Source organism: Corvus hawaiiensis, chromosome 1, assembly GCF_020740725.1.
Source record: "Corvus hawaiiensis isolate bCorHaw1 chromosome 1, bCorHaw1.pri.cur, whole genome shotgun sequence".
NCBI lineage: Eukaryota > Metazoa > Chordata > Aves > Passeriformes > Corvidae > Corvus > Corvus hawaiiensis.
Genome location: NC_063213.1, coordinates 51,104,627 through 51,348,419, shown reverse-complemented (window position 1 = coordinate 51,348,419; position 243,793 = coordinate 51,104,627). Strand labels below are relative to the sequence as shown.

The following is a 243,793-nucleotide window of genomic DNA, read 5'->3' as shown; positions in this document are numbered from 1 at the left end:
AAACATTTTCAATTTACAAATCCATCTTCTGAAAAAGTTGTAGCTTCTATTCGCTTGCAACTGCTGGACAGTTCAGTGAACATATAATTTATTCTAATTGTCCTTGTTGAAATACAGAACAGTACCAGAATCAAAGATCAATAAAAACTTCCAATGAACACATCCTTTCAGCGGGACAGATAGCAACTAATTCCTACTCTCTTGATACAGTTACCCCATCAGCTTTGCACCCACCTTAAAGCATGTTTCCCTAATTTACCTGGAAGCTCCTTAGATATATAGATACAAAAGAGGTATTAAGGAAGAAGCCATCTGAAATGACGTATTCATTATGACATCATCTTGTGTAAATTCACTCTTAGTGCTAACTCCCTCACTGGAATATAAAATTGTTTAATTTGAAAAAGTGTAGTGCATCTGACTAGTTGGCAAATAAGTTGAAAAGCCATAAGACATTTTTCTAAATTGATACTTATTTGAAAGGGATAGAAGAATATGCTACCTAGCACCCAGGTATTATCATCATTATAATAGATTCCAGAGTAGCATAAAGAAAATACACTACTGAGAGAACATGGTGCAGAGAAAGTATTCTAAGTTAGAGCTATGTCACCAGGCTGTATAATAGATTTTTTCTGCACTATGGCTTAGAATATATCTTGAAAGAAATAATAAAGCAAGACTATTAGATACATTTCTAAAAGGTGCAAAGATCAAGTCTAGTTTTCAATGGCTATTTCTTCACATAAAAACAGCACAGCTGACACTAAGGTTTTAAGTGAAGATAGAAGCAGTCAGCTGAAAAAAAGGTCAAGAAATAGCTCTGGAAAAAGCACAGATTATTTTTATCCTCTGTTTTGATACTGAAGACAAGTTCACTGCTTTCCCCAGTGCACTGCTGTTGGATAATTGAAATTACTCAGACTAAAGCAAAGATTCATGGCATAGTATGGATGGGGACACCCTGTGGGTTCTCTGAAAGCACAGTAGTGATATCAAAACAATCCTGCTCATCTTCCTCAGTCCATTTGTCTTTAAAACCTCACAAGAAGTATTGTGATCCTGTTATATATTCAAATAACTTTAATTTTTTCAGAGGGGCTCTTTTGCCAATTTATAAATTTAATTATCTTTTAAGAGGTTCACCTCTTGTAATTAAGAAATTGCATGGAAGAATAATTACGTACAGAATAGTATTCACAAGATCTCAAAGTATGCAGAGACAGACTTACAAGAAAGAAGAATTTAATCTTGGCAATTAGTTTTGAATGAATTTGAAATGCATTGCTTGTGTCTCTAGACATCATCTTCTGTGCAACAGAGCCAGCACCCTGTTTGTGTTATGACTGTTTAAGGAAAGTTCAAAAGTGTAGTAAATTAGCTTTTTAAATATAAAGTAAATTGTAAATTGAGAGATTTCTTTCTTCAAGTCCTGCAATGCAGGAAATACATTACAAATAGCTCTGCTTTTTAAGCACCCTTTGCTAAGGAAACCAACCATCAAAGCAATATGATTGCACAAAAAAAGCAAATGGCTGAGGATTTTGGAACAGCTAGAAGTGCTTTGCTCTGCTGGAGAGCTGCAAGTGCAATCATGGCCTTGGCACACACAGCCACTGGAGAAGAACTCCCCACAAAGGTTTGAGAAGTCCCTTCTCTCTTCTGCAAGCCAGCCTGCAAAACTTAACCTCTGATGTGAAAAAACCTGAACATATACACAGAGAGACCTCTGACTGTCATGTCTAGTACCACTTCTCTTTTCATTCTGTTCCTGCATCAGTCTCTACCCATCTCATGTCTCTCTTTTTACTACTCTGTGTATCAGTGCAGTCAGGGAGAAACTCCTTTTTATTCTGTAATTGTATGCTCTGTAGCATCAAGGAATCTCAGGCTTGATTATGGCTCCAAGGCGCTGCTGTAGCAGAAAAAATTATGTAGTAGAAAAGGAGAATAAGATGATCTTAGAGCTTTATCTCTGCCTAGGGCCATGGACCCAAATTGGAAAAAGCAATTCATTATGTCTGCTGAGTTATCAATTGCCAGGTCTTCTGCAGAAGGTTGGTAATCGCAGCAATTCTCATTTTATGTGGAGAGACATAAGGGCAGAGAATAAGACCAGAAAGGTATGTTGTGGAGGGTTTTTTGCTTTGCTTAGTTTTTTGTGGGCATGGGTTATAATCGGGTTATAATTGGGGCAAATAGTTATAATTAACTACATGTGAATAAAAGAGAACACAACCATTCCTTTGGTTGTATTTTTGAATACAGCAGTCTAACAATTTCATTGCCATCTTAAGTTCTATTCTTGACATACAGAGAAGATGGTAACTGAGCCTCATTAGTTTATTTACTGAAATCTTAGTAAAGTGCTTTGAGGAACTTTCCCTGGCAAGGCAATGTTGCTAGCTAAATTAAAAGCGTTTCTGATAAATTTAAGTAAATCCTACTGTTACATATTTCCTGCAGTAAACTCCATTCATTATGAGTGAGACTACAGCTGGCATGTATAAGCTCATAATGCAGAATCAAAAAATGCAAGTAGGACTTGCATAGACATCTCTTGCAAAACTGTGTTGTGAACTGCCTCAGATGAGGATTTTGGAATGAGTAACGTCACTTCTCTGCAGTCTTTTCAATCTTCATATGCTTTAAAACCTTATGGGCTTTTTAAGAATCCTAAAGAGACAGTAGAAAAGAAAAATCTCTATAAAACTTACATGTAAAATGTTACCTGCAAAGAACTTTTTAATAATACTTTCTGGCTCATTAGCATAGGAAGAAAATGCTTAAAATTTGGAGTGAATCTTCCAAGTTTAAAAAACAGTTAGTGTAATTTTCAAATAAAGTATAGATGAGTCTATAGAAATATCTTGCAATTCACATTAAGTACAGTATACTTTTTACACAACTATTAATACAGAGCAAAATTACTACTCAGTACTTCAAATTATTTACATGCAGTAGATGCAAAAGCAATTAATCTACTTCATGGCATATAACCTCAGTTGCCAACCTCATGAAAACACAAAGTTAAGAAAGATTAAGCTAAATGATAAAAAATTCACATGTGGGCAAATGAGAATTTCAGGAAATGAGAGAAGCCAGAAGAAAGGACAGATGCATTTCAAGAGCTGTCTTCAGGGAATTAACAACAAAATTAAAAAATATACCTACAATTTTCCAGGAGATCTTTGACAAGCAGTATTTCCCAGTTGCTGAACTCTGACACTGATGTAACTCAAAAAAAAGTGAACAAGGTTTCCCACATACACACTTTTTCTGAATAGAAGAGAAACAGATAAATAAATGAACTTAGAAGACGTATGAGAGTTAAAATTATAAGGAAAACGTGCATTTTTATATTTAAATAATACTAATAGAAAAATATGTTTCAGAGTAACATGGGATACATAAAGTTGTACTATTAATATTGTACTACTTTTGCTGCCCATTGCTATTACAGTGGTGAAATGGTTGAAGAACATAAGATGGACAAGAATTCTTGCATAAATCCCACACTGAGTGACTCCAGTCCTTTTGTAAGAATTTCTTATATTATCCTCTTTATGTAACTATTATTAGGTTATGTTTAATATAATAAAATATGATCCAAAGTTTTATGTAAGGACTGGAATATAGATGCTCATGTTTCTCATTTTTTGATTCAGAGTTGTAATTTCTTCAATACTGAACTTAGGAAATTCATTTATTTATTTATTAATAAAAAGCCCAGAGCCTGAGCCATACTAAAACTGAAATGACCAATTCCCATATTTGGCACAAAATCTGGAATTCCAGCCAAATGTAAAGAAGAGCTTTTCTGAAATGGAGCTTGATTTCAATCATATGTGAGTGAATGATGTGGTAAGGTGCTTGTTTCAAGGCTGTCCCCAGGTCATAAGAAAAGCATTTGGAGTTTTATGGAGATATCTCATCATTACCACTTTCAAAGCCTCATCAACTCTGCAGGGCAAATCTGTCTCAGCCAAACTGGCACTAAAAAGAAGATGTTCATCTAGTCTTACTTAATCTTTTTTTCTTCTCAACATAGGGCAGAAGGGCTTTTGTTTCCATAGTTACTAGGATATTTCCTTTGAACTTCTTCCAGAGTACTTTTATCTTTTCCACATGCACTGACAGACAATCCTATGAAGTATGTATGTATTTGTGAAATATTCTGTGCTTCATTACCAATTCTTTGCTGGATATAACACAGGAAATTGAGCCCATTGTTAAAGCCAAATTTCTGACTTGCTGATTTAGGTGTTTTAATATTTAGTAATGTATAAATAGGCTTCAGAATATTACAAGTGAAAGATAAAATCAAGAACACTAATTCTGAGAGTTTTTCAATGTTATTATTGTGCAAAGCCGATTTGTTGTTATTAGGTATTTTGAGTCAATATAGTTGCATGTTTTCTAAATTGAAGAGAGCATTTTTTAAAATTAAAATACGTGCTTCTTAAAAAAAGTTGTATCAGTATCTGTTTACTGTCAATAAGAACCTCATGAAAGAGGTTGTTGGTTGAGGTTTCTTGTGTTTTCTTTTTGATGGTTTTTTGTTTGTTTTGTTTTTAAGATAGAAAAATCTGAACTTTAGTTGTATGTATCTAGTTTTTGCTCTTGAAAACATTTATATGACTGAAAAAAAATATTTCCATTGTGGTCTTCAAGATGGAACCATTTTAGCATTTCCTCCAAAACCATTCCCTTGCAATTTAAATATCAAGTCTTCAGCAAATGAATAACCTCTATTCTATATATCTAGATACTCTATGCATTCTAAACAGATATCAAATGCCCATGAAAAAAAAGGCAAACCAAACTTCAAAGAGATTCTTTTCTTAAGAGATTATTTTAAAAAGCTTTTACATAGAAATACAGACAACCAGTTCCACAGAAAGATATAAAACCAGTTCCATGGACTACATCAGTGATTCTCAAAGTACAATTCTTTGAACTGGAAGATTCTAAAGCAAAAAGTAGTGAGCTGCCCTTGTAGTACGAACCACTGCTCAAACCTTGTCCTTTCACGATGAGGGCTTGTGCTCCACATGCAGCTTGTAGTGCAATGCCTTTCCATTTTCCTGGGGTAGCTCACTAAAAATCCTGGAAACAGGGGTAGTGTTGGGGCTCTCCACACTGGACACCAATAGTGGGATGAAAGCTATGCCAAAGTGGTTCTAATTGGGCTGCCATCTTCTCTCAAAAGGAAGGAGACAATGAGTCGGCTGCTTGCTTAGCAGTCAAAGAATTGACACCCCAAATATAAAAAAGGACATCATGGGGGATTGTACCTCCTTCCTTGCATGGATGTGGTAGATGAAAACATAGAAATTCCTTGTATTGATCCAACTGCATTGTTGTACAAATAGCTTTCTATGAGAAATGGAAAACTCAACAAAACCAAACCAAAAAAACAAACTAGGTTCTCATTAAGGCAAAAAAAAGTAATTTCAAATGTTGTCTGTTAATTTTGGGGGGAAAACACATAAACATAAACACTAGCTTATTCTGACAAATGATTAAGGCTACAGAGTCCATAAAATGCCACAGAAGACTGTAAAGAAGTGCAGACTACATTACAGATCTGCCCTAACTTTAGTACACAAAACTCCCACCACCTTAACCATAAATAGCAGTCTCATTTATGCTTTTATATTTATAGTCAGAAAACTTTTAATTCAAAAAATGTTGAATTCAAGACTCCCTATCACATGTTCTGCTACCATAAAAGATTTTTAGCAATCAATAAACTACTAGGAATGGCAGGTACTCTTCTAATGAAGCATTTAATAAAAATAAGTAGCTTGCAGCTTTCTATCAGCGTCCGTCTAAAGACAGTTAACTAAATATTGGCTTAATATCAGAATGGGTTGATCTTTTACGCAGGGAAGAAAATCTCACAAACACAACTTTCATTGACAGCTCAAGAAAAAAATACACATTACTAGGGCTCTTTCTGATAGGAGAGATGATTTAAAGGAAGTGTTTTACTTCCCTTAGAAAGTAAAGTGGTTTCAATAAAGACTTTGTCTAAAATTACACTAGAAAGCATTATGTGCCTTGTATCCCTAATTATCTGATATCCATTGCTAAACATTGTGGGAGTGGACATTACCGTGAAAGAGGTCTAGATGATTAGGTTATTCTTTATTTGACTGACTTAAGAATAGTGAGCACTGAGCCTAGTTTCTTTCTGATTCATCTGTTACAGCAGCAATATGAATTTGGATGAAGTCCACATAATTCATCTTGATATAAGCAACATTTTTTTTTACAGTGAGAACAATCCATAACTAGAGAAAGCTATGCAGGGTTGTGATTGAGTCCCTGTCACTGGACGTTTCCAAGGTGCAATAGGATGGGGTGCTACATCATCTCATTTAGAGTCTCTCTCCTGTGACAGGTTGGACCAAGTGATGTTTCAATGTCCCTTCCAATCTGGGCTATTCAATGATTCTGCTCGTGTTAGCAAGTGATTTGGTATAAAATTTGATAGAAGTTTCTTTGCTGCATGTTATTTAACTTTAGTTAACTATATATACCCATGAGATATGTGGAGAAGGAATAAAACAAGTACAGTGACACTGGTGGTGTCTTCTCCAGATGCTTCATTGCTCTGAAGTGTCATTTCACTTACATGTGCAATGTGTCTGCATTGGCCCCAGCAGACTTCAAAACAGGATCAAAATTACTCTTTGCAGCCAAATTATAAGTCCATTAGACCATTCAAACAGATCCTGGTATATCTCATTTATTAAAAGGGAGGCAATGTTTGTGAAAAATAGCTCCTTATTCCCAGATGGAATAAGCTGCTCTCTGCAGTCACAGAGACATTTGGCAGTTATAACGTGGTGTTGACACAGCTGCAGGCCCTGGGTGCTGAGCCAGTTTCACATGGCTCTGCTCTTTCCTTCCTCCCTCTTCCCTCCTAAAATCCAAGGAAAAGTATTGGACATTTTCTCACCTGGCCTAGTTGGTTTTGTGCTTGAGTTGTTACAAGATTCCATCACTGCCTTACTTGATGTAGGCACATTTGGCTTTTGTATTTTCAGAAAGGTTATGAAGTCAGCTCAATGCCCGTCTTCGAATACGAAGTTGGTTGTTGGTACACGACTGGGTCAAGAGTTAAATGAGGACAGATCAACGAAGACAAAACACAGATGAATTAACTCACATGGGTGGGAGTGAACCACAAAAAATAAATTCATATTGTCTGTGTTTAGTCAGGTGTCTTACTGGATCCTTTGCTTTTCCTAAATGTGATAGACTTTTTTGTCTAACTTATCATATAACTCAAAAAACACTGAGAAGAGAAGGCAGAAAGAAAGAAGACATTAATATTTCAACATTATGACCTACTGGGATTGTGAAATGTTTTTGCTTTAAATCACTGAATAGTGATCCACTGCAACAATTTTTGCCTGGAAAATACTAGATTAAATGTAGATAACACAGCACAGATTTCTAAGACACAAGTCCCTACCTTCCTTTCCCTTTTTTTTTGATTGATGAGTAACTGTTTTTATGACAAGCTCATGGTGTTAAGTTACATAAAGAGACTCTGATACAGTCAGATTTGTCCCTAATGCAAAGTTTAGTGTTCACCCACCCCTCTTTTTAAAACTCCTCCAAACATTTAATCTTCTTTTGGCAACTGCTTATCTTGAAAGATTTCTAGAAGCTCCTTCAGAAAACATTTTCATCATCATTAAATGGGGAAAAAGCCAGAGGAAAGGGAGTTTTATTCTTGCAACTTTTCAAGTTTTAATCTGGTCATAAATGGGAGCCACTTTGAGAAATACAGACACATTAGAATGAAAAGGAAGAAAATTTTTCTCCTTATTTTGAGAACTGGCTGATGAATTATCCATCTGTGAACTACTAGGGGAAAAAAGACATGCTTTCTATGGATTTTTTAGCATATTTTTTTTCCATAGAGAGCTAGGTGTTGTAATAAATAAAATGGGTTTTAGAACTACTCTCTGTCTGTAGCTATAAATAACGTTTTGCATCAAGAGTATATTGAATTCCATTTCTAAATAAGATTATTTGAAATACTTTTTCTTCCATCACATTAGATTCAACTCATTTTTGCATGCTGTATTGGTACTAAATTATCTTTTTAGCTTCATATTCTTTGACAAATCTTAGGCCAATTGAATTTAATTTAGCAAGAGTGACTATAGATGCTGAAGTTTAACTGGTGACATTTCAAGTAATTTTTATACTCCACTTATATAACAATAATTTTATATATATTTTAGACACTATTACATAAGCTTCTTATTGTATAGTACTCCTTTATAAAGCAACTTTTGCCACCCAAAAAGAAAAAAAAAAATAATCAACCATTCTCCATTGGCTTTTAAACGATTATTCACAAAAATATTCCACATATGCTGCATTACCAAAAGCAAACAGATTATACTTTCACAGTGCTCAGCAGCACTGGAAATCCTGGAAGCTGAGTATCAAGGGAGGAGAAATGCAGAAGTGCCTTCTCAATCAAGATAACGGGCCTGTCTGGTAGACCTAATGCTTTATATACAGCCATTGAGAGTTAAATGTCATTGAAAACTTTTGAAGCAAAGTCCTGTACAACTAAATTAGGTGTGCCCTTCCTCCATTGATGGGCACAGAACTGAACCTTGCCAGGCAGTTTGCTGTAAATCACTCTGGGACTCACGTACATCTGTGTGGCTCACTGAATGTAACATAACCACTCCCTCAGGCCCCTCCAGCTGGCAGCAACATCTTGGTTGGTCTAAGATGAGGGTAAAACAGATGGAATAGCTTGTTTCAAACATTGACATCAGTTAGACAAAAGACAAGTATTTCCACTTTCCAACAATGCACCCTAATCTAGTTTTTGCAATTCCATTAGAATAAAAGAAATTAGATTAGCAGGAGGAAGATCACCACCTTCTTTCCAATGAACAACTGAAGCCCTAAAAATGTTGATGTTTTCTAAGACATTTAAATATATAAACAATATCTTTCTCCTCAAGTTTGGGTCAGAACAGGCTGTACATCTCTCTCTCTCTAAACAGGCATTAAAAACCCACCCCAAAACCCAAAGAAAAAGAAAAATTCCCACAACAGCTAAAGTTGAATACCTGGGGAATTTGCATTCTCTATAGTGCGCAATGACTTTATATACAAAAGATTAACTATCTGGATTTTTGTCTGGTATTTATGTTCTATACTTGCAAATATTCTTAGTGCCCAACTGGGATTTGGGTAGACTAGATCACAAAATACTTGGCTCTTGATTTAAGCTATATATCAACATTCTGAAGTTAATGCGAAGTCATTGTACTTCACAGACTTCAAAAACAGAACAAAATTTAAATAACCAGTTAGAATAATATGCATTCCATGACAACTTTTTGAGCTTTTGGAAGACAGAGAACATATCAGATTTTAATTTAATAGATGGGCTTAAAAAGTCCAAAATAATAATAATAATAATAATAAAAGTTATTTCTTGTAACTGGGTTTATTTTTGGAAGAGCTGCTGTGCTTTGTCCCATGAGAACTGTAGCTCTGATGCTTCCTGAATAGATCTTGACCTTCTCAAGTGCTCTTTGCTAAAGCAGTTACAAGACACATTACACACCCTAAAAATAGTAATTCAAAGGATACTTATGAATTTTAACCCCTTTCTGATTCCTTCTCAAAGCAGTTAGCAGGCAAGAGGCCTCTCCTCTCCTTGGAGTGATGTGAAGCTACCCTTAACAAAGCTTGCACCTGGATAGAATGAAAATCCTGCAATTATTTGCTGTATCTAATTAACTGGATATAGCTTTTGTCATGCTTTGAGTCAGAACTGAGGGTTCAATTAAGACTTGTGTAAACCCTCAATTTCATTTGTCAAAATATCTTGCCACTTCTTTGGTAGTGTCCTGAATGCTTGGCATAAGACACGGACCACCTTCAGAGACATTATTAATGAACTGTAATATGGACCAAATATGGTCCCTAAAATTGCAAAAAACTCTGAAATTATAAATTTCATTCATAATTTGCCAGATCTGTTTTTTAATCACAGAATGAATCACTAAGAACAGTAGCTATTACTAAGGTTAGCTAAAAGGACAGATTCCTTCACTCAAAAGTCTGAGGAACAAACAATACTCAAATAGATCTAAACTATTCCGTTCCATTTTGTCCGTATCTGCCGTTTACACAATACAGAATCTACTACTCTCTCTGCATCTTCAGACAGGAGCTGAGGTGATTAGATGTTTTGGTTGGGTTTTGTTTTGTTTGATTTTGAGGTTTGTGGTTTATCTTAAAACCATACCTTCTGGATTTTGGACAAATCTAGCAGTCTTCTAGCTGCCCTTTGGTAGCTGTAAGCCTAAGATGACAGATCCAAGATATTTGAAGACAGCTACATGTTGAGGAACCGTTGTGTCTGGAGATGTACCCCTCACCACTAGTCAGGTAAGTCTGTGGATCAGAGACACCAGAGCTCGAAAAGGTATTAATTCATGGAGATCATCTAATATTTTGTCTGGCAGCTTCCAAATGCTTCCTGAGGCAGAGCTTGGTACCTAAATATGGAGTAATTAGTCTGTCCAAGCTATTGATGAAGCCACAATGTCCTGGAACATGCACTGGTTCTTGGAAAGGATGCTCCATTTTGGTTTTGGGTCTGCTTTTTCCAATGTCTGCAGCAAACATGTCAACAATTCAACCTCTACCAATCCACTACAGTGATTGAATTGGAGGAAAAACTGTTCCTGGACCAACCTCAGACCATATTCGTTCAGCTGTCCTTAAGGTTCTGTCTTTATCCAGGGAGTTCCTTCTTCAGACAACATGACAAGTAATAAGCACAGCCCTATGCGCTGGCTCCAAACACCACAAGGAATTACCTCTCCCGCAGCTTGAATATAAAACATCAAAGCCACAGCTCTATTTCATAAACGGGGAACTGGTACCTTACATGCTGACTGGATTTTTACTGAATGTAATCAGGCAACTATTAAGACTTTAGAATTGACTTCTCTGTTTTACCTGTGTGCTAAATACAGTGTCATTCTAGTCTTTTATGAGAACCACATGGTCTGTTTATGAGATATCTTCAAATGTTATTTTTGGATCTTTTCCAGTCTATGTGTCTTGATTTTACAATTACGCTGTTGCTTTATATAGTTCTCATTTAGTCCTTGATGGACTACAGGCATCCTGTTTGCTGGTCTATTATCCAGCTTCTTATCAGTTCCACTCTAAACCATTATTTCAGAGAGTATCTCTTGTAGTTGTGCAACTTCCTCAAACTACAGTGTTTTAATCTACCCTTTCTAAAACAACTTGTTCCAAGTGCTTGAAAAACATTTTCTAATTAAAGAAAATAAAGCACATTTTAAGACAATCACCCAATAGAAGGCAAATAGACTAAAATATAAGAATATTATTACTTCAGTCATATGAAACAAAAATATCTCTTGCATAAGTCCAATGCCTCCACAAATTATCACACTTAAAGCAAAAACCTCCAACAAATTAAGTTCTCCTTTTGGACATTACTGTGGCACTGGAATTTATTTTCGACTCATCACCAGGGTTTCAAGTGTGATCTGATCAATAACCTTAGATGAGAAGAAAACCTCCTTGTAAATGTGCTCGTTCAAGCAAAAGACAGATTATAATTTTAATTTTTTTTTCCTGAAGAGACATGTCTTCTCAGATTGAAGCAAATGGTCTGTTTGCAGGCATTGTGCTCTCCATGCTGCATGATGGGAGAAAGCAGATATAGCATATATAGCTCTGGAATTACATTTAATGTTAAAGGGATAAACTAAGCAAACTGTTGTAAAATTTTTTCTTTTTTTATCATCCTGTTGTTCCAAAATGCCAAGGTTTAGCACCAGCTATTTGGGAAGCTAATCGTAAGAATCATCATTATTACATGACACTACATTACATTACATATAATCTCAGGCCAGACACAACTGATTGATGTCAACTGCTCACTGAGAAGTATCTCCGCTTGGGAACCAAACATTTGTAAATATGCTACTCCCACCAACTAAAACAAAGTTACCCTATCATCCTCATCAGAACACTTTGCATCACCTTAATGACATGTATTTTGCTGATGGAATTACACCAGGGGTGCAATTCCCATTACATAAGATGCGGAATGAGAGTTAAAGATAGCCCCATTTAATGACCATTCATTATAGAACAATAGCTACTTCCAAACTAGTTCATGGCAGAATATTTTTTCCTGACAAAATTCTTCTTGTGAGAGGCATGGAGAAAATTGGGAGTCCATGATGGCTGATACTTTCATCTGCTACATACAATTAGATAAAAAGTTTCACTTTTTGAATATTTATTAAAAGTACCTAAAGAATTTTTAAAATAATAATAATAATACCTCAATCACTGCATTTCTCAAAGCAGTCAGCAAAAAGTTTGCTTTGCAATTTTACCAGAGACAGTAGAGAAGGAACTGCAGAATTATTCTTTGATGGTGAAAAGTGTTTTTAATGGAAATCTTCAAGAACATCTATGGTCTATGTCACTGTTATAATTCTCAAACATCAGCTCCTACTTTCTGCTATTATGAACCCAGATCCTGAATTGTGCCAATGCATTTTTAAAATATGGCATTTGGACGTGCTATGCTGTTCCTGCTGTTTTCATTAGCTACAGCTAGTTGTCTTGGGGTGACTGTGATGTGTATCCTCTATTGCCCAGAAAATAATTTTGTGCCTTTCTGTGCCTTTAAACTGAGCCTGAGAGGGGGGAGAGATGAAACTGAGGGAACTTTCTAAGCAGTTTCTTTTCATGTTTTCAAGGACACAGAGATAGAGACGGCTCTGTGTTCAGCTGTGGCAGCAGAGCAAGAGGGGGGAAAGCACCCTGCTTGCTTTCAGCCAGTTTTTCAGCTCCTTTTTCTTTCTCCGGAGAGAGACGGAGAGTTGAACTTTTGTTTTCCTGGGACTTTGTTTTTTTTTCTTTTTTTTTTTCTCTGCTGGACTGTTTCAACATCAGAATACACCGGAAGGAATTTCCACCAAGGCCTTGGCCCTGGAGGTGGGCCCACCACCCCGCCCCAGCTCCAAGGAGGGGGAGAGAGAGATCTATGGAAGGACTCTGAAATTTTCCCAGGTTTCTCTCAGCAGAGCAAGAGGTTTTATTATTTAGCATCATTATCCTCTTCCTGTGTGTTTGTTAAATAAATAGTTTTTACCTCTTTCCTTCTAGGAAAATGTATTTTTTTCCCGAACCTGGTGGGGAAGGGCTGGTTGTAACCTGCCTTCTCTCAGAGGATATATTTCTAAATTTGGCCAAACTGGAACAAATTTAGTGGCGCCCAAGTGCGCCAGTCTACTAACTAAGTCTAGGTTAAATTAAGTGCATGAAGTGTATTACACTTTCGTCCAGATCTCATGATTTTTATCTTGATGGTCGATCCCAAGACTGGAAAAGGGCATTATGAAAACAATATAGAACATTTTCTAATCAGGAGATGTTAATATCAAGTGTGAATGTACAAGAAATGAAATCTTAAAACTTATTTTTCTCCTCTTCTTTAGGACTTACACACCTTTTTATCCTCCATAGTTACTTAAAAATGTTGTTGTGTTGATAAAAATATAAGATTAATAATCTGTGTATCATCTGACTTAACAGAATTGTTTCTCTACCTAATAATTGGGGAACAGTGAAAGCAGAGTTGATTTTTTCCATCCATTCTTTGATTGGAGACTGAACCTAAAAGAGATACACTTTCACACCCTTGGGGGAAAGAAATAGAAAATTAATCTTCCATTGCTGTTATGCCTCTGTTAGCAGCAGGGTATGAGGTCACATTGCTGCCTCAATAAAGATTGCTCAACCTCCTACACCAAGTGATGTGGTCCTGCAGAGTATGAACAGCTTGTCTATGAAAGAGACTCTGGATACAGTGGCTCTATAAATACCTAGCCTGTGCAGTTAATAAGGTATATCAGCTGGCAAAAGGTCTTGCAGATGACTAAAGTGTATTGAACAGTAGTTTTCCAGCCTTGTAAAATTGCTCTCCCACACCTTCTCCTTAGAGTTCACCCACGCACGGGCATAAACCTGGACAGAACTGTAAGTTCCCAAGATGCAAGGTGCAAGATATAAAACCAGGGATTTAATTCCCACTTCCTCCCCACACCATCATCCTCCAAGATGGAGGATACAAAAGAAGGGGTGGGTGGTGTGGTGGTGGTTCCATAGGCACCTGAAAAGCAAACACTGCAGCCACTGACTCCCTAAAAAGGCTGGGAAGTGCCTGGATCACGTTGTTAGCATCACCCTCAATATTACCTGTCTACTCTATCAAGTTGCATTTGTGAAAAAATCATAGAATATCCTGAGCTGGAAGGCAACCACAAGGATCATAAAGTCCTAGTCCTGGCCTCGCACAGGACAACCCCAAGAATTACACCATGTGTCCAAGAGTGTTGCCCAAACGCTTTTTGAACTCTGTCAGGCTTGTGCTGTGACCACTTCCCTGAGGAGCCTGTTCCAGAGCCCAACCACCCTCTGGCTGAAGAACTTTTTCCGAATATCCGAGCTAAACCTCCCCTGATATAACTTCATGCCATTCCCTCAGACCCCATCGCTTGTCCCCAGAGAGACCAGTGTCTGCCCCTCCTCTTCCCCTCACAAGGAAGTTGTAACTTCTTGTTACAACTGCAGTGAGGTCTCCCCTCAGTCTCCTCCAGGCTGAACAGACAAAGTGACCTCAGCCACTCCTCATACAACTTCCCCTCCAGACCCTTCACCATCTGCGTTGGCCTCCTTTGGATGCTCTCTTGTAGCTTTATAACCTTCTTATATTGTGGTGTCTAGAACTGCACACAGTACTCGAGGTAAAAGACTAGTACAGGGAAAGACTAGGAAAGGCCTACAGGGAAGCCTAGGTCAGAAGCTGCAACTGTTTGAAATATAGACAGTTCTAGTTCCTTCTCCTTTTAAAGGTTTTCCACTTACCAACCTCACTACACAAGAATTTAGAAGATTACAGCTAACAAACCTCATCTAATATTGGCAATTTCCAACACCAGCACTATAAAATATTCACTTGCAGGGCTTTAATGCACATTTTTCAGGTCATGTCAAAGAAGAAAGAGGAACAGGTAAGTCACCTGATCTCTGTCCTCCCCACAGCCATGCAAACAGGTGTGCTGTGGCTTTTTGCAGCTGAACACAACACAAAAGCCACTACTCGGCTAAGGGGAAAAAAAAGTCAATGTCAAAGGAGGAAATACAAGAACTTAGCTTTCTACCATCCTCCAACCCCTTCAGTGCTTCATTTTCAGCTCCTCCCAAGATACACTCTCCTCCTTTATCTTAGACACCAACAAGCTCATGGAGGAGACATTTGTTGTTCGTGCTTAATATCAGTTTTTAGAACATACCATATTCTTTGACTAGAGGTTCTACAGATCAGCTATGTATGTGAAGGACCATCCCTGTTGTTTTGTTTTGAACCTGGCTCTGACTACTTAATGGCTACTTGTTAATTTTTGCTGACGCATTTTTGCTCCTCCTCTCCCCACAATGAATAGGAATGAATATGGCAGCAATTTTCTGCTCACAGCCTGCGTGCTACAAATGCATCACTGTCAAGTCTCCTCTCCAAGTTGTCTTCTTTCCCTCAATCACTTGACTGAACTGCAGCTCTCTAGATTTTTACTATTTGTAACAGAAAATAACTCAGACACTTGTAATTCAAAGGTGAAAGTATAGTACTAAAAAATCCCAAAACAGACAATAAAGCATCCTCAAAAGACCCACCACAACCAGACCAGAATGCATGAACTTTTTAGAAATTATGCATGCTTTTTTGCCCTACTGTTCTAGCTACTAGGAAAAATATGATTTATTACACCACATAGTCAGATTTACAATCGGACCTAGAGTAGTCATATTTTAAAATATTTCATTATTGACTCCAAAAAATGAAGGCAAGCTCTAAGCCCTGACTTTAGGGCTTATACATTTCAGGGAACATTTCAGGGGAAAATGAAAAACCCCACACCTTTGTATTAATTTACTCACAAAAAGCATTCAACCTTTCCGTTTCCCTCTTTCTTGACATGATAATACATTTTATTTACATGAACACCCAGGCTTCCCTAACCCTTTCTCACCAAACTGGTGGCCAGTACAGCCCCCCCAGACTCCAGCTCCAAGGCCTGGTGTATTTCTTTATTCGCCCATGATTACACATCTCTAGTCCTCACATAAAAATACTTCACACAGTTCCTTCTCGCAGTTTGTTCATACACTCACAAACGAAGCCGGCTCTTAGCTCTTCTGCTCTTAAATCTACAAGTGTCATATTCCCCACTACTCCAATAATAATGGAAGTCCCTTCCAATACCAAGTTTCAAACCTTTTTTCCAGAGCTGTCAGTCTCTTGCCTAATCCTGCCATGAACACCTTTAGCATTTTATCTCTAGAGATAAATCAAGGAAGTTTTATTCCTCAGAGTCTGATTTTTAAGAAAGAGATGTTACATTTATAGATCATTTTAGAGGATATAATTATATAAGCACAATTTAATAATTATGAGACATTGTGGATATGAAAAGAGTAAATCATGTTAAAGAAATCTGGTTACTTTTAAAAATGAAAGATGTTATTAACCTAGATAAACCAAGAGTCCTGACTTAGCTGGGGTTTTAAAAAGGTTCAGAGGAAAGTCAAAATGATGGATCATTGTTATCATTAAGAAAGCTTTGTTGTGGATGGACTAAATCTTTATTAAAACTTTTGTCCCAATATGAAGCACTTGTGACCCAGCATTCACATCTGAAAGTCTGTATCCTGAAGTCTGACTCTTTCCCATCCTTGATGTGTTTGGGTTCTTTAGCGCATCTGGTTTCCCTGTAAGACTGTGATAAGTTCAGTTGACTCCAGATCTGATGCAGTTGCCTGCCTTCAGGTTTGAGCAGTACCAAGGCATTAATTACTACCCAGAAAAAAAGGGGATTGGGTGGAAAACAGAAAGGCAGCTGCTGAGAAGTGAAGTCTCACAGGATTGTAGATTAATACCAGCAGATTTTCATATTTTATTCAATGGTCTACATAAAGCTATAATAAGTCAGATCATTAAATTTGCAGATGATACTAAAATAAGCAGAGTATTTAAGACTCAGAGGGATGCAAGAATAATCCTGACATTAACAAAATGAGCTCAGAGGTGAGATAGGAAATTAAATGAGTATTCATTTAATGTAATGAAAATTGACACACTTCAGTAAAAATAACGTTCAGGACACATACTGAGACACAAGTTAAATTATACTAAGGTAATTAATATGTAAAGAGAGAGCAAGTTAGGAGCTATTCTTAAATTGCCATTCATAGTTTTAAATTCTAAGAAGACATGACCCCTGTCCTAAAGAGATAACAGATTGGCACACACAAAATAACACACTGTCATTTAACACAGTAAGAAAGAGTGTCTTCCAGCACAGTATAGAAAAGAGAAAGAGAGCCCTTTGGACCTGCTAGTCACTAAGATGGCTCTGAAGAGTGACTGTGATGGCCATCGCCACATTTGACTTTTGCTATTCTCTTCAAATTTATATCTGACTAGAGTCTACTTCAAAGCTACACAGAACATTTTAAGAAAAGAGTCCCCAGGTATGAAAATAGAAATGTTGTATTACCAGCTAGCTGAATAATATTCAAGAAAATTAAATAAGAGGAGGCAAAGACATCTCAGCTGGCAAACAAAAAAAAAACCCCTCAAAATCCCAACCTCTAAAAGTAGGCCTTTAACTCTCTCTTAAGGTTGCTGAAGGAAAAAGACATGAGAATAAATCAAGCAGAAAGCCAGCAAGATGCAGAGGAAAGGGTAAAAAAATGGAAAAAAAACCTAAAGCAAGAACATAATGAAACAAACCTGCAGGCAAGCTAAAGACAAAGATCCTTTGCCCTACTTCACACCAGAGAAAAAGCAATCCCAAAACCACTTTTTAAGTATATAGTAAAAAGACTGTAAAAGCCAAAGTTGTTCTTTATTAATAATACTATAACAGCTTTTCATAACACATACCTCCAGAGTGGGTATTCCACTCCATTATACTAGTGAAAACTCTGAGGAAGACTGAAAACACTCCACCTCACAATTTCCCCATTGGACCATTTACATTAAGGGCAGCAGGGTGCCCTGCTGTACTTGGTTTAGCCAAATTTCCTTGCCTAGTCTATTAACAGCCCAAACTAACTACAAGCATCTACAAACATGTAGAGACTTAGTAGACCTATTGTTTGTTACAATTTGAAGAGCAAAATTTCAAGGAAAAATAACAGCAGTGTTAACAGAGGGAAACTGCCAAGGTCATATGATTCATTTGTGTAGGAGCTTAGCAACAAAGGAGCTGTGAAATACTGTAATAGCAATAAGCCAATGGATTAACAGAGCACCAAGCAACATCTTGAAGGAGATCAAAGTAGTAAACAAAATGAAATGCAGTGACAAGAATGAGAATAGGGTGTTCAGTTCTTAGCAGTATGAAAGAGTGAATGAATTGCAAAGGACCCACATCTTACAGCAACATAAGAGGAGGGGAAAAGATGCGAGCTTTACCTCAGTTAAAAAACAGAAATAAATTACTGTTCCTTCTTTAATGAAATATTTTGTTGCTGTCTTTCCTGAATAAATGATGAGAACTCTGAGTCTTATAAATAATGTTACCCTAAAATATTTAAACAAAAAGTAGAACAGTTACAGGACATAATGAAGTACTACTTAAGATTCCCAGAAAACAAAATAATTCATCTAGGATACACTGCAGTGTAAAAAAAAAAAGAAAAACAGTGACTCATACTGGCAAGCAAGCATTCTGATTCTCTGATTTAAGTTTAGAAAACATAGTTTGATGTGTTTGTGAAAGAATTACAGTAATTGTATCAAAATCAATCAAGTCAGAGGATATATAAAAAATACACTGTATCAGGAAACATTGCTCCACGCAAATAAAGGGCACAGTCTGTGATGTAAATGGAATAGAATCTGTTAAAATATGAAAAATTCTGATTAGTAAAGATAAAACCTAACTTAAATATAAACTTACCAGAGAACAAATCCATTGAGAATGAAGAGCATGCTAGGTGTCAGGATGATGGAATCACACTCAGTAAATATGAGTGCCTCATCCGTCAGTAACATCTCCTTGCTGCAAGCACCAAATTAAATCTGCAAAATATTTTATCTTGATCACAGCTGCTGTTAAATATCAAGGTCTCAGCTTGTATATGAATGTATACAAATGATACCATTAAAAATTCTAATTTAGCAATAATATTTCCTATGCAAATCTCTGTAATGCCTCAAATACAATAACAAATATATGGAAATAGACACTTCTTGATAGCAAATACCAAAATTGTGGGCTCAATCCCTGTATGGGCCATTTACATTCAAGAGCTGGACTAGATGATCCTTGTGGGTCACTTATAACTCAGAATTTTCTGCAATTCATCTGTGCTTCAGTTACTATAGAAGGTGGAAGATACACAAAACCTGAAATCTCAATTTCCCACTCCTTTTTTGTTGTGTCTCCACTAGCACTCTCCCTCACCCCATCACATCACTCACTCACACAGCTGGGCCTTCAAGGTGTGTTCTGCTTTTCTGCTTGCAAGAGATGATAAGAAAGGAAGTACCTATTTCACTTCTTTCTCTCACTTTATACCCTAAGAATGCATGTATTACTCTGTTTAGGACAGGAAGAGCAAGGAACTCTGATACTACAGTCTACTACTGATACTCCTAACAGTCCTGTTCGGAAGCAATTCCAAAACATCTACTTTTAAATTTTTATTCAAAATTTATTGATGATTACTATTCCCATTGTATTTTAAGGCTTCCTTGCCAATTAGTTTACCAGCTTCTGTTTTTTATTGTTTAATCCCTGAAGACTCAAAGGTTATATGCAAATTGACCTTTTATTCTTCCAGGTTCTGGTGTGCACCCCGATTGTGTTTTGACTACCTGCTGGCATATGGCAGGAACTTTTCCTTGTTCCCTCACTATGAATTATGCCAGCCTGAAAGCAGTATTACGTCCTCAATCTAAACAAGAGGAATTCCCTGTTAATTCCAGCTACCATGCAATCTACAGACAGCCTGGGAAAACCAATCGTAATGCCTCTTAGCTTTTGGTTTATTTCTTACAATGATGACTCCTCTTGCAGTCTTCAAATAGCCCTTTTTGACTGCTTTTACATATAGGTGACTGGAACTGTAGCTAATACCGTGGTAATACGGAGAGGGTCTCATCAGCATCTTGCAAAAACAGCATTAAGCCTTTTCCCTCTTAACAAAGAATTTCTCATTGCACACCACCTTCTTTCTCAATCCTTTAGAGACCCCTGGAACTGACCAGCAAACCCAGCTATTCCTTCTCAATTACACTTAGTCACTTGTGCTTTGAGTTAACAGCAGGTTTTTGTCGTTAGCTTTTCAGTGAATGACACTGCTGTTTGTATTACTAGAATGCATTAAATTTCTGTTATTCTATTTATTTAAGATTATACTATATCCAGATCTGTCTTTTCCAATGTCTTTCAGCTTTATCAGCTAATTTTCATTTCTGCACTCAAACATTCTGTGCCAAGGTAATTAGAGAAAAGTTAAATAATAATAACCTCAAGACTGAGTCACTAAGAGTATAATATTAACTCCCAGGGTGTTTTTTATCAGCTTCATCCAAGAAAATTAGAACAGGTGAACTGCATGAGACCAGAATTTCCCTTTTACCTAATTGCTTAGGGAAATTATATGATTTTTGTGTTGAATAGCCTATGAAAGATATTTTTTTAATTCCATAAATTCAAGTATGTTTGAACTCCATAAACATTTTTTGTGTTCATAATATTCTACAACTGTAAAGTTCACAGTTTAATTATGTGGTAGGTGAACTCCATTTTCTTTTGAACCTAACAGCCTATAACTTCATTTGATGATACCAAATTTTTCAGCATTAAAGGGAGTTAATGAGCATCCCTTTCTACTTTACACCACAATCATACTACTTTTCCTGAGGGTGAAAAGACCAATTGTATTTAGTAATTTTTTTTGTTTCCTTCCATACTTTAATATTACTGCATTTATCACAATCTCTCTCAAATTTTCAATAATTGTTAAAGTATTGATAGATAATACACTGTTCTTCTCTAAAAAATCACTTAACCCATGGAAAAATGGCAGCAATTTAATCTGAAATGACCTTGCTTTTGTTAACCACGCTGCATTTTATTGTTTCCTCTTTACCTGAACATTTTTAATTTTTCTTCATTTCTTAAACACTTTTGAATCCTACTAAAGTCAGATTAATGAGCATCAAATTACTTCAATTATTTTCTTCTTTTATCTAATAAAAGTGCAGTATCTGTTGTTCTCCAGGGACGAAAGCATCCTTATTGTTTCATTATTTTGGAACACTAAATAATGGGTGCCCAAAGCTCAACTCATTAAGCTTACCTAGTTTTGTTTCCAAGAGTTATTCCCTTTTTATATATTCAAACTCACGAATCATCCTCATTTTGTTTTCATGTTCTATGTCTTCCTCCTAATTTAAAACTGAAACTAGGCATTCATTTGGATATGTAGACATACTCTTTGAATTTATTTTTCCATTCCTTTTACAGCTTCTGAGCTCAATGTTTTGCAGCTCTCAATTGATCTTTACTAGTGTAAAGCTTCCTAGGTAAAGTTTTCTTTGCTGATGAGTTCTTCTTTTCAATTCTTTCAGATTTACTCCGAGTATATTTTTAACACAACTAATCATTTAGTTAGGCTTAGATCTTTCCCTGGATATTTGTGTTCTTTATTCTGTTTATATTAATAATAATAACAATTTGTTTTATCTTTGTACAAGCTGCTTAGGTGCCACTGTTTAGGAGGGATCATTCCTTCAAAGAAGTGCCTTTCTACCAGCTTGCATCACCATGGATCTAGTGATGTACCTGAACTAGCATGCTACCCCTACAGCCTGAACAGTGGGGAGAGTGATGTAGCAGGCATCCAGGTGGCTCTGCACAGTGCTGTGCTCTGTCACAGCTGAGATGAAGGGGGATTTTAATAAAACAGGACAGGCTCAGCCAGGATATGTCTGTCCTGTGCTCTCAGTACACAATGTTCCAAGGAGCTTATCACCACAGCACTGTGCAAATTGGGCTGGAGCCTTTCTGAGCTTAATGCACCCAATTGCATGATAAAAGAGCAGAGGTCTAAACACCTTTTCAGAGTCTGGTTGAGAAAAGTCAGGAATATTAGAAGCTCCTGGCCATACCAGAAAACAGATACATACATAAAATTCCCTTGTGGTGTTCCTATCCCTCTGTTTCTTGTGATCTTACCTGCTAAGTACCCAACAGAGACAACAGTGAGTTTTACTCACTTAAATTAAATAAATGTCTCCCTGAATATCTATCTTCAAGATTAGAGAAAGAAACTTTACGTTTCTAGTATTCACTCCTTATATTCATTTCTGCAACCAATCATCTTGAAAGCAGTGATCAGCAGAGAAAAGTGACTGCAGTGGTTCTTCACCTGAACTAAGTCATGAAAATTGTCCATAAAAGTGAAATGGACACAGTACTAAACCAGCATTATTTTATGTAGCAATATTTGCACAGAAAAGTCACAATATGCTAACTACTTAATTACTTCCAGTTTTATTCTTTTACAGACAATCTGAAACTACCAAAGAGTATGATAGAATTCCCCTTAAATAGATGAAAGGTGTGATTAATTTGGATATATTTTCATTATAAAAAGTGTCTTTACAACATTATTAACATTTCATTTCTCCCGCAGGCTCTGTAAAGGCTGAATAAGAATGGAGAACATACCACTGGCTGTAAAAATTGAACATTTCTCACTCAGCAGCAGGAGAAATGGATATGTGATTCATATGAAAACAATAACTGCATTATAAATTGTTTTATGTGGTATATTCTGGGGTTTATGCACAGAAATCTGCAAAACAAGCACTTCAAAAAACAGTAATTTGAGGCTTTGTCAAGTACTTTTGCACTAAGATTGTTTGAGTCAATTACATTTGCTATTCTAAGATCATACTTCACCTTTTCATTTCATAGTAAGTTCCCTGTCTGACTAGTTCCCTGACTGATGTGTGGGTTTATTATCATAATGGAGTGAATAGGACACAGCCATGTTGCTACTGGGGAAGACACACCAGAATAAATAAAAGCAAAACCAAATTTTAAGATAGGTGAAACAATATCAAGAAGTAAAATCCCATTTAAGCCTTTGTTTGCTTGAGAAAATAAATTTTCTTTAAAAATCAGAATTAACTGAAATCAAATTATATGCAAAAAAACCAAACCAAAATAAAACCCTAGCAAAATCTACAGTCTGAGGCAAGGAGGAAACCTCTTGCTTCTTTTGCAGGGAATTCCTTATCATATTTTTGTAGAATTGAAAAAGCCAGGAAAAGGCCCCAAAGTCACAACTTCTAGCAAATGAAACTTTCACATGAAGATATTCTTCATCGGCCAGATGTGTATGAAGAGAGGTGGCTTGAGGAAAATGTGCATTTCTCCAGTGTGCATTAAGGGACTCTGAGAGTTCTCAGGAGAATAAGGAACAAACAGAAAGGAAAGGTTCTGAAAGAGTCCTGAGGACTTGCCACAGCACACTCTCCTTACACATTTCAGTTCTCCTAATTTCTCCTAGAGATTTTGTGAGGTAGCATTACTCAGTACTGCCTACTGTTGAAACCAAGGACTGACTTCTAGAGCTGTTTCACAGTGCATAGACATTTAAAAAAATGTATACACATTGGATAACTTAGTGCAATGTAAATCCATTGGCCACACTTACTAATTGTTTGTCAGTCTTACACCTCTGGAGAAGTCTAGGACCCTTGTTGTAAGCTCTAAACAGACACAAGCCATATTCTCAGCATAATCCATGAAGATGGCTTGCTTATTCAAAGCAGAGTTAACTTCATTCCAAATACTCTGGGTGGCTGTGTCCCTTTGACAGCACAGACACCAGGTATCATTGCTCATGAGGAAGGCTTTTTTGCTGACTGGCTGACTGCTACTGTACCCACTCTCTTAGATTTGGTTCTGTTAATACGTCAAAGTCTTGCGTATATCTATAGAGAATTCAATCAAATATTGTATTTGCTTCACTTTGAGGTTACAGCTATAGTTGATGGGTTCCTTCTAAACAAACTTCAGACAGCTGGGGAAGTTTCTAAGTTCACCCATCATCAAAAAAGAGAAAGGCACATTTTTCTCCTTGAATCTGATTTGAAATGCTGCTACATTTTTTTCTTTTTTCATCAGTATTTTCATTCTTGTGTATGTTTTGATGACAGATAAATAAATATATGCTTTTGTTTAAACTGAAATTTTTATTGCCAACAATTTTGCTTTCACTAATATACATAGGGATTTTTTTTAAAAAACATTATTCTTCAAAGCTCCAATAGATGTCACTATCAAAATATAAAAGAGAGCTGGTTGTGTAATGCAGTCAAAGAGAAACACAGCAGGGAAGCCTCACTTGCTGGACTGCTTCAAACCCCAGTATGAGAGCACAACTCATTAAGCTAGACGTCGAAGTGAGCTGCCAGCCATAGAGTGCATGACTTTTCATTCTTTAAACCCTCACTGTTAGATCAAAAATATCTAATAGTTTCACTAAACATGAAAGTAACACTGAACCTACTGGGTGTTTGGGCTAATAAGCAGTTTCCTGTTAGGTTTTTTGCTCTCTGCCCATTCAACTTCAAAAAAACGACCTATCTTTTCTTCAGCCCACTTTGCACATTACTGTGCTGTGTTTTACAAATGCTCATTTTTCCTGTTGGTTTGGATCACATCTGGAGTAATTTTGATGTGAAGCTTTACTACTGCTTTTGGAATGGCATGTCAAAACATGACAGCACTGCTTGAAATGGATAAGTAAAGCTTATAAGTAAAATTATTTCAGAACTATTTGCGCATGCTACAGAAATCTTTAAGCTTTTGTACTGACCAAGAAAGTACTTTGTTCTTTTATCTAACCTTTAAGTCCTTGGGAAAAAAACACACTCTGTATGAGTATTGGAATCTTTCACTGTTCTGAGCAGTCTCTTTTTTATACTGCTTGAAAGAGGAGGTAAACTCTATGTAACTACTGTGTTACCTCTACTATATGATGCTGAGATGGGTCTACTAGCTCTCCTACCTTGGGAAACTAGCTAGTTTAAAAATTAAAACAAATTACTTATTTATTTTTAAATAAATAAAAAACACGTAGCCCCTAATTCTTGGGAACACACCTGGGAATGGGAGGCTTTCCAATTTTAAAAAACCTTGTGGCTTTTCTACATATCTCTGCAAGCTTGTATGGTGAATGTCATTTTGAACAAGTAGTAGAGTATTTTCACTGGTGAAAGTTTGCCAAGTTTGTCCTTGCATCAGGACCCATCCCCAAACTAAATCGTACCACAAGATGTCAGTGCAAACAACTCCCATATTGGTGGCTCCATATGATTTGCTTGTGAACCTTGTTCCAGTCTGAAGTTATCTTGAGCAACAAGTATGCCCAAAGGTTGCTAGTCTATTTACAAGCAAACAGCTGCAGGATGAAAGGGAAGAATTGAATAATTTGTTGCAGGATGACCTGTCCAGCCTAGATCTCCACTGCTCATGTAGGAAGTCTTTTTGCTTTGTCTAGAATTCTGGACCCGTGCATTAATTCGCAGACACAGACACTTGAACAGTTCTGCTAAAGAAAAATCTGTGACTTACAGTCTAGAGAACCTTTTTGTTAGATACAAATGCCTTTTAAAAAAATTATGCCTGAAGCTACAGAATTTATGATATGCTACTGCACCTACCTTTTAAACCATGTTTTAAAACAATTTGGCTGAGCCACAGTTTAATGAGCTTAGGATGTGAGGGAATTCAATGAGAAAAAAGAAAAAACCAACCAAACACAAAGGTCAGCACAGCTACCTACTTTATATCAGCCAAAGATCAGGCTCTTTTTACTGACACATTGTAGGAATAAGACCAAGCTACTGCTTCTCTCTCATCTACCTATTTTCATATTTTTTTTATTCCAAGACCAGCTTTGATTTGGGATGATGGGAACCTCCAAAAGGTATAAGCATTGGGGCATACTGGAGACCATAAAGTATGAGCACACACTACAGGTTGCAAGGTTTCTTCCCACCAGAAATGACATGACCTGAGTACATAGAATCTAAAATTAGCTCTTAGGGAACACAGCAAGTGCCTTTTCCATTTGCTTTTTACCTGCTGTTTCTTGTGAGAAGGAGTTATTCTTGCATCTCTTATTAATAGTCTCTGATGTGCTACTGACAGCAGGAAATTTATCTGTGAGACTCTCTTCATGTTAGACTCAGTTCATTAGAGAAAAGTAGATTCCAGGTACTCACACATGGTGTCTAGGCAGTTTACCTGACTGACCACCTCCAGAGATTCTGTAAAATGGGAAGACAGAAAGCAGGCTTAAACTGTACAGCATCCCTCTTGACTCTTAAAACAATCTTCCATAGATAATCCATTCACAGGAGATGATACTAGGGTCCTCAGCCTAGCTGGCTTTCCCCATTTGTGTGCTTTCCCTGCAGGAGGTGTAAGAAAGGCACTGAGACCTTTCAAAGAATCCAGGTGAAAAAAAGCCAAAAGCAGCATTCTCCAGTAGCAATTGCAATAGCACAGAAAATCATTAATGGGATTATAATAATCAGATTTTATCAAACATCTGGAGTACAGGCTTTTACCTAGCCTAAAATAGCGAAGGGCCTTGAGGGGAAGCCGTATGAGGAGTGGCTGAAGTCACTTGGTGTGTTCAGCCTGGAGAAGAGGAGGCTGAGGGGAGACCTCACTGCAGTTACAACTTCCTCATGAGGGGAAGAGGAGGGGCAGACACTGATCTCTATTCTGGTGACCAGTCACAGCACCTGAGGGAATGGCCTGAAGCTGTGCCAGGGGAGGTTTAGGCTGGATATTAGAAAAACGTTCTTCACCCAGAGGGTGGCTGGGCACTGGCACAGGCTCCCCAGGGCAGTGGTCACAGCACCAAGCCTGACAGAGTTCAAGAAGTGTTTGGACAATAACCTTGGGCACATGGTGTGACTTTTCAGGGACAGAAGTTGGCTCTGATGCTCTGTGTGGATCCCTTCCAACCGAACATATTCTGTGATTCTGTGATTCCATACTACCTATAGAGATAAAATAAAATGTCAAGTTCACAATGATCACAGATACGAAAGCCTGAAAATTTTAGCAGGACTTTTAATGCATAGTTAAAAAAATTAACATATCTTCTCCAGACAAGCAAATAAGAAACAGAAACCATGAAAGAAAAATATTTTTCTACACAATTTCAGCTCACTTCTCCTAATCAGAAGCTGTTTCCTAGGTGAACCAAATGTAAGAACAAAGCCATGTAGTGTTATTATTTTGCACCTTTTTAACTTTAGTGTCTGCTGAATATGTAGTCAGTAAAAAACATGGAGGTTATGACTGCAGGTACCCAGAAATTACTGCAGTTACTACACATCAATTACCTTCTGGAAAATACAAATCTTCATCTACATATCCCATTCTGTCAGAATTCAGACATAAATCTCTACATCTTAGAAACTAAATGCATATCTGCTAACTAGACAAGCTCAAGGACTCAGGAACTATTAATTCTGTTTCCCTGAGATCTCCTCAACAGGAAAATAGACCTTATAGTTGAATATTTTCCACAGAGTATATTTAGACTACATAACTACATTTTCCATAAGTTCCAGAAAATCTTCCAGAAAAAACAAAAACATCCCAGTGCACATTTTTGGCAAATTTGACTGAGCTCAGACTGTGCAACTGAACCTAAAAAGCTGAATTACTTTTACTTATATTAATAGTATAATGACTAATATTTTATAACCCTTATTAACACTTATCAGTCATCACCACTGTTTCCCTCTAAAATCTGACTAAAAGACATATGATAATTTCTTCAACATACTTACAAAAATTAACTTCATAGCTACTACTCTGTGTTACACTGCCTACAACTTTGTGAAATACTATCTAGAGGAAATATTACATGATTTTTTTTTCATTCTGAAAATTCAAAAGAAAGAAATATTTTAAAATACTTGACTTCAGCATCCACTAAGAAAAGTGGTTTCTGATGGTGATTCACAATCATTGTACACAACCCTATAGTCATCCTGCTAAATGAGAAAATTACATTAGGAAACATACTAAATTACCCTCTTTAGTGGATGTATTTATCACAGCTACAATGTCTAGTGGTCTGTCTTGCTTAATTTCATTATCTTGAATGCAATGCAATGGAATCTGACACGACCATAAAGAGAAGCATTGAGAATATACATCAAGTCCTCAAATGCACCAGCAAACCATTTCATCCTCTTTATGCAAATATTGTTGGAAAAATCCCTGATGTGTAGCATAAGACCCATTTGCTTTGCACTTATCCAAGGCACAAGGTAACAGAGAAATTCCTAAACAGGAAAAGCACAAAGAAAGCATTATGCGTTGTTATCATAACAACAACCATCACCACAAATAGGCCACAGGAACTCTCTATGGACCATCTCCTCTGTCACATCTGTTCTTATTAAATTTCTATTTTGAATGACAGTGACTTTGAGCATTCACTGCTGCGCCTGATAGGTTTGTACTCACGATAGGCTTGTAACTCTCCCTGTGCCAGGGCACACCCCCCTGGCTGCCCCAGCAGAAACCTGTGCTCTTTCTTGCTCTGCGAGTTTTGCTTCTTGAGTCCATCTATGCTTCCCTGCCTGGAAATGATGAGGAAAGGAGGCTGGACACCTCACCTTGTTCAGGCTGCTTGACACGGTACAACGCCTGTCTCTGCCAGGGCTCAGATGTCTCTCAGCCATACTCAGAGATGAGTTATTTTCCATGTAGCATCTTAAGAGCTGGTTAATTCCTCAGGAAAAATACCACAGGTTTCCATAAAGAAGTGTGAGGAGTAAGCCTTTAGCAGAATACAGAAAGTTTTCATGATCCTATAATACCCAGGGCTATGTTAGCTAAATTCCAACTCTACCACCAGGCTTTCTTGCAAGGAGAAAACCTGGAGAAAATAATACTGAACAACAATCCTTCTCCTGTAGCACAAACCATTGATAATTGTTCTTCACTAATAAGGCCCTTTACACACATACTACAGACCAATTACCAGGCATAATTAACCATAATAAACTATAGGCATGAGACACTCAAAGATTTTTTCATGAATAATAGGAATATTGTTAGCAAAGAAAAAAATGTATTCAAGTATATATCTTATTATTGGCCATGAAGTCATGAAGACAATACTTTTCTCTTACAGCCATATTTCAGATAAAATAAATAATATATAAAATAAAACCAAAGGTGATCTGACCCTCAATGACAGATTTTGTTCTCAGAATCTCAGAAACTTGCCTTTAATTGCCTTCTTTTTCTTCCACCAATCCCTGATCATCAGGCTTTTCTCTCTTAGACATCACTGTCAAATCCAGTTTATGGTCATAGACAGGAAACTGGGAATACTTGAGGTTTTACAAAAATAAGCACATTGGTACATACCTACACTGCTGCACTATATAACACTTTACCTTCCCTCAAAGTATTTTTTTTGCACTGTGATTAAAGGAAGAGCAAAAATAAAACCTTTGCTTTCAGGATGATTAAAGGTAGTGAGTCAGCCATGAGTCATGAGCAGAGAGAAGGTAAAGGGCTGTTAGATCTGAAATCGCAAATGCTGCTACGTGAAGCAAGAGAGTAATGCCATTATGTTCAAATAACAGGCTCATGACCTCAATGCAGACAGACAGCAGCAAAAGACATGATCACACTCAGTAAGTTAGTAAGCTATTCTTTGATCTAAAAATTGTAGTTCAATTGTCTTATGGTATTTTTCTTTCCTGGCAAATTGTAATTTATGTGCTGATAAGTACTTGCATTCAAGGTTTGTGGAAAAAACGTAAGTAGTAGAAAACACCACAAATTCCATAGTGCTTAAAATGTTCCGTGATTTTCTTCATTATTTTAATCTCTTTTTAATCAACCATTGCTAATACTGGGCTGTCTGTCTCTGCCACATTAAATGATCCACAAAAACTGTAGTGATACACCCTGAAGCAAAGAGACAGTGATAGCTAAAGCATGGTGCTGAAGGGACAAAAAGTAACTACAAAGAATTAATAACAAGGAAACAGGAGAGAGAGTAGAAACTGGGAAAAGGACAGTGCCATGTTAGTTAAATGTAAATAGAAAATGCATCATTAGAGGAAACGAGGCAAAGACAAGTGAAATAAATAAATATAACAGTAGCAATGTATGAGCAGTGTATAGTGTTTTTTGGATATTAGAAGAGCCTGTTGACTGATAGGAACAGTAAAGAAAGTAGGCACCTTTATGTAAGTATTGGCTCCCATTAAAAAAAAAAAGAAAAAAAAAAAAGTAAAATATTTGTGGATATGAAATATGCCACCATGTACCTCCACACATAACAAACCTAAGGAAATCAGGAGAGGATATTTTGCAAAGATGAATAAACACTAGAGAGAGAAAGACAAAAATGGGGAGAAAGAATAAAGGAGGAAGAAGTAAAAATATAGCAAGGGGTGGCGTGGAGAGAATTCATTTTGTATCGCTTTTCTGTGCCAAACCATAAACACAAGGACACTCAGCAGTTCATTTTTACTCAATGTTTCCACATTTTTCTGCTGTTTTCCATAGGTGGGGCAAAAAAGACAAAGAACCGAGCCAAGTTTTCCATTGGCCTTGATATTAATATGGAAGTGCTTCTCCAGCATGTGAGATATCTTATTTTAGCTTTATGTTGTGGTTTGTACCTGAGTTTCAAATGCGGTATTTTAACACTTGTTTTCTCTAAAGAGAAAATCCTGAAGTCCACAGTACATCTCTTGTTTGCTTTTCCCAAACTGCTGGGGGTGGAAGGCAACACGGCATAGTGTGGTGAGGTCTGCTGAGAGTTACTGAGGGTCAGGGGCCCTCAGAAAGCCAGCCTGCGGCCTGCTTTGTTTGAATTCCAAACTGAATTGCTGGTCAAACACCAGCAGGGAACCAGGAAACCCAGCAAAACTCTGCCTCATAGCCCCTGTGTATGCCTGTGCTGGAAACAGAGGTTTTACGGAAAAAGGGTACATCAAGAATAGTTTTTTCCCATTCAGCTTTAGCAGTCCCAAGAGTTTAAAAACCGTGAGTCAAGCTCGTGTTATCACTAGGGTGTTTTAAGAGGGAAAATAGTTTAAAATATTACTGATTTAAATGTTCTTGTCTGCCTTTTAGATTTTGAACTTTCTATAGGTCTTGTTTTCAGGAGGCAAAAATATTTCTGTATTCACATAATTTCAGGAGCCAGAGCTTTCAGAAAAACTTAAACTAAGGACAACACAGTTTACATAATAGGCAATGCTTTCCGTATTCTCTTAGTTACTATTGTTCTTGATGAACTCCATTGCTGAGACTTAGCTTTTTTTTGTCAGAAATTAAACTCCAAACAACTCATACCTTTGGTGCCATACAGTTTATTAGTTTCTAATCACACGACATAAATTCCTGAAAGCTCACAGACATTTGTCTGTAAAAAGGTAGCTTTAAAATATCTGATCAACTACCTCCTTTAGGTAATGGTTTAAGTAATGAGGCCCTTAATCCCACAGATCTGAGAGGAAACTGAAGACAACAGAGACAAGAGAAAGGGCCCTGAGTCCTTTATATCTGGTAAGTATAGGTTACAACTTTCACTGTCAGCACTTATCCACCAAGGTGCTCTGATTTTATTATACCAGAAAGGATACGATGTTAGCCACTGTTGGGAATAAGCAATCGTGAAACTCTGTTAATCAATGCACTGCACCAAAGCTTGAGTTGCAGTGAATATTGCATCATTCTTGTTTTCATACAGGGAATACTGTGCCCTGATCCTGAGGTCAGCAGCAAGTTTTTCGGTGACTTGAATGGTGCAGGGTCAGGTCTCAAGTGACACAGGATTCAGCTGCTTACTTCTGGGTTTTCAGTAACTTGATATTGCTGTGTACATAGTCCAGGAAAGGCCATGTGTAGGGATGTAACATTACAACAGCTGGTAGGAACAGGGGAATCACTTTTTAACAGTCTTGATGAAAAAAAGTTCTGTTTATCCACATTCTTCTCCTAAGGTGTATCACTGGGGAATTTAGTAACAAACAAGACCAAAAGGAAGTCTTATGCAATAGTGCAAATTACAAATGTTATTTATGAAGTTTCACACTTGGACATGTGAGGCTAGGCTGTTAGTCTCTAGAGTATTTTTGTTTCTAGAGACCTGAAAGAGTGGTTTGCCAAAAGAAAGATAGTTACTCCTACAATGTCTATTAGTTCTGCATCAATATTTTGTTCACTACTGTCCTCACATAATTCACCTTATTTCACTTGATCCCATTCTATTGTTCAAACCACACAATGTGGTCATATTCTAAAGAAATAAGTAATGGAATATTAAAAAGTCGAGGGGAGAAGGGTAGCTTATCAAAATATCACTCATACATGCTAGCAATGAGCATTATTTTCAGTTCAATTAACTGCCTGATATATATTAACTGCACATAATTCAATTCAGTGGCCAACTAGTCTCCAAAGTCTCCTGATTACTCCAACCCAGACACCTTCAGAATGATTGTTTCACTCTTTGCCATGGATATAAAGACAGCATAAACTAGATCCAGCACAGGTGTTAGGTGCCTAAAATATGAAATAATTTATATTTTCAAAAATTTGTGACAGGCAAGTTGACAGGATATAGTTACCTACCACATAGCTACTGAAAGAACGGTGCAAAGGTGTTTCTAAGAGCTTGTCTCTGAAACTCTCTTCACCAAGAAGGGCAAATCCAAGCTTTCAGTCTGTAGCCAAAGGATTGCTTATACATACCCAGTGATGTTACTGTAAAGCACATGAGTCTTGGACACCCACCACAAGTCTGTTCAAGCCTTCAGCCAGAGAAGCTGCCCTCAGACCCTACTGATCAGTATGCAATGGAAGAATGTTGTTCCTCTCCTGCACCTTGCTTTCAAACAACCTATACACTATGGCAAGTCCATGGAAATAGGAAATTTGGATCTAAAAACCCTTGGAAAAGTGGAAATTTGTTTGGCCCCTGCTTTAAAGACTAGGTTGTCCTCATCAGACACTCATGTAAATACATGACATTCACTACGACAGCTTTAAAATTAATTTAATTTTACTTAGTTCTTCATTGTTGTCCCTCCAAAATTGCCACTTTTCAAATGCAGAAAATATTAAATTTTTTTCCTGTTCCTGTCTCTTTGAAGGATTTATTTTGATAAGGAAACTGACTTTCAATATGATTCTTTCTTATGTCATATTAAACTGACCATGTCATCATTAAAAATTTGGAAAATATAGGTGCACTAGCTTACAGGGCCACGTAAGAAGTTTGTGGATTTTCTTGTACTTCTGGAATCAGGTTCTGCTATTTTTTAAATAACATATTAAATAACCTATCAAATAACCTATCATTAAGGCTCCTTGTAACCCAAGCATTTTGAAGGTTCTATTTTACAATCAAGATGATATTATCACTAGACATTGCAACAATTTTATTTATATAACATTAGTGTGTTTCTAACAATTTATTGTAAACATCCAGTTACATAGACAGTGGCATCCGTTACACCTAGAGACTGAAATATGGGTTAATTAAACGTAGGCTATGTGTCTAAACCTGAGATGTCTGTTAGACAGCCATTAACATCTTAAAGGAAAATGAAATGGGTAAAAAAAACAGAACACAAACTCATTTTTAAATCCATGTACTATTACTAGTTTGAAGCATCTAGGACAGACTTCATTTTTGAGCTACTTGACTTTGAGCACTTCTAAAAGGTTTGGAGCCAAAAAAAGAGTTGGATGAGTGTGAGGAAAGAAAAACAACTTAGATCCAGTATTTTTGCCAGTCCTGCTGTTTGGAGACTCCCTCCACCATTTGTATTTAATTTTCCTATCTTAGTACAAAACTTCTTTCCAACAGCTCCTGAAAGACAAGACATGCATCTCCCCTGACATCACCCGTCAGGAAATTACCAGAAATTAAGGGCTCAGCCTTGCAAATATTTTGTCTTGTGAGTGAGTGTCAGTGGGATACCCACGTGTAAATCCTGGTTTGATCACTATCTAAAGTTGGCAATGCAGGTGTATTCCGTAAATAACTCAGCCTAAACTGCATGTCTGCATTGTACAACACATACATCAGCCAATTTTATTGAAGATGCTTCAACTCATACTAGGTTGAGTTATTTTATCGTGCTGTTTTTAATAATTTTCTTGCCTCAACTACTCATCCTCATGTAGCTGTATGTTATGAACACTGAATTGGGCATGACATGGAGATTCTCACGTAATTCAATCATTACAGAAAAAAATGACACTCACATATGTTTATATTTAGCCTCAATAAGAAGACAGTCAATCACTTTATACCAGGTTACATCAGATATGATTTTAATTATTCCTCTTGTGAAAAATACTTTTCACATATTATTACTAACAAAATCACTGCAAAAATGAAATTAGTTTTACATGTTTTCTAAGAATTTGTAATCCTATGAATGTAAAAATCTATGCTGTGAATGAATATTTGATTTAAATTGGGGAGAAATTAAATATTTCTTTAAAAAGCAAATAAAAATGAATATACCCCCTTAGGAATCTTTCAAACATCCAAACAAAAATCACAAATCTCTCGTATCTTAAGTGAACTGATTGCAATTCAGCATGATTCATGGTTGATTAATTCCGAGGAACTTAGACAGTTATTCTAAAGTGCTGTTTCCATATTTGAGGTGATGTTAGATCTGCTCTTTCAGTGGTGTTTATCTTTGAATGAAGTGATCTGCTTCATAATTTGGATTCCCCAGAATGCAGCACAGAGGGAAAACAAGACCTACAACACAGAATTTAGAATGAGAATGAGAAACATTATATGATGTTTGTTTGGTTGGTTTTTTTGGTTTTTTTTTTAGTTCTATTGATCTGTAAACATAATGAATGGGTGAAAACAGAGAACTTGAGTAAAAAAAATACAAGAATTCTAGGTATATGATAAATTCACTTTAGAAAAATATGCTTTCTTTTTTTTACTACTCCTTATTGTGGACATTCCTGTTGAATTTTGACAAATGGTCTGAAGAATGCTGACACTGTAAGTTGCATGATAGGGTATGAATAAGCTTAAACAGGATCTACAGCAAAAGAAATATTCTTACTGCAGTACAACACATCAGTACTTATTCCCCAACCTGCTGTTTATGATGAGATATAAGGTAGATTGAAAACAACTTAAAAGCTCAATTCTCTTTATCTTGTCCTTGGCTCTGTGCAATTTTATTTTTTTTATTTGGTGAATTTAATGAGAGATCTAATAAATTTTTTTCAAAAGTTTATATGCTGAAAACTGCGTTAGGATGAGTAAGAAAAATTTCAGAGTAAAATCTATATCAGGTAATTGCTCTGTCTAGAACCCACGATGGAGCAAGATAAAATGTGTGTGCACATGTGTGCACGTGGTATTTTGTATTTAAAAATTTCTGAAAGAAACTTTTGTCTTTCACATAGAAAAATTTCTTTTATTTGGAATTGCAAAATTAAGGAAATTGTTATTGGTTACTGAAGTGAATTTTTTTCTGTGAGTGAAACAAAACAATTTGTTTATACTGAAAGGTTTTTTTAATCCTGTCATTTTTTGTTAGAAGAAACAGAAAATTTTGACAAGGAATTTTTGAGTCAGGTTGTAATAATTCTTTTTTTCAGGTCAATCTGCAATCCAAAGGCGCTGACTAGGAGAGCTCTAATTTTAACATTAACATAATTTAACATTCAATATTTAATAATGCATGGCCCAAAGTTCTACTTCTGTCTTCATCTACACAGTCTCTCACCGAAGTACATGGATCAGAATGTCCAACATAAATAATAAATTACCATAATACCCAAAAAGTACTAATTTTTCACTCAGTGAAGGCAGTGTCTGCTCTGATCCCTCTCACACTCTGGGACAGGTACAGGCTTCATGCAATGTGTACATTAGGTGTATGCTATGCATGCTTAGTAGCACAGGATGAAAACAGCACAACGTAGGAGTAAGTAGAATTCAAAATAAAATCAAAAACCCCCAAGTCTCATTCAATTCTTAACGAATTTCAATTATTTTCATTGAAGGCTTTAATTCTACTTGAGCAGAGGTAGGCTGTCTACTGTGTTTAAAACTTCTGATGATGCTGTTGGTGCTGTAGTCGTAGTCCTATTTGTAAGAAAGACTCATAAAATTCTCACCAAAAGATTTTTTGTAAGAGTTTCAGACTTCAGGTATGAAAGATATAAATTCTTTTTATTTTCTTTCATTATCACAAATACCTAATAAACCTGCATAGCTCTATTTTTACAGATATGGAAAGTCTTTTTAAGCAATACTGCAGTCACACAGTCTGCTTCTTTTGTGAGATAGTTCTATGCTGAGATGCTCTGCAGAAGAAATCTAACTACAAATAACTATCTGTATTTCTGATTTGGCTGTTATGCAATTGAGATGAGTGTAAATCATGATGTACATAAAACAAGGACTTACACATAACATTCTCTTCATAACTGTGGAAAAATTCTTTGTCATGCTATCTCCAGAAACAGAACTTATCCACTTGTCATAATTAGTACTTCTTTGACACATTAATAAACTTCTTTCATTCCTCACCTCAGAAATTTCCCTCCTATTCCTGGAAGATGCATTAAATATAGAACTATTTCATTTTCAGAAGAAGCACATTTAATGACTGAGGTGCAGGGTATTTGTAGGGGATTAATGACTGTTGGGAGATGATGATGATCACCTGAAGAAGCACAGCCATGGGCCATTAAACCCCAGGAAATGTCCTCAGCTAAAGATGGTTATTGCTATTAGAGCCCGAAAATGAACAAAATATCTCAGGTGAACTTCCCATTTTTAAATGAAGTGATGCAGTTTCTTCTTTGTTAATTAAATTCTTTATTGTGAATTTCCTAAAGCATGCAATCAATGCTTGTGGGGGAGTATTTCAAATTGCAGTTATTATATCCAGAATAGAAAACCACATACTGCACACTGTGGATCTGCAAAACTAGTTTGGCTTCACAATTCTACAAAAGTATTGATTCACTGCCTATCAATGTCAGGACTGCCAGTACCTGATGGAAATAACGCATTCAGGAAACAATAATGCTGCAAGGTTCTGGGGAGCGGCGCGGTTAAGAAAAACCCAAACATCAGGATAAAAAATTAAGGGGCCACATCCTCGCTTGCGTGAGAGCAGTTCTGGCTGCCTCTACTGCTGTAATGCTGCCCTGCCCTGAACAGAGCCAGCTGTATGGGGCTACCAAGCAGAAACTTGCTGTGTAGGTTGGAGTTCAGTTTCTTTTGATTGCTGCTACATATTTCGGAGTCACAAGGCTTGACCCACTTGAATGAACTGTGCAATCAGGTGATGTCAGGAATGGAAAGCTGAGACGATACGTGCCAGAACTCTGAGCAGACAATAGTGTGGGCAGCAGGAAGCAGAGCATTCCACCAGGCAAGTTCAACTATAGTTGACCAGTATTTTTCTAATGCCCTTGGGAAAACATATTTCCTGAATCCTATGTGCAGATATTTTGTATTTTCTACTCAACACTCTCATATGCTAACAGGTTAGGTTTTTTTCTTGGTTGTTCGGTTTTGGGTTATTTCACTTTCTAAATTATTGTCACAGAAATTCTCATTCCTTCTTATATTGCCCAAACCCACTAATATTTTTCCTTTGATAAAAGTATTCACATATCAGTTTCATATTTCAGCCAGTTTTGAAATAAAAAGAGAGAATTAAGTAGTATACCTTTTTCTTTTTTTACACTGAAAAAAGTTCCCCCACAAACAATATGACATATGAACAATAGTTTCACTTCTGTCTTAAAGTGAAAAATTACTGTGGACAGTAGTCATATATGGAACAAGCCTAAAAGCAGAACTTCTCACAACCCTATAGTTAAATGCAAACTTTTTGTCACCTTAATATAAACACTTGTTACATTTACCTGTTCGAGTAACTACAGATTAATTATAGACTGTCCTTTAGACTGCTGGAAGAGTACAAATATTTATATTCCCTCCTTTCATACAGTCTATTTCCATACAGCCCATGTTCTCTCCCTGAATAAGTCTACAGAAATGCAAATAACATTATTCACAAGAACAAAGATGGCTTAACTAATGGATTGACTGCAGGACTGAGTCTGCTCTTCACAGGAAATTCCCACTGGAGCAATTGAAGTTTATTAGGCTGTAAAGTACTTTAAAATCATTAGCTAAATTCAGGCACCCACTTCTGCATGATTAGCTTTGTTACTGAACACTAATGTTGTTTTCTGCCATTTTCATTTTGGTAATGTCTTTGTATATCTGAGATGCCTAGACATGTTGTCTTTCCTCTTGTAGATTTCATCTGGATAGAATTAGAAGGGTTTAGACATTGGTCTAAAAATGTAGACAAATGTCCAAAGATAGTTCTGCTTTAAGGAGGGGGAAAAGTCTCGAGCCACACCACCTCAGATCCTTTCCAACCTAAATCATTCAATGATTCTCTGACATTTCGCAGAGTCTGGCCAGGCATGTTCACTCCAAATTCTGCTGCAGAGGCAATCTGCAACCGTTATTAGGAACTTCTGGGGTACAACACCATATGAATGGGCATGTTTATTATATTGAATTCTCTGAACACCTCTGTGCTGGATAATGTATTCTTAGCTCTGGAGAGGGCTCAGTAAGATCAGCACATCCCTATAATTCATTAAGTTTGCTGTTCACATCATAAAGTGAACCTCGTACTGGCAAATATGATAAACAACTAGTCCTCTTAATGTGATGCTGAGAATTGTCAATGTGATGTTAGAGTTGTTGAACTGATACTACAAAACAAACATGATTAAGGCTCTTTCTATATTCTTTATATACAAATTTGGACATGGCTTCTTCACAGGCACAAGACATAATTTCATACCATCAATAGTAATGATAATGTGAGTTTTAGACTTTGAGAAGGCTGTGTCTGGGTAATGTCACTGTCCTTTCCAGCTAAGGATGGAGATCACAAACTGATACAAAGGTTAAAAAATTGCCAATATCAATAACAAAATGGTTGAACAAACTACTCCAGATTTCAAAAGTACCCAAATGATGCATTTTTCACAAATACCATTTTTCCCCCCATTTCTCTACAGAGGGATGTTACAGGTTCTGAAATACACAGAGACAGAAAATCTATGTTTCAGAAGGCAGGAAAGAGGTTTACTATTTCTGGAAGTCAGGAGTTGGATAACAAATGCATGGATCTTTTTTCTCAGTACAAAGTTTGGAGATGAGCAGTCTGAGGCTAGTAGAGAAATGCCATGACATTAACAGCAAATCCAGGAATCACTAATCTTGTACAGTGCACAGTTCAAGAAGATTGCACTATCAAAAAAGTTGCAATACTAACAGATGGAAAGGGAAACTAGGAAACAGGAAGGTTCCTCCTCCTCCTCTGTGTGTTGACTACCTTATACTTGGAAATATATGCAGAAGAAAGTGGGAAACTGATTTTTTTTTTTTTTTTTTTTTTTTTTTGTGAAGGAACTGTGGATACCAGGGAACAGGGACAACTACAATAATAGTGGTTTCACAGCTTATGTTATAGATTTCTTTCAAAGTAGCAGATGTCTGGAAATTCCCCACAAGGGTTCATGACACACATTCAGACTACTGGTGCAGCAGGTCTCACAGATCCAGCATGCCCCTGACCTAGAACAAAGTATTTGATGTCCCTGCTCAGGGACAGGGTGCAGACAAGGTGGAACCAGACTATCTTTAAAGGTCCCTTCCAAGCCTAACTATTCTATGACTCTATGAGAAAATGGGACACACACAGGATTTAGCCAAGTATCTTCAACACCCTCAAAGCATATTGTTAGTTCACCACAATGACATGTTCTTTTATGACATATCTCATTGGTTTTATGCTTCGCTATTAACAAATAATGAAAAAACAATAGGGAAGAGATATATACATCTCCATTTTATTCTGTTAAATGTTTTAAACATTCCTTCTTTTATTAAAATATGGTCTGAGACTCTAAAGCTAGATAATGCATGAAAACACAGGCTGCGAAAGCCCACATACCTTAAAAGGCTTATATTACCTACCCAGGAAAGACAAAGAAAGATCTGGAAAAAGAATATCTATTTCACAGCTGGACACATCCCCAGTACGAAATCAAGTGCACTGCAGAGATGCCTGAGCTAGCAAGCACATAAGCTGCTAAATCTCTGCACAGCACCAGCTTGACTCTGTCTTTCCTGGCATTGCACACAAGCTAGTAAGTCACATTCCTCAGTTAAATACATGGGGATTTTTATACAGGCAGTGCTATTGCAGTTATATTTAGACCTAAAATGGCTTATGTGCAAGCAGCATGTTATCTGGCATCATGTCCTTCACTCAGGAGAAACCAGCCCACTGCCTCTCAAATCATTTGTGTAGATAAATGTATCCTGTTGAACTGTTACCTATGAAATACCTTCTCTCTTGAGTCACAGAATAATTCACAATCTAAGCACTAGGATTAGGAAGATTTTACCTCATTCCCCAAAAGACAAAAAAAGTTACTGAAGTGGGAAGCTTTCCTGTCAGTCATATGAATAGAAATTCCAAAATATGTTAATAATTATTAAATCTTCACCTTGTGATGAGCTAATGCAAGCTGAAGGCAGTATCAACATCGCTCTCATTAACATGTATATAAACTCTGCATCTCTTCAGTATAAAATATGTCTTATAGTATTTTATTGAAACATCTGAGAATACTTTCCACAGTGTTACCTAATTCCATCTTTAAATTTCTAGATCATCCTAAAATGTTTATCTATTTCAAGATGACCTCAAAGTAAAACCATGTTAAACAGAAAAATCCTTTTTATCATTTAAAAACATTTAAAAATAACTTCTGAACTAAGCCTGTGTCACTGTTTTGCAACTAATTTCCAAAAGAAGAAATTTAGTGTTTAGAAATTAGCAATTATCACCTGATCTTAAAAATTTTGTAAAACATGTGAACAAAATTTACAATTTGTTACACATTCTATAGCATAACAGTATTTTAGAGTTTCTTTCATACTGCTTTAGTTTTATTTCTGACAAAACAGTTCTGAAAAACAAGTTCAAAGACCAACAGTTTCAGAAGACCTTAATTCTGAATGTCTCTTTTTGTATTTTAAATGTTATGATTTTTTTCAGCCTCAATTTAACCCCAAATTTGAGAAACAAAAGTCATGGAAATTGTCTCAATTATTATATGATAAATCAACAAGTAAAAATAAGGTTTTCAGAAAAGTTAACAAAACTGACGGCAAAAAAAGATGAAAAACTTAACCAGTAAACTATACCAGTTTAATCTGTTGCAGGCTAACAGGCCAAATGAGATTGAGAGAGTTATTAATAGTCATTCATTGCAGAAATTAAATATTTGAGATAATCATGTCTCAGTTTGGCTAAAGTTGTTGAGTTTATTATCTTAAACATTTAAACAGGAGTTGTATCCATTGGGATGAAACATCTCATTTACATTCATGCATGTCAGAAGCTGCAGCATAATTGCATACACCCCACTGCATCACTTCTAGCTCAAACACAACTTGGAGGGTAAAACAGACATCTGCAAAGAAGCATTTCACTTCACAAGATATTATTTAATTTATATGTAAAGAATAGTTTAATCTTCCTTATTAAAAAAAAATATTAAGCTCATTTTACTTTAACTGATAGATTACTGCACAGATCTTATGTTTTATCAAATTTATATTGTTCTCTTACGCTTAAAGAATTGAATCCTTTTAAATTCAGTATTCTAAGTGAGAAAGGCTATACATATATATAAGAGTAAGGGTATATTTTTAAATGGTCATGGCTTTAAGAAATGTTTAGGTACCATACTGCTTAATCCTGCATTGAAGAAAGTTTTACTTAAAAGATGGGACAAATTCATTTAAAGGACCATTGCAGGAGGGAGCTCTCCTTTATGCATTCATCCTTGTTTGAAAATACAGGAAAATTACAGCTACAGAAAAAAAAAAAAAAAGTAGCTTGAACATGGAAGGAAAATTGCTAAACATAATATTGCAGAATTTGGACAGGATAGAACCTGGCTGTGTAACATTTTCCAAAGAGGCATCGACAGAGATAACTCAATAAATAGGTAATTCAATCTCTTCAATCCTTTCATTTTTATTTCAGTTTAACACAATCCTATACTGAAGTAATCCAGCGTCTAATCTCTCCATCATTAGCAGACATAAAATATTCTATATGCATGTTTCTATATGGATGCCTGCATTTCAGAGTGTGGCTGTACTGCCTGCAGGTGGTGAAGAGAATCAAGAGCACTCTGTCAGCCTGGAGAGCTCTGACAAAGGTGCTGCAAAGCAATCTCCACTCACTGGTATACTAAATATCCTCTTGAGAGAAGGTTGACTAGCTATGAGCTCCAAAATGGAAATTTTTCCATTGTGTGTGGGGAAAAAATATTAAAAAAGTAATCCCAGCCTTTAATTATAACCCACAGACATTAGATCACTGACGGGAAAAACTTTGCTGCAGATGTTGAAAAGACATGATGGGGAAAAGCTGGCTACTGTGACTAATGGCAGACGTGAAAGAAAGGATTAAGAATGTGCAGAGACGGATAAAACAATTGAGTGACAAGCAGAAGGGATTTCCAGTACAGCGGACAAACACCAGAGAAGTATTCAAGACAGACAGGGGAAGATCAAGGCTAAAAGTCACTCTAGATGAAGATTGCTCTTAAAGCCAACATGTTGTAAGGAGAAATTAATCCTTTAATTGAAAAATGGAGAATAGAGAAGGCTGTTCTCAGCACCAAAAAAATCAAACCAAATCAACAACCAAAATACCCCCAATTTCTGAATGAAGCAAGTGGGTCAATATTCATTAATAACATAAAGGAAAAATCTTGCCATAGAAGATGCATATCCAAGTTAAAGATAGAACACAGCCATCCAGCTCGCCAACCCTCTTTTGAGGCCAAAGGCAGTAAACTGTGACTGTCTTTAAGTTCAAGGAGAAGAAAAATTTGCTGAGGTTGATCCAGCCCTCCGTCCATCCCTTTACATAGAAAAGTAGATGTCCTGGCTGTTGGTGTCTCTCTTCCCTGCTCTCAAGACTCTCCCTGTGTGGTGGTTTGTTGCTCCTATTCTTGTCTGGGGAAACTCCCATTCATTCCAAAAACTCATCATCTTTCAATTATATAAAAGAAGTTGTTACTGACATTAACCACAGATGTATTCAAATGAGCTAACTCATTCATATTCCCACTTATTATGTCAAGAGAATATGGTTGTACTGTTCAGTTGGGTTAGAGAAAAAAAAATTAATGGAAGTAATCTATGTAACTTTTTACTAGGAAAACTAGGGGCTATGGTCCAAATGAAACTTCTGTATGGAGGGTGCAGAACTGAGTTGGAGAAGAAACATCCAGAAAGGAAGAATCAAAGATTATATCACAAAATGAATGAGAAATAAGAATTTTGATGAAAAAGCAGGCATTTATAACATATTCTAAAATATTAAAAAAAATTAAAAAAAGAAATATCTCTCTTTTCCTGGAATATGTGAGATGCATAATAGTTTTTTAAAAATCTGGAGATACTGAAGAAAACATGTAATTGAGTAGAGATGGCAGATACTAGAGAGAAACCAAATACACAAATATCCTGTGAAGAATAATCATTAAGGAGGAGTACATCAGAAAAAAACTGGAGTTAGAGTAGTTCACAAACAAAACATGTCTCAAACAGTGCTGATACAAAAAGATGTCAGTATCAATGTGAAAGATATTTACAGAAGCATTTATATATAACTATTATATAACGTATATATATGAGTTATATAAAAGAAGCATTTAATGTATTGATCAAGCCTACTGAAAGGTGGTGAAGTCTTCAAGGAAAGCATAGATAAGATGGATGTAGTCATGAAGTAGACTACAAGAATTATAAAAGGTGGACCTGTAGGAAAGCTTGAAGCAATTCTGCTGTGCATTCTTGAGAAAACAAACAAACAAACAAAAATACCCAGGAGGGGAATAAGATCAATCTTTTGACATGTAAAAGACTAATACAAAAAGAAAAGATGATAAGCTAGGGCTTAGGGTAATGGAAACAAAACTAGTATCTTTTGCAACTAAAATTTTCGTTAGATAACGGATGGCTATGAGGATGGCATAGCATTGGAATCAGCTACGTAAGGAAGCTGGTCTGCATGTGAATGGTTAGACAGGCACGTGTCTATCGTGTAGCGGTACTTGATCTTTCTCCAGTGCAGGATCTCGGCCAGTCTGGTATTTCTGTTTATTCACAATGAATACAAAAGCACTCTCCAACTCTAAATAACTTTTCCTCAGATCAACTTTGCCAACAGTGGTTAATAAAGATATGACTGCTTAGCACAGGGAGAAATCATGACTTAGCAACTATTCTTTTTCAATAACCAACCTTGTGCAAGACTTCACTGATTTCAATCTCGGATGTGGTTGTCACGTTAGTAAAAGTATCAAAAGCAGAATCTGATGCTTCTTTTCCTCAGTTTCTGGCATTGAATGGGGCTGAACCTGCTTCCCATCAGAGAAGGCATAGGACTATTATATTTACAGATCAGCTTCCATTGCCTCTTCTGACAATAGCTGCAAAGCCTCACGGCAGAAGCATGAGCTAATTTGCTCCTATTTTACGCTCAGCATACTCTACACTAAAGCCATGGGATTGCATAGTAAAAATCATTTGCTTTTAATACTGAAAGAGTAATCAAGTAGTTATGGTAAAAGCCTGGGACACTGGCCTATTCAATCTGCATTCTTTGCCATAGGTTATGCAGCATAGAGCAAGACATTTAATCTTTGCAGTTTCTTAGCTGCAAAACAGGCAATGAGTCTGTTTCGCAAAAAAAATAATTACTTTCCAAACCCTGTTTTGCTAAAATCCAACATAGTTGCATTTACTACAGTAATTTCTGAAAAGACAAAAATCTTTCAAAAAGGCGTGGATTTGGCCCTCTGTGTTTTTTTTCTCAGACAACCCTCATATCAATAATTATGGATCCTTTTTTGGTTTTTTTTAATCTCCAAAATAATGTACTTGTATAAACATAACAGGCTTCCTTAAAAATCAGATAATTGCACACATTTCTTATGTCGCTCCAGCTATTGAGCAATCTGAGTTCCATAAATCATGACACTGACCACATGAAGAGCTAAAAATGGTGAGAATTTGTTTCCGTCTCATGATTGTATCAGTTTTAAAAAGTCACAAATCACAATAATATGAACAATGGCAGAATGCTGGAAAAAATACCAGGCTTCATTGTTATAGCAAATTTTTGGTTGGGTTTTTGTTTTGGGGTGTTTCCCCTGCTACACTGAACCCTGCATCAAAAACCATGTTGTGCCCTAAATATGCTCATCTTGGAAAGGCAACTTGGTATTGTTGTATTTGTATGTCAAAGGGAGGACTGAAGTCTCAACAATTGTTAACCTCTCCCATGGTGAGCTAATAAAAGGTCAGAGACCCACATGTGGCTTGCAGCCTGGGGAATTTCTCTCAATGTTCTGCCAGGGATGGGACTGCCTGAATGACTTCTCTCATAAGTTTTAAGCCATAAACTGCATCCTACTTGGCTTGCTGTGCCAAAACTGGACCCAAGGGTATTCAGAGTCTTTGCTGATGGGAAAAAATGAGTGCTTCCTATGGAAGCCACAGCTGTTTTCCTGAGAGAGAGAGCACAGATGCTCAAATATTTCTCTACTTTCCATTTCTGACTACCTGTTCTGGCAGCAGTTCCAAGAAAGGGGAAGGACAGAGGCAGGCATCCAGCTGCTTTCAATAAACCTTGGCAACACATGTAGTGAATGCCTAAACACTAAAAATGTTCACAACCAATTTTTTTCTGGATTTCAAACTATAAAAAAGTGAAAGCATGCACTAATGCTCCCCATCTTCCCATTTTCAGCAGAAATTTAGTGATCAGGACAATAACCCTAGTTATGAAAGCAGAGACTATTTACCACTGAAAAGAGATCACTCACAGAAGTGTGCATTTGTATGAAGATGAATATACATACACAGACATTGAAGAGGATATATAAAATACATATATCCTATGCATTTTCTAGAAAGATTTTTTTCTTCCACCAGACAGTAGGCTGACTCTCATAATATGGATTTGATTTTGCATTTTGGGGCCACAGTTATCCCCAGTGTAACTCTGAAGTCAAAGAAAACACTTATGCAAAGTTATATTATACATTGATTTGACCCAGAATTGTATTTACATCAGCTAAATTACATTAGGATGTGGCTTATGACACTGTTCAGTAACTGTTCAGTATTTATTCGTACCTTCCATTTTTTGCCTATACATACTGATATCCAAAGATCCTTTCATAGATATACTTGATCAAAAGTCTATGTTTTTGCTCAGGACAGGTTACATAGCTGGTTTGAAGCCTTTATACTGGCACTGTTCAACACATTTCTCCAATTTTACCTTTTGAAGTATTACTGAAGTATTTCTTAAATGGGATAAATTAGTCCTGTTAAAACACAGTAAACAAATGTAAGTGGAAAGTGAATAGCAGATAGATACAGCTGGTAAGTAAACAGCAGAACAGCACATATATGACTGCAACCCCCCTGGATTTAATGGTTATTCATTGCTCAATTAATCAGCAAAAGCACTCTCAGTTAAGCTTATAGCTCACTGGTTTATTTGCTTATTTTAAGGACATCTCTGTCCATCTCATTCATAGCTGCACCTGTTTGCAACCTGCAGTCAGTGCCTGCCCCTTCTGTCATAGCCTTTTTGCTATGAAACGAAAAAAACATCTGTCTATCAACAAGGGAAGCAAGCAGATGAACACTGATGTCTGCAAAATCTTTGAGAAAGTGCTTTGGGAAAGAGTACCTCTATAAAAGTGGTAATTTTCCCAACAGACAATCAAAAGGGCATTCTCCTCACAAGACATCTGAATGATGTTCACTTCAAGACCCTCATCAGGCTACTTGAACAGCCACTGACCATTCTTCCTCTGGGCAATCCCTCTCCACCCCATTGTTCATCGAGACCTTTCATTTACATCCAATCCCCCACATTTTTTGGGTTTTATGTATTGATTGCTACCTAGACACCAGATACCTTTTTCTACATCAGCTCAGTGATCAAACTAAATTACCAGTGTTCTTGCACTAAAAGCCAAGCTGCTCTCCTAGCCAGTACATTCCCCAGACAGAACAGCTTTGGCCTGACAGTTTCTACAAAGGTGCTCCTGTTGATTGTCTGAGCATTCCTTCAAACCAGAGAAGCTTTAAAACTGTTGAAGGCAAGTCCAATGTGGAAGATAAAATATTTCTAAAGCATAAGGATAAGAAGTTAGATCTGCTGTAGGTGGTGATCTCTTAGCTTAGCCATGTAGGCTTCTGCTCCCCACTTAGAAGCCACCAGCAAGACGGACAATGTATGAATCCGTCTAGGAAAGAACAAGAGGAAGAAAGTGGTTTTACTTGACCAAACCATGAGAAATCAGCAAGTCTGAGCTTTTAAGAAAGCCACAAATTCAGAAAAAGATCTACTGTATCTAAGCCACACCTTGCCTAAAACTCTTCAGAGAAAGGTGTTATGGTAATTTTGCTGCCTGTATCATACACTAGAGTTTGATTCTACCATGTCTCATTTACTCCTCTGCAACTCATGTATTGCACTTCCAAAAGAATCAGTGTCTGACCTTTCTGCTTTCTTGTCCCATTATTTGTGAAATAGAGACTAATACTTTAGCAGCTAAAAAGTGAGCAATCCTCCCTTTTTTCTCCAAACTAATTGACAGAGGTATTTAAAAATGTTAGGTGTCTGCCCAAGATAAAGTGCCCCTTTGTGACAGTAAGAATCAATCCCTACCTATTTAAATGTAAGAATGTCACCATTTTCAATTGTTCATTAAGAATCAAAGAGGTTTTTTTGATGACTAATTAATCTAGGTAATAGTACGTTTATCTCTAGTTTTAGTTTAATTACTTGAAATATTTTGCTGTGCTAGCTCTTTTAATTATTGTCTACTCTTAAATTAACTCATAATGAATCCTTCCACATTTATTGAAATTATCCCATTTTTACATCCTTCAAGCTTTCTCAGAATAGAAGCTTTTTGCAGTTATACATCAGCCATATCATTATTTCAGCAGTGCTATAAAAACCCACTGCTTTTTCTATTTTGTGTAAGCCTTCATACTTAACTACTGAGTCATACAGAAATATGGAAAATAAGTGTATTATCATTATAATCATTAGAGCAAGAAAGTGAAAGGAAACATGATTACGGAAGTGTAGACACAGTTCTGACAATTCATATATATGCATATACATATATGTGATATAGGAACTAATCTTACAACCCTTACTCACAAAATAATGTTACTGAAGTCTATAGGAGGACATACGTCAAAAATACAGCCTGAAAGCCTGAAAGAAATCCACTGGTTTTTTCAGCTATGAGAACAAATATTACACTATAAAAAAAAATTATGTCCAAACGAGTAAAATAGCTCAGCAACAAGATAATCTTATAGAATAATTATAGGCACATCTGTAGTGATGACAGATAACAGAACCTGAGGAGAGATTATTACAGACAACCTGGAATATGGCATTGAGTCTTATGATTGTTAAAGAAAATACTGTCAGATACCACAATATTAGTCTCTAAGGGGATTTATTACTGATACCATAATGACACTATCAGAGAACAGACTTTTTGAATAAAGGAGAAGCTAACTCCTTAAAAAATGTACTTAAAAGCACCTCCACCTGCCTCTAACAGGAGAAAAAGAAATGAATGAGCTACCTATAGATTCAAAAAAGCTTATTGCAGCCTACAGTTTTATGTAAATGCATTTAGGAATAGAGACAAAAGTGAAGAACCAAACAAGTCTGAACACAGACACTGTATTTTTGAATAGACAACCATGAGCTCTTCATTAACTAAACCCACACAATTATCTAATTTAGATGAATAGGTTTGTCCTATCTGTAACTAGCAGCTTTCTGTGGTAGTTTCTCACAGGGCTGATTCGAATCCACAGATGAGGAACTGGATCAATTTGCATTACTGCGCTCATCAGGCTATGAGCCATGCTAAAATACTGAGCAACTGGAGCATGAGGAGTGACTTCTCTGCATCCACACAGGGTGAGAGCTGGAGTATCTTCCAAAAGGCTGCAACAATGGTAAAGGCCACTTTCTGATGGTATTAGGTTTCCAAACAGGCCTTGAATGGGTTTATTGTAAAGTTGTTCTCCCACACACATTCATAACAAGAACATGTAATAACTGAAAACCAAAAAATTTATTATTCATAGTTTTGTAATTTTGCTGAGTGGTTTGTCAGTCTTATGAATTCCAAGTCTATTGATTACTATGTGAATTTATACTCAGCACTGAAATACAATTGTCTGGAAAATGTGAGATAGAAAGAAGTAGCATTTATTTATATGTCTTTAATATAGCTGACCCATTTTAGAGTAAAAAGACATATGCAAAACCAATTAGACCTATATTAATGATTTGATCTCCATAAAGCCATATTCTCTTTATGAAGTACTGTACTGGAACATAATTTAAAAAAACAAATCAAATAAGAGTTCCATTCTGATGATGTAAAACCTTAACCAGGGAACTGTGCAGAATGTGTGGTTCATTAAAAATGAAATAAAATTTGTAGTATGACACATATCTGGATTTAGGAAATAATGGTGAAGACATATATATCTACCATTATTCTGTCAAAATAAATAATGGTGAAGACATATATATCTACCATTATTCTGTCAAAATTCACTGAGACTCATGTGGAATTGATACTACTGAAGCCTATTACTGAGATAAGCGGAGGAAGAACTTATCAACCTAAAAGATCTAACTCTGGATTTGAGTTTGCTTTCTTGGATTTTTTTGCACTAAAAAAAAAACAAAAAAAAAACCACCAAAAAACCCAGTTGGAAATGATTTATCTCCACAAAAAACTTTGCTATGTTTGTGTAAGGTATGTTAAGATTTGCAAAAATAATTCAATTAATACATTTCATCCCTTTTGCTATACAAAAATCTTAGGCAATAGACTTATTAATCAAAATTATTTGGCTATTTCTCTGTGGATTCTGCTTTTCCTGCAGATCACATCTTATTACAAATGCTTGATGTGCCTGCATCATTCTATTAACTCGATTTTATCTTTGTTAAACACACATCTAACCTTGTATGAAGACATCCTATTTTATTCCAGACATCTAACTTGTAAAAACATGACAACTTTTGGGAAGGCAGTCCCAGAGAAGCCTCCAAGAAGAGCCTCTCCTCTCTTGAGTCCTCCAGTTGAGCCCATCTGGTCCATCAAGTCTAATACAATACTTTTTATAGCTACTGGTAACTGGGCAAAATCACACACAGGTTTAACGGTACCCAACCATGCTGATTCTTCAGCTGATATAATCAGATGGAAGTTTACAGCTTTGTTGACTGGGAACATTCTTTGGCATAAACATTGAATTCTCCTCGAAAAACTGGCCGCTCATGGCTTAAATAGACACACTATTTTCTTGGTAATTTTCTGGATGACGGGTCCCAAAAAAATGGTGGAGTATGGACTTATATCCAGCTGGTAGATGGTCAAAAGCGGTGTTCCTCAGGGCTCAATATTAGGGTCAATTTTGTTCCATATCTTTATCAACAATCTGAATGAGGGGATCGAATGCACCGTCTGTCACTTTGCAGACGACACCAAGATCAAAGGCAATGTTTGATCTGTTTGAAGGCAGGAAGGCTCTGCAGAAAGACCTGGACATGCTGGATTGATGGGATGAGACCAATTGTATGAGGTGAATCTTCAAGAAGGCAAAGTGCCCAGATCCTGCACCTGGGTCACAACAACTCTAGGCAGTTCTACAGGCTGAGGACAGGGTGGCTGGAAAGCTGCCCAATGGAAAAGGACCTGGGAGTGTTGCTCAACAGCTGGCTGAACATGAGCAGCCAGTATGCCCAGGTAGCCAAGAAGGCCAATGGCATCCTGGCCTGTATCAGCAACAGTGTGGCCAGCAGGACCAGGGCAGCAATTGTCCTCCTGCACTTGGCACTGGTGAGGCCACACCCTGAATCCTGTGTCCAGTTTTGGGCTCCTCTCTACAAGAAAGACATTGAGGTCCTGGAGCATGTCCAGAGAAGGGCAAGAGAGTTGGTGACACGTTTGGAGCACAAGTCCTATGAGGAGCGCTGGAGGGAGCTGGCGTATTTTTGGTCTAGAGGAAGAAGAGGCTCAGAGGGGACCTTATTGCTCTCTACAGCTGAAACGAGGATGTAGCAAGGTCTGGGATCAGCCTCTTCTCCCAAGAAAAAAGCAGTAAGACAAGAGGAAATGGCTTCAACTTGTGCCAGAAGAGGTTTAGATTGGAGATAAAGAAAAATGTCTTCACCAAAAGGCTTGTCAAGCTCTGGAACAGTCTGCCCAGGAAAGCGGTGGAGTCACCATGCATGGAGGTATTTAGAAGATATGTGGATGTGATGCTTACAGACGTGGTTTAGTGTTGGACTTAGCAGTGCTGCAACAACAGTGGGCCTCCAGGACCCTGGACATCTTTTCCAAACTACTGATTCTATGATTTTATGGACTGAGACTAAATTCCTATTTCCCAAGCAATAGCAAGCAGGTAGACCACTCTACCAGCACTCAGTCAAATAAAGCTCTGAGTTCAGGGAATGTTAGGTTGCTGTACAGAGGAAAGAGAAGACCTGCAATCTGCCATCACCAGGGCCAACATAAGGTGGAAGAAGCACCATTCAGGAAGAATCAACTCTTGTCTCATACACGAAGAGCAGCACAAGAAAGCTTATCTACTCGTATATTGAGTCAGTAATATCTTCTTAATGTCAAAAAGATTAAAAAAAGCTAACAGGTCAGCAACATCCCCATGTCGGTCTAAAATCCCTGTTAAGCTTACAAAAGTTAAAAAGATAGGCTCTTGGGACACATGGCAAATAAACATATAAAGCCCATTTGCCTCTTCCCCAGAACAGCAGTAGAACTCTCATAACTTAAATTTTGCTGCTCTCCAAAGGAAAATGCTCCTCACACACTGATGGTTATGATTCTCTTCATAATTCTCTCTTTTTATTTTTTCCTTTTTTCTTTCCATTGTTACACTTGATATCGTGCTCTTACATCAAAAATTGCACCACCAGCAACTATAAAAACAAACAATAACCCCCAGCTGGTTTTAGTTCTTCCCTCTTCAATTACTTTATCTTGTCACTCAGTCTCTGCTGGTACTTGTGTACTAATGCCTGGCCTGGCATCCCGTCTGTTATAGGAACTACACACATGTATGTATCCTGTATGAGACCCTTACCCCTCAAACCCAGTTCCCATCTTGGACAGCTCACATTGGACCAAATCTATGAATAGGTGGATAGTGACAACATACCAGAATAAATTATGTGGCAAAAAGGTCAGAAAGAATTTTAGCCAATTGAAAACAGTATTAAGGATTTATATACTCACATCATTAAACTGCTTTATAAGTGATATGTTGTCTTTAAAAAGGAAAAAAATGATGTCTTTACTTTATATTGGTATGCCATTGAAAGCCTGGCAGAAAACTGTGACTAAAAACTCAGGTTGTGTCAAAAGACCAGAAAGCAAACCAAAATAAAATATAAATAAACAAGTATTACAATTCGCCTGTATGCAAAGGGAACGTGACGGGTCAGTTTGGAACTTGGATTGCTATCATTGTTCATTTATTGTAGCAATGAGAACATTATATACAAACACACATTCTAGAAATCCATTAACTACATTAATTCCACAATAAGAAACACAAATATACAGGAGTTTCATAGGATAAATGTATTAGAAACATAACTGGAAGAACTTTTTGAAAAAAGTTCGGTTCCTACAGTGATAAGAAAACACACAGGTATTTTGTCCAGAAAAGCCTACAGAACACAACAGAAGCTAAAAATGTTTCCTCAAGTGCTGTGCTAAGCTTTAGACTGTAAAAAAATCACAAAATCTACAGCACCCATATACAACAGAAAGATGAGGGAAGCTATGGTGACACTCAAAGTAGTACACATAGAACAGGATTACAGTTCCTCAAATTCATGGGTGTATGAACCAGCTTTTCTCCTTATGTTCTTGCTAAAATCTAATAACATACTGCTAAACAGAAATCTATTTTCCATATCAGAATTTCTGAAGTGACTAATGTAGCCTAGAGTGTGCCTTGGAATTTTCTAGGAGGAAAATATTCTAAATTACACAGCATTATCATAACCCGTATTGTTGACTTTTGTCTTTATTTATTTGCATAAATTAATTACCCCTTGGAGCATTTGTGTGGTTTCTGTAAATAATTGTGTGGCCTGGTAATCTGTCTCAAAAGATTTATTGTATATATTTGTTTATGGAATGCTTAGCTAGAGCAGCACTCATATCAATTAAGGCAGAAAAAAAAAGAAAACAAAACAAATATGTCAATAGCATTTCATTTAAAGGTTTTCTACATGGATAAAATAGCAGTGTGACATGGAACTACAAGTAAAAGTGAAATACAAACAGTTGAAGTGACATAAGTATAATATATCAAGAAAATGAAATCCATGTAGTAAACTTCGGCTATAGATCCTAAATTTTGTAACTTAGATGAAAAAAATCCCCAACAAATCTCCAAATCAGAAAAGTGGTGTGGGGATTTATCAATATTAGCCATCTGAGTAGCCAGTTCAAACTGGCCATGCAGGTATTTGTTCCTCTCATGCAAGAACTCAGTAGTTCAAACACATAGTGGATCAGGTTGAAAAAATATTCTTTAAGAAATCAGATATCAGTTCATAAAAGTCCTGAAGATGCTTTCTTTCCTAAAAAAGTTTACAAGTAGCTTCAAATCAGTGCAGCTGGCAAATAACTCTCATTGAGAAGATTAAGCCCCTTTGAAGTTCTTTTCTCTGACAAAGCAATCTTGCCAGGTTGGTTTGCTAAGGAATGGACATAGAGACATGTTGGAAAAGTTAATCACTTTTCCACCTAATCACAAAAATAACAGTAATTTAAGTCATCGGTTCCTGTAGGTTGGCACTGGGAGCTTGTTTTCAGTTTTGTTTACTGTTGCAACATCTCTGTAACAAGTATAGAGAAGAAACTTATTTAAATGTAACTTAGGGTTGAGGGTTTTTTTGTTACTAAGGCTTTGGTTTTGGCTTTCTTTCAAGTTGAAGATTATGCATTTGCACATGAAACACCACCAGTTAAACCTTTTTGATAAATAAATAATTTGCAATATATATACACACTGAAATTAATTGTCTGAAAATCTCAAGTTTTAAACATATTAGATGTTTTCTATTTCCTGATGGTTAATATTTTTAAATCACCTAAAAGTTCCATCTCCATCTGTTATAACTATACACATATTTTTAACTTTGTAAAATTGGTATAAATAACATGAAATCACAGAAGTAATATTTTGTATTTATTCCTCAAGGGAGAAGTGGCTATCAACATACATGACTGCAGAGAATGAAGCGCCAATAGTAAAAACCAAAGTGACTTTAATGTTGTGTGTTAATGGTTTTTTTCACATTTATATCTAAATCTTCTAATCTTAGTAACTAACAATGATAATGGAATTACATAGACCAAATTTATCAGTCTTATTTTGTGCCCAGTTGTTATTTAAGCGAACTTATCAGTCCTGTCCAAATGATAAATATTTTACATTAAACACAATTAAAATGACCACTTTGGTAATCTAAGCTTTAGATCTTCTCAGTCCAGTATTTCCAAGCTGTCCCTCTGACCTGTTAGTTTGTCTGCATTGCCACCTGGAGGGCCTCTCAGCAAAGTCAGGGTGAATTCCTTGTGCGAGATTCTGTGTTAAGACTCCAGGACTTAAAGCAGCCTCTCGTGCTGCAGGATGAGACCCCACCGTGACCTCCCACTGCCCCCCACAAGAGGCAGCCCTGAAAAGTGCCGAGATAGCCTGGAAGATGTCTAGAGGCCTAACCAGGTGTATGGCAATTAATGCAAATGGAAGATAGACTGCATTAACTTCCCCTTCCCTCCACGCTGGCTTTTACATTAGTGTACATACTAATGATTATATTAGTTGTCTTAATTGTGAAAGTCTGGCTCTGCCTCAGATAGAAACCACATATGAGAAGCTGAGGAAATGAGAATACAGCTCCTTGAAAGCCAAAAGCAAAATGAAGAGTTTAAATTCTCCTAATTTAGGTAGTTGCACTACCTAAAATTGTGGCAAATAATCAGAGAAAAAGTCAGTCAAAAACTTGGACCATTTAAAAAAAAGTCAAACCAAAAAAACCCCTACTGATTAAATATAGAGCAAATGGTGCCCTCAAGACATCATATTTGGGAAGGAAAATAAGGTTATGGTACTTTGAATGACAGTAAAGACATGTCCTTTATAACAACCAGAGATAGAAAACTGGTTTTAAAATAATGCAAACAGAGTAGCTTGGTAGAAAGTGAGAGAATAATATGTGATAGCAAGAAAAAAACTGTTTCACCCAAGTGACATATTTGCAGGAAGCAAAACTTCTCTGAAAAAAAATGTAAACCTTTTCAATATGTCCCCTGAAGGAACATAATATTCCAGGCTTATTTCGGTTGCAAGTCTAGCTGGTCAAGCAGATACATTCTACTCAGGGCAGATCAGAGTCTTCCCACAGATCCAAGTCATGGTGTATTCATGAAAGGAGCAGATGCTAGCTGGCACACAGAGATGACACTGTTGCACCAGGAAAGAAAGGCTGCTTCTGCAGAAGTGGGATCAGCATGAGTCCAGAAGATAACTACAACTAGTGATTGGATTATTACTTCAAATGCAAGGAATTGTTAGGAAATAGAGAGCTTCAAACCTTATCCTATACACAGTGGGTGAGTGTGAACTAAATAAGGAGGAAAATCTTGAAAAGACAGAACAGTAGGTTTTGGCAGAAAACACCACCTGTTATGGGTATGAAAATAATATCCTAGGTACAGCTGTGTGTCTCAGAAGAATAGCCTAAGGAGATAGAAATGGAAGTGGAAACAGAAAAAGAGAGAGAAAAAAAGTCATTTTAATAAAAACAAAACTGAACTTTCAGGAACTAGAGAAATCACATGGAATTACTGACAGAGCATTGTTACAGAAGTTACTTCTGCAAGAGGGCAGTGTTTTGGCTGCCTTTCACAGCATCTGGGCATGAAGAACTTTCCTGTGGCAAAGTACAACAACTTCTGCTGCTCTTATTCAGAGTGGAAGACCTAAGATCCTGATCTTACCTCTTTCATAAAGCTAACTAGGGATGGATGCTATTACTGAGTTGCATCTCAGTGCCTGGATCGGAGCTCTCTTGCAGTAACTGAGTGAAAGCACTGGTTGGAAGCAATTGCTGCTAAACTCCTTGTGTTTCCACCGTGTTTGAGGAAGAGAGAGTTAATCTGGATGTAAATATTTGTATCAAATAGAAATGCTAATGTAATGCCTCACATTGATGGATGTGAATGAAATCCTTATAAAATATTCTGTAGACCGAAAGGCCTATGACTAGAATATAAAACATGAAGAATGAAAAATAGGAAAACCTCCAGGCTCTGACAGAAAAACAGAGGACTCCGACATGGAGGTGGGCAGGGTAGACACAGAACACAATAAAGCATATAGTCTCCAAAACAGCAAGAGCTTTAGCATGCCAAAACTACTAATCTGGTTTAGTATTATGCTGGATACTTCTTATATTTATTTCTTCTACAGATTTCTACACAGGAAATTAAAGTCTGTCCTTACTGCATGGCTGTTACTTAACTGTAACTGTTAGGCTTCGGTTAAAGTCTCCTTCTTTAGCAAAGGAGTGCTAAAAAATAACAAATCAATAAGCTGCTTGAAACACGTCGTGAAGGATTGATTTGGAAGCCAAAGATTGCTTCCTACTGATGGGAACAGCTTTCTGCAAATTAAGTGTTTCTTTTAAATGAATGCCAAATCTACGGAAAAAGGAAATTCTTTTAAAAAAAACCCCACAGTAAAGAATATACAGTGTATATAATGGGACAGAGAAGTAGTTAAGGGGCAATCCCTCAGAGCAACTTACGTACTAGTGACAAAAAGAAAACAATATGAGGTAGATCAGAAAAGAAAAAGAGTAGATCCAGGGAAAGGCAAAGCAGAGAGTTAAGAAGTGAGTTAAAGGAGATGGAGTCTGATGAACACCATATACAAACAAAAAAGAAAAAAAGAAGGAAAATTAAGGGAAGAAAAGAAATCAATAACAATAGAAAAGGAAGGGAACAAGTATGAAAAAAAAAATTGCAATTGCTCATTCTAAAGGTGTGCAACAAAACGGAAAAAAAAATCTCCAGGTACTCCCTTTATATAGTGCATATGCCCTTCCTGTGCAACCTTTGCAGGCAAAAAGGCTTGCTGGCATTTCATGAAGTTCAGGTGTATGGAGTGGCTACACTGTCACCCAGTGGCAGACTCTGCCATCATTAGTGCTGATCTGCTGAAGAGGACAAGGGTTATTATCACAGCACCCTCTAACCTGGGTATTTCTGCCAGACACCAAACTGTTTGGCTGCTATTTCATAAAGCAAAATTCATTTGATAGAAAAAGGGTTAAATTTAATACAGCTGGACAGCTGAGCAGCTGCTTTCATGATTTAAATAAAAATAAGCTGAAATCCTTGCTGTCAGCTCAATGATATATGACTTGTAATGGGATGTTTCCAACCTTTTCTTCCATATGGTCGCCTACATTAGGTAATACACACAGCCTACAGTGCAACCAGCTTCTCAGAAAACATCTGGGTCCCATTCCTGCTCTGTTAGCTTCAGTGTTGCCTCCCACAAACACAGATGATTCATAGGACAACATCCCTTTGGTTAAGGATCAAATTAGGACATTTCATTGATAATTTTATCATGCATCCAGACTGGAGTTATGGGAAAATGGAACTAATTCAAACAAGAATTTCTCCACACATATTTCCACTCTCCTATCTGCAATTGATAAAGTTAAGATTTCAGAAACAGATTTTAATGACTGCTTAGGAAAAAAAGAAAAGAAGAAAAAAACTAGCCTATCTCCTGTGAGGAATGCATTTCCGCTTGATTTCATCTTCTCTCTCGCCTAGTTTTAGAATATTTCCCCCTTCAAAAATGTGTTTGCTGACAGGAAAATCATAACATTATACTTATTTCTAGAAGCTGAAATCAAAGCCAATTATTTCTTCTATTGATAAGAGATTAGGATCTGCTTCAAGTAAATTTTTTCATGTTTAAAAAATATAATGGAATAAAGAGGAAATGGACAATCTGCCCTGGAGCTCATGTGGTGAGTGACACAGGCTGGCTGCTTGGGGTTCTGCTAAGGAAAGATGAAGTTAGCAAATACTGGCCAGTCATTTCTTTAGCATAGGTCCTCCAAATATTAACTCAGTAGGCCTTTGATGTTCCATTACTTCAGATTTTGTGGTCATGCTTTTGAACAGGAAGGACTGACAGTGCCAGAATTTATGCAGCAATTCACTGATTTGCACAGCTGGTTGCCCACAGCAATTGGTGGTTTTGTGTGAAAGTCTTTCAGTCATCTTTTCCAACACACTTAAAAATCACCACGAGTTGCTTTGGTGTGATGCACTACCCGATTAGTACTAAAACAACAACTGATCTATAGCACTTTCTATCTACTCAGTTTTTTCAAAATTCTATTTTTTCCTCCCTCACAATTTTATTGAATGACAGAAATTTCATCAGTTAACCATTATTAAGTAATAAGAGAGTACTTTGCAAATGCATCTCTAGTATAATTTGATATTAAAGCTTAACTCCATTAATTCAGATAAGTCAAAACAATATCCAGTGAATACCATATTAAGAACCTGTCAGAATGACTCTGTGCTTTTCTCTTTAGCACATGTATACTTTGCTATGTGCTAACATAAAACTTAAAATGCTAAAAAAGAAGATCAGATTCTTGTCCACTCTACGTTCCAAGTATAAAATAAGATAAAGCATAAACCAGCAACATTCTCCCAGGGACAGATGCATACAAACACATTCCTAAACTGTTTTTCCAAGAATCCTGCAGATACCTCAGGGTAGTGCTGGGCCACCACCATGTACATCAAGACAATCTGCTCACACCACAGATATGCTGGGTCATGATCCTGCCCGTAAGGAGACAAAGATATGCTGCTCTAGGGCAGAATGGATCTAGCTTTCAAGACTTTCTAAATCATGCCAGGCTTGTCAGTGCTGGTCCCAGAGCAGACTAGAATCAGTGCTATCAAGGACTTGCAGCTGCCCTACTCCCAGCTGCCAGTTCTGTGATGTGCTCACATCACATACAGCACACATTCTCACCCAGTGCATTATCATGATTTACTGAAGGAAAAAAATCAAGGGCCACCTTTGTTTCAGAAATTCTGTCTGTATTTTTGTGCAAAGATCTGCTGGTGCTTTTGTTTTACTGACACTTAGAAATTGCTGAACAGCTAAAACTGTGATTAGCTCTGCTATAAAATCTGTCTGACACAATAGTATGTTCTGGAATGACTGAAAAAATACATAAAAGGACAGAAAAAAGGCTAGTTAGAAATATGTTGGTTTTACTACTAATTTACTTAAGTAATTTTTCTCCCATTGAGTCATGATTTTTCTGTCAATTGAAACAGCATTCTCTTGACTTGTTGGCAAACAAACAAATTTAACAGCTTATACTCAGCAGCTCAACAAACTGGTATCAAAAGTCATTGACAGGTTGAGCTGGGGATTGTTCTGCCTGGAGAAGAGAAGGCTCTGGGAAGACTTCCAGTACCTAAAACGGGGCCTACAAGAAAGCTGGAGAGGCCACAAAGCTTTTATAAGGCCACATGGAGATAGAACAAGGGATAATGGGTTTAAACTGAGAGTAGGTTTAGATTAGATATAAGAAAGAAATTCTTTACTATGAGAATGGTGAGACACTGAAACAGGTTTTCAGTTAAGGGTTTCACCAAGAAGTGGTGAATGCCCCATCCCTGGCAGGGATCAAGACCAGGTTGGATGGGGCTCTGAGTAATCCAATCTAGTGGAAGGTATCTCTGCCCATGGCAGGGGGGCTGGAACTAGAGGACCTCTGGAGTCCTTTCCAACCTAAACATTTCTACGATTCCATGATACATATTACACTATTTAACTCAAACAGGAATGATAGGAATGCTTTTCAGAATTAAGTTGAAGGGCAATAGAATTTTCCACATTATAAAGACTGCTGTAAATAGCAGAATTCATGGAAATCATTAATCTTTCAGTTTTGCAGAAAGGTATTTCATGTGTTCTCTAACAGGTCATTCACTACTGGAGACAAAATGTCATTTAAATCACTTTTCCTCTATGTGATATTAATTTTTACTCATTCTGGATGTATTTCTCTTCTTACTAAAATGCAAAACCGTGGAAAATTTTAAAAAAATAATACAAAGCTTAATATGAGTGTTCATTATCAAATTGTAGCACTGATAGAACATCAAAATATGCATCATCTACATCAGAAGTGATTTATGCAGAATGCCATCATGCACAGAGGAATTCTGCTCAGTGAATATTTCCTTCTGTGCACTAAATGACTCAACTCCTGTGCACTTTATCTGGAGATTGAAAGTGGTGGAAGTAGAGAGCAGAGTGATCATACTACTAGTAGTGGAAACACCAAAGAAGAAAGCAATCAGGTACTAGAGCATGTGAGAATATACTTGGATAAGGCCCACATTCTCATTCCTTTGCTGCCAATGTTTAGAACTGCAAGTACTATAAAATCCTGTAGAAAGAAGGGGGGCAAAGAGGTTTTAGTTGAAAAGAAAATGAGATCACAGAAATAGTACATCTTCCTTGTTTTGTTTGTGTCTTTGTGGGGTTTTTTTTATTATTTTTTAATTTTTATTTCTTATGCATAATTAGATTTGAGAGACTTTGAAAAGGTGTAGAGGACAAAGAAAATATATGAAGATGATATATGCAAAAATACCAGCTACCTGCTGAGTACTGGAGAAGCTACACTTAACCACAATATATTTGTTGCCAAATTCTCAGCGTCCTTAAACCTGCCTAAATTACTGAAGGACTTTATGGTTAGCCTCTTTCAATTCCCTCTCACTTGTAATTTATGAATCTGAGTAAAATAATACAAACCTAATGTTTCAATAAGTTCTGAATTTAGAGCTTGATACCTACAGATATCGATGTGGCATTTTCGCTGCCAAAGCTAAAAGCATAAAAGGATTAGAGACTGTGTTCAACTCTAAATAGGAAAAAATAATGCCATCAGAAAATTTCACATAAGTCTCTATAAGATGTTAAAATGGGTTAACTCTAAGCAGGTGATACACTTAGGTTTTAGTTTTTCTTTCTCATGACTGCTTCATTCCCTCATTTCATTTTGTCCTCCCCCATGGAGATGCATGTTATTTTGATGGTGTTATTACTAAGAATCAGCCACAACAGAAGCTCCAAAACCAAAACAAAACTCAGAATGATACAAACATAAACAATGAAAGCGAATTATGAATTTATCTAAGAATGCTTCACACTAGAAAGTCAAGCCAGTAGAATTGTGTGTAGACCACAACAGCATGCATTCAGGTAACTGAATGAATATGAAACAAAAAATATACCAGTGTGATCTATTTTCTTCCCACATAGGGTATCCAAGATATCATATACACAGAACTTTTCTTAAAATTTCTAAGACTGTTGAACTAAGAATTATCAATACTATAACTATGACCTAGCTTGAATGAAGAAATACTCTCATGCAACAGAAAGCCTTTCCATGGAGAAAAATATGTATTTGAAGGGTATTTGAAAGACCATTTAACTCAAAGACGAATGATAGGCATACCTTTCTCAAAAATACACAGACATCTGCAATTCTCTAAGATTCAGCTAAATGCACAAAAGCACTCACAAAACTGTAAGCAGATGACAGATTTAGAGTGCAGGAGAGTAACCAGAAGAACCAGCAAACTAGAAAAAACTCCATTTCTCTCTTGTGCTAAATAGTATGTTCCAATGGGTGAAATCCCAAACTGACTCGTGTCCATAGTCCTACCCTCTCCTTAATGAGACAGCTCAATGAGGTAACACAGGAAGCTAAAGCTCCTGAACACTATTCTCAATATATTGTTATTTTGTACTAAGGTAACCAATTAAAGTGAAAAAATGTAAAGAAATTCTTCTGGTAAAATGAGTTCCAGCAATTTTTCTTCATCTGCTTAACAGACACTCTGGTGCAAGAGATTTCAGCAGGAAGAGTTACCTAATCTAAAACATTCAATCCCTGCCTGAACTGATTATCAGGATACTCCCAGGTCATATTCCCTCATTTCTATTTCTTGAGACAAAAATAAATTTTTGTGAATAATTTCTTTTTAGGACAAAGAGCTACTTAGGGTGATTTTTCTTGTTCCTAACAAAGTTCTCAGACTGAATATAGGTCTTTTTCACCACTCAAGAATTTCAAAAAGAACCATAACTCACCTTTGGACTTCCCACCCAGCCCTGAAAAGCAATTCCTGAAATGTCCAGGGCCACAGCAATATCATTCTGCTATAAACTGCTCTCACAGCTACACGTGCAGCCAGCTAAAAACCACTGTAGTTCAAGACATGCTGGCCATATTCCCTTCTCTAAGGGAAAAGCTTCATTAACAGTGTGGAGGTTTTGAAGATGGCCTTGAGTTATTTATCATTAGCCTATGATGCAAGGAAAAGTTCACTTATGTTTGTTTTTGTTGGTGAAACACCAAAGGTTTGAAAGTCCTCTAAAAAATCAGGCTAAAGTTCAGTAATCTGTTCCATTAATTCCATCACAAAAGACTAATTATAGAATAGGATATTGAATTTCATCATCTTCCTTTTCTCTCTACATAGGTATTTTCTTCCAGGACTCATTCAGCACATAGTATCATAAGCAAGGCCCAGAATATATGAATGATTTTTTTTTTTTCCTTACCAGGCTTAATAATAATCATGATTCTTACTTTAAAGAAAATAGTAACAACAAAAAATTATCATAGAATAACATTGAATAATAAGAGTAAACTATGTACCCAGAATCCAAGTTAATGATACATGGAAAGAAAATGTGTCCTGAAGCCCAGGAGTTCATAACATTGCTGGGTGGGGGACCAGGATGGTTACAGGAGGGAACAAAGCCTGGAACGTAGGAGATAATGCACGTCCAGGGACCTGCAAGCTTTCTCAAGGGTGGATAAAGGCTTCAACAGGAAGGTCAGAAAGAAACAGTTGGCAAATAGGTGTGGAAAAACATTCTTGAAGAAGACTTAATTCAGAGATCTGGGTTTGAACTAAGGCTAGCTTGGGGAATTTTGTTAATCAAGTTAGAAATTAGAAGCTCAGTACTGCCAAGAATATGATGCTTCAGTGATAGAAAAGTGAACTTTAAGAATACATAAAGTTGTGGGACTATGCACTTCTCTGATGCCTGAGAGAAGTTAAAAAATTGTAACGTTTGGGCATAAAAAAACAAGCAAAATACTTGTAAAGCTTATTTTTACTTTTCAGGTAGTCATGGTCCAACCTTTGCAGACAAACACCTGAAGACACATACACCTTCAGATACTCTGCCTGAGATGTGCAGGCACCATAAAAACACACAAAGTTTTAAAATTACCAAAACCCCCATTTTTTTAAATACAGCCAAATGGAGGAGCAATCCACCTAAGCTACTTAATAGGAGGCTTAGGCCTGTCTCTCAAAGATGTAGGAGTGCAGGAAATTCTTTCCTACCCTTCAATATTTTCACCTCTTCTTTGGATCTGAGTGCGTGGAAATGTTATTAATTTTAAAGTAAAAATTGGAGGAGAGTCTTGCACCTTCTGTATGTTCAGTATGACCTTGAGCCAGAGAGACAAGGACTACAGATCTGTGGCTTGATCACTCAGTTGAGCCCTCAGAATTGACTTCAATTTCTTCACAGAATGTTCAAAATGTTGATACAAAATTGAGAGCTTCAACCAAAAGTGCTAGAATGCAAGCATCCCCAAAAGGTAGTCTGGCCCTCTCCTTATCACTGGAGGCCCTAATTTTAAAAGCATGGGCAAAATCAAACAGCAGAAAAGCATGGTGAACTTGAATCTTCCTTTCAAGTCCCAGACAGATTTGAGAAGGGCATTACAACTGCTATGCTTTTGCTATGTTTCATGGGTTAAACCAGTGATGCCAGTAATAGCTAGGCTCACTTCACTGATACACCTAAAAAATGGGCCACGTTGATGCTGACCAGATTAGGAGAGTTGTAAATCAATTCACTTATGATGATCCTTGATGCCGTAGTTAGGTAACTGTGCTCTTAACCTTGCCAAATTAGTATATCCCAGCAGAATAAGTGAGAAATAACGTCTCTGTGACTTTGTGTGCAGTCTGACCAGTAGAGCTGTATCTGAACTTGTACCTAGATGCTGAAATGCTGGTGGCTTAGGGCATCTCCCCAGCTGGCCACCTCAGAGCTTTAGGGACAAATGTTTCTGCGGCATCAAGTGTAGTGAACAACAGAGGGAAAAGGGGAGAATTTTGGTGTGATGAAGAAATTGGATGTAGTTGCATGAAAGGCAGTCAGGTAGGTACCTATCCCTACTGAACTCCAAAATTATTTCTAGTGATAGTTTGCACATGAATGGATTTGAATACCCTTAGACATCTGATAAAAGTATCTTGTGGAAAGACAGTACATTAAGTTATCTTCTTTTAAGTGAAAAACAGTCATTTAGAAAGTAGTACTGCTTATACAGATTACTCCACCATCCAAAACTTACTGTATATGCATGTTCCTCTGGATAGAAGTTACATTGATTTATTTTGAACACACTTAAGTGAAAACTGTCCAGGAAAGAAACTCAGCAAAATGCTTAATTAAACATAAGAACATATTGAAAATAAATTTCAAGAAAATAATGAACCAACTATTAATGGAAAGAAAATACTTAAATCAACTTTGATTTGGTTGAGTTTTGCATATGACTCAAAAGCTGTATGTTTTAACAAGTCTGACTGGATGAAGAGTGACTATTAAATTTTAAATTATATTAATTGCCCTTGGGTAATTATGAGGTAGGTAGAGTATCTTATTTTTAAATAGAAAATGTATTGTAGAATGGTATAGTTTGCATTCAATATACTAATATTAAAAATAATATAAACTGTATGACTGCAGCATGGTGGAATTTGGCTCAGAATTTAAAAGGGAAACTCTTTCCATAAGACACAGTAAAGAATATCATATTTAAATAAGTTTAAGATGTTTACAGTCTATTCCATTTTACTCAAGTCGACATTTTCTTCTCTTAAACAGCATAAAAAGAATTATATTTAAATAAGTTTAAGATGTTATCCAGTCCATTCTTTTTTTCCTTAAAAAAATATAATTCATCTGTCAATGAAGACAATTAAATTGTTTCTCAAAGTTCCCTTCCACAAGTATAATGAAAATACCATTCCTATATAACCTATCAAAAGAAAGGAACAAAACCCTACATTCTAACAGGAGGAAGCAGTATGATAGCTTCACAGGTTTTGCTGACCATCAATAAATGTCAAACGAAATACACTTTTTTAATCAGCCATTTTGAGATACATAGCAGAATGACTCAGCAGAGTAACACCTTTACTATTTAAAAAAATACAAACGCCTGCCATTAGCACCCTCCTCCACTCTCTCACCCACATAATATTTTTCTATACCTTCTTTCTTAGTAGATAATCATGATTGGAGATAGCAGTGTATTTTGCTACTCTGCCTAGAGTGAAAATGTAATTATCATTCCCTGTTTCATATCTCCTTGCAAAATTAAAAAAAAAACCACACACAAAAATAAAAAGAAGAAGAAAAAGAAAAGACAAACCCCCCCCCAAACAAACACAAAACTGCTAAGGCTAAATAAGACCAAGATGAAAATTTCTGATTTACAGGATGTTCTGTTTTGTCAGTCGTCTTAAGTGTGATCCCTACAGTTCACATACCTTAAGGTAATATCATGATACATTCAGACTAAAGCAATAAAGTAGCCTTTTAGAGCACAGGGGTGCTTCTAAGCAGGGAGAAAAAAAATAAAGGACAAGATTGCTAAAGTTCCCTGGTTAAGTCTGGTTCCACTGAAAGCAGAATATCTCAACCTTCAGAGAACCCAGTCATCCATCATAGCTGCTAGCCCCAGTCACATGGACTCAACAGGACACTGACATCATCTCCACCTCATTCACCAACATCTATTTTTTTAAACACTTTGTATATCCAGAAATCGTCCCTAGTCATCAAATGTGCACAATTAATTTGTCCTTTATTCTCCATTTGCTTGCAAGGTACATTTGCTATGGGGCCCTTTCACCTTCTGATGCACAACATTATCTGAGATAACCCAAATCTGCAAAAGTTCCCAAGATTTTTTTACATTTAGCATAAACAGAATTTGCAATATTTCTTTCTTCTCAAACCTCTGAATTGGAGGAAAAGTTGTTCCCATAGGAAAAGATACTTTGGAGCATCTTGTCTTAAAGTTCAGAAAAGGAAAACAAAAATATTTCTCAAGAAGCAGAAAAACCAGGAAATCTTGAAGGAAATGCTCTTTTTAGTCAATTAAATCCTACAAAACTATTTGACAATATGCATGCCTTGTGTGTACATCCCTTTTACTTATTGATTTGGGGGGTGGGCGGGAGGCGACACAAGCCAGCCGATTACTTCAATTTCTCACCTGGGAGTTGAGCTAGAGGGAAAATTTAAGTCTATGATGGTTGCATGCTGGTCTAAACAGAGCTGGCAAGGGTTGGGGTTTTTTTTAATGCCACGCTAATAAAGTGATTTAGGTGCTTTTGACTTCACAGCACCGTAATTCAGTGACTAGGGACAATCCTGTTGATTCTGAATAACTGTTGATGTAGAATGAGCAGGTACAGATGCTCTTGAGACTTTTACAGGAGACTAGGTTTGAATGCATTAAAATGCAGAAATTCTCCCTACAGAAGAAATTAAAGGGGTTTCCGAGGGAAGTTAGAGTGTCTGTCGCTTGTAATTTGAGAAAGAGTATGCTTGCCCCACCTTCAGATTAAGGGACGATTTATAGGCATCTTTGTAAACCTGAATGAACAAGGAAATTCAGAGGATTATATTAAAAAAATCACTGTCCCAGCAGAGGTATGGAACCCTCTGCTGCACTGCTAGAGCTCAGGTCATTTGGAAATAGTTTGATAGACTGAATGATATATTAGAAAGAAACATGGATTTATTTCATGCTCCTGCAGTGCTGAAACAGCGAATGGTTTTGTTAAGTAGGTGATTTTTCTACTTTAAAAGCCCAGTTTCATACCAAAAAAGGACCCATTTATGAACACTGTTATACAGTCACAGACTCATTTCCTGTCTTTATATTTCCAGTTTGCTTTCAAAGTTATTCCCTTCTTCAATCTGCCTTTTAAAGGAATAAACTGCTATTGAAATTGTGGGGGCAGAAAAAAAAAATCACATTTCCTCCAATGCACTTGTGAATTTCATTATATGTAAAAAGCAGTTTTTAGTTGCAGAAGCCAATATTGCTCAGAGGAAGTTGAGTGGAGGGGCAGCTGGAGGTGAATGGCTGGTCTATACTTTCTGTGACCTGTCAAGCTGTAGCACACACATGTGTAGGCCACTGACAACAGACTGAACCTAAAAAAGGTGGAAAATTCTTCTGGTGTCAAGGGAAAAGCCTTGGAGGATCAGTTGAAAACATTTGCAACAAATTGACAAAGTCACTTCAGTTCAATTTATGTCTTGTTGTGTTGCGAAGTGTGACAAAATTCCCTACACCCCACATCTTTAATTTCCTTTTTCTTCCCCTGAAAATGAGCATCGATAGTGATGTGAGGGAAGAGGAACAAAGTGAAAGGGACTGTGTTTTTTTTCCAGAGGTAGAAAAGTGTATTTAGACACTAAGGGAAAAACATTCCCCACTCCAAACAAAAACCACCCTAAACCTCAAAAATACTAACTTTTCAAAACATTCCACTGGTAAAAAATTTACTTCTGAAGTATCTGACATTAAATTAACTTCTATCAGAAAGCAAAGTGATAGCATCCTACTTTTCCACTAATTCTGTCATGCTTTTTTGACTTAATGAACAACGTGATACTTTATAGTTAGCAACACAGCCTTTTACGCCATTTAATTTGAAAGAGGAGAATTGGGGCAGCATAAGTTTATGGGTTTTAATTCAGTGTGTTTTTTAATGAACCTTTCGTTTTTCTGGATATTTTTAAAATTACTACCACAAGACCATTTGCCAACTTTTCCGTTCTCTTTCCCTATTTTGCTTTTTTTTTTTTTTACTTTGTGACAAAAGGACTCTTAAAATACCTTAATAAACTCCAATTTGCAAAGGTTACATCTTATCTTGCAGATGAAATTTCACCATGTGACAATTTTTGTGGCACTGAACTGCAAAAAAAAATAAACCCCATATAGCTAAAAGAGTAAAAATCAATTTCCTCCTCTTTATCATTTTATCTCTGTGGATAGCTCTACCTGAAATGATAATACAGATTCTTCTGTGGTTAAGCTATCTGCATGAAAAGACTGCTTTCAAAGCCATTTCTGAAAAGCCTCATAACATATAACACGAAGAAGATATTATCAAAAAAATATATGTAAATAAGAACTCAGCTCTGCAAATTTTGGATTTGAAATGTGTATTTTCATAAATTAATTTAAATATTGCTTGCAGAGCAAGTATAGAAACAAGCAGATAAGAGACTTCCATTAACAATATATCTATTTTCACAATGCATTTATATTGTCAGCAGAGATAGTTACACTGTGATAAACTTAATCCACACATACTGATTCAGTAAATAATGTTGGCGGAATAATTGGACCATTCCTACTTTGACTGATTATACCTGGGTTATTAATCCTCAACTGTACATCTGTATATTATATGAAACTTTCTTCCACTCAGAATAAATGCTCAGGTGCTGAGAAAACTGATGGGGTGGAACAAAGGCTACTTCTGGTAAGCATAGGCATTTTGGCAAAATTTAGGCTTGTTTTATTAATTAGGATGAAATAGTCACAAGAGCTGGGAATGTCCATAGTTATGCCAACTTAACCACTTGTTTGTTGACACATACCCAGAGTAGTAGAGCTGGGCTTAGGGAACTGCTTCCTAATGCCTCCAGTGATGTGCAAAAGATTCTAAGAGAAAATAGGATCTGATTCCAGCCTCAGAGAAAAAGAATATATGAGCCCTATACACAAAAGAAAATAAAAAGTGTGTATAAAATTCTTGAAAATAGGTCTAGAAATATCAGGTAATGGAGCAGCCACATGCTTTTGCAGATCTCTGACTACCAGAGTCTTGGCTTAGCTCCCAGCTTCAGAAGTTGGATCAAGCTAATCTTCATTTTGCCAAAGCTGATGGAAGCTCTAAAAATGTAAATCTGAGCTACAGCATAAGAAGTGAAAGAGTATTTCTTGCCTTATATAGTTTTTCAAAGTACATACATTTTAAAATTAAATACCAGGACTCTGCAATATTTGGACCATACAACAGCCAAAATAAGTTACCAAAATTAATGGAAATAGGGCAGTAAGCTATTTTAGTACTATAATGTGATGCAAGTGTTGGGCAGAGTGATGACAAGTCTGCTGCTCCTATAGATAATTTGTGCTCCTATTCATAATTTGTGCTCAGAGGTTGCACAAAGTTAATCCATTTAAAGAAATCAACAGCTTCTTAGATTTTCACGAAACAGAATGATTTGTTAATCTACTCCAGCATTAATTATCATTTAACAAATCTCCACAATAGATTTTGATTTATATGAAAAAAAAGTATCATAAATATTGCAAACCATTATCTCTTCAAAACTAGAGACAAATGATATGCATATGAACCCTAAACCTTGTGATTAAAACAAAAAGAATTAGAAGATTTGGAGTGGAAATACAAAATTGATGGCTTACACTTACATGTGGCATTAAGATGCAACACCTGGGCTGAAGGAAAATGGCATTATTGAGCAAGTTTGACCCCTTTGTAACTTTCTGGGTCAAGTTAGGGAAATGCTAGACAATAAAGGAAGTCATACACAGGTATTTGGTCAAGAAGTGTATGTGTGAAGTAAGTGTGCTATATAGTGGTGATGTGAACATCATAGTTCATACAGACTATATCTGCATTGTCTTATGAAGTGACAGTTGTATAAGAACAGCTAATACTTAGCTTACATGGTAATATCCATTAACTATGTCTAAGTTGACAACCACAACTCCAGCAAGACAGCTGTTCTGCTACGGAACACCCCTGAAAGACATGAAATTACTTGCACATATTTCCCAACATATAATATACATGTGCTGCTTTATTGAGTGGTTTGAACAAAAAGAGCAACTTTCAGATTGTATCCATGCAAATACTGCAAAATACTGTTTGCCTGGTACTATTCCTTTCAACTCTCTAACACCTAACCTATTTCAACACCTTGCCAATGCATTGTTATATAACTACTGTACAGTTTGCAAAATGAAATGGGATTTTCTTTTTTTTTTTCTTGGTTGACCTTTTTTCCTTCTGTTTTACCCACACATGAAGTTCTGTCCTGTCCTTGGACTGCAGAAAACAGACTCTTTCTAGCAAGATGGAATGGTGAAACTTAACAGAAACCTAGGTATTACTGCAAGACAAACAATAATAACATAAGGTGGTGCTGTTAAGTCAGTGAACTGACTTTACCTAATTATTCTTGTTATAGGAGTCTGTAATTTTTACATGGGCTCAGCTGTACCATTGTTCTGGTTTTTTTTCATAAGGAACATCAGCCTCCCATGAAACTTATCTTTCTCCTTTTACACTTGTTTTCTCTGGGAATACCCAGTTAAGGGAGGAAATCCTGACTCACTCAAAATGTAAACCAAAACTCTCAATCTGTTTGACACAGCCTTTAAAAGAGAACAAGAAACTGAGTTCCTCGTTGCCTGACTGCAAGAAGGGACAAACCAACCTGGAGACAGAACACATGAGAATATGAGGTCTTGACAAAGGAAAAATAATGAACTCTGCTCTCAGTATATATACCAAATTTTGACTAAGAAGATTCCAAGGTGCAGGGATGTTTACCGCAGTGTTTTATTTCAAATCATAATTGAAAACTAAATCTCCCGGTCACCCTCACTTCCTGAGCTTCAGTTCCTATTGCAGCTCTGAAGTGTTAGAATTGGATTCCTTTGGGGTGAAACAGAACTGGAAGATGCCTTCTGGCAGCTCTCCTGATGCTCTCCAGCTGCTGCTGGGCATTCAGTCTGCAGAGCAGGCCCAAGTAAAACACACTCAATGTAGACTGAGGTCCTTGGCACCAACCACTTTGCTCTAGAGATCAGCTTCCATTGTGCTGTGCAACTTTCTGGTGGAGACAGAGCTGTATCACACAGGCACTCAAGAGAGAACCAGAAAGGCCCAGTAGTTGTACTGATGCCTCAAAACAAGAAATATTGCTTTCTGAAGCAAGGGTACACAAGAGCTAGGGAAAAAACCTATTGTTTTTGAAATGCAATAAAAACACTATCTAAAAAGTGGAAGAAAGCATCTGAAATAATGAAACTTCTCAAAAAAAGGTTGTTGTGGATTTGGTTGATTGGGGTTTTTTAGTTCCTTATTTCAACTTTTTTTTTTAAAAAAAAAGGGCAAGCATGGAGTAAAAGGAATAAAGAATGACATATGTTCTAGGAAATGCTTATGATGTAAGTCTACCTAGAAGTGGGATGTTGCAGACGCTTACTGGCAAAAAATTCAGTCACGAATGAGAAGATTACCAAGAGAATTTCTTCTGTATTACCTCACTCTTAAAGATAAATACTTGGTGTTGAAAGCATAATTAATATCCTATTTTCTTTTAGGGTCAATAACCACAAGAATAATAAGAAATACTGATAACACTGCCTTTCTACAGCTGAAAAAATGGCAACAGATCTTTGTTTACCTAGAGAAAAATCATCACAAAAAGCTGCAAACATTTTTAACCAGAATAATTTAATTTAAATGCTATGATCTTGTTCAAGACCTGAAAAAGAAAGAACTAAAAAGAGCATCTATAATATTAAATCAAGTTATATAAAGAAGTATGAAATCACATGCAACAAAAAAATGTTCATGTCTCTATGAAAATCCAAATACAACCACTTTGAGCATTTTATAAATATTTCCTGTGAGTATTGGAGGTACCTTAAAATGCAATTTAAAAAATATGGAATTAACACTTACATACATCACAAGTATATTTAAATACAGTGTGCAGTTACTTTGCTGTTTGAATAATGAACATAACAAGTAGGATAAGTTATGGGTGATTCATGCCTTGTTGTTTTGGAAGTTTACATGAAAAATGATGGCAAACCATGCAGCAGAAATCCTGAACAAGGAGTGGTGAACATCTGTGATGTTTCCTCTCTGAAAAAAAGAAAAGTTCATATCCCACCCAGGGAGAAGGAATGACCCTGATAAAGAATGTAAGTGATCTTGTTTGACCTGTGACACAACACTAGTCCTGACCTCTGTGCCTAACCACAATTCATGTTTTTTGTTATAAGAGTGAGCAAGTGTGCATTGCTAAAAAGGAATGCAAGGAGTATGAATGATGCTGAAAGTCAGAATGAATTATTGATTGTGGAAGTGAAAGTGTGTTTGTTCAGGTAGGTATGAAAGGCTAAATAGAGGAGGAAGCGGAAGAAATTCAAGAAGAAAATTAAATAAACTTACTCATAACCAAGACATTTCTATTCTAGAAACAAATCAAAGAACATGCCATTTCCTTGACTCTCCACAGACCAATATTGTGCTTAAAAACATATTAGAACTTCTAATTATAATATTTAAAGCAATAAATAACTCTAGTATTGTTCCATATGATTAAAAAAGTACCAAAATGTTAATCCAACTCTATTTGGGAATGTTATTCATCAGAATTCTATATTATTTATATAAATCTTCAAATTAGAAATTTAGGACTCTTTACTCATCATATGGAGAGCATGATTAATCGTTCTCATCCAGAAACCACCCACCTCATCACCTTCTTCCTTAAAAAAGCAAACACTCTTATTTTCCAATAGCTGGATGTGTAAATATTTCTAGTATCAGTACAAATATAACACACTATTCCTGAAAAATGAGCACATGAGAGATTAACTGTCAGCCTTCCCATGTGGCAACACTAAAGTAAAATAAAATACAATTGGCTGCTTACTGACCATGTCTGCTATCTACAGTTCAGGAAACAGCCCACTTAATATCCAGTCCGTATAAGCATATTGTCCCTGGAGGTCTTTTGTTATATATGATCAACACAACAGATGAAAATCTGAAGTCAAAGTTAATCCATGTGATGCCTTTTCCAGGTCTTAAAATCAAGAGTCAAACATGGTTAGAAGGGAAAAAAGGATTTTACCTTTGTATTTATTTTAAGGATCCTTAGGTGCACACGTCCAGGTCAAATGCACCCCAATGCACACTGCAGTACACACCCGCAAAAGATCGGGTATAACATTATAGGTTTTACTAATTAGCATATCTATCAAAGATTCCCCAATGAGAGGCTCAAGTGAGCCCCCCTCTCCGAGGAATCTTCCTCTGGATGGTTCTATCTTAGTTTACAGAATGTGTTCTGGAGAGGACCTTGGGGTCTGGGGCACACTGATCCCTAGCTACGAAGCTTCTAAAATGTTTAGTCTCTTAGCTTGACAAACAAGTTCAAGAATGTAGGCAAAAAGCACTAAGAATACAGAAGTTGTAAAAAGGTATAACAGGGGTATGAAAGAAAAGGCAAAAAATCATCATGCCACCACATGCAATCTCAAAGCACAAATCAAGGCATTTCTTTTCACATTCAAGAAGAAGGATAATTTATTAAGGGAACTCTGGAAGGAAAGGAATTTATTAAAGGAATTCACTTCAGCTGAAAATTTGGCCTTCAATTGTAAAAGTGACTAATATAAAAATCAGTAAATGCAACAATAAATCTAATTCTATTGCAGCTATTTCTTCTGGAACACTAATTTAATCCTGAAATATAAGCACAAAAGAATAACACTGCCAGGTCTGATGTACAAATCTTGGTAATATGTGAAGCAATTGGACAGAGAGAGCCTAGCCTGTCAGCAGTCAATATGCAGTACATTTTTAGCAACAGTAAGAATATGTTTGATAGAGACAGATGACTCAAAAGACAGGAAATATAACATAGAATTTTACATCTCTAGGTCACAAGCTCAAGGGCAGGATCCACAGTACAATGCCTAAACTTTAGGCACCTGCTACAAAATTGTGACTCCACTCACTCTACACAGATGCTTAGAAGCCTTAAAAACGTACATGGAAAATAAACATGTTTAAAATGGTGCCCGAGAGGGTTAGGACACTGAACAGGGAACCCCAAACAGTACTCACAGAAAAATACCTTTTCTCCACAGAGAATAAGCACTTCAATTTATACTGCAACTGAAGACTTCTGGATCTAACTGATCATTTACAGTAGAAGTCTATCTTCAGGGTCAGGTTTTCAAGCCTAAATTTAGACATCCAAAAAAATGGGTGCCTCAAAGAGGTGAACAAGATTCCCTTTTTTAAAAATGTAGGCAGAGAGGTGGATGCTGATATTTGCACCAGCCTTTTACAACATTGCACCCCCTTCAAAAATTAATTTATTATAAAGTAATTAGATAAGTTGTTCAGGATGGTTACATCAATTTTCTCCTTAGTCCAAGGGAGTTCACACCCACATCCATTGTTCTGCATACTCCAACTGCCATACTAAAAATCTATATTGAAAAAGGGAAAACACTCTTCCACTTCTGTTGAAATTATACCCAAGAATACAATAAAAGACTTAAGGACTGAGAGAAATGTCAACCAAAAAAGGTAAGCATGATTCTACAGACACTAACTTGAGAACTCTATATTCCACTCCATGCTTTTATTGCTTTTTATGCAACTTCAACATGAAACTTCACATAAAAAGGACAATCAGCCAATAAAATAATAGAATCATGGAATAGTTTGGGTTGGAAGGGACCCTAGAGATCATCTAGTTCCAACCTCACTGCCATGGGACAGGGACATCTTCCACTACACCAGGTTGCTCCAAGTGCCATCCAACCTGACCTTAAACACTTCCAGGGAAGGGAAAGTCTGCCTACTTAGGTACTGCTCAGGAAGGTATAAAATGTCATGGCACTCGCAGGTTCAAGCTCCCTTCAAGATGTAGCAGCTGTTTAGTTAAAGCTGTGAGAGCAAAGCAGCTGAAGTCTGGGTACTTTTATTGTAAGGAAGAATTTTTAATGACAATCTTAGACTTAAGTGCTTCAAACAGTCTCTCCTGAGGCTGTAAATCCTTCATCTACCAGATTAGTCTAGCTATAAATCAGCAGTGTCCGGAGTTGCTGCCAGTTGATGAAACATTGGCAATGCATGACATAAACATACTTGTATTTGCAAAAAATCTTCATCAGCTGGCATCTCTTCTTCCAAAACAGGGACTAAGCACTGAACAATGGAATAAAGGAATACTTTCATCTGGCCAAAAATGAGGCATGCTGGCCAACTTAAGAGTGTTTTTTTAAACCTCATTCATTTCAGTATCATCATCCAGTAGGTAGTCCCACCATAAATATGCACACACTAAAGGGAAGATGTGTAAACACTTCTATTGTATTTGATGAGTTCTTTAACTACTATGGGTTTATGCTGTATTAAAACATGGAATTATAATATATTAATGCCACCTGTTAGACATCAGAAATTCTAGTCAGTAGACTGGTTTCAGAAAAAAATTCAAATTAAGGAATATACTTCAAGTCCTTACATTTTGCAGGTACCCATAACTGAGGGGTTAATATTTCATCAGCACTTACAAATGAGTATTATTAAATTTAAATGGATGGCTGACTTGTGAGCACATTTGAACTCTCAGATGTCCAAGTGACATCAGTTCTCCCCTCACAACACACATCCCACTTTCTTTTTCTATCCGCAAATCACTAAGCAAGCACAAGAATACAGGAATAAATCTTCAGAAGTTAGCATGCAGCAAAATTTTACCCTTTTTGAAGTCATAGACATCAGAGGTAGACTACAGACTATGTTGTTTTTCATAATCCTAGAGCAGGTTCTAATAAAATATTGTGTCATTTTAATTGTATCTAAAATAAAGAAAAGGCTTCATAATACCTTGATATGCTACCTTTTCCAACAAATAGATACTTCCTATCTTATTCTTATAGTAGTAGCAGTGGCCCACTTCTTAAAATTAATCAGTGTACTCTGCTAAGGAGTGTATTACTAAGAGCAGTGCCAGAGACTTGAAGGATTTCTCCTAATTTTATGAATTTCATCATCATTCAAACTTCCGTATAAAGCAACGTGTCTTTTAACATCACATTTTATAGAACATTAATTCTTCTACCCTGGGGACTTGCACAGACACCTCAGCCTGATCTCCAACAATTGCAATCAAAACTCTTGACATGTCCTGAGGTTGAATCAATTAAAGTGTAAAGGCTCTGACATTTTTGAGCATTCTCTTTATGTTACATTGACAAATGGAGGGGTTTTGTGTTTCATTGGTTAAGAAGGAGTCAGGTTTTAGTTATTTGAACCTAGGGTAGCTTCATTCATGGATCAAAAAAGACCTCTTGGGGCTTCCACAGTCTTAATTATTTTAGAGCTACAAGGCATGATTTGGTAGAGATTTGGGTAATGGGAAACATATTCTTCTGGGATCACTTCACTTTGGGGAGCTTTCCAGCTGTGAAACAGGCTCTTGAACTTAAAAGCTCTCCAAAGCTCTACCTGGCCCCAGGCCCAAATTTCCCTGTAACAAAAGTTGACTCACAGAACTAGTGTAATATATGCAACCAAAAAACTGCAACATTAAAGAATTGGTAAGATTTATGATAACACTAAAAGTTGTTAAAGTGTTTTTAAAAGGTCAGCTTTTCACATTTAGAAGCAGAAGAATATTCATTTTTATATAATCACCACATATCTAATTCCACAAGCAAAAGTGACAGCTATTTTATTATCCAAGGTATCTAAGGAGGTTTGCACATGACAGTATTAGCTTATTACAATAAAGTGAAGGTTCCATTTGTTATCATTCAGAATGATAAATAACATGGCTCTTTTTACTTTAGAATTGGTTTTCTGGAAAACTACTTATATGATGATGTTGTCTCATTTATTAGTTAATTTAAGCATAAATAAATAATAAATCCATTGAAATGTCTGTGTGCCTGACATTACCCTGCACCATTTAAACAAAATGTATCACTTTCAAGGCATATTTATCAACAAAATACATGTAAGGCAGGCTACTATTAAGCCCATTAATAGTAATTTTAAGTTGTATGAACAAGCAATGGTAGATAATGCTGTCCTATTCAGTTTAGGATCTGGATAAAGTGTGATTTTAATTCACAATGATATATATATATATTACAAAATTTTCTACTGCCATCAGTATGATAAACAGTAACTTGATTACAGTACAAACTTGAAAACTAGAAACTTTCAACAGTAAATTGAAAAATCTAAAACCTGGAATTTTATACACTCAAATCTATACAAAAGTGTACAGAAAACCTTGGGTTCCAGAACAGACCTTCAGCATAAATTTCAGTTTGTACTCCAATATGATGGTTTCTTACATAGGTCAAACTGAAAACGTCTTCTTAACATGAGGACACCTATAAAAAAGTGAAGGAATTATGTATGCCATTAAAGAAAGCCATTAAGCTTGAGGAAATGACACATGCACAGAAAGCACACACAGCAACCACCGAAATTCCCTACCATATCAAAACATCAGAAAAAGCGTGCCATGAGAAAACCCTTCCTCTGTAGAAGTGTAGGGAAAAACTCTTTCATGTTTATGGGCTCCATTTGAAGCATGGAACCCACAAATCTCCTCTACTTGAGAAAAAAGACTATAGATCAAGTGTCTCTATGGTCTGTCCTCTAGTCCTGAAAATCTTGTACATCCTGTGTTCCACTCTGCAACAATAATACTTTTTAAAAAAAGTTCTGAAGGGCAATTATTACTACAGCTTCAATTCTACACCATAAGTGACTTTGAATAATATGCCTAAGCATGTATTATCTCTTCATTCTGTCCTGATCCCTCTGTTTATATATTTATGTCTCCTCCTTACATTACAAATTCTTCACATCTCTGGGAGAGAACTCCAATTGTCTAACTGAAGAGTTACACAAACACTGTCACCTTTCTGGTATATATGATAATGCTGGCCATCTGGGGTACCATCTGGAACAGAGAAATGCAGAGGAGCAGAAGACAGAGGCACGCTCAGTCCAGGTGAAATCTCGGCCAGAAAAAAAAAATTCTCTTTGTTTGATCAGCTCCCTGCAGAGAGCATGGTACTTTGAGACTGTGATTCACCAAAAACAACTGTTAGGGAAGAGACAGGTTTGTAAGCATAGGCACAAACTGAGACGTGAGCTGTATCTTTGTGAAAGAATAGGGTAACAGTCCAAATGACAAGTGTTCCTGGAACTAGCAGCATTAAGGAATCTTATAGGCAGCCATGGGACCCCCAGCTCCACTGACTGGGGACATGGGCAGGGAGATTTCAGAAGGTTGTGTGTGTGATTCACTGTGCAATCCATGTCTCACCGGGTTCATTAGTTTATACTCTTTCCTGAGCAAGAACTCATAGCCTGCTCTTGGACAAAATCTTCATAGAAAAAATATAATCATGTTTGTCAAATTCCAAGACTGAGCTAATAATCCAGGTTGCAGTCATCAAGCTCAGCATCTCTGTATTTTTCTAGGATGTGCATCTACAGCTTAGATAAGTTGCAGTGGATAACTCAAAGCAGACTGTTATAATAATTAATTGGTAGTAAAACCAAAATCTCAAAATAGTAATGTGTGGATGTCTAATAAAGTTTTAAGTGGATGACTATTTTTTTTTTTTATTCAAGCATACCTTTAGACACTAGGAATGAAGGAATTTGGAATTTCCTTTCAGAAGGGAGACAAGTTCAGAATAAATTTGAGAGTCTTTGAAAAATATAGTATAGATCTTGGAAAAAAAGGAAGAAAAATTACTTCAAAGTTATTTTCTTTGGGGGACTATCTGTATGTAGCAGCACTGCCTGATGCATTTGTGTAGACTGAATGAAATAGACCACACTGAACATACAATCCATGTAAAATGATATAAAAATATTTGCATCTTTGGAATGAATTTACTTGAAAAAAACAGCCAGGTTTCTTTCTGTTCTGTTCATTTATTAAGATTATTATGAAGGAAATACTTAGTAAAATCAAAAAGGCTGTTTATCCCAGTATCCACTTTACAACAGTGGCCAAAAGTGAATACCTAAGAAAAAATGATAGTACAGGGCAAGCATGCAGTGGTATCTTTCCAAAACACTCTCCCAGTCTCCAGTGATTTCCAATTCACAAAATTAAGGGAAAGCTGTATCTGAAAGAAGATCATGCACAGTGCCTATTGCTGGAGGCAAGAGCTCTTACTCAATACATCAGCTAAATAGTCCAAATTCTAAAAATTGTATTCATTCAGTAACCACTAATATGTTAATAAAACTGTTATTTCAGTGGTCACTTGAAATGTAAAATGTCTTTGGTGCATACCCCAACCCACAGGGCACATTTTATATCTTCACTTACAGCCTCTTGAAAGGCTCACTGCCTGCAGGGTGGGTGGGTCTGACAAGGAGCCTCAGAGCTGCCCACAGACAGCACAGATGCAGCTCCTGCTAGGGCTCACAGTGACAATCAAGAGTGACTCTGAAGCTGCTTTTCACACAGGATTGGACTTGCCTGTAACATGGACAAAGGACTTGTTAAAATGGACTCGAGCCTCACCAAAACATTCATACCTAAAGAGTGAGACTGTGCACACACACAGAGGTTTCCTGCAACCTGCCACCAAGTCAGCAACAGAACTGGAAGGTCTAGCAGAGCATCTGCCCATCTTGCTCTTCACAGCCACAAATACTTTTGAGCCCTTATTCCTTCCAATCAGTGAAGTTATCCAAAACATTATGAAATTATTGGTAATGAGATTAACAAGCTCTTCAGACTCTATTTCCCAATATCTTGCAAAGATGTATTTTAAGTATTTCCAAGGAATTAAGCTAGAAATACAATTCCACCAACAGTTTTTGCCCTGAATGAGACCTGGCAGAGCTGCTGGAAAGGCACTGTTCACATTGACCTGTCACAGCTTGTGCAAGGGAAGAGTACAGCCTGTGCTGCTGGGCACCGCTTCTGACCCTCCAGCAATTAACAGAGGATCACCAAACAAGATCTCCAGGAAAGAGAAAATGGACAAACTGCATTTTTTTCTGAAAACAGTTAAACACACACTTGTTTAGGCAATGAGTGTTTGTATTGACTAAATTACTCCTTTCTACTAAAGGAGTGCCTGTGACTTAGCACCCAGATGTTCACAAGTTGAAGAGGGCTAGGTAGATTGTGCCAGCGTGTCCATGAATTTATTCATTAACAAGTCACTACAGTGTAATACAGTAATTGAGAGAATGGAAAAAAAAACAAAACCAGAAAACAACAAAACCAAACCAACCAACCCACTCTTACAATTTAAAAAAAAAAGACAGAGCAAGAGAGCAAGAGACTGCTGTTTCATTCAAGAATAAGCTGTATTTTCCAAAGCTAAGCTGCCTTGATACCATGCTTGAAAGATACTTATTTCAAACTGTACAAAAAATCATACCATGATTTGAACCAGGCTTAGATCAGTGGCTGCAACTTCTTCATGCAGAAAAGCCTCGATCTAATACTCAGAGTTACCACCAGGACCCAGACGGGGTTTAACCTTTGGGCACGCACACCAGCATCACACCAGGACAGGACTACTGGCTTTATGTTCGCAATCTGGCAGATGTTATCAGACACCAGCACTCCCTCACCCTGAAAGACAGTTGCTTAAAAATTTCTCTTGAGTTTTGTTTCAGTAGTTATAAGTAGAAGACACAGGATCAGGTTCCACCCTCTGAAGGACTTCCTCACATCACAGGCGTTCCCAGCAGGAATCTTACAGATCTCCTGCTTCCTGATGCTCTGCTGTGCTCTATGACAGTTGTTCTGCCCCCATCTGAAAGAGTAGCAATTAAATTATTTTACCTTATCCTCAACACCCATTGGAATGTAATTCTGGGTAAGAAGTCTCCATAATTTAGGTATGTGAAATCAGTTTTGTACCAAGAACATGTGGACAGCAAACTATACTATTCTGACAAAAATGTTTTTCGATGCTATTCATCATTTGGTACAGCTCCAGCCCTCAAAAGAACACACATACAGACCCACAAGGGGCCCCATCCTCCTCCATTCTTAGCCTCAGGTAAGAAAATTTTCATTTAAATCATCTTTATTAGTGGTTATCTTGGGCATATGAATGCTTCCAGTGTACCCTTTCTATAGTCAAAACTGCAAATCATTTTCTACAGTTAAGTAAGTCATCACTCATCAGTTACATGTCATAGTAAAATCTATCTCTGTTCTTTCTCAAGGTAATTATTTCAGAAGCATCTGCAACAGGGAGCAGCTATGTATCTGAACAACTTGGCTCATGTTTGGTGGATCTGGTTTGGTTTTCATTTAAAAAATTTCTTTTTTAGTCGGTAATGCTACATAAATAAACATTAAAAGCTTAAAAAAAATCAGTTGCAGTAAGTGATCAAAGATGTGGTTATTTATGTTCCCTTTTCTTACAGGATGGTTACAATCACATCAGCAATAGTTTTCATTCTTTTGTTTTCCCCCATTACAGTGGGATAGCACTGTCCAAGTCATTAGGGTGTGAATGACCTCTGCCCCAGCAGTCACGGCAGAACAGGCCAGTCTTTGCCCATTTATCATCTCAGCACCTTTCAGCCATCATGATCTACTTACTAAGGGGATGCTGCATACAGACTTCCCATCTTCTTTTTTCCCTTTCTGCTCCTGCATGATTTTCCATTTCTCACCTGGACCTAAGAACTGTAATTACGTAACTTATTTGGATGACTTTATGTGACAACTTCAGGTCTGCTAATTGAAAGAATGATTAAATTTTGGGTTAGGAACTATGCTGGATTTTCAGCATAATGGTTAAAGCATACCGGTGACAACCATGTCAAAGCCATGGACTCAAATGTGTAAGTGTGCTGAGATGAGACTGTGAAACAAAGGGAAACGTTGTGGCATTGTGAAAACAAATGACTGCAAGAACATTATAATAAACAGCAATGTTTGTTACAGATCTTTGAAAGTTATTGTGCTTTCATTCCTTCTGATAAGCAAGCAATCAAACTGCAATCATAAACATTTTCAAATAATAGTGACTTGAGTGAGACTTATAGAACCTAATCCTCCAGGAATTACTCACGTACATAATGTTAATAACTATGTAAACTTTTGCAGCACCAGAACCTCAGTTTGCACATTATGCACATCACATCATAAATTGTGTTATGCAAGCACCATTTCAGTATTTTCACATCTTATTTTCTGTCAGCCTGTTAACGTACATTTTTGTTGGTATCTAATACAGACACTATTAAAAGAGAAAAGACAGACAGTCACTTGCAATGAAGTGTAGGCAAGGGCTCCTAGGACTCTGCTGGGCTGAAATTTCCTTGGTTCAGTACGGAAAATCTGCCTGGGTTAAAAAAATGTCATTTGGACTTCAGCCTGAGAAGGTTTGGCAAAATTCCTGGTTTATAGAATTTCTGCTGCCTGCTGCTTGTCTTCCAGGTAGTGCAATGCTTCAGAATCCTAAAGACTTTTGCTTTAGTAATTATTTTTACAGACTTCTTGATAATGCCAACTAACTGATTCTCATGTGACTTAGTTCTTACTGCTTATAGCATGTCATTCATGATTAAGTTCAGAATCACACGTTAATAGAGCTGCTTTGAATAATATTTGATTTAGTCTACTCTATATATGTAACTTATAGATAATGATAAAAATAATAATAAAAAAAATTACCTGCAAACGTTTGGAACATATAAAAATCTACTGCCTCTTCTCAAGGAGACTAGAAAAATATCCACTGTGATACCAAATCTTCATAAAAGTCTGCATTTCCATTTTGAGTCAATTTTACTTGACAAGACATGACAAGTCCAAGCTAATATTATTGAAGATCATATCCAATATCTCGGCTGCTTAATAATTTATTTTATTGAGCATGAGGTTTTCTGTGAGCAACTGGCAAAATCCATAATACAAATCATGGTAATAATACAAAAATATAACTACGATGACATTTTGTTCAGGGAAAAAAAATTAAGCACTAGCTAGCTTGCCCTTTAAACTTTTTTACTACAATATGATTTCTTGAGACAAAGTATAAAAACAGTAAGAAGGACCCTCTGCATTTGCTTCTTACTTTCAGGAGTAACACAATGAGAATATCAAAACATAATTTGACAACAGAGGTCACAGTGACCATGAAATATTACCTTCAGATATTGGAAGGGTTAAGATAGGAAGAAGGACTAAGAAAGAAATGAAACCAATGAATTTCACTGCAGCAATGAAATTTTCAATGAACTTACATAATTGGTTGTAAGTTTTAAGGAAAACTTTTCTAAGGTGAAAAGGAGTTAAGGAGTGTTCATAATACCTTAAAAAAACACAATCTAAAAGAGGTAAATCCTAAAAAGAACCCCATCACACCAACACAGAAAAACAACAAAACCATCATTACGAAGAAAGAGTAATAAGTTGCCCTAAATCTTGAAGTTTTCCTGATTCCAAAGACAAGATGGAATGCACAGTAAGTATTTGAAACATGCTGTAACAAAAGGTCAAATAAACTATTTATGAATAGAGATATAGGTATAAAAATACCCTCAAAAATGCATGTGCAAAGCATAGAAAATAACATAATTGTATGGAAAACAAACTGAATAAAAATAGACCCACATTAGACAGGACAAGGAATAGCAAGCATGATTCAGGCTTAGTAATTTTTTTAATTGCAAGAACAATTAAATACTGAAATATATTGCTTGGGGAATAACGATGGTTCAAAGTCTTCAGTATAGGTTAAAAATCCATCTGCCAGAAGGGCTGTTATGAAGTGTTATTGACCCTGCCTGGGGAAGGGAGAAGGATTAGAGCCTTTCTATGTGTGATTCCTTCAGCCCCACAGTTCAGTGTCCATTGTCACTAATTGTGTCAGTTTTGTGTCGTATTCTGTGCCCTTCAGAGCACAGCCCACCATCTCACTTATCCTGTTTCTATGAACCTGTGGCTCCTCATCATATTTGTCTCAGTATTACTTATACCAAGGGTGAAACTGGTCTATCTCCTCAGTATCTGATAGCACTGTTGGCATATTAAGGAAAGAACTGGACAGAGGACAAGAGAAGGACACTGCTTACTACAGTCAGGGGCTGGAGAGAATTTCAAGTGGGAGGGAAAATAAGGAGGGAGTTGAGTTTCTGTGTTTTGTATAAGGGTAAAGAAGACACAGATGCTTGTGAAGTGCATTCATTGGTGTAATATCACTGCTCACAGAAGGACTGTGCACCTTGCTCACTGAACAGTGACCTCCTTTTCAAATATCTGATCAAAGGTTTTATTAAAAGTTGGATTTCTGCTGGAATAACTACGGAATATGTGCAGGGTTTTAAAATCACTATTTTCCTGAAGAAAATTCTTCTTGAAGTTTTTAAAAGGTGGTCAATAAATAGCCTGTCCACAAGGGTAAAGGCCACGATCGGCCTGAGAAACCTTAAGTGTATTTGCTTAGGCACCAAAGCAACATAGCACTGACTATGCCATGTTATCATACCATTCCACTAAGACAACAAGCCTTGCAAATTGTTGTGCTTTATGTACCTGAAGGTTTTTCTTAGCTTTTAGTATTTTTCAGAAAAAAAAAAAAAAGTTGATTGCCAGGCAACAGAATTTTAAACAGCAGCAATATTTAGCTGATGGTTTTTGGTCTGTGGGGACTCTTACTAAAAGGCAAGTAAGTCATGAACAGCCAGAAAAATCCCAATTATTTTTGTAATGTTTCTTATTTTGCTTACTGTTTTCAATGAATTTCAGGTGTCCTTGAATCCTTAAGAGTGCAGCTGGCTAAAAGAGCAACCCATTTCTTGATAACGCAGACAACAGTGCAAGGCTAGAGGGTAATCCCAAAGTTCCTTGCATATCCCTCATCTTACCTTTCATCTGCTGGCGCACAGTGGTGGCCCTAGTGCATTTTAGCCAAGGAAGACAGCCAAGGCTGAAACTGCCAAGTCCCCCTGTGATAAAACTACTAAACAGCCTAAACTGTCTAGCCCTTGAGCAGCAGGGCCCTGGAAACCAGCAGAATTTCTTGTCTTGCCTCACCTTCCCTTACTCTGAGCTCTCTGAGGGTTATGGAAAATATCTCAAGACAATCAGCCACATAAAGATTTTGGAACACAGACACGCAATCATTACTGTCACTATTTCTTAAACCATTTACAGCTTGACAACACTCCTACAGTATCTATAATTACACTTTAGCATGTGCAAACTCATGAAAGTTTCTTTTACATGGCTGTCATTGTTGACTTTAGGAAAAGGCCTTCTTAATCCAAAAGGCCCTTCCAATAACAACGTCACAGCTTCTTACTCCATAATGAAAGCTTCTTATATGTAACATAGGCATTTGAAAGCTGAAGTACTTTAAATATGTGTATTCACCTGTGTACCTACCATAAAATTTACTGTAAACATGCTAGTATATGGAAATTCACATTTCTGTCTGAAAAGTAGGCTGTTGGGATGCAAATGGCAAAGGCAGTAGTAAGTTCTTACGTTTTCCTCAGTTATTTACGATTTCTCATGATTTTTTGAAAAGCTTTTCACATACAAATCTCATACAGTCCTTACCCAAAATCAGTGATGGGATGAACGTACAATAGTGTACAAGTGTGAGAATGTATGATAGCTAAATCTGTCCATGCTTGTAAGTTGAGCTGTGTTACTATGACAATTAGACAATAATTTCTTAAAGAAATCAGGATTTTTTTTTTCTGAATCAGTAATTTCCAGTTTCTTTTAAAGTGTGATCACTGCTTGAAAACCAGCACTTTTCATAGAACACAAGTTAGTGTACTACCAGCACATATCTACTAGGAATTAACCATGCCGTTCTTGACCACAAACCTATAAAATCAAAACAGCCAAGTTTCGTGGAAAGCTGATATTTAGAGTTCAAATAAAAAGAACCCTGCAGTCCTCCAAATTCAGGCTGACAGGTCTTTCTTAGTTGTGTGCTGGTATAAAAATAATTATCAGGTATTACGCAGAAGAATTCAAATGAAATTTAACATTACATCCTAAACTGTCAGAGTCATGGTTTCTGTACAAAAACCTTCTTAGGCATTTGTGAACTTTTTGTTTTTACAACACGATTCTCATGAGAAGTTCAAGGCCAAAACCAAATTTTGTCATCAACTACATTGTTTTGTTTTGTTTTGCATGCCATATTAGCTTCAGTTGACAGTAAGCAGTCTAGAAATTTTTCCTTTGTGTTCCCATGAAAACAGTGCACTACAAACTGCATCAAGGAAGCAGAGGTCCATTGTGAAACCTGGTAATGAAAACATGAACAAACTGCATAACTAGGTATTTCTCATTGCTACATTGAGCTAGCACATGTTCCTCAGTTGTGGATTCCCTACAACTCAATAGGTTTGTAAAGGGGCTTTTTAAACTGAACAGTTTGAGAATTTGATTGGGGAATAGGGGAAAGTAATCAACTATTTTTAAAATACTATCAATTGCAAAGCACAAAGTACCGCTTCAGGGCTTCCTCTTTTTTTTTTTTTTTTTTTTTTTTTAACTGGAATACTATTCAGATTTTGCGTCTGTGAAGTGTAAAGGGCATTCCCCAATAAAGTATGCTATTACGTGTTACCATTCCTGGCTGAACCATTCTCAGTTCTGTCAGTTTTTATGTCCCATCACTAAACCCAAGCACATGGTTCAGCCGGTACTTCTATGCACCTGTCACCAGATTGCTTAAAGACAACTAAGGGTATATTTAGATGCTCTCAGTATTTCAATATTCTGTTTACTAGGGTGCTATTAAGAAGCCAACATAATACATAAAGATTGAGCTTAATTTCTGTCTAAATTTATTAATTATCCTGTGTTTGTTGAACATACTGCAGATGATAACTACAGCACACAGCAGTACTGCAGGACTAAGGTGAATTTACAATCTAGAAGTATGAATCAAAAAGGCCAAATCAAAAATGCAATGGAATTTTGCTATTTAAGAATATTCCCTCTTGAACAGCTCAACACAAGAACAATATATCCATAACAATAAAAATAATGGTGTTGGATGGTGGAGTGAGCACTTGGTGGGCATTCATTAAGAAAGGCGTGATGTCTAGCAAACTCTGGATTAGACATGAACAGGAAGAAGAAAAACCCTGAACACGAGACAAAATAGCGCAGCCAAATTTGCACATAAATTACTCAACATTAGTTCACCTGGAGGACAAGAAGAGAACAGCTGGTGATTTCAGGCGCACTTCAAGCAATTTTTTTTTTTCATTTTTTAACAAAAGGGATCAGGATGTTTCTTTTACAAAACACTGAACAAATGTTTAAAGCTAAGTGACTGTTTTTCAAGGATTTTGTTTTCTCAATCATAATATTGGTGAAAAAATCACTTCAGTGCCAAACAATGTATCAAAAATCATCAATGCATTTCTAAGTGCCAGAACGTTGTGACCCCACCTCTGTTACTGTATTTTTGATAGGCAAAGCCAAACTCAAAATACTTCAGAAGAAAGTACAGAGGCAAGAAAAAGGATGAATGATGATCTGGCTTATTATTATGAAGACAAATATTAATTCATTTTTTAATGTGTTTCCTACCATGCATTGTATATTATATTGCATACTGTATTAATATATAGACTGCTTGTTCATGTGTATTACTTTATGTGTTCAATAAATATATGTCTATTATTTTTGTTTCTATATACATGAACTCATAGCTATTAATTCCATTTCTAAATTAATATCTGAGTCCTCTATTTTCTCCACTTATCTCTTTTAAAAAATGGACAAAAGTGGAAGTTCATGACAAATAACATTCTTTCGTATTCACTTCAGTGGGGAGTAAGTAGCCATGAATGACCTTCTTGTCTTTACCTTTGATTTTTTAAATGTTTCTTGGCACTTTAACAAATGGCTCACCACACTTCAACTGAAAGGGAAGAAGATGTCAGTGACTTGATGGATGCTTTTTACTATAACTGTGAGTAGAAATAATACATGTAGCACCATGTAGTCTCCTTATTTTTTAATACTACTCCTGAATATTGAATTGGTAGAATATATTGCTAAGAATACAGATTTCAAACAGAAATAGTTAAAAGTAAGGTTAAAATTTCTGAAAAGACACATAAAATTTCCCCTGAAAAGTTTATACTGAAGAAAATCTCACAAGATTTTGTTCCTAAATCTGTATTGGAATTTGCTCTTAGTCTTGGATACAAAAATGTGTCAGTTTCCTGATAATGTTAGGGAACGTTATGCTGCAACATTCCAATAACTTCATACTGATGACAACATGAAACAGTTATTGACAGAAAGGGCGATCTATAAAGAAGTCTCATTGAGCTTGTATGCACTAAATAATATTTTTAAAAATTAAGATGACATAAGCTAATGGTTAGAAGACATATTTTGGGAGTGGGAAAGAGGGGTTTTAATTTTTTTGTGGAAAGAACCTCTGGTAGTTGGAATCATTTCCTTTATCTTAGATCCAAGCTATTTATCCAAGCAAGATATTTATTCCACTGTTTTTTCCCACATCCTTTTGCAACTAGCACATGCTAATGGGAGATGACAGACAGACTTATATAAGTCACTTGGGGACAGCTCCAAAATAAACTTTGATGCCTTAAATTAGATGCCACTACAACAAACCATACTCAGCAATCCCTCAGAGATGTCTATGTCATTTTTTTCCTTTTTGACCTGAAACCACATCCGCCATTATGTTTTTTGGCATTGATACATTAGAAGTTTCTCATCTTTCTATCAGGTAACTCATTAATTTCCGCAAATAAAATAAATACAGGACTTCTGTGACAGTGGTATTTTACTAGAATGAAAGATTGAGCCTTCCAGTATCGTGAAACCAGTATTAGTATGCAAAGAACACAAAGAGGCCTGATAGAATGACCAAATTTACAAGTGAAAGTTGACCCATATTTCCTTGCTACAGAAGAAATGTTACATTCTCTGCTCCCTTCCCTGCTTTTCTTACCAAGAAAGTCTTCACACAAGTTCATTCGCCCTTTTTTTCCCTTGTTTAGTCAGTTCTATCTGTGCAAGTCAAGCTCAGGCAGATAAGAGTGCTAGCAAACCACCACGGTGACCCATTAGTGACACGCAGCTGACAAAGAGAGCATGAGGTAGTACTACATTTAAGTGTTCTACAAAAGTAACTCCGACCATGTTCTCTCACATTTGCATTCTGTTCTCAGTTCATAGGACCCAACACAAGGCTGCAACACATTCCTGCACTATTAAGCTGTTCCAATACAGAGACTGGCATTTTCAAAAAAGGCCCCATTTCTAGAGGTAAAATACCCCACCTTACCCATTTTCCTGCTACATTGCCAAAGTAAGATGGGCACACAGCTACACTCATCACAGGTTTACATTCAGAAACACACCTTCTTTACCACCCTTTGCATTCTGCTGCTTGTGGAAAGGATTACCTTAGCTTGCCCTTCAGTGCTGTCCACCTCCTCCTTTCAACTCTACTCAGAAGCACTGTGACTTTATTTCTAATTTCCTGTTGAACTATAAATATTGTATTTTGGAACTTTTTGACACTTTTTTCTTTTCTTATTTCCTCTGCTAGCCTGTTCCACAGCTCCCCACCCTTTCATATTTGTCTCCTAATTGTGTCCAGCCTGAAAAATATTTTTGAAAGTAGCTCCTTTTCTCCAAAATTGTGTGGGTGTTTTTCCCCTGAATATACACTCTCCACTGACCTTTCCCTCTTTTTTGTCCTTACATCTAGGCTTAAAAAAGTTTGGTCAACCCTTCTGTTGCATTCAGTGGATGAATTCTTTTCAAACAAGCACACTGCAGGAGTATTATCATGGCAATTCTCAGATGAGAACATGCAAATTCTTTAATTCTCTTATTCTACCTTTTTCAGATTGACAACCTGTTTTGATCTTTCCAACATGGACGTAAACAGTGTACTTTCAGATTACAGAAACATTTTGCAAATTCTCCCACATTAACACAGAGGTTTTTACTTTCAATATGTAGGATGTCCTAACCATAACAGTGTAAAAACCTTTATAATTAATTTTTATTTGGTAAATTAATTTGCTAACCTGAAGTTTTGAATTTCCAAACTATTTAAAAAATGGTGGCATAGTGACTGAGAGATAAAATAAGTGGGGAAAAATATATTTTCCACTTTGATCAGGAGAGAAAAAGACACAAGACCTTTGTCTCCATGGCCTCACTGTAACTTTAGTTCAATGGGATTCCAAGGAATATGGGAAGACTTATTAATCCCCCAAGGCCTGTAAACTGGCTATTTTTCCCTTTTTCAGCCTCTCTTGCAGGCAGGGTTCTTTATTTTCTACAATTCTCACAAGAGCTGAGGCAGTGGAATTTTAGGCTTCAGTCTTAATAAAGGAATTCTTCTCCCTTGGGTACGCAGCAGTGGGAAGAGGTATAAGAAAGTTCAAATTCAAAACTAACAGAATCATTTCACATCTTTTTTGATTGTTATCTAGTTCAGGTGACTGGAGAACACTGACAGTTAATTCAATAACATGGCATCAATACAAAAATAAGTGTATTTCTGATATCAAGGTGTATAGTATCTCACTAATGGATTTTAATTTAAAATGACAATTTACTTCCACACTGCCAGAGTGTATTGAAAAGACTTATTTATATAGCTAATGAACCATAACGTAGAGAAATATAAAGTAGTATATTACTCTGTGGAGCTCCTATGAGTTCCACATTCCTGTCTAATTTTTACTCTACTAAATGGTAATTAATTCTTGTCATTTACTTTGACAGCTTTCTGTCCGACTGCCAGGTGTAATCCACAAAATACACAGAAAAGCTACAACATTGAGATTCATACCACTCTACGTGTAAAACACTAAAGTAAAAAACTGAAAATCTATTTGATTTATGACTGAAAATGCAAAAGTACAGGGGCTTTTTTCCCCATGGACTTATGCCTAGATTAAACTGATTTGGACACATAAATGGCAGTGGTTTTATTAGGCAGATCCAAGAAAATGCAATGCTTCAAGAGGCTTAAGTTCAGTGGCTATCATTCCGTGCTAGAAGTTAGCTGTACACGTAAAATTGCGAGCACATTTCTTTACCAAAAGTAGCAAAATTCTTATTTGGCTATCTGGTTAATGCTTAGTCATTGGCTATCAACTACACAACTTTCAACACACAATTTGCCTTCCTTAGTGTGTCTAGTAGCTATAAATTATACCTCAAAGGAACATGGAGAGTGTCTATATACTTCATCATGACATTTCACTTAAAAAACCCAATTCAGTAAGTGTATACGGCTGCATTATTTCCTCTTCAGAAAATCTGGTCTAATTTATATGATCATAATCCAACTCCCTGCTCAAATCTTCCATCAGATGGCTCCATCAGGAAGCCTGAATTTGTCTCAGTGGTGATGTAAAATTTTTCAGTCTGGAAACACTGATTTAACACCTCTGCTTGAGGCCATGATTCTGAGCATGAAAGGTCTGGGCCCCTGGGCTGTTATCTACAACTCTTTTCTGTCCTCCCAACATAAATTCAGCCATAAGCTTCTCTCTGAGCAGCTAGTTTCCATTTCTAGTCCTGTACAGAGTTCCACAGGTTCATTATAACCACGCTGTCTAACACTATTTGAAGGATTCCCCAGTGATTTCCAGGACAAACTATACTACGTAATTGCTTTCAGGGTTTCTCCCTCTCAGCCACCACAACACATCTGCTGCATGGCCCAGGACAGGGCCCTCAGAGAGGTCACATTAATAACGTATCTTTGGCTGAAAATCTCCTACTAACAGCACTAACAGTGCCTATTAACCTGCAATTCAGCAATTCATTGAGGGTAGCCTTGTCAGTCTACTATTTCCACAAAGTCAACTTCTGCACCTGAAATCGGGATTAGGGTTTCAGTAAGTAAAGGATTAAAAGCAAGCCTTAAACTGCCTTTTCTCTTAGGAGCATATAACCCAAAATGACAAACAAGAGCTCACAGATAAGAGAGACAATTGTGAGGGATGCTTGTACCATGGTCTGCCTTGAACCAGCAGCCATCTAAAGGGGTTTTTTGGCCAACACTAACACACTTGTTCCTGTCTTTCAGAAGCCCTCAAATAAGCAGATCCTGAGAGAGGATTTGAGGGAGTCATTAGTAAATAATAACTTAAGAAGTCAGTTCAACAAATGAGAGGAGTAACAAGATAGACACTTAAACCATCAGGGATAGGCTCAAGATTGACCTTCCCAATGAAATGGGAGGTGGTGGGAGACAACTCCATGCAGACAGGAGCATGGAGGAGAGTGGGAATTTGCTTGGAAGATCTGAAGATTAAGGCAAGAAGTTTGAACTCACTAGGGTTGGAGTTGGTGAAAGTTCAAGAAAAATGTGGGATGATCACAAATTATCTGTCAGGCATGACAGATGTAGCATTATGTAGCATTTTCTTCCCTCTGAGGAAAAAAAAATGGAATCTTTTTTTGATCCAGATTGGGGACTTAGGTTTGTGGGACCACAAGTATGAAGGGCTCATCAAGCTAATGACAAGGACATTTTTTTTCCCTCTCACAGTCTCCCTTTCATCTTCTGAAAAATAAGCCTATCAACACACCAACAAATTAATATGAAATTGTATACACTTTTCAGCTGAAAATATCTGCTCAACATGTCTGATTACAACCATCCTTGTCTCAATACATTACTTTTGTAAGGGTTATTTGATTATGACCCTTCTTGGTCCAGATCAACTAAAGCTGGTTATTCACAGTATACACAAGCATGGAGCAGATAAATATGCTTCATGAGGCAGGGAGGATTCCTGATAGTAAAGAGTAAAGCAGAAATGACCATACGCATTAATGAAATTCCTAATATAACAAAAAAATATTTCCCTGGATATTACACTCCATTCATCTGTAACAACTGGGAGTTATCCAGAACTAGTCAGGGTCAGAATCTAGGTTCTACTGAGTTTAAGCACTATGCAGCTTTTAAGCTCATTTAAATTTAGTTTTTGTCTCAGCTTGGAAATAGCAGAGGCTAGGGGAATTTCACTTTCAGAGTTCTTGTCTGAGTTGGCCCACTTAATCCCTTAATTGGATATTGAATTCTCTAAGTATAAAACCAGAAACTGTACATGCTTCTCAAAAAAAAAAAACCCAAAAAAACCCAAAAAAAAAAAAAAAAAAACATGGAAAAAACTGTGTGTGTTTAGAATTGACAAAAATCAGGGGACTTAACTCTAGAAAATAATTTTAAAGTAGAAAAAAGCATTCACAAAGAGTTTTGCTCATTTTTTTAGTAGAAAATAGAATCCAGAAATAATTAGCTATATTATTTTATGCTAACACAGATGACACAGCTGAAAACATTTAATGAGTTTCCCAATATTTATTTCAAAGTAGTGTTTTACAGCTTGAAATGAATACCAGCGCTGGCAGGTGTCAAGACTCAATAGCAATTTACTTTCAGAGTAGCGATGCAAATTACACACTTGAATTTTACAAAGAAAAGAACAGCAGTAAAATATGTAGTGACAGTAGTATGAAATCTGTAAGAAGTGGAACAGCTCAGCTTCCTGATATATGTGGTTCACCCAGCAAAACAAAACTTTTGTGACTAGCACTGACTGCAGAGTGTATTTAAATTTAGCTCCAGGATTCAACATTGTAATTGCTTAAAAGCTCACTATGTTCCAGAGCCTAAATATTTTGCTCTGGTTCAGCATTTCTCTACATTCTTTTTACTAAATTGAACACTGAATAGGAAATCTTCCAACCACAGCACAAGTTCGCTCACTCCCAAAATAATAAACAGAAATCATTAGAACAGATAGTTCCCTTGGTTATTTTATATCAGTGTTGAGAGAAAATTAAAGCCTCATTTAAGACTAAAAACTAGTAGAAAAGTTAGAAGCCTGTATCATTATTAATAGCATTTTTAATACAAAAGAATAATTATTTGGGGTTTTTTATTTGAAATGCAATTATGTACTTGCTCTGAAAAAGTAGCAAGTCTATACAAGTTACTTGAAATTTGTAAATATGTGCTACTAACCCTAAACAAAAAACAGAAACCTCAGACACAGCATGATTAAAATCCTGTGGCAATTAGGGATGATCTAAAACTGAATTCAGACATGCAAAATCTTCTTCATAGGCAGAGGGAATTTTTGGCATTTCAGACCAGTACAGTAACTACCCTGCATAAAGGCTCAGGTTAGCGGAAAGGAAAATACAAACTACAATGCAGCGAAGATTTAAAACACATGCTTAACTTCATGCACCTAAATAGTCCCATTAATGTGAAGTTAAGCATGTGTGCATGTTTTTGTAGGATCATACTCAAGTGATACCCCTTTGATGAATGTTTCTTCCTGTGTTAGCAGGGAATGGTGTTTGATCAGACCAGCATGGGGTTAAGCACCCTTTATCTTTCCATTCTCCACTTAAAGGACCCTACCACGTTGGTGAGTGTGAGAGGCAACATCCAGCCCTGAAGCTATACAAATTCTGGTTATTTTAAGAGGAATCTCTAACATAGCTGCAACTTGGAGGTCTGATTGTAGGATTTGTATCCTGTGAATTCCTGAGCTGCTCCAGGTTGAAGAAAAATTCCTGACAAAATGTTCTAGATTTTTTTTCATAAATTATACCTAGTGATTAACATAGAAGTAGTTCCGCTGATCTCCATATTAATCTTGTTGTGCTAAGAATACACCAATCATTTTAATATCTTATCCACTTTCACTACGATATGAGGCCCATTTGTGTATATACTCACACTATTTTTTTTTGCAGTTTGGATTTTAATTTCAACAGCAGTGATTGCAATATAGCTGCATAATATATCACACTGAACAACTACGAGCCTAAGCTGAGGTCTAATTATACATGTCTGACTTGAAGTTTCTTTAGGCATGTTTACCACAGTAACACTAGTTCAGCCATCTGCATGATGAGAGCAGTGTGTCACAATAGGCAGCGGAGTTTTGTGCAGAAAAAAACCAACAAACCAAGGATGCAAGGAACTGGTTTCCTTCAACAGTGTAACTTCCAGTTGCTTAGGGCCCTCTGATAGGGCAATTCTAGAGCCTCTATGCTACCACATTAATCATACCTAATAAATGCATTAGAATGTGGGCATTCTTGTATTCATTTTCCACTCAGTTAGACCAACACAAAGAAAGATTCTGTCATTTGCCCAAGCAGTCACTAATTTAGCAATAAGCAGGAATGGATCTTTCAAGTTCCCATTCTCATTTTAGAAGCAGTTAAGGAGGTTGCATTTTTTCCCATTATTCATTGAAAATATACTTTGCTACACTTCTTCCAAGCAGAAGTTTATAACTGCCTATAACTACTGCATTATGGACTGCTCCATATAGACACATAGCTTGACTGTATATGCCACAAAGAGGTAACCACACACGCTTCCTAAAATGAAGAAGAATTCAAAACATATGAATTCAATCAGGATAGAATATAAAAGAAAATGTAACAAAAGGACAACAGGAATCAACCCTAGATCCTTTGGTCAAGAAAACAAACTGAGGATTATTAATGGCTGTATTTTACTCAGTCAGTGGCTGAGTAAAATCTTGTCACAAGCTAAACTGATTCAGAATAGAAAGCTGAGAATTTGTCTGAAAAAAACCCCAAAAAACCTATTTCTTAAATGCTGTTTTAATACTCTATATATTGTTTTGATGCCTTTTCCTGGTCTTAAAATCAAGAGTCAAACACGGTTAGAAGGGAAAAGGGATTTTACCTTGGTATTTATTTTAAGGATCCTTAAGTGCACTACGTCCAGGTCAAATGCACCCCAATGCACCCCGCAAAAATGCACACCCCCAAAAGATCAGGTATAACATTATAGGTTTTACTAATTAGCATATCTATCAAAGATTCCCCAATGAGAGGCTCAAGTGAGCCCCCCTCCCCAAGGAACCTTCTCCTGGATGGTTCTATCTTAGTTTACAGAATGTGTTCTGGAGAGGACCTTGGGGTCTGGGGCACACTGATCCATAGCTACAAAGCTTCTAAAATGTTTAGTCTCAGCTTGACAAACAAGCCCAAGAATGTAGGCAAAAAGAATACAGAAGTTGTAAAAAGGTATAACAGGGGTATGAAAGAAAAGGCAAAAAATCTTCGTGGCATCAATTTCAACAAAAAGTAGATTTGGATATACTTAAGTAAAGAATTGCATTAAAACTAACTGAATCATTACACATCACTTAAGATGCAGCATGCCTGAATTCTGGTTTGGGATTGTTTTGTATATTCCTAATTTTAGAATTAACAATCCTTCCAGTTTTTATTATCATCTTGTTATTTCCCTTTTTCTTTCTTGATGTTATGGTGACTGAAAAATATGTGACTAGAAAATGGTAGCCTTTCATACTTCAATCCCCTGACTTCCCCTGGGGGAGTGGATTACTGCATCATAATACTGGTATCTTTTAGTTAATGCTGTGGGCTTCATTCAACTTCAAAGCAAAGATATTAAAGGCTCGTTTTCCACTACAAGGCAGGTGTATTTTTATTAGCTCTTTCTCAAAATTGCTATGACTTCACTTGTGGATACCCCGCCAACAGCCATTATTGAAAGTTGGACTATAATTGCTACGGAACATGCAACGTCTGAAGCACTAAACCAGCGTTACTGCAATCCTCCAACGATTGACTGAAACCAAGTGTTACATCATTAAAGCTGAATTACAACACACCCATGGCGTGTTTTCCATGTGTGCTATTTTAAACAATAGTAGAGAAAAACCTGGCTATAAATTCACAGATCCCAAATTTGTTCAAAATCCATGAACAATGAGGGCTGTCTGACAGGCTCTGTTGGCTCTATTTTAGTCAGAAATGTCACGCACCATAATTAAATGTCTGTTTGGCTTTTATTGGAGATGGAAATGCTAGCTTTAGTTATAAATTTAAACAACCTGTCACAAGGGGAGACTCCACATTTATATAGTTTAGGAAAGTTTAGCAATTGTAATTGCTCCAGGAAAGACAAATAAACTAATGGAAACTATTCTATTTTTTAATTGGCTTTGCATCAGAAAAAAAAAAAAAGCTAATGGTATAATGGTATAGCTTTCATCTGGTTTGAACAGAGTTCTTTGCTTTGGTAGACAGTTGGTGCACTAGTACTTTCCAATGCTTAATTTTCATGCAGAAATTAATTGAAGACTACAGTGATCACAACTTCTAGGTTAGGAGAAGATGCCACTGTGAAGCGGCAACAAAATACAATCAGTACTCCAGAAAAATGTTTAGGTCAATTCTGCACTGTTCACCCTGATGTTGTCCAAGTGGAAATATTTTGCCGTCACCTTGGTATGCAGAGACTATTATACTTTAAGCAAATCCTTCAATTTTTCTACTCAGCTTCAGAAATTTTACAGTGCCCAGATTCCAGTGGAAAATATTTGATCACTCATATGCTTGGATAGAAATGTGTCACCTGGAATAGAAATCAGGATAAACCTGCCAGCATCCTTATGCAGACAGGCTCTGCAAATACATACTAGGCAAGATCTCTGCCAAATAACTCGTGTCTGGCCAATACCGCCTTTCAAATAGTCTGTCAATGCCAGTTGCCAATAAAGATTCATTATACCACGTATAGTTAAATATTATTTTAGCTTTTGCATCTACAGTTTTAAACTTACACAGTAGCAATTCATTTGCTCTCCACATACTACCTGTCTGCAAGTTTTTGTGCAGTAGCCAATCACAATATTCACGCTTCTCACTAGCACCTAAACAATACACGTCTTTTACTTAAAATAGATCAGTCAGATGTAAACATTTCCAAATTCCGTTTTTCACTCACACACAAAGTATGTACTATAGCTATTTTAATAATATTTTAAATAGCAATATCAAATCCAAAACTTTACAGTAGATGTCATAATTATCTAAGCCTTTCCCCACTGTGCTACTTTTCAAGAAGCTAATAATTTCTTCTGGGTTCTATCAACTACTGAAATGTAGGTCAGCGTGTAATGTCTTCTACTCCTGAAAATGTATGCATATATTATATTAAATTAATGCAAAAAAAACCCCAGTAGTGATCACAGTGAAAAAAATCATAGTGAAACTTTAGAGCCATTCCCTCAGGTGTGGAAGATTATCCAGAGTAGTCCCAAATCATAGAAAGAGTTAAAGTTGTCAAAAAATGAAAACATTTTCAAGAGGAGTGTGTACCACTTTCACCACAAATACTTGACTATGCATCTTCATTCTCTCTCTCTTAGAAAAAACCAATTAACCCAGACTATCTCACTTCAGGATGCTATTTACTTTTTCAAAATTGCACCAAACTTGCTGTTATGAAACTTCTTGAGCATTTGTGTTGATTTTAACTTTAATTTTACCCATTTTCACCTATTAGAACTACATGAGAATAGTCCAGTGAATAGATATTAACTTTTGATTCCTAGAAACACGTGATAGAAATACCATTTACAATACTACTACTACTACTATTTTTTTCATAACATTTTTTATTTACCTGATAAAACATGTTGCTTTCTCTCTTTCTTCCTTTCATTGTATTACATCCTTTCACACAACTTCATCACTATTTTTCTTCACTCCTTCCCATCATAGAGTCTTGCAGTGTCCTTATGTTTCACTAGCCCTTCAGTTATCTGAAGTTCTCTCCTGAAACCTTTCTTTATTGTTGCTCATACATTACTTCAGATTTTCTATTGAATTAATTACTTCCTTCCTTCTGGAAATGTTTTTAAATACTAATTTAAATACTTATTTCAGAGAGCCCTTTTCCATATGAAGAGAGCTAATAACGTTTTGCACAGACTAAATGGAAGCATCTATATGTTTTTGCATGCACCAGTCAGAACAGTTAATGGCAAAGATTTAAACCCTATTTAGCACCCTCATCTTTAATTCTTCTGGCTATTGATATGTCATAAACATTGTTTACTGATTTCTCAACACTACTTCAGATCATTCCTGCTCCTGCAGAAGACATTGGTGGCTAAACAATCACTGTCTCACAGATTAATCCTCTCTGACAACAGTAAAGTCTGTTTGCAGTGCTAGAACACTCTACTGCTGTATGACCAGGAATCATATTTGGTCCCTGTTTCCAGAAAATTTAACTTTCATGTATTCAAAAAAACAAACAAAAAATAAGTCTCACCACCATGAATAAAGGGATAAATCTATTCTTATGTTGTGTATCTGAACAGTTTTCTTTAATTAAATATATTTCTATCTTTTTTTGCTTTTATTCAAAATGATCTATTTGTAGATCTTGTATAAATAAAGTTTATTTTAAGCCATTATGAAGGGCTCAGTAACATCAAGTTTTTATGGCATCTTGTATAGCTCAGAAACACCATTCTTGTGCAAGCATTTTTCTTGTTCTGTGCTTCTCTAGATATTATTAATCCCAGCACAAATTCTATCATCTCTATGCAGATCCCACTCCTTTCTTCAGGTTTTATCCCCCTCACCCCACCAGAGAAATTCCATCCATCCCTGTATCATTGTGTGTTTGAATGCTAGCTTAGGTTAAATATACTTTAAATTATTTATCCCTGTATTTCCAAATAAATCTTACCTCCTTTTCCCATAATTCTAGATATCATCACTGTTTATATGTCATCTTCAAATTTCTCCTCTTCCCATATCCACATGCACAAATTCTTTTCTAACACACCAGAGATAATTAGTCTTATTCATTCATGCATCTAGGATTCTTATCTGGACTCTTGTCTTGTCATATCTCCAATGTAGCAATTCTCTCTGTCAAAACCTTTACACCTACTGAAATAAATGGGTCTTAGACTGTCCCTTTGGATAAGTAATTACCTTCTATGTATATTTCCATTAGCTCCCTTTTCAAAAGTAAGATAGTTTTCAACATTTTAAGGATCTTTTCAGCACATATCTCTCTTCCCTGAGCTACTTCTGGTATCTTTCTTTACAAACATGCTCAATTTTCAGAAAAATGCTTTGTGATTGGCCCTAATATTTATCTATTTTTATCTGCTGCCTTTCATCTCATGTTTACATAGCACACGCCTGGAAACAGGACTATTGCTTTGTTGTGGGACTTGACAGTACCTTGTACAACTCTTAGAATGCCTGGTTGCCAACTAGTTTGACTTCAGAGTCCATAAAGGAAATATTTAGTCATAAGTAGCACATTGCAAGCAGTGAATGTAGTGATGAAGTGCTTTGCTACTTGCAGACCAGCCTCTCATTAGTACATTAAAATCCTAATTTACTACTGTAGAGTCAATGGACAACATGATGCTTCAGGACCTCCTTAATACAGCAAAGGTCAAAACCACGCAAATGTTTTAAATGAGATTCCTAAAGCACTAAATAAACAGTTGAAAAGTATTTTCCTCTTTAAATATCTTGAATCAGAAGTAATAAAAAATTTCATATTTGGAAGGCACTTTTTAAACCACATTGGTCAGAAGAACATCTTGGAGGCATTCCTCTTTGCATGTAATAAGACATGTAAGGCAAATATAATTGTTTGCCCTGCTGGAGAGATTTACTTACATTGATGACTCCACATTTTTTTTCAATTATCTTATCAGGGAGAGTAAATAAAACTATGAAAGCAAGTAACTAAACTACCACATTTCATCTATTAACAAGGCAATCTATTCTTCTGGTCAGCAACATACTTCAAAGTGCATATTCAACCAGAATTTTTCAATTTTTTAGCTCCCATTAAAATAAAGCAATCAGGTGCTTCACGTGTTTCATGTAATGCTAAGTGTTACTTTTAAATTAAGCAGTAAGAAAATGCTGGAGCTCCGGAGAGCTGGCATTACTTAAAAATTACTGTACATGAATAGGTACACGTGCATAATTATGTAATTGCACTTGATGGCAGTAATAGCACATAGAGAAGACTATTAATAGTATGCAAAATCTGCAGAAATCTCATGAGGACAAATATCCTCCAGAAGTATGAAAAGGTGGCCCTTGGTACAGAATATATTTTAGTTTTACCTTTCAGTATGACGATTACCATGAAAGAAAGGATCAAAGGCAAATGGCACAGCTGGCAGCTTGAGAATAATTTAAGAGGTGTACTGGCAATAGCTTTTTGGTTTCAGTGAGATGGACTGCATTAGCTGTAATAGGGAAATGATGGTGGAGAAAAGTCATACAGCATTCTTGCCTGGCATTAGTACAACATTAGCTGAACCTGCAATTTTGACGACTTCATAAAAACTTCGAGGAAAAAAACTTATGCTAATGAGTATTAACAGTAGCAATGTCTCCTCTGTAATTTAGGACAGAAAATTCAACACCACATTTAGGCTTAAATCACAGATTCAGGAACTCATGACCACTGAGGAAATAAGGTTAGGATGTGCCTGTAAATCCAACCATTATTCCATGACCTTGTCACCAAATTACAAAGAGATAACCTGCCTGCAAGGACTCGTCTAAAGACTTTAGAAAGCAGGGCATCTGGGCTGGAGAGATGTCAAATAAGATAATTAATAACTGCACATAATGCCATACAAACCTAAGGTTCTTCTCTCATTTCCCACTCTCCTTGCAAAATTCGAGTTCTACAGCATTGTAGGGATGGGTCCACATAAGCAACTTCTAATCACTCAGATCCTTAACAAATGAAGTAATAACAGAGCCTGGGAGAATGTACATCCTCCCTGATTTCCATCTTTATCCTAACACTCTCCCAGACTGTTACAGGTACCCTTTGGACCAGGTGTGCCCTGCATGGAATGGGGAGTATCTGTGTTTGCCATCCCTCATGCCATTTCCTTTCTGCTACACTTCTAACCCATTCAAAAAATAATAATGTTGCATTTAATAATATACTTGATAGGCATCAATTTTCACATCCTTCTCCCAAAGGAGACCACACTTAGGACTAAAGACACAACTCCTGTCTGAGTTTCCTTCAAACAGCAGAATTTTGAAGGGTATCAAGCCTAGCTTGTTTCTTTGGAATTGAGCTAACAACATGATTCCCTTTCAACAACACTTTTCCAAAGATGATTTACATTCCAAAGACTCTGTCTAAGCCAAGAGGTGAACATTTTTCCACACATGTATAGTTCTGAAAATCAGAATCTCTACCACCAAATCTATTATGGGTTCTCTGAAATTATTGGCATATATGCCCAAATGTGCTTCTGTGTAGAGTTTATTAGTATGGATTACTACACAAAGCAAAATAAAATCATAAAGATCTTGCAATTTAGTCTCCAAAAAGATAAAAATAAAACAGTAGAGAATGCAAAATAGTTAGTTGGGCAGATTTTATTTGGACTGTCCAGGAAAAATGGACCAGTTTTGCCTGCATGCTGTTTTCACAGCTATTATTTCTGTTACTTTTGCAATCTGATGCTTTTGATTTTTATTTGATGCTAATAAGTTCTGAAAGCCAGAGAGCTTGCAAAGCCAAAAAAATAAACCTGGATCCACTAAAGAACCTGTTTTCTTCCTTCTTAACTCTCCATTAGTCAGGAGTTCACTGGAATGAGCAGATTTGATTCATTTAGTGGATTGAGACTTTTTATAAGAGCTTGGCAGAAATTAGCAATTACTTAGAAGGTGATAAATAGTCCAATAAGAGACTTGAAAACATCAAGTTGTGATTGCACCAATTTATATAAAAATTAAAGCTATATAACAATATTGGTTCTATCACTATTCTTAACCAGAGTACTCTAGAATTCTTCATCTCTTTCAAGTGAGCTACCCTTGAGTAATGTATAATGACAGAAAGAAAATCAGAGTGTGAAAAAGCTGACCTAAATCCAAGGCGCTAATGTTCTACCAATACCCAGGACTGTGTTAACTAGACAGTGTTTGCTTTTTCAAATATCCAGTTTCCCTCTGCTAATGAAAAGCTTCTTACTTCCAACAGCAAGATCCTCAGATAGCCACTTAGATGAAACACTCAATTATCTCTCTGTGCTCTTAGAAGTAGAGATGGGACAACTAAAACAAAGAATTTTTTTTCTTGAAATGTGTTATTTCAAGATCAGTGAACTCACAGCAAGTGGAAAATTTTGGACTTTATTTTAAACTGAGAAGTTTGAGTGAGATGTTTTTGTTTCAGACTATAATTTGTTCTGCTATTTGACTGTTCTGATTTTATAATAGTGAGGTGAAAAAAAAAAACAAAGTGAAATAAAAGTGTATCAACTCAGGTAGAATGAAAAATTCCAAGTACCCACCTCCAACCTCCCACCTGTTTGTGTTTGTCTTAACATTTTGTAAAAGAAGTTAAGAGATTTCCAATTTTTTTTTATAGGTTTTATTTTGATTTGGTTAGAAAACTAGAAAATAAAGTTTTCCCTAATCCTCTCCATTTTCCTTTACTATCTTTTTATTCCTCACACATAGGGGGGAAAAAAAGCAAAAGTAATAAAAGGGAAGAAAAGGAGTAAGGAGTACTGTATCCTCTTATTTAGAAAAGTCACAACTTCTTTTCAGTGCTTGTTAAAACATATCAAAGCATATGCCATGGTTTTTTTAGTGAACTGTACATTTTAGACTGCTATCCAGAGGGCAAGGCAAATTCTAGCAAGTTGTATGTAGCTTAATTTTTAAAATTTATGAAGCTCTTCTCAGCCGTTGGTATGTTTGTAACACATTTTTAGGTCCGATTCAGAAGTCTGACAGATGAATTCCTGCTTTTCACATGTTTTATGGTCTGAGGATGCAGTTTAATAAGCCTCAGATAACCCCAGGAGCTAATTACCATCCATGCACATAGTATGGAAGATACATTTGGAATGGATTCAGCTTTGGGCAACACCTTCATTAGAAGCAAAGATGGCTCAAAAAGATATTAGAATTTTACTCCTGAACACTTCTAATCTCGTGCTAGAATGTTCTCAGCTGAAAATGACAAAGAACTTAAAAAAATACATATACATAAAAAACCCCTGAGTTTTCTAAATAAGGCAACTGTTTAATAGGTTTCACTTCTAAGCCTGGAAAAAGAATTGACCAGAAATTCAACCATGATGATGGCAACTCTATTCACTGCTTACATAGTGAGCAGAAGTGGGACAGGCCCTTTTATGTATGCACAATGACAGGTATCTTCCCTAAAATGTTATAAACTAACTAGGCTGGTCTCAAAAGGAAGTGGGAAGGGCTATGAAGTAGGTATAACACAATGCAGTTAATGGCCAGACTCTGCCTCTTAGCATCCTGCCTCACTACCACTTCTAGCTATTTCCTAGTATCTGACCACTCTTTGTAGGCAAACTACATGAAGCCATCAAGAGGAGAAATTAATAGATCTAGAGAGTTATATGCAGATGTGCAATGAGTGCAGGTAATAGCTAAGGACAAAATATAGCATCCCTTTCTCCATAAAACAAAATCTAGGATGTTCAAACTAAAACCAGGCATCTTCAACTGTATTAGCTTCCAATCAGCAAAATAAACAACCTATTCAAACATTTCATGGTTTCCACATGAAGATAAACCAAACAAATTCTGTCAGGACAGATGTGATCACTCCCAGACTCTATAGGGGGTTGCTGTATTATTTTCCCTTGGTTTCAAGTGATAACTAGAGCTTTACATTTACTTTTTTCTCATAACACCTATTTCCAACTTTTAAACATACAAAGTGTTTTGTGTGTTCTGCATTTGGTAATCAGTTGTTAAACACAGCATTTGCTAATCTTCTTTCATCAGGCAATTTTTATTTGGCATTGGCAGGAGAAGGAAATTTTAAAACATTCTCTTTGTGCTGCGTAATACCCAAATATAAAATCAAATATAGTAATGTTGCTTTCTCTGTATTCCCTTATTCCCTGACACTAAACATCATAGAAAACAGAACTTGTACAGGGGAATGATATAACAAGGCAGTAATAAAGAAAATAAATCACAGCAAAGATAATGGCTTGATTTTATCTTAGTTATCTGTTGCCCACTTTAGACAAAAGGCACTGGCTGGTTAGAATTTAGCATGGAATCGCCCAGATGTCATGAACTAGTTTTCAGTCTCTGTAGTTATTTCAGGTGCTGCTAGTAGAAAAACAGAGGTTCAACTTTTACTGTGCTTTTCTTTCTTTGTTGTTCACAAGAAGCTTCTGAAAAAATAGACTGAGCAAAAGATAGCATTTATGATTTTAAAAAAAAGTAATAAAACATATTATAGAACATTTTGAGTTAATTTCTGCTTTCCTACACAAAGGTATTGATTTAGATTTCCATTGGACTAAATTACAGTCCAAATCTGTGTGTCATACACAGACATTCTGGTGCAGAAATGTTAAGTTTTCATAGCTGCCATGCTCTGCTCACTATTACAGAAGTGGGGAGAGACATTTATGAGAAGAACAGTCTTATACTATTTCTCTTGCAAGATACAAATATTGAGTAACCCTGGACTGCATGTATTTTTTATATCTGGGATTTCTCTACTTAAACTGTACGAGACAGAAATATCCAAAATATTTTAAATAGTAGGTTGGTTCTTTGTGGTCACCTTGTATGTGCCAAATCCAGATCTTTTCCACATCAGAAACAGCTTGTTTAATTAAAGCTTTTATTCTTAAAAGTTAATTCAATCCCTCTGCCTGTCATGTTGAAGATAAAATTCAAACTAAGTCATCTGCACTTATGGTCTTGGGAACACAGATACCACTCTTCTCTCTTTAAGATTAGGATAATACCCACCTGCCTGGTAAATAGCTTTGGAGGTAAGCTACCTAGTTTTGGAAGGCAGTCTACTAATTTTGCATATCAGGCTGTGGGTGAGCTTGATGGGCTAAAGACAGCCCAGAGAACGCACACATACTGGCCATGCACAGTGATGCTGGAAGGCTCCCCACTCAGGGGTATTCTACATGGCTGGGGGATATCTTCTGCATTCCTCAGACTGCATCTTCTGCTTCTGTCCACACGACTTGTGTGGATGGGGAATCTCTGCAAGTAAGCCAATGTCTTGCATTCAGGACACACGAATTGCCCATCTTACCCTGCCTTTGACTCTAAGACATTGCAATGTACTTTACATGACACCTTTAAATCAACTCTGAAAGTAAAATTTACTTGAGTGTAAACTGATCAATAAGCAATAGCCCTGTCAAGAGTAGGAAACATGAGTCTTCCACATCTATGGAAAAAACAGGTATGAAACAAATTTATGTATTTGTGCATTAACAACAACAACAACAAATCCTAGTTAATACTCTAACACTGCAACTACAGTTACACAGACAAACATCTACCCATGTGGAATATGTCAGTTGTCACTAGGGACTAATATCAGTGAAGCAATTCGCTAGTATGGAGATCTCTATCATTATCCATGTGTTATTATGATGTGGAAAAGAATGCAGTTTGACTGGGTTTGTAGCATTACTGGCTCATAGAAAAACTGTGCTTTGACGTACAAACCATATCCAAACCGTAACAAGATGTGTGAAACAGCACAGCTTCATTTTTGCTAAGACACCCTCAGATATACAAATGAACATTAATAATCTCATTGGCATGGCTGTCACCTTTAAAAAGCAAACACTGCATACAGCTACATGCCAATCACTAAGTGCTTTGGGCTACAAAGGGTTAGAAATAAACTTTATATCTGTGAGTGCGAGTGTTGACAGAAGAGAACACAAAATTTCAGTCAGTATAAGTGAACATGTATTTTCCATCTTCAGAGTACTACCTTTGCTTTATCTTTGACTGCATGCTTCTGATTTCTGTTAAGTATGACTACCTCGTCTTGTCAAACAATTAAAGTGACAAAAGTAATAGCAGATGCTTCTTTCATAGTCAAAACTACAGCAAGCAGACCATAGCTTGCATTTTATTACACCCGCTCTATACAGCTTAGTAATTGAAAGGTAATAGAAAAGATCCTGATAATAAACTGCCAGTTTACTTTTTTTTTTCAGACAAAATAAATATATAACCCAATTCAGGCTTCATTTTAACAACACATTAGATGGTTTCCAACTTGTCTTGATTTTTGTTTTATTTTATGATTGTAAATAAACCCTGGAAAATTCCTTCCCCAATTTTACCACCTGAAACTGCAGCTGTTGGCTGACACTATCAAAGCCTCACAATTCCGAACTCACGTGCAAATCTCATCAAGTGCAGACACTTCTAATTGATTCCAGAAGTTTTTCTTTTGCTAAGATCAGCGGGCAGAAGAAGAATAATGAGCAGCTTTTAAGCAGAGGGGGAAGGGTGTTGAGCTCAGGGAGTGGAGATTTTAAAAGCTCCAGCTCAACTGCTCTGCCAGAAATGCAGAGCAATTTTACGGTCAATTGGCCAGAGCATCTGGAACTATACATCATAGTCTTTAGTTGATGGTGGTGAAGTCGACTCTCAAACTGGCTAAGTCTAAAATCAGTAATGACTCTGCTGTCACACCTAAGTGGAAACTAACTTAATCTACTGCCAGATTTTACTGTGTCTTTTTCTAAGGGACATTATTCCCCTTAGGGCAGTTGTCAAGAATATTAAAAGTCCAGTCCCTAGGATACACTGCATGGCATAGCAAACTTTTTGAATGGAGCTAACATAGAAAAAACCGATTACAACGCGTGTTTGTTTAATTCCATGTGTGTTGACAAGGCTTTTTATCATAAGGCAGCAGAGTTTCCTTCCATCCCCAGTTTCATTTCTAAGATATATTTGAAATACACCAGCCAATCTAGTTAGGGCACAGCGACTGCATAAATGCTGAGGTCATAAATCATAGCACAGGGCATGGAGCTTTCACCTTAATGGAAACCAAATATGGGATACGCGGCTCTTTGAAATGTGGCACAGATGATCTTAACGAGGGACCAAGAAAAAATGCTACAGAGCAGAAAACTATCGTTGATGTGGAAATAAGTTCTTATGAGTAAATGTTTGTTTTATGTCTGTACTCATAAGTCAGTATTCCAACACTGGTAAATTATACTAAGAAACGAGGCAACAGCAACTCTTTGTACGATGAAAGGAGAAATAAGTAGTGTGATAATATATCACATTAAGAGGGACTTCTGTGGAACACAGGATACTGTGTAAATCAGTTCTTTAATAAAGAGATATTTTATATTTTATCCAGACCAATTAGATCCCATGCCCTAAGAAATACCAGAATTGCATCAGAGATGAGAGAAGCAGTCCATTTGGTACAGAATACTGTCTCCAAAAGTTTTTGGAACAGTTGCATCTACCAAGTTCAGATACTCTGGAGGAGTAAATAAGCAATTTGACCACAATAAAGCTCATTTCTACCTTAAGGGCTGAATTATACCCTGCAGCACAAGATTCTGTATATCTTCCAAAGCTGGTTATATTTCTAATGTACCACATGCCCACATAAAACAGAAAAGAAAACAAGTTATTAATTTAAAACATCACACATGTATAAAACCTCCCTTTTTCTCTCTTTTCCACCATGAAAGCTGCCCTAGATTTTTGTCCTTCCTACCTGTAAATTAATACATGCCAGCCAACACGCTCATAGCCAGGCAGATCATTAAGTTGCAATGCTGAAGTCAGGGTGAAAAGATTTACTCTCAGATACAATACCTTAGCTGCAACAAGGGTAAAAGATACACACATCAAGACAGACATCTATTTCCTCCTCCTTCTTCCTCACTCCTAGCCCGTTAGTTTAAGAGTCTGAGTTGCAGCTACTATGAGAGTTGGTGAAAATATTTAAAACAAGAGTTCCAACAACATGTCAATGGCTCTCATTTCTACTTGCTCCTCATTAGTACTACTGTCAAATAACAGCCAGTGCTTGACCAAATTCAGCTCATGGAATATGCTGGCTGATGCCAAACCAGAGCAGTTGGATGGAAACACTTTAAAGAGGTGGACCATCATCACAGATTTATTTTTACATATCGTGCCTGCTGAACCGTCACATAACTGAACACACAAGCAATGTTTTCTGCTACCTCCAGGTGGTTAGGGGGCTCCAGGCCCAGTCTGACAGAAAATGATTTGGCTTTAGTAATACACACAATCATCACATTACACAGGCATGAAGTAATCAGCCTAAAGAAAGCTAACTAGTATAGGATGTGGCAGCACACATTCTCAAAACACACCAGCTCTTCAAGCCAGTCAAATATATTCCCTGTCATCAAGGTTTTCAATGACCTCCACCCAAGAAATAATTTTCTTAAGATCTAAAAATTTCCTCATATATCAGCACTTTTTTTCTTAAATAAACAAACAAAACATAAAACCTCAAACAAAGAAACAACAACAAAAAAATCCACACTCCCTCCCCCCTCTACATTCAGCTAATCATCCATATGAAATACATACAGGAAAAGGAACAGAAAATGCATGCTGAGGAATGTACACGGTTCCACCTCCTACATTACTTTTGTAATGATGATAGCTTCAAATTATTTTCTTATTTGGAGAAGAAAAGGACACTGCGAGAGATCCCCATGAGTATATCATAGAATGAATTCAAATACAACAGCAGGAAGGACAATATATTTAAATGATCAGAAAAATAACATAATTTTCATAAGGAACCAAATCTGGTAACACACAACTTCAAAGTATCGATGGAGCCAATGCCGTCTTTATTTGACTGCAGACACAGAAAACAACATATTAAGATTGCAGCTTTAGCAAAAGCAGAAGTCTTGCTTTCTTTCTTACACACCTATAGCATCATTTTACTTCCTCCTTCCTTGAGCCTTAGCATTAAGAAACTTTCTTGCTCCACAGCAAGTTGCATCACTTACCTGAAGAAAAATCTTTGTCTGGCTAAGTCAGCCCAACCAGCTAAGCCAGTTAGCAGGGCAGCAAAGAGGGTAAGAGGACAAAGCCAGAGAGCAGGACTGTTCCTTCTGCTCAAATTGACATCTTCAGCTGCTTTTTTCATGCCCACCTGAGCTAATCTAATGGCAAAGTGGGAAAGGCTTGCTTCTTGTTTCCTCTGCTCTTCTCCCTTCTCTCACTGACCCCCTAGTTTTCTCTCATTTCTTTTGTATTTCCCATCTAGATTCCCCCCAGAAGGCATTCCTCGCAGTAATTCTGATAACTGTTAAGCCTTCTTATGAGCCAAACACAATCACTTACAGTTTAAAGCACGTATTTTTGCTAGTTAAAATGCTCTGCAAATAGCATGGCAAAGATTAGAAATCTTATTTACTGGTTCTAAAGTAGTCTTGAGAAATAGGAACATATGAAACATAGTAGCAGAAAAACCCCACACATATCAAAAATAGTTGCACACTTTTCCACTAATGATTGAACATGCTGTTGGTAAAATCAGTCTTGCACTTATCTGCTGCAATGTGCACCATTAACTTAAAAATTCTGGGACAGAATTGTTTGTTAAATTCTACAAACACTTCTTCATCCCTAAGTAATTATGCCCTTGAAGGCATAATTTATAGGAAAAGTCAACATAAACTCTTTTACATGATGTGCTCTCATTCTTGAACACCGGATTACTAAAGAATTGTTAATTTGGTAACACATAAGGATGAAGATGTAAACAGAACATTTTTGAGTATATTACAGGTTATGATTACTAGAAATATTAGATTAAAAGATTAAAGTCAGCTCAATCTAGTTATATGCTGAAGAGGGGATACTTAGATGAGGAAAACAAAATTACCAGGTCAATATTGAGATAAAACATTGATGTTTGAAGACTTTTCAACATGAATTAACAAATCTCCAGCAACCTCTGAGATTTTTTTTTTAACATAAATTCCATTAGACCCATAAGAACATGCCTACCATGACTCCAGAAATTGTATAATGCATTGGGAGCAAAAGTGGATCATTTATTTTATAAGTGGGTCATTTATTTTAAAATGGGGAACACTTTGAAGTTCATCACAAGTATTCAAACAAAAAGGAAAACATTTTTTATTATAAAGGTGGTGAAGCGCTGGAACAAATTGTTCAGAGAGGTGTTAGATGCCTCATCCCTGGAAATTTTCAAGATCTGGTTGATCGGGGCTCAGAGCAACCTGATGCAGTTGAAGATGTCCCTGCTCATTGCAGGGGATTGGACAAGAGGACATTTTTACTTCCAACCCAAAATATTCTACCATTCTATGATTCTGTGATTACAAAAGCTATTAATATCACCAAATTGTGGATTTGTGATAAAATGTCTAGTGTGGAAATACTGGCATCACTAGGAAGAATTATCTATTCTGGCCTGCCCAAGAGCAAATTATTTGAATGACACCTATTTTTTCAGTATTTTCAAAGAAAAATTGTGAGCAAGGTACTCCTATCTCTTGTTAAAAATGGACTACATAGTTTCAAACAAAGTACTAAAAAAAGAACAAAAAAGAACTGTAATATGAAGGAGAAAAAAAACAAAAGGAAGAAAGAACAGGAAAATTCAGTAGAGAAGAACTCAAGATGGCAATAAAGTAATTTTTTTAATGACAGAAATACGTAAAGAACAGAGCAAGAACCACTTCATTTTGTTATCCTCTTCATGAAAGAATAGGAAGCTATAGAATTCCCTATAAAAATAGGAATAATAATCAAATAATTTTACTTTACTCATTTCTTAGTAAGAGACACTTTTACATATGCACACAGAACTCTGCAAGGCAGATATTAAGGGTGCATATTATGACAAAATTCTCCCAGAATTTAGTTAGCATACCCAAATAATTCAAGTCTGAAAGCTATGTCTCAAGGGCAAGATAATTAGTTCCAAAATTTTAGAATTTGTCACTTCAAGTCTTTCTACTATATTAGGCTACTCAGAAAATTATACAAACATTTTCCAAATTATATTTAAGCAAACCCCTTAAAATACTTGATGAGTTCTTGCGGACTCTTATTAAATGAATTCAAGAACAGTTAGATTTATACACCAAAGCTTTGACAATGTAACAATGTGGGGCAGGGGGAAGCACAGAATTAAACAACTCTCAATTAGTGGCATTTATCTAGCTTTAAATATTGTCTACTAGTTATTGATTTCCAACACAGGCAGAAAAAAAGAACAGAAAAACCTCCCAGACCCACAGTAGCAGTAGATTTTTCTCATTTTTCTAATTCCTTTTCCCTTAGAAAAGCAGAAGAAGCAAGGCCACTACTAGAAACCGCCAACTGGGAAAGATGCTATAAATTTTGCATATGTTTGAAGTCAAAGGAACCATTTTGAACTTGTTTGAGTCTCAGTTCCTACTGTTTTATTTGAGTTTTTTTCTGATTTTAAGCCAAAGAGTAACTTTCTGATGAGGTTCTATTAATCCAGCCACCCATTCATACCCTTGCTGGTTATGAATAACCAGTCTTTTCTGGTAACCAACAGTAGGCAGCCTGGTACTGTTATTTAGATAGGAATAATATCAGTGACTATTGTTATTTTATTGTGGTAATATTAAAAGAGACATGAACTACCAACTGTATGGAAAAGAAAAGGAAAATAATAAAAAGCAAAAGGCATGAACAGGATAAAAGTGCTAAGAACACGAAAGTAGCCATACGTAATCAGACCATAGGTCTATTGAGTCCTGCATCCACTCCTTGTCAATGATGAAAAGTCTGTTTCTGAGGCACAGGATTAGTACAGAGCAAATATTTTATATTTAAGTCTTCCAGCCTCCAAGCATTTTCTGATTTCTCCCATAAAAGGGGAATTAAACAATTCAAATTCAGCAATGCATTACTATTATTCACTTCAAAGCATGTGGCCACAAGTAAATTATTTTTGCAGGGAGTGGTAAATGCTCTCCTTCATAACCTATTTTTCAAGGAAAACAGGCATCTCCATAGCAAACCTGAATAGTTTTCTTACAAAATAATCATAAAACATGAAAAACAAAGAGATAAGAAAAAAAATACTCTATTCAAATAGCATAATGAAAAATAAGAAAGCAAAATGTAAATGTTTAGTGTTTCTGCTTTTTTGTAAAAAGATAAAAAATCTAGAGTAATCAGCATAGATATTTTAAAATAAATGTCTTACCTCATATGCATAGCCCAAGACTGAAAACTGACTCCTGAAGTAGCCAAGTTTGTAAACACCTATGAAGACTAAACAGCGGATGATTTCCAAAATTCCTGCTTTGGACCTAGAAAAGGGAATAAATTCAGATTAACATCCAATCTTTTCTTCTTTTCCAAGTTCAGTGAAAAGGAGAAAATAGAATTAGTCTGTGATGTCCTGCACTTACATCAAGTCATCTTTCTTAACCTTATAGTTAGGTTTTTATAGTATACACCTTACATAGACTTGTAACACTGAATTTGCTGCTGGTGAGAATACACATACTTGCAAAATATATTTGAACTCACACAAATGGGGCTGTATATATAGTTACTGTCTTTTGATCTCAAAAATTACCACAACAAAATTCTGAAAAGTAGTTCAGAATCATTTCAACAGTCTACTTCTGTAAATTTTTACTAATTCCTCTTTATTAACTCCCTAGAGTTATTCACATCTGGCATGTTGACAGATTTTTACCTATCCTGAATTAAATAGTTCAGTCTATAAAAGTGAAAGGTATTCCTTTCTGAAAACATAATGAACAGCAGGTGCAAAGCAGTACTGGCACCTCAGTCTCAAAGGAAACTTCCACATGTCTTCTCTGGCAGGGCAAATAACTTCTTCGTAAGAAACTCTGGATGCAACTTACTCTTCTTTAGGGCCACAGTGCTCGTATGGACTACTTCATAATGTATCTCACTGGCCTGGTGTATTCAAGACTCAATTTCATTTGAAGCCATACTGATTAAGTTTAGTCTTAAGCCTACACCATCTTTCACATGATTTTGAGCCTACTCTGAGCTACACTGTGTGCTCTTCATATATCATCACTGTATCTGGCACCTATGGTGTGCTACACAGGGCTGGCACAATATGGTTGCAGTATGACCTTGAACAGCCTCGGGACAGCTGGCAGGTCCCACTCACCTGCCAGTGTTCCAAACCCAGAGGAGAGAACCCAATAAATGCAAGCACAAAGGGAGACATGACAAACCCATCCCAGAACTTTTCTGCAAGGAACAATATAGATGTAGTCACTACTTGCTATGGGAACACTCCTGGATTTAGGTGCCAGGTAGTCATGTGTTATTTTCCAGTCAACAGACAGCCACAGGTGGGTCTGGGTATCTATATTTATTTATCGATATAATTTCTGGGATTTACATATAATTATAAATAATCCATAACGAAAGAAGAAAAAAACCCACATATTTTGTATCTTACTTGTTCTCCATAAGTAGTCCAAAAGATGACAGGGACAGAATGATAAAGCCAATTCTCAGGAGAACTGTTCCCTGTGATAGCATCTGTTAAAAGGCAGACAAAGAATTCATTTAGAGAAATTTTCTGGAGAAAATGGAGTTTTTATGGAACAGTAGCTTCAACTTCCTCAGTCAGTGATGCTAGTGTCCCCTTTTAAAGTAATTTGCTACTTTAAGTTTTACAAAAAAATATCTGCTCTGGATAGCACACATACTTGGAGTAACCACCTTCATAGTCATTTCCTGGATGCTGTATTTCCAAAACAACATTATTGTTATTCCCTTCTGTCCTATGTGTTTTTTTCCCCAAAGTTATTGATTTCCTTTTGACTCTACTCAAGAGGGAAGAAATGTATTTCTAGATAAAAATCACAGCAGCCCTGCTCTTTTAATTTCATCATATGTTACCAGGTCTTTACAATAGTCATCTTTGAATCCCAATAGACACAAAAGCCAATGTACTGGTGAGAATAACAACTCACATGACATGATCATATTTAAGAAGAAACAAAATGAGTGTTTTCCCTGCATGATAACTCAATGCTTGGTTCCTAAATTAGCACAACTTTTTAGCTCCTATCATTAATTTCAATCAGACCTAAAACACTTTTAAAAATAAACATGTGCATGAGTACTTGAAAGAATAGCAGCATGAGGACTTCCGTCCTTAAAATTTACATCAAAATTACATTAAAAAAAATCCAGGAAAACAGAAATTATTTTGATTGTACAGTTTGAATTTTTAAAATTTATTAAATATTTATTTTGTATTCTACAAAGCTGCCCTTGAAAATCAAATATTTAATCAGTATTCTTTTTCCCTCCCTGATTTTGTTTCAAATATTAGTTTTGAAAAGCTTTCGTTTTTTTCATTAAAACAAAAACAAAACAAAAGTAGTGGATCTGACTGAGTTATAGAAATCCTTTCTTGCTTCAACAGCAAAACAGTTTATGAACAGCATCCTGCACTTCAATTGCAGCCATTGGAAAAAAAAAACCTCCATGAATGTCTGCCCTGATTTCAATAAATCCCATTCAGTGACATGCCCAACTTCCTTCGGTCGTGGCCCCAACCCCTCAAAGAGATCTAAGGTAAGTATCTGTGAGCATGGGAGGCCACAGGAGGATATTCTCAAGTTTTACAGCTGTGTGAACTTAGAGTGCCCATGTTTGCAAAACACATCAAACCACACACTCAGTCTGGGCGGGTTTCTGTTGTTTTCCTGAAGCATCACAAACACCTACTTAGATATCCTCAACAGTTATTGAACAAAGAAAACTCAATCCCAGAAATGAGCAAGCTAAACAGCAGCCTCACCAGTTTACAAGCCAGAACACAATTCTTACAAATGACACCTGTCAAGCCAATCTGTTGCACAGATTTGTACCAGGTGAGAATCAAACTTACTACTGCATTTCTACATTACCAATCTGTTCCGTTTCTCCTTACGATAAACTTTCCATTGTTAGCAATAGCAAGAGTTTGTTTTGAAGTGACATAATGTTTGGACAGAGCTTTTTTATAAAAATCAGGCATGGACTCTATTTGAATTTAATTAAATGAGGAGTTCTTTAACTGCTCATCTAGCCATACTGAGTTCAACTCCCTCTTCAGCTTCCTGTACAAACTGAGTCATACAAAAATTCAAGAAGTAAGCAAAGAAAAATATGATTTGGCACAGGCATAATGGAACTCACCCATAAATTTCTTAGAAATGCTTTGATAGGCTTTTCAATGATTGTTACTTGTCAAATAAAGGAGTTTTCCAGGGAATGAGGACTGAAATTCAAGACTTTTCTCCCTAAAGACTGTCCTCACTTTTAAGTTGAAAAATTAAATGTTTTTTTAACCTACTCATTCTTGCCAGGTGGGTCTGATTTTTCTTTGTTTCCAGTGTGATGCACCAGGTTCTGCAGACTGCCTTAAAAATGCTCCCAGAGTGGTAGAGCACTATTCTGAGAAAAGGAGAGCAAGATTTTGTATCTTCTTAGGCAGGAAAGAGAACTGAACATCAAATCCAGATTTCCATCAAGTCAGAGAATTGCTACATTACAATATATGGTTAAAATCACACTTGGTGGAAAATGAATGAAACTGCGATGGTTTTCATACAGGTGCTAATACTTGTCTTCAGGAAGGATCCAACAGAACATGCTATGAATGAGCAAGGGTGCCCCCAGTTTCCAGTTTTAAAGAGCTGCATGATTTCAAACTTTTCTGCCTTTCCAGTGTTCCCAAGCTGGCTAGCTAGTCCCAGGCATCGGGATTTCCTTGCAACTCCAGCTGCAGAAAACTGAGATGCTGATTCATTCTACCTGCCTTTAAGTACCTTCACTGAAGTGCCTGAAAATCTGTTATTAACCCAATCTTTTGCTGAAATTCATGGAGACAGCATGTTGGGAATGTGGGAATAGCCCAAGCACTTTGGGAATTCCATTTCTTGCCATTAGCTAGACTGCAAGCCTAAAGCCTAAATTTGGTATTGCATTAAGAGTTGGATTTGAGCAAATGATGGAAACACTTCCCAAAAAGCAGACAATTTGGGGTCAAATTTTAGTGGTAGTTTTACCTATAACTTCTATCAAGGACTTTTTTCTTGGCACAAAGATATATTTTATTTTACATTTCCAGAAGAACAGGAAAAAAAATTAAAATTATTCCCTACATTTATCTAACACAGAAGAATAAAGCACAGATTAAGAACTTGAAAGGAAATTAATAAATTTCAGATCAGTTATAAACATGGAGTTCCAGCAAAAAAATGGGAATAGAAATACATTTTAATGTTTGTTTGTAAACCAGAAGAACTGAAGCACCCTTATGATTTTTTAAAAAATCAAACTCAAATGTAAACAAGCCTTTAAGTGGTTAAAATGCTACATGAGGTTCTTTGGCATAGTAACTACCTAAGCCAGGTGTGATCATATTTTACAGATTTGTTTTTTCAGGCCAATTTCCATTTCTCTTCATACATACTCCTACTTGAACCATACTATTTTGAACACCAGCTATTTGTAAAACTCCTTATGGTCAATACCCGCTGTGGCTTAGAATGTGAAGGACTGGAGGACTCTAAAGCACAACCTGCAGATCCTGATTAATTTTAAATTGGCACTATCATCAGATTCACACAAAATCATGGCACTGTAATGCCTGAGCATAGAGTGGCAGCTTTCCACTTCCCAAAACATCAGCTTTTGGAGTAGTGAAGGGTGAGACAAAAAGCCTTACTGGGAACCATGAAGGCAGAAGGTGTAAGTTACCCTTCACCATAGGTACACGCACCACATTCACATACAACAAAAAAACCCTGTTCCCTCATTTGTACTCCTAGTCAAGGATTACTGAGAAATTTTCAGCAAAATACACCAAGATGCAACTGGGAATAATAGGTTTTAGAAAATCAGCCATATAGCATAGATTTTACCACTGTTAGTTTGCTTCCCTAACTTTCTCTTACAGTTCCAGTGGTATATGCTGCCTTGATTCTTTTATTTGCTTTCAAACATGTATCACCCTATGAAGTGGATGCTGGCAGCTGAGGCATCCATTTTCTAGGCATTACTCTACCAAAATCAACAAAATAGTCAGTGGGTTATATCACTAAACTAACATCATATATTAAATCTATGCACTGCAAGCAGCAGTGTGAAAAGAATGTGCCTTTTACACCTTCATTAGTGTTAGCATCCTTGTTCCACTTAAACATATGCATGGATGTATATATAAAATAAATGAATATTTATATACTGGAGTATTTGTATAAACAGAGAAGCATGTGGGACCACAGCAGGTTCCCCAATTACAAGTCAGCCACAACTTTGCAATGTGGTTATTGGCTGCAATCAAACAGAAAAAAATATTTCTGTTGGATTTTCATTTCATTCAAAGCTTTAAAAATATCTTTGAGCCTTAAAAAAGGAGGGGGAAGGGGATTATTGAATTTAGTAAGAGGTTTACATGGCTTTGTAATTAACAGAATGCCGTAGCATTATTATTTCATGGGTTTTTTAGTAATGAAAAAATAATTAATTTAAACAAAGGAAATGTTCTTCCAAACCTGTATTTAGATGAGCATTGAAATATTCCAAATTGACTTTTATATTGCAAAGAAACAGGTTTTCTATTCCTTTTGAAGAATAACATGGATGCATTTTCTCATTCTGATTTGTCCAGTGGTTCAAAAGAACTGCTAGGAATGATGCCAGCATGTTTCCTAAGTTAACAGATGCCCTGCTCTCATACATCAGACACTTTCAACATTCAAGTTAGGAACGCTAATACAATGCTATGAATTTTCTGCTGTTAGGTGTCTTTGGCTGTATGAATTTATTTTAACTTAGAATTCCTAGAAAAAATTGTAAATTCTTAGCAATATTGCATACACACTACTTGGTGATGCCCTACTTAATGGATACATTAAATGTGTTCTCAACTTTCAAGAGATCTATCTTACCCCTTACTAATTTTCATTTAACTGAAACTGCTCACTTATTCATGTAATTATATGCACAGTAAAAGTTATAGTATCTATCAACAATAAAAAAAGACACTGCAAAATGTGTTTAAGGTGCACTTCAATTTATACGATACCTGCAGTTCTGGAGCTATGAGAGTTTTGCTTTGAATGTGCTGCAGTTTTACACTCCTAGCACTCTCTCTGGGACTGATCCAAATCCCATTTCTTCAATGAGCTTTGGATCAGATCTAGATGTGCAGAGCTCAGAAAGCAATTTTTATTCACTAGATGTAGTGCAGACCACTATACAGAAAACAAACACTGTATGCTCTCTCCTGTGGAAAATATATATTTTTTCTTTCCTGTTTTGCTCTTTTCATAAGTTAAATGTAGGTCATTCAGACAGAAGGTATATGGTTGCTCTTTACGAATAGAGAAATTTAACACTTCTACAGGGCGCGAGACCAAACACTGAGCAACTGTAATCACTTGAGAAATGTAATAGCTGTGTGCTGTGTCTTACGGCTGTTATGAAATGGAACTTATACCTAAAGATGAGGAAAACAGTTAGTTTTCTCCATTTATGGAGCTATGCCACAGTTATGACATAATTCATAGCCAGACAGAACGTTCCAGTTGTATCCATAGACATTTCATAATTCAGTGTAGTGGAAAACTGATATTGAAGGAAGATTTTTGCCAAGTAAAGTTATTCATACACAAGCTTCCTTCTCATGACAGCTTCCCCACTGTGCTGCAGAGCGATGCTGGAACTCTGCCTTGGGACCAGCACTTTCTACACCCACACCGAAGGTTTATGTCCTGAGACGAGGTGCTTCCAGGCCCTGTACTCTCCTTCTTATCCTACCTTATTACCCTGCAGTTTTGTGCAGAGAATTTCATAGTTGCTTTTCTACAGTAAGTTCATAAATAGTGGATCTTCAGGATGTTTCCTCCATGACTGAAAGAATTTAATGATTATCTGGAGTCTGAGTGCCTTTTTCAACTTTCTTTATTATTTATTCTTAAACAGCTGCAGTTACCAGCAGATAAAATAATTTGGACCATCCATTTTTCCTTCCAGGACCAGAAAAAGGCCAAAAGAAAAAACAATAAAACAGGAAAAAATCAGACTCCTTAATTCTTGCTGCTAAAAGCAACAACAAAGTAAAAACCAAACCAAAACCCAACAGCAGAACGAAACAAATGAAAAAAACTCAAACACAGAGTTTGATTCCTATGCAATGTATGTAGGAATCTAGAAGTGGATCTGGACAACCCTGCAGAGGTTTTTCTCAATATAAGAACATTGTCACTCATGTATATATAATATACTGTTTCACTTGTATATTTTGGAGGCATTTATTCTTAGCCTAGGCTTAATTTCCTGTCCCTAGAACAAACTAAGCCTCAGATGACCTAGTAATCTCCTAATTCCCCGCAACTGCAGAGGCAAACAGGGCATGTAGAATAACTCCATACTAATCAGAAGAGTATGCCTTTTGTATCATACCAGGAATGCTACGTACTGCAGTGTCCAATGAGGTGGGCAGGGGACTGTGACCGCTGTTGGCCAAGGGTTGGAAATTGCCAGGTGAGCATGCCAGGACAAGGCAGGCCCACAGGAGGGCAGAGGCTGAAGAACCCAAGGGGCCCCCGGCATGCTTACAGCCTGCTACGGCAACATGGGTGACACAAACTCAACAAGAACACTGCTGTTTAGGGAGGTCTTAGAAAGGGTTTATGAAGAAGACCAAAGGGCATTTTATCAAAATAATAGACTTTTGTGGTGTTCTGGTATGTCTTGAGAGGTGTTTCACATTCTGCTTCATAACAAGAAAATTTTAGCTTTAGTACATGAGGGAAAGTTATAAAGGAAGAAGAAAAAAAAGGAGCTTGGAAGGATGTGAAACCTTAGAAACAGTTAATGTCTCCCTTCTTGTAGGTGGACATGGCCTTGTAGTTCACCTTCAGAGGCTGCCAGGTATCCACAGAGCAACCAGTTACCACGGAGATCCCATCAGCCCAAACCCATGGTCATAAATACATGCTTCTCCTTGCTGTATTTCTATCAATGCTGTTGTATATTGGAGACTGGAAGAAGGATTTGCCCTGACTTTGTTCTCCTCCAATTCTGAATTCATGCTGACAGAAACGTTCCCAACTGCAAGCACTGAAAGACCATTGCAATCTTCCTTCTAAAGCCTGGGCATCCAATGGTATGACCAACCTTGACATCTTAAACCTACAGAGTTTCAAGCCTCATGAGGTTCTAAAAACTGAAGCAGACACATACATCTTCTAGGCAAATTATTTATATTATGTAAATAACTGATATGGTTATTAAAAACTGTTTACTAAACAATATCAAACATTATATATTTAATACCATGGAATTATATATTTAGCCACTTATGTTGATTCTTTTTACAGAATCTAGTTATTAATAGTTCAAGTAAGATATCAGTCAGCTATAGAGCCTCTGCTCAATGCTTTAATATTTAAACATGTCGTGTGTCATTGCTCTTAGCAGGAGGTATTATTTCATAAAGGAAGGAATTACTTACACTTACAGAAGCAAGAAGTTCGGTGTACAAGTCCACTATTATAGCAAAATGTACAAGTGCATAGCAATTACAATAAGCTGGTACAGGTGGATTGAAGGGAACTTCTTTCCCAGTGATCTGTATAAAGCAAAACAGACACTTGCCTTCAAGAGCGACCTGCTATGGCCTGTTGCTCCTTAATATTCTTTACACTTACAAAAAGGGAGACAGATAATTGAAGAAAGATAATCTGCTGTCAAACTTATGTACTACCTAGTCTGAGACAGAGTTTAACTCTGTGTGTTTGTGCATGTCCACATCAGAAAAAAAAGAGAAATTATTATATTCCATAGAAAATTTTTGAAAATCTCTTCAGGAAATGAATAATGAAAAAATAAATTAAAAATATGTTTTTTCCTTCAAATAAAAAGGAAAAAAAACCCACAGCTAAAACATTCATTTCCTTCAGTTTCTTTTCCCATTTCATCTTCCCCTATGCTTTATGACTGCTAATTTGCTAATTTAAAATAGCATGTGCAGAGTTTTTAACGTTGATCCAGTAGCATTAAGAGGTCCAAGTAAATTACACACAACTGAAAGCCTGTGCATGTTCTATTTACCACCGGGATTTCCTCAGGAAGGCCAAGTCTAGGTTTGCCTGGTCCCCAGCCTGGCCCTTTGAATATGACAGAAAGCTTATTGCAGAATCCAGGTGTGGCCCAAAACGTGTTCCAAATATGAGCCAAGGGACGTAACTGGGAAAAAAAGAGTAAGTAATTTTTCACTGTTAGCAAAATAAAAGATTAATAAAACATTATATTTTATTCATTTTTAACTTTCAAATAAATTATTTTTCAAACTCTGTAAAGAGAATAAATTAGAAATAGATGAAGACAGTTCAGAAAACCTGGCTGAAATAGGCAAAAGTCATATGAAGCCCTTGGTTAATTTGGTGAGGATTACAATGACTTCTGCTCAGAGGAAAATCTGTTCTTCCATCTGTGTCTCCTGTAATCACTCCAGAGTATTTAGTGGTATATTGTATAGCTATATTTATGCTACATGATTTGGTTACTGGGATCTTGACACAACATACTCTCAATAACTAAATTACTTTGTATCTGAATGAAATGGATATAATTGCACATCCTCTCACTTTCCAGCCCTGACAGCCCTGACAGCAGAATTTCTCATTCTTTGAGATTCCTCCTTGGATGAACAGTCATGAAAAGCAAGTACGGACTCCACCACTTCTCATGTTTTTGCAGAGAATTTTTAATCTAGCTTAAGTTAAACCTGGACCAATAAATCTAAGAAGCACCACACTAATTACTTTTCTTTTTTTTTTAAATATATACTTTTGTCTGTGCTTCACTGCGTATTGCACCGCATATTGCAAAACAGATCTCACTCAGTCCAACACCTTATATATCACTGTTCTAATCAGTTTTTCATTTTACTGTTTTGTATTTTCATGATTACTACAAACTCTGCATATACTCAGTGCAGCGAGTGGAAATGGCTGTCTCAGAATTAAATACTGAAGAAATTGTAGATAAAGTAATTGACTGGTCAGGAATGCAAGGATGGCCTCAACTGTGCCTAATAGAGGGGTTTCTTTTGAATATGACTGAATGTTGAAGATATCACAGTCAGTGACACAAACTATAGCACCTGGAGCATGATGGGATCAAACGAATTTACTGGATGTGTTAAGCCATACACAACTTTTTCATCTTCGGCCTCAAATGTTCCTGATGGAAGAAGAAAACAAAAGAATGACAAACAATCAAATTCAAACGTATACATATTTTTGCCACACTGACCAAACATGACAGAGAACACCTTCTGTAACTTACCAAATATCCTGTCCCAGATAATGAGTGTGCCACCATAATTTTTGTCAATGCAGTAGGGATTTCTACCTATAATAAAAATAAATTATGAGACAAGTAATGGGATAAAGAAGAATACTAGCAACTGAATTATGAAGGAAAGTCATCATTTTCATCGCTTTATAGCCTAAAAATAACTTTAAAAGATAGCTAACCCACCATTCCTCATACTTCTATGAAATTTCTTTTTCCTTAACAGCCTTACTGCTCTCCTTCTATTCAGATTCAAACATACAAATCCAATCTGTCACACCCAAAACTTCTATGAAATAAAAGGATTCATTTGGAGAGTAAAACCAGATCAAAATATATTTATAAAAAACAAATTAAAAAGCAAACAAGAATGATTCCACCAGTTTATACCTAAGAAAATATATGCTAAATGCATATATGCGTAATCATCTCATTAATAGCTATCAGGTGTCTCTATCCTCTATATCATACATCTGATTCTGTCCTATTAATTTCAGTGTGAGGAAAACTGCTCCTTCTATGTTTTCTAGGGAATATATTTGTATATAAGCAGTCCTCTCAAAGCTATGAGCGAAGAAATATTGGTTACATATCCTTAAGTTCATGCAGGTAATCTGGAGCAACTGTACAGCCCCTGATCAGCTCTGGAACAATTCAGCTTAACTCCAATCAGGATGAGAGCATTAGTTTAGTTTACAGATGAGCAAATAACAGCAGAGTGTCTCCCTGAGGATTACCAGTAGTTGTGCAAATTTAAAGGACTAGACACTTACAGCACCACCACTGTGGATACAGTGATTGTGAGGATATAATAAACATTAGTAACATCCACTGTACATTTGAGTCTGTTTCAAATTGTTCTTCCATTCCCCTATATATTTTTTTTAAACTTACTATTTCTGCACACTGAATGAGCTAAGGACATCTGTGAAATTCACCTCTGTTTCTCAGATATGTTCATGATATTTTTCAGTATGCAGTGGAGTTATTAATACAATTTACATACGCAGTACACTCTCAAAGGCCTCTGAATACTGGTGAAAAATCAATCATCATGCACTTCTGTGAATTGAGATACCAATAATTCAGACAGGTGAAATCAAATTCCACTAAAATATTTAAAAGTTCTTCTAAAACCTAGCCATGTTTTTCACATATACAGTGCTTGAATTTGAATGCAAAAGTGTGTTTGTTGATGATTCAGTAGTCAGGGAAGGATGAGATGCTTTTCTATCACTTCATACTTAAAAACATTGAATTTTTTTGCTCAAAGTCTTTAAATTATTTCATGTTATCCAGACTTAATTTCTGCTCAATAATTAATCTTAAACATAAAAATGTTTAAATTAAACAGAAGATCTGAAAATGTTTTTTAAAATACTGTGAAATTTTCTACGGAAGAGGAACCATTTCTGAAGTAGTGGTCAAAATCAAAATCTTTCTGTAAACTGATTTTACAATATAATTTTATTACATTACTATTACTATACAAATATTGACCTTGAGAAAAAAAAAACACACCAAGGAATAAGGGGTTCCACTTTTATCTTACCATGATGAACTCTGTGATGACTGGGAGTATTAAGAATCCATTCCAGAGGCCCAAGTTTGGTGATAACCTTAAAAAATGTAATGCTTCAATGAACTTGAAAATACTGTGTAAGATCAAGAAGAAGCAGAGGAATGAAAGGAGGAAAGGCAAAAGAGGATGTTTATCTTCTGAAGAACTGCATAAAAAGACAGAAGTTTTTTTCTGAACCATTTCACTGCATTACACTTACAAAAATTTTCATTTAAAAATAGTAAAATACAAGTTAAAATTTGAATTTCTTTTTGATCCACAAACTAATTTCTTTTGATCTAGCACTGAATTTTTTTCTTATTGTTTTTATCATTATTCCCTGAGAATCTTTGAAAGAACTGGCAATCGTGAGCTGATACTAACATGGAATCACAGGGAAGTGATTGTCCCATTGTATTCAGCACTGATGAGGCTGCACCTTGAGTACCGTGTTCAGTTTTGGGCCTCTCACTTCAGGAAAGGAGACACTGAGATGCTCGAGCGTGTCCAGAGAAGGGCAATGGAGCTGGTGAAGGGTCTAGAAAACCTCTCCTGTGAGGAGTGACTGAGGGAACTGGGGTTGTTTAGCCTGGAGAAAATAAGGCTCAGAAGGACTTCACTGCTCTCTAGCTATCTGAAAGGAGGTTGTAGTGAGGTGCAGGTCGGTTTCTTCTGCCATGTCCCAAATGAAAGGACAAGAGGAAACGGCTTTCAGTTGTGCCAGCAGAGGTTCACACTGGATATTAGAAAAAAAATATCACTGGAAGAGTGTTTAGGCATTGGAATAAATTGCCCAGGGAGGTGGTGGAGTCACTATCTCTGGAAAAGTTCCAGAGGCATCTGGATTTGACACTTGGGGATATGATTTAGGAGTGATTCTGGTGATGCTGGGTTGATGGTTGGACTAGATGATCTTGAAGGTCTCTTACAATCTCGATAATTCTGTGATTCCATACAAATTGTTTCACTCATTTTTCTTACCCATATCCAGTGACACTGCTTGGGATTCAGTGTAACTCTATAATCCCAGTTATGTAAACACTTTATGTCAGCAAATAGCTGGCACTGATGTAGAAACAAGTACTCCTTCCCCCTTTAGTACCTTTGACTGCTTGTTTCTTCTATCAATAACCCTCCTTTACTCTGGCATGAATGTATTAACACAACAAACCTGATTGAGGAACTGATGCAAATCAAAATGACTTTAGTTTTGTTTTTCTAAGTTAGTTTAACTGGATCAGTTCCTGATTTTGGTCCAACATATGGTGACAAATGCATGAGTCAGAGACATGACCAGCATAAATTCATTGTGGAGCTACAATCTAAGGCAATGAGTCAACAGTACAGAAAGGTGGCCTTGATCATTTTAGTACCAAACCAAAAATGATAGAAAGTATCCACTGCCAAAAACTCACTCTAGTGTTTCAAGCTTTGTCAGAGAATGTTGATGAAATAAGTTTGTATCAGCAGGGTTTATGCTAAATTAGCTACTATGGAACTAGAGGAAAGCCAGCACTGACTTCAAATTTGGTGCTTTGGTTAGCTCAATAGAAGTGTGTGGACACCTAAACACAGCAACCATTCTTTAATCCCAAACACAAATCTATCTGTCACAAATTGATGTAATCACTGGATGACCAATAAGGACATCTATTCACTATATATACTGAAATGGTATCTATTCACCATGTCTGATTATGGCCATATTGTCTTGAAATTAAAAGGGGGCGAAGGGCATAAAAGCAGCTAAATAAAAATGCTCAGACATTAAGAAACAAGCCCAAGAATCTAATTTTTTCCTTTTAAGGAATTTAATTAGTAAATTTAATACTCATACTGCCAAAAGGAGTGATCTGTAATATAATAATAGAGATAAGATAATACTGGCAAAAAAAAAACATTTAGAGGGGCAAACAGTCATTACTCATGAGAGCAGGTCCAATCATCTAAAAAGGATTTTCATTCCTTTAAGATATACAGAACAAAGTCCTGAAATATGGCAGTTCCACGTCTCTTTAATTTACAGTTTTGCAAGTGCAAGAAGATTTAGTTTCAAAAAGCAGACTTAGGACATTCTTCAGATGTATTTAAATTGTTATAAATGAGTTAAATATAATAAAGGAAAAAAAAATTTTTTTTCATTTTTCTCTTAAATAACAGCAAAGGAACATCTACTTAATTGGTTAAGTAGAGAATTTCTGTAATTAAAGGAGTACAGAAATACAAAAATTCTTCAGGTACGGAGAACCGTAATATTTGGAGCATCTTTCTCAAAATCCTGCTCACACTTGACTGGAAAAACAGAATCCTGAGACAAGTTTGTTTTGTTTCATTTAACTCAGAAGCCAAGGACAACATAAGCAGGATCAGCTCTCCCTCAAAATAAATTCAAGTCTGAAAAGACCACCTAAAGGTAAGAAATGATCCATCATTCATGCTAGTTCCATTTTCTGCCTTTCTCAAGCAGAACATCCCACTGTTTTAAGATATGTGAGATGTGACTATTAAATTAATTTAATCTGAGCCAAATGTCTTGGATTGAACTGCAGCCCAGCACCTGAGTGAGCACTGATTTATCTAATAGACCAGAACTAACTTTGATCCAGTTGGTTTTAATATATTTTTATCTCAGTATTTTAACAATTTTTGTGAAAATAAACCAAATGTGCACTAGGAGAGCAGGGAATCAGTAAGGCATAGCAGTCTTCAGTTTTAGCCTACAGGTGGATTGTAACAAAATGTCCTCAGAATGAATGCCTTCAGTCCTCAATATCCAGGTGGTTGAATTAAAATTTTAAAACTAAAATACATCCTTTTGAAAGTCTACATAGTACATCCTTATGCTAAAGCAGAACTTGGGACTCCCTAAGGACCTCAGGGATTTATGTAAAACTTTAAAAAATTTTTTCTAAATCATAGTAGAGAAAGTATTTTCTTTGGATAATGAAACCTCTCTCATCCTTTAAAACAGTCTTTCTTTGAGTGATGACATCTAAAAATCTACTGAAATATCTTCTCTATGGCATAATTAGTGATTGATACCTGAGCCTACTTTGATTCATTATTCAGTCAAGGTCACCTCCATTGCAAAAACATTTTAGCCCCACTCTGACAAAAAGATCATCTGAGACAACAATTATAACCACATGACCTTAAAGCTCAGAGGGGGTACAGAACTCTGTACCTGATGAAGTAAAAATCTAGCAAATGTATGTTGACATTAGCAATCCATAAATCAATGCTTTGTCTAAAACAAATCACAAATATTTTTCCACCAGACAGTCAAAATTGTACAGGGTGCTATTCCTAGAAACTTCCTCTGCTATCAGTAAGTTTACTTGTAGCTATTTAGCACATTCCTAAAAAAAAAACTATAAAAAACTGTTGTCAGAGGAAAGGTTTTGGTGCCAAAATTTTTATAAATATTTTATAAGCATATAAATATAATCTAGCTATAAAGCTATAAATATAATCATATATCTTTTCAAGAAACAGAAAGATATCACCACTGAAAAGCTGAATTTTGAAGGCTCTTGCAGCACGACAGGGCAAAGAATGTTTAAATTTGTTGAATTTTTCTATATTCTGCCATCTTACCTGGGAAAAAACTCCTACAAGCAGATTTTTCACCAAAGAAAATTGGATAGGATAGTAAGACAATATTTGCCAGACAAGATTCTGACATAGTCATGTCAGGCTGACATGAACTTACTGCAGCCATATTGAAAGAAATGAAGTTTGTAAGAACTGACTCATAAGAAAATTTAATGTGGTGTAACAACAGCCCTTGTTCAAAAGAATACCCAGAGAGAAAGAAGGCAGTGGCAGCTGTTCCACCTACCCATCTACCTTTCACTTGTCAGTCTATCCTCATTTTATTATGTCCAGACATTTTCCTTGGAGAATGGCAATTTCAAAGGAGCTCATAAGCATTCTTTGTAGCAGTAATCTGGCTTTCACTGCAGTTGCAACCAGTTGCCAAAGCACATACACTAAGTTTCAGACATTCAAGACAGAGAAACATTTTCAGCTTACAATATCATTGTATTCAAATCGGCTTATTAGAGTAAGAGCTTTCATGATGTTCACATATCAGGAAAAAAAAAATTAAACTTTTTAAAGAAAACCAAATAAATGTGATAAGAAGATCAGCTTAGTTTTTGATACTTGCAATTGGGATTTTCATTAAAAGACTGCTACTTTAATTTTTGTATCTCACTTTTTTACTGTAAAGTATTCTAAAAAGTAAAAAAACAATAGTTGAAATGTCACTGTTCAATAACCCTACCATCAATACTTCAAACCTTATTTCATATTACTCAAAAGAAAAAAGTCTGCTTGTGAATATAAAATATTCTTACTCTATATATCATCACCTTGCAGTGATTTGAGGAGTACAGAAAAATAGCTACCAATCCCCTAAAAGCTGAAATACCCCAACTGTTGTCCAACAATAACCTTATCTGTATTTTGACCAATATGACTGGGGGTTTACATTTTTGTTTGTTTCCCTGATACAGGCATCTACTGTTCTAAATCAACTCCTGTCTCGGATTTTTCCTTTCTCAATTAACACATCACGTGCACCTAAACTCCCATGCCAGTGACCCACAGATGAACTGCAGCATTCCAACAAAACTCTTTTCCTGTTTCCTTTATTTTTTAACAACCCATTGCCACAAAAAAAAAATTTTCATTTGTCAAAATCCTCACAAATGGACTCAATAAACTACCTGCAAATCAGATATGTAGGCATCTTATATATATCAGGTATGAAAGTTTTGTCCACAAAACATGTATTCTTGTTTCCTTCTTTTCTTTAAAAAACAGCATATTTCCTCTGTTGTACTTGGGTATGACTAAACGATAAAGCAGAATAACTGACAATAATTGAAGCAACTCCAAAAGCAGTGTAATAAATAAGGCACGCTTAGAAATACTTTCCATACATTACTGAATAAAATATCCTGGAATTGAAATCTTCAAGTATAATGAGGACTAAATGTTTTTTTTTTTCTACAATAGTAGTTCTTATATAAAGATGTTTCCTTTGTGACAGAAATCCCTCGCCTAAAGGAAAAGAACATTATGCAGTATCACTTGTGGCATGTAAGCACCTCCATTTGTGGTCTCAGAGTTTGTCAGCACCAAGGGAAATCTTTATTGCCCGGTACCTGCACCCCTTCAGTGTAGTTCTTGTTTAAGTAATGAGAAAAAATTGTAACATAAAATCCAAGGGAAACTTTACATCTTGTGTAACAACTCCTCCTGTCACCACTACCACATGAATCTTTACTTAGCCCTGTTTCAACGTGAACGCTAGGAAGGAATGTCAACTGAGTAAAGCAGGCAACCTTACAGTAAAACCATTCGCATATAAAAGGTTCTGGGTTATTTTTTTTCCTTTGAGCATAAGGAAAGCTGTTTGTAGCACAGCATTACTTTCAATATCATAGTGTTACTGATCTGCAGGACAGGAGAGGGTAAATTCATCCCTGGAGCATCACTAAGGAGCACTCTGAACTTAACTTTGGGCTCTCTGTTAGACTAGTTGGTAGTAAAACACATATTACAAGTCATTTCCTCATCAAAATCAAGATAAGATTCTTATTCCTGGTATATAAATCTGTATTTCAGACATTCTGGTGGGGAAATTTAAAAATATGACCTTAATTACATTCCCCAGTAGAGCAGCTGTGTTAATTCAGGACAACACACCCATGTATTTATACAGATGGCTCTGGTGATCAGATTTGCCATGTAAAATCTCTACAGGGAAGCTGGGGAAAGGCAGAACTCCTAGGTTTTGTGCTCGTCTGCCAGTTTCACACTTTGAAATCCTTGGCAAAGTCTGATTTATACACCGCCAACTGCTTTCCTATCTGATTAGGCAGTTTTCTACTCCAGTAAGCATGTAAAATGGATATAGCTGAATTTCCACACTGAGGAGAGAAAAAACAATATTTATAGTTTAGAAATAAAACAAGTGAGAGGAATCAGGCCTGTTGGGATCATAAAGAGTTTCATAGAGGGTGAATTTCTGATAAATCTGGATTGTAGGAATGGGAGGTGAAAGCCTAGTTTTAATGGACAGTCTGGTTTAGGGCATATTTATATAATAAACATGCAGACTTAAGAAATGTGTTTACAATAAATTATCTTGAAGGCAAGCTTTTGTCACTTTTCATTGTTATACATCTCAACTAGAACGTAAGGTTTGAATCAATTTGGCATCTTACATGAATATTTAAGTTAACAGTTTTGATAAGTGGATGCAACCTTTTTTTTTTTCTTTATAGGTCCAATTAAGCCTTGTGGGAAAGGTGAGCACATACAGGAAGTTTCAATAAATTTTTCCACTAAAAATGAAAAAACGTACAATAACTGATTGGTTTAATTGCAGCATTACAAATAGCAGAGCATGGAGCAAGTCACACTTTCAGCCATATATCAAGTTAAGCATTTTAAACAAACTCCAGGAGAAAAATTGCTATACAATTTCAGTATTTTTCAGCAGCCTGATAAATACATTCTGGCAATGGCAGGAAAAAAACCAGAAAAGTCATAAATCAGTATGCCAGTCCTGAAATAAACTAAAATATAGTCAATTGAGGCTCTTCATCTTCCTTTTTACCACAGATCAAAAAATAGTCAGCAGCCTGTACTTTGTGATTTTAACAAAGAAGGGTCTTTCAAATTTTCTGTTGGCTTTGAAGCTGTAACTAATTTAAATAGATTCTCAGTGAGTACAAGCTATGAGAAAAACTCAAGAGCATTACAAGTAATATGTTAAGATGGAAAATGAGATTTTTCTTTTTTATAAAGAGCAGTATCTCTAACATCGTTAATGTGGTATCCTACCATTATTATACTAAATTTGTTAAATGACTTGTTTAGATTCTTTTCCGGGATGCAGAATGTACTGAAATGTGTTACATCTTTAAGTAGCTCACTTCACTTTTATCTTGGTAATTCTCCAGGAACGTAATAGACAGAAGTGACCTAAATAAAATTCTTTAAGTACGATCTTTAGTTTTAGGGTTTCTGCAGGCAGGTTAGCAATAGTCAGGTCCATTGCTCCTGAAGTAAACACTTCCCAGCTGTCGCTTGCAAAGAAGAGCCTTTGGTGCAAGGACCAGAAGCCAACACTCAAGGATTAAACTAATAGGATCCAAATTGAAGTTCTTGATTATGTACTTGTCCCATAAACTTTTTTATTTCTGGCCCCACTAGTGACTCAGCTTCAACAGGGACAGGGGAGGATTCTTCTGTCTGGATTGTTGCCTATCAAATGCAAACCACCAATATAATCCTATTATCATGGAGCAGCCACTTCTGAATGAAAAAAGATCATGGCTCCTGTGCTGCATGTTGAATTCAGAGCTACTGGGTGCACGGCACAGTTAAAAGAGGAGTTCACACACACAGTTAAAATAGGATGCTCATCCTCATGCTACTAAGGTATATACACCGGCATTCTTAATCATCACTGAGCTTTTAGGTGCCACAGAAGGAACTCCAGACTTCATCCCGCTATGTTTTTCCTGATTATACTGTGTTCAAGTGCAGCCTACACTCAGCAGGACAGGAATACTATGCTCTCTTATGAATGTTTTATTTTCTCTCTCTTTTGTTATTCTTTTTATTTAAAACAAAAAGCAGAGTTATATGCCTTATATATCTAGAAAGACAATACTTTTCTCCCCTCATGGGGGAAGTGAAACATGGAAGACTGGAACATATTTTACAGTTATTGCTAGTATTTGTGTTTAATGATAACGTTGTCAGCTTTGCTTTTCTCTGAGTTCTGGCAAGTGCAATGATGACAAGACTTTCATCCTGCAGGTTGGTCAGAAAATCTAATAAGCCAGTTTGGCAGACAGGCTGGATTGAAGCAGGGAGATAGATCTCTTTGTTTCTTGGAATCATGCTTAAGTTTTAATGTCTATTATGTATACATAGCCTAGCTGGACCTACGAAGTCACTGTCTGCATTAAAGAAAGTATATTTATCTTCCTGGTGTTTTCTGAATTTGTTTTCTTTCTCTACAGAGTAAATGTTTGATTTGACAGTTTGCAGCAGACAAATAATGAATTTATGAATGATAAAAGCATCAGCAATCAAGGATGTGGCTTTCTTTTGTAAAAAAACTTTCTTTAAAAAGAACTTTCTTTTGCAAACCAAATTTGGTTCTTTATGCAAATCAGAAAATAATTGGTTCCCCATTGTTTTAAAATAACTTCTTGGACCTTTGTAACAGCAAGAAAGTATGCAGTAGACTGTTGGATGATGTCACCTGTTTCTAGGAATTCCAGTAAATCATCATGTCACTGAATGGTGATGGACACAATCTTGAACATCAGACTAGGAGAATGGCTGTCATCACCTCTAATTACCTTCATCCCTTTGATGACTTCTAGCAAAAGTCTTCTGAATGGTAAGTTTCTGACTCCTTGTAACCTGACAAGGACAGATGTGTGTTTCTAATTTGAAAGGGAACATCAGACAGAGCTGTCTATTTTTGGCTAAAGTGTCTGAATTAAATGAAATAAGTTCATTATTTCATTAAATGAACCAATGTACTAAAATGAAGAAAAATAAAGGTTGTCTTGGCATATGGTATTTGAATTCAAAGTGATCTTCCAGAAACAAATTCAAGAGATACTGCAGTTTCACAATTCTATTCAATACATTGGATTATTACTGATTTTACCTTTTACTGATATTTTTTAGATGAAAAAAAAAATCAACAAACTCCAACAAACACAAACAAAAACAACATCAACAGAAAAGCAAAAGCCAAACAACATCCTGGCAAGAAAATCAAATCAGTCCACCATACTCTGTTTCCACTGTGATCCATTCAACACCACTTGTATATCATTATTTTGCAAAAACTTCCACACAGTAAATTTGACTCATATCTTACTGATCTTATAGGAAATACCCACAATACAGAAAACTAAGAATAAATATATGACTTTGTAAACCAGGCCTAGACGTATTTTACTTCCGGTTAGAGACTGAAATATTATAGTTTATGACTTAAACATTTTCACGAAGGACTAGCAAAACTATTACAAAAGCTGCAGAGAAGACTACGGAACCCTGAATGGGGCTCTGAGAGGCTCAAGATAAGATAAAGTAACAGCTCAGGGCTGGGGACATTCACAGAGCACAAGCTTAACACCTCAGGAGTGGAGATCACAGCCCCAGGGCTATCAGCTGCCAGGCTTGCACAGACCCTGCACCAAAGGGTGGAGGGAGGAGAGTGCTGGAAAAGCCTCTGGTCAGAGGCAGTGAACACCCATGCATCACTGTGCAGAGGAGCCCAGCTGAGGGGCCCCTTCATCCAGGGAAGAAGCTGCATCCACATGAAGGACAGAGGGGGTGACATGGCCCATCAAAGGCCCCCCCCGCAAAAGGGTCCTCAGACCCTGCACCAGAGATGATGCAACAGACCCTCAGTGTTGCAAGGGACAGTGTCAAACTGGTCCCCTGCAAGGGAGGCACATGGGAGTACCTGGCCCAAAACGTGTATTAATCCACGGGATTCTGTACTCTTTGGCATGTGGCAGCATGTGGCACCCTCACCACCAGAAAATCAGATGGAGAGGAGCAACGAGACGTCGTTGGGACCCTCGGATGGGTGATATGCTTCCACCTAACCCCTGTCACTCTCTTCCTGTCCCCCCATTTCCCCCCACGCACACTTCTTTCTCTATTTCTCTTTTTCTTCTTTTCCTTTCTCTTCGTCTCCTTTACTATTAAATAAAATATATAAATTTTTTGGCACCAACATCTAACCTCGTTTGGTTTTAATCTCGTTTTTGTGTATATTTTGAACCTTCTAAGTTCTTTCCGGTTTATACACAGAGACTTTGTTTTCTTTGCTCTTCTGGGCTTAAACCAGATTGCAACACTTCCCAACAAAGCATCCCCTTTTTTATTTGCAAACTATTGAATACTTTAGCTTTTTACCAAAACCTACCTCAAACTCCACAAATCAACCACAAGAATAAAACTATCTTCTTTCCAATACAAACACTAAAAAAGTAACAGTGAATTAAGTTTTTTAATAGTCACATAAGTTTTGTTAAAATGCTTTTATAATTCAAAATTTTACTTGATCAAATTTACTTTTCAGTTTTGAGAAATGGATTAAAAAACTACTGCAAGTTCTTGAAATAGACATTGTAATATTTTTTTTTACTCCTGAAATCCCTTCTTGCTTATTTAAATGAGACTTCAGCATACAATGTGGACAAAATAGGTCCAAGAAAATTGAAAAATAAAATTTACAAAGAAATAGACCAATATCAATTGTTAGGACCTGGAAATCAATAACTGAATATTTTATCTATTGTATCATGCTGTCACTTATTTATCACAGTGTCCTAACTATGATTCTTTCATCCAATTTATTCACTCCAATAGATTTTTGTGTCAAATAGCTTCTGCTTAAAAAGACAACTATGTCCTCTACAGTTTCAAGAACAGCTTTCGCTATTGATATGATAATCACAGGTGTACTGCTACTTAGAAGAACTTATGCCTATTTTCATGTATTTTCCTTAATTTTACCTGGTTCTTTAATCTGATTGTTTAATCTCCTTATTGGAAAATAAAGCCAAAATGAAACAGATCTTTTCTGAATCTGGCCATCTTCCTAGGTATGAGCTGATTGATGCAAGAACTTAAGGACTGGGCCACAAGAATTCCCCTGAACTCAGGGAGCCAGATGGGCTCTGCAGGGCATGAAAGCATTGAGACTTCACAATTTCTCTCTTTCAAAGCTTTTCATTAAAGAAAACTGAACAGAAGCCAAAGGTAAAAAACGACATAGACAAAAACTTAGACCAGTACACACTGTGCATAAGTGCAAAATATTTTTTTGACAAATACCATACACTTCCTCAGCAAGTTTCAGTTTTACTAATAGGTGTTTTCTGACCAAAAAAAATGTATTTTTCCCTATAGCTGTAGCAATTTCATGCCTCTCTTTCCAGTCTGCATGAGGTGTTGCTAAATTTATTCCCATCCCTCACCTGTTTTCACCCATGTTATTCCTGGTTAATAGTTGTGGCTCACCTTTTTCTGCTCCGAGTTGGATGAGGTAGAAAGACTTACAGAAGGTGAAAAGAGATGCCTTAAAAAACCTGACTTCTGTGAGTATGGTAAAGGGCAGATCATATTCTTTCCTTAAATTAGCAAATTAAACAGAAACCAATACATGTCAAAGATCAAACAGGCAAGGAATAATCTGCTGCTGCAATTACTACCATCAGGGATCGGATCAGTTGATACTTTCTAAATACAGTTTGACATCTCATAAAAATTGCAGCTAAACCAACAGAAATTAATTTCTGTTTTTCACAGGTGTCTATCAGGTTATAAACACACCTAACTTATTGGTTGTAATAAATGCATAATGGAAGGATATAGTTTAATATAAGCCATAGACCTGAATCACCTGCGAAAATAAACTGAAATGGAGTATTTCTGTCTGTCAGTAACAGTCCTAAAACATTTCGTGGCTTTTGAAAAATTAGATTTTTAGTGGCCTTTGACTGAAGTATTTTTTTTTTTACTCTCCTTATGATCTAGAGGAGAATGGTCTGTCTAGTCATAGAAGTATTTCTCCCAGACTATTTAAGAGCAGATCTGAGTCATTCAATTGACCTAAACACTATTGGATAGAACTAAAAATTTTTTTTTCTTGATTTATTGAGATCACTATAATCATTTAGGTTGGAAAGGAACTTTAAGATCATCAAGTCCAACAGTTAACCCAGCACTGCCAAATGTTTTCCTCAGGGCATTTTTTGGGTTGATCTTTTTTTTTCATTTTTCATTTAAATAAATTATTAGGAGTTTATTTCAATGCTTTGATGCTACTCAGAGATAAATGCTTGAAAAAATTCTGGTATAATTTCAGATTGCCATGTACATGGTGCAACAATCATAGAACCATTAAGTTTGGAAAAGACGTACAAGACCATCAACTCCTGTCTTTGACTAAACACCATCATATCACTAAACAATAGCACTAAGTGTCATGTCCAGTCATTTCTTGAACACTTCCAAGGATGGTGACTCCACCACTTCCCTGGGAAGCCCATTCCAATGCTTAACCACACTTCCAATTAATAAATTTTTCATGATGTTCAACCTGAACCTCCTCTAGCACAGCTTGAGGCCATTTCCTCTGGTTCTGTCACTGGTTGCCCAGAAGAAAACGGCCCCCACATGGCTGCAACCTCCTTTCAGGCACTTGTAGAGAGCAATAAGATCTCCCCTGAACCTTCTTTGCTTCCAGGCTAAACAACCCCAGCTCATTCAGCCGCCCCTCACAGGCCTTGTGCTCCTTCCCCAGCTCTATTGTCCTTTTCTGGACTTGCTCCAACACCTCAATGTACTTCTTGCATTGAGTGGTCCAGAACTGGACACAGGATTCAAGGTATGGTCTCACCAGTGCTGAGTACAGGCAGACAATCACCACCCTGGTCCTGCTGGCCACACTACTGCTGATACAGGCCAGGATGTTATCGGCCTTCTTAGCCACCTGGGCACACTGACTGCTCATGTTCAGCTGCTGACAACCAGCACCCCCTTATTCTTCTCTGCTTGGCTGCCTTCCAGCCACTCTTCCCCCAACCTGTAGCCCTTCATGGGGTTGTTGTGCTCAAAATGCAGGACCTGGCACTCAGCTTTGAATCTCGTATCTCTGGTCTTGGCCCATGGATCCAGAATGAACGGAAGTAGTGAAAAAACACAAGTGCATGACATGTCACAAAGTTGTGTCTTCACTCTAGCATACACAACTTTTTTAATTTCAGACATGCCTTTCCTGTTCCAATAGTCCATTCTAATAATAAATACTAGTAAAAGAAGCCAGCACTACAATAACAATATCATTTATATATAAGATTTATAGTGCTTAAAATGCTGTACTCTTCTACATAAAATGACAAAAACTAATGCATGCCAAGTATGTAGGAAATACAGAAGTCTAAATGAGGTAGAACAAATGTGTATTTTTGATCTTTATGACACTGTAGTCACAAGAATAAATGAGTCACTTGAGTTAAAATAAAATAGACCATGTCTGACCTCCTGGTAATAAAGCTGGACAAAAACTGACACAACAAATACTGAGACAGGTCAAAGTTGTAACAAAGGAAACATCTCTTAACACTGTTTGAAATAACACTGGACACATGTAAAATTTAAGTATAGGAAAATATCAGGGATTGTATCTGGCTATAAACTTTTTCTCTAGGCTGAAAGACGGCACAGAAAGTTTCAGCACAGCATGATCATTCTTTTGTAGTTACTGAATTCAATTTAAATTACTCTCAAAACAAAACATCTTCCCTCAGAAACGTTCATGTACTTAAATTCTTTCCTGTTACTTAAATATCACCTTTCTTCTTCTATAAAACAATAAATTCTGCATGTGCTTTCCCAAACTTTTGAGTCCTATGTAAAAAAAAAAAAATCAACTGTTAAAAAAAAGAGATTTTTTTCCCCTGTATCTTACTAGATTTTATTTTTCTTAAAGAGAAAGTTGTCCAATCAAAAGTTGTTAAGTGACAATTTCCAAGCACTTTCAACTAGTCAGTGTGGGGCCAAACTGTATGGCAGGAAATTGATACTAATGAAAAGCTATAGAAATCTGAGGGGAAAAAAAGTTTCTTATCAATTACTCCTGCATTTTAGAAGCAAACTATTATATTAATATTACACTACACTGGCAGAATGAAAATAATGAAGTGTATCTCCCCTGGATCCCTAATGACATGTAACAGCATCCTCCATGGGCTCCCAGAGGACACCAGAGCTGCTAGGGGATGATAAATATCTGCTCTCAGAGTAAGGGTTAGCAGCAGTTACTGAGACAGGATGCTGTTTGCTATAGAATCCCAGGCTGCAGTCCTGAACAAACTTTGTATGTAAGGAAACTGATGAAAACAGAGACTTGCAGAAAGGATTTTCATACTAATATAAACTGTGCAAGGTAATTAGAATCATTAAAATTCAGAAAAGGACTGTTAGGAAAAAAAAAAAAGATCTGGAATAGCTTTAAATAGTTAAATTGTAATAGTTGTTGCAACGAAAACCCAATATAATGCTGAAGCATCATATTAATTTCACCAAAAATATAAGGTGACATAAACCTTCATGGCTGATACCATTTCCCTTCCTTTCCTTATTTTTTCCTGTCAATCCCTTGCCCTTGAGAGCAGGAAATCTGCTAATACATGGTGTAACCCTATTTCTATTTCGACATAATTTTTGACCTTAGAGCATGACTTCAACATATTTCAACCGATTTCAGCTGTGCTATAAAATCAACAATATCAACATGAAGAATAACTTCCCTTGTGAGCAAAGTTCTATGAGTGGATCAACTGGATCAATACAAAAGATCCATTGTTCTTCTAGTGGCACAATAATTTAATAGTAAGGAATTGTCTCGGTTTGAGACAAATTAGGAGGAAACGTCCTGAGATGAACATGTTCTCAAACAGAAGGCAGGTTTTGGCAGCTCCTCCCCCACAGCCAGCTCCCTCTGCTGGCCTGTTAGAGGAGGCAAGAAATTTTTCCCAGGACTGTGGCCTCTTCCTCTTCTTCTTCTGGAACTGTTCAGCTTTGCTCTGGTCCGAAATATCAGAACAGTCCCCACACCATGGCCCGGAGGGGACACCCTAGGGTGCTGCACCCCGGCTCCAGAGCACCTCGGGAGAAGTGGAGCAGGGCTCTAAAAAATCCACCATCTTTTCCCACCACTTGAAGGTTTATTATCTAAATAAACATGGTTTTTTCACTTTCCTCCAAGAAATTACTTTCAAACCTGTGGGGGTGGGGCTGCCGAAACCTGCCTTCCATTAGAGGACATGTTCATCTCAGGACATTCCCTCCTAATTTGTCTCAAACTGAGACAAAAATTTGGCTTATCTTTTCATTGAGACTTAAATTCATTCTTGTTTGGACTAGTGTCTAAACTTGGCACATTGCACACATGCAATGGAAATTCCTTTTAAGCCCTATGAAGGATTTAGCACTTTAGAGGGATGTAGGCAATTCATAGGCCTCTGAAATTCCCTTTAGAAACTTTACATGCGCACTGTGGCACCAGTGCTGAGACTCATTGAGTTACTGCTACGCAGCAGAATGTTAGAAACCTCTCAGCCAAGGAGGAGACGGCTTCAAACCCCAGAGAAGACATAGATGAGGCATACTATCATTTGTTTAGTGGCAAAACACACTAAAACTAGCGTGTGGAGCCTAGAGCACGGTGAAAGAAAATTTGCTACCATATGATTCCCAGTGTTCATTTGGTATGGTTTCAAAGAGTGCTTGAATTTGTTCAAAATATTTTAAAAATCTTAAATGTGTATTGCTTGACTTCCAGTGCTGTGTGTGACATTCTATTTAAGCCTTCCCTGTTCACGTGGGCTTGCAGAGCATCAGACGTGTGTTAATGATTTGAGAAACATGTCCAACAGAAATGAAATGTCCTCAAAGTTTGCTCTGGGTTAGGCTTAGAGTAAAGGGTTGGGTTAGGGGTTAGGATTGGGGTTAGGGTTATGGGGTTAGGCTTAGGGTTAGTGGTTACGGTTAGGGATAGGGTTGGGTTAGGGTTTAGGTTACGGTTAGAGTTAAGGCTAGGGTGTGGGTTAGGGTTTCGGTTAGGGTTAAGGGTTAGAGTTCAGGTTTAGGGTTATGGTTAGTGTTAAGGTTAAGGTTTGGGTTAGGGTTTACGGTTAGTGTTAGGTTTTAGGGGTAGGGTTAGGGTTAGCATGAGTTTTAGACTTAGCGTTTGGTTAGGATGGTGGTTAAGGTTAGGATTTAGGTTTCGGTTTTAGGGGTACGTTTTGGGTTAGGTCTATGGTTTTGTTAGGGTTAGGGTTAGTTTTATGGTTAGGTCTATGGTTGGTTTAGGGTTAGGGTTAGGTTTTGGGGTAGGGTTAGGGCTAGGTTTAGGGTCAGGGTTAGGGTTAGCGTTAGGTTTAGTGTTTATGGTTAGGGTTAGTATTACAGTTGGTTTTGGGGTCAGGGTTTTGGGATCGGGTTATGGTTTGGGTTATGTTTAGGGTTGGGATTAGTGGGTTTGGGTGTTAGGGTTAGGTTTAGGGTTAGGGTTAGGGTCAGGATTAGGGTTAGGCTTTGGGTTAGGGTTTGTTTATGGTTAGGGTTTTTGTGTTATGGTTACTTTACTCTTACGGTTAGGTTTATGCTTAGGGTTAGCAGTATTCTTTACGTTTAGGGATAAAGGTTAGCGCTAGGGTTATTGTTAGGGTGTTAGGGTTAGGATTAGTTTTAGGGTTTTCAGGAAACACACAGAAAGGTAAAAGGAAACTCTTCAATTTATAGACTATTATGATCTTAAATAGTAGATCAAGAACGAAAAATTACTTTCCCAAAGATCTGTTCTATATATTTCATCATGGAATTAGAGAGGAAAGGCTTCTTTCTTGGTTGTATAATCAATGGAGTAAGTGTCATGGAAATAATTTGCTTGCTGCCCACTTGGGGCTCCTGAGAAATTTGCTACTGACTCATAACCTTAAATACCTTTTAATACCTCTATTGTAATGTAAGTAAGGAGACAAAGGCCATTGAACTTCCTGGGAACTGTCGGAAACATCTTACTAATTACAGTGTCCTTGTAAGTGTATATGTATTTTAATTAGATATGGTATATGCACTCACAAAACAGAAATGACGTAGTGTGGTCAGAAACACATAGCCATGGGATAATCAGAGAGCATTTTTCATCTGAGAATTATTTGCACTAAGAAAGAAATAATATCTGACTTCAGTGGCAACTCTAAATGATCTTTAAGAAGCACCAGCTTTTGGGTATTTTCCCTAAAATATTTGTCTTAGAAATGAAATCAGTTTCAGTATCTGCCAAAAATGTTTAATAAGCTGCAAGACAGGAAAATATAGTATTAAAATATAAAAAAATTTGATTCCTTACAGTTACTTTTTTTTTTTCCAAATCTAATTGGGACCAACTGGCCTCATTGCTTCTTATAAACTTAGCCATATATATTCAGAAAAAGGAATAAAAATGAACAGATGTTTCTCCTTAAAGAAGTCAGACAAAGATTTTTCTTACACAATAAATCAGCTGCTAGTGGATTTCCAGGACAATGCTCCAGGCTAACTGTTTAGGTATGGCTTAAAAACCTAGTTTACCTCTGTATGTATCCAAAACTGGTAAAGTAGATTAAACTGTAAATGAACAGCAAACACCGAAGGGGGAATGAAAAGAGCCATGGGCAAGTTGAACATCTGAAAAACGAGAAAGAAAACATATATTAGATATATAATTCTAAACTCATGATGAGATAATGATGTACTATCAGGAGCTCAAAGCACTGCACAATATCCTTGCTTTTTCTAACACATCCATAATGCAGACATTACATAGCATACATAGATAGTGATTATTATGTTGCTACTCGATGTGTTACAGCAAATGAGATATAAATTGATCCAAAAGTGATTTTCCAAAAGCCAAACTGAGCAAGTCCAAAATTCAAGAAAAGAATTCATAAATTTTGATATTAGATGCTTATGCTGTGTACTATATGGAGCAGACAGCAACATATCCTTGACAGGAAGGGCTCACATACTGGGAAGAATGATCACAGATTAAGCAAGGTGTGAATTTATAACACTATAGCTTTTCCATCCAAACTCCCTATGTAAGTACCATGAGGGTAAGACAGCTTACTTAGCTTTCCAAGTTAATTGTAATTCTCACCCTAACTTTCTCATGGCATCTCCCATAAAGTCCCAATATATTGCTGAGTCCTAAAAACATGCTAGCGTGAAAACAGTACCAGAAAACTGCTTGCTTGGGAAACCCTAGTATCTTAGATACAGAATAAAGTCCTAGGAATTTCACAGTTAATTGCTCAACTGTCTGAGCAATAGAATAAAACTTCCAAGAACTTCATATGTTAACAGTCAGTCTGCTTTCTTCAGAAAATGGCTTATCTTTTTCTTTTCCCTTTTACCTGCGATTTTGTTATATCACCTGCATTGAAAAGTTAATACTTCTCTGAAATGCAGAGATTTTTCTTAAACCAAACATTAGCAGAGGTGTCTTCAAAAGTTTAAATCTCTTTAGCACTCAGGGAATATCTGTGTGGCAGGCAACAGCTCCCTGTGAAGAACAGGAAAATTAGCAAAATCCATTTCCAAATTACTATTGTCCTTTTCACAAAAATCAAATCTTTGAACATCCAAGAAAGCAGTCTGATAGCCATGACAAGCCTCCTGGACCAGGAATTCTCTAGTGAGGGTCTGAACATAGCATTTAAAACTGGTATTCTCTCAGTTTTAGTCTAAAGACCTGCCCAATTGCTTAGAAGCCACACGGGCTGTGAAACAACTGCACCTCCACCCCAGTGATGTGACTAATACTCTCAAGAAAGTCACCACAGACATACCTCACTGTGACAAACCAATGGAGGACCAGGACCCTGCAATATCAGCTTCATCTGCTGGCTTCAACACCAGACAATGTCTGAAACACTAGGACAAAACCCTGAAGCCGTTGCAGTATCACCTGGCAGGACTGGGACAGCTGGGATTTCAAAATCTACACTCTAAGGCTTCATGGATCACAGCTGCCCCACAAATTACATGTGGGGTGTTTCTGTTTCTGTCTCAGAAGTTGCTTTCCAAGAAGTAAAGGAATTAAAAGTTAGTAGAAGGGTACTGAGTTTCTGTCTAATGGCATGATAACAGCAGGATTTTTTTAAAAAAGGAATGGAGAGGAAATTGATTAAAAAAAAAAAAAACAAAAAAACCAAACCAGATGGTTTTCAGATTATTCATGGAAGTGGTTACAGGATTGAAAGCAGGGTTAAAAAATTATATGCTTTTTCCGTAAAAGTATCAGAGGCAATTTGGTGGTATTTACAGATGACTCAAAGGGGAAAGAAGGATCATCTTCATATTTATTTCCTAACTTACTTTTCACAAGAGTACTAGGATTTCCCTGCTAAGTGGCGGGATGAAGGAAATTTTATATAAATCTACAGGTCAATTTGAGATTGTCAAAGGAGAATGCTTTGCTAACTGCCTCGTATTTTCTTGCAATGTAAGCTTTATTTCACACAGAAAGGATTTTAAAGATCATTTACAGAAGTGGAACTCATAGGGAGAAATGAAAACTTCTCCCATACCATGATCTGACTTTTCCTATTTGTGGCTCCACTGAAACAAGAAGATCAATCTCAGGAAAAAAAAATCATTAAATAGTTTTTCACTGGTAATGCCAATTCACCAAACCAAAAGATTTCATGGCAATGTACCAGCTTTCACAAATTTGTAGAGGAGAAGCTTTCCTGGCTCCAGAATGGAATTTCTGGTCAAAACTGCAGGAAAACTTTTATCAGGCTGCCAGATCTTTTCTCAAGTGTGGACTCAGCAGCAGAGATTGAGAAAGTGCTACAATAGCTGATGGGAAAAGCACCCAGAGAGGGGCAGGAGAGGCATTTGCATCTGGGGCTGCAGCACTACAGCTGTTTGCCCTCACGCCAAAGGCATTGCCCCTTTGGAAATACCCACTCTCACATGTGGGCATTTCTACCTTTCTCCCTCCCATTTTTAAGTAAAAGCTGATAAACACTTCCACTACACAAAGGGAGCGCATTGAAACTCCTGAGCTTTTGCAGGAGCACTGAGTTTCCGTGCTGGGTCTCTGGGGCCACCTGCCGATGTGGCTGCGGAGGGTCTGCGGGACGTGGGGGGCTGCAGGACAGCTGCCGACAGCAAGTTCGTGTGGGCATGAACTCGTGTGAGGACTCTGCAGGAGTTAAAGGCAAGGATAAAAAAACAAAACAAAACAAAAAAAAACCAACCAAAAAAGCCAACACATTTTTTACAGATCCCAGACCTGGCAGGCTCCTCAGTAGACAAGAAGCGGCTGACTGTGCTGAAAACTGTGTTACCTATTCCCTTTCCAGACTTATATGTAGACACTTCCACTGCTTTCATAACAAGGCATAGTTCAACCCTTTATCTAAATGTACAGTCTAAAGCTATCAAATTATTATGGATCTAATAATTGCAATTAAATCTTACCCTTAGAGGAAAGCTGAGAATGATACTCAAAGCATTAAATCATAGCTTTTCAAAGTGTATGTGCAAATCTCTCACAACTGCCCTTGGACTGTTTCATCACTTTTATATTCATTTATATAGCATTATCTTGCATTAGCTTGCTGTTTTCTTCTTAAAAAGTAATATACTTTTTTCTTTGACATCTTTTTCCCACCAAATGGGCCTCAACACTATCTCTTAGCCTTCACAGCAGATTTGCTTCTCTATGGCCCCCCCAGTGGAGAAACAGAAAAGCTGTGTATGCAAACAACATGAAGCACTATACATTTGGTTCCAAAATCAGGAGTACATCTCACACCACTGATTGTCAAGCATGTTTTTCTATTCTCTTTCATTTCATATCTTTTCAATCATAGATTAACATGCTGATTTATTTATCTTACAATGTTTAACTTAGAACACAACAGAGCTGGCAGCAGAACAGTCCCATAATCCCACGCCATCCACCACAAGTTTTTCACAGTCTCCACAAACTTGGATGTCAAACTGCATTCAACAGTACAGTACACATTCCACAACATCAGATCACTCTCATAGATTAACTAAGGATTTCACTGAATTTCAGCTTCAAGGCAGATCCATCCATGGTTCTGGACAAGTCTGAGTCCAAAAAAATAGCAGTTCTGTAAGAATTAGCAAGAATTGTGATCATGCACAGTAAGGCATTGCAGAAAGAAAACTGGCGTATGTCTGAAAGGTTCAGGGAGGAGGCAAAACAGTATTTACACTAACGATATGTTTTGGCTAAGACCAAATATTTGGTGAAAAAAACCTGGCACACAAAAGTACCATGTATTCCTAGATTCATTTCCCTTTGCACAAAGCAAATGAATTTTAAATACACATATATTATTTGCCAAGTGATACCAGTGTGGTCCTGAGGATGGTCTTTGGAATCCAAGGTAGCCAGACATCTTGGTCTTTTGAATATTTTATGCTCTCTGAGGCATCATCCTAAAATTATGCCAGCAGACAAAGTGCTCATGCACACACCCATATGTACACACAGGCTTTTTGTCTTTTTTGAATTATTGTTTTTGTTAAGCATTTGCACATATGGTCCCCACGGGTAAATGGGCAAAGGTTAAATCTTTAACATAGCAGTATTTACAGAGGAAGCAGAGTTGTCACAGACATCCCTTCCGCTATTGCTCATTACAGTAATTTAAATTCTAGGCAATCCTGCTAACATCAGATGATTACTTTCTTAATACATAAACAAGAATTTATATAGAAGACATTAAGAAAAATATCTAAGAAATAGTACTGCTTCATGACTTTCAGAAGAAAATTTCTCTGGAACCTAGCACTTTAACTAATTTAATGCCATGTGCTTTAAACAGTTATCAACTAGAGGCTAAGTCCATGTTCAGTTACATAAATCCACTTTGCTGAAGTTAATGGAGTTACACTGGATTTGCATGTGTGAGCATACCCTCTTGACTTTGAGTCATTCGCTCACAGGCTGGATGTAGAGATTGCCAGAGGACTGTGGGTTTCCTTCACCACCCATATTATATCTCGTTGGAGAATATATATAATTATATATGTATGTATTTATATATGTAAATACATTTAATATTCCTTTTGAACTCTAATTCTGAAAATTAGATTTTGAAGTTTTTCTTTTTGAATAACACACAACCAGAAAAACTATAATCCGAGTGAAAAAAGTCAAAAGAGAACATGAGGGCTCACCTGAGGACATCAGCAGTTACCCTGGGTACAGAACTAAGCCCTAAATATTATGTTACATTTATGAATGCATTTGGAAATATACTTTTTAAAATCTGTATATAAATACTGAATATGTACACAGCTCAACATTTCACATTACTTTTATCTGATATAACACTAGGTTACATGCTGCCCTTACCTACTACAGTACTGACATGACCTGACTGAGCAGAGACAAATAACTACATGTGAATTTTCCAAAGGAATTTTTAATGATGATTTCTCTCCCTGCTCCTTTTAGTTAGACAGACATATTCTGAAACAGTTGAATTATACTCTGCTCTTTTTCTGTACTTATGTATGAATAACTAAATGAAAATTCTCCATTCTACTCAAAAAGTTATGAAAATATAAACACAGGGTTATATAGTTAGCCTTTAAATTTTATAGCTATTTTCATGGGTTTTGTACAACATTAGTGAATATATTTTAAAACTTGTGATTCTCAGATTCTTCAGTTTCATCTTCTGTGCCTTCAGCGTCAAACATCTTTAAAAAAATTGGTTTTCTTTGAAGGCAAATAAACGCTCTGTTTTCACTTTTACTGAACCTTGTTGATAATAATTTGTTTCTCAAATCTTGTGCAACTTACCCAGGAGGTGTATTTCTGCAGTACAGATTGTCTCAAGGCTGTGAATAAGTTGTAATCTTCTGAACTATGGTGTACCTGGTGTGCAGCCCAAAGTATATTAACCTCTGTAAAACACAAAATTTCTAATGAGGTTTGTACTAGAGAAGCAACACCTGTTTCCCAAGGCCTTTTTTCTTAAGTTAAAAGGAACTAATCCCCCAATTTACACTTTTCTATTTTACATTAACATAAAATAATAAAACCTAATGCTCAAAGCTGAGTTTCGGTAGGCTGGGTTACATGTCTGTCAGTGCACACAAGTTAGTGTAAATTTCATGCTGAAGTAAGGTGAGGCTGTAGCAGGAACTAAAATCATTGCTGCAAGAGTAGAAGCACGTGTGAAATGAGAATTAAACAGTCAGAAAGCCTCATCTGAGTCCTGGTAACATGAGTCAGTAGGAACTCTGTAAAGGATTCAGAGGGACAAAGACTGAGGATGCTCTCATGATTGCACTTGGTATATTTAAAGACTAGAAGGGGACACAAAATTTCCAAAAATCTTATGCACCAAATTTAAACAAATGACCTAACTGGTGTCAGCTTTTATGCTTAAATTCTTCTGGAATGCGTGAATCTTCAACCCACTCGTGCCACAGACCACAAAACACAGCCATTGCCTGCCCACTAGCGACAAACAGAAAAACAAACCAATGCTTGCTGGGAACCCTTGACCCAGCCAAAGGAGAGCAGTGGTTCTATTGTTACAGTCAAAAAACAAATTGCTGGAATAAGGGCAAAACCAGTGTCAGCCATGTCCTCCGAAGCCATGACACCTCTAACACACTGAAATGAAGAATACTTCAAAATTCTGATTATATTTCAAGGCATCTTCTCACTCAAGTGCAGATCTGGGTAGTCTGTCTGCACTGTATCTGGAAAGTCTGAAGTGGGATGTTAAAATAGAAATATTCATGGCTATCATATATATAGCTATAAGGATTATCTTCGTTACAGGAAAAAAGGAAAAAGCATTGCAGCCCAAATAATGCCTATTTATCATAATCTTTAATTTGAGGTCTCATGTATTCCAAGTAATGAAGTGTACATAAAGCCTCAGCTGATTACAGAAATTAAAAGTTGACTGGCTCTCTGCCAGCTGCACACTCCTGTTGCCACCGATTTGTTTCACCAGAGCCATCAGAGAAGCGCCTTTGGCGGATGCTAGAATCATATTCAGAGAACCATTTTATAATGTCTGTCTGAAGTCCTGTAATTATCTGCAGCCAAGTTTACATTAAATAGTTTAGGTCTGGTGATTAACATGCACTTGCAATGTAAAGTAATGCAAAAAAAATCCTCTTCATGAATCTGAAGGTATCTTCACCATTTAGGGGACAAGATCGTCTTTTAACAGGAGGTAAAAGTCCTGTAGGCCAGCAACTGGAACTTTTAACTCTAATTAATTTTGACAATTTGGTAATTAACATCACAAAATCATTTTTGAGTGACCTCTAAGGCCTTAAAAATACTTGAAATTGCTGAAATAAATCTGTAATTTCAACTATCAAAAAACACTTAACACTGAGTCTTTGAATCCTTTCTTCTTTAAATGCATTTATTCCTGAAGGGACAAGTGTTCACTGTATCGAGAATTAGTGATGCCTCTCAAAAAAAACCAAAACAACAACCGCATCTCAATGTATCTCTGCCTAATAAACACACTAGGAAATGAATTATTCAGGTGAGCTTCAGTATTCAATAATAATTTGTATTTCAAATGTTTCTCAAGACCTCGACAGAAGCTAAATGAGTGAACAAAGCATCTGAAAAGGTGGAGGTTAAAGACCTGTCTCCTTAGTTGTTTTAAAAGCATTTACTTCCTATCACAAACTGTGTGTAACACAAGCCTCCACTCAATGAAGTACAGCTGTGCAAACAGGGTACAGTAACCGGATCTTTCTTCTTTCCCTCAGTCATTTTTCAGCATTATGAAAAGTTCAAGGAAGGGAATCTATGATGATTTTTACAGTGTACTTTCACTGTAGCTAAGGTCAAATGGTTTTCAAAATGAATTACTAAAAAGGCATTTTATTAGGATTCATTTTTCAGCTAAACTGCCTCTTACACTAACAAGTGTATGGAATAAGGTAACCAAATATTGGTAAAATGTTAGCCTTTCAGATGTGCGAGTCAGCTTAAATGATCTATCATTCAAAAATGCACCAGAGGAATATTTGGGAGATAAACAAACAATTTTTCCACAAGTAATTTAACTGCTACAGCTATTTCTAACTTCTGTTACAGCTAAGTAAATTAAACCCTGCTCCTTAATCCTATTCTTGACGATACCAGTGGCACAGGCTATGTTAAATTCCTTTGAAAAACAGGCAGACTCGATCGGAAAAAAATTTTGTATTAAAAATTTATCTGAAGAAACTGATAACCAATAACTTTTTATTTGAAGCAGAAGAATAATATGAATGTGTGAAATAGATCACCCCAAAACTCAGTCTGTAAGCATTAGTACATTAAAAATATTACAACCATAATGCCAAAAAGACATGTATCAAATCTAAGAAACAGACCAAGCATTCTTCAAGGAATAAAGCTGTCTGCTCACCAACTGCCCGCAACAGAAATTAAATTGTATGTGTCTACAGAAGACTTGTGTTTTCACTTTTTCATTCCTAATGATGATAACTTGAAAGAAAATGAGAAAATTATTTGAATGAGGATAAAATTATAAAAGACTCTTTCTCATATGTATTATTACATAATGACCAATAAAGAGAGCAAGGCTGAGCCAATTCTAACATAGATTTAAAAAAAAAAAAAAAAAACCTATGCAGAAAACAGGAAGTATTACTGCATTTTATAGAATTATCAAATTCTACTGCGAAGCCACAGGAAAAAAGTAGGCAATGGAATTGGAGAAGCCACCGAGACAATGCCCTAATGGAATTTTTGACATTTCATAACTCAAATGTGATTGTTAAATACAATTTAAAAAATTGGTAACTTCAATATGCTTATGCACAAACCCCCCTATTTTTGATTCAGGAGAGTGAACCTCATAGAATCATAGGATAATTCAGGTGGGAGAGAACCACTGAAGGTCTCTAGTTCAACCTCCTGCTCACAGCAGGACCAGCTTTAAGCTCCTCAGACTCAGCTGGGTCTCAGAAAACCTCCGCATCTTCTGCTATTAGGGAGAACTACCTCTAAATGAAGATAAAGGTAGCATTTCCTTTTCATGTAGTCGTGAGGAAAGTTATACAAGTTATAACACAGCACAGCAAGGACCTCCTCTCCTGCCTTGGCTTTCCCCAACTTCCTGTTAATGGATGGAGACCTGATGAGCTATTCTCATCTGGGGAACAACAGAGCAACTGCATCTTGCTACTGGAGTCAATTACTGTTGAATTTATTATTATTATTATTACCATCACCTACTGAATCAATTAATATTTTCATCCATCACCCAACTTAAAGAATCAGCATGTAATCCCAACAGAGAATAAATGAGGCTATGTAGCTAGATGAGGAAGGAAAGAAAATTGGTGCTACACAGCAATTGCTAAATAAGGGACAGGTTATAATTTGGCCCTCAGTTTTCTATTAAATTTTCTGTTCCTTTCTTTCTCTGCCTCTGTCTCATGGTTCTTTTACTCAGAGTTTGGATTGAAATGCAGGAGATGCGAAGTTTTTCATTGGACTCAGGTGTTTATTATTTCTTATCTATAGTACAGCTGCACAGTATGTGCCTCTAAGTTAACAAGGTGAAAATGGCCCTCGAGTGCTATCTTCCAAGGTCTTTTAAAGCCCAAACTACCCAGTTATGGAATTCCAACTAATTTATTTTTACTTATAATCCAATAACTAATCATTCATCCTCCGCACTGAGGGTTTTTTGAACCAATACCAGATCACCCAGGCTTGTGAAGAAGAAGAAGAAAGAAGAAGAACTAACCTACACCCAAAATCCTCCATCTTGTTACATGTATATTACTATATCCCAGAAACCTAAATTTTCTATATCTCTACATATTCCACCCAGTAATATAACAAACTTCTTTTTAATTACACAGCAACAATCTCAGTGCCATCACATAATTTGGGAAGCCTTTCCCAAGGCCTCAGGTCAAATGCAGTGCGCTTTTGAGGATCACTGCCTGTCACTGAAAGACTGCAATTCTCTGAACCCAGGCTTCCAACAGTTTTCATTCTAGCTCTTTAAGCCTCTGTGAAGTCATCTCAGAATCAGACCTGCACGTGCTAAAATCAGTGGGTTCCAAGCAGCTGAGAGACTCCTATCCTACAACTAATTCCAAAAGAAAACAAGGATTTGTCATTTTAGCATTAGTTCAATGTATGAATTCTCTTATTAGAAGAAAGAAAATGAGAAGCTGAGGGAACTGGCCTGGAGAAGCACAGGCTTTGGAGGAACTTAATAGCCTTGTAACAACAATGAAGCACTGGCTAACAAGAAGCTGGAGCCAGGCTTTTTTCAGCAGTCCCACTTTATCTTCTCTTCTGGATTTTCTAAAATGAAAAAAGATTATTGATATTATCCTTCTTTTGTACTTCTTCCTGCCTTCCTCCTCCTAATTAATTCATAAAATGTAATGTTTCACACACTTTCAAAATCATATCAGTAAGGCAACCAGTGATTTTACTTAGGCTTATTTTTTTAATTCAAAATTAATTTTTCATTACTAATCAAGTCTCTTTCTATGAATCCCTAAGACAGATCCAATGCCTGGGCCATATTTCACTATTTCTGAAGTATTTCTTTTGTAGTAGTAGACAATGGTCATTGTGCACATAAGATTCCTCTTGAAGAATACATAATACAGATAGGTCGAAATGAGATTTTTTTGTTGTTGTTCATTTCTGTAATTTTAAGTGATTTCCACAGCCCAACACATTTTGATTAACAACAGGAGAAAACATGTATGCCAAAAAAACACCTTGTTAAAAACACTCATTTTAAAGAGTGATTTCAATGACAACAGCCATTTAATGAAATCCCCAGGATCAGTGAAATGGTAAAGATTTGATGAACCTTGAGTAAATAAAAAAGATTAGAGATGACCCTTTAATTAAAATATGCACACAAGCTTTATAAGACACAGATCTTTAATACAGAAAAAAAAAAATACAGATGATGAGTCATGTAGAGCTTCCACTCTCTTTCAGTCAACACCGACTGTAGCTAGGAGAACAGGAGAAATTTTCCCTTCAGTACCTATCTAAATTTAAACAGAGCCTTCAGTTTTGCTATGCTAGCCATCTTTTACAAGATGGCATGGTCCCAGCTGACCCTAATGTGGAATCTGGCTCCTAAAGCAGGTGTAACCCACAGGGCTTCAGAGGCAGGTACTCTGTGCTGCGTTCACCTACAAGCAATCGAAAAGGAATCATCTCCTGGGTCTACATCTCTCCAGTCAGAATTAGTAGAACCCCAGGATGACAGAGGAAAGAAAAATAGCCTGGAAGGTAGAAACGTCAGTCACTCCTTTTCTATGCATTCCAACCCTATCTACAAAGATAATAGAGAGGAAAATACATAGCATTTAAATAATTTATCTGCTAAACTATTACTTCTTCTGATTCACAAAAAATCCCCAGCTGTTTGATTAATTACTACTTTTCTGCCTTCTTCTAATTGATCTGTTCATAGAATCATAGAACCACAGAATATGCTGAGTTGGGAGGGACCCACAAGGATTACCAAGTCCAACTCCTGGCCTGGCACAGGACAGCCCCAAGAATCACTCTATGTGTCTGACAGTATTGCTGAAATGCTTCTTGAACTCTCTCAGGATTGGTGCTGTGACCACTTTCCTGGGGAGCCTGTGCCAGTGCCTGGCCACCCTCTGGTGAATATCCTTTTCCTTACCTGATGCAGTTGCATGACTGGTCACCAAAAAGAAGAGACCGGTGTCTGCTTCTCCACTTCCCCTCATGAGGAAGTTGTAACTGCAATGAGGTTTCCCCTCAGTCTCCTCTCCTCCAGGCTGAACAGACCAAGTGACCTCAGCCACTGCTCATACGGCTTCCCCTCAAGGCTCTTAACCATCTTTGTTGCCCTCCTTTGGACACTCTCTAAGAGTTTAATGTCTTTTTTTATTGTGGCACCCAAAAATGCCCCCAGCACTCGAGGTGAGGCTGCCCCAGTGCAGAGCAGAGGGGACAATCCCCTCCCTTGCCCAGCTGGCGATGCTGTGCCTGATGCCCCCCAAGACACGCTTGGCCCTCCTGGCTGCCAGGGCTCTGCTGACTCCTGTGCAACTTGCCATTGACCAGAGCTCCCAAGTCTCTTTCTGCAGCACTGCTCTCCAGCATCTCATTCCCCAGTCTGTCCATACATCCAGGGTTGTTCTGGTCCAGGTATAGAATCCAGCACCTATCTTTGTTAAACTTCCTGCAGCTGGTGATTGCCCAGACCTTTAATTTGACGAGGTCTCTCTGCAGGGCCTCTGCCTTCAAGGGAGTCAGCAGCTCCTCCCAATTTAGTGTACTATTGATGCTTTTTAAGAATTTGAATAAATTCCTTCTCATGCAGAGCTTTTTCACAGAATGTCATTCCCTGCTGGATTCTACACTTGCATTGGATAAGCAACCCCTGAGATACAGTACCACTTAAATTTTGTTGCCGGAAAGGACAATTACCAGACTTTTAAAATAAAAGTTGGCTAAAAAACTGTATTTTGGGACCTATTCGGGATCAACCTTGCATAAAACCAGAAATCTAACAGATTAGCTATCATCTCCACAACAGAAGTAGATATGAATTGTGTGCAACTCTCCTGTTCAGTCTGTTATGGTGTAGCCCCTATTTTGTGACTCTTCTGAGCCAATTTTGCTTCATGTTTTTTGCTTTAGTGTTGTTCAGGCAGAGTTGCAGGATAGGTGATTTGCCAAAAGGCTCTGCTTCCTGCTTATTAGAAATATAATTCTTATAGGAAAAATTCTTTCCTCGGTTACGTTAGTGTTAGCATAGAGCTGTGTGAGTTTAATGAGAACAGGACTAGATCCAAGGAATTTATCTGGAAAGCTCTGTTATATACCACACACTAAGAAGCATGTATACAGGGAAATGTACACTTTTGTTTGGTTTTTTGTTTTTTTTTTTTTTTAAGAAGACACATTTTTCTTAAATTGTGGCCTTGGCTACAGTGACTTTCAGCAGTTTGTATTCTCAAGATAATCACATTTGTAAATCAAAAGACTGGCTGTAAGGAGATCTGAGTTCAAGTAGTGAACTAGACTTGATTTACTATAGACCTTCAAACAATTTTCTTAACCTTCTTTGCATATTTTTCTTAAGAAGCACCTATCTGTGCATATACCTGACCCAGACCAGTTCTCAGCCTTTAGGAAGTAGGATTTTCACCACTGTTTAAAATATTAGCCATTGCTCATTGAGTTGGTGTGTCAGGAGAAGGGGAACAGCTCAGACGCATCTTTTCAGCCTCAGTATTATCTAGTCCTCCTTGGTCATTTTGCAATGAAATACATATTGTGCTACCCACATGCCAGGATAGGCAATCACACAGCATGTCTCAAAGCCAGTATCAAACAGAAAATGATGCTACCCAGAGACACCCTGTGACCTATATAATCACAATCCAGCAGCTAAATTAGGAAATTTCACTTGGTGTTCTGCAACTGATCCTTCCGTGATGTGAGATGTGCTCTTTCTGAGCTTTGCTCAGGATTATCTCTGTTTTTCAGCCTTCTTCTTATGTTACTGTATGTGGTCAGCAAACTATTTAGTGAGTGGGCTAACTTGTAATCAAGTAATACATGGTATACACTCCCATGGTTTGTAAGCCAAAAACTGGAGCAACCTTCTACAAAACCTGCCTCCAGAATGTGTGCACAAGCCAAAACCTCCTGCTTGATCTGCTGCCATACCAGTTGAAAACACAAATCTGCTCCCACACAAAAAAATCCACAATAAGATCTGCAAAACTAAGATGCAGAATGGTCTGGGGAAACGTGGGAAGAATCAAGATAAGCCAAAGTATTACACATGCTACCCAGAATAAACAACAGGCCAGATCAAATCCCCTTCTAGCAAGAATCCAGGGGACTGTGAACTACACTCAGATACACTTCTGAATCTGTAAAGTATTTAGGATATCATGTGGTTAGGAAAGCAGAAGCTGGCCAGGTCAAAAATAATGGTCCTCTCAACCCATACGTGCTGTATGTTATTTCCTGGCGAACTCATAAGCATGGGACATCAATGCAAAGGCTAGAAAAAGCCACAGCATACCCAAAGATTCTCTAGTAGGAGCAGTTCTCTTGGAGACTAAGCTGCATGAGTCAAACTTCATGCAGCATTGTTATATCCATGTAAACCAGAGTAAGAATCTCAGTTATTACATTAGGACAGTGTTAACCCATGGCCTGTGAGCTTTTCATACAATTTCCAGGAACTGCACAGTCTGTTTCCACATACACCCTGGAAAGCCACAAAGGAATAAAGGTTATCAGGTAAGAGTCAGAAATAAATTACAGTGACTCAATCTCTGACTTCATTCATAGTTCTAACAGAAAATGAATGTGCATTCCTTTGTGCAAAAAGATACTGAGAAGATAAATGATCCAAAGCAATTTTAGCATGTGATTGTTGGATTTGGACACTTCCACAAAGACAAATAGAAAAAATTCAAAAAATGACGAAAAATACAGAAGGGAGGAAGTTTTAGTACTGTGTATATATGTTAACTGTGAAAATAGTGGAACATTTGTCAAGTCTTTCAGTCCACAGTAGGTCTCTCACAAAAAATTTTGCTACAACAACTTGCCTGACCAGCCTGTTTCTCACGCCTTCTTGAAGCCAATTGTTTAAGTGCTCTAGTTGTCTGGAGCAGCTCTGCAGCTGGTCAAAGCGCTGTTTCCCTGAGCTCTGGGTGATCTCTGTAACAAAGACAGGAGTCTCTAGACCATCAGGAACCAAGATGGAGGCAGCTGTTGCACTTTCACTTTTCTCTTTCACATGTGTATAAGGCTTGATTCAGGTATCCTGTTTTCCAGTTGTTAAGGATTTCATTACAGATTCTTTATGTGTAGAAGTGCTAAAACAGCTCTGATTTGTTAAAAAAATTAAAAAAAAAAAAAAAAAAATTGGTGCCATGGCAGTTTCAAGGATAACCAAACCATAGCATAAAATCCTCTTTTTGAACCCAGTCCCAAGCCCTGTCAAGCCTTTTCCACAAATACTGGCCTCAGATTTTTTTCAAATACCCTTTCTTTAGTGAGGGCTCCTCCTGGTTATAGCAAGGTTTATCCACCTTACACCTCACAGCCTCCTGACTGACACACTGTATGTTAACTTCTGAAATTCATTGACGTAGAAACTTTTTGCAGCACTTCGCTCTTTCTGCACCTTTTTTTACTACAAAGAGGAGAATATGGCTCATTAATTTCACAATTCTAAATCATCGTGTTGGTGAAGGTACATTTATATATTAAAATAAAATCTAAAACAAATTTCTGTGTAAAGAAGATCCCCAGCAGCTGGTTCAAAATGACTTCTATAGGTGCCACTTCATACAAGCTGCAGACTGGACTCAAGCTTCTCCCAGTATGGCCAATAACAGCACTGGCAGTCTTTAGTTCTGAGCACTTGACAACCTGTATATTGTAACTTAGTGTTACTGAATACTGAGGTCAAACTGTGGTATAAATGTGTGAAATGCATTAACTGTGACAAAATTAGCACTGTATTCATTAGCCTGATGATAAAAAGATAACTGAGACTAAATTAAATAAAATCTTTAAAGGAAAAAAAAGTTACTTCAAAAAACCTAAAGATGAATTTTTACTTCAATTCTTTCATTTTTTTTTCCTTCCCCAAAAGAATCTCAGCCACTGAAATGTCAGCTTATGCAATTTGAGAACATATTCATCTTGGAGGATCTTAGAAGGAAATTGCTGAAATGAAATGGGAAAAAAAAGAGAAGATAATTCTCCTTTTGTTTTTTCTGTGTGAGGGAGTGGGGGTGAGAGTTCTCCTGTATTCTGGGCTGTCTTTACAAAAGATTGATGTTTGGTGTCACTGTTAGGAAGTGCAAACTGTTCAGCTTCATTGCAATCTATGTCCTCATCCTCCTGCTCTGCAGGATACCACATACTTTGGCAGGCAATATTCAGAAGGGAAGCACTTTAATGGCAAGAATGTATACCAGTGAAACCTTTTCCCACAATGTTCAAAACTCTGAATGTGCATATGTTAAAGCAACATAAAGATGGAGGATATTAGGAAGAAAACAATAACTGATAGTAACTCAGACACATTAATCTTACTTTTTTGCCCCTCAGAACAATACATTCAAAGAATGCTAGGGAAATACAAGAGTAAAAAAAGAAAAAAGAAAAAAAAGAAAGAAAAGGATGAACTGGAATGATTTCAAGTTTTCCAACCTAAAAGCATAAACATACTTTTTCAAAGGAAATATGCTCAGCCCCTTCATGTAACTTTTACCTTTTAGGCTGAATTCCTGCATTCATTTATTTGGTTGGTCATTTTTTCAAACTAGATACAGTAAGAATTAACTCTGATAAGTCAATTTATTCTGGTATAAAAGAGGAATTGACTCCCTAGGGTTCTCTTCCAAAGTGTTTTAAACGACTTATTAAGCCAAGTTCCTGAACGATAGATGTGTGGAAATGCAGACTAGATTTGCAAGTGAATCTATTGAAATTTACGGAGATATCAGGAAAGCCCTGTGCTTATTAAACAGTGGTAGTTCCATTGTATTTGGCAGCCATCTGGTTCATTTATAGCATATGTGATGTGTGCTAGAAGAGACCTGCACTTCCACAAAGTACATTTGGACCAGTGTTGTCAGTACTTATATTATACTCCCATTCCTAAGAGTATATAGCTGACCATAGATCCTCTATGTCCATTAAGTAATTACCTATGGCTGCATCTCACCTGCAACAGATTGGCTCTGGACACCATCAAGCATGCTAAAACTTAAACAGCCTTTTCCATTTATCATCCTAACAAGAACGACATGGAAGCCATTTAGACAGATAAGATAAAGAGAGCAGAACACAGTCAATTGTCAAAGCAGGCACCCTCAATTTAAATGTGAAAAGAAAGGTACAAGCTTGCCTCCATACCCCACCAAACTGGGATCTATCTGGTAGAGCACACCCCTAAGTGTGTCAGCTGGGATTATCTAGAGGATGTCTCTAGCACCAGCATGTTATCTTCAAGGTTTTGTCTCCCACCACTCCCTGTCCTGTCTCTTCAGCAGGGAACAGACAAGAGCCTAAATTAGGACTACACAAATAGGTCTTAACATTGGAGCCATCCACAGGGATACAGGTATGAGCAGCACGCTTGCATTTAGCCAAAAGGGATGAAAGACTTGAAGAAAGCATTTTACTTGGGTGCCCCTTGCTAATAGTGCTAACTCTGGAATTCCAAATACCAGTCAGAGGAGTAACTTTATATTACATTTCCTCTTTCTCCAAAATATTGATAAATGATTACTAGCTGAAGACAGGTGAAGCCACACACAGTAGAGTTTCAGGTACAGACCTCATTTCTACATGTGCCATAAGTTCTGGTAATAAGGTTGGAGAGCGGAAGGTGCTCCTGCACTACCAGCAAGCACTGAAACAGATTGCAGGTCTGGGAGTGCAAAACAATGGCAGCAGCTAACAGATGAAGCTGGAGGTGTGGGGGAGCAGGAATACCAACAGACTCCTATGATGCTAATTCAGACTGATTTGTCAAAGAGCAGCTATTGCACTTGACCTGTAAAGGAACTCCTCCTACAGGCTCACTGGGTTTGGCAACCACATGTCTCCTAAATGATGTTGCATTTTCTGACTTTAAAGGCCAATAGCTAGTGGCTGGATAATTAGTACCAGAGCTAACAGAAATGAAAGGATTTCAGGGACAGAAAATAGCAAGTTTGGAAAAAAAATATTTTTAGCTGATTAATTACAACATTTTTACACATCCCACTGTAAAAGAATTCATTTTTATCCTTTATCTGTTTGCTCTAAGTTACAGAACAAGCTAAGACTGAAAGCTTAATGCAGGATGCAAACGTTGTACTTTGTACTTTCCAATCACACAAAAGTCAGCATTAAAGCTCTGAAGTGCAGGATACTAGACTGCAGACTTACCTCAACCACTAAAGCTGTATATAGGAAACAGATCTGCCTAAGAAAAATAGGCTCCTCTACTTTATACAGTGTCATTATTATCTGGCAAGGGTAGTGTATTTCACTTTCAATATAAAAATAGAAGGGTTTTTTTCTGCTTTGAGATCTCTGGTTAAAATCCATTGCTAGACAAAAGAACTGACCCAAAAAGAGTGTGCTGTTGGCTTTTTTTAGGCAGATTGAGCCAAACGCAATTCTCGTCTACCAAAAAATCCTATTACTCCACGGCCAATCTCCGCCTACTATTAGCAGGGGAGGAGAGGGAAACAAGAGAATCCTTCTCTTTATCTTAAAAGTGTTGATTTTTTTATGGAAAACATACTTGTAAGTACAAAGTTTTACAGTCTGTTAAGACATATTGAACAGTAAGCATTTATGTATAATTTCATAGGGTATTTTATATGCACTCCAGTACCCATTATCTCTACACCCAGCATGGGAGCTTTCAAAACTTTTAAGTTAAAGGACTACTCCATATTCATCTCACCACTACATTAGAGTCTTTGATAGAAGGCCCCAGCAATGGATAAAATATTTTTTAACTTCCCAGCCAAGAGACACTCAGTGGCAGCAAAACAGTGGCTAGAGGGAAGCAGTGCACAGCTGCGCCAGTCCAGGCTAAGAATAGTCTTTAGCCAAAACTCCAGAGAAATTGCTAGGAGATTACACTAGGGAATCAGGACCTAGCTAATCAAATCAGTATAACTGACAGGTTTCAATATCACAACATCTAAGCTGTGAACAACTGGCTATAGCACAGGAACCTTCTTTATTTCACCTCCAGGCAGAGAGAAGCAAGGGAAAAGAAGAATAAAAAAAGGGCGGGGGGGGGGGGGGAGGGGTGAGAATGTAGAAACACAAGCAAACCTAATTTAGAGATAGTTGCTGAAATACATCAGAACAGTAAATTCACTTAAAAGAACTTGATGTATATAAAGATTGACATGATTTTTCAGAAACAGATCAAAACTTTATTTGATTGTTTAAATAATTTTAATCCCATTTAAATAACATTCCCAATTATTTAACCACTGCCTCAGAGAAGAAGCATGTCTGATAAAGCAAGTGGGAATTGAAAGACACGGTCAGAATAGTAAATTTGTTCTTTAGTTTATAGAAAGAAAACTTTACTTCACAGGCCTGTTGTTTACTTCCTCTGATACTCGCCAAAAAAAGAACTGTAGTTTAAGAGTACTAAATACTCTTCTTATTCCCCCACCAACATTACCAGAAAGAAAGTACAGTCTTGTTAAAAATTTGGATAAAATAATAAATGTTTTGGCCGGATATCAGTACATAGTCTGTTTCCAAATCTAAAAGCAAAACAAACATCTGCATTTTGCAACTGGCTAGGGCAATCATATCACCCCATAGATGTTCATCTAATTCTATTACAATAGGCTTCTAACCATCCACATACTTCCTACAAAAGTAGCTTACAAACCCTTAGATCAGGAGCACTTCTTTCTGTGCATTTATTGAGCATACAAAACCTACCAGCTCTGATCTCTTCTGAGACTTTGCGGATCTCCTGTGCCATGAGACCACATAAGGTCTGAATATTCAAAGTTATAAGGAAAGATTTATAAAGGTGTACAAGAGACAGATACATTTGTTTCTGGAATTAGATAGGGCTGGTGAAGTAGAGCTCAGTGGAAAAGCAGGTGGTTGAGATTATGATCAACCAGGCAAACAAACTCAGGCAAGCTGGACCAGATGGCCTTTTTTCTGTTACTAATATTACTTATGTTCCTATTCAGCTGTAAGAAGTTACAAATAGTTTACCTGTTCAGATTTTTCTGACTCAAATTACATAAGATCAATGCTCTCACTTCACTGTCACATTAAAACTTATCATGACACTGTCTGTAGTTCTATTTAATAATTTACAATGCTGCCAACCCAGAGGAGAAACTGGTAGGTGTAACAAAAGAAGTTTTGCCTTTTACAACACCAATTATGCAGCAAACCACGTAAAAAAGGAAAGGAAAAAAAACAAGCAAACCCCCAAAAACTTAATCTAGGAGATTAAGCGCTACTAAATACAAACAAAATCTAAAGTCAAACCATATTTCCTGCATTAAAAGATGAAATTTTGAAGGAAAACTAATGGGCATGACTAAGCTGTAGTCACACAGATTGCATGACACATTAATTTACAACTGCATCAACCATGTCTAAACCTCTCCTTCATCTAACATGGGATACAGTTCAGATGCTATAAATTTAAAATCAGAACAGTATTTCACAGGTGCAAGAAAAAAAGTAACATCTCTAAGATCCCAATTTGCATTCACTTATTTCAAAACTATATAATTCAAGAGCAATTTTCACATGACCTACAGCTTATTCAGATAAATTCAGACTAATACGAGCGTGGCTTTTCTGTGACAACAGATCTAAACTACTGTTAGCAAAGCAAAGTTTTCCAGTTGTGGGGTACACTCTGATGCTGTAAAGATTCTAATAATCTAGAGAGAAAGTTAACAGAGTGACAAGACTTGCAGTATTATGACCAGAGCAATCCACTCAACACCTATTTATACCTGTTTTCCAAAATAGCAGTCTCCACTGTAATTTGATATCACATATAATAATATTGAGCAAACTGTGTCTATCATACACTTTATAAAACTTTAGAAATCATTCTGCATTTATGTGTATTAATATTTGAAATATCACCTTGGTCAATTAAAGTCTACGGTTTTCAAGCAGTCCAGGTGCAGGAGCATTGAGGCCACATGAAGGACGGCTAAATTCCAGTTCATATCTATCAGGCATCTTAGAAGAAACCACAAAAATGTATAAACTATCTATACCTATTCTTCAAATATCTTTATTAAAGTGTGCATAGAAAGTGGTAAATCCTACAGCTACTGATATTCATAGTTATTGATTGCTGCTTCATTTCCTTGTAATTATTACAGAGGAATGCTGGAGGGAGAAATTTACTGCGGCTCCCAGTATAGGTCATATTTCAGGAATAGCTTAACAACATACTTCACAAATTTTCTTGATCCTGGTTCTGCAGACATGCAAATATTTTTATTTACACATGCTATGGGGTTTTGGCTGGCTTGTTTACCATTTACAGTGACAGCACACAGCACATTTCCTTTAGACATACTAGGCCAGCCTGTCATTGGAATGACAGGTGAAGTGAGCACAGCTAAAGTCAGTGGAAAGAAGGAGACTTTCCCAGTAGCACAGAAAAAAAACCCTTGAGTGGTATTATTAAAATCAAGATGTGACTGTAAGTTTCTCAGACTTGCACCTCTCCCTGGAGTGACACAGCAGGCAGGCAATACATCGTTTTTGACACATTTTGAAGTTTTTGGGTATCTGAATTCAAAGAATTTTCTTGTTCTAGTTTATACATGTATCCACTGTTGTGGTAAGGCAGAACTTCAGAGATTGTAAGCCTTCACTGTATACCAGCATTATCTCACTTCAAGGGAAGTCAGAGAAGTAGTTGTATCTTAAGGGTCTCATTAACTTTGGACCTCCTCACATAGAAATGTGATTAGTGGAATGTTCAAGTGTTCTGTTCAGTCAGAATCACAGAGATTTAAAATTTCTGTCTTTATTTTGCACCATGTGCAGTATTAATAGCCTTTGTACAAGTAGCTGAACAACTGAAACAACTTAGTATTTATGCTATGTATTCCACTACTTTATGCCAGCCTCATTCATTCAGCACAACAAAATAAGCATTAATGCAAGAAATTGAGCTGAAAGAGCTCACTATGCAGCAAAATATACTGAGAAATAAATAGGTTGAGGGTTTCTCTTGAAGACCATAGCCATAACCCCTGTGTGATCATCTGCCTAAATACTGTGTCAGTGTATTGTATATACAGATGTTTAGTTATACAGATTCTACTCTCCCTTTGCATAATTTAATTAAAATGTTTATTGTAGACTACTTACTCCCCCCTGTTTTAATGCAGCAGAGAAGAGCAGAATGCTCATATATCATCAGTCTGAACATCATCAGAACACTTAAAAATTAAATCATAGAAGCAAAGATAAAACCATCATACTCTAGGCCAGCCACCACAGTCTTTTCTATGACTCTTCTATCATATTTTCAAGTGTATTAATATCCTACTTGACTCTTGGATCAATAGATGAGCATGCACAAAACTGGAAGCACAGAAAGCATATTTCTCAAGAATTCTCAAAAACACTAAATAAATAGCATGGTTACAGCTTCCTGTTCACATTTAATTCAACTCTCTTCGCTTTCAGTAGAGAAATCAAGTTAAAAGATGAAATCAGACCTCACATTTTCAGGAACCTAACCAGGGACAAAGATCTGTTTAAAAAAAAAAATCTGTGAGTGGTTTTACTGTGAGCATTGGCATTTTTTGAAAAGTTTAAAGATTTTTGAGCAGTCTTTTTCATTAAAATTACTTAGAAACTTTCATTTTAATCCATTTTGATGATCAAGAGTAATTATTCTTTCTGTAACTAGGTTCTTCATTAAAAAATACAAAACCAGGAAGTGATCTGATTTATTATTGTATTTAGTATTTCTGTATTTTGCCTTATATTGCTTCAGTAGTTTGGAGACAGTTTAAGTATTCTTACCATAACTTGTTTTATCAAACTAGAGTAGATAAACAGCTTTTCAGACAGGGCTTAAACCTGAAAGCTGCTGAGGCCTCAGCAGTGAGTACATACTGTATACTGGCTGTCTTCTCTTGAGCTGCAGTCCTAGACTTGAGCAACAAGAGATAATAAAACCTGTGAAACAATGGGACTCTATAGAGTCCATAGAAACTTCACTTGGCCTAAAACCATTGGTGTCCTATGGATATTAGGAGCTTATGTATAAATTGCCAACCTCATGACCCAAGAAGTGTGCAGTTTATGACCTCATGTACCACTAAATCTACAGGTGTGGGGGCTTCCTTGAACCTTCAAGAGTGAACCACAAATGACAAACATTTGCACTACATTCTCAGATAAATCAATGTTATCACCAGCCATAAATATCCAGAAGATTGTTCCTCATCACTTTCAGAAACATACAACATTAATTTTGTATTTTTTGATAGAAAAAATTTTGCTGATGGCAGAGTACTAGAAAAATGCTTTTCTTTAGAACTTTTTGTAATATATCAAAATGCTGGAGGAAATCTTGATGAGAAAAATTAACCTACTGACTAACCTTTGTTTGTACATGAGAAGATTAATAAGATTATTATTGAGAAGTATATCTGCTCTGTCCTGAAATTTCTGGTTTTTATTTCCTCTAAAACATTTATCCCAGATCTATGTAAGTTAATCCTTTCAGTATGGTATCTAATGTTTTGATGTCTGGGTGTCAAGCACATTTTTTGGACTGGCCAAACTACAGTTCCAGGGCCTGTGGGAGCATCTCACCAGCTCCAGCTTATACATTGCTGCTGATTTTCCTAGATGTGACTTTGCCCTACACCTCAACGACATCCTCATGGGAAGCTCTGGTTTAGAATTCATCCCAAGTGATGCTTACGGCAGTCAAACCACGGTCAAAAAGCACCACCTTGTATTCACGACCATCTTTTACTGACTAATAATGCCCTTGATAAAGAACTAAAATGCTCCTCTGCACCTTAAGTATTCACTCTATCACTTTGCATGTCAAGATGGATTTGATGCTTCTTCAGCCCAGATGATCAATACACAATCACTTAAATACAGAAGAGACAGTTGGCTATGTACAACACACAAGGAGATTGCAATTTTGAGCTCTTAACAGGATGGCTTATCTGAAGGTAAAATTATACTAATGTAAAATCAAGAAATCTGAGCAGCATGCACACAGGATTTTGCATTCATAATCATGCCATACTCTGTGCACCTCTGTGCATATGTTTGTATGTATTAACTAATGACATCCCCCTGCAGTACAGTCACACACTGGTTACAGGCACCAGTGACTGGCTGTGAAGATGGATCCTACTCATAGCCGATTTTACTAGGCCAGTTTTCATCACAACTGAACTCTAAAACTTGAAGTGTGCATGTAGGGATTTGCCTGTGGCCACTATTTTGGATTAATGAATAAGCCCCAGAACACACTGCACATATGATGAGATCTCCAGCTGCAACCCAGAGTAAAAATTTATCATAGACAAGATCTGCTGGGTTCTATTAGGAAATGGGTTTAGAAGTAAGGGAGTGAAGATGTCATAGGTCACAGCCAAGGGACAGCTGAGGAAGCCTGTTGTGATTAAGGCAGCCTTACATAACTGCCATGAAAAATTTTCAGCTCAAAATGCAACATCTGTGCAACCAAATCTACCACAGCAATTGTGAAGACTATGACCAAAAACCAAGGAAAATGATACTATACTCTCTCATAAAAAGTACTTCCATAAAGAGAATTTTATAGGACTTGACTGAGTGAAATGTTGAGGTCATAAGAGAGAAGTTTCAAGGGGCAAGCAAAAGGGATAGGGCAAATTCTTTAAAAATCAGCTATGTATTTGCTATGTCTGTCCTCAGCACTGCTGAGGGAGCCACGAAGGAAAGAAGTTAGGGGATGTAACTTAGGAACAAAGAAATTATTAATAGTAGAGAGCATTTTTAAACTGATTAGCCATATATATATAAAAACAAGCTATACTGGTGACAAGCTGACCAACCATGTTTGCCCATGGACAGCAGGATTAAGGAAAAAAGTGTGTATTATCTTGCAAACATGAATCACTCCAAAAAACAGTATTCTGCAGGATTATCCAGATTTAGTGTAAGTACTAAAGCATATATAAGGTCCCCAAATTTTTAATATTATACTATAAATTGACAGATTAAATGGTCACTCATCACTTTCAAAAAGTATTAATGATTCTTCAGTAAAAATGAAATTTCACCATGTTGTGCTTTGCTCTAGTTAGCAATCGTTAATTGAAATCTTCTTTTCTGTTAATTTCATGCAAAAGATAATATAATGCAATGAATATCAAAATTAAAGTAAAAAATCTTTCATTTATTTCCTACAAGATTGTTGAAGGTTAGCTAGATGAGATGAATCAGAGATGTTCATAAAGGTAGCTGTAACACTACCTGCAGATCAAGATTTCCCATATCTCTGGATCTGACTCCTATGAAAAATTAAAAATATCTCCTTCCTTGACAAGATAGTGGATTAGTAAATTGTATTAGCTCAAGGAAAGGGCTGATGCACACCTGACAAACAAAGCAGTCAGGGTGAGATGGCAGCTGGACTTAGAAGGAAAGAAAATGCCAGGGGGGAGAGTGTGAATGGAGGAGAATAATGGTGTGGCAGAGTGGAGCATGAAGTGATCAGAAAAGTGAAGTGAGAACAAGAGACAGTCCCTCTGTTCCAGAAACTGAATGCAATCACCTGACTTCACACCAGGTCAATACTGATGGCACAGAATCATAGAAACATTTAGGCTGTAAAAGACCTTTAAGACTGAAAGGCAAATGTGTACTTAAGCCAGGCAGCACCAAAGTTTGCACAGGCAAGGAAAGTATCATAGTCTGTTCAGGGGAGTCTTTTAGTTAGGCTAATGACAAAGACCACAGAACACAAAGCATTCTAATGGAAATCTGATTCACTTTGCAGATGTTCCTCACATAGAGCAAGAAGATTTTCAATATTTATCTTTAAATAATTGAATCTCCTCTAACCTGAATATAACTTTCTGTTAAGTAACTTTCTGGTCTGTTCTTCAATCAGCCTTAACATGGTTAGAGACATCACTTTGCTACACTTACACAGGAGATTCAACAGCTGCTTTTATTGCTGTTTTGAACGTGCCACTTCATGGCACTCTACTGAACCCAGTTTAGATTTTAGAGATCAAACTGATGTCCAGATTCTACTGATGTATTTAAAGATGGATGGGAAAAAGAAATGGGACTTTGTTTTCTGCCTTCCCCTTAGATTTCCTTCTCAGAGAACATGACAACAAATTAATCCTTACACAGGTGTAATCTTTCTCCTAGTGACTAACAGCCAACTTTCACAGTTTTCAATAGCCTGGCTGATTGCATCAGTTTCATTTTCACAATTAATTCTGATATTTAAATGTGAAAATAACCCCAAACCTTTATTTTAAACATAATTTTTTTGGTGTAAAAATTCTTTAGATTGGAATGCATATGTGGAAAAACTCTAAGGTTTAAAGGTCTTCAGTATTAAAATCTTTTGTTGCTAGGACTAGAATTTTTTTTTTTTTATTATAAGAAAAATTGGAAGGAAACATCTTCTAAAATCAACATCAAAATATTCTTATCGCTTAAAGTTAAAATTCTGAATACAGTTTTCCACAAGGCACAAGCCTTGCCTAAATTTACAGGCAAAAGAAATAATAAGTATATATTTCTCATTTCAAATTTTGTCTACATCCAAGAAATCTGATTCATTTTTAACCACAGAAACAATTGTTGTGAGTTAATTTTGCTATTTTAAGATTTGCATATTAAAAAAGGCACAGTCTTACTTTGGAGTTTCATGCTAGTCTGACATATCAGAAAATAAAGCATAGGTATCTTTATTTTTTATTAACTTTTTAATAATCCAAAGATTAAAACAACTCATGGCATCAAAGTTCTACTGACTTAATTAAGTTCAGGATTTACTAGAGCTTTGTAGAAGCAAAATTGCTGTAAAATAAAAACTTACATGAAACATTTCCAGTGTCTTCATCACCACAGAAATTACCCCCAAAAGACAGAAATGCTCTCAGCATGACATTGCCGTTGTGTATCCTGAACTCAAAATCAAGATCAACCAAAAATGAGGAAACATGGTTGTTGCTACAATAATAATTTTCTAATAATAGCAAGAGATGGTGAATATATGGCTATATTTCCAAATAAAATCCAGTAGCAGGTTTTGGGCTGTGGTTTATGGGTGTTTTTGTAATTTTAAAATAAAGCAAAGCTGTTGCTGCTGCCAAAAAAGATGAGCAATTTTTTTCTATGCAGGGGGCTTTTTCCAAAAACTTATCCAAAGGGATTATTCCTAAGTGAGGCAAAATTTTCCTTTCAAAATTTTAGACATCTTTAAATCATGAAAATTACCTGGCATTACCCTATCAACAGAAACTTGCAAACTTGCACTACAACAGATAATAAAAGACTAAAACTGCTACCAAAATGAAATTTTAAAAACATAATTATAAATACATAGATCAAATTTTTCAAGCTTTGATTTTTATCCATCATCACAAGGTAGTTCTTTAGACATTTTAACCCATCCTTGGAGAGCAGTCTCTAATTTCCCAGCTGATTTCTACCACCAGGAAAGGGCTGTCAAATACACAGACAGTACCAAATATTTTAGGATTTACATTCCTTTGGGTTTTCTACTTCCTGTTTATTGGGGCTTACTGCAAAAGCATAATGAACTGGTGAAGCTGATGTTTCAGCCCCCACACCACATGCTCAAAACTGACCTGAGAAAGCTGAGCCTCTGTAAGATTCAGAAGTTTGACCACTTTTCTGCAGTACAGTGGGAAGGTAAGCATAGCCCATAATACTAATGGCTTTCAAACTCTTTGTCATCGCAAACCAGTTTTGGATTTCTAAAAGACAACAACCTGACTGAAATAGCAAAGAGGAAAGCTGATGAAAAGGGAAATGCCTTTATTTCACCATCTTGCCTATAGTTACCACAGATATGCTTAGGTGCCAAGTGTCAGACTCAGTACCTGGAACACAAATTACTTGAAATTTGTACCACTCACAGGTTCCTGCTTCACATCCAATCATTTTAGATATCCAGAGGTGCAACAGCATCTATTTTGGCCAAGTTTTTTGTATAGCCAATATTTTCCTTGTTAAATTATTTAGCTGCCTCTGTGGAGTTAAACTGAGGAAAAGAAAACCCACCACCAAAACCATATCAAGTACAACAATAAGCGAATTTGTATGAAATGAAAAAAAACTGGAAACTGAGCTATTGCAAGGAAGTGACAGGTTAATATAATACATTGCATTTCTTTAGGAGGCTGCTAGGTAATTCAGCTTATTTTGAAAAAGATACTGTTTCCTCCCCAAATGGAATCATCTGCTGTAAAAATCTTTATACGGAACTTTGGATGATGAGCAAATTTCAGTGTGCATTTAATATATTAATCATATGTGCACCCATATTTTGAAGTGTTCTCATACAGATTGGCAATGGGAGCACATAGGCAGAATGGTTCAAGCAGTCTTCATATTGATCTGAGCACTTTGGGAGAGGGAGGATTTAAGCTCTCAGGATATCATACTCCTCCTTGAGAGTTATTCCATGAGTGATGCTTTCATTGCATCTGAAAGACTTGTGCTGAACACGTTACACATCAAGCAGCAGTAGTTAGGAATTTTTCCATTTTTTAACAAAATAACTCATGTAAATTCATCAGCAGCTAATAGATTATTCTGTAGCTGTGGAGATCTTACCTGTAAAAATTTACTTATATGTAAAAAGGTATTCATCTTCAGCATTAGTAAAGTGATAAAGTGTTGCCTCTGTATCCCTCAGTGTTCATGATGTCCTGATATTGATTCATGTCTTCTTTTTCTTGATTTTATTTCTTTCTTACAATCAACATTGCTATGTAAGCAAAACTTTCAATTAATGCCTCCCCAGTTCCTATTATTTCAAAATGAAGTAGGTCTTTGTGGGTATATTGACTCATCACTTCCTGAGAAATTTTTCTTAGGGGTTCACAGTGAAAATTTCCTGCTGTTCTAGTTATCAGTAAGCTTTTTGCTTGATCTCTGTCAGCCTGCAGATCTTCCATTTCTTTGCTCATGCAGGATGGCGTTTACCTTTGGCAAGAATCAAGTATCTACTTGGCAGTATCAGCCTTGAAAACATGAAACTTGGTGGTTATGATCTCACGGAATTTTCGTGTAATTTTTCCATCCATAACTTTGACCACGGTAAATGAAATTTGAATTTTTTTTTTTTTTTTTTTTTTTTTTTACAAAGTCTGTAAGATTGTTGAATCAGCCTCAGGTTATTCTCTATTAGATGTTTATAAACTCAGATAGTTTAGCTTTTAAAATAAGTTAGAGAATACAAAAAAAAGAATGTTCAACTCTAGATTCACCTTTTGATACATTCTTGCAAAGCTGACGTGAACATGAACTCACATTTAGACACTTTAATGAACTATGTTTTCTCAATTCACACAAAATCTATAAACAGGATTTCAGACATATCAGATTTGCAAACATTTCCATAAATATAATAACTCTCCACTGTCCAATCAGAAATTACGACAGGACAGAATCAGCTGTGAAACATATTTACTGAATTTAGTTATGTCAATGATAAACTTGTGACTTTTTATGCTGCTGATTTTAGCATACTTTGAAATATATAATTATTTTAGGTGAGTTATATGGTTTTGATTTTTGTCTTATTTTACTCCCTCCAAGTATTAGGACAGAAATTCATAATTATGTTTAATGGAAGATAAAATCAAAATCTCCAATCTAACGCTCCTTCGCTATGGTGTTCACTAAATATGAGCTATGAACTATAAACTGAAAAAATAACCACATCCCAGCTGCAACATACAGATTATTTTTTTTAAAAAGTAGAAAAACTGGATATATGTGCAAGACAATGTGTAGTACAGTCAGTCCTGACTACAAGCCAGCTGTGTGAGCTTGAGGTCTCCTTAACAGGGTTAACTTCCTAGGTTAGGCTAAAACTTAGCATGCATTTTCTTTTTCTTCTCCTTTAAGAAAAAAGATGTGGCTTCATGTAAAGGAAAAAAAGTCCTTATCAGGGTCAACTTAACGCCTCTCTTCATCAAATACAAACCTTTTAACTTGCTCAACCATAATTCTTTTTATGGTTGAGTTTGCAAGTTACACATTCCAGATGTGAGGCAATAGGAAAATTGCAATGCGGGGGTTGGCTCTGGGATCTGTGTGTGTCTGAAGCATTCTTTTCCCACTAGAATCTTTTCCCACATTTATAATAATGAAATTGTGAATAATAAAAACAAAGTTTTAAAAAAAGAAGTTCCTAAACACAAGGGCCAACATTTTCAAATTATAAACAAGACTAAAGTTGTCTTCTTATGATTCATCCATTAATTTTGGAAACTGGTAACTGCAGGTCGCACCATCTATTTCAAAATTCAGAGGGAAACACTGGCTGATGACTTCTTTTATTAGAAATAATTTCAATCTTTGGAAATGCAGCCAGCAGGAATTTAAGATGCAATGGAGTTCAAAGCTTGTGTGGGTGTATGTTGTTGGGAAGTAAAGAATATCAATCCAGGCTACTTTAACTTGCCAGATACAATTTCCTTTCTCAGCATTGTTTCTAAGGGCTTGCCTAAAAAACTGGAAAAATTTACTTTTCATTTGCAAAATTGGCTATAGCTGGAATCAATCAAGCAGTACGATCAAAATTTTAAGTTTTGTGTAGGAGAAAAATAGTGATATTGGCCTGGTGTTCTCTGTCTTATCCTGAATCAGATACGTGCAACTCACAAGAACTGTACATGTTATATGTACACAGGTAACAAGAATGTGTGTGTATAAATACATATAGTGAGAGTGTGGATACATACACGAATTATATCTAGGTAACCCAAGGTTAAGACCAAGATTTTCCAATGTGATCAGTCTCTAAATCCACACATTGGCAAATAAATACATCCTGTTCCTGCAAAATACTGTGCTCCTGGGGTTTCTCTAGAAAGTACTTGGTGTGGCTGGAAACACCCTGGAAACAGGGCTGGGCAGGCACTGTCCTCCCCAAAGTCACAGATAATCCTCTGCATATGGAACAAAGTCTGACTCTCCTTTTTTCATCTCCTGTTGCAGCCTTTCCCCTAATCAGGCAACAGATAAACAGTTTATACCCCAGTTTCAGGGGGAAGACACTTTGGAAGGTGGGCTTTTCCAAACGACTACCTTGGGCTGTGGGAAAAGCACTCTGAGCCCAATGCTGCCATTCCCAGGAGACCTTCGTTGCCCTCACAGCCTGTTCCTCCAGAATCTTTCCTCAATGGTGGGATTTTTGGCCAAGTTCTCCGGCTCTGTTGTGAGGACATGTGCAATCCCAGAGCCCCCTAGGAAAATGAAGGGAGCTGTACTTTTTAGCTTCTTTGCTCAGCAGATTGTGCAGTAGAGACTTCCTCTGCCAAAACACTAAAGATGTTTAGAGAACTAGCAAAAATATCCAGGATCTCAGTTGTGGAACATTAAAACCAGTCTGGATTAACAATTAAACACTTGGTCATTTTGCTGGAAGTACAAACAGGACAAACAGAAATTTCATGTTGCTTTGAAGAGAGGACACTTCCTTTGTGTATCATCTGAATGGGCACAGTTTGGGACACGGCACAGGCCAGCTCTGCTGACTATGTAAGAAAACAGTGTCAGCTTTCTTCTCAAATCTGAATGGCTCAAACAGCTTTTTGCAAGATTTTCTCTAGACTGACCCTCATTATGTCTTCTAGGGCATTACAACATTCTGTCTCCAGAATCCACCAGTCAGCACCAAACAACCTTCATTATTTTTAGACTTTATCAGAGGAGATTGGAGTGATATAAAAGCAAGTAGAGGCTTGAAACAGAAGACCTTTCCATTCTTACAAATGGCTGTACCAGAGATCCTATCTTCCTAATGTCTCTGCTTTTGCACTACTCAAATATAACAAGTAACTGGTTGTAAAGGAAAGGTTTTTATTATGTTTTGTGTAAATAATATTTTATGATGTACTGTGGTTTGGAAGAGTTATTGAATACAAAATTGAAAGGTAAGTGCAAAAGAACCTGTGTGTCTTTCTAGGAAATCTGAATTTATTATGGACAGAAAAAGCTTCACTTTCCTTCTCAACTTTAAATCAGAAATAAAGAGATAAAATATTTATTTCCCTTCTGAGTGTCTTTATGTTATGAATTTTTTCAAACAGTGAGTAGATGCACTGTTAACAAAAAACAGATATATTTCTTCTATCTTGCTGGGCCACTAGAAGTACGTTTTATAAGTTTATGAATAGGCTTTTCTCATATGTTGTGGAAATGAACATAGTAACAGCACATTCTAGAAATCTAAAGTTAAATGCTTATTGCACTTAAATGATTGGGTTTTCTTAACTCCAATAATTATTTGACAGTTCTTTAATACTTCACTGATACATTTTAAATGTGCAATAATTATTGCTAATTACACATCTGCTGAGCCCTATTTGAGTTTACTTTCTGCATTCCACTAAATTTAACCTTGCATCGAGCATTTCAAATAAAAACATCCAGAAAACAAAATAAGTACTTCTGCTCCATTGAAAAGTAAAGAAGAAAATAATTTTAGAGAATGAAATTATAACAATGCATGAGGGTACCAGTATCTGCTAATGTTTTCCGGAGCACGCGCGAGGCTCTTAAAAATTTCAGAATGACAAGTCAACATTCTGCTTCCTACAGAATTAAAATTATTTGTTTGTGGGTTGTGTTGACCCTAGCTGAATCCCAAGCGCCTCCCAAAGCCACTTTGTCACTTCCAGCCTTAGCTGGATATGGAAAATATAACAAAAGGCTTGCAGGTTGAGACAAGGACATTAGTGTCATGGGCAAACCAGACTCAGCTTGGGCAAATCAATTTAATTATATTAACAATCAAAATGAGAGTAGAATAATACAAAATGAAAACTAAATCTTAAAACAACTTCCCCCCCAATTTTTTCCCCTTCTTAAATCTGTTGTCCCAGAGGCACTACCACTGTCACTGACTGGCTTGGCCTTGGTCAGCAGTGGATTCATCTTGGAGCTGGCTGGCATCGGCTCTCTCGGACAGGGGAGAAGCTTCTGGCAGCTTCCCACAGACAACACCCTTGTAGTCACACCCCACAACCCTCCCTTGTTATCTAGCTCAAACTGTCTTCCCATGGTACTGTGCTTTTATTTCAGATTCACATAGACTCCTAGAAAGTGTTGGACCAGTCTAGTACAGAGTTGTTTTAAGCTAAAAGTGACTTTAAGCAAGCACAGAAAACCAACTTTAACACATTTCATGTAGCTGATATAATAGAAATCATCTTGTCCAAAAGTTTTAATGAATGTAAAAAGTCAAACATCACTAAAACTGCTGACTCTGCAGCAGCATACTAAGTATAAGAGAAAATGGAAACATTTTCAGAGTTGTTGCTTATCAGTGGATCTTTTATTCTGAATTCCTCTCTCTTCCCCTCTGTTAGAACACCAGGGAATTAAAGCACCACTGGCACATTTTTAGTGGAGTAACAGAACAGTCACTGAAACATTTTTTTTGACAGAAAACAAACAACAGGGAAAAAATAAACAAACCACCCAACCCACCCCTTACTTTCTCATGCAAAAAGGCCAAATAAGATTAAAAAAATCCAGACTAAATTCGGTGGAAAATGCGTAGCAACCAGTGAAACTGTATCTTGGAAGAAACGGGAAACAGGAGAAAAACAGAAAGACATTTGGGTATCTGGAAAACTCCCACTTCTCCCACAGCTCCTGCCAGTCCCTACTTTCATTCCCTCTTCCTACCAGCCCTATGAATTGGCAGCTGCTTCTCTTCACTCAGCGGCTTTGGTTCAGATACAAACTTGCTCCTCTCAAAAGCCTGAGACAGGCTTCCTTCTCAGTTTGCCTCCTCCAAAGCCCTGCAAGAAGGTGCTGATGCTCCATCTCTGCCAGTGGTACCTGGGGTTAGCACTTGCCTGTTGCAGCAATGGAAAGCTAAGAGCTCTCTCTGTGTACCTGGTGATTCCCCTGGCAGTGCTGAATAGTGCGCAAAAAAAATGGGAGATATGAGGATCTACAGAGGGACAATGCAAATCTACCAACTCCAGCCCCATAAGGATTTCCCTTGTGGCACCCTTGCTCGGCTGGATTCTCCCCAAGTGGAAAGTCCTGCTTCAGTTTGCATCTGGAGGCACAGAAAGGAAATGTTTTCTGTGGGATGGGGAGCAGAGCTCCAGGGAAAAGTCAGACCACACGGCAAAGCCCATCTGGTCATTTGCTCTAACCAAAGTGATGATCATAAGTCCCTCTTCAGCTGCTCTTCCCCTCTGTCCTCCTGTACACCCACACACACGCGCCTGCTCGCTCTGGCACTCACAACAACACTCAGCAGGGTAATTTAGCTCACTGGGTTAGTTTTTGGCTGGGATTATAAAACAAGAGAAGTGGACTGTCATCCTTGGCTCTGTGATCTGTTTAGTTTTCCTTTTAACCCCTGCTTTTCCCAGCATGGATAGCATTTGGACCCAGTTATAAAAATACACTCATAAAAACAGTGAGCACAGAAACACCTAAAAGTCAGGCATGAAGTTCAGAGAGTGCTTTCATCCCTCAGCACATCCACAGGGAAAGGTCTTGGTGCCCAGAAGGCAGGCAGTGTTCTGAACTTAAGACAATTGGAAGTAAATATCAAACAAGCAGTTTTTAAACCCTATTTTATGCTTTATCATTTCCCTGCAGACCCAAAATCTGTACCTTAGATGGGAAAGCAGGACCCCTCACTTGAAAGGCTGCTGCTTAAATAACGTAAGTCATCCTGTTAGACACAGATGACTGACCTGCTGTTCCCTGGTGTGACGGCAAGAGGTGCTGGTCACAGTGCAAACAATAACAGTTGAGTAGGTGCAGAGATCCCTGGACTGTGAATCTTATCCAATCCTAGATAAGACTGTGAATCCAGACTGCCTCCAAAACACAATTCAAGATTTTAAATGCTTGTCATTTTAAAAGAGCTAATAATTTCAACCATTTTGCACACTTAAAGACCAACCAAAAAATAATAGAACCATCTCTTGAAACTCATCACAGAACCGCAGCCAAAGATCTTGTACAAAGTAAGACAGATTGTTTGAAAATCATAAAAAAAAAGTTTCAGAGATGTGTACATATATTCACATTAAAGGTACCCTGCTCTCCAGCATGCTTTGAATTATTTTTTTTAATTCCTTGAACAAATATTTGTTTATGGTCTTCTTTGAGTGACCATTCTCAGCTCATTTATCATCTGTACAAAGTTTCAGACTGTTAAAAATCAACCTAAGCACCTGTCAGAGACTGAAAATAGTTCATGCCTCAAACATTGATACAAAGTTTTGCTCATTATAAAGAAGCTACAACCAAAGAAGCTTCCCTGAAGAGTGGGACTTTGAACTGGAAGTCAAACTGTTGATTAGATAAAGGGAAACACATTGTTCAATCATCTCAGGCTGAGGGAAAGATAAGCATCCACAAAAGGCCAAAGCCACGAGCTGCAACTATCCCTGGCTGAGTTTGGGGTGGGGGGAGAGCACAGCTCACAGAAGCCAGGTTTACGCAGACTCTCCCCAGCCGAGGGGGGACGGGGAGGTTTTGGGTGCATGGTGCAGCCTCTGGTGAGAGGCAATAAACATCCATCCAAACTGGTCCAGCTGTGGAACCCCCAACCCCACAGGGCACATCCACGGGACCTTCACGTGAGAGGCTTGGCCTCACAGGGCTGCACGTGGTACAACAGACCCAGAGTCTGCTCTGAGAGACTGACCCCCACCCCAGGGGGACATGGCCAGATGTGCCCACCCAGCCTGAGCATGTACACCCATGGGACTCTGTGTCTTCTGGGGGACCTTCACCACCCAGAGACCAGCTGGAGAGGATCAACGAACATCGTTGGGATCCACGGAGTGGTGATATTTTCCTTATTCTGTCCCTGTCACTCTTTCTGTCCCCCCTACCTATTTTCTACTTCTTTCTTCCTTTCTTTCCTTCTCTCTCTCTCTCTCATATTTACCATCAAATAAAATCTTTAATATTGTCACTGGCATATGGTCTCATCTGCACCGTAATTCAGGCAGAGGCATTTCTAAGAACCTTAAAACTGGATCATAACAGCACCTACACTTCTTCTTTTGAATATTGGTATGGGCTTACTCATACCAAGTGTTCCTTATGAAGAAATCAAATATTAGTCATACAGGTGTTCCTACAAAATATTCATATGTTGAATCAGTGGAAGAGGGGATAAAAAAAACCCCCATATAATCATAGAATGGTTTGCATTGGAAGGGACCTTAAAGATCATTTAAGTTCCAAACCCCTGGACTCCTTCCACTAGACCAGGTTACTCACAGCCCCACCCAACCCGGCCTTGGACACTTCCAGGGGTGGGGCATCCATAGCTTCTCTGGACAACCTCTTCCAGTGCCTCACAACCCTCACAGTAAAGAATTTCTTACTAATATCTAATCTTAACTCTCAGTTTGAAGCCATTCCCATTGCCCTATCACTACATGTCCTTGGAAACAGTTCCCCTCCAGATTTGTTGTAGGGTCTTTTTAGGTACTGAAAGGCTGCAACAAGTCACCCCAGAGCCTTCTCTCCTCCAGGCTGGACAACCCCAATTCTTTCAGCTTTTCATTGTAGGAGAGGTACAACATCCCTCTGATCAACTTTGTGTCCCTCCTCTGGACTCACTCCAACAGGTCCATGCTCTTCTTATGCTGAGGGCCCCAGAACTGGATGCACTATTCCAGGCGGGGTCTCACCAGAGCAAAAAGAATCACCTCCCTCAACCTGCTAGCCAATGGATGGCCTTACATAGAAGTGGTTTGTTGTTAGGGAAGAAAGGAGTGGGAGGAGCAGAATAACTCCCAGCACTTGTTTGCTGCTTCCTATCATGGACGGTAAAGACGTTAAGAGAAAAGGCATCTTCCTTTCACTACCGATACACGTGGCACCAAAACATGCAACACAAAAACAATTCCTGGGCCTTTCACAGCAAGAAACCCCTTGACATTCTTTGTCATTTCAGAGTTAAATCACTCATTTTAACCGGCACTCTTGAATTACTGCTTACTGAAAAAGCAACTTTAATCTAACCAGTAGACATGTGCCCTCTCTTGACAGCAGCTTTTTACACATAAATTAAAATAAGAATCAGTATAATGGCAAAAACGTCATCCATCAAATGATATTTCAAAATGCTTCTCAGTTTCCTTGGAGCACATTATTTGCTAATGAAGACAGGATATAGAATGAAATTGCTTTTGTCTGTTAAAAGTGTGTTGTCTTTCAACAAACACTGAAATGAAAGATGTATTTAAATATACATAATTTTATTTTTACACTGAAGTTTGCAAAAGGTGCTATGAAAAGAAAATGTCCCCTTGCGAGGAAATAATTTATATCATTTGTGAAGTAATGAGATATTCTAGTTGTAAGGGTCATACAAAACCATTACGTATGAACCACTGTACAGATCAAAATGGAATTTCGGTCGCTAATGGCTGAGAATTCAACTCCAGCTCTCTGTCACTTTTTCACAGGTGCAGACACAGAGGATCCAGTACACACAACTGGAAATTATTTTAAACAAACATGGGTATTTGGGCAATTTTTTTCAAATACTGAGAAACAAACAGTAGGCCAACTTTTGTAAGTAAAGAAGAAAAAGGAAATCTCTTATTTTACAATGTAATATGAACAACTCACTGAGATGCTTTAGGGAGGAAATTTCACACTGGAATTGCAATGTTTTTTTAAAAAAATACCCAAGATGAGCTGTTGAAAACTCACTAAAATCAATGCAGATCAATAAAGAGTCATGTGCTTCTACTTTTAAACACAGTTAAAACCATACAAAGCAGCACACAATCACCTTTTATAGCTGTCTAAACTTGTTCTGGATCAGAAAATGCAATGCTTACTACAAAAAATAATGAAAGCAGCTAATAAACCTTACAGAAAACAGTAGAGTTGAGCACATGCAAGCAATATGCTGAATAGCTGTTGATTTTGTGTCTGCTGAGTGACTTCAGATCTTGTCACCAGCACAGTCAATGGGGTACAAAATCCTATGGAATTTGCTGTGTGACACTGGCCAAGCAAAACAACCACTGGATCCTAGAACACTGGACATGTCACATGCTGTCATCATAGATCACGCTGCTGTTCTCACTCCCATGCCAGCAGAAAAGCCTGCTCTTTATATTAAATGCAGACTCTCACAAATCAGTTTTAATAAAAAATTACTTGTGTGCAACAGTATTTAAATCTCTAGCAATTAAATTGATTAACTCAAGATGGCCTCTTTCTTCATTCAACTCTTAAGTCTGGCTACCTAAAGGTTGGATAGAAAGGATATCAAAAGCCATTTTATTCTGCAATTGTTCTAGTTCCTCCTTCTAACCTCATCACTTTAGTCACAATGTATTGAGCAACTCCAAGAAACTTGTCAAAGCAAGACTTGACATACTTGGTATTTTCTGAATACTTACTAAATGAACATATACTTGAAAGCTGCTGATGGGCCATTCCCATTTTTCACAGGAATTAAAGAGTCAATATATTTTGCAGAATCACACACAGTATATGCATCCATATATGGTATCTACATTCTACAACATAAACTGGGAGCAACTGTACATAAAAATGGTGTCCTAAATCAGTCTATGTATTTCAGACCCCAATGTGAAAGCATCTAGACTGTTATTGTCAAAAGCACCTTTGACTTTTTTAAGGGACAGTGACAATCATTTGAGTGGTTTAGTTCTGAAGATTTCTTAAAAAGATTGTAGTTTATTTTGCACAATTTGCAATTCCATAGTAGAGCCACAGACACTGAGGAAGCAAGAACATTGGGTAAATGGATCTTTCTGTTCAATGCCTTGCTTTGTTCTCCTTTGGCAGAAGGAGTGATTTTTTTTTTTTTTTTTTTTTTTTTGTCATTGCAATTACTGTGAATTGGAACACAACTCCTAACCTGGCTTTGAGAACCAAACAGGTACAGTTCAGTATAATAAAACATGAGGACCTTCTACCCTTGTTGGGAACTGAAATACAGAAATATGATGTGATACATGGAACAGTTGTTACTAGCATACAATTTATTGACTACTCTCCCCATAACAAGAGGTCTGTAGCTGGATAAAATAAAGATCTCCCCGTATGGCAGCAACATACACACCAATACATAGGGCCTTGATTTTCTCCTAATTACGGTAAGCTATTGTCTGTGCAGAGTTCATTAAGATCATAACATTTGGTATATTTCAAATTTAATTACCATTGTGAAATACCTGCCAAAAATACAAAATAACTTCAAATACATTAAAAGCTGACACCCTTAAAAGGTAAATGATTAGCTATCCCAGTATTAACATTATCCTAGTGAAATTACTAGGGTTATTTTCCACCTAAATTTTCCATAATTAAGTTCAAACACTAGAAAATTATTTTTTTTCATTTGATTTAGACTTGAAAGCACAGGGGTGTTAGGGAATCTGCAATAAGACTTATTGGGCTATATTATTTTCAGATCTCTGTGAATTTTGCTATAACATAGGAGGCTCAGGCTCCAACAATAAAATACTAACAATGAGTAGCATAAAAAATTCCATCTTTACTTGTGAAACAATGAAGTTATTTTCCTTAAATGCTCTCTTTCACTTTAAAAATCACATTTCTCCTGCGGGCTAGGCCGTAAAAGACAGCATAAAAGAATGTGAATGGCTTCTCTTTAATGCCGAGAATCTTCCTGCCAATGTTTTCCTATTTTTTTCACTTTTTTTCTTCCAATCAGAACTTATTAGACTACTTTTCAATTTGTTGTGTGGTACGTAATTACAGTGCACAGCAATGTAGAACTTCCATTCCTGATAATGACAACTCAGTCATAAGGAGAAAAATATAGTCTGATTTTGGTTAGGTCTAATATATAAAAGGTAGGTCTAATATGTAAAAATTTTCAACATGTACAGTAAGAATTTTCTGAACTAATGAACAAAAGAGGATAGGTTGTAACAGAAGGAGATAAATTCTGGGTAGCTTTACAGTGGAGAAACATTAAGTCCACCCACTATCCATTGCTAGGGTTGCCCTCATTCATTCCCAGCTCACCTGCCAGGGTGTCTGTCAAACAGATCAGGTTGGGTCTTCCACTGGCTAGCATTGCCTTAAGCTCACAAACCTACAACATGTAGTATTTTTTCTCTTTTCTGTGAGTACATTATGGACATGTATTAACTACACTTCAACTGCCCATTGTGCTCTATTTTTCACTCCTTTCTCCTGATCTTGATATAAACACAGAAAATTAGCTCTTGCTGACAATTCTGGCTTCTGTAAGGGAATCCTGAGCAGCCTCTTTACAGGATTTTAATTTCTTTTTGATTAAGCCTGTGTGAATTTAAACTCTTAATCAAAGCTCTTGCCAACATTTTAAGCAAATTGCAAAGCCAATCAAGACTTCCTCATTTGCTTTCATTATGTTTCCCCTCATGTGAGGTTTCCACTTGGGGGAATGCTGAAATGTTAAAATAGCAAATAAAGAAAGGAGAACTTGCCCTAGATATAATACAGCACATAAACTCTACCAACATACATTATGCTCCTGTCCCAGCTCCAAGTACAAAAATGTAAGAGTCTACCTCTTCAATTCAAATGGCTTTCAAGCTGGCCCTGCATACTTGTCTAATTATTATAATTTCCCTCCTCTGTCTTCCCTTTCTTCTTGCACAAGAAGTATGAATTTCAGTGTAACACACCTAATTTCTGTTTATACACAATGGCACAGAGGGATAAAAGAAAAAATTCAGGTACAACCTAGAATTAAGGACTATGTCATCTCTAATACCTGCTGCAATGCAAACCCACCTAAATGGTACTGTAAGCTCTGTTAGCTCAAACAGCTGAAGTCTTGTGATTTTTGGACCTAAAAGTGTCTATTCCACTTGCAGGGTCACCAGTACACAGCTGGCAAACACCAAGGTCTATGGCTTCAGTACTGATTAAGAGAGGATATGTATATTCCATAGACATATATATTGTTTGAACAGGTGCAAGTATTAACCACAAAGAAAGTTTCTCAATTTCATTCAAGACTGTGAGATTGGCATGTCATCAGTATGCTCCAAGGAGGCTTCTTCAGTCAGCTTTGAGAAGGTCCTCTACTGCAAAAGCATCTAACTCAAATGATTAACAGATGATAACAAGATTAAAAAGGTCTCCTTTAGGTTGACAGGTAATACATTATATAAATATCTTTTCATCACAGCACGGCAAATGTGTGGAAAGTCAAAGTGAATTGAATATATTAATACTGTAGCCACTCTTTTTGCATTTTCTATTCTAATCACCATATTTAATTATTACTATAGTACTAAGAGAGAAAGGAGAGAATTTTCTAAGTTGATATTTCAATGATATTTCATTCTTTTTTCTCTTGCTAAAGAATTGTTACAGTTTTAAAATTTTATGCAGAAGGCCATGAGGAATCTAAAATTAAAACTGTTATTAGAAGCAGTTGAAAGCAGGCAGTGAACTGAAGCTGTGCCTTGCAGTCTTGGCTATTGTTGTATTATTGCAGAGTCCCATAGGCAGTGCTCACATGTACAGTACAGAGACTCCACATCCTGGCTCTTTTGATTCTTTTGTCTGCCCTCCAACCTGCGCAGCCAGGAACTTTCACTTGAGAAAGATTTATGAAGCCTCCGCAAACAGGGTCAGCCCTGTTATATCACCAGAGGGCTTCTTCTTAAAAATAATAACATCTATCGCAGCTCGGCAGGGCGGTCTCTCTTGGCACTCCCTTTCCCTGTTTGTCTTAACAACCGGCGCACACAAAGCCCTCGGCTCTAGCGAGGACGGCCACAAATTCCCATAGGCACGGTAGCCCCGTTTCCTGCTGCCTGCCAGGCCTGTGTCAGCTGAGATAACCCACATCTCCAAAAACCATTTCAGGTTTATGAAGCCTTGACTCTTGTAACTGGTGGGGTTATACCTTTACATATTAGGAAAAGTTTGCAAATCTGCAAAATCCGTAAAATTTTGCAAGGTGGACTTATAAAAGGATTTTAGAGGCTCTGATTCTACTCAACTACAGTGCAAGACTTATTCTTAAGTGCCAGTCCCTAATATTTCATTATGTAGAGTGGTCACCCTGACTGAAAAACTCCTGTCATTTCTAAAAATCAAGAGAGTTTTTAGCTACCATGTTAAAAGCTACTTCCAAGGCTCTTATGCACTTTACAGTGCAAGTGGTTTGGCTATTCATTGCATGTATCATTTGAAAGAGAGAAAAATGGCATTTTTTTTTCCACTGCAGCTATCAAATATTAAAAATAGGTAGGGAAAAATTATTTTTACAGTCATTTTCTCCAAAGGAGTTCATGCTTAGAAGCTTGGACAAATCCTCAGATAATCCGTCCTTCTCTGTATATTTCTTAATAAAATAAAAAGTTGAACTTGTTCCCAACCCTCCCCTCCTGCTTAAGAAAATGCTCTTAAATTTATTTCATTTCTTAAGATTACATAAAGTGTTTCTTTCACAGTAAGCATTCCTAACAAGTTTAGTCCCCTGTGCAGGGAGGAGAAAGACTCTTTTCATGAATACTCAGCCAAGGGTTCCTGAGAGTTAATACTCCCACTCTTCTTCTTTGAGTGTCAAGGGATTTTTAACATCCGCAAAACAGACAGGAACTTGGGTTTCTGCCTTAGGAAAAGAATGGGTTTTTTTTTACCACATAATAATCTGCTGTGCAATTACCAATAAGAAAGGAATATTCTCTACTATAAACTGAACAATGTGCAAGAAGCATTTATTGGTCATTTACTGCAAAAGCCATAAGGAATTTAAATTAAGTTTCAAAGCAAATATAGAAGGCAACAACATAAAGAAACCCTGAGCACTATACAGTGCAAATTATTTAAATGATAAATAGATGTCTGTAATACGACAGAGTATTGAGACATCATAGACTAAACTGTGCACTTTTATAAAATACTGATGACTAGTAGATTGTATTCACTGTATCAAGTGCCATAAGATCTAAGTATAACATGTTCACATAAAAGAAGCATTAGTTTCAAATCAGCTCTGTGTGGGAGCATTTCCTTTCACAAATCCAGCTGGAGGACAGGGCCTTTATTAAACTAAAGACTACTGCTTCCAAAGTTTAATAAGACAGAAGGAATGAAGATTTTGTCCCTGCCATGTCCATTGACTGTGTACAGAAATGGGGGTTAACCTGTCTTAAATTAGAATGTGCTGCCTTTTTTTTTTTGGCTAGTGGGACAGTAGATCACTGAAGCAAATCCTTCGCATGATGGACAATTTTACCAGTAAGGAAAGAAGTCAATTAACATTGACCCCACACAAAAGCTGTTGTTTTGCTCAGAGGACATTAATGGTACTTTAATATTTCATAATAAACTCATCCTGAACACTGAGCAGTTGGAAAAGTCATTCAGAAAATATGCACATGTTGCTATCAAGCAAGAACCTGGAAGTTGTAAAAGAAACTTCATGCTGTACAAAACAATATTTTTCTCTCTTTTGACCCATTTCACATGTACAAAAATGCTTTCATAAAACCACAAATTTTTGAATCAGCTTACCTTTACAAAGAGAATATTAGCAACTATGTATCTGCCTTCATTAATTAAAACCATTCCCAAAAACTTACTAATGATTCTATGCGACATAAATTTTGGAGGTTACTTTAAGGTATGTTCCCCTACTCCATAGTCAAACTTTTCCATAGGCAGTGAAACAGCAGCCAGCACAGGATGCTTTCAGAGGGGGCATACATTCCTGCTTAAAGCAATATAAGTCACTAAGTCTGAAGACTTTCCTAGGTGACCACAGGTTGTGTAGAATTACCCAGGCTAATTGACAATTAGGTCTTTCGCATACTGCAAACCAAGACAGCAAAATTTAACACAAACTAATCCTGTTTTGTCAGAGGCTTAAAGCTTGCAATAAGCTGTTTTCCCACAGCTATCAGAAAAAAAAGCCAGTTAGGAAAGGATGTCTCCATGAGTAGCAGTTAATTCCACAAGAGCAACTAAAACAGAACACAGTTATTCTGTAAGAGAGAACATTCTTCACACCCTCAAGGAAAGAAATACTCTTCAGGTTCTTCCCTTCAGGCATGAGAACATACTACCGTTCTCCCTTAAATGCAAACTTTTTTAAAACCAGAAGATATTGATGCTCAGGTCAAATATGGATCTATAAATATTCTTTTAATCCTCACACTGACTCAGGATCACAGCTTGGGCTCAATCCAGTGAATCAGAAAATTTCATCATATTCTGGCTTATTTCAGTGTACCGATTTATCTCACCCTGGAAGTTATCCCACCAAAAAAGTAGAGCCTAGTGATTCTCAATTCCATGACTTCCAAGATATGACCTGAATATGTGACTGGCAATTCACTTTGGGGCAGCAAATGGAAAGTTCTGGTTCCGGTTTAAGAGATCTTCATACTGAGGGTATCACCAACTTAATAAAAAAAAAAAAATTCTTTTTTCAAAATTAAACACAATAGAAATATATTGAATGTGGCATTAAAAAACTATAGCATGAATATTGTCTACAAAAATCTTTAGGCATTTTTTATGGCCATATTTTCATATGTGCAACTCAATAGTTGTAAAATTTAGTAGCAGTTGAAGCTAATATATACACAGAAAATCACAGGGATGCTCTCAGAGTTTCATGACTATCAGAAGTTGTTTGACTCAATTCAAGAGTTGTATGACTCAACTTTAAAGATGTATTTTTAAGAAACAATGTATTTTGTTACCCTAGTGGCCTCACCCTTCTAAAGGTTTTCATTTGTCTCAAGTAAACATTTTATAATAGAAATTATTCCATATATTTATAATGTCATAAGTGTATAAAAATAGACATCTATTAAATGTGCACAGGTTTGAAAACATTTTTTCCTGCAAAGATGACTTTTCCATACTTCCTCCACTATGGTTGGATGTAAAGTATATTACAAGTCACAGGGCAGTGAGGGAAAGGCCCTCCCTCCCAAGCCAGCAGGGAAGTGCTAGAGTCTCAGCACATCCCCAACAACATTTCCGTTGACCTTTTCCACGTGTAAACGAGGCTCCAACTCAAGTGACACTGTAATTCCTCAAGCAACAGCAGCAACCCTCCTCAGTCTTTACTTTGCAACAGTTCACAGTCTCTTGCCCAGAGATGTTAGGCTAACTAGAAACACCTTCCTAAGAAATTCAGCCTTTCTTTGACATTCTTTTATTTTCTCTATATTCTCTACACGGTCAGCTATGTTTGTACTTTTTCCTCAAGTCACCTAATTTTCACATTTTCCAAGTGGTTGTAACTCTGAACAATGGAAGGGTTTTTCACTTGATCCATAGAACTAGTGGAGAGTTATGCCACTGTAGCATTAATGTAACCAGCTCCCAGGCATTAACTGCAGTCCTTGACAACACATACACATACATACTCACCAAAACAGATATAGTTAAATATCAGCTTTGTGTAGCACCTCCTCTCAAAATGATGCTATTTCCATAGACTTATATACCTTGACAATTAATTTTGGCATCTCAAATTTTAAAATCTAGGATTTGGTACTTGCACTAGAATGATTGCTTACTATTTTAAAATTAATACATGATTGAACATTAAATACATTGTGTTAAACTAATTTTGAATTCTAGACATGTTCTTTTAAAAAGTCAGTGCCATCATCATATCCAAGACACTGAAAAACCACCATTTGCTGCAGTAATTACTCCCTGTGCTGAGCTGTGGAATTAATACTTCCAGCAACCAAATGATGAGTTACTTCTCAGATAATATTTTTATTTATGCTTCTTATGTTACCTATGTTCAATAAGGAAGTGTAAAGTGAATTCCCCAGTCCTTCATTTTTTCAGCTTCTTAAAGATGAAAAATAATCTTATTTTGCACACCCTCTATGGAATTTATACCATTGGAAATCGCACTCCTACAAAACCTGACATCGCTTCAGTCAACTAGAAAATTAAAGATTCACTTTTTAAATGAAAACAATGAAAAACCTCTCATCCAAAACCCCTATACCCCTAAAAACAATTAATCTTATTTCATCAAAATATATGTTTTCTATTGCCAGGACTGTCTCATTGAATCGGAAATCTGAAAATGTAAGAAAACTTTGCTTCTTTAATCCATCATATTTCCATAATGTAAATGAGGAACAGACTTCCTGTAGAAGTCAGATTTGCATTTTTACCAGATGCTCTGGAAGAAAATGAAATCACAACAGTAAAAGAGGTATGGAATATCTTTTCACTGAACTTTAAAGCAAATATATTCACATGTAATAAAACAATAGCATTAAATTTTGTTGCAGGCTTGTATTCAAAACTTCTCAGCAACATAAATCCTTTTTAAATTATCTAAAAGCACAAACCAATATTTAGTTCTCTTAAATATCTAGTAAAAATACAGGCATTTAAACATAGATACCTTCTCTGAAAACAACAACTTTCACTTTTTAAGATCTAAGAATCTTTAGGGGAAAAAATTTGGAGGACATTTTGAATGCAAAAATTTTACACATTTCCCTGCTAACTCCAAATCTAGTCACAGCAGCAGTCTTGCAACTTATAGTAGCAGTGAAGTTGTAACTCTTCTCCTGCATGTTACACCTGGAGACTTCCAGTAGCAATTCAGTTCTTAAATTTATCATATATGATAATATTCCTATTTTGAAAAGGGCTCCTTCTTGATCTCTCAGCTTCAATTTTAAAATATTCTTTCTTCTTATAGGGCATTACAGAAGTGTTTTGCTTTATTTTGATGGTCATGAATTTGGGTTACAACACTGCAGGTACGAGTACCAATCTGAAGAAAGACAAGTTTTTGAAAGAAACATGAGTCTTTCCTTACATTTTATATACAGTCATACAGCCATGACATTTTTTCTTTTAAGTTCTTAATCCTGATATAATTTCATGAGTCTTCTCCTAATATACAGTAAGTCACACTGCTCAATCCTCAATGATTTAGTAATATTATACCTCACATACATACAAAATCAAACATGGCCAGGTCAGCTGTAGTACTATCAACACAATCTGCTTTGAAAACATAGCCCTCACATTACTATTGTTATGAAATTTTACTATCCATGTCACACCACTAGATTTATTTGGCACTTGCAGTCATGACTTGTTCTTCCGGAGGAATTCCTCTATAATTGAGCATTAGTTATTGTACCATTAAAATACACTGCTTCCGTAAATTTTAAACAGATAACAGCACTTTCTAGCAAGTGTTTTTTTAGATACAAGTTTATTACCTAGTTACAGGGATAAAAAAAAATTTGGCTAAAAAAGTTTTTCCTTTTCTAGTTAAAATAAAATAAATGAGGTTAACAGAAAACATCCTGCAATTGCTCCCAATGGAATATTCCCCAACTACAAAATGAGTGAGGGCCATTTCTGTAAATGTAAATATTTTAAAACCTAATGTAATAATAAACAGCTACACAACACACATTTTCTAACGTGATCTTTTGTATATTTATACTATATGCATTGATACTTTGTAAGTATTTTTATCTATTTCTTTCATTTGTAGGTTTGGGTTCAACCTTATTAACAATGGCAATGGTCCAATGACCTGGTAGAAATATGCAGTGGGCACAGATTTCTTCAGCTCCAGGGCTTACTCATATTTCAGATGAGGAGTGGGCCTGTGCAATTGAACTATTATTTTTCCACAAAAATGCCAAGAGACCGGGATGAATAGGCTCCTTTCACTATGCTCTGAAGGAAGAGGAAGACTAAAAGGTTCATGGCGAATTGTGTCCTTGCATAAATGTCGGGACAAAGTAAGGCTCCCTGTAAAAACATTTTCTTTACAGTCTTGGCAAGTATTTCCCTAAGAAATTCTGAAGAACTAAGCTCATGATGTCAGACATACTTTACTGCGTATGAAGGATTAACATTCTGTATCTCTCTGCTGATCTGCTCACCACTGTGGGAACCCAAAAAGGAAGAAGTAACCTTTTGGTTACTTTAACCTTTACTTAAAGCAAGGTACAGAATTGTCACAACTGAGACCCTGAGTTCAGGATGCTAACTGATCAGAAAGACTGGCCCTTAGGCATGTAATGAAAATGCAGCTTACTGAAATCTTATTTCCATCCAAGTATACCTGCCAAAAGCAAAACAAATCCCTCAAGATCATTAAGAGGGCAGAGGATTTACTGGGATTTTACCCTGTAGACTAACTTGGTCAATTTGGTAAAATTAGGTGTAGAATTAACAATTTTAATTTGCATAGCAAGTAATATTCTTGTTTACATTAATATATATGTATATATGAACTATCAGATTACAGTATTATAGGTATTTTATACTCAACTGTAATCAGTATTACAATATGCCCTCTTTTACAAAATAACATTTAATGGGCATCACGTTGTAAATGTAGTGCATCACCCTGGTGGATTATACAGAATTCATGGAGCTACTCTCAGTTATGGATAGAACAGTAACTTAGAAGAAAAAAAATAATTTTTACTTTAAAATAAATACCAGACTCAAAATAGCTTACAACTGTAAACTTTTTCAAAGTTTAACATAGTAGTCAATGATTTAAATTTCAAATCCTCAGAAGTATTGCAAACAAAATTTTATAAATAATAAATAAACAAAACAATCAAAGGTGAATTGCCTTGAGAATAACATCAGGCTTACAATTAAAGTTGCTGTGGTTCAAGTATGGGAATCAATACCATACAGCAGGACTACACTCTGACTCATTTGACCATGCTAATATTTAGCATTCAAAGCCACTGTCAATACAGCATTCACCTGAATCACACTTAGGGCCTGCCACACTTTGGTTTCAATTAGCATTGCAAAGCTCTCTTGGGAACAAATCACACATACAGTGGATTTCTTCCTGATCTAGGTATCATTCCCTGCATTTGTATTTTAGCTGCCATTACTCAGTAGCTAACCCTGTTTTCTATTTCTTCTGGCACAGTTTATTTCTGACTTTACCTCTGTTGTGGTACTTCTGAACCACATGGCAAACACTTTCAGCAATGATACAGGTTATATAAACAATTTCTTCCAAAGTCAGCAGGGGTCCAGTAACCCTTTGAAAATTAGAGGTAACTGTGCATTTCACTATTGAGCCAGTACCTGCCACACTGAACTTTCCTGTGTCAGTGTCTGACATAATATAGACACAACATGCACTTCTGGGTTTTTTTTTTCTAAAATAAAACAGTCTACTCAGTCATTTTCAATTTGACTTTACTTTAGGTATACTGCAATCAAATTAGTCTTGACAAACTAATAGAGATTGGGCTGATTTTTTGGATGTGACACTTAAGAAAATCTGTGTTGCAAGAAGGAAATTTAACAGCTGCTTCTGGAGGAAACATCTTTATCACTGAGTCAGAGAAGAACTAACTGCTTAGCATAATTTTAAAGGCAGCTCCTCTGTCACAGGCATCATCACTCAGTTGATGTGTAAAAACCATTTATAAATATTAGCAATCATCTGGCATTTTTCAAAAGAACAGGAAAGTTAATCCTGTTTCCTGACTGAGTTTTGCACTGCATAATTACATTCTGACTACCTAAGTTCCCCTGCAATTTCAGTTAATTACAGTATTATTCTTACTTCCTGTCCTAAAGTTATTTGTGTAGTAACCATATCCTACTAGAGTGGAAGATGAAGTAACCTCTGTGAATTATTTTGATTAATATGTAAAATGTTGTGCTATCACCTCACACAAAACCCCACTACATACTGGATATTATTTCCAACTAAAAAAAAGTGTGAAACTTTTCAGCAATTACATTAATGCCCAGTAGCCCATCTCTCAAGGGATGCTTGTGTTACTTGACTAATAGATATAAAACTGTATGTAACTAAAAAATATTAATTCAGCCTTTTATTGAACTTAAGCAAATGAAAAATCTCAAATCTCTCCAAAGAGGTAAAAAGTATACAAGAATAATATACATAGTATACATAAAAGTATAGTCTTTTAGAACTTGTCATTGCCTTTTCCTCCGTAACAGTGTAGAGGGCTATTTTACCCAACTCATCCACTCAAAACTACTATTGCTAGTTCTGAACATTGGAAAATCATTATATTTTCTTGACAATCATAAACTTTACAAGCATAACTATTTGGGAAGCTACTAGAGTATTTTCAGCAGACCAAACAGGGCTGCCCAACTTAATGGCAAAAGCGTATCTTAGCTGTATAAAAACAATACAGGGTGTCTTAGTGTTTAATATAAAAAGAGGACTTTCCTTCATTTTTTGGTGCAAACCCTAATTTTGTAATTAACAGCAAGCCTTCTAACAGCTTCTACAGGATAGGGCTTTATCCCTTTACTTTGCCATATAGTAGCCATAAATCAATCCATCATAAATTCCCTTACTCCTCCTAAACTCATCCTGACTCTGCATACATTCCTCTGTACTGCCTCAATGCCTGCTGATTTCTATCATATCCTGCTGTTCCATCCAGCAATGCTTCCATATCCCACTTACACAGAGAGATCCATAGCATTTTCCTATCTGAAACTACCCCACTTTGCCTGTCCCAGCCTTCTCCTTCTAATTGTTGTGATATCTAAAATTCCTTCGTGGTTCAACTGTTGCAGTCTACACCCTTTCCACTATTACAAAAATTATTTCATTCCCAGAAGCAGAAAAAAGCCCCAGAGAAAGTATATCCTATAGGCACAAAAAAAAAAAAAAATCAAAGCCAAGGAAAAATATTCTCAGAATTATATCAAAGCCAACACCACAAAAAAAAGTTCTTGAGAGAGGGGATGATATTGCAAGACCTGGCAACACATGAAGATAAACCACCATGACAAGCTTGAGGAACTACTAGTTTGACTAGCAAATCTGGACAACAGATTGTCAGTCTGTTCTCCTACTTCCCCACCTGCAAAAGGAAACCACAGCTCCAAGTGGGTGGCAGAGTCCAGAGCCTCCCCTGAGAGTTGTGTTGCCACCATAGCTGCAGTGATGGGCTGGGGTAGCTTCCAAGTGCCACCTGGTTCCTCAACCTTTAGCTGAAGGGGTTTTTCCCAGACACTAGCAATTTGGTCTCTCTTCATGGGGAACAGCAGCTATCCTAGGAGTGGGGTTGAATTCCCAGGAACAGAATTATACCACTTCTATAGTCACCTCTTCACCGTCACTCTCCAACTCTCTTTCTTGTTCTCTCTTCTAAACCGCTCCCCTTCCCTCTTTGTATGCAAAGACTCAGCAAGAATTGCATCTGGTGATACTTCCACACTCTCTTTGCACCTTTTAACATCTTTCCTCGTCCTGAGCACATAACACTTTGCAGCAATGTTTTGAGCATTACACAGAAATTGAGACAAGTTATTTCTACATCCTTGCAACATCTAATCTTCAGGTCATGCTCCAGAGCCTATTTGTTCTCATAAATGACTGAAAAAAAATTAGTAAGCCATTGAAGAAATTTGTTGTTGGGAAGTCTGTGTCTTTGAAACAAGTATTTCTGAAAGCTCTTTATTTTTCTAAGGAGGAAAAGGCTGGGCTCCTGTAATTACATTGATATTATATTTTCTAATGTTTATATATTGGCAGAAAGGGAACACAAAAATAATTCTACATAAGCACATAAATAAAAACCCTTTCAGGCATTTGCATTTAAAATTATAGGCAATGCCAGTTAAGGGAATTTGCAGTGCTAGAACATGCTGCAACATGTTGCAACACTGCCTGCCTACAAAATGAATAACCCTGTCGAAAAGTTGGGTTGGTTGCTTGATTTTTTGAGTAGTTTTTGGTTGGTGGTTTTTGTTGTTTGGTTTTTTTTTTTTTAAAGTTTCACTCTTGACATGCTTGCTTTGGAGCTGCTAAGGAGTGGGGAGTTCACATAAATTAGTTCATCACCTCCCATGCACTGAAGCACTCTCCAGCCCTCAGGAGATATTTAGCCCAAGGAAATGGAGAAATATCTGGCCAGCAAATTTTACGCGCTGGAAGGGGCCTCCTCTGCCTCACTGCTAGCATGGTGGCGAGACCCTCTTATCCTTCATCAGCAGAGGAAAATCCCTTCCACATTAAGTACAATTATAGGTGAAAATTGGCTGCCAGTTTTTGAAAATCTGTCACTTTAAGTTTTAAGGGAGCTGGTTTCCTTTTCAATTTTAAATATATCTCACCCATATGGGAATAATACACAATCAAATCCAATATTTTTCCTACTGCCTAGCAGCTAAGTTATTTACTTGACTTTAACAAGACTTTTCTTTCCTCTTCCCAAGTTTGAGAGCAAGCACAAGCTGAGATGAGCTGTGCTGCTGTATGAGCAGGCAGCCACTTCCAACTATTTATTTGAAAAGAAGCAGATCTGCATGTTAGGTGGGAAGGGAGAGACTTAGTGTAGGGAGGGGAAAGAGGGGGAAAAGTCAAGCTTTAAATTTTTTACTGTCGTAAATAATAAGTTTGAAACATGGGAATAGAAAATAGGAAACTCTCAGTGACTTGACACACCCCTATCCTACTGCTGGAAAATTATGACAGTTCCATGAGCTGCATCTCAACTAAAAACAATGCACAAAGGGTGCTAACTTAGCCATGCAGACATAATGGCTATTAGAAAAATCCCACTTGCATGCTGTGCAAATCTGCATGTTCAGCCTACATCCGTTCTTAAGACCCTACACCGAAGGTAAAACAAAGTTTTACTTTGAACGTTGTTTTTCCCCCCAAACTGTAGAAATAAAAATATAGCATGTTTACTATTTACAACTTCCTTCTCAGAAGACACAGGTAGAGAATTCGTGCTTTCCAAAATGTAACCTTACACATCTGGCCAGCAAACATCTGGATATTTATCTTCACTCATCATTTCCTTCGGAAAGTCCAAAAACTGTCAGTTATTTCAGCTGAGATTCAGCCCAAGGGAGTAAAAAAAAAAGTTACATCCTTCTTTTGTCCAGGTTTTATAAACTGCCTTTTACCTTTTTCCCTGGGATATCAGTAAGTATAAAAATAAGCAGTCTGGATTCCTTTGTGGTTTTTATTCTGTGACTATGTACTTCTGCAGTCACAGGGAGCATACATATGCAATTGAAATAATAACATGGTCATATCTGCAACGCATGCAAAACGTCCTACACTTTAAAAGAAGCTTTTAGATATATATAATATATATATATTACATACTTCCAGAAGAAACTACTCAAATCACAAGTAAGATTATAGACTGATTTGTGAATAAACTATATAGCAAAACTTACGCCACCTAAACTTCAGATAGACAAAACACCAGAAATTTATGATTCTCTAAAAAAAAGAAAAACTTCACTTGTAGAATTATTGTAATGGAAGCACTGCCTTTGGACTGAAGGTACCAGCCTGAAGAATTCACCCCTGAGTTTGTCCCTTGTTCTGCCACTGTGCTAGGAAGGTCTTATCATCTGCTTGTGCTATCCTTCCCCTGTTTTACAGAAGAGAAAAATGAAACTCATCTCCATTGCAAAACACTCTGCAGTTTAACTATGAAAAAAAAAGCATCCTAAGAAACTCAATTATTTTCACCAAAGACAGATACTGAGCAAAGGAAACTGTGAATAATTTCTGAATCTGAGTTTGTTTATCCTTACTGTTTACTATCCTTACTGTTCACTAATTTAAAGATACTGCTGTATTTAAAGTTTCCATATCTCTGTCCTGACATCCAATCTGAAATTGCTTAGTAAAAATTTTCAAACAAGAAATGAAAAATTCAAACTATGTTAAGAGTTTTTTTGAAGTTTTTTTGTTTAGCTGAGGTTGCATGTACATCTTCCCAATAATTTCTCTGAACCAGCCTCACGTTGTCCAACTTAACTCTGCTTTGTGAAGTTGAAGTGCATTTACAAGAGGGGTAAACTTAATAATCATACCCATATTTAAAGAAAAAAGAGCAAAAATTAGTATTATGGCTTCTTAAAATTCTATAATTTAGTATGAATTTATTTTATATGTGTTCTGTGAGCACTTTGCAGACTGTCATTTGTCCCATAGGAATGCTACAAAGTGTTCATGACTGAGATTCATTTTAACCATATGGTCCAAGGGAATCTGCTAATGATATAACAAGCTTACATACTTAATTCTACATGTCTCCATAATATTTTTAGACTTATTTTTCAACTGTAAATCAACCAAAAAACCATATGTTTAAGTAGCAAAACACCATTTACAATAAAAAAAAAATCACGTTAGCATGAGTGGGTAAGAGACATCAGGAGAAGAGCAAAGCTGGAAATAGCAAGAAAGACTTTAGTGTTGGCTTTGACAGGTTCACTCATTCCTGCCTCACATCAATTCTAGTCAACAAACACCTCAGGAAGAGTTTCTATTTTTTTATTATTGCTTGGTTGTTTTGATTTTTAATATCTTAATCTCCAGTCAGAAGTACGTTAAATTAAAAGACAGTTTGGGGTGAAAAACTCCTTTTATTTTTATTTCTGTAATACAGTGTATGTTACCACATTTTAAAAAATACAACTTTTTCTTTTTATAACTACAAAATTTTAGGATCTCAGCATCCATGTGTTAATAGTGACTAGAATTTAAAAGAAAATAAAAGAAAGCATAGAAGTATATATGATGCACATATGAAGCCTATACTTTCCTTACACCACTATGCTGTAAAGTCAATAAAATCCTACCTTTGTGTCTCAATTTAAAAGGCCAGTTTCCAGGTGATGGAAGCCATGAACATGACATCACTGACGTCTGAAATGATTCCTTGTGAAAACATGTCACATGCCATAGTGTTATTACAGCCTGAGAGTCTGCACTTCCCTTTCCATACTTAGCAATAGCTTTGCCCCTCCTGAACTTACAAAAATAAAATGGCAAGGTATGCTTAGAATGACAGTGGTATTTATGATATATGTTCATTAAATTGAAAGGAATTCTTATAATTTTATTGAAGTTAAAAGTAGCACATGGAAATCTCACCCATGTTTTACAAGGTCACATGTCCAGGTTGTACTGCACTTTCTGAAGCAATAGCCAGACCATTTTACTGCCAGTTGGTGTAATGTCCTCATCAGAAAGGCTGAGAATGGCCACACCTTTTTCAGAAGGAAAGTTTTTAAGGGTTTCTGGAAAATTAGTAACTAGATAGAATCAAGAATCCTCCTCCCGGACCCTACAAAATCTTGCACTTCATGCATACATACCAATACAATTTGCTTAGTCACAATTTCTGTTTCCCAGCAGCAAAAATAAATTTTCTGTTCCCATGCAGTCCTCAAAATAAGTAGCCCAGAGGCCATCACCTAGTGCTTAAATGCAAGTACTTTACAAAATCAAAGTATAAAGATCAAAAAACAGCTGAGTGACTCCCATTTAGGATACCTGTATTTCATACAGCTTTATACATGGGAACACTGTAGGTATCTTCTTGCAACAGGATGTTTACATTCTATTTAGTATGTCTTCATTTAGAATAAAAAAGCAACTTTACTTTTAAAATAGTTAGCATTGATGAATTTACTCAGGTTTGACATTTACTGATTCTTGAGAAAATTTAATCGAGAAATAGTGTAGGTTATAAAACAAAAGATATACTAAAAAAGGATTTACTGATAATTTTAGCTACTAAAAAAAGAGAAAAAAATCTGGTTAGTAATTTTTTTTTAAGTTACATCTTCCACCAGCATGCTATCAATTTAGATAAGAGAGTGATGTGGAAAAGATTGCCCTTCCTACACTCAAAAAAGCTGTTTTGGCAGTTTAAATACCTTATTAATGCAATAAAGATGCATTGAAGGAAACATACATGCAAAGAACATTTCCCAGATACAAAAATGTTTTGTCTGCTCCAGACACACTTTAAATGTTAATTGCCAATCTTGAAATGTAAAATGAAGTATTTTAAATGGTAATGGCCCCACTAGAGTTTTAGCAAGCAAGGAAAACTATTACAGACATTGAGCTTCTGGAAATCTCAGTAATATCCTGAAAGGAACAGCTTGCCTTTTGAGGCTTGGGATGGAATGCACTTCTATTCTGCGTTAAAAAGGCATTCTAAATTTCTCACTGCCGTTGGTCCTAATAGTGCAGAAATGGGATATTTTAGCAATGTCCTGCTGAGGAACAGAAGTCTGGTTCCAAGCCTTTCAGAGCACCACATCTGCCCAGGAGGAGAGCTGGATGTGGGTACCCACTCCACATGCCCCAGCCACACAACCACATACGTGCCACAGGAACCACCTTACCTTTCCCTGCAGGTAGACCGTCAAGAGTCTCCAAAGGTAAATTCTGCACAGTTTGAAAAGAAATTTCAATAATGACCAGGCAATTTGAACTAGCACAGGAGGAGAAAAACACTTCTTTTTGTAACAGAGAAAGCACAAGCATCTCACTGAACCATCTGTTTTAACAATGCCTTTCATTCCTCTAGGCTTCTGCTTCTACTTTAAAACTTTGTGACAAAAAATAGTTACCACTGCTGGTGTTTGATGAATTATATGGAGTGTGCTTTTACTCGAAATCTAAGTCCTTACAATCACAGTTTCACATGACAGATTAAAAACAGTTGTTGTATTTGGTACCTTTTACTGCTGATCTGCTGATTTCAACAGATTGGTAAAACATGGAAGCAACATAAAAAGGAACCTTGCCCCTCTTCAAATATCTCACCAGCCCAAGACAAAGCCCTCTAGCAAGACAGTGTGCAGAGCTGCTGTATCATAAACTGAGGTAGCATCTTCAAAATCACCGTAGTTGGTTCTGGTTTAAAATGAGCCTAGATTAAGTGATTTTTTTGCAACTTCTTCAGGAAATTTCAAAGTTTAAGACAAAAAAAAAAAAAAGTAAGAGAAGATAGACATAGCTGGACTTCTTTCCTTGAATGAGTTGCTGAACTACCAAACATACAGCTCTCTCTCTTCAGCTTGATTGAAGGTGGTTCTATAACATTTAGGAGGAGGCCAAACAGAGTACAAGAGAACTATTTCAAACCTTTTTTCAAGTAAAACTTTAATAAGATCTTCAAACTATTGCAGAAGAACTAATTTCCAATCTTCCACACTCACTAACTGAAAAAGATTCACTTTAAAATGTGGATAATTCAGATTTTACTTTATGTTCTAGAACACCTTAAAAAATACAAGTGTTATGCACCATTTCATTGGTTTTCAGAAGCACACTTGAAACAAGTATGTCAAATGAACTGTTCCCCTGCAGTGAGTTGGGTGCTTTCATACTCACCTCTCCACTCAGACGAAACAGGGATTATTTTTATCTATGTTTAAAATTCAAACACAGCCTAGAGGGCAGCACTAGCCAAGGATACGAATGTGTGAAGACAGTTGACTCTCTGAATGGCCAACCCATGCTAATTTATAACAAACTTTCTTCTCCCACTTCATCACATTTTCTAATGTCTAACTGAAAAAGCATGTTGCAAACTTGCTTTTGTGCAAGCAGATCCAGAACTTTTTCCTTAATCTGTGCACTCAGGAAAAACCCAGGCACCGCAAGTAGGAAAAAAGATACACTCCGGTCACCCATACATACTTCTAACTAATATCTATCCAGAGAGCCTCCAGAATGCCAATGTATTATGTAAATCCTCAAAGTAGGAAAATAAGTAATATTTAAAAGGAGTATTAACCTTGTGCTGGCCATTTTCCCAACCATAAAATGACAAACAAGGAAAATGGAGGAATAGTTTCTTTTCCATTTACTGCAGAGCTTGCCAGGTCTTTTTGTGGTGGGACCTTGAGAGAAGATAAATACTGCTGGGGGGGAGATGGAATTACCACCTGAATTTTGGCATAAAAATTGTGCCATTTATCAGCTCATGCTTTCATTAACATGTATTTCATGATATTTAAAAGATACATTGTCTCTGGAATCCGAAAAATAAAAAATATTGCTTTTGTACTCATATCAAGGTCTAATTCATAACAGTCAGAGACCGTGTCTCTCCCAGTAATCTGCGGAAAGGAAAGCAATTACCAGATATTTACAGAAAACCTACAAAAATCACGGAAAGCATAGTGTTGAACCCAGACCATGGAGCTAAACTCCTTACCTATAGCAATAAACTACATCCTACCCTTCACTACATTGTATTCCCACTCCAGACCACATCCTACAGCAGCTATAAAGGGCCAAAAATCCATGGCCAGTCGCTTTGTCTGACATCCAACCTATTGGCAGAATTGTTACTACCATCATTCTTAATTATCTCTGACATTTAAAATACTTAGAAAATCCATTCACCCATAAATGTCTTTTGGATATTCGGAAATCAAAATTAAGAAAAAACTCTCTAGTGGATTCCCTCTTATTTCCATCTTCTGAGCTCTTCAGGTTACAGAGAATTTTCAGAAAGTCAATTATTATCTCATCGTGTCTAAAGTAAAATAGAAAGAGGCTTTAGCTATCTGCATATGCCACAATAAAATTAACAGACTAAATGAGTCAACCTCACCTCATATCAGGACATTATTCTTGCCAGTATACAAGAAATCAGTCTTTCAAACAACAGGAACTTGTTATGAACAATAACAACCTGAAAACAATACAAGCAGGCTCCTATAATTTTATGGGATCCTAGACATTCCATATCAGGAAGCCTCATTGCAGCTGATGTAGTTTTCAGGTGAACTTTCTCTACAAAATGTACATTTAAATATGAAAAGGAATGGCAACATCTTGATTTGCTAACGTTGACTTTGGTCTTCTACAAATTCAGTGTCCACTTAAAAAATTAAAAGACACATACTAAAGGAGCACTTCTTACTGCGAAAACATAAGAGAATAGTAGAAGACAAGTTACAAAAACAAGCATATAGAGATAATAAATTATATAGTTCATTTACAGCCAACTTGAATGGCAATGAATGAGTCATAATCACCTGAACTATTTTCAATTAATGTTGTGTTGTCTGCAGCTATTAGACTAGAATCAATCACAAGATGGAACAGAAAATATGACAACCAGCTATTGCTTTTGCTATTTTTGTGAGGCTAGTAAAGACAGCATTTTAATATCCTGCTCTCACAAGCCTGTTTTAAAAATAAGAAAAAACAATGGACAGAACAGCAAAAAAATGTTTTCTGTACAATGCACAAGAAGAGAGTATTTTTCCCTTAATCATTGTGTATCAATTCCCTTTGCAATCAACACAAGCTGTGACAAGAAAAAAAGCAGAGCCTCATCCAGTCACTTGACAGTTCCAAACATTTTCTGTCTCTCACTGGGGTGAAATTAAATTTGTTTCATTTTGAATAATCAATATGGTACTGAATTTCTACTCAGGTAAACAATGACATTTTCCCACATGCAAAAATAAGCCTAAAAATACCACCACCACCCAACCCTCTCCCCGCTTGGCATGTAAAAGAGCGTTGCAATTTGCTGTATTTCTAGGGGAAATACAGATTTTCCTGAAAAGCAAACCTTGTAAGAAAAGTCAGACATCGTTTTATTATAATGAATTTCCCATAAATCCAAAACCCTTTAAACACAAAATTATTTCAATATACTATCAATTGTTAATATAAAATCTACGTAACAAGTCCATGCTGATATAGTGAATTCAGACAAGCACATTATAAAAGCAGATGAAAGGAGCACTTCAAAGGCAGGAATGGGTCAGATAAATAAAGATAGTACAATCATATGATTTCAATACACCCTCCAAAAATTATCAGCAAATATATATGGTGAAGAGACTTTGAGCCATGCTGTGTTTTCCTCTAACAAGGTTAAACTCATCTCCTCATGCAGCAACACACACAGTATTGCACTGGTGTCCAGTAACACATTAGGATTACTATTACACAATACATATTATCAGAAAGAATAGGACTGGGCTTTACTGTTACACATTCCAGTTATTTTAATGGCATCAATCTTGAGACCCTACCTGTGTCAGTTAATCCACTCTGGCTCCTTATAAAACAATCAGTTACCTGTCTGTGCACTACTGACTCAGAAAATTGTCTGCTCTCTCTCAAGTCTCCCCTTAATCCCATAGATTCTCAGCTAGCATGTCTGTCTTATGTCCTGCTCCACGGCTAAGCTGACCCCTATGACTACTGAGTTGAATTGTTAAGAAAGAAATGCAACACAACCTTGTTTTTTAACATGGTTTATTTCAGTGATCTTATGCACACAATCTCCATGCATGATACTTTTTTCAGGACTGAGTGGGTTGTGAACTGCAGCATGGTGTAGGAAAGAGCAGCAAGAAAACTTCTGAAGTCAGTTCTGCTGCTGAAGGAACTGTAACAAAAGATACTCACTGGGAGAAGACGCAGAAGCAATGCAAGTCATGGCTAAGAGAAACACCCTTTTAAAAAAGTTCCTTAAAACAGGAGATAAAATGTTCACAAAACTTCCAATTATTTGAAGTCTTAGAAAGAAAACTTTCTCAACATCCTCAGCTGAGACATTTTGCCAGAGTCTGAGGCATGGTCTTTTGAAGGACGATGCTGAAGTTAGTTTTCAGGATTTCTTTCTTTGTCCTCTTGATGCCTTTTCCAGGTCTTAAAATCAAGAGTCATACACGGTTAGAAGGGAAAAGGGATTTTACCTTGGTATTTATTTTAAGGATCCTTAGGTGCACACGTCCAGGTCATATGCATTGAAATGCACCCTGCCGAATATCCCCCAAAAGATCGGGTATAACATTATAGGTTTTACTAATTAGCATATCTATCAAAGATTCCCCAATGAGAGGCTCAAGTGAGCCCCTCTCCCCAAGGAACCTTCCCCTGGATGGTTCTATCTTAGTTTACAGAATGTGTTCTGGAGAGGACCTTGGGGTCTTGGGCACACTGATCCTTAGCTACGAAGCTTCTAAAATGTTTAGTCTCTCAGCTTGACAAACAAGTCCAAGAATGTAGTGGAAAAGCACTAGGAATACAGAAGTTGTAAAAAGGCATAACAGGGGTATAAAAGAAAAGGCAAAAACTCTTCATGGCATCACTCTGAACCTTCAAAAGGTCAGTCTTGTGGAGTGGGAGAACCTGAGAAGCTCGGAGCCTATTGCTCTACTATACACCTGGTGTAGGAAGGCTCATTTCTCATCCACTATAAATAAATTCAGAATTATTAAGAGACACACCATTAACTCAAAATTTTATGTAGCAGCTGGGGAATCTGCTGAGGATATACTCATCAGCTGAGGTCTATTTTATGACCTCAGATGTAGCTCAGACCATCAGCTCATATTGGCTCGGCCTTTCGCTGACAGGGACCATGTCACGTATCCCGCAGGGCGGCTGGAAGCCACCAGCGGACAATGGGGCGAGCGGCTGACACCGGCCACCGGGGCCCAGGCAGAACAATGCAGCTGCTGCGGAGGTTGGCCCTGCTGAAGGAAACTTGCTTCTCCCAGGTTTACTGAGGGGAGGGACACTGAAGCAATGGAAATTCCCCAGCAGTAAAGCAGAACAAAAGAAGAGGTGTTGGAAGCTGCTGTTTAAAAGAGACAATTTCTTCTAGGGCCCGAAAGAGGAGAGGAGATTCTCCCAGCTGACAGAAACACACTGTTCTGCAGGATGTGATCCCCCGGGAAGTGTAGATTAAAAACTACTCCCTTACAGAGCCTTACAACTCCCCACTATTCCCCACTGGAGCACAGGGCTGAGCACACTGCTGCTAAGGGACCCACTCAGGCTGGGGGTGCCCCTGCGTCCGGCAGAGCCCCCCACACCAGAGCTGGCCACCAGACACCCACAGCCAGGACCTGGGCTCTGCACCCGCACCCGTGTTTCTGCATGGATCTGGAATTCTCTAGATTTCCCCCGTCATTAAAAGGTGTGGCTGCTGAAGAAATCAGTTTACAGAGCCTCCAAATTCCTTACTGCCGTTGTCATTTATCTGCAACAGGAGTATCCGCGAGGCCAGGGCGCGGGGAGGGTGTGCTGGGGCTCAGCGCTGCTCTGGGACCACCAAATCCCCCTTACTAGCAGGACTAACTCTACAAGGTCTCTGCACCTGGAGAGGAAACTTGAGGAGTAATCCATATATGGTAGATTAAAATACCTGCTAAAAATCCTTCAAACCCACACATATCCTTCCTCAAAAAAATATATTTTAAAAAACCCTGTGATTTTATGGCATACTTTTCTTAGCAGTACAGCCATAAAAAACGGGTGTTTTTACTGAAACAAAGGAAAAATTACATTGATTTATAAATACATTAAAATGTCACAAGAAAGAGCAGTGGCTAAGTAGACCCGTTGACTGCCATGGCTTTTGGATCAGACCCAGAAGAATGCTGGAGTAAGTGGTGAAGCATTTTAGTTTCTAACCTTTCAGTGGCTACTGCAAACAATGGAAAATACAAGTACATACTTAGAATAACTCTATCCTTTGCAAAATGAGATCACACCTAAAAATACTTCCTTTTGTTGCTGTATAACTTCAGTTTAGGATAATAGCTATTACATGCATATAGTGAAGAGGAAAAAATATCTCCTCAAATGCTGGGTAAAAATTTTATATTGCAAAGTAGGATTTCTGCTACAGAAGAAACTTTAAAATCTGTAGTGACTCAAGAAAATTTATGAAATAGTAGAATGAAAAATCTAGTTATTCATGGACAACATGAAAAAAGGTAGCAAAAAGGCCAGGGGATTGAGTCACAAAATTATTGCTTGCAGTCAGGAAAAGCTACATGATGATGATAATTCTTTGTATCAAAATTATATCAAGTTCTAAGAAACAACTGAAAAATGTATCTGAATTTCAGTTTTTCGGTTTGAAACAATTTGTGCTATTACTTACATCCCCATGCATCTAGCCCACACAGCTTGAATTTCCTGGGATATACATGTGCTATTAATTTTTAACTTTGCTGTAGGATCCACACCTGAATCACCAGGCCCTGTCACTTTCTAGTGCAAAGGCGTTTTGTCTGCTTGTACCAGCGACTTTTCCAGTGCCCTTTCTTCTTAATTTACAAAGATATTTTTCATGACTTTTTAAAACCATCTCCTACACTTAAATTTCTTCAGCAACTTCCAATGCAGCTGACTTTTGCAGCTGTGCTGCTGCGCTACAGATTTCATCATTGTTTGACCGGAGACGAGTGTGGGTTAGACTGTGATTTTCTACAATGTTTCATCAGGTCCCTGCAAAGTAGCACAGATCTAACAGCAAACAATATTTCTGTTACCTGAAGAAGAGTAAATTAACATTTATAGAACAGCTCAGCACTGACCTTCTTAAGAGAAGAGCAGCATTTTCTTATAGTTTCTTCAGCTCCATTACATATAGAATTGGTTTGTATTTTAATTCTAAAACACCTATTGAGATTAATTTCAAAGTATTCCACCAAAAACAGAAAAACAGAGAAGAGTAAAGTTGCTGCAGGAACAAAAATATATCCATTGCTTTAGAGAGTGCAGAGATGACCCTGGTTCCCTTCTCTGCCAGCGGGAATTTTATCCCTGACTCTAGAGAAAGCACAGCCAAGCTAGTGATTTTCTAACACTTAAAGGCAATTATTTTTATTTTAAAACACAGGAATAGCCTCCTGCTCTGGTCCAGTTCTCAGCCTGAGGCTGTAGCCCCGCCAGCACTGTTAATGTCATTGTTTGTGGAGCGTATTCCCAGTCTCCGTACACCCACGCAGGGCTCCCAGCCGTGATGTCCCCCTCAACACATTGTTCCAGCTCCCCCTGCTTCCTCATCTCCCGCCCCGTCCCCCTACCATTGTTGTCCCCTTACACCCACCCTGCATTGTTCTCACACCCGCCTGCCATCCCCACCTGGGAGGGACCCTTCCTCTCTCCCATTCCTCGCAGCAGCTCAGGCTCCTTTCTTACCTACTTCCAAATATTCCACTGACCTACTGGCAGCAGAGCATTTTCCCTTTCTGAAAGCACATTACATAAAGTATCATTACTACATCCCACAGCTTCTGCAAGCTGTGGGCACTCGGTTTTGAGAAGCCCCGTCCAAAGTCTCTTAAAGAACAAGAGGATACTTATTTCATTGCTGCAGACTTTAGGTCAGGCCCAGAACTAGGATTGATAGAAAGTGTTATTGCATTTTCAGATAGGGTTTAAAAGGCTAGAGCTGGTATTTGTTGTCACTAGACAACAGAAATATGTTAAGAGACAGACATATATGTACCGAAATGACTGACATGATTTATACAGGCTCCATTATTTTGGCCACCCTGCTTTTTACTGCTCTGTACTTTGTACATCCACCAGATTTTTTTTTTAAATAGGTATCTCTACTTTGCTGTATTTTTCATACAGGCATATAGGAATATTGAATCCAAATTTTTATGTACTATTTTTTCCTTACTTTTTTTAAAATGATATTTCATTTTCTCTGTTGAACTGTTTTCAAAATTATACTCATTCCTTTCAGAAAATCATGTTTACTGTATAGAGTATGATGCATAAACTGTTTTCCATGCATAAAGTTTATCTTTGCTAACCCTTGGGAAGAGGAGCAGCTATATATGCTTAGAGTAGATTAAGTATAGAAACCAAAATAAATATCTCACTTTATTAATAGATAACTAATGTATTTTGTATTTTCAAACATGAAAAACTTAAGTCTTACCATGGCTTATGCGATGAAAGCAGTAGTATGCAAAGTCCACTCCCAAAAGTGTCAAATACCATGTCCATGGCGAGTCCCAGGGCAGTTCCAAGAGTCTGTAGTTATTCCATACGTATATGTAACTAATTAAGTCAATACTTCTGAATAAAACACTGAAACAGAGATCCAGAAATTTTTATCAGTAATTCTGTCAGTTTTAATTTCAGAACCTTTTACATATTTATAATTTACCAGCTGGGAATCTTTTTAGAACACATAAAACCAGTCTCCAGGTTCTTAAACCTCTGTCAAGTAATACCACTACTGACTTCAGCAGAACCTTTGCTTAGTGTCTACAAGTTTCTAAAACCAACTCACACCTACTCACCATGGTATTAAGCATGCTCAAAGGCTGAAGCACTCCTATGCTCTGCAGGTGTTATGGTGTTGCTGTTTTCCCAAATCTGGAGAAAACCCATACTTGCCAACTAGTAAGTCAGAAGTGATTGAAGTGTAGCAGCAATTATGCCAGAATACTAATGTATGACATTAAAATACCTTGACTGCTTCCATTATAAGAAAGAATATGAAAGGGGACAGGGCTTCTGGGAGCAGGGAAATGTTTGACCTGCTCAGCATATTGCTTCACTTTAAAAGAGGATAAATGCAGCAGGAGGAGACAAAGGCCAGTGTCTTTGAAAAGAAGGGGGAAGGCAATTGGTAGAGAGAAATGGCAGGATTTCCAGAAAGGGACAGAAAAAATAATGAACTTGTAAAGGCATGGAAAGCCACCAGACAGCAGCTCTTACTGCTGCTGAGTTCCTGGACTACCGGGAAAGAGTAGCTATCCCTGACCTAACACAGGCTCAGCACTGAAATCAGGAGAAGAAGAAAGTAGCCCTGAAATAGGCAGGCCAAATCTAGTAGTAACTCTCAACAGCTGCTCAAATTAATACAGATTTGGGTTGCCAAGGTCACACCCTCCTGTTGGGGTCCCTCCCCTGCCGTGTAGCCCTGGCAGAGGGGCCCTGAGGGCACAGACACGGGGTTTCCCTGTCCCTGCTCAGCCTCGTTCCCATTGGTTGGTTTGTGTTCCCTGCGCGGGCAGAAGGACCCTTGGTCCGTGACTGGAACAGTTCCTCGGCAGAGCCCCGGCCATGCGGCTGGAGAAATAAACATCTCTCTGAAACAGCTATCAAGAATCTGTCTGTCCATATATATTTCCTTTCCACGGGACTCCTGGTTTGATATATGCGTGTTGCAGGATCCCCACTGCAACAAATGGTGGAGATTTGTGAGCAGAACGATCCCCGATCCCTAAGCGACTGATTTGTGTGAGTAAACCCTGGAAACTTTGGATTCCTCTTCTTGGTTTTGCTTTGCTATTCCATATCTAAACTATGGAGGAACCGTGGGAAGACTCTTGGCTCTCAGAGCCGCATATGGACATTTATCTTAAACTTAAAATGATTCTTGAACAACGATTTGTAAATTTTAGCTTGATTCAAGCTCAAAAAGAACTGAAACACTTCCTGGCATGGTTGTTTAAGAACTTTTTCTATGTTTCTTGGGATTTAATTCTTACCAAGGGCTTTTGGAAAACCGTTTGGACACAGTTAATACTGGAGTCAAAATATATGCCGATGGAAGAATATTTTCGTGAATATTATTTAGTTACCGAGACTGTTGAGCAATGTCAGCTGTGTCCTGGTGAAGGGAAGCCTGGCGCAGGGACCGTGCGGCCCAGGCCACGTGCACCGAGCGCTCTGAGAGCAGCAGCGAGGCAGTTCCCGCGCGCGGGCGGAGCCACGCGAGCCGCAGTGTCGGTGGCGGAGCGGGGAGCGGTGGGACCCGGCGGTGCCTGCCCGGTCCTGTGCAGCGCGTGGTGGAGCGAGCCCCGTGAACGCCCCACCGAGAGGGGCGGCGCGCGGGCGGCGGCTGGCGGTGGTGGCGGTGGAACGGAGCCGCGCCCAGCCGAGACGCGCGCTGGAGCAGGGCGCGGGGGAGTCGTCGCTCGGGGGCCCGGCCGAGACGTGGGTGCAGCGCCCGGCAGCGGCAGCGAAGCTGCGACCAGAGGAGGCGACGCACGGAGAACTGAGCGGCGTGGCCCGGCCCGGCCCGCGCAGCCTCGAACGCGACCCCGGGAAGAGCGCGCAGGCACCAGCAGCCCCGACAATTCCAACATGGGAGCGACCGAAAGAGAGAACAAAGACGCAGCGAGACAGAAAACAGCAGCCACTCGGAAAAAGGAAAAGATCATAGCAACTAAGACCTTAGGGATAGTAAAATGGTATAATGTTAAGCAAAATTATGGTTTTATAACAAGGTGTGACAATCAGCAAGACATATTCGTGCATAGATCTGCTATTAAAAAGAATAACCCTGAAAAATGCATCCCAAGCTTGGGAGATGGAGAGGTGGTGGAATTTAATATTGTACTAGGGAGAAAAGGGTTACAAGCATCGCAGGTCACTGGGCCTGATGGTGTTCCTGTAAAAGGCAGTATATATGCAAAAAATCGTAGTCATGTTAGACAGTATCTCCATTGTAAGCCCCCCCTACAGTTTCGCTTTCCTAATCCCACCTTTCCCTTTTACCCTATGTCCTATTACCCCCAGTGTACTCCCAATCCGTTTTTTCATCCATGGTTTCCCTCACAAAACCATGCTTTTGCCAATTGTTTCCCCAAAAATCCCTTTCCAATGCCGAGTGGGGGATGAAAAGGGGGAGGGAAGAAGTTAAACCCTCTCCTGCCTCAGTTTCCCCACAAAGCATGCTCAGAGAGTTCTGTCTCCCTTCTGTCAGCCCTAAGATGTTCCAGAGAATCTGTTTGGACATTTAAAGACTCAGGAGGGTGGCTTGTTTTGTTTTGAAACTGTTCTTGTTATGTTTATCCAGTTGTTTTCATTCTCCTTTTATTAAAATAAAACGGGTGAGGTGTTGGGGTCCCTCCCCTGCCGTGTAGCCCTGGCAGAGGGGCCCTGAGGGCACAGACACGGGGTTTCCCTGTCCCTGCTCAGCCTCGTTCCCATTGGTTGGTTTGTGTTCCCTGCGCGGGCAGAAGGACCCTTGGTCCGTGACTGGAACAGTTCCTCGGCAGAGCCCCGGCCATGCGGCTGGAGAAATAAACATCTCTCTGAAACAGCTATCAAGAATCTGTCTGTCCATATATATTTCCTTTCCACGGGACTCTTGGTTTGATATATGCGTGTTGCAGGATCCCCACTGCAACACCCTCCCCTCAATACCCTACCACCTCATTTCACCAACTGGAGCCCTGAGCCATCTCCAAACAAATAGCTTTGATTTTGCTGGGTGAGTTTTTGGATGAATCGGGAAGCATTAAACCCAGGTATGAATGGTGAGAGGCTGTAGGCACGGGGTGGCCCAGGTGACAATTGGCTTAGGTAGCTGTGAAATGGTGCTGCAGCTGCAGATGGATATATATTTAAAGTGGCATTTTTGCAGAAGAAACTAGTCCACAGCAGGATTTATAGTAGGTTCCTTACAACTCCTCCAGCTACTCTCCTTTGTTGTGTGTTGAAAATGTAGTGGTGAACTGAAATGTATCAGCCTCTGAAAAGTGGCAAACAGGAAAAAAAACATAGTGAAAAGATACTAATTATAAAAAAGTCATAAATATCCTTTTTTTATGTATCAATGGATGAAATTCACCTCAGTTTAGAGCCTAAGAGTAAGAAATAAGATAATCACACACACACGAAAAATGTAGTTCTCAGATTTAATGCTGCTGCTATTTTTTGGGGGGGCGGTGAAAGAATTATCAGCAACCCCTTTGCACAAAGTCGTGCAAGACTTTAAAAACCTGTAAAACATATTCATAGTTGAAGAAAAACTCTGGGATATAAATTCAGGGAGCTTCCAGAGAACACTGCTGATAGCACACCTGCAGACACTACTTGAAGAGAAGTGGTAAGACACTGAATATATGTGTCACAGCCATGCAAAATTTCAGCCGAAGGACAGAATAACATCTCTCACGTCAGTCTCATCTGGAACTTCACCTTACACTGAAATCAGCTGAAATATTCTGTGCTCCTCTGTCCACATCTGCTCATTCTTGTCTCAGTACCAGTTCTTAGAGGTACTTCTTTCAATACCCTTCCTTTTTTGCCTTTTTTTTTTTTCAACTAGATTATTTTTGATATAGTTTACTGCATGGCCACAAAAATGCTAGAATCTGCAAAACTAAAAAAGGATTTTAGTTCCCCTTTAAAGACTTTTTTCACACATCTGGAAAACATCCCAGAAAACAGTCTGGCCATGGCCTGTCCTTTTGGGCAGCGGCACTGAAACAGAAGGGAAGCTCAGCAAACATGGCTGTTTCAGCTTGCAAGCCATCCCCCATGCTATAGCTGCTTTGTGGTCACCTCTATCTTTTTGCAAAGACATCCATTCAGAGCTTTTATACTCCTGGCATTAGCACCACTTCCCATAAGTGTTTTGAATAAAGCTAGAAGAAAACACCTTGAACTTCTAGTTCACTAGAAGTGGTGCTAGTTTCACTATTAATGAAGAAAAAAGTCATCTGAAAATCCCAAGTTCCCAATAAGAGCCTGCAAGCATAATAGCATCACATCCACCATTTTATCCTGAGAGCTGAAGCACCACAAGTAGTTGTTGCTCAGGAAGAAAAGAACCAATACTTTTTCCACAGCCAGGTACACATCTTACCTACAACTCATTTCTAGCCTTACTATAATCATACCAGTTTTTCTCTCAAATAAAACCAAGACACAACAAACCTCATGAAATTTCATTTCATTTCAGCAGCTCGACCATGAAGAAATTCTCTTGACTAGCAAGGACAGGTGTATCTACCACTTCAAAAACAACTTGGCTATGCCCAGAAGGTGGACCACGCACACCTGGAACATGTTTAATTTTCATAAAAGCTGTGTTCTATAAATATTTTTAAAGAAGAGTATATGTGTCTAAGCAGATTTTTGCAATTCATCTCATGAGGAATCTGTAAAGTTCAGTATAACTTCTCAATCCATTTCACAACAGGTCAGAAGGGAGCTGATATTATTCAAACACAAAGAAATGGGCATTTCTTAACATCTTTTCAATGACCAGGAAATTTAAAACACCTCTTGCAACATAGAGTATCAGTTATTATTAGGTACTGTTTTCTTACTTTATTCTTCTGCTTTTATTAACATATAATGCCTTTGCAGTACATCCAAAGATATGTGACCTGGAACATTTCCTCCATTTTTGATCAGCTTTCAGTATTTCACCCTAGAGTCCTTTTTTTTTTTCCACAGGCTGAGGCCAAGGTGTAAACCTTGAGCTAACCCTGCAACACTTTTTTTATATATGCAATTTGCTGTACATTCTTTCCTTCATGCTTGAATCACAACTCTACAGCACATAACGTTAGCTGATTACTGTAATTAATTTAGAGTAATCCATCATATTACTAGGCAGTACTGGAGAAAGAAGAGTTGCTTAACTAAGTATTTTTTTTTTAATTTACAGTGTGATAGGGAAGACCAGAGCTTGCATTCAATTACAATTCTGAAAGTTCACTTGGAGTTTCAAAGGTTTATATTCCCCCTCTTTTGCCCCTCAAGTTCCTTTTTCACTTCTTGAAAATACTAAGAGAATGTAAAAAAAACTTCTTCCTCATTTAAATGTGATAACTATAAATGCAACAGAAGTGAATAGGTAAGACTTTTATCATCTAGTCCAATCCTCTGCATAAAGAGCAGTAAATCCTAAAACAGACAGACTGTATAGAAAACCTCATTATATACAATCCATAGATTTATTTTCTTGGATTTTGAACACTGCTGCTGAAAATTTCCTTACTATGTGCAAAGCACACTTAGGCAACTGTTATGACCTTGAGAGTTCTTGTCTCCTTGTTTCTAAAGGTCATATGTACTTTAATTAATGGCAATAATATTTGTTTTTAATAAACCATTTCCCCCTTCACCTTCCACTGGGTCAGATTATCACTTCCTCTAATTAAAAAAGTCCAAGAAGGAAATTCTGGGAGATGAACTCTCCCTGTGGAAATGAAGATCTACTTATTCTAGATCCCTATGGGATAATGAAGGAGGGAAAAGGTGGAAGAAATTCAATTGGAAGAAAAGGCAGCTGCCCATTTCAAAGAATAAAAGGTCCTGTTTTGCTTCCTCCAGTCATAGAGCCTGAAACCACACCTTTAAGAAACTTCTTCCATGGTGCCCAGGACAGTCACCAAAAATGAAAAAGGTCAGAGATAGCTGTTGTCTCTTTTTCCAAGCATGGAGGAAGATCTGTGTACCAAAACTGAATACTCCAAAGAAACTGCCTCAGCTCTCACCACCATTGCAGTCACCACCTCACATCACACTGGGAATTGACCTGGTGCCCCTGAGCTAAAATCACAACCCTACAGCTGGACCTACAAAAGCTCTGCTCTCAAGGGCAGTAACAGACTTGCATCCTTGGAGGTCAAGCACAGAGGGAAACATGTTAAGACACCCTGGTCACAAGGTTATATTATCATTAAAAATAGTGAGATATTACTAATACAGTTTCACTGGGTTAAATAAATTCTATTTTCCTAGCCTGATTCAAACTACATGAATGTAAAGTTTCAAAATGCTGAACAAAGACAGTTTCTCAATAATTTGAAATTATTCAGACCATTTATGTAACAGCAGGATACATGAATAATTAAATGCTCTGTAATGTTTTATTTCAGAATGGAAAGCATAAGGATTTCCATTTCCAAGGATACTCATAGAGCTTTCTTTTCCAAATGAAAAACTGGCTCCAGTCACAATTGAAATAAACATTTTGATAACATGATTTCAGTAAAGAGAAGAAGGGGGGAAGGAGGTAGAGGAGTCTTGAGAAAAGATCCATTTGTAAAACAAAGCAAATCTGCTGCAACTGAAATCCCCTTTTATTTCCTGTACAGGTGCCAGGTCTTGAACAGACACCCAATTTATTACCTTGTCAGCTGACTTATTAGGGTTGACACAAATCGAGCTGAAATATGCCTGACACACTGCAGTCAAGGCTTTTTTCACGCTTTAGCACAAAGCCAAACTTTCCACAAGGTAGAGGGAAAGGGAGAGGGAGCTGTGGGAGTTCTATTCCCTGTTTTCTATCATCAAGATGAATATGATCTCCTCTCCCATTCTTAATATGCAAAACCAGTCATGAAATAACCCAAGGCTAAAAAATAATTCACCAAAATGATACAGCTGGGAAATTATTATCAGGCTCTGCAAAGCCCTTGATTACAGGAAATAGCACCTACATTTTGAGAAAATGTTCCCACCAGACACAAAAGCTGAATCAAAGCCTCTCCTCTTCCTCAGTATGGCTTTCTTCTCCAGCATTTTAGTTTGAACAATACAAACCTCCAGTATTCTTCAAGGAGAAAAGAAAATACCAAATTCAAAATGAAGTAAAAGGGAGGTGACTCAGGTATCCCTACTAGTTGTTTTGTACACACTATTGCACAATATTTTGCCTGACAGAACTGCCCTTTTATTCACCAAACCTATTCCTGTTGCACTTCACTTTTTATCCTCTAATTTATGACACTAATATTAATTTACAGTAGTGGGTGGAATAAAATGTGAAACAACAGGTGTTGGAAGAAAAATAGCAACAGTGTTACACTTTTTTATTATTAAGTTCTATTCCTGCTGCAGAATTCAAGTCACTTGTTTATCTTTGCTCATTTATACATACATAATCAATTAAAAATTCAACACAAATTTTTTCATGATAAGCTCCACTGCCTTTAGTGATATAATCCACAGTAGTAACTAATTATGCCCTAAGTTTATGCAAGATCTTCAGATACTTTTAATTACATGGTATCTTTAAAAGACTAAAAAGCCAAGTTTAAAACCTTCCATATGACTGAGCTTCTGCCATTGTAGCTTAATCCTCTTCTTTTATGAGAATGGAAGTTATATTTCTTTATACCTACTTATACCTGCCCAGCACACTGGGCAGTAAATTCTATTCCAGTATCTTCAGGATACACAAGACTGGAAAATTCTACAATGTCATCTTCTACAAGGCAACAGTCCTGATTTTTCAGTATTTGTACAAATATCACCATGGGAGTTTAATACAAATGCTTGATTAGGACCTTTTTCCAGTTGAGGGTCTGACTTTGATCTGTCCTACTTGGTTGTTCCACTGAAATGAGCAAATTTGCATTATGGTTTAAGTTACATTGGGAAGAAACCCATAATATTCTCAAAGGTCACATATAAATAAGTAATGAGAAAAGGGTATTCTATTCAACTCAGATTGTTCTAGTTAGATTCAGAAAAACCAAAGGAACTAGTAACAGTTGCTATGGTCTATAAAAATACAGGGAAATAGCCTCAGTGAAGCATCATAGCACATGAAATGATGAAATAAGGAAAAATATTTACATGAGAATTTATATTGAACTCCTTTGGCCATACTTCTGAATGTTTTAAAAGATAGCTTGTTTTTATCCATGATGCACAGTGGTGAAAGTCTATTCTTTTGAGATCTGTAACACTGGTTAACAGAATCATTAAGAGACATTTTCTCCAATTTTCATAACTTCTAAGTGTTGACCCAAGAAACTAGATTGGCCAGCTCTAAAAATGCTACCCCTGTGCTCCATCTAGTGGAGTCCTGATTTAAGATTAATTCATTGTTTAGCAGAGATGTCCTTTAGTCAGAAGTGTACCCTATACAGAAGCAGTTTCTTAGAGTTTTCTTTTTTAAAATGACACAATTTAGCTTAAAGCAAAATACAAAAACATGGAATAAAAAAATCTGCACAACATTTAATGGATTTGAGAAATTGGTATATTTTGTGAGCTACAGAGACTACTGAAATTAACACCATATTTTCAATAAGGGTAAATTCAGTTCATGGTATGTACTTTCACAGAAGAGCACAAGTATATTTGAAAATCTACCCTGACAGCTTCTCTTTGCTTCTAAAGATATGGCAGGTGCAAAGCTGGGCTCTGGCAGTAAGAATGGGCAGTCACCAAGCCACTTACTGGCTCCACTGTACAGAAAAAGACAATGATACAATACTAAAGATGTAGAAAAATATGCATTCTGTGTAAGAGGTTACAATCTAAAAGAGTAATTGGATCCCTAAGAGGTTTTTGTGAAATACAGCAATCTGTAGAACATTATGGTAGATAGAGACTACCCGTTGTTTCAGTCAATTAGTTTGAGAATATCCAAACTCTCCTAAATCCTTCCTTGTAATGCAAGGTAGCCTATACGTCATTTCATTAGAAACTCCAGAGATTCAAATTCTGGCTCAGATCTTTCCTTAGTCATCACTAGAAGTAGCACTGTCTAGAGCTGCTCACCGGTATTCCTGTGTTCTGCCAGCAGCTATGCCCATGTGTGCTCCCCAGCCTGCTTCAAACAAATGGAAACAGAGTACCAAAATTCTATGCTTTAAACTTCTGAAGATAATGCTGCTGATATGCCTGGGAGGGGCTCAGATGCTAGAAGGGTATTAGGGAGGTAGTGATGAGCATCAGAGAGCAGGCAGGAAGCACTAGCATTTTTACTGGGCGCAGCTGGATTTGGACTTCCTGGAGGAGATAGGATGATTTACACTAAATTTATAAAACTGTGTTAAAGTGATACAGTAAGAACATAGGATAATTAATCCACACAGGAGTAGCTAATTTACTAACTTAGTCCCAATTGGTTCACGAATACAAACCAGATTAAAAAAAACAAACAAACAAACAAAAAAAAAAGGCAACAAAAAACCCCCAAAAAAACAAAACAAAAAAAACAACCCACACAAACAACAAACTAATCAGATTAAACAAAAACTGAAAAACTGTTCAGATAAGACAATTACTGCCATGAGTTTAACTGATCTGATTTTGAAAATCCCCTTCCAAGAGTCAGGCTTGTCTGCTGAAAATCCTATCAGATCCTGCTGCGCAGCACTACCCCATCATTGAAATTGTTTATCTTACTCTGACTGCTTTACCTACAGAATATTAGCGAGTTATTTCAAAACCTGTTCCTTTGACAGAGCTGTGAGGGCTGTGACCTTTGGCAAAATGTGGGAACAATCAACAGTGTATATGGGAGAGTAAAGCCAGGAGGGTGCTCTTGCGAAATACGTGACTACCTAGTGCTACTTGGAGAGTGGAAGGAATGGGGAGGTGAGTAGATTCTGACTCTTCAGGCCTGTTATTTATTAAAAATTCTATTTTTTGGACACATCTATTGACAGTGCCTTAAATTGCCATAACTAGCTGCTGCAGGCATGATCGTGACTGCAGGTTCTGTAGAGACTGAACCTACAAGCTGACAGCTCTTGGCTGCCCCATTTCCACTCCCAGACAATTTTCTTGTCTCTCTGCCTAAAGCAAATACCTTTTTGCTCACTGAGTGAACGGAAATAACTCCACTTGGGATCAGATGAGCACCTGAACCAACATAAGAGAAAGGGAGGACTACGTGAGCACAAGAAAGACAGAAGTGCAGTGGCCAGAAGTTCAGCTGGTTTAAGGGCATGGCATAGCACAGCAGCTCCACTTCCCATTTAACCAGGTTAAGTGATTACCTTTCCAGTTTGGCCCCATCTGCTCATCACTGCCCTAAGTGTGGTGGTTACCAGCCCTCAGACCTGCCGCCATAATTGCATGTATAGCTGCTCCCTGACCTGGCTCTGTCAAAATGAATGCAGCTGAGCTTAAACACCTCTTTTATAGTTCTTGGGGGGCTTTTGTTTCTGCTTCTAGCGAGATCACTTTGTCAGGACCAGGTTAGGGAGCAATTAAATGTGCAGTTATGTTGGCAGATCTGAGGGGGCAGCTGGACCAGAAGCAACACATGACCATGCTCTAAACAAACATCTGTCCAAAGTCTTAGTCAAACAGATGTGGAGTAAAAATGTACCTAATAAGTCTCAAAGTGAAAATATAATTTATGAGAAACTGCTTGTATCAAATTTTCTTCTGATAAATGCAATTGGTAATTTATGGGATTATAATTTTCTATAGTCACACACAAAGTATCTAGTAGATACTTCAGGAAACCAGAACATACTTCAAATGGTTAAATCCATGTGGGCAATTTTTTTCTGTTCTGTCAGGACACTCCTGGCCCCATACGGTTGTGAATAACTTGCATCAAATTGAATCGAGTGTATTCTAATCAGCCCTGCATTTTGTTAACTCTTAAAAATTGAAAACCTTTGGTTTCAGATTGCAATTTTATATGTTATAAAGCAGGTAACTCTTTATCTGCTTTATAAAGCATATATAGTAATGCTACAAAAGCATTGTAGCAAGAGTGTTTCTTGTCATGTAACCCTGGCTGCTTTTTTCCAATTCCATTTCTTGTTCTAGCACAAGATTTTGCACAGACATAGTAAGAATTGATGCAGGTTAATGTGATGGGGAGGTGCTGGACCTGCTTCCCAGGCCACTTTACCACAGGGCAACACAAATCCTTATGCTGGCCAAAGAGGGGTGAAGGTACAGAGGGAGGAACGAGCAACTAGATAGAAGTATCAGTCAATCAAAGGTGCTTCATTTGGGAGCACTGCTGGTCTAAAATGTACATGAAACTGCCTCTTCAAACCTACTCCTGAAAAAAGATTGTTTAAAATCCAAATTATGTACAAAACTGAATACACTGGTCTACAGCAGAAACAGGATTTGTACCCCTTTGATTTAATTATTGCTGATGTGTAGATATCTTAAGATACTTAATAACATGAACTAATCAAAAAGCATTTACCCATTCCATTCTCATGTTCAACAATTCGGAGAACTCTAACTTCCTCCAATTCAAAAATCAAAGTAAATAATGTATACAGACTGTGATATTCTCATTAGAAATGGAGAAATTCATTGCAGACTTGACTGATCAAACTGTGTCAGACATTATATACATACACACTCATACACTGTACAACTGTGTTGCAGAGCAGAACACTAAAAATTGGCAATGAGCATGACCATAAAGAACAAATACTTTCCCAACTAGTTTGAAAATGTATCTACCTCAGTTATCCCCCAAACACTTTTTTATTTGATTTATGTTCTGCTGCTTTAAAAGAAGAAATGGGTCAATATGAAATAATGCACATACTTGTATAATGGATATTCATATCCAAAATAAACTTTCCCTTGGGAGAATATTTTTAAGGCAGCATTTAAAGTCTCTTGGCAATGGTTAGCTACAAAAGTTATTTATTTATTTACTTATTTAGAATAAAAATTCTGAGAAAATTTTCACCAACATTTAGGATGCTGGGAGTAAACTTAGTAATACAAGTTTCTCCCTTTCTCCCAAATTAATTTTCATTGCATACAACATTTAGTATCCAATGCATACAGAGGAATGCATAGTATGCATTAATGCAGAGAAAATTATATTTAAGAAATGTGTGGGGTACTTTACAAGAGATGAAATGTATGCACAAACCATTCAACTTACTACATACTGTTGAGTCTAACAAGCCTGAAAACAAAAACATTGCCCTGTCTGATTAGACTTTTCCTCTTGTACCTACATTTTTAACATTTGGCATACAAGCATCAACAATTTATGATTTCCACTTTCTCAACTGAAAGTTGAAGTATAAAACACTAGAAAAATACTTTTTGCCCTCAGGACATGCAATAGTTCTCTTATACAGACTATGAAATGGAAAAAATACTTAGAGGCTGAATATGATTAGTGACTCCTAATTTTTTCATTAAATGTAAAGACCTCTTTGCAATGACACATTTGAAGCTTCATTTTAACTAATAGACTGAAGCCACCATTTTAGACCCAACCACAGATTTTTTTAAGGAAGTGGCAAACCATTGCTGCTAGTTGAGAAAATGAAAATTAGTCCCTGGGAGAGGATACAATCAACGGCGTGTTAATCTAACCTTCAGCTGTTAATGATTTGCACTACTATTTCCCCTGATGCTGTGGGTTCTGCTGAAATATTGTTTTAGCAGTTTCTGTCAACTTTCCCTACCTTTTTTTCTGCCTGAAAGGGAAAGACTGAAGTGGAAGTCTTAGCAACAGATTTTTGCCTGTGCTATTTTTTTCCCCTTTTTTGTCTGACCCAGTTCTTTCACACCATGGAAGCACAAGACAGAAAGGTAAAGTGTTCTGTTTTTTCAGTTCAAGTCTTTTTAGCCAGTCTGTTATTCACGACTCCTCTTACTTCTGAAAGATGTATTACAGTAAGCAGTCACCATTAGAATTGTGACATTAACATGAGATTAAATAATTTAGGAAGTCTGTATTTTGCCTGCTTCTTTCACATTCAGCCAAAAAGCTAACAGTTTTACAGGACTCTTTTTTGGAAAGAACTGCTGAGGAGGGTCTGGTATTTCCAGTCATGAGAGCTGCACAAACAGCATGGAAGAGACTTCTTGTGCTGGTGTAGCAGTAAATAGGTGTACCAATCTTGCAAGTTTGCCTGACCCTGCAATCTTAGAGTCCTTAAGGGTCATTCGGTTCACTCAATTGAAACAATCTTGCAAAAGAAAACTGCACAGCCCACAAGCCAAATTCTGCAGCAGAGGACTGAGTGCCAAAATAATAAAAGTACTCAGCACCTTGCAAAGCTGCATTCCACACACACAACACTAGTTTTCTTAGCAAGCATTTCTTCCAGGAATGAGTGTATCTGAAGTGCTTCAGTATTCTTAAAATAAAGCCAAAATGACTTGTAAAATCATTCAAACTTATTTTACATGTATCACAGGCCCTTTGTTTAACTTAATCAGTTCTGAATATTTCAACGAATAAAGGTAAATATTTAACATGGTACGCCTGTCAAGTTTAGAAAATTTGGGTTAAGTTGAAGAAGCAACATTTGATCTATTTCCATATTAGCTTCATGCTGACTACAGTAACCTGTTATAAGGGCTGTGTGTTGCTGCACACAAATCTAATGTGTTGATAAATATTTAGTTAATTCATAAAACATACTGAAAAGTTGAATGTTGCTCCTTCAAGATCACGCTCACAAGTCATTAGAAATGGTTTGAATATAGGTAGTACACTAGCTGCAAAAATAAATTCATGAAAATCTCAAATAACTTAGACATTACTTTGTTTGAAGCCATAACTTTATGGTTGAGTATTTCTCGTGTTGAAAGCTCATGCATCTCATTTTCACATATTTGAAGAGTTTTGGAGCATGTCCTTAAAAGGTTTCATCTAGGATATTTACTACTGATAACGAACATAATCCATCAGAAATTGTCTTTGTACATAATGGACCTTGTCAAAGATTGCATCGATTAGAAAGCTTAAAAAAATCAACTAAATGTCAAATGATCAATAGATTACAAAGTGGGTGATTTACACATTTCACAAAATGAGTTCTACTAGCCAGAAAGGATAATTTTTTGTTGTTGTTGCTATGCTCTTTTAATATATTTGATCAAGAATCTGGATTGAAAGAAAATATTTCTAGTAAAATTTGCAGTGACATAAACCAGGGATCTCTAAGTAACAAAGACAACTTTTCATGGATTCAGGCTACTTCAGGAAGACCAAATGTACAATCCATGTATTTCTATGTGGCCAAATATAAGAACATATTGCCTATGAATGAGGAATGTAAGCCACAGAATCCAAGAAAGTATTCAGGGATGAAGGACGGCTCAAAGGATCTGCGATATATAAAGGGAGGAACAACAAGTAGAAATAGAGAACAAATGACTTCATTATTTGGCACTGATGCAGTAATTTCTGAAATATGGAGTGCACTTGAGACATCAGCACTAAGAAGGCTGAAAAACTGCAGAGGATTCAGAAAAAGAACTGTGGGAATAACTGAAAGACTTGCAAATACACCATATAGTCAAACTCAAACAATAAACTTTTCTTCCTATAATGAATACAATTTGATGGTCATCTGCAAATTCATACATGGGGAATAGAAATATAATCCCATTTGAAAAGAAAAACTGCAATAAAATCTATCATCTGGAAGCTCATATCATGCAAAGGAATATCTAAAACATTGTATTACTTAAAAGTAAATAAAGCTTCTGGAAAACACTTAAGAGCAATTTATAAAAAGAATTTGCTGGATTTCTTGTCACTGGAATTCACAGTTAATCCACAGTGGCTATTTCTTTAAAATACAACTCCGCTCACCAAAATAGTTCAGGTAAATCTTATGGCCTTTACATTGGAGACTGAATAATATGATCATGCTTGCAACGATTCTCTCAGGAATTAAAATCCATTGAAGTCAAACATAAGATTATGACTGTGTTCAAAGAACTTTGCATCCCATGCATATTCACAATTATATTGATCTGGTTATATGCACACAGTTTTATTTTTAAAGGCTAACAAAAATAATAGACTTGGTTTGTTGGTTTTATTATCTTTTTTCTGTATTTTAATGAAAGAAAACCCAGATTCTAAAATCTAGTCTAACATAAGATATAGTCAAGTCAGGTGAAGTCCCAGAAACAGCAAAAGGTGACAGCAAGATCCAATACAAATGAATATAACTGATGATAAATTGATAATGTGGAGCAGAATAATATCCTGTAAGAATCATATTTAGCCTTACAGATTAGAAAGATTTCATATACTTTGCGAAAATTAAATTTCATAAAGAAAGGTCCAGATGCCTTGTTTAATCATTTTGGATTAGCAATAGCAACTTCAATATATAATTCTCTTTTCTTCCTTCTTAGTGATTAAAACCCAAACAATATCAATACTGTTTGAAATCACATATACTTACTCTGGCAGTCGGGACAGGATACCTAAGGAAAGAGAAGTTATGCCATCATTGATCCGACCCGGCAGCTTACGCTTCTTAATCCAGCTGACAGCAAACTCCAGCCCAATAAAAGTAATGAAGAATGGAATACTCTAAAAATAGTTCGCAAAAAAAAGAAAATCACAACACAAATAAAATTAGATAGACCTTTCCTAACAGCATTTTATGCAGTGAAATGCTTCTCAGATTGGCTGGCACCTTAGTAGCTACTCCTGCCTGCGATAAAGCTCCACATGAACCTTACAAATCACAACAACGAAGGCTACAATTTAACCCACAACACCAGCATAAATCCATTGCAATAACATCCTCCCACAATGTCTTCTTTTGTACATTCTGCACATAAACTCAAATGTTATCAGAACAAAACACAAAAGTCTTTCCAAACTTATATTTCTCATTTTTAATAAATCAGCGAGAGCAGCAATATTTGTGGACTCCTCCAACCACATGGCAGAACAGAATCTGGTTTTGATTTGATATTGTATAGAGTTTTTTAGTGTTTTCAGCCACTGAAATTGGCATCTAACATTATTATCTGAAAGAGACAGTAAAGTGAGTTTCTTTCTACTTGGCATTTCTGTTGCCATGCTTTTCACTGCAGACAACAACAGCACTTCTGTACGAGTTTTCATCAGTGAACCCAGTAACTATGCAGCCCATTCCAATCTGGGCCATACACCATGTTCTCTTTCCAGACCAAGTAGCAATGATACAATGTTCCCCTTTTTCTTTTGGATTGTATTGACTGCAAAATAACTTTCTGCCTTTCTGCAGAAAAGTATAATGGTGAACAAGACTGAAACATTCTCACTCACAACACTGCTTCAGTCTAGGATTCAATGTCCATCTTGTATCCCAGAACAACTGGCAAGCTGAAAATGCACAGCAACAGCACCCATTAGTGAAAGGTGTGGGTGGAACTGGTGGTAGGACTGGTAACATTTTCAGGACAAGATCATTTTTCATCAGTAAAGACTGTCAGACCTGTTCTCAAATTTTTATCATCTCAGGCAACAAAAAAAAGGCTTGAGTAACAGTAACTGGTAGAGCATATTTTTTTTACTGACACTGCAGTCCTAACAGTCCTTGCACTTCAAGTGTGGAAGGAATTAGGCAGTGGCAGCATTTTAGCCATCACCACCAAAATCTAGAAGGCCTGTGGCAAGGAAAATTGGAAGGAGTTATCAGATCTCTGTGCATGCAAATGTTCCTTCAACTTCCTCACTTGCTCTGTAGACAACTTTTTGGTGACCTTTGAGACATTTAGACAACTGCTTTTTGGTTATATTAAGGCATAAAATCCCCACCATGTTTTGCAGGGCAAGAGAAATGCAAGACCAGTTCTGCACCATTCCAGGAGTCACCACACTGCCATCCTTGCCCTGTTAGTTTTCTGCTGCTTCTGCTCCCTTCAGATAAGCTGCACACATGTACAGCTTCACTGCCTGAAACCCTCCAAACTACACTGCTGCAGAAGGGAGGCTGGTCCTGCCCATATAACATTTTAATAGAAGCATGTTGTCTCTGCAAATGCCGTTGCATTTTGGAGGGTGCTCATTTTTGTTGCCAAGTGAGATATGATCTGGGAATTCCTACTAGGCTGGGACACTATAGAGACTAAGATGGATATAGAACAGATTGCTCAGCTAAAGAAGAATTGGATGATTCAAACCATGCAAACAGCAAGAGATTTATAGTGTCTAGAAAATGTGAAAGTTCATAAACTTCAGCAGCACAGGGTTAGGTTACAATAACAGATGAACAGAGATTAATATCAACATGAGACTTTTTAACTTAGGTGCCTAGCTTGCTCTGTAACAGCACTTTAGGCATCTAAAAGCCTGTTTGTCATGTGTACCAACTGATGATATAAAAGACAATAAAGCAAAGGAAGACTTATGCATAAAGCCTAAGGAACACCCAAGAAAACCAATGTGGTAAATCTTTAAATATTTGAAATAAATAATAAATAATATAATAATAAAATATATTCTAAAAGAAAATAATAAAAGAATAATAAAACCCTACAACCTTCCATTTGAAATCAATGAAACATTATAGAAAAATATAAATACCCCTTGTTCTGCTCTCTATAGCCATTTCATTTCTAAGTAGACAAGACTTTTAATGTACTTTTCCCAATTGATATAACAAGAAAACACATTCCTGACTTAGTAAACAAAGGTTGATGATCACAGCTGTACACTCCAGCAGAGAAAAAAGAGGTTTAATAAGAAAAACTACAAAACACTTAATGACAATATTAGGAGACAGTTCTAGCACAGACTACAAGCAGTTTTAAGGTCTGGAACAGCAGAATCTGCACAGCAAATTGAATGGGCTCAGAACAGAGAAAGTGAGGTGCTTTATTAATGAAATAAAAACAGTTAATAGGAAATGTACGATGTCTGTATTCCATGTGGTGATTCATTTTACCTAGCAACCTCTGAAACAGTTGAAATACTTGACTTTATACTAATGTACACTATTATAACTTCTCTCTTATTGACTTCATTAAATATTTTCCTACCACTGTGAAGCTGTGAAGCAGCCAAGCATTTGACACCACTTTTTGACTCAGAAATGGGGAGTGTCATAGCAAGGAGGATAAAGAAACATTCAAACATCCTTAACCTCTTGCTCATCAAGGAGATTGTAAAAGGAAGGATTTATGGCATACCCCTTACTATCTAGGAAATTACTACATCTTTCTCACACACCTACATTAAGCTTGGTCCAAAGCAGATCAATGGGATCAACTACATCAAGAACAGTATGTATTATTTACGTGACCATGACAGCTATTGTCACAGGGAATGAAAAGGCATGCCCTGTCCCGAACAGCCTACAGTGTAAGGATGAGATGTAATGCAACACCAGGAGAATGCAAATAATTCAGGAAAAAAGGAGACAGTAAGAGAAAATAGTCTCACTAGCCAAACCACTATTTTTTTTTTCCCCTGGGTTTTTTTTGTTGTTGTTTTTGGGGTTTTGTTATGCTTTGGTTTGGTTGGTTGGTTTGGTTTTGTTGTTGTTGTTCTTGTTGTGGGGGTTTTTTTGGGGTTTTTTTGCTTAAGTTAAAAGAACAATGAAGACATTTAAGGAACCCATTGAGGATGGCTATTTCTACAACTGTTTTCAAGGGTTGTCTCTACAAACAAAGTAACACAAAGTTAAGAAATAGCCACTGTTAGCATCACAGGTTAGAGACAAGCCATATCCTTTTGGTATCTTCTGGTCCATAAATGTTTTATTCTCTCTCTGTTTCCAGTTTTTTTCTCTTCATGTATCAGCAGAAATACTTAATGGAGATTTGCATTAGCTTGTGGTTTACTTGAATAACTGATCCATAACTTGAAAGCCTTACTCTGAGTACTGTGTAAGAGGGTTCCATTACACGTAACCAACTCTACAGAATGCAAAGGACCACTTAAAATCAGTTTCTGCTTTATACTGTTGCAAAGAATAATATTCTAGTTGAAACTCAGCATATACTCATAGTTTTATTGCAATTCTTGAAAGTTTCTGTTTTCTTAAAGTCCCAGATCCTTATAACATATGAATCTCAACTTTCAAGTAAAACTAAATATGAAGGTTCTGTGCTTACTATTTAGAAGCAAACTCTAAAATGCGAATTGAGTTTAAATGTGAACTTATTCTTTAGGCTCTTGAGACAGTAAATAGAAAAGAAAAACACTGATTATTAAATTTAAAGCTTTCATTTTGGGGTTCTCAGCAGAAGGACTCTCTCTTCTGAAGTCTGACCCACTGAAGTCTTTACCGAGCACAAGTGATAATTTCAGACCATAGCAAGGTACAAAGTGAATTTATGGTTTAATAAAACTATGTTTGGCAAACAAAAACAATCATTCCATCTGCCCATCTGTAGATTGTGAGAGAATAAATAAAAACAGAACAAAAAAACACCAAACAACCAACAGAACATGCTGAGCCTAATCTTACACCCATAGGAAAGAGGATGCTCTTAAAAGGAATGGCCAAGCATCAGTACAGATTTTAAAAGTCAAGATGTTCTGTCCTGGAGAAAGAAAATGGACATACTTCCAAGAAATAAAGGAAAAATCAAGGCGTTTGAATTCTACACGACAAAAACTCATACAAAAATTAATTCTACAATTATTATCCAAGATTCAGACCCCTTTCCCCAGAATTTTGGAGATTTGAAGGATGACTTTTCCCTAGGCACTGCTGCAGAACTTTGCTACTTGTCACTGGTAGCAGCTGATCAGCTCATGTTTTAAACAGGACTTGGGACCTTTGCATACAGCTCTGCCAACATACAGAGCAACAATGCAGGGGCCATTGCTTCTGAAAATGGAAGCAATATAACCAGAGACAGAAAGTACACTGCACAAGTTAAGCTAACTATTCTGTTCTCAAAACCAGAGCTGCTTCACCCACTGCTGTCATTTCCTACCCATATGTAACAGCACAGGTGACTCTAGCTCAAAGGTGCCACTCCTGTGAAGTGTATATATTTTGTAAACCAACCAGATCAATTTCACAGATCGCTAACCCATGAATATTTATTTGAGTGAATTTGGAGGTTCTGCCACCTGTCTAATGTTGGAAGGTGCATATCCCCACAGACGTAGCCATGTCATCTACTGTCCTAGAAATACTTTCATCCATCTGATACCCAGTAGATCACAGATCCAAGATGCAAATTCCACTACAGTGTCTCAGGGGAAAAAAAAAGAAAAAGTCTTACACTATTTAGGAGACACTAATGTAATCAGTTTACACACACACGTCATCATTATTGTCTTTTAGAGTGACTTACTTGAGCTGAGGCCTCCATTTGTTACCACCTCTACACTAGAATTTTTTGGCTTGAATTGATCTCAGACATCCACTTCTGTATCTGTACCAACTAAAGGGGTTACCACTCCAAGACCTCCTTGAAAGGCTCATGAGGTCACTATTAAATCTGTTGCTGATGAATCCAATGGATATACTGCTCTTGTAATTGTTCCCTAAACAGCCAAGAATAGCAGCTGGAGAGGGACTGTAGATAGCTGCCATCTGCCCATAAACATGGCCAAAAGAGGATGGATGAACTCTGTCTAAGGTCAGACCAAAGCCAAAGAGTTAAAACAGTTATCCCACGAAAGCACTTCTATATGCCCACCTAGGCAAGCATCAAAAGATCTGTTCTAGCAACAAATACACTGTCAGGAGGGAAATCTAGTACAGCTAACCTAAGACAGGAATTTAAGGAAAGTATAACTGTAGTGGGAAACCTTTTTTTAGTGTTTTGGTTTTTTTTTTTTTTGTGAGAAATATTCCTTTACAAACTTATCACATCAGTGCTCTACAACAGCAGACGTCTGCAGGGACTTTCATAATTCGAAGTATTAAGAATCCTTTCACAGACTTATATCTGTGTGCCTAGTAAAAAAAAAAATCCAGGTTTGGGTAATGTCTGAGCACATGGCAGAAGAAAGCCCAAAGATGTTAAGGAACACTACGGACAAGAAAGTGAATGATATTCAGTTGGAAACGTGGGAACAGCAAAAGGGACTGAGAGTCGCAGTAGACAGACCTGGAGGAAGAGATCAGCTGGCTAGGCAAAACCATCGAGCTTCCTCGATCATGATGCTATAGCTTAGTTGCAAAACACCTCTGAGGACAGCAGTCCATTGACCAGACACTGCACACACAGGCTGGGCTTGCAGCAGCTTTCTGCTTACCTTATGCAAAAGGGCAACCTTTGCTGATAACATCCCTCAGTGAGGGACTGCTGCATACTACAATTCCCAGAAAGCTGCTGATGGTGCTGCACTGCTCTGCACAGCCCATGACACCCCCACTGCAGCCTGAAAGCAGCTGCTGCACAGCAGTCCAGGGCATACCTGGCAGCGCAGCTTGTCAGAACTACCAAGACCCACTTAAAAAGTGCAGCTCTTTAGTGAAGCTGGACTGAATTTACTTTGACAAGAGCAAAATAGCATTTATCTGCTGTGTCTGTGAACAGCTGACATCGACCTGTGTTCAGAAGGAGCTGACAATCAAGATATGTGCAGTAGGTAGGACAGAAGGGAGCAAAGGTATCTTGGAAGTGAATTAACTGGCAGGGTGGGAGGGGAGGGAAAGCTATGCTGCTGCCTGCTGACAAGGGAGTTCTCACCCTTGACCTCTGTACTCTTGCCTTGGATATTTAGGACAGAGCACCATCCCAGCATAAATATTTGTTCTAAATTCTCTTAAACAATCTTTATTTTTTAATTAGAAACCTTTTATTTTTCTGTCTTTGACTGAGCTTGACTTAAGGGCACAGAGAGACCTGACTTTTTGCTTGCTTCAAGAACCATAATAGCCAAACACAGTATCATATTTTCTGCTTTCCTCAGTTCAGTTTGCTGTCACTGTTCATCTTGTCAGTGCTGCTGAATATAATATTAGCACCAGACCTCAGATATTTGGGGTGCTTCTCTGAAAACTTCAGCTCTTGGTACCAGGAGAAATCACCATTTAAATAAATGATAATAGAGGGCACGGTTAAACTGGCAGCTTACAGGCAGAAAGCCCAGAAGAGAAAGAGGATTTAATCTTAATTTAGGTGCCCTTTCGCGGATGGTTTCTGTGAGGCGGCTGTGGCTTTTGAAAACAGGTACAGGTGGGCGGACGAGAGGGCGAGGGATGCAGCCAGGGTGGGAAAGGAGAGGACTCTCACCTTATCCACGTAATTAGGTACCTCCTCCACCGTGCGGAAGGAGCTCTCTCCGGGCAGCAGCGCGTAGAAGAGGGCGCGGAGCTGCTGGCCCAGCGCGGTGTCCCGCGGGCTGCCCGCCTCAGCGCCCATGGCCCGGCCGCGCTGCGACCGCTCCGCTCCGCTCCGCTCCGCTCCGCCGGGACGGCGCAACCCGGCCGCCCCGCCCCGCCCCGCCGCGGCCTCGCCTCGTTACCCCGCGGGCCCGAGGGCTTCAGGGCTTCCGTGGGGAAAGCTTGCCATTTCTGGTTTCCCTGCATCTTGCTGTTTCGGAGGTTTGCTTGGGTTTGGAGGCTCTTTTTTCGTATGTGTCATCACTGCCTGGCCCACTTCTGGAAGCTGCGAGAAAGCTCTCGCGCACCCCAGCTGCCTTCTCACCCTCAAAAATCTCAGAACCTCAAAAATCAGCAGCGCTCAAGCCATCATTTCTCAAGTTTAGACAGATTTCCACACAACAATAAAAATTATTGCTCAGGTTTGGACTTACATAAAAATAAAATGTTATGGGTTTTGAGAAACAAGCCAAGGTGTGCTCGTTGACTCGTCTGCTCGGCTGTATGGATCAGTCCAGCATTCTTCCTATTGGAAGTTTTTATTTTTTAATAGGGCTTATCATGGCTCCATTTTATATAGCTTTAATTAACATCACTGCATTGAAGGTAGCCTCTGGAAGCCATCTATTGTGCTTTCAATTACAAAGGAGTGAAAACTAGGGAAATACAAAGAAATGGTGAAATGTATGCTAGATCCTCGTAGAAAATTACTTTTAGAAATGCGAGTAAGGACAGGCTTTGTGCATCCAAGACCTTCAGTCTGAAGCTCAGGAGCGTGTCAAATGTTTGTCAATTACGCTTGATATTTGGTGTTAATACAAATAATAAGATTTCTGATAAAATTTTCCAGATTAGCTGGAAATAAAATAACACAATATCTCAACAATGCCTTCATCTCAAATGTACAGTTCCAGTAACAATCTTTGCAGAAGAAATGGACTGCAAATCCCACTGTAAAGGATTTTACCACAATTTAAATTCTGACAGTCATTAAACAATTTTTTTTTACTTTGAATCAGCCTTTAGTTTTGGAAAGGAGCTATGCTGGGTGATTTCAGCTGAAGTTTCTGTTTAGAAAAAGTTCCATGCAGAGAAATTCACATTAAAAAAACCTGAAATATTACATATTTGTGATGTTTGTATTAAATAAGTTACCATTTAAACAACAGCGTGGAAGGTCGATTTAAACAGTATTTTTCAGTTTCAATAATGTTACAATACTGTAGAGAATGGCTGTCAGAAAATTACTGAAAATACCAATAAAATATTTTACTTTTAGCTGAACAAAGCAGGAGTATTGAAAAATGGCATTAATGATGAAATAGAGTTGGACACTCTTAATATGTATAGTTTATACTAGTACTGTAAGTAAAAAGAATCATAAATTTATTTAAATGCTTTAAAATTGCATTCTAGTGTTGTCAACTTCATTGGCGATTTATGATAATCTGAGGTTCTTTCAAAACTCTAGTTGTTAACTTCTACAATCTGAGCTAATCTAAATAAAAATTCCAAATTTACTCAAAATCACACACATCAACAGCATTCTGACCAGATCTTCATCGCAAGCAATGAGAGAAAACATTTTCTTGTTCGTTTAGATTAGCCTCAGTATTTCTATGACATTACTCTCATGTTAGAGCTCCTTTAACTCAGCCTCACCTCAGCCATACCGTCTCAGTCAGCCACCCTGAGCCCTTCATTACTCTTGTGCTGGAGTTCAGCTTGCTCCATCATCAGCCTTCAGAGTTAAAGTGGCCTAAACTTAATCCCACAAAAATTGCTATCAGTGAACTGCATCTGGGGACCACTCGGGTGTAAGATCTATTAGCAGGGCAAGGGAGCCCATGGCCACACAAGGTGAGATGCATTTTAGGTGCTATGGAACCACTACATCCTATCTGGGAAAGAAAAGAATCCCTCAAATTTTTATGACTTTCTACTTTCTTAAAGATTATTATTTTGGACTGCCATTTCATTGTAAATTGTCATCCCAATATGACTGCACTGAAGCTCTTGCTTTCAAACAGGAAGGAAGAAAATTGGACTTGATCATGCTTCACAGGGGAAAACAATGGGTTGTGTTTTCCAGCTTCCATGTCCAAGAAGATATAGGTGATAGCACTACAACACCTGTACTGCTGGTGAGGAGAACAGTTTGAAATCTTATCTGGAGCATTTACGAGTGTTTCACAAGCTTCAGTGGTCTGGCTCTACCAATGTAGCTGCTGTTTTCTACTTGTGCCTTGAAACTTAGCGTGCAGTTTTCAGTACTCCTTCTTTCTGTTGTTAAGAAAGGAATGGAAAATAACGGAATGTGGCTTCATTGGAGGCACTAACCCTCTCCCAGACAATGCTCCCTCCATTCAGTCACCTTGCAGGGTTTTTTTGTGAGTTGATTTTTTTTATTACTTTATTTTCTGCAAAGACTTAAATAATCTACTTTTTTCCTCTTTACAACAACAAAAAAAAACCCCAAACAAACAGAAAAGTATATATTTCCCATCCTACACTGCCATCAAAAATGCAGGAGGATGTTCTGTATGGAGACTGGGATTCTGCTGTTTATTAGTAGATCATTCCAGTAACTAAGGCAACAAAGGCCTCTGTTCTACTTAGAGGAAATTGGGGATCTGGCCTAACATGATCTGTAGGTGGATCATATTTTGTTTTCTCTAAAGAACTTCATCCCACCCACTTCATGAACAGAGAACGCCCAGAGTCTTCCTGTTTAGGCCTCTCTAAGCAGTAAAACAGCACTAAATAATAAAGTCATAAAGGGAATTAGGGCAGTTTGAAATAGGGATGGGCCATATAGTCTGCCTTAGTAGTCATTCACAGTAAACTAAATCATATCCAGAACCAAGCTGGGCTTAGTGTGCTCTGTTTGTGTAGTAGTATCTTTGAATAGAAGCACTTTAAAGGAGTACAGTTTAAATGAGTACACAAGTCGATGTCAGAATTTTTTGTATCAGCACTCCAAGTATACAGCACCTACATTCATGCTTGGCAGTGGATGTCATCAGAGGAGCACTAAATGTATTAGTGTTATTATAAAACTGGTATTATAATATATTAAATATTTTCAGTGTTGTCTTTGCCAGTGATAAACCCTACATCATATTAAAAAACCCCTACCATTAAAAAAATGTTTATTTGCTTATATTATGAGCTATATATATATGTATATCAATATACAATTCTTAATAAGAGCATAATAAACTTACTCCAGAGACCTGAAGACAGGGATGATCTTGCACATTAATCAATGTCATGCTATGCACTTGGCAACTTATTGGTAACTCCATTGCTTCTACACAGAACTGATAGCCACAGAACAGTGTTCCTATATGATCATTCTAAGTTATTTAATTCAGCACAACTTGTTAGCAAAATCAGTTTATTCAAGGGTTTCCAAGCTGTGCAGCGAAAATAATACACCCTTTAGGGAGTCTGTTGGGGAAACCTTACAGTGATAAATGTGTATACTAATCTCAGAATTTTATCCTTGTCTGTTTGTTTATTAGCATCTCTTCCTGATCCTATAGAAGGCTATTGTTTGTTAGTTTGTTTTTGTTGGGGTTTTTGGTTGTTGTTTGGGTTTTTTTCAGCATAGTAATAGATCTGAAATCCTCCTTTCTCATATAGGAAAAATATTTTTAATTTTTCTTTATTTGTAAATGCTTTATCTTTCTTTTTGTATCCTCAGGAATCATTTGCACCTTAGACTCCTGTTCCCTACTTAGCTGAGCTAGATGCTGACTTCTAGAAAATGTGTGGGAAACACTGCTCTCTCCTTCGCTTCTAACATGCTTCCTCCATCATTTGCTTTGCCCTGGCACTGAGACTTACAGGATTGCTCCATGAGTTTACTTCACAAACTCACATAGCAAGAAATAAAGCCAGAAAAGAAATAGTTTTACCTTTTTCTACTGCTCTAGCTAGCTAAATGGCTTAAGAGAGTGGCCAGGGAGGGCAAGAGTTGGCATGAAGGCTCAGGAGAAAGTGCAGGACCACACAGCTACAAACCAGAGATGGGAGAACAAAATGGAAATAGGACTTCTTCATTTCAGCAGCAGCAAGTTGTTAGAGCAGCTGAACAGCTCATGGAGTCACTGCCTCATGCCCATCTGTCATAAAAATGGCTGTGGCAGGCTGTCATGTCAGCAGGCAACCACACCCAAGCAGTCAGCACTTCCTTCACATCACTACTTCAGTGCCTTTGTTTCAAAGTTGTCCATTTTTTTTTTTTTCTGTAAGGTCAGTCTCTATCAGGATGGATAGGGTCATGGGACATCTTCTGGAAGGGGTATGGTGCTCTCCATGAATCTCACAAGGACCCATCAGGCTGCTAGGAAGCCAGGAGGGGATAGTTCAACGCATGTTGCAGATGAAAGATACCACAGGAGATGAGGACGCAAAGGTCTGATCAGGAAAAGAACAAGAGTGGCTCAGAGTTGCAGGAGGGAAATTCTCCTGGAGACCAGAGGAGCTTTACAGAGGTTGCTGCAATTCAGAAAAGTAGCTGAGATTGCCAGCTGAGATATACACTGAAAGTATGGGTCACCCTACTAGGATACAGTGAGCAGCAGGAATTGGTATTCATACTCTGTGTTTTTATTAGTCCTCAAACAGCAAAAAAGCATCTCAGTTTTCTCTATTTCAGAAACTTTGGTTTAAGTTTCTATTCTAAGAGAACGATGTTAGAGAGAAAATCCTTTTGGAATGATTGCTATGCTGACCTCAAGGAACACAGACAAGGTGGTACATCCTGAAACTCTGATTTTGGAGACCAATCATAAGCAGAAAGCCCTGCATCACGTCTGCGTGTTAGCCTTCTTGAACACTGCTGGAATGGCAAGAAGTTCCCAACAGAGCCTGTGTAGTGCTTTGAGCCCTCCCCGCTTCATCTACATGTTGTGCACTCTTGGTGCTTCCCTTTTGCAGACCCTGGTGATCACTAGACACTGCACCAAACCATTCTAACATGCTCCATCAGCATAAAAAATGGCCCAACAAAGCACTAAACTGGCTTGAGTTGTTATGGACTGAAGATGACAGACATGCAGAACAGGAAGAACGACAGGACAACATGGTGGTCTAAAGTCTACCCTGCTGAGGAAAACTTGGGAATTTCAGAACTTCAAACTTATCTGTCTCATGCCTGAGCTCTGTAGAAAGTTTGTCAAGGAGCCAGCATGTGCTCTGACTAAATGCTTGTTCATCCTTTGTCTGCATGCCTCATCTCCTGGGCTGTTCAGTGCCCATGGGTGGGCTCTTCAGCTGCCACACCTATCGGGCATTCAACTACCCATCTGCTGGAGAGGTGAACTCTGAACTAGGTCAGTTACTGGCACTCCTCAGTTGGCTTCTTATCTCTGCACAACCTGAAACAGCTCCAAGAAGATGCTTTTAAGTCATGAGCAGCCCCACACCAGCTGACATGCTCGTGCCCAGTTCTGATGCAGCCAACCCAGCTGCCTAATGAGTCAGGGAGCAGTCATTGGGATACTCAGGCAGGCTGAAGAATAAGGCAGACACTATTTTGGGGTATTTTTGTAATATTTTCCGTCATTGTTTGCACTTGAAATAATTTAACCTTTTGTTCTTACTGAGGAAAAATGTGTTTTGGTTTTTTTTTTTGTGTGAGAGGGGATGGGATGGGAGTTACTGGAAAAATAAATTCCATCTTCAAGGCAGACCTATCAAGTAAGTAACTTTAGAAGAACAGCCTGCCCACCTGTTGTGAGTGTTTCCAAATTTTATCTGGCATGCTCTGCTGTGCAGTTTTTTGCACTTTTATTTTTGAAAACCTTATTATAGTTTAATTTTTTAAGAACACCAGGGTTCAGGCTGCTGTGTGATGTAAACTGCATGTTAGGTCTGCATTATGCAGCTTACAACCGCAGCTTCAGGACAGATAGCTCATACATCAAGATCATTTGATCAGATAGGTTATAACCTATTTGATATGTCTTTGTGCCATGTGACAAGTGATTGTTACTATTTGTTATCACCAGAACAGTCTTGTGTTTTTGAATTAGGAACAGATGAATGTCAACACTAGGTAGATCCAAAATTATAAAACATTTCATGACATGAGAGGCACACATGAGATTATATCACATGCTACCACTTTACTCCATGTGCACAAGCAGGAATCATTTGGGTAATTTCTGAGTGGAAGCATAGAAAGTACAACTTTTCCAGCAAGGCTAACCAAAATGCTGATTTTTTTTTTTTTTAATAAACAACAGTCATAGAGAATTATAAAGAGTATGCCCATATAAATGAATTTCAACAGAAAGACTGTTGTCCGTTAACACTGAACATTTTTTAAAGATCTACTCTAGTATCAGCAGCAGATGTACTTTATAAAAGTCTTTGGGTAATATTTTAAAGCTTGAGATCTTCAAGAGTCATTTGGCCTCAAATCAGCTGTTTTCCTATATTATAAGGAAGAGAGAATAATTTTTCTTTCCCAGGAAAACCACATAGTTTCTACTTCTTTCTAGCCTGCAAATCCCTAGTCCTTGAAAAAGAGATTGTTTTCTGGATGACTCCTTTAAATAGTTATTTATACATGCTGAGTGCAATTAATGTGTTTGAATAAAACAAAAAGACTACAAAGCTTAGCTACCAAAGGCAGTAGAACACTTTTGGAAAGGTGGAAATCCCCTTTACTTCCAGGGAATAAGTTACCAGAGCCTCTGGCAAGCAACAAGCCTCCTGTGCCAGTAGGGCTGTTAGGAGTTGAACACTGCCAGCTCCCCACCCCCTCAGCAAATCTACAGCCACTGCCCCCTACCACTCCAGAGAGAGTGCTCACTTCTGGTCCAGCTGCCTCTGTGCTCCTGTTTAGCAGAGTTTGTTCTCCTTCCTCTCCTTTAAGTCAGTGCATCAATACCACAAGTTCACGTCTGAGGGCAAAGGAAGTGCCTTTCTCCTGCTGCCCACAGACTCAAGCTGACAACCTTCTCCACCCAGGAGCTCTCCATCCACCACTCATCCACAAATAACCTCTTGCTCTCCTTCATTTGTTTAACACTGCTCTGGGGGCACCGTGAAGACACTACCCATCACCTGCCTACCATCCTTGAAGACACACAGTCATCCTCCTGCTACTCCTTTGACCCAGTGCCAAAGCCCACCTCCCACTGTGAGACCACTCCAGAAGGAAGTACCAGGTGCTCCCTGCCAGCCTAAACCTCAATAAGGACATTTCTCCAGATCTTTTGATACTCCAAGTAATTTATATGTCATATGTTGAGAACCAAGCCTTGCAATATTGTGCAATTGCATCCTACCTGGAGACATTCCAGCACACTCTCCACTGCTCAGCTGGCTCTCTAATTGCCCAAATATCTGCCACCTAAATATCTCTTATCTGCTAACTAAGTCCTGATGACCTAAATACGTTCTTTCTTAATCAGCCATTAGATAAAGACAGAAGCTGGAGGCCTTTTTTAATCAACAGGATTCCTTTCAGAAAGTAACTAGCTGAAACTGTCGCTCCAGAAGGCCCTGGAAGCTTAGAGAAAGAACTAAATGCTGAAATGTGGACTGAACAGGAATTAAAACAAGAGCAAAAACTAATTAATAAATACACCAAGATCTGCAAATAACTGTTAGGGGAAAAAGAGGGAAGGAAAAAAAATTAAAGGAAAGCAAGCAAGTGAAAATTCATTAATACTCCAAAGTTTTTGGGCTCTTTGAAATCTAGACGTGTAATCTAGTTGGAAGTCCCAGTACAAGGTAGCATATTAGTTGACTTAAGTAAAGACTACTGTAATATATAAGTGTTGGAAATGTCTGTTAAACTTAAATATTTTCAATCTTTGAGTGCATTTCATTTTGCAAGCCTGAAGTTCATTTCATGCTGCACACTTTAATATAGTATGAAAAGCAAGAATAACTATAAAAGTTATTTAATAAAACAAATTATTGAAATTAGTATGATCAATCAAATTACAAGTAATATATATGTCACATTTTACCATAGCAAAAGCTTTTTTCTTACTTTTTTTTGTTCTTTTTTTACATGATGAATGTAAGTGAAAAGCAATATGAAATTTCATTTATGGATGTGCATCACTTTGAGGGAAAAAAAGACTATCCACTACAAAATTCACTTAGGAAATGCCTACTTTTTCCCCCCTTTATTCTAGTTTCCCATATATTCATGAATGTTTCTAATCTCTTTTTATGTTCGGGGAATGAAATAAGCTTCAAATTCATATGTCATAAGTATGGAATGTATTCCCTGATATTTAGTTGCGGGGAATCCTTCCTGTGTTACAGAGTAACTTCTACAGCAGCTGTGGTCAAGATGTTTGTAAGGTTTTCCTTGCTGTGTTGTTTACCTGTTCTGAAACACTTACTGTTTTAATATCTGAGCCAAAGCCCAATCAGAATAGTAAGATTTGTATGCATAGTGTTTTGGGGAATGCTTAGGGGTTTGTGGGTTTTTTGTGGCAAGATAACTGGAAGACAAAATAGTGGAAAATTAGAAAAAGATCTTCAAGAGTCCAGATGCAACTATCAAGGTCAGTTTGGTCTACTTATAGTAGGTTTGCAATGAATCAACTCCATTATTTTGACATGAATCATCTCTCTAGCTTTTAAGGGACTGATGAGGTATCTGGGGAATGTGTTCATTGTTAAAAGACTGCAAAATCTACCATAATCTGCATAGTTGAACTGAATCAACCAATAAAATGTTTTAAATACATTATATTTAAAATATATTTTTCCATTAAAAAAATGTATATTGACCTCTCGATTTGCTATGGTTACCTGTAAACGTGTGAAGCTTTTAGACCATGGTTCTCAGTCAGTAAAACTGCTGTTGACATATTTTAGCCACTTTTGTAACCTCCTTAGTCCTTTCCTTTGGGCCATGGATAGGTATGTCTTTGAATTTGGACTGCAGTGAGTGGAAGGGATGGGAAGCGGGAAGCTGAGAATAAACACAGGTTTACCTCAATCAACTCTTCAGAAGTCAGAGAAGAAAGTTAATATTAACATCAGGCTCATTTTGAAAGTTCCACTGAGTATGGGTATGCCGTTTGAGTCCAGGTGTTGTCACAAATTTAAAAGGAATTTGAAACATGTAAATCTACCTCTCCAATTTAGTTCACAATACTTTTTTGCTCTTATAATTTTTCAGCTTTTTTAGCTGAACAAACCCCAGATTTTGTTCTAATGTACGGAGGAAATAAAACTCTCAATGTAAAGGCTTCTTAAAGGAATCTTTCCCTTTTTTCTGTGTTTGTTTTTTCATTTTATTCTTTGCTAGATGCTAGATGTAATGGTTACATGCAGATCTGTATTTGCTCAAGCGTTATAGCATCCTGATAGTAGGATTTGCAATAAGGCATTTGGTGTGTAATTGTGAACTCCCAGGTATGCAAATAGTGTGTAAAATGTTGTTATCCATCACACTCAGTTACACTGCTCCAGTGAAACGCATTCTTACATCAACTTCCTCCACAGGCATCTTGTTTTACTGACACTATCATGTTAATAATGTATTTGACCTTATGCCAACTGGCATTTCAGAAGCTGAGAGCTTTCATTTTATTTTTTGAAAATATAAGGGCAATGGTCTCTACAGTATTTTTCTTGGCTATTTTGGGCAACTGAAATTCTCTGAATTGCTTTCAGAAAATCCTTTCTCATTTAAGTACTTAATCTAATTTTGTTTTTCTGAATCACACTTATGCAGGATGCCTAAGCCACTGCATTAGTGTAGAGACAGACCAAAATTTTATCAATTTTCTGATTGGAACAAAAAATGAAATATGCAAGTAGCATTCTAACGAAGTGCAGTTGCAGGTAGATATATCATCATTCACGTTCACTTCTTCCATTGCCATTCTCTGAATTGTTGTACAGCTGTGGAGTTTCTCCTCAGAAAAAGCTGCACAGCAGTGGTAGGCAAAAACAGGGGTAAGAGGTGCCTATGCTTTGCTTAAAGCTGCATATACCTTTCAGCATGATTCTTTGGATGCCAATTTAAACATCACAATGATAATATAATCTTCTGCTGGCAAAATTTCTAAGAAACTTGTATCTGCCTTCATCCTCAGAGTTTTATCAGACTCATCAAAATTGACTCCATAAAGAGTGTTCAGTGAGGAAGCCTTTTTTTAAACCATGGTGATTTTACGTTATCGTGAGGCAGTGGAAGGTGTTTGCACATATTTGCAAATGTGTTAGGAGATTATAGTCTCCTTCTAGAATGAAAATAAAGCTTTGTATTGAACTGTCAAGTGTTCTATTCTCAAAATCATTTAAAATACCGTAGTAGGATGGGTTCGATCACAAACTTATGGCTTCATCCTCATTTAATCTGTACTGTGAACAGGTATGGGATGGGTTTTAGCCAATAATGCAATGCAGCACACAAACAATTTCAGTGCAAATTTCAGCTTTGTTTTCCGTTTTTTCTAATTGCAATGTGTTTATCCAAGCCTCTATTCTGCAATGAAGAATGTTAGTGAAGAATCCACTCTACAAAGTAAATACTGGGATTTTGATAGGTATTCAACCTGGGCCAAAAAAGGGGTTTAGGGCTTTGTGGTTTTGTTGTGTAATGAAATTGCAATGGTATATTTCATAAATGTATTCATACAAAGTCTGCTTTTAATTTCATGAGAGCCTAACTCCAGCTTCATCAGGCTTATCTTCGTGCCATTGCTGGATCTTTAATTCTCTTTTTGTTAGTCTCTTAAGAGTCCGTATAACTTTTAACAGGAATCTGGCTGAGCCAAAAAGGAAATCATCTCAATAATGCTGCATGCCAGTGCTTTGTGTACATCTCATTATCGCAATATGCTAAGGCCGTTAGAGGCTAAGCCTGATATTGAAAACACGAGAGGAAGTCCTTATGGAAGTAAAACTGTTCTTCATAGTAGAAGACTAGTAGTTCAAAATCATCCAGATGTCTCAGGACTGATCAAAAATGTAACAGCACTACATTCTCATTACTTACAGGACTGCTCTTATCTCAGCGTCATATCAATCTATTGTAAATATTTTGTCAAGGGTCTGCTTAAGGTGGGAGAGAAAGTTGGATTACTTTCATCACTGATAAAGCAAACAATGTAAAGTCTTACTGTCAAAAGGAGTAAATGTGCCTGTGCTTTCCTCATCCTCATTTTTTAAACCACTAACAATGTCAGTCATTCTGAACACCAAGATTACAAAGAGTAAAAGGACTGTTTATTTTAAAAATCTTCTGAAAACGGCATAGAAAATACAAAGGCTTGCATTTATACTGGTAATTCATCACCTCCTAACAACACTCATCTGTTAGGGACAGAGAAGTGTTGTAACATCTGGCTCAGTGTGGTGAGTTTTCATCTTCAGTTGGGAGGGCTGATGTTGTGTAAGGAACAGAACAGCACAATAGCTGCTGCAAATGAGAGGCACAGCAGTGCTTATCCTGGGAGCTGGGGCTCATGGATCAGCTGAATGGCTGCCTGCAGCCCTCATGTGTTGCTTCTGGCCCATTAACCATCCTATTCATCTTCAAAAAGCTTTAAGGCATGAGTGGCTTGGAGAGTGAATATAGGTGAGAATTTGCAGGTGTCATTCACACAAAACAGCCATCTTCCACGCTCTTTTCATCAAACAGCTCTCCCAGTCTTTCAGAGCACAGAAGGAAATTCTTTCCACCACCTTTTACCCTGTCTGAAATTTCTAAGAACATCAGGATTTTAAACATTTTGCAACATGGCAGTGCAAGCATAAACGACCGGCAAGTCAGTTTGTAAGAATCAGAAGGATATTTTTTTTGGAAAATTTATACACTTCATTCAACTCCTATCCTTTAACTTTCAGTTTTTGAGTGTCACCACAATACATACTGCTGCATGAGTCATCTCAATCCTGTATCAACCAACATTTCAATTCTCTGTAATATTGTGTTCTATTCTTTTGGGAAAGAACAGTATAGAAGAACAGAGTAATTTTAGTCAATTTAAAGTTTATGCTATGCTTGACACCTGACTTCACTTTAGTAACACCTGCCTAAAGAATAATTAGCAGGCCACTTTTAAAGAAAAGAACTTCCATACACCACAGATGGCATTTTTCATACCAGACAGGCAACGATGTATGTTGGAAGTAAGCCAAACTGTCTGCAAAAACTGTGAGAAATTCAAGACAGACATCTGAATGGAAGGAAAGTTTTACCTTCCTCACCACCCCTACCCCCGCACCATTTGGGAACATCCGTTCAGACCTACCTTTCTATATAATGCACTTTATTTTTCTTATCTACTAATAGCACAAATTGCAGAAAGAAAGCAGCTAGTTTCTTTCCTACTGCTTATGAAACCTACAATTTAATAATATAATGTGATGATTTGCCAGCTATACAAATCCTGTATTATGACTCCTGTTAGAACCAAGAACAGAATTTTCATAACCCTGTAATATGGGGTTCTCAACTCACGTTTCCATAAAGTGGTCCTAATTTTCACTGTGTACTCAAAACTTTGTTGAAATCAGGATACTGTGTGTCATAATGGAGGCACAAAGTCAACAGTCACTTTGGAAATTATTGGCTAATGTCTTAATCCTGGACCGTTCACTGATTTGTATGAACTTTTGTGTGTACTTTGGGCTAAGTCCAAATCCTTGTGAAATCAATCGTAATCTTTCCATTGCCATCTATAGGCTTTAGATGAGGTTCTTTGCTGCCTTAGAAGAACTTTTAATTCTTTCTTGCAAAAATATTCCATATAAAAGGAATCCTGAGATCTCATCATAATATTGTCATCAGAATCAAATGTCTTACACAAATATGCTAAAATTGGAAAAGTGACAGCTCTATGTTGTACTTAGTATCACGAAAGAAAAGTTGTGTATTTTATTTCCACAGTTGCAGTGAATAGGTATCTACATAAGATTTATAGAAATATGCATACAGAATTATTTACAATGTGTTGTAATTCCAAATTTTGGGGCTTTTTTTTCTCCCCTGATAGATTTTACTCCCTTGTATGCATTCTGTGATGATTTCATAAAATTTTTCTAAGCGCACTTTTCAGGATACCTTTTTAATTTGGGCCCATTTCAGTATTTTCTCAGCTGCGCATGTGACTTTCTTGGCAAATAATGTGGTAAGCATTCAGAATAGACATATTTCTAGAAACCCTGAAGTCCATAAGCAAACATAAGTTACATATGCAGTGTCTGTATGTTCATGGTGACACTAAGGATAAGAATCTGTCCCATTCTTACCAATATCTGCCACATTAATTGCTTCGTATGGTTTTGGAGCATGCTTTTATAATACAAATTTCATTATATTATCATGTGGTTACAAGACAATAAAGCTCCTACAGAAATAAATTATTGTGATGTTTACTTAAAGGGATCTCATTAATTTGTTGGTCAGCAATGTAAAATAACATTTTACAAAATTTCTCTTAATGGATGCTAAATTTTCAAAATTTGCCAAAAAAATCCAAACATTAGCAGAAAAATACTTGTGTCCAAATTTTTTCTCTCTTGAGAGACATCAATCTGTGACCTAATAATCTTATTTTGTTAGATGTCAGAATTGAATATTTCAATTCAAGTATATAACCTTAATAAATATAATACACAAAGATTTTTAAAATTTTACTTCACAAATTACGAACAGAAATAAAAAAATTATTTATGGAATGAACAGGAATGTGGCAGTACGCTTTATTCCAGCCAATTAGTCCTCTGAACAAAACTAGTACCATTTTAATTCTTATTTAATGTCCCGAATCACATTCTTTTACCTTAACTATATTTTTCAGTTCTTCTTTGAAGAACCACATATTTGCTCTTTTTTTGTGAATCCTGTTAAGGGAAGGAGTGAGGGTTACAAGAGTTGGTATAGGTTGTCATAAAAGGCATTCAAGGGACAAATAATATTAAAAAAGGACAGAACCATCACAGCACATTTACTAGAGCACTGAACCTAATCCCAAAAGGCTTACTTGGCCTGTCATACAAGGTGGCCAATACAAATTTCTTGAGTGGTCTTTCTTTTAAAGTTTTTTGGTGTTTTTCCAAAGACAAGCACTGAAAAAAAAAAGGGAGCTATGATTATTTCCTACTACAGCTACCATCTAACAAACTCTTCATTTACAATGCTTTTTGAGGTCTTCTCCATTTATTGATCTCAATGAAGTCTATTGTTCAAATGATAGTCCTACATGCATGACTTGGACAGAGGTAATAAAGGACTGAGAAACTTCCAAGACCTTTGCAGTTTTTACAGATGAATGTGATAACCTCTTATTATACCATATGGAGGCCCTGACTAACAGCCAGGGGCCTTAAATTACATTGAAATCAATCCCTACACCACAGCTTTAAGCTGTAAATGATGCCAAAAGACCATGGGTTTAAAATTAAAATGGAAAGAAATATATAAAAGCAAATGAGCTCCAGTGAGTTATTATTAATCTGAGGTTATAGTGTCCATCACCACTGAAGCCCTATGCCAGTTACTGCAGGTTGTCTGCTACACTGCCTTTTTAAAATGAATATAGACATCAGGTTGTATACAGAATTCTCCCTTTCAATCCACATGCATCACATAATGATATTAAATTACAGTTCATAATTAATTACATGTTACTCTCTAAAATTTCTTGAATCTTGTAGTTGATCTTAAATAATGCATGTACTCTTAATACAAGCTCACCCAAGAGCCATCCACTGACTGAAGTGGATGGAAGCCAGGAAATTCTAAATGAAGGTTCAAGCTGACATTTTGTCCCTAACTTATATGTTTCTTCATAGCTACTAAGAGTACTTGTCCTAATGGTGCTTCTTTCTTTATTTGTACAAATAATACTATTGCAGCAGTCAGAGCCTTCACTTAAGAAAGCAGAAAA

At 37.2% G+C, this 243,793-nt stretch overlaps 1 protein-coding gene across 3 annotated transcripts; it reads right to left on the bottom strand.

Moving 5' to 3' along the window:
* Positions 1 to 2,553: 2,553 nt before the first annotated feature.
* Positions 2,554 to 228,994, bottom strand: AGMO (alkylglycerol monooxygenase). 3 transcript variants are annotated; one of them, XM_048304353.1, is made up of 14 exons: positions 228,811 to 228,994; positions 222,072 to 222,202; positions 206,342 to 206,493; positions 147,813 to 147,916; positions 142,541 to 142,636; positions 125,321 to 125,387; positions 123,760 to 123,825; positions 123,575 to 123,654; positions 122,521 to 122,655; positions 121,928 to 122,038; positions 114,857 to 114,939; positions 113,609 to 113,714; positions 3,175 to 3,279; positions 2,554 to 2,676 (listed from the first exon to the last, which is right to left on the bottom strand). In XM_048304353.1, the coding sequence occupies exons 1-14, from the start codon at positions 228,937 to 228,939 to the stop codon at positions 2,668 to 2,670; spliced, it is 1,374 nt and encodes a 457-aa protein (XP_048160310.1). In that variant the 5' UTR covers positions 228,940 to 228,994; the 3' UTR covers positions 2,554 to 2,667. The 3 variants fall into 3 exon arrangements, with proteins under 3 accessions (XP_048160310.1, XP_048160301.1, XP_048160319.1); XM_048304344.1 differs by having other exon boundaries at positions 2,557 to 2,676; positions 121,922 to 122,038; XM_048304362.1 differs by lacking the exons at positions 2,554 to 2,676; positions 3,175 to 3,279 and adding an exon at positions 33,653 to 35,019 and having other exon boundaries at positions 121,922 to 122,038; positions 228,811 to 228,992.
* Between the last annotated feature and the right edge of the window lie 14,799 nt (positions 228,995 to 243,793).

Excerpts from the sequence above, each read along its gene's own strand:
- AGMO (XM_048304344.1), bottom strand. The coding sequence starts at position 228,939 with ATGGGCGCTGAGGCGGGCAGCCCGCGGGACACCGCGCTGGGCCAGCAG. Across the intron at positions 142,637-147,812 it reads TGCAGAAATACACCTCCTGG|ATGTTCAACTTGCCCATGGC; the intron begins GTAAGTTGCACA and ends CTCGTTTTTCAG. Across the intron at positions 123,655-123,759 it reads TATCTGGGACAGGATATTTG|GAACATTTGAGGCCGAAGAT; the intron begins GTAAGTTACAGA and ends TTCTTCCATCAG.